At 46.4% G+C, this 287,583-nt stretch overlaps 5 protein-coding genes, 1 long non-coding RNA gene and 1 pseudogene across 9 annotated transcripts; 4 read left to right on the top strand and 3 right to left on the bottom strand.

The window, feature by feature from the left end:
- Positions 1-7,387: 7,387 nt before the first annotated feature.
- On the bottom strand, positions 7,388-15,193 carry LOC308553021. The gene is made up of 3 exons (XR_013998175.1): positions 14,853-15,193; positions 14,349-14,438; positions 7,388-7,726 (listed from the first exon to the last, which is right to left on the bottom strand). It is a non-coding gene; the product is annotated as an uncharacterized lncRNA (long non-coding RNA).
- Positions 15,194-16,448: 1,255 nt separating this feature from the next.
- Positions 16,449-147,364, top strand: WWC2 (WW and C2 domain containing 2). Of its 2 annotated transcripts, XM_081129100.1 has the most exons (23): positions 16,449-16,658; positions 79,507-79,616; positions 86,762-86,965; positions 87,741-87,817; positions 99,598-99,677; positions 104,148-104,277; positions 105,254-105,400; positions 106,022-106,095; positions 109,351-109,593; positions 115,130-115,219; positions 116,319-116,938; positions 119,130-119,259; positions 119,816-119,896; positions 119,975-120,061; positions 122,194-122,386; positions 123,793-123,957; positions 129,247-129,368; positions 131,196-131,394; positions 132,420-132,569; positions 133,919-134,011; positions 137,027-137,269; positions 141,811-141,938; positions 144,433-147,364. In XM_081129100.1, exons 1-23 carry the CDS (start codon positions 16,528-16,530, stop codon positions 144,497-144,499), a joined length of 3,564 nt encoding a protein of 1,187 aa, XP_080985226.1. In that variant the 5' UTR covers positions 16,449-16,527; the 3' UTR covers positions 144,500-147,364. The 2 variants fall into 2 exon arrangements, with proteins under 2 accessions (XP_080985226.1, XP_080985227.1); XM_081129101.1 differs by lacking the exons at positions 16,449-16,658; positions 79,507-79,616 and adding an exon at positions 87,602-87,634 and having other exon boundaries at positions 86,925-86,965.
- A 1,292-nt stretch (positions 147,365-148,656) lies between these two features.
- Positions 148,657-149,377, bottom strand: LOC308552839 (claudin-22-like; the record flags this gene model as incomplete). Its single annotated transcript, XM_081128224.1, has 1 exon — positions 148,657-149,377. Exon 1 carries the CDS (start codon positions 149,317-149,319, stop codon positions 148,657-148,659), a length of 663 nt encoding a protein of 220 aa, XP_080984350.1. The 5' UTR covers positions 149,320-149,377.
- Positions 149,378-151,112: 1,735 nt separating this feature from the next.
- On the bottom strand, positions 151,113-151,901 carry LOC308553613 (putative claudin-24; the record flags this gene model as incomplete). The annotated part of the gene is made up of 1 exon (XM_081129646.1): positions 151,113-151,901. Exon 1 carries the CDS (start codon positions 151,773-151,775, stop codon positions 151,113-151,115), a length of 663 nt encoding a protein of 220 aa, XP_080985772.1. The 5' UTR covers positions 151,776-151,901.
- A 55,983-nt stretch (positions 151,902-207,884) lies between these two features.
- Positions 207,885-213,117, top strand: CDKN2AIP (CDKN2A interacting protein). 2 transcript variants are annotated; one of them, XM_081127186.1, is made up of 3 exons: positions 207,885-208,328; positions 208,712-208,842; positions 209,716-213,117. In XM_081127186.1, the coding sequence occupies exons 1-3, from the start codon at positions 208,057-208,059 to the stop codon at positions 211,059-211,061; spliced, it is 1,749 nt and encodes a 582-aa protein (XP_080983312.1). In that variant the 5' UTR covers positions 207,885-208,056; the 3' UTR covers positions 211,062-213,117. The 2 variants fall into 2 exon arrangements, with proteins under 2 accessions (XP_080983312.1, XP_080983313.1); XM_081127187.1 differs by having other exon boundaries at positions 207,888-208,328; positions 208,712-208,811; positions 209,716-211,827.
- Positions 213,118-228,539: 15,422 nt separating this feature from the next.
- ING2 (inhibitor of growth family member 2) lies at positions 228,540-236,429 on the top strand. Its single transcript, XM_081126035.1, has 2 exons — positions 228,540-231,126; positions 235,609-236,429. The coding sequence occupies exons 1-2, from the start codon at positions 230,955-230,957 to the stop codon at positions 236,277-236,279; spliced, it is 843 nt and encodes a 280-aa protein (XP_080982161.1). The 5' UTR covers positions 228,540-230,954; the 3' UTR covers positions 236,280-236,429.
- A 25,788-nt stretch (positions 236,430-262,217) lies between these two features.
- On the top strand, positions 262,218-262,586 carry LOC308553614 (small ribosomal subunit protein uS8 pseudogene; annotated as a pseudogene). Its single transcript has one exon. The product of its transcript is annotated as a small ribosomal subunit protein uS8 pseudogene (transcript).
- The last annotated feature ends 24,997 nt before the right edge of the window (positions 262,587-287,583 follow it).

A 287,583-nucleotide genomic window follows, 5' to 3' on the forward strand; every position in this document is an offset into this window, starting at 1 on the left:
TGTATTCTTGAAATTCTGTAGATAGGATGAAAATGAATGGCACGCACGCACACAAATGATTATCTTCAGCTGTATGGATTAATGTGGATAAGATGTGATGGGGTGAAAAGCACAGGGAGAGATCCCCTCACACCTGTCAGAATGTGACGACAAGAGATAACAGGCGTTGGCAAGGAGGCGGAGAAGAGGGAGCCCTGTGCGCTGCTGATGGGAATGGAACATGGTGCGGTCACTATGGAAAAGAGCATGGAGATTCCTCAAAAAATTAAAAATAAAACTACCATCTAATCCAGCAACATATCTGAAAATAAAACCATTATATCGAAGAAATATCTGTACCCCCATGTTCACTGCAGCATTATTTACAACAGCCAAGGCATGGAAAGTGTTGGGTGATTTTGTGGCTATTTAAAAAAAATATCCTTTAAAGTTGAAAAGGAAAGATCACAGAAAATCATGAATGCCCATGGAAATAACTTGGAGTTAATTTGTAAAATTAGGCAACAAAGAACCACTAAGTATTTTGAGAGGAAAATAATATCATTTGTGTTTTGGGAAAATAACTCCTTGTAGGATGAAGATCTAAAACGGAAGGGAGGGGAAATAGGAAGAATTACAAAATATCGGGCAAATGACGGTGAGTCCTGGGTTTGCAGTGACGGAAGCGGGGGAAGTGGACCTGAGTTATGGGGACAAAGGAGTGATGAGGAAAGGACATCAGCGGGAGCTGAGCAATTTCATAGGTTGGGTCACTAAGAAGATAATTAAGGAGGGAGGGAAGCCCGGAGGGAAAAGTATGGATGAAAAGACGGTGGGTTTGGTTGGGAGCTATTAGCAAGATACAGCTGTGGGGCCCGGCCGGCGTGGCTCAGCGGCTGAACGTCGGCCGGTGAACCCGGAGGCCGCAGTTCGACTCCCCATCAGGGCACATGCCTGTGTTTCCAGCTCCATCCCCAGTAGGGGGCGTGCAGGAGGCAGGCGATCGATGATTCTTATCCTTGATGTTTTTAACTCTCCCTCTCCCTTCCTCTGAAATCAGTCAACTAATCAATCAATAAAAAGATACAGCTGTGGAAGTGTCTAGCTCTAGCAGGCAATCGGAAGGTGGGTGGAGGCCTACGGGGAGTGAAGCTAGAGCTATAGCTTTGAAGTTCTTCAGCATAAAGGCCACGGCAGGAGCCCAGAAAATGGACAATGACCGTGTGAGAAAACTTACGGAAAGAGAAGGGTCTGAGAAAGAACCCTGGGGACATTTAAATTCTGGGGCAGAGAAAGTGGCAGAGGAACCGTGGGAGGGACTGAGCATCCAGAGGGGAGAGCGGCAGGGTTCAAGGACAGGGAACCCAAGGTCGGAGCTAGTTTCAAGGATGGCTTGAGATTGGGCTGTGCAGTAGTTTGCTGGGGCTGTCATGACAAAGCATCAGAAGATCAATACCACAGACTTGATCAAGAGAACAAGAGAAATTTACTTTCCGAAGGCTGGAAGTCCGAGATCAAGGTTGGTTTCTTCTGAAGGCCTTTCTCTCTGTGTCTTCACCTGGTCCTTCCTCAGTGTGTGTCTGTTCCAATTTCCTCTTTCCTTTTTAATTTTTATTTATTGATTTTTGAGAGAAAGGGAGAGAGAGACATCAACTTGTTGTTCCACTTATTTACCCATTCATTAGTTGCTTTCTGTACATGTCCTGAAGGGAGGTTGAACCTGCAACCTTGGTGAATCGGGTTGACTTTTAACCAACTGAGCTACCCGGCCAGGGCTCCAATCTCCTCTTACAAGGATACTAGCTACATTGGATTAGGGCCCATCCATATGTCCTCATTTTACCTAATTACCTCTTTAAGGTTCCATCTCCAAATACAGTCACATTCTGAGGTACTGGAGGTCAGAACTTCATCATGAATTTGAGATGGGCACAATTTGGCCCATAACAGGCAGAGAGATCTGAAAAGTCCTCACTGGTGAGCCAAGGGACATGCATTGTAACGGTCACTGCTAACCTTACTGAGCACATACTATATGCTGGGCCAAGTTGTAAGAACCTCACATGTATCAACTCAGATAATAGTCACAGCAACCCACTGAAGTTGGCGCTATTACCATCCTGCCGTTTTTCCAGAGGAAGAAACGGGCCCCAAGAGGTCACTTGCCGAGGTCGAACGGCCTGGCAGGTCCCACGCGCGTGGCCTCCGCACAGGGATCTGGGTCAGTGCTTTCTTCGTTTGCCGCCGGCAGCAGAGACCTACGGAAGTGGCGACGTCGCAGAATCCTGAGGGGAGCGGAGCGTTTTCCCACGAGCCGATGCTCGCTGCAGGCTTTCCCCGGAGTGGGAGGCGAAAGCTGGTGGCTACGTGCAGCAGTGTGAGGAGGGAGGAAGAGAAACAATAACTAAGAGATGGTTGAAAAGCCTCCCGTTGAAAAATGCAAAGAAGACAACCCTATTATGACTTCGGATGTATTCCATCTAGGATGACTGTAGAGTTATTTAAGTGCACTTCTTGCCTTCGGGTTGTCATCCAGAAAGTGCTGTGAAAATGCGGGGAGAATATATTCAACGTTGCATTTATGTGCCTAAAATAAAACTGTGGTATGTGCGGGCGTCTTTTAATCCTGGGCTTTCTGTGGTTTGGGTTTTATTGGTCTTGAATCAGAGATAACTTTGTGAACTCTTTTGACTCCAGGTTAGACTTTCACGTGAACAGACCGAGCAGAAGGAAACACACACGCGCACTCACACGGAAATAAAGACGTTGAGAGGAACAGATAAAGCTAAATTTCCAGCAGCACCCACCAGCAAGGGTTCCTAAGAGCACCTTAGCAGCCTGTCATTTTCCGCAAGGAGAGAGATTCCCAAGACAATGGCACAAAAGACAGGAAATGGCTCCAGAAAGGTCTCAGACACACCTCACCTCTTAGTTCCTCCACAGGGAGCAGCCTGTAACCAGAAGCCGCAGGAGCCTGGGTGGAACTCCTGAGGGTGGGGAGGGCCTCCTCTGTGATCAGCGCCCTGGGCTTCGGCCACTGTTGAGTGCCTGGCCCATCACAGGCGCCATGGACCCTGGGCACCAGAGCCTCTGCACCTGCAGACAGGTATTGCAGCTCCCTTTGCTCTCCTTGCTTCTTCAAATCATTCATCTTATGGTCACACGTCATTGGGAGCATCTGATCGGCTGAGCCCCACTCAGGACCACATTGGGAGCATCTGATTGGCTGAGGCCAGATCATTAGCACATTGGGAGCATCTGATCGGCTGAGGCCAGATCATTAGCACATTGGGAGCATCTGATTGGCTGAGGCCAGATCATTACCACGTTGGGAGCATCTGATTGCTGAGCCCCACTCAGGACCACATTGGGAGCATCTGATTGCTGAGCCCCACTCAGGACCACACTGGGAGCACCTGACTGGCTGAGCTAAGCTGAGCTCCCCTGTGTTCTCTCTCCGGTTTCTCCAGCAGGAGGCTCTCCCTGCCTTCCATCAAGGCAGCCACACCTGTATCCAAGCTCAGGAAGAGGGTTCAGGTGTTGGGAATAAAGAAAGTCCACTACCACTTTTAAACATGTATTGCCACAGACACTGAAAAGTTTAAAGTCACAAGATCTCTAAATCAGAAACTGAGAATTTTTAAATTTATACACTAAGGACAAAATATTTAAAAACCTACACTTCCTTTCCAAGATAATGCGAACTACCTGTTGGGTAAGGAGATAAACAGGGGGAGACGGAAAAGTCAAGACTATTAGAGGCCAGAAGGGGAGGAGGGAGGCAGGGACAGGAACAATTTCTGAGGGTGCTCCCCAGTGCCAGGCTCCTTTGGGCGGTATCTTAATGCTCACTGCAGTCCTGCGAGAAAAGTGCTTCTGCTCGCAGGTAACAAATAAGAAAATCAGAGCTCAAAGTAAAGAGACTGCTAGGGCCGCCCAGCCAGTGTGTGGTGCAGCCAGGACTCCGGCAAAGATCTTTCTGACCCCCCGAGTCCAACCTTTCCCCCGGGTCATGGCGGCTTCATCTAGAGCTCCTAAGAAAAGTCCCGGGGCGTATGTTCACAAAAAGAAATACAGTCAGAAAAAGAGCGAGAGAAAGGGACACACATGTATCTCCATGTTTATGCACATGTCTCATCTCTACGTTCACTGAAAGAGAAAAATAAAAGAGAAGAAACTTGGCATATTCTGAGGCCATGGTCAAGCTCTCCAGTTGCCGCTCTTCATGAACCAGAGCTGGGGGATTCGGAGTCACTCCTTCTTATGTCTGGTCTGTTCTTCCAAGTGCTTCAGCAGCTCTTTACACCTGCGCTTGTGTGGTCCTGGTCCTGGTCCTGGACACCTGCAGAGACTTCGAGCCAGGGAGCTGCCGATTCTCAGTGAAGCCAGCATAGCAAAGGCACGCACACCCCGGAGCCCCAGCATGGAGCCAAAGGCTGGACTTGGCCAGCAGGCAGGAGGTTGCTTCACCCCTCGGTCAGAAGAGTCTTCCAACTTTCACCTTGGATTTTTCAAAAGAGGCCAAGAGTGCTCTCTGCTAACAGAAAAGCCCCTGCTGTCAACATACTTTCCGTTGTCGCTTGTCGACACACTTTTTTTTTTTTTGCATTGAGAAACCAGAGCAACACATAGAAATGAACTTTGTAGCTGTTTCACTCAAAAACCAAAGACCAGCCAGAGTGTTTAGAAGCCAACAGTGATCAGGTGACCATGACTTTTACTGTGTGTTTGCAAATACACGTGTATATTGCCTGTGTGTGTTCACATACAAAATCACTGTAACGTGGACCACTTTTCTACACTTCAGTGTAAATCACTACTGGTCCTTCGATACATTTCTCTGCCTTCCTGGAGTCAAACAGAAATCCATCAAGAGGTTTAACTATTACGTAGCTCTGGTGAATAGATTTAAGTCAAGGACATCTCAACATGCGATTTCTCTGGGCATGGAGCCCAAATTAGTTTTATGGTGCTGAATCTCCCATATTTATTTTTAAGTGAATGCTTTATAAATCATTATTCTATTATCCATGATATAAATTTTTATGGGTCAATATGAAAGAATGAAAAAGCATAAGGCCATGAGGCTTACAACCACAATGGCAGAAGGATGGACTTTTCATGCCAGTTACAATTGAAGAGCCAAAGTCATCAGGAGAATTTTCTGGCCTTTATGACAGTTCGGAGTCCATCTGTTTCATCTGCTGTTTGGCTGTCTAAGTGATTGAACTCTACTTCCTCTACATGATAATGAACTTTTAAGAACAAACAAAAACTTTTATCTGAGGACTGTGCACGGATGTGTCGCATTACATATTTAAGTAGACCTTTATACAAACCTCAGTTTTATATCTTCAGTAATGCAGTGTATTTGGTCTTTAGAATTATAATTTTTTAAAAATATATCTTTATTGATTTCAGAGAGAGGAAAGGAGAGGGAGAGAGAGAGATAGAAACATCAATGATGAGAGAGTCATTGATCGGCTGCCTAGCCCGCAACCTGGGCACGTGCCCTGACCGGGAATCGAACCCCGGTCGCCTGGATTCTAGGTCAACGCTCAACTGCTGAGCCACGCCCAACAGGGCTAAAATTTTAATTTTTAAGCATTTAATCCAAGTTATAGGTATAGTCCTTGCTACTGAGGTGTCATTATTTCTAGGCCCTCTAAGAAGACCAACTAGGATGTGTGTATACAAACTCATGGGCACACCCATATTTTTAATCATCTATCTGTCTATATTAAGCTAAACAGGAGTATATATTGATGTATCCAACATTAGTCTAGCACCAAGGTTCATTCTAGACTCCCCCCTTGCTTATTTGTAACTCCCTTTTTTTGTCTTTCATTTTTTGGCAATGAGAAACCTGCCTTGGGTCTACCTAAACCTTTACTAATAGACCTTTACTAATAGACCTTTATACAAACCTCAATTCTGAATGAAGACACAAAGTAAAGAGCCAATGTGCTGCTCACAACATTTGTCCACACTAACCACTGCTCTGCTATGATATGCCAAGAACATGGGCACTGGAGTTAGTCTCCTCGGGTTTGGGCCTCAGTTTCCTCACTTAAAGTTGTGTGACCTTGGGTGGACGAGCTGAATGATCTGTGCCTACGGTCCTTCCCCTCTCAAAAAGGAGTCATAATAGTACATATTCCATAGGTTGATTGGAAGGTGTAATTAGTTTATATAAGTGAAGCAGTTATAGCAGTACCTGGCTCGTGGAAAGTGCTCTATAATTAACTTTGTAAAACAAGTCTATACCAGAAGCTTTGTTTGACCAAAGTATCTAATAGCCAACAAGAACCTGATGACTTTGAATTTTGAGAGGGCTTGTAAATATGATTTATAAATCAATATAATGCATAAAGAAAAATCATTTCAGTATGGAAAACCTCTAGCAGTTTAATATTTGCTCTGTGTGAATCAGCGCTTTCCTCTGTGGCAAACCTAGTAACTGTAACTTCTCCAAATCGCGCATTATTCCTTTAGTGTGTTGTCACGAATCTACATCCAATCCCTCTCCCTCTTTTTTTTTTTTTTTAAATCATTATTACTGTTTTCTACTGGACTCACTTCCCTTCTACTGAGAAACTGGACATTTTCCCCCTGAAGTCTTTCATTTTTTTGTGTGTGTGGTATTGCATCACTTCAATATTCCCAGTGTGGAAGCAACACGGAGTGTGGGCATGCAACCTTGACATTTTTGGAATATTTTAAATCTTTGCAGTAGCTGTTTCTTTAAAAATGTAAAAATATCTAAAATATTTAGCCTCAACAAAGATATAAAAGATATGTTCTGACTATGTCATTTATACTTATCTCCTCTGAGCATTGTAGCTGCTCTGTACACATTCCACACATTGTCCTTTAAAGTTCATGGCTCTTGGTTCAAAATTAAATCAGGCCTCGTATAGTTAGGCACAATCAAAATATTATAGAGCCAAGAATATTCAGAGTCCATCAGGGCAATATTTACAAAATTCAATCAAAGGAGTAACTTGGAACTTATTTTTTATTTTTATTTTTTAAAGAAATTTTTTGTTGGTTTTGTTTTTAAATATGGCTTTATTGATTTCAGAGAGAGGAAGGGAGAGGGAAAGAGAGAGGGGAAACACCAGTGATGAGGGAGTCATTGATCGGCTGCCTCCTGCACACCCCCCACTGGGGAACGAGCCCACAGCCCGGGCATGTGCCTTGACTGGGAATCGAACCTCGATCTCCTGGATCATAGGTCAACGCTCAACTGCTGAGCCATGCCGGCCGGGCTAATGTGGAACTTATTCAAGAGAATCTCAGGATTATGGTAAACACACAGGTTCCCACTCCCTTCCTCCGGAGCGTTTGGGCCAATAGACCTGAGCCTGCAAATCTGAATTTTTAACAAGTGTGCCAAGCGCTGTGCACCATCAGGCAAGTTTAGAAACACTGATTTAACCCAAGAACCTGATTTTATAAAAGGAAACTGCTGCCCAGGGAAGAGGACCTGCCCAGCATTCATCGAGCACCACTCATAGAGCCCTGTGCAAGGACACTGGGAGAACATGTCACAGACAGTCTTGGGACGCAGCACTGCTACACGTCGCTGCTGGAACTGCAAATCCACACAACCTTCAGGCAGACAGTTGTGCAATACCTGTCAAAATAGTAAATGTGCTCATCCTTCGATCCAGTAATTCCAGGTGAAAACAGCGTTTCTTCAATTGTCGCTCAGACCACTTGCATCAGCAGCAACCTGGGGTTCCTGTTGAAAATGTGGAAATTCAATGTCTCATTTCAGCCGATTGAATCAGACCTCTGGGTGTGGGACCTGGTGATCTGCATTTTTAACAAGGTCATCAAGAAATTCTTATGGTCACTAAAGTTTAGGAAATGCTTCCCTAACCAGCGTGGGGAGTCAGAGCCCTGGTTGGGTAAGGGAAGCATCCACACAGAGGGGTAGCCTGGTGTGGGATATCGAAGCCCAAGAGGGGTAAGAAGAGTGTGTGCACAGGTGGAGAGTAAAAGAAGGAGGGCGAAAACAGTGTCCCCATCGAGAGGCTGCCCGGAACAGGTGTCAGAGCCTGAGCAGACCAGAGGACCATCGTGGAGGGGGCAGGGTGCCCTGGTATGGGGCGATGGAGCTCGCGTGGGGTGAGGGCTCCTGCACATCCCTGTGCCCAGCACCAGGTGTGGAGCCCACTGAGGGTAAGAAGGCTTCTGGGGTGGGTGGGCCAGGCATGAGGTGTAGAGGCCAGAGGGGTAAGGGAGGGATGAAGCAGGGCCCAGGGGTAGCTTTGGGAGATTGGTTACAGGGCCCAGGGGTAGCTTTGGGAGGTTGATTACAGGGCCCAGGGGTAGCTTTGGGAGGTTGGTTACATCCAGGGGAATTGATTAAACACGTAAGTACATTAAGGGTAAGGAGAGTCAGATTTCTCCCTGTTCGAGAAGGAAGTTAAAAATATGGAAAGGAAGCAAAACTGGCATGAATGTTGGATATGAATGGAAAGGATTCACGTAAACTCGTGGCTTTGATACATTAGATAAATGGTCATGTGAAAGTGTCTACTGAGAGAGCCCAGCTGACAGTCTCAGTGTGCCCAGGTGCTCAGACGTTTTCTCAGTACCATGTCCCACTAGAGGGACGCAGGTCCTTGGAGACACGGCTGACTCCAGCTCTGGGACAGGGAAAGCACAGGCACTTGGAATGTCTTCTCGCGCCAGAAAGCAAGGAAGTGCTCAAAGAGTGATGGAGACAAGTCAGAGGGCACAGGAAACAGCCGGAGGGAGGGAGCTCCTGTGGGCCAAATCTGAGACAATCTGAGCACAAAAAAAAGGTGCTGTAGTTGCCAGGAACTGTGGGTGGGGAAGACGGAGTGTCGGTGTTTGATGGGGACAGAGTTCACCGGGGAAGAGGAAGGTCTGGAGGTGGAAGGTGGTGATGGCTGCCCAACAGTGTGAGTGCACTTAAAGCCACTGATGTGGCCCGGCCGGGCGTGGCTCAGCAGTTGAGCGGCGACCTAGGATCCAGGAGATTGGGGTTCGATTCCCGGTCAGGGCACATGCCCGGGGTTGTGGGCTGCAGCCGATCAATGACTCTCTCATCGTTGATGTTTCTCTCTCTCTCTCTCCCTCTCCTTTCCTCTCTCTGAAATCAATAAAGATATATTTAAAAATAAAAATAATAATAAAAAAATAAAGCCACTGAATTGTACACTTAAGTTGGTTAAAATGGTATCGTTTGTGTAATGTATATTTTACCACAATAAAAAAACGGTGGTAATGGTTTATCGCACACTGAATAAAAAAAAATTCATGAGTCCCTAATGACAGAAAAATAGAAATAATGGCAAAAGTGATAAAGTTCTTCACGTAAAAATGTTGGCTGATAAATATAGGGGAAAACCACCACCTGGCACTATCAGTGTAATAACTGACGCACGTAAGCATGAATCTTCAATAAATGCCAAATCCACTGGATGAAAGATTAGTCGGGGAAACGGGTACTCACGCAGTCTCTAAGTATCTTTATTTTATTTATTTTTATACTCACCCAAGGATATTTTTTCCATTGCTTTTCAGAGAGAGTAGAAGGGGGAGAGAGATTGACAGAGACACATCGATTGGGGCCAGGGATCGAGCCTGCAACTGAGGCTCATGCTCTTGACTGGAATCAAACCCGGGACCCTTCAGTTGGCGGACTGACACTCTAACCACTGAGCAAACTGGCTACGGCTCAAAGTACCTTTAAAATGGTACCAGATATCACTTTATCTGAGGGATCAAACCGAGCACCACCGACGACGTTATGTGCCTCCTGATGAGATGAAGAGGGAAGTATAGAACCTAACCATGGAGTTTCCTTGACAAGAATTTCAATATGAATCTAATCATGAGAAAATTATCTAATTATATGTAAATTTTTCACCTGTCCAGTAAAGCAGGGTTCCCAGGTGTTGGGATGGGTGTTGGATAGTCCTCACACTTCAAGGTAAAACTACAGTATTTCTGTGTGTGTGTGTGAGAGAGAGACAGAGAAAGAGAGACGAAATATAACATACCAAAAGGTGTATAAAATATGCACATGCAATTTAACAAATAAATATAAAGCGAACAGGTTAGAAAAAATTGAACATTGTCAGAATTCCCCACCTGATGTCCTGTCCTCAAAGTCGACATCATCTCTCTCTTTAGAAGTCGGCACTATCCTGATCTTCGTGGTAATTATTTCCTGGTTTTTCTTTATACTTTTACCTCTTGCGTAGGCATCCCTAACCCATAAGGTTTGGTTTTACCTGTTTTTGTGAACTCTGTACGAATAAAATCATCCTATACAAAGTCTCCTGGTTTTTGCTTTTTAGCCAACATTATGTTTATAAAGTCACCTAATGGTTTTGTGTCACTGTAGTTCATTCTTTTATCACTGCTATATTGTACTCCGATACGACAGTGTATTTATCCACAACACCCTTTACTGAACATCTGCATGCTTCAGTTTGGGGCTACGTAAATAATACCCCTATCATCCTTCGTGTCCATGGATCCAATGCGCCTGTGAGTGGGTGTCTCTAGGGATATTCCTGGGAGTAGGACACTAGGTGGGGCCTCACTTTTCCTAAATAAGGCCACACTGTCACTGTACCAATTGTATTCCCACCCGTCATTGATGAGAATTCCTGCTGCTCCACCTCTTGCCAATCCTCGACATTAATAAACGTTAAAAATTTTGCCAATATACTGGCTGTATGAATATCTTGTGTGGTTTCAGTTTTCATTTCCCTGGTTACTAATGACATTGAGTATCTTTCCATATGTTTATTGGCAAAATATATTTCTTTGAGCATGTTTTGTTATGTAGGCCTCCCCCCACAATTCCATTTGAATATCCCCAAATCAGATAAATTTGGGAGACAATTCAGCTAAACTTCGTAAAGCCAGATTCACAGTGCTGAGTCAACATCAGGGAATCAAGAACTGAGGGGAAGAGAGGGGAAGTAGAGAAGAGCGACAGACTGATAAATAATAAGTAGAAATAAAAATTCTAATGGAAAATCCAGAGGATGGGAAAGGAGATACAAAATTGTTTTAAAACATAAGGATGAGTTTTTTCATAGATTGTAAATTGGAACAAGAAAAGTGCAAATTAAAAATGGTAAAAGGAAAATAGAACCTCATATTATTTCATTACATAAGAAAGGATGTAAATGAATTTTTATGCTAACAGTCTATCCCACAGAGCATCAGAGGTGCCATCTGAGAGCCTCACACACGTGAACATGGGATTTGAGATTTTGTTCCTTTGCACTAATGAGAAAGATTTTAAATGTTCCAATATCTTTTGAGCAACCACAGAATTTGCTCAGCGTGGGTCTCCTATCTGCAGTGAGTAAGGTAAAACCAATGCGTTTGATGTTGTTTATTAATGAGTTGGAATGATTGTTGTTGCCTAAGGTGTTGGTGTAATAATTAACTGGACGGGAAGTGGTTATGGTAATGGAGGTTTCTGGTTTGGCCCGGAACCGGGAATTCTGGAAGATCACATGCCTGTCTTCTTAAAGGCTGTCTAGACAATAAAAGTTAGGGTTTGTGGATTAGGGTTACCTATTTATAATAATTAGAGATGTTATTTACTTTAACCAGTTTGGTTGCAGAAGAAAAACAAAAATGTCACCGGTTTGACTCAGAAAAAAAGGAACATTCTCATTATATAGAAATTCCAGTTTATATAATCCCTGATCTCCTCGAGGAAACAGGGGTATTAAAATATAGACAATCAGTTCCTCTTGTCCTACACGTGAGTTGGCTCACCAGCCTAACTATAAAGGTGATAACAAGAGTTCATTCAGAGATGGTTTACACACCAGTAACTAACTCCTAACACACATCGCTGAAAATGGAGACCACATTTTACAAAGAAATAAACTAACACGTATCGAATTACTGAAGAGTTATGGGCCAAAAATAGAACTGTAGATGGGCTCCTTAATTCTATTTGACTGGCACTGACGTTGCCCTTCCAAGATTCAGCCCTGAATCCTCAGGCCTCTGCACACTTTCCGATGGGCGACATCCAATCACGTATTCGCAGTCCTGACCTTTCGTTTGAGCTGGAGTCCTGACCTTTAACTTTCTGCCGGGTATCTCTAATTTCTAAAAGCAAAGCCCATATCAGATCCCCCTTTGGACTTCCTCGTTTATTTCAGCTTTTCGAATCTCTCTTGACCGCCTAAAATCTTGGAACCACGCCAGATTCCTCCTCCCGGTCTATTCACTCGTCCCTTCTTAATCTAATCAGTGGCAAATTCTTGCCAGATCATTCCTCTCCATCCCCCACCCCCTGCCTTACCTTAGTCCTAATCCAGACCTTTATCTACCTCATACCTGCACTATCCTACCCAGCCTCCTAACCGGATGGCTCCAGCCAGTCTTGGGCTCTTTCTGGCCAGATTCCTTTCTGAGCTCTCGGCCCAGTCTTGCTGCAGGGACGCCCTGCCCGGCCTGTCTGCTCCAGTATTGGGTCTGTGCCTTGCTCATCTCTACCCCACCCGTTTTCTTTAATGATCACTTTCCTCAAGAATTGCTCCTTTGCTGGGACCTCCCTGACAGCCCGCATTCACTACAACAACTCCTGTATTTCACGATCTGAATTCTTATTTTGACACCAGGAATTACTTGGGAGTCTGTGTTGTTCTTTATGTTTAACGACTGGCCCTGCTTCCAGTGATGTGAGTGAGTGTCTTTTTGCACCTTGCTTTTTTCACTTAATATATCCTGGACATCTTTCCTTATGAGCACATACGTGATTATCTAATGCTTTTTAAATGCCTACTGAGTATGGATGCAGCATATTTCATTTAATCAGTCCCACCAGTGCTGATGGACGCTGGTGGTTTCTCCAGTTTTGCTGTTATCAAACATGCTACAGTGAATATCCTTGCATATCTTGAGAAACGTTAATAGCCATGGGACTGCTGATTAAAAGTATATACATAGCCCAGCCGGCATGGTTCAGTGGTTGAGCATTGATCCATGATCCAGGAGATCTCGGTTTGATTCCCTGTCAGGGCACGTGCCCAGTTGTGGGCTCCATCCTGCAGGAGGCAGCCGATCAATGACTCTCTCTCATCATTGATGTTTCTATCTCTCTCTCCCTCTCCCTTCCTCTCTCTGAAATCAATAAAGAAATACTTTTTTAAAAAAGTGAGGACTGCTGTCCCTTAAAAAAAAAGTATATACATACATCTTAAATTTGGATAGACATAACTAAATTACCTTTTGAAATAATTTTCACTGTCCACTCTCATTTTTTATATCACTGATTTTCCTGCCACCCAGGGTTTGGACATTGACAAAGGGGGGATCTTTGTTTCATGGTGGTTCATCCCCACAGAGAATTAGGAGAGAAAATGTAAAGCCAAAAGAAAAGGGAATTGAAGGCCAGGAAACAGACTTCCGGGGGGTTAGTGTAAGGTTCCATAGACTGGGGTAGCCTGGCATCCAGGACGGCAGGTTACATCATCTTTCTTTGTGAGTGATCAACTGAAGCTTAAGCCAAATCTAAATATATACAACTATCAAAAAGGGATCATCTTTATACTTATTTTATTTTTACAGATACGAATATAAATGAAATGAAACTTCATTGTCTTAACCACTAGGAATTGTCCAAAGGGATGCATGTAAATTGTGTGAACTCAGAACAGTGGAGTTCAAACTTGATCAAGACAAAGGAGCCTCCAGAGCAGCGACTCTCCTTTCTGTCATCTTAACTACTTTTGTGCGACCAAGTGTTTCCTGTGCCAACCAGAGGGAGAGAAGAAGTGAGCCCCTCTCTTAATTGCTTTAGAGTTTTGTTTGACTATTTAGCGTCCCTTTTTGAAGTCTCAAGATTTATGGAACAATAAATGCCATTTACCGCTCTGTGCTATTTGGGATTCCTCAATGGTTTTAAAAGTGGGTAAAAATATTTAACTGAAAGCTGATCAAATTTGAAATTACACCAAGAAGTACTGTGCTGCAATTCTTCTCATTGCAGTGAAACAAATCAAATTGTGGAAACAACAAAGTATGTTACTATTTTTAAAAATAGTAGTACGTGGACATTTTAGTATAATAAGTGTTTTTTTGTTGGAGGTGGGGGAGCCTGAAAGCAAGGAATAAACCAGAATGGTCTGGTTGGCTTGCTAATGGTGTTACTAGTATACCATAAGGTAAATTTTGACAACGCAAGTGGGCCAATTTAGAGGAGTCCAAAATAAAGCACATCCTTTTAATGTGAGAGATTAATTTTTGACAGTTCTCATGTTTTCCCCCCACAGCATTCAGAGGCCCAACCTTGAGATTACCTACAAGGATGTCATATCTCACGGGGGACTAGGGAAGCTTACCTTGTATGATCACCACTTAATGATTGAAGTGGGCAGAACCCTGGCCCAGAAGGTGGGGGCTTCTTGTTCCCAAGGGCGAAGCATAGTTTCCTGGGTGTAAAAGCACCGACCCAAAAAGATAAAGTGAGCTAATTAGTCTTAGGTGACCCTATCCCACTCCTTTCCAGGTGCTCCTAGTTCTCCAGACTTTCCGTTGTTTAAAGCTCCTGCAGGGCTGGGACAGCTCCAAGGGCAAATACAGACCCTCCAGAGGAGGCAGGTTCGGTTCCCCCCTTCCTCGGTGAAGCTGCTCCCAGCCTGGCTCTCCAGGACCACCCTACTCTCCAGGACCACCCTCCTGCACCTTGGGAGCTGACCACACAGGCCCAGACAGCCTGGGCACCTAGGGTCACTCCGCGCCCGCGCTGTAGTGAGTCTCGGTTCCCTCGGCTCCCTGCGGGCCTGTGACTCCAGGAGGGGAGATGTTGTCCCAAATCTTCAGTAAGCCCCTGCCCAGCACCGTACCCTGCACAAGGTGGGCAGTCATGACTTCTTAGCTGGCAGGATTAGGCGACTTCACGCCAACAGGGTAATGGCTGAGCTCCGAAGACTATGGTGTAGACCTGGCTGGAGAGGCGTTTGGGGGCTGGGAGGCTCCCCCAGGCCCAGGGGCTGCGGGCAGTGAATGCTGTGCCCGGGCCCGTGCGCCCCGGAGCCCGCCGCCGGGCCACTCCTGTGCTGACCAGGACTTAGTAGCTGCTGAATAAACCAGAGCTCGTGGCCGAGCGAAGACCCACGCACGTTCCTGCCCCGCGGCCAGCAGGGCCTAGGGCGGCCTGGCTCCCCGGGCGCCGCGGGCCCGCTCCCGTGCGCCGCCCACACCTTCTCGGCCTTGGCGGGCGCGGGGTGGGGGATTTCCCGGGGCGAGGGCTGGACGGAAGGGACTGGATACCGGACATGTCCACGGCCAGCCGTCCTAAACCCCTGCAGCGGAGGCCAGCGGCAGAGGGGGCGCGGGGGCCGGCCCGGCCCCGGGTGGAGCGCCCCTGCCCCGCGGGGAGGCGCGGGTGGTGACGGCGGCCACGGGGGGTGGGGGTGGGGCCCAGCGGCTTCTCGGGGTGGGGTCGGAGTCTCCCCGCGGGCCACTGGGGCGGGCGTGTCGGGCGCCCAGGGGCCGCGGAGCCCGCCCTCGTTTTCCGCCGCGAGGCCCGCGGCCTCCCGGCTGAGGTCACCCAGGGCCAGGCGCCCTGCAGAGGCCCGGGGGGCGACGCGGCCCGGACGCGCCACGGACGCGCTCTCCGTGCTTTTCACACTTCGCCACGGCCTGGGACCGCCCTCGGGGCCGGAGGGGCGCAGGGCGCGGCGGGGGGACGGGGGAGGGGCGCCTTTGTGCCCTCGGTGTGAGCCGGGCCTTTTCCTTCCGCAGAGAGCGAGCTCCCCCCACCCCTTTCCTCTCCAAAGTCCAGCGCCTGCCCTGGAAGTCGGAGAGGGCTGAGCAGGGCGCGGGACTTCTCCGTAGCTGTCTTTCCCGTCCCGAACCCTAAACGCCCGGGACGCCCAGCGGGAGGGAGAGACTTGGGGGTGGGGGGCCGGGGAGCGGCGCACCCCGGGCCGTCTCCCTCCCACCTGGCCCCGGCGCCCCGCCCCCGGCCAGGCGCCCCGCGCGCGCGGCGGCCCCGGGAGCGGCAGGGTTAAGCCCTGGAATGTGGCGGCGAGGAATGTGCATGCAGATGAGCCGGCGCGGGGCGGGGCCGGGGCGGCGCCGGGCGGGGCGCATGCTAATCGCATGCAAATGAGGAGGCCCGTCGCCGCCGCGGCCGCCGCTCCGCCGAGCTTCCCGGATCCGAGCCCAGACGGCGGCGGCTCCGGCGGCCCGGGCGCCGCGACCCTCGGCGGCCGCAGGGGGACGGGGAGGAGGAGGAAGAGGCGGAGGCAGCGGCGCGGCCGCGGGGAGGCGGAGGAGGAGGAGGGTTCGATCTCCGGCTCCGACGCAGACATGGTGGACTGATCCCCGGCGGATTCCTGGACTGGTTCCCGAGGCGCCCCCCGCGCGTGGCCCCGCCGCGCCCTGCGCCCTGCGCCCGGCAGCCCCTCGCCGGCGCCCGCGTCGGGTGCGGCGGCCCGGCCGGACGGCCCCGCTCCCGCCGCGTCCCGCGCCCGGTCCCTATGGAGGCGCCGCCCGCCGGCGAGGCCGCCGACCATGCCTAGGAGGGCCGGGAGCGGGCAGCTGCCGCTACCCCGGGGCTGGGAGGAGGCCAGGGACTACGACGGCAAGGTCTTCTACATCGACCACAACACCCGCCGGACCAGCTGGATCGACCCCCGGGACAGGTGGGCGGCCGCGCCGCGGGGGGCGCGGGACCCGCTCGGGAGCGCGGCGGCGGCTGTTGTCCGGGCGACCCGGCCGAGCGGCTGCGCCCCGGGCGCGGGGGGCGTGGGGCGCCCGCGACCCCGGGGCGCGGGGAGGGGCCGGGGCGAGGAGGCGCGGGAAGGTCTGCCGGAACCGGGCCGCCTCTGCCGGTCCGGCACTTTGGAGGGGGGCAGTTGGAACCGCCTGTTCCGGGGCCCCTTTGGCTCTCCCACTTCCCGACGCCCCCCAGGACCTTTGCGCACGACGGTCCCCGAGGGACCGGGGGAATTGGCGCCTGGGGCTGGCACTGCGTCCAGTTAACGGACCCAGAGGGGCCACCTGAGCCTGTTCCGAGCTCACCGCCGCCTACAGTCGGCGGAGTTGGACTGGAGGGCGCCGTGGGCCTGGAGGGCGCGGACCTCAGCGCGCGGAGGAGGCCCGAGCGCGAGGTGGGGCACCGGCCGTCCAGGCCACCTGGACATCTCTCTGACCGCCCTCGGCTCCCGGCCTGGACGGGGGTTCTTCACGGGGCACACTCCCGGTCAGGCCCCGAGGTCCTGGGCACGGAGGGGGGGGGCCCAGGCACCCTTCCATTCTGGGCCCTGGTCGTGGGTGTCATTGGCTTTGCCTCTCAGATTTTGGAAACATTTGTTTGGTATTTTGTTGCCTATTGTGAGTCTTCACCTGAGACGGGAACTGACTCCCAGGTTCTGTTTTGAAGTCAGAAGTGGTGAAGTGAGCGCTGGAGCTGACCCTGGGTTAGGGGGAGCGCTGACTCGCGCGCAGCACGGGTTCTGGTGGTTATGGACCGACGCACACTTTTCATTCCGGCTGGGAGGGGCCGAGGCCAGCAGGACGAAATCATTGTCTCAGGAGCCGCAGTTTAGCTGAATGTCCACAAATGTCATTCCTCTAGGCCATCTTTTTTCTTTCTTCTTTTTAATCCCTAGAAGGAAAGTTCTTTAGAGTTAGAATTATTATAAGACTAATAGGAGGTATTCCTAACTGTAAATTTGTAAATTGTCCATTAAGGAGGTATTCCTAATTGTAAGTGTAAATAATAATTCATATATTATTAGGGATAACTCCAACATTTGGACTTTTTGTCATTTCTGAAACTTTTTTTCCAGCTTGTTATGGAATGTGGCCTTAAGGGTTTATAACTTTTTCTAGGTGCTTCTATGAAACATTCCCCTTTTCTCAATTTGAAGCTGAAATAGTTTCATACTGTATATTCGCAGTTACTTTTATCCTAAGAATATTGTTTTTGGAAGCTATTAAAGAGCAATTATCGAAAGTCATAAATTACATTATAAATTTATGGAACAATCCTTATTAAATTATCCATGAAGGTATCGGTTTAGGTTTCCCTCCTGAAATGAGAAAAGGCGCCTGCCTGTGCTGAAGTTTCTTCTTGTCACAGCCGGCCGGGCTGCCTGTTGCTGGCCTGATGAAAGTTATGACAAGCATCACACCTTCACAGTCTTTCCAGACATAGCTGTTGTCATAAACATCACGCTCCAAGCCAGTTATTGCACTTTGAAACCACTTAACAGATAGTGAATGTCAGTGATGATGGTGTGCACCCAACAGTGTCCTGTATAATTATTTGACCTTTACAGTTGTGTGGGGATTCTTTCCGCTTTCTGATACTTGGAGTTGCAGGTTATTGAAATTGCAATGAATTCTTGAAATATTTAGGCATTTCAGGTTCTCTTCCATTTTCATGTTTTATTGTAGCACCTCGTTTGTGTTTACCAACAAGGACCATAAGAATATGTAATGCCTGGGTAAAGCAAATAGACGTGAAGGGAAATTAATTCTCTGGCTTGGGTTATCCATATTACTACTTCTTAAACAAGTTAAGCATGTCTGTTATTTTAAACTGTTAATGGATTAACAGTTATTATGAACTGTGCTTTCAAGAAACTGGGTAACAAGTTCATTGGATGGAGACAAACAGTTTTGACTAAGATGACTTATCCTTCCAGTTTTCTTGAAGCTGTTGGATCTTTAAGTATTTATAAATTTGGTTATTTCTGGATCTCAGTACCCAAGTTTTAAAAGGTATTCCTTGAGATCAGAGTCCACCTTGACATATTTGTGTTTTCTTTTAGGGCAATGAAGTGTCCACAAACCTTGCTAAATAGTATAAGAGATGTTGGGAGAGGATATTCAGAGGAACTATTAACTCTAGTTTAATTTTGTTACACACTCACCAAACATATGGAAAGAGAGATGGTAGCAGGCCAATTGGAGTGTGCCCATTCTTCTACAGGATCAAATTACATATCCTGAAAAAGAATGACTTGATGTACTGTGGATTTGCAGTACTTTTGAACTTTTAAAACCATTTAATTAAAATGATCATGATGATTTATTCAGTCATATTTATGTTAAGAAAAAGAATTTTGTGTTTTTGATAGTCTATCAGAATTTGAGAGGTATTTCTGGTTGTATAAATAATTATGCAGATTTAATGGGGGAACGGTGGGGATTTTATAAGAACTTATTTCATTCAATAAGTTGTGATTTTAAAATATTGAAGTATTAGCTTAAAATACTTTCAAGCTTTTGGAGGTAGGTGAAATAATGCAAACTTTGCGGACGTAATCAGAGCCTTTGTTGCTCCACCACTTAACCCAGTGAACTTAAGTGAGTTTCTGACTCCCTCTGCACCTCCATTTTTCAACTCTAAAGTGAGGGTATCGGGATAGTCTGACTCCCGATAGTCTGACCACCTACCTCATAGGGGTGTTTGGGGGCCCATAATTAGGGCCAAATAGTAGTAGTTGTAGTGTTGTCATTGAGGTTTAGGAGCTGGACGTGGCTCAGCAATTGAGTATTGACCTAGGATCCAGGAGATCACTGTTCGATTCCCAGGTTGTGGGCTCCATCCCCAGTTGGGTGCCTGCAGGAGGCAGCTGATCAATGACTCTCTCATCATTGATGTTTCTGTCTCTCCCTCGCCTTTCCTCTCTGAAATCAATAAAGATATATTCAAAAAAAAAAAAGGAACTGAGTGATAGTTCAGGTTACCCCTGATAATAGTAGAGACACTAGTTTACTCAGCGTTTATTGTCTGACAGCACTGTGCTAAGCTCTAACTGGGATCTCATTTAATTCTCCCATTAGTGGGCAGCTGCTGTTATTATGGTCCAGTTATAGATAAGGAAACGGAGTCATGGAGTCGTGGAGAGATTGCTGTTGCTGTTGAGTGTGAAGCCAGGATTTGAAACCAGATAGTCTGACTCCCGATCCAGTGCTCCTTTCTTTACTCTAACAGGCTGCAGGGACTGGACATGCTCAGGAGTCTTTGGGTGGAGTACAACCTCTGCCCAGTGTTGATTTTTCAGGCTGAATGAGCAGTCTTTATTGATCTTTAAAGGTTCCTGTCAACTTTTTACACCCCTGTGATCCCTGAGCTAGCCACACGCAGAGTCTGGTTCATGGATGCCTTGCGAGTGTGGGTTGTTGTGGACCCAAGTTGACCGCATTGAACCACAGCACAGGTCCAGATAGAAGTGAAAATTCAGTGTATTCCTGGGCACCTTAGAACTTCTATGTAGGGGAAGAGTTAAGAGCTCCATCTCATCCCTGAATGAATTATAATTTTACTGTAACAGTTTCAACTTTGCTCCCTCCACTAATCCTGGGGAAATCTCCCTGCCCTTAATTTCTAGGCCCCCCCCAGTGGGCCACTCTCCTTGAACTCCCCCAGGAGTGTTATTCTGCAGGTCTCCTCCCTCATTCCCCTCTATTTTGCTCACCAGGGACACCCTTTGACCACACCAATTGGTGTTTATGGTGGGCCATAGATCGTGGCCAAATGGTGTGGTGCCTTAAAAAAAAAAAGACTATATTCAACATAGGAGAAAAGGTTGGATGGATTCATTGCCTCTTGGAGGAGTAAGGGGCTAAGGTGGCAGGCTTCAGAGATGGGGTGAGTGGTTTTACACACTCCAAGGAGAATTCTGCTCCTTTTCTATTCTCGGATTGAATATTACCCAACTGTACTTGAACTTAAAAGATTTGCCGCCACACAAAATGACTTTACCTTAAAACTTGTCAATGGATGGTAATCTTTGGTTTATGGCTAGTGTCAGATGTTGAGCAACCTGTACTTTCTAATCCAAGGGAAGAAATCCTTGGGGGGGGGGGGAGTGGTGACAGTGAGGCGGAAGAGAGTGTCAGCTGGGTGTCCTCGATGATTGAGTTCACGTTTGGCACTCTAGCTGTTTGTGGCACATGGTTAGGATGTGAGAAGCTCTGGATTGTCTTTCTTTCAAAGTCAAAGCAAGGAATTTTGCTAAACCTACTGCTAGAGTGTAAACTCAAGAGACCTCCCTGATTTCTTACTACTGCCTTCTGTATCCTTGTGCATGGTAGGTGTTAACTGGATATCAGTTAGCTCAGTTAATGAAGAACGCTGTGAAGTAAATGAAAGTATTAACTGAGGTACTCTCTTGTTTCTGGTGTCTTATTGTTGGACTTTCAAAAACTGTACCCATAACCACCAACAACCAGAGAACATTGACTTTCCAGTTAGATTAAAAATAATGAGAAATAAGCTGGTACATTTTGACTAACAGTATAAGGATGTTACTTGCTTATAAGAGCAAAGAAAACAAAATCAGCCTTTATAGTCTATGTCACAGGTGCCATTGTCATAGGCTGCTGGAAGTCACGCCTGCAGCCAGCTCCAGGCTTTGGTGCCAGGTGGTTTCTTGTGAATTGCTTGAGTGATGACGGTATTTGAAGTGTGGAGAGGTTGTTAAAAGAAGATTTTTTTAAAAAGCACTCTGAGAAGCACTAACTTAAACTCAACTACGCTGTCTTCCAAAAATCCCAAGGAGATATTTTTTGTTTCAACAATTGGCTATAATGCTTGTTGGAGCACACAGTCGTTGCTTAGTATAAGATTAAAATTTCTTCCCTGACTTGAATAGTCCGCAGTCTGCAGTTCAGTTTTGTTGGAAGACTCAGGACAATGATTGCTTTTTCAAGAAAGACCATTATTTATAAGTAATTTTTTTTTAGCTACAGGTCACTAAGTTGTGAGCTACATAGTGAGCCACTGTGGCTCACGCAGGCCACTGTTTCCATCTCATGTGGGGAAGCCCCGCCTGTGGGAGCTGGAGAGGTTGCCTGGTAAATGGTACTTGAGTCACCGGCTGTGGGAAAATGAAGCCACCGCTCCGGAGGGGCGTGGCCGGCTTCCTCTCGCTGATGTGGGAGTTGCTGAAATGGCAGGGAGCCGTTAGCTCTAAATGTGCGAACTCCTTGAGGTGGGGCCTGGGTCTGTGTGTGTGCCAGTCCTATGCACGGGGTTGATATTGGTTGAACTGGTTTCCTGTTTGAATTTTAGATTAACTTTTTCATCCGTTTCTGAAGCTCCTGCTATTATAAAAATTACCACCGAAGTATACAGGATAGGAAAGGGATTTCTTTCTTAAATCCTCACGTGAGGACATGCTCAGAGAGAGGAAGGGAGAGAGAAACATCGATCGGTGTCTTTCCGTACGTGCCCCGACCAGGGGTTGAACCCTCACCCCAGGTGTGTGCCCTGACCGGGAATCGAACCGGCAACCTTTCGGTGCACAGGGCGATGCTCAACCAACTGAGCCACTCCGGCTGGATGGAAAGGGATTTTTAAAGGCATAGTGTGTATGTAAGTTGTAGGTTAAAAATGATGTACCAACTATAGAGGTTCAGAATGTTTTCAACGTCATCAGTGTTTTCCCCCCAATTATTTATCTTATTTTTTATTTGAGATTTAAAAATCACATAAAATTCGCCATTTTAACCATTTTAAAGCGTACAATTCAGTGGTTTTTACTATACTCACAGAGTGTGACCGTGGCCATTGTACAATTCCTGGACATTTTTATCAGCCCAAAAGGAGCCTCATACCCCTGGGAGCTCATCCTGCATGCTTTTCCCTCCCCTGCTGCCTTTGACAACCGCTAATCTACTTAATGTCTCTATGGTTTTGCCTATTCTGGACCTTTCATATAAATGGAATCATGTAATTTTGGTGCCTGGCTCTGTCACTTAGCATGGTATTTTTCAAGGTGCGTCCATGCCGTAGCACGTGCCAGTGCGTCCTTCCTTGCTTTGTATGACTTTGTTTATCCATTCCTCAGCTGATTGGCACCTGGCTGGTTTCCGCTTTGGGCCTATTGAGAATAGTGCTGCATGGACATTCGTGTGTAATTTTGTATGAATATATGTTTCAGTTCTCTTGAAATATACCTAGAGGTAGAATTGCTAGGTCATACGGTAATTCTGTGCTTAACGTTTTGAGGACCTGCCAAGACTGTTTTCCAAAGTGGATACACCATTTTATACCCCGCCAGTGGCGTCGGAGGATTCCCGTTTCTCTCCATCCTTACCAGCGCTGGTTATTTTCTCTCTTTCAAAGCATTTCTGGTGGGCCGGAGGTAGTGTCTTCCTGTGGGTTTGATTTGCATTTCCCTCTTCAGAGTGTTTTCATGGCCTTAATTTGACCCAGGCTTTCCCCGCTGCTCTAGCCTTTCAGCCCTTGACACTGTCCCCACCTTGCTGTGTCCTCTCATTTATTACTTGACCAAGAAAAAGTTAGGTAAGGGAATTAGTTCTCCTGAGTCTCACATTACCCTTCCCTGTCTGAATGCTCTGAATTATTTTAACACCGAAGTTGTAGATATAAATTAATCAATAGTTTTTATTGTGTCAGCCAGCTAGGTACCCAGGACTCTGGGAGATAAAATGCTGATAAAATTCATCCCTGCTCGGGTTGCTTACGATCTGGTTTGCATAATCATCACTTAAAAAGTGAAAGAGAGCCTGCGCACTGTCCAAGCTGTTTTCTTTAGATCGACTTTTAACTCGGCTCATGGCTACCTCTCTCCTTTCTAATGGGCCTGGGAAGAAGAATTGGGAGGACTTAAAAGTCGAATAGACAGACAAAGTACACATTCATTTTCGTCTTTATCACTGATACGATGTGTTTTATGAAGTATAGGTGTGAATCACATAATGAATCATAGTGTGTTTGTATACAGTCAGTTCATTGAAAATGATTTGATGTTTAAAACCTTTTAGCTAGTTATAAATGGTGAGAGTTAAATTCACTTTTATTAATTGTTGGGTTTTTTTAAACGGTTGGAAGAAACCTGGCAAACTCTACCTTAGCCAGGTGATTAAGGTAAATGCCAAGAGTAATAAGTCATGCTGATGTCTCCTTGACATGATGACAATGGTACCTTTAAATGGGGTCTTTCTCCCCCCAAACCACCATAACCCCAGTGCAATCATGAGAAAAACACCCACCAAATCTCAACAGAGGGACATTCTACAAAATATCCGACCAGTACTCTTTAAAACTTGTCATCAAAAACAAGGAAAGTCTGAGAAACTGTCACGGCCGAGAGGAGCCCAAGGAGACGTGATGTAAATGTAATGTGGTGTCGCGGGTAGGATCCTAGGGCAGAAAACAGACTTAGGTAAAAGCTAAGGAAATCCTTAAAAAGTTTGAATTTTAGTTAATATTGGTTCATTCATTTTATGTGATATTCTAATAAGGGAAATGACTGTGGGATATATGGAAACTCTACTTACTGCACTTTTTCTAGAAATCGAAAACTGTTCTAAAAAAGTTTGTTTTTCAAAAATTACCAAAAACCTCACACAAAACAGTTGGAAGTGTTTTTTTCTTTAGTCAGAATGTGAGCGTCCTATGTAATTATGGTTTTCTTGGTGTACTTGAAAATTCAGGGGTGGGCGAACTGGGGCCCAAGGGCCACATCCCAGCCTGCAGCCCTCCTTTTGTGTAACCCTCCAGCTAAGAATGGGGCTTACATCATTCAAGGGCTATAAACAAACCAGAGCAAGGAAGAATATGTGACATTATATGTGGTTGACTAACCCTAAAATATCTATTCTTTGGCCTTTTACAGAAAATTTTTGCCAACCTCTTACATAAAGTGAGAAGATAAAGTAACAATTTTTATATACATATTTAAAGGAAATGTTAATCGTATATGGTAAGATGGCATGTTTATCAGTGACCGCTGGTCATTCATTTTTTGCACAGACCGCGGTGGCTTCAGGCACTGTGTGGCACAAGACCGGGTCAGACGTGGATGCTGACCTTGGCATTGCTTTTCTTCTCGTGAAACGCAGCTTGTCACGTAAAGTTTCACAAACCCACTCTGTCCTGATGTAGCTGGCCCGGTACCTAGGGACAGGAGAAAAGCAGGTGCAGGTGAACTTCGGGAGGTGCCACAGGTGTTTGTTTACAGCTCACTGACAGACTTCTCTCCTTGGAAACACCAACATGCCTGTGACATATGGAGAGTATTGACAAAGCCTCAAAGCCAGCTCTGGCCGGTGGCACAGTGGTTAGAGTGTTGGCCCGCCTGCCCAAGGGTCCTGGGTTTGAGTCCTGACCAAGGGCACGAACCCCCAGCCCCAAGTCGGGGCAGGTTCAGGAGGCAACCAATCCGTGAGCCTCTCTCACATGGTGCCCCCCAAACCCCCTCCACCCTCTCTAAAAATCAAGAGGAAAAATACCCTCAGGTGAGCAACAGAAACATCGCAAAGTCGGTGGTGGTGATCGAGCAGAAAGTGATTCCTCGGGTGGTCTCGACAGAGCAGGCCCCTGTCACAGGGCAGGGTCTTCCACGGACTCATGAAAACTAAAATCACATTTGGCTCCCGAGGACCCGGGGCGCAGGGGGAGCCCGGGGGCGTGAACCGCCCGGCCTGGGCTGCGAGGAGGAACTGTGAAGGGAATGTGGGCGTTATTTCGGTGACTCAGACGGCGACCCACTGCAGCTAGAAAGGGGCGCTGGCGTGTCTGTGGACAGAGGAGAGTGCGGGGACTTGGCAGGCGGGGGTGTCCTTCCTGGGCCCTGGCCGTGGCCCCTGCGCGTTTCCCCACGTGGCCGGGCTGCGGTCGCCGCGCTTGCTGACTGCAGGGTAAATGCGGACTCGGACCCCGCTCAACGCCCCGTGGAGTCCAGTGGACGGTGCGCGCTGCGCTCTGGGTGCTATGCACTGGGCGCCGGGCTGGCCTTGCTCCGTTTCAGGTTAGGCGGCTTTGCCGCGTGGCCCTGAGGTTAGGTGGCTTTGCCGTGGCCCTGTCCGCAGTCAGGTTGAGAGCCCGGTGGACAGCGTGTCCCGCACGAGATCTGAAGAGCGTGCAGTTAGTTCCCTGTAGGGCGAAACCCAGCCCCGCGCTCTCCCTTGCTCTACCAGTTCTGATGGGGGTGAGTTGAAATGCAGCGTTTCTCCTCGACACTGGGACCGTGGGTGAGTGTGTGGAGTCCCTATCGCGCATGGCGCCCGTGGGCCATCAGCTTTGTCAGCTCTCACGTCCGGGTGGGTTCATTTCGGCTGGTCAGGGGCTCTGTCCACACTGCTGCTCTTGGTTCTGCGGGTCACCAGGGCGTTTGGGCTGGTTGGAAACGCCCCTGAGTGTCTCTCCTCATTGCCTCCTTCCTCCTTTTCTGCTAAAGACGCTTCCATAGCAGAGCCTGACTCAACCATATTCACCTCGGCTGAGTATCTAATGTAACGTTAGCGCCCTGGTTTGCTGTTGGGGGTCCAGAGACCACTGCTACCGCGGTTAGCCAGCAGCCTGCCATCTGTCCCCAGCCACTTTCACTGAGTTGACCCCCTTGTCAGTCATTCATTCTGCCGTTCATCATACAATGAAGACGCTATAGCCAAGCACACGGATCTTGGGGACATAGCATTGAAGGAAATAGACAAGGTCCCTACTTTGGTGGGTTTTGTAGTTTGGGGAAGGGAAATCATAAAGACAGTAGTGAACGTGTTTTGATTGAAATAAGGCAGAGTGAAAGTGGGGTTAGTGGGCACTGCGTGGTGGGGTGTCAGGAAGGGCCTTTCTGAGGAGCTGACAGTGAGCCGGGACAAAGGACAAGAAAGCCGACCACGTGAAGATCCTGGAGGGGACTAGTCCGGCAGAGGGAAGGCCAGCCCCACATCGTCCAGTATGCCAGCCTCTGGGAGGAAGTAAGTCAGTGTTTGGTTCCTCAGCGTCACCGGCCACGTGTCCAGGAACAGAACATTTCCCTCAGGGCGCTGCCGGTGGTGCCAGCGAGGGTGGTGTGCCCAAGGGACTGGAAGGCGGCCACACTGGCCGCAGCGCAGGCAGAGGCCGGAGGGTCTCAGGAGACCAGGCCGGGAGGTGAAGGGGCCCGATCATGAACCGTGTAGACCACCAGCGTTGGGGAGGTTTCAGCTGAATGGAGGAATGATGGCGCTCGTGTGTGTGTGTGTGAGATACAGTTCCCATTTTTAAACAAGAGCTGCTTGCTCTGTGAAGGAACCACAGAAGCTGTCTCGGAGAGATGGCCTGGTGGGGAACGGTCAGATCGTCAGCTGGAATGACAGCTGTGGCTACGGAGGGCAGTGGCGGGCTGGTGATGTGTGTTTGAGAAAGAGAAAGAACTTCCTTCCTCGTGCTTTGGGTGTGGGAGGCATGAGGGAAAGAGAAGCAGCCAGGATTTGCTGGTTTACCGACCGGCAGGGACCCAGGGAGGAATGGGGTTGGTCGGTGTCCAGGTGGGTCAGGAAGCCGGTCCTGTCTCGGACCTGTGGGCCCGAGATGCCCCGAAGGCAGGCACAGGGAGGCGGGTGACAGGCGCGGACCGCGAGTCTGGAGCCTGGGAGACAGCTGGCGCTCGCTCAGGTGCTAGGCTTGGGTCTACACGGGTGGTGTTTCAGGACTGGGATGGGACGAGATTCCTGGGAGGCGAGGAAAAGGAAGGCCCAGGACCGAGCCCCGAGGCGTGCCTGTAGTCGTGTGAAACCTTGTTCCAGCAGAGGTGGTGTCTGTGTTCTCTCCGGAACGTGTCTTAGACTGTCCACCGCTGTGCTGAAGATGATGATGAAGGTGACGGTGCTATAAATCCCATCTGGTGAGCCCAGATTATCCCAGGCTCCGGGTCTGTCTTGTTCTCTGTGTATTTCAGCGTCTAGCTCTGTGCACACGCTTAGTAAATATTTATCGAATAAATGAAGCCTTTGATAGGTACTGCTGTGGCCCCATTTTAGGAAATGAGGCTTAAAAGATTGACTTGTCTAAGGGCACAAAGCTGTTGAGCGGTGGAGACAGAATTTAGCCCTGTCTGACTTCAGAGCCGTGCACGTAACTGTGGCCTGCCTCTCACCACCGATCGGAAAGGCTCCCGGCCGCCCTTTGGGGGTTTGGAAGTTGTAGCCACCCTTCAGGACGAAGCGGAGTTTCAATCCTTGAAGATTCCCGTAACACCAGCCACACCCAGTCTTCCAGTGCCTTCATTCTTAGGGTACTTGTTTTAGCATCCGTATTAAAACTAAATCGTATGTGATGTGCTCACTCTTCAAATTGAACTGTTACTATCTCAGAATTTAGTTTTTATTTTCCCAAACAATTGGGAGTCTCCCTTGGTTAAATCATGCACACAGTTGTTTATTTGTGCCCCTCCCAGGACACCCAGCACCACGCCTTGTGCATATTAAGTGCTCAAGGAAAGCCTGCCCTGAGTCTGCCACTTTGCCACCTCCCAGTGCTTTAAGTTTCTCCAGAGGCTGAGATCTGAGATGCTGTGCATCCTTTATCTTTGTCTTCTGGTTCTAAAAACCCTTGACCTTGTACCACAGCCTTCTTCCAAATGTACCACCTGCACTGTGCCCTCGACGCCCCCTCTCCCATTTGAGGACAGGTGAGCTGATTATTAAGGACGGGGGATTTTCGAAGCGATGAAGCCGAGTCCTAGCCCTTCCAGATTCTTTACTAGAGCTCTTTTTCATTGATTTAAACCCTAGTGGACAGTCTACTGTCTGAGAATACCTTGGTTTTCGACACAAAAGTGTAAATTACAGACCTTGATTGGAATCCTCTCATGGCCTGACTCTTGTAGTTGAGTTTGAGTCTTGGGGGAAAAAGAATCTTTGTAAATTGCCACGTTATAGTTTGCTTTAAATTGCTTAGGTTTGGATTCAGGCCCTAGCCTTCATGAATGGGAAGTGACAGAAACTAAGGGAGAGGATGGCATATTTTCGTTTGGTTTACTTACGCCATGAAATTTACCTGGGAGAGCACAAGCAGTGGCTGACAGTGATTATAAAGGAAGCTTTTAACTGCACAGCCCTCATCTCTGTCACAAGGGCTGCACTCTTGATTTTGTCTTTGTGAGAGCCAACAGTGTATTGTGTGTCGGCTTCTATTTGGGAACCTAGTATTCTTACATTTCTACTTTTGGCTTGGTTTGAGATCCAAGTTTGTGAATTTTAATTAAATGCTTAGATTATGCATGTGAAAAATCTTTTGTTCCTGTGTTGCTATGAGCAACAGTTGTCTAAGTTAACCTTCCTTTTTTAGGGGAATGTGGACAAATAAATATATGAATTTTAGCAGGTTAAAAAGAACCGGCCATCACGTAGCGTCGTGAATGTTCCGCCTGTAAAATAAGTTGTTCCGGCGGCTGTAATTATCTTGGTGAAGGAAGAATGCAGGATTGAATAATCATCCATCACAGTGACAAAACATTCCTAAAATACTATTCAAATGAGGACAGGCCTTCCTGGGCTGCAGCCGGGCAGCCAGGCGTTCAGTCCTTTTAGCCAGTCGTCTGCCTGGGTTACTACTATTGTGGCCGGAGAGAAGGGGCCTGGAGTTTGCAGAGAGGCCAGGACTTATCTGAAACGTCCCAACTTCTTTTCTTTCTGTAACCCTGGCCTCCCTCCCTCCCCACACACTGTAAGACATCTTTTGCCTCGATGTTTGCTTCTTTGCTTTCTATGTAACTTCAGTCTAACTTTCACCACTCAGGCGACCCCCGGTGATTGCTTCCACTTGCAGTTGGTTTCGTTGTGTGATTTGATTGTACCCCTTCGTGCTGTTTCGACTGGCAGTGTTTGCCTGAATTAGGGGTGGTGCCAAAGGACACAGGTTGGTCCATTTGAGTGACTTGGTAGATTCCCCGGGTTCGCTCTCCAGGAGGTGCTGGGATTTGACTGAAGGATGGAGGCTGGCTCCCCAGCTGGAGGCGTGAGGCCTGGGGTAGGCTGGTGCAGGGATTTATGGGGATAATGTAACCAGTTCCCCCTCTGCGAACACAGGACCCTGCCCAGAGACGCCCCGTCTCCTTCCTCCGTTCTCACCTCTCCCAGGGCTCACTCTGGAGAAAGCCCCGAACCGCTGGTCCTCACACAGTTTGCAGGAAGAACACGTAGCTTTCTCTGCGAAGATTTCAGGACAGTGATTTTTAAAAACAAGTGTTAATTTTAACTTTGAAACTTTAAGTTAGATTTTTATATATGTTTTCAAATATCAGGGTTTTTCTGTTGTTTTTTGTTGCAAAAAAAGCTTTATTGCAAAAAAAGGACCAAGGCATTGGGGAGGGCTCCAGGTTGGTTGAAAGGATGCCTGATGGTTGCAGGGAAAGGCTCAGGCAGTAGCCAGACACTGGGGAGACGGAGTGGGGCCCCTCGAAGGCCTCTGGGTGAGCCTTTGGAAGAGACACTCGCCCAGCCCAGCCTGGGGGCCGGGCAGCCGGAGGTGAGCCAGGTGTCACCCATCTTGCTGAGTTTCACCTGCTCATCCAGGACGCGGTTCTCCAGGAATCACAGAGCGGAGGGCCTGTGTGGGCAGAACCCAGGGCCTGCAGGTCCAAAAGGGCCTGGCTCAGGTTCTTCAGGACCATGGCAACTTCCATGGTGTCCTGAGTGTCACCCCACTCATCTTGGGAGGGCTTCTCCCATTTTAGGAAGAGAGCATGGCCACCACGCTGGTTTTGCATCTTCAAGAGATGCTCAGCACCCTCAGCTTCTTCTCTGCCAACTCGCAGAAGTGGCCCACATCCCTCCAGGGCCACATGTCCCGGTGGAAATATAAGTCCAGAGAGACGTAGCTGTAGGAGGCCCGCAGATGCAGGTGACCAGGTGGGTGACGGCAGCCTCCACCTGGATAGAACAGTTCTGCAGAACTTGGGAGCTCGTGGTTGCTCGGCAGTAAGGAAATGAGCTCAATAAACGCTGTTGGCTGCGCTTGGAGGCCAAGGGTGGCCACTGGAAAGAGGTTGGAGGGTGGTCAGAGGCTGGAAGAAGGGGTGTCCCTGGGCCTGTTCCATCCAAACACTGTTGGAGTAAGAGACAGATACAGGAGACCGCCGAGGGCACTGTGAGAGTCAAATACCAGTTTAAAAAACACAGATCTAGTGTTAGGTTGTTAATTCTAAAAGATATTCTGGGATAAGAGTGGGAACTTAAAATGAGCATGTGGTATTTGAGGTGGACATTCTTGAACCACTAAGGAGAGTTTTTATGTGTGAATCATAGAAGACCATGCCTCTTGTATACTAAGTTCATTTCCTTTCCACTTTCTCAGTTCTTGTCCCAAGGTCCATCTTTAACTCCCATATTCTTTATTCTGATCTTCATCCATAGTGATAATGACATAGTTCTTAAGCAGTCCATCTAAAGAACTTGAATTTGTTGATGGGTTTTAAAGAAAGACCCAGTGGGAATGGAAATCACCAATGGAATTCACCAAGATATCAGAGGTGATGTCCTAGCTGCGGAGATGAAAAGTTACCTTTGCAAGTGAAAAAAAGGATGTTTTTACTACTTTAAGATTAAATCTTTCTAAATTTATGAATAATTTGGGGATTAGACTCATTTAGTTGGAAAACCAGTTATGTTAGAATCTCCAAGGTCAGCTGCCTGAAAGAGAGTGTGTGTGTGTATATAAATTTTTGTTTATCCGTGTTAAATAATCATGACTCAGAATGAAATAGTACGCATTGATAAAGAAAGATGTATGGGTGCTGAGAGACAAAGATCCCTACTGTGATTTCATGTGAGTTAAAACATGCATGCATGCACTGATAGACTCACATAGTCCGACCTTTGTCAACTGGGATGGTTTTGAACAAGGAATCTTTATTAGAGGTTCCTTCTAGGGAGCGAGACTGCAGGTTGGGGAAAAAGACTTTTCTGTGAACTAAGTCTTCATATTCTTTACTTTTTGTTGTTGGATAGTTGCTGTTTTTATTCCTGATTTGTAAATGTTATTTATAAATGAGTCAAACTACAAAATCAGTAGGGCAAGAATGGATTATTCAGGAAACAGCGCTAGTACAACAGGCCATCTATCTTAAAAAATGCAATTTGGATCCCTATGCTTTCCCATCTGCAAGAATTTGTGGAAAATCAACATGGGAAAACAGATTTTAAGCTGTTAGAAAATTATAGGTAGGTGCGTGTTTGTATGACATAGTAGCAGGAATACAGTTGACTAGAGAAAAACTCTGGCATGACAGAAAGGACAAATGACATTAAAAGATAAAATAGGAGGGGGAAACAGTGTTGCATATAACCAATAAAAAATTACAGCAGCTAAACAAACTAGCATCTTCCTACATGTGTCAACAGATCAATCTTGATGATGGGTGTTTAGAGAAACAAAGCAAGTTTCAGAACTATCTGCATAGTACGTATATCATTCATGTAAAAAATTTAAAATCCCATAAACCTGGAGCATACAGCATTTATGGATACATATGTATGTGGTCAGGATTTAAAAGCAGCAGTGATCTACTCTGACATCAGCATAGTAATTGCCTCTGAGGAGGGAAGGGTGTAGGCGCCTGTCCTAATATCTCTACTTCTTTGTATTTTTAAACCCGCAGGCAAGAATGGAAAAACATTACCTAAATCTTGGTGTTGTAGACACGGTGTTCATTTGTTTCTGTATTTTTTGATAGATGTGAAATATACAATTTGAGTTTTCCACATGCCTTTTCACCATATACAGGTATAGATAGTTGGTGCTTTAAGTTATTAATATGATATCTCCTAGTTTTGAATTTTGGTCATTTAAGAAATGTGTTGCTGGATTCTGTCTGCAAATATTTTACTTAGGATTTTTACATTTATAGTCATGAGAATAGTATTTTTTCTCTTCTCTTGATGCTCCCTTGATTAGATTGTGGTTTTTAAGGCTATGCTGACTTCCTAAAAAGAATTTGGAAGCTTTCATTCTTTTCCACGGACCAATTTAAGCATTGTTGAATTGCACGTTCCTTGCAGTTTGGTAGAGTTCATTCACATTTATAACTTACTTGATCTCACACTTTTTCAGGGAGGTTAATTCTTGGATAACTGCATCTTTTGGTATCTATATGGCTGATTAGATTTTCCCCGCCTCTGGGATCAATATGGTGTTTATATCTCCTGGAAAATCATCAGTGTTTTCCAGTTACTGGACAAGATAATCCCTTAATGCTCTTTTCCTTTCTGCTGTATCTGTGGTTGTTTTCCTGTTCTCCCTTATTACTTAGTGTACTTGTGCTCTTTAATTTTTTTTTCTAGTTTAGGTTACTTAATTGCTCAGTTAACCTGGGTATTTCTCTTTAAAGCAACCAGCTCTTCAATTTATTGTTATTAACTACTGTTTTTATAATTTAGTAGTTTTTGTTTTTATCTTTTTTTATTCCTTCTGCTTTGTTTTAAGTTATAAATGTGAATGAACTCTACCAAACTGCAAGGAACGTGCAATTCAACAATGCTTAAATTGGTCCGTGGAAAAGAATGAAAGCTTCCAAATTCTTTTTAGGAAGTCAGCATAGCCTTAAAAACCACAATCTAATCAAGGGAGCATCAAGAGAAGAGAAAAAATACTATTCTCATGACTATAAATGTAAAAATCCTAAGTAAAATATTTTTTGTAACTGGGATTGCTTAATTTATTTTCATTATTATTTATTGGTATTAACAGTTAAATATTATAAATATTCTCTTGCTCTGATGGGGTTCAGGACACATTATCCGGACATACTCCTCCTCCCTGACTGTCTGCTCTTCATCAAATCCAGCTTAAAAATACCACAGGTCTGTTTCTTGGGGCCTTCTTTTCTTATGCGGGCTCCAGCGGCACGTAACACTCATTAAATAAATTAAATAAACTGTGTGCTTTTCTCTTGCTAATCTGTCTTTGTCGGTTAATTTTCTGTCGCAGCCAGGGACCCTAGGGGGTTGAGGAAAGCCGCCTCTGTCCCCACTGATTACTGCTCCTGTTGCACCAGAGCTTCTGAAACGTTACCATTTCACCGTTGTTTTGTGCTCATTCATCAATATTTGGCTTTGAATTCCTCTTTATGCCAGGATTTAGAATCTGTGATGGCGCAGGCTTCTCCCCAGAAGCACCGAAATGAGTAGCTACCATGTTCCTGGTGGAATGTCTGGTCAAAGAAATGGTCCCGAGGGCAGAAAATGTCCCCAGTGCTACGCCCCTGCCACTGCTTTGGAGATGGCACGGGGTGGTGACGGCTGCTTTTCATGTGTGTTGGGCATTGGGGAGGGGCCGGCTGGGCTCGAATCGCTGTCTCCCCCGTGGGCCCCCCTCACACCCAGGGCCGGGGGCTCTCACGCCAAACAGGTGAGTGTCCTGAACCCGAGGCGCAGGTGCATCCCCAGGCGCTGCCAGCTATTTCCCAGCGGCCCCCAGTTCAAGGGCACCGCGAAACCTGCCCTCGGGTGCTGAGTTCAGGACCTGCAGGCAGTTTCCGCTGTCTGTGGGTGCCCCTGCCCGCTTCCTGTTCTGGTATCGGAGCCCTCGTTGCCTGGGAGGGGCTTTTTTCATAATTATTATATTCTATAACTATGTAATACGTATTGCTGTTATAGTTCGTAATTATTGAAATATTTTAAATAAATTTGTTATTTTATAAAAATGAATGCTAAAAAAATTCGAAAATGCTAATATTAATGAAAAATGTCATCAATCTGTCCCTTTAATCAAATACTTATTGATTTAAGACAGTTGTGCTCACTTGTGAAAGAAAATTAAAATTAGAGATATTTACGTTAGTGTCACATCATCTAATATTGGTCTACAATTTCATAATATTGTCTAGTTTTCTTGCTTCCTCCTGCCACCCCCACATAATTAGGCTGATTGAAACCTTTGCATGCTCAATTTAGAGTGCTTTTTAGGAATTTTTTCCTTCTTGTGTGAATTTCCTCTGGCCTTTGGTGTTTATCTGTCGTCGGAGTGCCAGCAGAATCTGTGCTCACTCTGAGTCCTCCCTGCGCATCAGGGAGAGAAGGAGCCCCCGCGCTCCCGGCTGGACTGGAGCGGAAGCCTTCGGGGCTTTCTAATGCTGCGCCCACTGGCGGGATGAGACGTGTTGGCCCCGTACCTCCCAGGCTGGGCGAGGCTGAGGGTGCAGGTGGAAGGAGGCACCCAGTCGCCCGCTCGTGCAGCTCAGGTCCCTATTGCATTGCGAGGCCCGAGGGCCGGGTTCTGCCCTAGCCCCTGGCGCCTTGGGCCCCATTCGGCACCTCCACCTGTCCACTTTCTCCACCTGTCCACCCTTCCTGGTCTGCAGAGACTGTCACCTGAGCCTGCTTGTCCTCAGAGTAACTGAGAAGCCGCCACCTTGCCCATTCAGATGACTTTTGTCCACGTCTGACCAGAGCTGGGTGAGAAGCAGGCGTTGTGACGGACTGTGTGAGAGGTGAGACAGTGCTGAGACCTGCCGCCGGGAGCTCGTTGCTGGATGTAATCCCCCGGGATCCGGTTATGGCTGAGAAGGGCGACGGTCAGATGCACGAGCCTCGCTCTCTGCAGGCACCCCGGGCTCCAGAACACCCAGGACTGCCTCACAGCGTGACTGGTGGCAGGCACGCGACGTTCTCTCTCCCCACTCGCGTCATTTTCAAGGCACATGCAGCTAGAGGTTTCTTAGGACCAGCGGAGGAGCGGGTGCAGGTGGAATGGAAGCCAACTCCTTAGCGCTTCCCAGGACTTAAATGTTAATATTTCCACGTCAGAGCGCAGATTAACTGGCGTCACACCTGGCCGAGTGAAGGTGAATTGCTGATTTGAACAGTCCTCTGTGGCCCGCTGAGGCACATACCCGTTTATTTTCACTTGTGGGTGAGAAAGGGGAGAGAATTGTAAGTAAGAAGCAGCATGGGGCACCAACGTTCTCTATTACTTCCCACTACACTGTAAGATTAGTTGCATTTTGAAGTAGGTGCAGGGTTGAATGTTTTGAATTTTTATTTAATCAAATTTCCCAGTGTTTTCCTTTATGCTTCTGGGTTTTATAAAATGCCTAGAGAGGCCTTCTCTGTGTGAAGATTATGAAAATATTCATCTGTTTTTTCTAAAAAGGATTTATTTTCTACATTTTAATCTTCAACAGGAATATTTTCCCCCATGACCATTGAGCATATTCCCGGCCACGCTCTCACCTGTCCTCAGAAACTGGTCTGCCTTCCACGGCCACGTGTCCCCTGTAGCCTCCGTGGTCCAGGCTGGGGCTCTCTGACTCCTCTCCCCGCACTGAGCTCCTTCCCGGCTGTTGCTGTAAGACATCTTCCCTGTTCTCCACCTTAGTCTTTGGACTCTCCATTCAGTTTTATTATTTTTTTGATTTGGGTCTTCTAACCCTTTAAAAATGAGCGTTTTTCAGAATGCGGTGTAGCCTTTACCTCGTTGCCCTTGTGTGGTGAGGGCCAGCCGTCATGCTCGCCGCGTCGGGGGGCTGCGGTTCCTGAGCGACTCGGTGAGCGGTTGGGGCGAATGTACCGTCCTTGTTCTCATGTTGACGGTGTGTCCACATCGACCTCCACGTGCTACCTCCAAGATAACATGTTGCAAAACAGTCTCATGCAGTGGACATAGGACCGTAGTCCCCCCCTTAGCTGCAGTTTCGCTGTCCATGGTTTCAGTTACCTGCAGTCAACTGTGATTTGAAAATACTGCACGGAAAACTCTAGAAATAAACAATTAAGAGGTTTTAAATTGCACACCATTTTGTGTAGCATGATGAAATCTTACGCTGTCCCAGTGGGATGTGAATCATCCCTTTGTCCAGTGTATCCTCACTGTATACATTGCCCGCCTGTTAGTCACTCAGTAGCTGTCTCAGTCATTAGGTATTTTGAGAGCGAGAGAGCGAGAGAGAAGAGGCCTGTTCACATAACTTTTTATTAAGCTATATTATTATAATTATTCTATTATTAGTTATTAATCTCTCACTGTGCCTAATTTATAAATTAAACTTTATTATAGGTATGGATGCATTGAAAAAAATGTAGTATATAGGGGTCAGTGCTATCCACGGTTTCAGGCATCCACTGGGGTCTGGAATGTATTCCCTGCGGGTAAGGGAGGACAACTGTACATCTGAACAAGATCTTTTCCACCTTACGGAGAACTTGGTGGAGTATGGACTTGTTAGCCTTTCAGTTAGGCATAGTTGTAACAGAGTGACCGCACCTAAGGTGTCGCAAGGGATCAGTGGAACCTGGAAGGGGGTTTTTTTGGGCTTGTTTCAGGATTTTGATAATAGCTCCATGTTCAGTCTTTTTTATTCCTGTCTTAGAGGAAATGTATGTTTATCAGACTGGCACATAGGATAAAGCAGGGCAAGATGAAGCATATGGCAGAATCAGTACCTAGTGCGTTGTAGCTTGGTCGGAGTCATGAACTACATGAAATCTAATGCAGTGGTGTAAGGCCTTGCATTAGAATCTAAAACTCTGTTGTGTAAGTATAGTACTGCCTGGTGGAAATACCGGGGCAAAGGACTGAAAAGTTGGAATTGATAATTTGGGCTCAACTTAAGTAAACAGAGTGACTTGCCTTCTGAAAATGCTAAGGGGCCCTTTTGTGATCAGAAGAATAAATTCTGATTTTTCCTGTGACATTATACTAGGATTATATTTGCAGTTGGTTTCGGGATATCAGTCACCTGGCGCTCGTTCAGAGCTAAGGGCTTAGGGGATGGTGAGAAGGGGAATGCTTAGCCTGAAGAAGAGTATTTGGGAGTGGGGTGGGGAGGTGTCTCCCCTCTGGGTGAACGTATAATTTATTGTCCAAAGCAGGACTCTCAGAGTGAAAGAGAGCAAGCACTGTTCCTAAGTATGCTGGGTTGCTGGGCATGAACCAGGACTGTTCTGGGCAAATGGGAACATATGGTCACCTGATTATAATAATCTTCAAATACCTGAAGGTCTGTTATGTGAAGAAAAGCTTAGACCTCGTCTGTGGGAGTGTGGGAGCCGGTGGGCACAGCTACAGGACGCGCGTCTTTTTCCTATGACAAGCCACAGGCCGGTTCTTTCCCTTGTTGAAGCGAATGGGTCACCTTACAAGGTGGTATGTTTCCCGTCACAGCTGATGCCAAGAATTTGTGTAGCTGCCCTTTCTAAGTCCTGATAATACGCAGGTTAGATGAATCAATTTCTACAATCCATCAAATATTTGTGTACATATTTGTCCCCAGCACTGTGCAGATGTCTGTTTTCTCATTTGTGTGCTCCTGGCCCGGCCTTTCACAGGGCAGGTTGCATCCAGGTCTGATGGCTTTTATGATGGACCTGGCTCCGCATTCCTTTGATCCTTGTGGCAGCTGCAGAACCGTCCTTTCTGTGTGGGGCCGAGCCCCCTCCTCCCAGTCGCCGAGTGCAGCCCCCCAGCCCTTTGTCTCTGGCCTTTTTCTTTCCATTCAGCACCTGCTCTCTCGCACCCGGGAGCCTACCTACCGCTGCTGGAGTCCCTGCTGCTGTGTTCACTGTAACATCTTTACTAATCCCAGGGACCTTTCTTTTTATTTTTATTTGTCTTTTTTTGCTAAATAAAACATCTCTTTTTATCTTCATGGCAGGGCAGTCTCTTATACTTTAAGGGATATAAACTCTGAGTCTGTTCATTTCTTACCCTGGTATCTGGGCCGTTCCTCGGCTTCCACCGGCACTGGTATGTGAGGGATTCCTTGGAGCCTGTTTAGTCCCTTACAGCAGCTCCAAGAGGCAGATGTGACTGTTCCCATTTTATACATGAGGTTTAGAGAGGGGACCTAGCCAGTGGGTGTCTAAGCTGGATCCAGACCCATGCATCTTCATTTGTCCCTGTGTTCATTCCACCAGCGTCCCAGTCCCTGGGTGGTACGAGGCATCGAAACAGACTCATAACAAGGCACCGGGCCCCTCTTCCCCCAAATACACACTCCAGTCACATTGGGCGTTTTTCTGTACCTTCAGGGGGCTGCATGTTTCCTGTTTGGTCAGTGAGACGGACCCAGCCACTGTCGCCATGCTGTGTGGAGCCTACATGAGTAAATTCATTCAGAGCAGAGCAGTTTTGTTTTAAACATAAGTATTAAGAAAAGAAGTACAGGGGGTAAGGGCAGCCAGTCCGGGACTTACTCTGGGAGTCAGGAAGCTTTCCTGGGGCGCCGAGGAAGTGACATTTAAATGGAAACCCGAAGGATAATAGGTTAAGCTAGAAAGGGGGCGGGATGGGACATTCTGGGGGGACAGAGGAGAGAGCACTGCAGTCTCTGAGCAGGAGAAACTTGAAGCCTTGGAGGTTCAGAAAGAATTGTGTGTGTGTGGGGGGAGCGGCTTGATACAAGATTGGAGAGTTGGGCAGGGGCCAGACCAAGGTCTTGGTAGTTTATCTTGAGAGCAAGATTTTTTGTCTTCCTTTTGATGTTATTTATTTTTTGAATACGTAAAACTATCACATAATTTGATTTTCAAGAGTAACAAGGGCGTAGTGGTGTTGCCTCCTTCCTGTCTGTCTGCCTCCCCAGCTCCTTTCCCTGGAGACCTCTGTACTTCCACTTCCTGCTTACTCTCCCGCTGATACTCCGTGCACACACAGGAAAATACACAGCTATTTTTTTTTTACTAAAAAAATTACATCTTTATTGATTTCAGAGAGAGTAAAGGAGAGGGAGAGAGAGAGAGAGAGAGAAAGAGAGAGAGAGAGAGAGAGAGAAACATCAATGATGAGAGAGTCATTGATGGGCTGCCTAGCCTACAACCCGGGCATGTGCCCTGACCGGGAATTGAACCTCAGTCTCCTGGATCCTAGGTCGATGCTCAACTGCTGAGCCACGCCCGGCTGGGCCATAGCTATTTATTTTTTATACAGTAGCAAAGTATTATATACCTGTCTTGCATATCTTACCTTTTTCAGTTACCATGTTAGATACCATTCCATGGCAGTGTGGAAGGACCTGTTTCATTCTTTTTTATGGCTGCATAGTATTCCATTGCAGATACGGGCTCTAGTTTATCTGGCCTGTCTGGGGGAAGTGGAGAATAGATCGAGGGGGAGGGGCAAGACTGTAGAGGTAGAGCATAGCCGGGCTCGTAAGCCATTGCAGCAGTTACGGCCGGAGTGGTGTTGACCTGGGCCGGATAGTGGCCGTGGAGATGGAGGTGAAGTGGCTCTATATAAGAGAGACTCGACACTAGGCAACAAGAGGATCTGTTGATTGATGGGATATTAGAAGTGAAACAGAGGGATGACTTCCAGCCTGTCAGGCTTGAGCAGTTGGGCAGATGATGATGTCATGTGGCAAGTTGGTTAACACTAAAGGAAGGGCAAGGTTGAGCTCAATTGTAGACCTGTTGAGTTTAAGGGATTTGAGAAACATGCAGGTGGAGATGTGGAGTGGTCACTTGACTGTTAAAGTCTAGTTTCAGGAGAGAGGATTAGTTTTAAGGTATAAATTTAGGAGATACTGTTGTAGAGAAATGCACATTTACAACAGTAGGCCTTGAACTTTTGGGAGTGGTTGATATCATTCTGGTTAGTGACCTGGTCAAACTGTCGATGTGGCGGAAAGTGCTTAAAAAAGGCCCGTCCTTTAGTCTTGGAGAAAGCTACATACAATTCTATAGGGTTGTTTTGAAAGCTGACTGAATGGGTTTGTAGAGATAATTACAATTTGTTGTTTGTTAACAACAATTAGCACATTAGTAGAGTTATTTGAGGAATTTAATTCAGTATTCTGCCAAGAAGTTGGCAGCCTCACAACTTTGCAAAGCTTATTTATGACCAGTGCCTAACAGATGGCTGGGATTTTGCAGTTTTCTTCCAGACATTCATTTATTCATTTAACACATTCTGAGTGTACCTTGTTTACCTGTCTAGGGCAGTGTTCATGAAGGATATTCACTTTCAGTGTTGTCTTGGGGTAGTCATTGTTTCCAGTGGCTTCTTTTGCTTTTTAATTAATAATTTCCGTTAGCTGAGTGTCATTATCTTTAATTTAGTCCCATCCTCCGCGTTATTGTAACTCAGTGTAGTGATGCATGTTTACAACAATGGTATTTTTTTATCCATGCTTTTCCGGTAACAAAACTTCAGACATGCATGAATTGTGGTTAAAATAGGAAACATCTCAAAAATATGCTTATTGCTATACAGGGAAATACATATAATAGTCTTCCAGGACTTAGCTACAAGTTTCTGTTAGTACTGAGTTCTTTTTCCACAAAAGAGTAGAAATGGTGGGTGGAGGAGATGGCTTTTGAGAAATTTAGGTTCTTTAAAGTGGCTATAATCAAAGAAATGTCAGAGACCTTGGCCTAGCATGCCGGCTGTCAACTCTGACCTGAGCATTAACTTTAAAAGATGATACAGGCTCTGTCCTTACCCTAGAAAGAAACAAAACAAAACCATTTTAGAAATAAAAGACATTACAGAAAACAAAAACATTATGTAACTATTCAAGAACTATGAATACTATAGTAGTTGAAGTATAATAGTTTTATAAGGAAAGTATTATAGTAGATGCAGAGCATGTTATTTGATACACATTCCCTCTTTTCAGGTTCTTAACTTTCTAAAACATTTTTTATTTTAACCATATGAAAACTGACCCCTTTCTCATAACACAGTAATAATGAAAACAAACACCCCAATAAAAGATTTGGGCAGACTCTTGACCAAGGAAGATATGTTAATGGAAAATAAATGCATGAAAGATGCTAAGAAAGTATTCTTAGTCACCGGGGAACTGCAAATTAAAACCACAATGAGATTCCACCACACAGCTATTGGACTGGCCAAATAAATAAACAACAAGCAAAAAACTTGATAATACCAAGTGCTGGCGAGGATGGGGAGTTACTGGAACTCACACACATTCTCGTGGGAATGCAGGAGAGTACAGCCACTTTGGGGGACATTTTAATACACTGTTGCCTCCACCCCAGCAATCCCACTCCTAGGTTTTTACTCAAGAGAAAGGTAAATGTGTGCCCATCAATTACGGAATGAATGAACAACCTGGCACTTCTGTACCAAAGTACTGTCAGTCGTAAAAGTGACAAACTATTAATACATGAAACAGTAGGGATGAAGTGTAGATGCATTGTGCTAAATCGGGGTGTCTCAACCTTTTTTATTATTCATCCCCCCATTCCTCTTACACATCTTTCCCTCCTAATTGCCCATTCCCCTCATGAAGTTTTACTACCACAGATACATTGCCTATCTGTTTATATACCATAAGCCTGTGGAGGACCCAGACCATTGAAAACAGTTGAAATATCTAAGGCTTTTGCACCTGCCAAGCACCAATTTTCACCTCCTTGGGGTCAGTGTCACCCTCACTTTGCATTGACAATGTGTGGGCTAGGTGAAGGAAGCCAATTCAAGGGGCTATATGCGGTGTGATTCAATTTAGTTGCCATTGTTGAACAGGAGAAACTGTCAGCAGAGACAGATCTGTGGTTGCCAGGGGCGGGAGGAGCACTGACTGACTACATAGAGGCCGAGGGAACTTTGGGAGGTGATGGAAACGTTAAGTTTCTTGATTGGAGTGGTAGTTGTGTAGTTGTATGCATTTGTCAGAATTAATAGAATTGTCCCTACGAAGGGTGAATTTTATAGTATTTATACTAACTTTAATAAGCCTGACTTTTCCAAATACAGTGGCCTGGGTCAAATCTGAATGGTTATGGGTATGAGAAGGTTGGAAGCATCCGAGGTGCTGATCATTTTGGAATCATCTTTCACCAAGTGGGGTCTGGATGCTGAAAGATTCACATATAAAATAATAAATAAAACCATAGAACTTCAGGGAAACACACACACACACACACACACACACACACACACACACACGAAGCCCAAGGGGCAGTGAAAGACCAGTGTAAATTGGGAGGGCTAAATGGGGGGTGCCTAGGGCTTGGGGGCCATCCCCCTGAGCCCAGAGGCGGGGCTGGGTTCCCCGGGATTGGAAGTCCTGCTTTCCTTGGGAGTTGCTAACGCCAGGTTGAGGTGTAATTTGCATGAAGAGAAAGAACGAAAGCAAGGCGGCCTCTGTTTCTTAGTGGAAGGTGGCCTATTGTTTTCAGTCTGACTTCTAGTAAAAGTTCCCCAGTCCCTGTGGCAGCCAATAGGGGAAGATGTTTTAATGCAGCATTTGCCTTTTTATAGCTAAAGCTGAGACTTCTCTCCCTCACTGCAGGCTCCAGTGTAGTGTGTTATCTCCTATCAGGCAGAGCCTAGAGAAACAGGGGTGGTGGAAATACAGGTTTTGCCTTCGGAATACCTTTAACAAAGGTATTTGAATTTGGAAGCGTTGCCAAGAAATGGAGTTTCCTCCTCCGCGAAAGTTCTTCTGTATAATCATTGTCTGCATCTGATTCTGATGCCAAATGTATTTTAAATGATCTGGTGACAAATGAGCTATTTTTCCCCTCTGAAAGCCCTTATTGTATTGTTATATATTTTGGGAAGTTCCCAGATGGTGGTATAAGGAAATTCTGCTTCTTTTAATCTTCATACCACAGTAGTAGATGCTGGGCTTATAGAAAAGGCTGTTACCTACTGCACACATGAAGGACACCACCGTCTGGGCCGTATCTCAGTGTATTGGAAAGTCACGGAGAAGAGATACTGTCTTCAGTGACGACAGCGACACAGGCATCTTGTCGGTGCCTGTTAGTTGATATTTGCAGCATGTCTGGATTTAGAGAGCACTTCTCTAGGGACACAGAGAATATAAATGAAACTAAAGACATGCAACCTTCACATTAAACCACCGTTCAACTGACCTGATGGTCATTGGCCCCCTAACCTGTCACCTGCCACCATGAGCACAGGTGCTTTTGTAAGTCTTACCACTGTTGATGTTGACCTTCATTTGGCTGAGGTGGTACCTGTCAGTTTTTTGTTCTTTTTTATAAAGTTACTTTTCTCTTCCCCCTTTCCATACTGTCCCCTTGGGAAGGAAGTCACCGTGTACAGCCCACACTTAGGGAGTGGGGAGTTACGCACTCCCTCCTTGAGGGTGAGGTATGAACATAAACTGAAACAGAGGGCTTGGGGGCCGGATGAAAAAAGGCGAAGGGTTTTATATATATGTATGTATATATATATACACGCACACACACATATATCTGTATTTGTGCATATATATGTGTATGTATATACAGATATATATATATATGAAACATAGACACAACCGTGTGGTGATAGCCAGAGAGAAAGGGGGTGGAGGGTAGGTGGAGGGGGGCAAAGGGGGAAAAATGGGAACGGAAAGAGTGCTTGGGTGCAAGATGCAGCGTGCAGATGTTTTTCTGAGTTCGACACTTGAAAGCTGTATGGTTTTGTGAACCAACGTCACCCCATTAAATGCAATAAAAAAATAAAACAGTACCATTACAATAGCTTCAAAAAAATGAAATACTTTGGTATAAACCTAATGTACATGAAACTGTAATCTTTAAAATGCCTAAGCACTGATGTAAGAAATCAGGAACATCCAAGTCAGTGGAGAGACATGCACGGGTTATAATTAAAAGGACACAATGAGCTGAACACACAATTAAATTTCTCTTGTATAATTATGGCTCTTCCATCCCATAGGTAGTGGTAGGCATTGGTTTGTGTCCAGCTTTTCTCTGTTACGGGCAGTGCTCTCTGAGCATTTTCACTCCGTCTCCTTGGACACGTGGGCCCAGCAGCTTCCCCAGAGTGTCCATCTAGGGGTGGATTTGTTGGGTTGTACAGCCAACTTTTCAAAAGAGAGTTGTTTTTTAAATTATTTTCATTCGGGTGGGTTGGAACTGGTGCCCACTGTGGTTTTAATTCTTCACTTCCCTAGTTCTAAATGGGGTTGAGCATATTTTCATATGTTTTCAGGCCATTTGTTTCCTTTCTCTTTGAAATGCGGAGGTTTGTTTTTTTTGTTTTTGTTTTTTGGTTGCTCGTCTTTGTAATGGTGTGTTAGTTTTTTATTAATTGTTAAAAGTTCTTTTTATATTTTAGAAACAAATCCTTGTGACTTATATGTGCTGCAGATATCTTCTCCCAGTTTGTTTATTTTCTGTTATTGTCCTCATGGAATTTTTGATGAATGGCAGTCCGAAGGGAATATAGTCAGATCTGCGCCTCTTCTCAAAAACCGTATCCTGAAGCCGTAAGGTATCCTGTTACATTATCATCTTTGCAGAGCTTTAAGGCTGGCCCTTCACATTCGGGCCTTCAGATCACTCGGACTTGGTTTTTGAGCATGGGGTTGGGAGGCCAATTTCACGTTTCTCCCTGTCTGTCTGTCTAACTTGTCGCCACAGCGCTAGGTCTCGAAAGCCCAACTTTTCCTGCAGAGCCGCAGTGATTCGTCTTTGGCATTGGTTTCTGTGTATCAGATGTCAGTCTGTGGGTCTGTTTTTGTGTTGCTCTGCAGCTCCTTCAGTCTGTTCATCCAGTTCTTTCTCCATGATCGCATTGTCTTAAATATTACAGCTTTATAGCAAATCTTAATATTGAGTAGGGAGTCTCCTAGATTATTTATATGAAGACAGTGATAACACTTGCAGACAATGACACCTTTGTTCTTCCTTGCTTATACCATTAATCCTTTTATTTCTTTTTCCTGCCATAGGTCCTAGCTTGGGCTTAGAATACAGTGTTGAATTGAACTAGTAATAATGGGCATCTTTGTTTTGTTCTAAATCCTACAGGAAATGCTTTCAATGTAAATAGGTATTTTGTAGACTCCTTTATCAGGTTAAGGAAGTTCCCTTCTGTTTCTGGCTGCGGAGTTTTGTTTCGTTTTGTTTTGGTTTTTAATGATGTTGAATTTTGTCAAAAGGTTTTCTGTTCTTTCAGAGATAATCAAATGGTTATTTTTCCGGTGAATGGCACAAGTTACATTAATTGACATTTTAATGTTAAGCCAACCTTTTATTCCTGGGATAAACCCAAGTTGGTTATGAATTATTGTTATGATTATTGCCAGAGTAAGGTTTGCCAATATTTTTAAAAAGGATTTAAAATACCATTTATGTAAGATGCACTCCTATTTCATGGGTGTTAAATTTTCTTCTTTTTAGATGGCTAATAATGATTATGTTTTAGGTTGTAAAATGTACTCTGGTTTCAGAGATGTTAAAATATCTTAAAATGTATGTCTTAATGCCAGTTAAATGTCCTCTTGCTTTGTGTTTTATATCTATATCCGTGTCCGTAAGTGAACTTGGCCTACAGTTGTCCTCCCTCATTCTTGTCAAGTGTTGGTACTCAGGTTATTTGCCGTGATAAAGTGAGTGGAGGAATGTACCCACATTTCTACGCTATTGAATAATTGATGTAATGGTGGCCTGATTTCTTTCTTCGTTGTTGGTTAAACAAGTCTGTAAAGTCATATGGGTGTAGCATTTTAACTGCTGATAGAGTTTCTCTAATGCTTATGAAATTTCCGTTCAGGTTTTCTATTTCTTCCCATTCATTTCTTTTGAATTTTACTTTCTCAAAATTGTTTTTATTTTATCCATCTGTCCAAATTTGTTAGCATAAAGGCATTCAGAATAAATTTATATATGTTTAAAGTAAGACTGAATGATGAAGAAAACCCTGCGTGTAAAAATATGCGAGACCCAGGTGCCGCGCCACATAGCTACTTCTGCAGTTGGGTCTGCTCTTTGCTTCTGCCATCTGTCTGTCTGTCTGTCATTTCCCTTCTCTTTTTCTTTAACTGTGTTGGTTAGAGTTAGTCCATTTTGATCTTTTCAAAGAAACGAGTTTTGACATAGACATCTTCACTCCCTTTATCATTTATTTTCTGTTTCATTACTTTCTGCATCTATTATTTCCACACTTGTACTTTGGGTTGATTTTATTGATTTTTTTTAAAACTTCTTATAAGGGATGCTTAACACATTAGATTCGGGTCTGTTCTCTCTACAAATGCACTTACTAGATAGTAAATCTACACAATGCTGTACTTGAATCTCGTATATTTTTACATGCAGGGTTTTCTTTATTATTCAATTTTACAAATTTGGTAATTTTTAGCTATTTTCTTTTCTCTTACCCATAACTATTTAGACGTGTCATGCTGAATTTTCAAACTGCTCTTTGTCGTTGATTCTGATGTAGTTGAATCGGGATCAGAGACTGTGTGTGTACAGGGCCCCTCCTCCGACTTTGCTGAAACCTCCTTTCTGGCCTGTCACATTGCTGTCGTAGTGAGCACTACGTGTGTGCTTGAATGTGATGGGTTTTCTGCAGGCGGCTGTTACAGTGACTCCCACATAGGACTGGAGGCCACAGCTTCAGAGGGAAAGTGGCCAAGTGCTGCCACAGACAGGAAGACAGAAGCAGGTTTGCTGCATTGCCCTGAGCGGGAAGGATTGACTCACACAAGAGTCATCAGTAGGAACTGTTAACTCAGAACTTCTAGATACTTTCAAGAACATATTGGATAGTAACTACTTTTTAGTGTACACAAAGGAGCATTCTTTATAATTAAGGAGGTACTGTTAGATGAAATGACTGGTGAGACCTTATAAGAACAGCATTGGGAAGGAAAAACAAATTGCTTCCTTGATCTATACCCCCTTTTGCTTTTTTACTAATATTACAGCGTGATCTTAGTAATAAAAGCAACACATTTGCGGAGTTTTCACTCTGGGCCAGTCACTGAGTTCAGAGTCTAGACCCTACAGTCTGACTGATTTAGAAACTTGGCTCCTCTACTTAACAACTGACCTTTCTGTGCCTCAGTTTCCTAAAATGAGGGTGCTGGTTGTACCCACAGCATAGTGTTATTTTGGAAGTAAAATTCTATAGTTGTGCTCCTAATAATAGTAGCCAGTATTATATAGCATTTACTCTATGCCACATACCACTGTAAACATTTATCACAGCATAACTTCATCCTCACAACCACCCTATGAAGTGTATGGTTAATATCCCCATTTTAGGTTTACAGGGGCTTCGAAAGAGAGGCAACAGAACCTTTCCAGACTGCTGACTTCTGCTGCTGAAGGGGGGGGGCCCTAACCAGAATGAGTACTGCCTTCTTGAGGATGGGCAGGTTTGTGGGGAGCCAAATGGGGAGTATCTAACAGGGGAAGAGGAGTGGGTTTCTGAAGGATTTCAAGGCTGTTGAGGATCATCTGGTTTCTACTCTATGTATTAGTTCAGGCTGTCATATCAAAATCCCACTAGTTCTCCAGGCTAGAAGTCCAAGATCAAGGTGCTGGCCAATTTGATGTCTGGTGAGGGCTCTCTTCCTGGCTTGCAGATGGCCACCTTCTCACTGTGTCCTCACGTGGCTTTCTTGGTAAGAGTGTATGAAGACAGAAAGATATCTCTCTGTTCCTTTTCTTACAAGGCCACCAGTCCTCGCAGGTCAGGGCCTCACCCTTATGGCCTCATTTAACCTTCATTAACTCCTACAGACCCCCATCTCCCAAAACCTGTCAGATTCAGGATTAGGGCTTCAACGTACGAATTTTGGGGGCACATAATTCAGTCCATAGCACACCACCACCACCCTGAGGGACAACTATAACATCCTCTGTGCCTAAATAGGTTTTCTGCTACTTTCTAGTGAGTGTTAGCCTTTTAAAAAAGTTGTTACCTCCCTGGCCGGTGTGGCTCGGTTGGGTGTGATCCCGTGCACTGAAAGGTTGCAGGCTCGATTCCCGGTCAGGGCACATGCCCTGGCTGCGGGCTTGATGTCTGGTGGAGGGCATGGAGGAGTCAGCCAATCGGATGTTTCTCTCCCCCCTCCCTTTTATCTCTAAAAATCAATAAAATATCTTTTAAAAAAAAATTATCATGACGATCAGGTTCTCATATGTATCACAGTGTTTGGCATTCGTGTAGGCAGCGAGGTAGTCTTGTGTTGCTGAAATAAGGCTGTGGCATTGCTGTGGAGCCCCGGGGAGGATGTCTGCTGTGTATCCTTTAGTAGGTGTACACACCTGACACCTTCACGTTTCATGTCATGCATTTGAACAAATCGATCCAGCCCAGTAATTACTCGATGAACGAATGTTTCATCTTCCTGTGGTATGCCACGCCCTGTTCATAGGCTTGATGACACTGTGAGAAGCGTAACAGAACAAGGGGTGCCTTGTGGAGTGTTTGCTAGAGCCGGGGACAGGTGCTGAACAGGTAGGCAAAGGAGCGCATGGCACAGTGTCCACGTGCTGCGCAGACGGACGGAAGGGAAGCGACTGGGAAGCCGTCCTGGTGGGGTGGGGCTAGTTTGGAAAAGCAGTAGGAGGGTAAAGGCGTGGGCCAGGGGAATACCTGAGAGGACATCCTGGACCGAGGGGATGTTACATGAAATATAGAGCCTACTAGTTGGAATATTCTTGGCAAGTTGTGTAGGGGTGATGTCCCCAGTCTGGGGTCCGGTTGCCTCAGAATGCTCAATAAATGTGAAATGTTGCTGTTATCCATGTGATTATGGTGCAGATATAACTGCAATAAACAGAACTTTCTGTGCCCCGATGTACTCTGTGGGAAGCTGCGCTTACAGGGATCAGCTCGCCGCCCTCCACCCCTTTTAAAGCCCAGCTAGCTGTGACGGTTCCTGAGCCAGTCCCCAGTGCATGCATGCTCGTGGAGTCCCGTTGTGCTTCTCTTAAGTTTGCCACCAAAGTGTCCTTAATGCAAAAAGGATTGAACCCAAGAGCTCGTGTGTGTGTGCATGTGCGCGCATGCACAGAGCTTTCCATAAAGGGAACATTTCTTTGCAACCTCTTTTTCTTTGAAAGATTCACGCCAGTTTTGCATTCTTCTAAATAATATATTTGTGCCTCCTTTACTGCAGAAACACTGTTTCCCAGCCTGTGTCTGCTGTGGATGTGACTGCCCTTGCCTGCAGGCGCATCCCCGGCGCACCGGCAGGAGGCCCTGGCGTGGCGCCACGTGGAGCACGTCCCGGCTGCGCTCCGCGCGGCTAATGTTACCCAAGGGGCCTAGGGTGTGGGCCCACGAGGGTGGTTTCACTGTGAGTATCCTGTGAAGCGAAGCACAAGAATGTTCAGCTTCCTTCCATAAATTATGAAGTAAAAGCCAAGCAAATGCCATCTTCTTCCCAGAATGAGCCGCACGACGCGAAGCGCAAGGAAACGCAGTCCCCTCCCCAGAACGGACCGGGAAATGTGGAGGCGACAAGCATTCCCCCACATCACTCTTTCTTGGCTTTGGAATTCGTAATGTGACAGTCACCTTTGCAGGCTAATATTCTTTGAAAAATTATATTTATTGAGTTAATGTTAAAATTAACTTGGCAGTCTCTGGATATTTATGAATAGTGGGCGTGGGCCACTCGGCCCAGGCCGCTGCACCCTCCCCTGCGTGGCCTTGGCTCTCCACTGCCTCGGTCCTTCTCAGCAGCTGCTCCAGGAGCCGTTACCAGTGGCCAGCGTTGCCCAAGAGCTGGGACTCGATGGCTGACTCGGTTGTGTGGAGTACATGTGAACTTGTGAATAATTGGGAGCCAGCTATAAGCAAGTAGTAGGCTGTGGTTACCACCCTTTTTGTTTTATATATTTTAAATAATATACAAAGGCTTTCAGGCAAGAATGATGTTAAGTTCTATTTCTAGACTATTAAAATCAATATATTGGAAGTTTTTCCTAAAATTGAAAATGGTACGTGTTTTGAACTAAGTGATAACTTTGCATTATGGACCCATGTTCCTGGCATGAACTCCTTCTTGACAGAAAGGCCGGACACAGTGGATATGAGATGAAGGTAATGGATACAGAGGCGTAAAGGAAATCGTAAGACGCTCTTCAGGCATCTTCTCAGGTGCTTGCTTATATTTCAGGATCCTGCGGAAATGGGAACCGTTGATATGCCCGTTGCGCATCCTCAGAACTTCTGAATAATTTGTTTCCCTAGTTTGAGTTACTTAGTATTTGAAAAGTAACAAGGTTAAGTCTCTTTTAAACAGTTGGTTAACAGATTTCATTACTTCCGTTTTAGTCTGAGTCAGGGAGTTTTCCTCAGGTGTGTGTGCCTATGTGTTGAATTGGGTGCAGAGGTATATAAGGTAATAGTTTTGTGAAATGGGACCATTTTGAGTTGAATAAATAATAATGGTTTACTGTGAAACCTTAGTATTTAGTTCAGTATTCTGTTTTGGATTTTCAATTGCAAATTGAAAAAATCTACTAATCTAGAGAGTGTTTTACTAAGAGACTAGTGCGGGAATGTACTGAAGTGAAGAAAACCGCTTGGCATTAATCCATAATCTTGGAGCATTGCTAAATCATTCTTTTGAAGGTTAAAATTAATATTTGAAAGTAATAATTAAGGCCATGGCTGCCAGGACTAATTGAAATTTTCGTAGAGAGAAAATGTATGGTCCCAGATGTCATACTCATTCATGAAATGTCTTACTAATAAGAGGTTATATTGGTTTCAGTTGTTTTCATACCAGTGGGACACAGTTTGTTTAATGTTCATTGTACATGCAACACCGTTCATTGTAAATATATATTGCACTGTGATTAGAAGATAACATGCAAACAAACATAATTATTTTTCAGTATTGGAAAAGAGTGTCACCTCAGGAACATCTCAGACATTCTTGAAACCACTGAGCTTTTCTCATGTTTCTAAGTCCTGGTTCTATTTGGTTCTGTGGATTTGGTTTCTGACAGAAATCACAGCCCGAGGAAGAGTGGTCGCCGGTGAGATAGGTGCTCACAGAATTCTCTCTCCCTGCTTCCCTGGGTTGGACTCCATGGATGGGGGAGGTTCGGTGACGTTCCCCCGCAGTGGCAGGCAGGGCGGCCCGGGGGCGGGGAGCTGGTGTCAGTCCAGCACTGTGGCTTTCCGACTGTGTAGCCCCGAAGCAAGTTTCTCTGCCTGTTTCCTCAGAGGTTTGTTTTAGGGACTAAATATGTGTTATTTAGAAAACGTTCAGGATCACAACCGCCTCATAGTAAGTGAATATAAATGACTTTTAAGTAAATAAGGAAAATTCCGGGCAATGTTTATTTTCAAGCCATTTGAAAATATACATGGCAATCCTTTTTTCTTTCACTGTTGTTGAAAAGATGATAGATCAGCAGTTCTGAAGAATTTAAAAATAATTATCTGTATACCCAATATTTAAAAATAATGTTTGCATGTGACCTTCTAATTATAGTTTATTTGCATGCATGTTTTATAGTGTTGAAGTCATAACATATAAAGTAATCAGTCGCATTGGGCAACCGAATATGATTGGCCCGTCCTGGTCACATACTTGTTAGGGAGTGGGTTGGGCATGCAGGTCCCAAGCAGAGCCACACAGGAGGGGGGGTGCAGGGCAGTCTGTCCTCAGAAAGAGGGGGAACTAGCAGCCAAAGCAGCGGGCTTTCTCAGACTGCGAGTGGCTTTCTTGTCCAGGAATCTGTGTTTATCAAATAGGTAGAATCACTGTGGTGATGACCAGAGTGATTTCTCAGTACTGGAAAGATCTGATCTCTTTCAGGGGTTTGAGCTGAGTACCAATATGGTAGGAGGGGTGTTAGACTGAAGGGCCAAGGGGAACGGAGTCCAGTGGGCCAGTCTGAGCTCTGTGACCTTGGACAGGCTTTCTGGGCCTTGGTTCCCTTGTGGGTTAAATGAAGCATCAGATTAGTCGACTTTTTTCTACCCCTAAATTTATCCTGTCCTGCGCTACTGAATTGCTTCTGGATAATTTTTGATACCATGCTTATTTAAGATTGGATATCAAGATGTGTTTTTTTATTTTTTGTTGCTTTCCCCCCCTCCTCCTGTAGTTTTCATGGCATCTGAACAGAATAAGTAAAAAGTACCTGTTTATCAGGATTGCCTTGTAGCAGTTTACCTAAAAGAACTGATCGCTAAAAAGAAGAAATGGGTGTGTCTGATAGAAAAAGTGAAAAAAATGCGTAAGTAGTAATAAAAATACATAAGAAGGAAAACAGTTTTCTCCCTTTGAAATCGATGAAGCCATAAAAACACCATTACAGCCAGTGCTGGACATAGTGCCTGGAAATAACCCTGCTCGCGTAGCAGGGGTGAGACTGGACCCTGACAGATAATCTCTGTTTCCTGTGGGGCTGCGCAGGCTCCGAGGGGCTGAGTAATTTGCCCAGAGCCACACAACTGGTCTGTGTTATGACTGGTTTTCTGACTTAATGCCAGATCCTTATTGTAACTCATATTATTTTCTGTATAAGTCACTGTACAATGGTGAAGTTTTGGGCAGTGGATGGAGCCTCCGCATCTATGTAAGGAACAGGCAAGTTACCCTGAGACTCGTTATTATTACAGATTTCTTCCTTCTCCAGGACCTAAAATCTGCCGGTTGTACCACATGAATCTCAGAGATTTGGAATTGGTAAAACCTCTTCAACTTTTTGCTTAACACTGTTCTAAAAAGGTGATGGTGAAAAATAATGAAATTTTTTAAAGTTTAACACCCATCTGAAGATGGTACAGAAATTCCTGGCAGGTTTTATTTAGGATTTCAGCTTTGTTGTGAGAGAGTTGGAATGATGCTGAAACAAAAAATTGTCCAAATAATTTATTTTGTTTAAGCTCTGTGTTCTGAAACATCATGAAGACAAACAAAAGCATATCAGGGCAAAATGTAAGAACGGTGAAGTGAAACGTGTTTTCTCTGGTGAAGCATAGATTTGCACATGTAACTGTATTTCATTCCGTTTCATTGTTCAGTACGAATGGGAACAGCCTTTGGAAAATAAACTTAGCATGATCGTTCTGAATAATCCTTTTGCTTTCAGTAGTTAAATAAGAGCAGGTTGTAAGAAACTTTAGAACTGTGAAATCACAGCTCCGCAGTTGGCCGATCTTCCTAAAACCGCCTCAGACTCCAGTTTGCCTCCGAGGACACGAGGTGTGTGGGTGTGTGAGGCCGTGGCGCTCACGGCTGCCCTGCAGAGGAAAGTACCCGTCTGGGCAAAACTGGTGTTTGGATGCCGGGTGCTACTGGAGGAGACTGGGACAGGCCCCACGGAGCTCTCCAGGGTCTCATCTGGCCGTGGCGTATCCTGGGTTTACGTCGCCGCTAATGAATATTGAAAACTCATAGACTCGGAGCACAAAGCCGGCTTAACCTTGATCTAGATCTTAGGTTTCTTACTGAGCATAGTCAGATATCATACAGCTTCCGTGTGCCCCTTCCCATTTGAATATTCGATCACACGCTCGAGCCACGTCTGACCTTCGTTTAGCGGGTGTGAAGTTGGCCGGAGCCTGCGTTCGCATTCCCTCTGCCACCTCGTTTCTCTGCGGAGCTCAGCCACGCTGTCTCCCTCCTGGGGGTGGCGCTAGACCAGCGACAGCGGGCTCCAGGCTGCAGGAGTCGCCGTCCAGCTTGGCTCTGTGCACCCTGGCTCCAGCTCTTAGCTCATGAAGTGAGGATCCGTGTCCCTCTGCCACTTTTGCCCCCAAGCCTGACCCCTTTGCAGGGGGACATTCTTATTCGAGTGGAACCTCCTGAAGAAGTTCTCTCCCAACCCTGGGTGTCTGGAAGGAGTTAGAAGAAAAGACCTGAAAAGCTTTTAGTACAGATGAGCAATTGAGAACAGACTCGCCACACCCTCTCACCCCACACTCAGGAGAGATTTCGTTGTCCAGAGAAGGGCAAATACAAACTTTTAGGGGCCCCAGGCATTTTATAAGAGCTTATACCTTTTGGGTAATTCTTAAATTGCTTTCATTTGATCTGTGAACTCTGCAAGCGTGAACTCTGGAGACTGCCTGCCTTTGAACGCTGGCTCTGCCCCTTGCGGGCCGTGTGATTTGGGGCATTGCTTTTCCTCTCTGGGCCTCGGCTTCCGCCTGTGTTAGGTCCTAGGCTCACCTCACGCGAAGGTCTGTTGATGAGGTTACGTGATTAGCTGGCTGCTCAAATCCGTTAACTGTTACCGCATCACCTAGAGCTGTGAGGACTGTGTTTGGGTTGTGTGCCATTCCCAGAGATTCTTTTCTTTCTTTTTTTTTTTTGATGAAATCTTTTAAATCAAAATGCTTAACTACTTTTGCTATAAGCTTGCCATTCTAGATAAATATTTACTCACATAACAAACATTTATTGCACCCATAAATTGGGCTGGGAGCTGCAGAGGGAGTGGTGAGTAGTAGGCCGTCTGTTCAGGGAGATGGGCAGGGGACGAATGACTCTCAAACCTGGAAACATGTCGGGAGTGAAGGGAGAAGCTCTCCCGGCCTAGGATGAAGTTTGTCCTCGGGAACTCTTGGAGGGCTGCAGAATGTCATTACTCAACCGCTTTTTAATCTCTTGTTATCTTAAAAACCTTTCGAAGAGGAAAACATGTTTTAAAAATTCCCTCTTTGAGTTCGGCTTTTGATTTTTGTGGAACTGGACTGAAATCTCAAGAATTTATTTGTTTTTTCAAAAGTTAATTTATGTTTTATTTAGGTGTAATTGACATATATCATTTCATTGCTGGTTTCAGCTATACAGCATACTGGTTCGATATTTGTACATGTTGCAAAATGCTCACCGCAGTAAATCTGGTTAACCTCCATCACCTCACACAGGTACCCCCAGGGAGTATCTTGAACCACCTTGAAGCCCTTGTCCTGAATGAAGGGGGGTGTTCAGGTACAGTCTTGACTCCCCCAGTGCTGGGTTTCCTCATCACCGGCAGGATTTCCATTTCTGTGACCACATGGTTACATCTTTCATTGGGAATCTACCCTTTGCTACTGCTGTTCTTTGAAATGTGGCAACATCTCATTAATTTACATTTATCTCATTGTAAATTTTAACAGTGTGAACTGATGAGAGGAGGGGTTCACCCTTCCTTCTGTGGCCGCGTTGTTTGCTGACTCACCATCAGCCCCTCCCCGGCTGCGAGAAGCTTCCCCACCCGTGGCCTGTGCCCGTGGCATCGGGAAGTCTCGTGCCCCCCGTGGGTGGGGCTCACCCTGCTCTGCTGCCTCACCTACCCTCTGGCCCCTCTCAGACCCCAGACCCCAGCCCTTCCAGCACCATTGTTTGTTTTCTGCTTCTTGGAGAACTGCAGTTGCAAAGCTGGAGCAATAAGAATGAAAGGGGGATTGATGGGCCAGGAATTAGGTAATTAACTTCAAAACCAGCAGAACTCGGTAGGGCTCCTATATGTTTTATTTTGTTTACTTCCATACAGCAGACTCTCAGTACTGCATCTTCAAGGAGAGGGGGACAGTTGAGGTAGTGAGGACAGGACAGGCTTCATGGGGTTGGGGGGCCACAGGTGGGCTTCGAGGATCAGCAGGGACTGTTAGGGGTCGGCATAGACACAGTTTTGGCTGAAGGGCGATTAGAGAACAGATTTGGAAATGAAGCTAAAGACTAGATAGATGTAGGAGACCTTGGCTGTTGAGGGTAAGGCATGTGAACCTAATTCTTTGTATCTTTCAAAGGGTTTTGACAAAGGCGTATTGGCGTGGAAGGCGTGTTTCAGAATGAAGAGCCTGGAAGGTGTCGCAGGAGGGATGGAAAGGGAGGGAGTGACTGGAGGCAGGGAGACTAGTTTGGACGACGCTCTAATGACCTAGGGGTGGTCAGGGCGCCTGGGTCAGGCGCGGGCACTGGGATGAAGTTGTGTGACAGTTCCCCCCTCCCCTCTGTCAGCAGTTGCTTGGACTGTATCCGCTTGGACGAGATCAGATGTACTTGAAGAAAATGTCACATAGTACAGATGTTCTGCCTGGTCCTTCCCCGTGGACGGGCGCCCGCTGCCCACCCAGAGTCTGCTCGCAGGTCGCTGGCCAGGGGCACCCGAGCCCAGGCCGAGGGAGCTTCTCCCTGTGCGACCTGGCGAGGCTGGTGGCTCCGATCAGGGCGGCCCAGCCTGTGCGATGAACAGCCTGACTGCTTCACGAGTTTGCTTTCTTGTTTTAATTTCTGAATTCAGATTTAAAGCTGATGGGATGCTGTTATTTGTGAACTTCCAGTTCCCTTCTGCTCTTTGCTCTTTAGTTCTACTCCCCTCTGCTCGGCCGCGACCTCGCTGTTCGCTGGGAATGACTGGACGACTTGACCAGAGTATAGTTGGGCGGCGAGGGAAACTTATCTCCCTCTTTTAACCTTTCATTTTGAAATAGTTACAGAATAGTTGCAAAAAAGAGTACAAAGAATCCCATACACCCTTCACCAGATTCCTCAAATGTTAACATTTTACCATGTTTGCTTTATCTCTCTCCCTCCCCTCCTTCCCCCCACACACTCTCCTCCCCCCACTCACACTCACCCCCCCACACTCACACACTCACCTCCCACACACACACTCACTTTCCCCACACACTCACACTCACGCTCACCTCCCCCCACACTCACCTTCCCCCCACACACTCACCCCCCACACTCACATACTCACCTCCCACACACACTCACACTTTCCCCACACACTCACACTCACGCTCACCTCCCCCCCACACTCACACACTCACCTTCCCCCTCACCCCCCCACACTCACCTTCCTCCATACACACTCACACTCACCTCCCCCTCACTCACCTCCCCACACACTCACACACTCACCTCCCCACACACTCACACACCTCCCCCCACACTCACACTCACCTCCCCACACTCACACCTCCCCACACACTCACACTCACCTCCCCCCACACACTCACACACCTCCCCCCACACACACTCACCTCCCCACACTCACACTCACCTCCCCCCACACACTCACACACCTCCCCCCACACACACTCACCCCCCCACACACACACTCTCACACATACACGCTTCCTGATACACATTAATTTTTGTTCTGAACCATTCGAGGGTAAGTTACAGGCACCCTTTACTGCTAAACCCGTCAGTTTGCACTTTCTGAAACTAAGGAGGCTCCCTCCCTCCCGCAGTCAGTGCAGGGTTTAGCCCGCGTGCCTTATGCAGACGGTGCCCCTGCCCCAGCACTGCCCTGTGCAGAGCGCAGGCCCCTGCCCGTCAGGCTCACGCTTTGCCTGGCTTCTGAAGAGTACAGGCCATTTATCTGGCGTGATGCATGGCCCACGATTGGTGTGTGTTCAGTGTTTAACCACGATTAGATTCAGGTTATGCATTTTGCTAGGAATACGCCGGAAGCGATTTTGTGTGCTTCTCAGTGTGTCCTGTCGGGGATGCCTGAGGTCTGTCCCGCTGCTGGCGATGGGATCTTTGATCTTTTGTTTAGGGGGTTGTCTGCCAGGGTCCTCTAGTTGGCTGCTTCGCTGGATGGCTTTTCTGGGGGAGGGGGATGATTTACATGCCCCTCAATTATGGAAAAATTGACCCTCTTACAGGTGTCTAAATTCCCCCCTGCTTTTCTCTCTTTACCGTTCCGTTCCCAAAGAGGGCCTCTCCTTCCTTTCTACCTGCTTCCCCCACATGGTTGCCTTTCTGAGCCTGCCTCCTGGAGTCTGGGATTCCCTTTAAAATTCCTCCCCATTAGGACGCTGTGATCCCCTCCGAGTGATCTCACAGTGAGGGTGGACTTTCTCTTTTAGGCACTGATTTCAGATCCATGTTAGGACCTCAGCCACCACCCCCTTCTTTCTTCCGCTCAGTTTTTCCTGGGCTACCCTTATTCCTGTGACGACTTACAGCAGGAACAGGGGATATGCAGTCAGTTCCGCTATAATGTAGCAGATGCGTTTTTAGAAATCCTCATGCTATGCAGAATCACACAGCAAAACCACGGGGCTTAGGAGAAAATGGGTTTGGGGCATCTGTTAGTTTGCTAGAGCTGCAGAAACAAAGTACCACAGGCGGGGGGACTTAAGCAACAGCAGTCTGGTTTCCCACAGTTCTGGAGGCTGGAAGTCCAAGATCAAGGTTCCAGCAGGGCTGCTGTCTTCTGAGACCCATCTCCTTGGTTGTAGATGACCGTCTTCTGCCCATGTCCTCATGTGGTCTGGCATCCAATGTCCTCTTCTTATAAAGGACCCCAGACATGTTGCATTAGGGCCCACCTGCATGACCTCACTCTACCTTAGTTACCTCCTTAAAGGTTCTGTCTCCATATAGTCACACTGAGGTGCTGGGGTGTGGACTTCAACATATGAATTTGGGGTGTGGAAGGGGAGATGACACAATTCAGCCCATGACAGGATATAACACTCAATAAACAATCACTGGCATGTTAAAAAAAAACAAAAAAACAAACCCCTAATAAAACGTATAGCACCATTTCACCCCTGTGGAGTCATTCGAAATACTAACTACTCCAATAAACATGGCAGGTCAACTCTAGAAATACCTGAAGTTCGCCTGTGGGATGGCCACCGGAAGGAGTGCGGCCTGTGAGCTGCTTTATCAGAGGGAAGGTGGTAACACCAGGTGTCGGTGGGTGTGGCTCCTAACTCCTGCAGAGAACAGGTAGCTGGGAGATTTATGGGTGTGTGTGTGTGTGTGTGTAGTGTTCCTACCAGCTAGGTGCAGTGTTCTGCATTCAGCTAGTGTTTCTTGCAGATGAAAATGCGTAGAAGCAAAACTCAGCATTCTCATTATATTCTAATTGTGCCCTAATTTTGTATTTTCAAAACACATTTACAGCAGAGCTGACAGTAGTTATCCAGAATTCGATGTTTATTTTCTTATAGGTAATCTGAAATTATCCTAGTCTTTGGGGTTACCCTGAGGGCATGATTTTTATAGTTTTATTTGTTCTTGCTTTTTAAAAATGCCTTTTTGTATTTTGGAGAATGTGTTGGGAGATTGTGCTTTAACACAGCCGCCATCCTGCTGCTACTCAGCTTCTTACAGAATTCCTCTTCTCAAAAACACGTCAATCATGGTAAGTGGATTTTGTGAATCCATGTACTTTATAGGGAAGTTTTATTACAGCCCCTCCTTTCCTCTCTTCTTCTGTTTCCATATGCCTTATTTATATAATTAATTTCTCCGCATTTGGTCAGAGTCTAGGGTTCTTTTTATTTTTCCGTAGTTTCATTGTTTTGCTAACATTTTTGAATCTTTAGCCTAACTGGCCTAGGCAGTTTTTAAGGAGAGATTGGAGGGAAATAAAGCAGTCCTCGCTTTGCAGGTTCCTGATGTGCATGAGCATAATTTACCATGGTTTACTTCAATATCGGTGCCCCGGCAATATGGTTCAGGTTTCAGCTACCACAGTGAGTTAACTGTGAGTAACGGCATAAAGTACAGACTTTGCTTCAGCCCACAAATCACTGCATAAGTAACACGTGTGCATCACGGTAGTGACAGATCCCAGTACTTCCCAGCTGTACCCCTGAGTGTTAGTTCACACATAGCAAAGTGTGTACTCAGCTCATGCACAGACAGCAAAGTGTGTACCAGTTGCATTGCTGCTTTGTCTCCCTGCCACGTTGAACTAAAATGGTAATTATGTGGATATTAGAGAAGAAATCCTTTTTGTCCATAAAGACTGGTTTCCTCATTCAGAAGTTGGCGTGAATTGGTTAGTGTTAGGCTGTGAACTGAAGCACAGGTAAGGATGCTGCTGAGAAATTTGTATCCAGAGTCCAAGGATTAGTTAAGGCAGGTGATGATGATGGTGGCCATCAGATATTTAATGTTGATCAGAAAGGTTGAAGAGCAACCCCAGCAGCGCCTGGCTGGCGTGGCTCAGTCAGGGCGTCTTCCTGTGCACAGAAAGGTCGCTGGCTCGCCTGGGTTCAATCCCCAGTCAGGGTGTGTACGGGAGGCAACTGATCAGTGTTTCTCTCTTTTTCTCTCTACCTCTTAAAAAAAGAAAAGAAAAAGAAAAGCAACCCTGTCAGGAAATTAGGAAGTGGTGTAACACAGTTATACATAGAATTGAATCATCACATCAGGTAGGGAGATGAGTGGGAGTGGTTGGCTTGAATGTTGCAGGTTGTATTAATTTTAGATAAAATGAAATTAGCGTTCCCACGGACAGCTGAGCCAAGTTACTGAATTACTCTATTCAGTTGGGACTGACTCAATTTTACAAAATGATACTTTTAGAGTTTTTTAGGGTAATGAGAAAATGGAACTGAAATTAAAATTCTCCCTTGCAGTTTGGACAAAATAGTTTCTGTGATCAGCAACGAAGCTGTTCCAAATAAATTCACTTTCTGCTCTGAATTTCATTGAATAAGATTTAGTCATCTTAAGCTCCCTGTTGTTTTACTGGGAAAATGTTATGACTTCATGCAGGAGAGTGTCCTCTGTATTATGTGATATATGCTTTTTTGGTTATTATTGTATTTTGTTTTGTTTTTTAATGTAAGGGGATCAGAAAGAAGAGACTGGAAGTTGGTCTTCAAAAGCCAGAGAAAGCTAGAACTAAGTTAGGGATTCCTTTTTTCTCTCTTTCTTTTTTTTAACCAAGGCAATTTCGGAAATTTAATCCAGTCTACACTGGCGGGAAGAGCTTTGTGCTATGTATGGCTTTGGAGCCAGCAGACAAGTCCTTCCTCGGGGGGGGGGGGGGGGGGGAGGTGTCCCAGAATAGAGGAGGTGTAGGCCACTCCACCCACCGAGCACGAGGATGCTCCTCAGTGGAGCCAGACCCTCTAGGCATCCCTGACATTGGCTGGCTTCTGGGGACATGGTTAGATGTTTCCAAAAACCAGGCAATTTGTGGTTGGCTGTGTGCCAATCCCATGTGACAGCCTCCAGTATGTCAACATCCACATTCTCAGTACCTTAGTGACTCTTTAGACCAATGGTATCCTGTGGAAAAGACACATTTTGGACATTCAGTCAACCAGAAGTACTAATAACTGTCCCTAGGTCCTGCTGCCGGAGGCCGCGTAGCTAGTGTTAGACTCGGGCAGGCACTGTTAGCAGCCCTCGCCTCTCACGCACCGCAGACATTCCCAGCAGTGCCTCACAGTCCCCTCGGCTCGGCCCTGCATCTCCTGGGGAAACGCGCACGGGGCTCAGACCTGGGTTGGGCAGAGCTGCTCCGAGGGTGGGTCGGGGAGCGGGCCGGAGGGGTGGGACCGCGTGAAGGGCCTCTCCTGACTCGAGAGCCGGGCCACAGTCATGCGGCGCTGGAAGGGCCCTCGATGGGGGCTTGGTATGTGGAGAATGGAAGGCCCAGTCGGTAAGCTTCCCTCTTTTCTCCTAAATTCTGTGCTGATAACAGAGAAGCATGTTTGACCTGCATGGAATTGAAATGCTGAGCGGTAAGGGTCAGCGCTGGGCTGGAGGAGCCGCGGACGGCAGGCTGGACGGTGTCTGCACAAGCCCAGGAGCCGCGGCCTCTTCCTACTTGTAGCTGGCGTTTCATTTCGAAAGAACACAGCAGGCCTTTTGAAGGCAGTCTAAGGAATGGGTGTGGAGGGGGGTGTGGGGGAAGGAAATCTCAGCAGAATGCTTTTAGATATTTCCTGTTATATAAATGCTACATAGTTCTCATGCCTGCAGACTCGTAGCAAATGGGAACGGGGCCCGCCGAGGCTTACATTTAATTACTGTTACGGAGAAAGAATGTGGAAACCGTATAGGTAATGAAGGAACCTTGAAAACTGGCACAAAGTACGAGTTTTAATTTTCCACCCAAATCCTGTATGTGGCGTTTGAATGCATGGTATAATGACATCTCCTTGGACAAAAAGAAGAGTTTGATTTAAAAAACAAAAGAGCTTTTTTGTTTAATTCGTAAGACTTTCTGTTTTAGTAAAAGAGTCCATCTCCGGGTGGACATTCCAGATGATAAAGTGTCTCATTTACTTTGTCCCCAAAATAAACTCAGTACATTTATGTAGCAACAGTGTAGTGCGTGCTTGTGAGGAAGGAAGTGCTACGGGGTATTACGGCACACAGGCTTTTTCCTTCTAGCTTTGTAGGGTGTTAAATTCTTTTTTTTCACTCATTTATGTCCCCTCCACACACGCACTTCGACTTAGCCAGGTCTGTCGATACTAGCGGCTGGAAGAATCAGCTAATGAAAGCCTTTTCCTGTCTTGTTTTTGGAAAACGAATAGAGCATGTAGGCAGTTGTCTGTTATGCCCTGTGGATTCAGGGACAAGAGTAACTGTGGGCTCGTGGGTGTTTTCTGCTCGGGGACGCCCTGTCAGGTTCGTTACAGAGTCCTGTGTGGACCGAGGCGGACGGTTGCTGTTCAGTGTCTGGATTCAGGGTCTGGCTCCATCACGTAGCAGCTCTTGGTCCCTATGAACTGTAGTGTTTTGTAAAAGGGGACTCCTGTGTGCCGCACAGAGTTTTTGCACATGAGGGAGCCAGAATACATGACTGCAGCAGGTCTGAATCGGTGATAGTTGAAGCACTCTCCAGCAGGGCTGTGGGAGTTCTGATTTCTCATTGCTGCCCAACTTCAAGTCGTTTACTCATTGATTTTTAAAAATTAATTCAGTATCTGTTGAGTATATACTATGTGTGTCATTCTCTGGGCCCCGGAGGACACACAGATCGGTGAGTATGCATCTGGACCCCAAGGTGTCTGAAATGTCTAACTAGGAAGGAGTCGGCATCTTAGAGGGGTAGATGAAAACTGGGGGATGCAGAGCGGTCAGACCCCGCTGGGCAGTAAGCAGTGTCTCGGCTCTCTACCCCGTGTCTGAAGCTCCCCGAAAGTGGGCCGTTGCTCTTCGAGGGAAGTCTCCTCACTAATGGGAAGCACAGAGCTCAGACACAGAGCTGGTAGCAAGGCACCAAGTGGTCGGGTGTGGTTTCTGTCCCAGCGTAGGTGCCATTATATATGAATGTGACAGATCCACCAGGGGTGTTTCGTATCAGGACAAGCCATCACAATGACTGACATCTCTGACTGAGACGACTCTTTGGTGTGGCCAAGGAGTGTGGTTTTTCTCTGTGTGACTGTGGTGCTGGTTTTGAAAAGGTGATTCGATGCACCGATTTGGAAGAAGCTAATTTTATATACAAGAATTAGACATACCTAGGAGCTATTTCACGCATCTAGTATTTATTGAGAACTTACCCCACTATTAGCTAGGCATTGTGGGGAATATAACGCTGAATCATTTCATGACTCAGACTGGGTAGAGATAAAGCCTGTTAGACACATAGCTCAAATACACAGCAGAAACAATAAACAAAAGGATACACAAATTTAAAGTGGGAGGAGCTTTAGGAGAGGAAGGGAGTCTTTCCAGTAGATGAGCTTTAGAGTTGGGCTCTGTGTAGAGCCACCATGTGTCCCAGTCTGCTTGGGTAAGTCCCAGTTTACCGCTAGTGTCCATTGCCCCACCCAATTAATATCCCCTTTCACTGCTAAAATTGTCTGGTTTGGATGATAAATTATATGGTCCCCTGACTTTGAGGATTAGGTAAAACTTGACTCTGTGGAGAGAGAGAACAGTCAAGACAACACCAGGAACAAAAACATGGGCAACGAGAAGATGCTGGTGTGGTTAGGAAAAGCACATTTAGTTTGGAGCTTCTGGAACAGGAAAGGGGAATCACTGGAGATAAAGGTGGGGAAGGTGAGTGAGGCCAGATGCTGAGTATCCTGATGCCAGACCAGACACTTCGGGTTCTATGTAGTTGGCAATGGAAGTCAGTGAACGTTTTTTTTTTAAGATTTAAAAAGACCTTGTATTAGTACAGGGCTCTTTTGTGTTTAAAACAAAATGGTCAGGGGCCACTGCCAATTAAGGATCATTTAGATTTCGCATTTAGTCAGTGGGAAAATAAGATATGAATTACCACAATCTGTGGTGACGTTTTGCAGAATGTAAAAAACCATTAAGCTTCAAAGCATGGTTGGCCTTGCATCTCTGAATCAAATCCTGTTCTGTATAGATGAAGAAAACAGTCAGAGGGGTTGGTAAATGTTTAAGTTCTCCCAGCAAGCTGTTGCAGAGATGGGTAAGAACCCAGGGACTCGGGCCTCCTCGTAATGGGTTGTTTAACTTCACTACGGAGCTGTGTTTGGGGGGCTCTGTGGTTAACTTTGGCCTAGTCCCGTCAGTGTCTCTGTGTCTTGGCTTAGTTGTGGTAAAGAGGCCTGTCTACGTCAAGGATGTTGAAGCTTATTTTTAAAAATGCCTAGTGCCCAGAAATTCTTTGGAGAGAACAGACATTGAGGAGGCAGATGGTTAAACTCGTGGGTCCCTCCGTGTGCCCCTGTGGGTTGTCGGCGTGCGTGCTGGCCGTGGTAGAGATCATTTAGGACAACATGGAAGAGGAGACTGGATACCACCCTCACATATTGAAATGGGATTTTAAGTCATGGCATGTGTAGAAAGACAAGAGTTTTTAAAAATTATCTTTATGAAATGAATCTCTTTACAGCATGAAGTATTAAGTCTATCTTTGCTTTTTTTTTATTTTTTTAAAAAATATCTTTATTGTTTTCAGAGGGAGGAAAGGAGAGGGAGAGAGAGAGATAGAAACATCAATGATGAGAGAGTCATTGATCGAGCCCACAACCCGGGCATGTGCCCTGACCGGGAATCGAACCCCGATCGCCTAGATCCTAGGTCGATGCTCAACCGCTGAGCCACGCCCGGCAGGGCTATCTTTGCATTTTTAAAACCATTTTGAAAGAGTAAAATAAACAAAACTGTTCAAATAAGTATAAGCTTACAAATCATTGGCATGTGAGAACTGTATTTTACTGTAATTACATGTAATAATTATTGATACTCATTGCAATTAAATGCGTTACTAGGTGTTAAGGTTTGAGGAAGAGTAACAAGTATGTTTTGTATATTTTTTTACACCATTTTGGAAAGTTAAGTTTTTTTATCATTATGTTGTTGGATGTCCTTCGGAGAAATCCTATGAGAATACAGTTTTGGAGTTGTCATGCTCTACCCAAACAATGGGTGAGTATCTTTATGCGTACAGACCCGGTTTGTTTATGGCACACAGAATTTACGTTAAAAGAAGTCATTAATTTTGGAGATTCAAGACCTGGTGTAAATAAATCAAGTGCTACACCTTCCTGTCTTAACCAGTGAACTGCTAAACCACTAATCGTTTCACCATCGAGCACCCATGTCATGCAGTTACGTTCTCATCCCAGGGACACCTTTGAAACCTGATTCTAGTTTCAGCAGTCAGGTAGGTGTGAGCCTAAGTAGAGAAGTTGCTCTGAGATCAGTCCCTGGGCACCGACTTGAGCTTCAGAAGAAGAGAGCACTTCAAAAGGATGGTTTGGTTTTCTTTGGAAAATAGGTTTTCAAGTTATTTAGAAAATAGTTTTTTGGGGACAAAATGCACATAAAGCGGCTGCAGAGATAATGCTGGGAGGATTGTTCCAGATGCTGATTAGCTTGCAAAGACAAAAGCAGTAGATGAGCAGTTGCTATGCCGTTGACCAGAGACTGATTTCCACTCTAGAAAATAATGAAGTCCTCTCCAATCCATTGTCTGGCTTCAGATCTCAGAGTCAGGGGCAGACACTTGAGGTCACTCTGGGGATGGGCTCAGAGTGTATAGAAAGCCTCTGCTAAGTATGATCTGCAGATACCTGACACGCAGGGGCTCCCATGGGCAAGCTCCTCAGTTCTGAGGTGCTGGGGAAGAGGCGTGGTGGTAGGTGGGGTCAGGAGGAGAGCACCTCTGAGTGGCTCAGGGACTGGTGAGCACTGCCCAGGGCGCGACTGGGAGATAAGACAGCATCCAGAAGGTGAGCCTGGAGGAGCCTGGGATGTTGAAATGCACTTTTTGGACAAAAGCTGCAATGAAATGCAGCTTTTCATTGATAATTGATTTTTAATTCTGTTTATTGGGAGCATGCTAGAAATAATAGGGCAGAGAAATGGTCATTGTATTATGATACCTTAAAAGAGTAATTTCTTCGGATTACTTTGCTTTTCTGCACTATAAAATGGAGAGAGGGTAACTGATGAGAGCGTAGCTTGATGACCACCATTTCAGATGCAGCCAGGTGTAAACTGCCTTCATTTCTTCTTTGCACCACTCACAGGGCTCCCAGCTCAAACTGCCATGTGAGTATTTCTGCAAAAGCTGTATCTTCCCAATTGCACAGTAGCCTCTTTGAGACAGAGCCAAGGGGTCAAAAATGAAAATAAAAGCATCTATGTTGTGCTTTGACACTTTACAGAGTACTTTTCACATATATTGTCTGGTATCTCAACACTGTACTGGATGTAACAAGGGCTTCTAAATGAAAGCTAGAAGAAAAGGGTATAATATATTTTCTGTTTTATTTAAGGTTCACTGCAACTTAGTTTATACTAAAAGACTACTTTGGCAGTATCTTCTCATGTTTAGGTTATATGCTTTAGAGTATCGAAAAAATGTGCTTTAAATGAGTTCTGAGCAGATGTAACTTTAAAAATTTATATGAGATTTCTTTAGGCATAAATCTGAATCAGTAAATGGAGACAGCTGAGAAAGTTTTCTGACTTTTGAAATTAAAATTGGAAACTTACGGGAGATTTTACAACTTTATTTTGATCAAAGTTGTATCTGTAAATGATTAATAAACACAAAATAGTTTCCCAGGGCAAAACAGCTTCTTCCCCACACCTGGTTCTCTCTGCCCAGAGCTAACCACACTTCCATACTGAGTAGATTCCTTTGGCAGTTACCTCCGTATTTTTAAACATGTTACATGTCTTGGTTGTTCAGTTGTAGGTTTGAGAGCTGACCTCCCAGCTGGGTGTGGATTCAGCCCTGACTGGCGCCCTGCCCACTGCACCACCCTCCCCCCCCCATCGTCTTGGAGCATTGTCTCGCCTGGTAAACAGATCGGTATTCAGTGTGTACACTTTTATGACTATGTAAATGTTGTTTCTGGATGACCAATCTAATGCGCTGTAATTGAGTTCCCTTTGGTTTTCTCTGTAGTTAATAATTGTCTCCTTTTTCCCATTGGTTTAACATTCTATGTCCCTGTCACCAATTTACTGACAGAATTATAAACCTCCTTTTGAGGCCTTCAGACACGACAGGCATTCGACCCATTTCAAGCCTCCGGCCCCTTGCGTCCCTGGTGCCCCGTCCAGGCTGGTGAATCTCTGACTGCCCCACGCATCGTGCGTGTGTGGATCTCCACTCACTGCCAGCGCGCAGGTTCCATTTGACCTTCCCCTGGGTGGGTCCCATGTTTGCCAGTTGCCTCGGTTTCTTCTCTCATCTTGGTAGAGTGGCCTTAGAAAGGCATAATTAATCCTGAGCCACACCAGACCCTACAGGACTGGATAAATAACGCAAGATGAGGCCCTGGGAAGGGGGTGTTAGTGAAGGTCTGTGGGGATAGGATGGACTTTATTTTATCAAGTAATTCTAATAGCTTGTTTTTCTAGCTCAGGTGCTACTAATCTAAAAGGTAACCAAGCAGCGCTTTGCAGTTGCAGCTTATTAACATTTTAGATAAAGAAAGAGTATTTATTTTCTCAGCGATGAGGAACTATATTTAGAGCCTTGCCCGCCCGCCCCCTTAACCACGCGCGCTCTGCCAGCACTCAGCCCCATGACTCTTGTTTGCGGCGCTGAACTGGAGTCGCAGCTCAAAGGGCATGCATTTTTGTTTATGACTAAGGGCTGATCCCTGCAGTGAGTGTAGTTACCAGGCATTCCTGGCATTCCATACGTCCACTTCTTAGCGCTTGGAGGATCTGGTGCTACGCCAGAGGAGAGCAGGGGCTGGAGAACACGAGGAAATACCACCAAAGCAGGTCTCCGCATAAGTCGTGAGAAGCCAGTGCTGTGGTCAGCACAGCAAATGCCAGGCACGGGGCTCATTGGAGCCTGTTAGCGCCGTTCCTCAGGCTGCTCAGGAGCATTTCTTAGTTTTCTGATATCTGATTCTTGAAATTCCAACCCTTGAGCTTTAAAAAAAAAAAAAAATCCGTGATTCTTTTGGTGTGTGTGTTAGTTGTCCTCAGGGCCAGGACGAGGTGCTTTTCTGTGCCAAGCTCGGTATGCTGAGCGTGGTTGATGAGGTTGAGGGGTCCTCGGTACAGACGTGGTGGTCACACGTGGCATGGGCACGAGCGTCGTCCGAGGCCCTGAGGACCACAGTGGTGGACAGGGCGGCTGTGGGGTGGGAGGAAGAAAGACTATAGCAATAAGCGAGAGAAACCAGGCATTATAATAAAACACCAGGGACGTCAGCACGCTGGGCAGCGGTTCCTGTGATAGACTTACTCGGCTCTGCTGCGTCTACAGTGGCCTGCACATCTCAGCGACTTCGACCGCGGACATCTGCTCCCGAGGAGGGAGCGCGGGACCTGGGAGGAGAGCCGGTGGTCAAACGGGACGAGACTGAGCATTGTTGGCGGTATTTTAGTATTTTACAAGGAGGATGGGTTCATACAGTTTCTAACTAAACCTGTTTATGTAAAAAGAAAGAATTTTTTAAAACTTTCTTGGCGGGAAGGATGTTCCGGGCAGAGGGAACGGCACAATAAAAGGCTGTTTTGCCATCTTGGTATCGGGCAGACTGGGAGTCTGTGCCCTCCCCGAGGCTCATCCTCGGTGGGTTTTTCAGTCATTGGAGTTGGCATCCGAAGGGCAGAGGCCCTGCTTCTGAGCCTGGAGGTGGCACCCCCGCCCTTTGCCAGCTTGTCTCTTGAATTCCCCGCGTTACCCGGCGTCGTGTTGGTACTGGCTGGTTCTTCTTAATTCTCGATGCTTAGTATTTGGAGACTACTAGGTGGAAAGTCTGATAGCTCCTGCTCTCAGAGCTAGGCATTATTCATACAGCGGGAAGCAGAACAGTGCAGGTGCCCGTCACTGGCACAGGCTCTTCCGGGGGGGGCGTAAGGAAGTGCCAGAGCTAGCTTGTATGGTGGTTTAAACTAGAAATTTACTAAAAACTTCTGATTGTTAGTAAATAATGGGCAAATTTTATGGTACATAAATTAAACTTTAGTAATACTGTGTGGTTTTTTTTAAAAAAAAGGTCAGCTAGGGATTGTTAAACTCCAGCACGCCCAGTACTGCTCCCTGGGTCGGGCGATCAGGGCCGAGGGTGGTAACGTGGACTTCGTGTGTGCAGAGGAGGCCCCCCGACGTCCACTCCGGGTACCCTGACCTCCGAACTCACGTCCCTTTTCACACACGCGGAGCTTCCTGGGGAATGAGCTGGAGGACGGCTGCTCCCACCCAGGGCGTCCCCCGGGGAGTCCACGCTCTGCTGTCACCGGGCCACTGTGTGTTCGGTGCCCCCACCTCCGCGGTCACACACTGCCTCCCTGGTGTGCAGGCTCCCCTCCGTGGCTCCGGGAGGCCATGAAAGTTCACTTGTTTCCAAACATCCTGCTGCCGCTGGGGAGGCATTTACACCACGAGACGCTTACACCTGGGGGACAGTCGCTGGCTGGCTGAGGAGAGGCTGCCGGAGGGCTGGAGCCACGCTTAACGTCGCGTGGACCCAATAGTGGCAGGCACGGGGCAGGTGCCGGACGGCGGCAGTTTGGGGACTGCTTCCTGCTGGCAGGGAGGCGAGACGGAGGCTGAAGTGGGTGTTTTTCCTTCTGCTCGAGTTCGGTTTTCTAAGCGTTCTTACTGTTTCGTCCTTTGTCCCGTTACATGTGGGCACGTCCCCGGGCTGGCCGGGCTCATTAATCTCGCGCGTCCTCTGCTCTCCCTGTGGGAATTGTAGCCCGTGTTTCCCCTGCCCGTCCCTGCGGCCCTCGCACCCAACACGCTGTGAAGTGAGCTCGCTGAGCCCCTCTCCGCGGCCCCTCGCGGGACCGCCGCTCCTCTGCCCCACCGAGCCCTGGAACGCACTTTCTCCGCGACCTGTTCGTGTCGCGCGCACCGTTTCCACAACACCCCCAGCTTCTCATGGCCCAGCTGCCGCCTCCAGATGCCCAGCGGCGGGGCCTCTGCGTTTACCAGGAGCCCGTGTTCCTCCGAGGCCACCTCGGAGCCTAGGACGGGCTCCTCGCAGCGGCCTTCCTCCCGCCACCTCGTGGATCACCTGTCCCCTCGGTCGCTGTTGGCCCCACCTGATGGAAATGGGAAACTGGGCCTGTCCCAGCCTCGCTCCCGTCACTGGCTCTCACCTGGGGCAGCGCCCGCCCTCAGGGTTTCGGACTTTGTAGCTTTGGGGAGGACCCTGTGATGCCGATGCTGCTGGTCTGGGGACCACTCCTCTGATCGGTGCACCGCTTTCAGACCACTGCTGCTGGGGTCTCCCCTTGGCCTAGGCCCATGCTATCAGGGTGGGTGGGGTGCAACTCCGACATCGCACTAAGCAGCTTCTAGTTATAGGGGTTTTTTCCTACTTTACTTCTCTTTCAACTCTTCAGATCAGATCAAGGAGAACGTCTGCTTGCTGCTAATATGCCTTTAACACCTTTCTCATACTTTCATTTATCCCATGTCATTCTTTTGATGTATCTGGAATTAAATTTGTTGTAAGGAAGAGATAGGACCTAGCTTTTATCCCTGTGGATAAAACCTGGACTGTCAGCCCAGGTTTCCCAACACTTTTGAATATTACCTTCTACTCAGCGTAAACAAAGTTCACAAATAAGTAATATCCTTGGGAAAAAATATTTGCAACTTGACAAAGGATTAATACAAAGTATATTAATACAAAAACATATTGACAGTTGCTATGAACCAGTGATAAGAACAGACCATACAGTTTTAAAAAGGACAGTTCACAAAAGAAGCAAATAAACATATAGAAACGTTACAAACCTTACAATTATTGGATTGCCTCTCCCCCACGACAGTGTTGAGGGGAAATGTGGGTGAATGTCGTTCAGCTGCACTGTGGGTGAGAGTGCCCACTGGGAAGGCCCACGGGAGGGGAGCATCTGTCAGAATAAAAAATGTGAATGCCCATATGTCATCTCCTAAAGTGTGTTGACATTTTTAAATTTAGAAGGTGTATGGCCCTGGCTGGTGTGGCTCGGTTGACTAGAGCATTGTCATTTGCCCTGAAAGTTTGCGGCTTTGATTCTGGGTCACGGCACATACCTGCATTGCAGGTTCGATCCCCTGTTGGGGCACCTACGAGAGGCAGAACTGATGGATGTCTCTCCCACATCGATGTTTCTCTTCCTCTCTCTCTCCCCCTTCCCCCCTTCTCCCCTTCTCTCCCTTCCTCTCTCTCTCTCTCTCTCTGAAATCAGTAAAAACATATCCTTGGGTGAGGATTTAAAAAAAATAAAAATAATAAAAAGTATATATATATTCATTGACTCATTGCCAGGAATTTATTCTAAAAAATACTTATACAGCTGAAAGTATTTACAAGCATATTAATTGAAACATTGGTTTCTCTCTTTTTTAAAAAATATATCTTTGTTGATTTCAGACGGAGGAAGGGAGAGGGAGAGAGACAGAAACGTCGATGATGAGTCAGTCATTGATCAGCTGCCTCCTGCTTGCCCCCTGCTGGGGATTGATCCCCACAACCCGGGCATGTGCCCTGATGGGGAATCGAACCGCAGTCTCCTGGATCCTAGGTCGATGCTCATCCGCTGAGCCATGCTGGCTGGGCATCTCTTGAAGGAAGTTGAAACTAATGTCTATTAATTGATGATTACGTGAGTGGTGGGCTGTAATCCACTCAGTGTGTGTTAGATGTTAGAAGATTAAGGTAAACTGTATGTATGCTCTTTGAAAAATTTCTAACTTGTACTGCAAGCTGAATAACGTCGGGGAAGATACACATAGCATGAGCCTATTTGTATGTTTTATAGACTATGTGAATTTATAGATGACTGAAAAGATACCAAAATATCAGCATATATTTCATTCTACAGGAAGTGAAGGGGGGACTTTACTAATAGTTTGTCCTATTCTATGTGTTCTTCATAATGAGAATGTACTACTTGTGTCTTCTAAAGCAGGACTCAGATCTATAGTGTGTATATATAGTTTATTTAGTTTAATACCAGTCTTGCAAAAATGTGCACAGTATTACTTGTGCATTAGCACACACACACACACACACACGTACATATATTTAAGAAAAACATAGTCCGGAATGAAAGAGTGTTAGCTGGGGTTATCCCTACGTAATAAGGTTATAGGCATTCAAAGCCATCTCCCCAGTTCCTTGCATTTGATAAAAGTAATATAGGTTCATTTTGATTGGCGTCTTTAAGAGTGAGGTTGAGTGTGACAAGCCCTCTGCATCCTGAGGGGGTGCCATGCGCCAGGTCCTTGCGCTTCTGGTGGAGCACCCCCTCCACAGTGATGCTGGAGCTTCCCGCAGTCCTGGCCCTTGAACAGCTATTATATGAGCTGAAATCCATATGCTTGTGTGTTGTTGGAACTCTAGGTAGGAGAATGGGACAGTCTTGGTGGAGTTTTGTTTGTTTGTTTAGACAATAATCTCTTAAGCGCTCTTTCTCTCTCAAGCATTCCTACCTTCTTTGCTGGCATAGCCACTTAAATTCTCAAACTATTTCCCAAAACCAAATAATCCAACAAGCAAACATTTCTTGGCACTTAGGAGAGAAAAGAGGTTCAGGTTAAAGTGTTTGCAGACCGCTCTGTTTTCTTCTGTAGGTAAAACACTTAAAAACAAAAAAATAAAAAAACCTTGCTGGATTATTGAGACACCTGAGGTAAAGTCTTTTACCTCTCTGTAACTAAGAATCTGTTTTCTACTTAGCTATTCATTTACAATACCTAAATGTAATTATAACAAACTAAACTATTACAGGACCAGGTATTTCAATGCAGTCTTGAAAGACTTGTCTCCTGTTCTGTTCCATTGTCAGGAAACACATTTATCAACTGTCATCTTAATATCAACCTTCATATTCTTTTTATTAAATGCTTTTACCATGACATATATGTAAATAGAAAATTAAAAATGAATGACAACCCTTCCATGATACATTGTTTCATTGCTGTCTTGCTTTCTAATGTGCATCCATTCATCAGCGCTGATTATATGCCGACTATCTGTGAAGCAGGCACTGTGCTGGAGAAACCGAGAGCAGAGCCGGGGCCGAGACCCGGAGAAGCTGAGAGGCTGCGGGGAGGGACAGCAGTGTGCTAAGGTCCCTTAGGTGGCTGCTGAGTCCTCGTGGGGGTGTCAGGTGGGACAGGATCCAGGAACACCGTGTAAGAATAGCATTCCTAGGTTAAGTGGAATCAACATTTGAATGGGTTTTAATATTGCCAAATTATTTCTTCAAAGGATTGTATCAAGTTACAGAATCACCAGCAATAAATGAAAGTATCTGATTACTCACACCCTCACCAGAACCAAGTTTCATTATTATTAAGACAAAACAAAACAAAACTCGATAGTCAAATAGGCTTAAAATTAAGCCTGATTATTGTTTTATTTGGCATTTCTTTTTATTTTAGTGAGGTTCAACATTTTCCCATAATTTTATTATTTTGCTTCCTCTTGAGGAAATATTTTATTCACTTGGAATCTTAGCATTGTTCTAACTTGTTACTATTAAAAAAACAGTTTATTGAGGTGAAATTCACAAAACCCCAAATTAATTACTTTAAGGTGACACAGTATATTTGCAATGTTGTGTAACCAGCAGCTACCTAGCTGGTTCCAAAACATTCCCATCACTCCAAAGTGCCCGGGAAAGCAGTTTCTCTCCATGTGTCCCTCTCTCTACCGTCTGGCAACCCCTGATCCACTTCTGTCTTCACAAGTTTATCCCTACTGGACAGTTCATATACGTGGAGGCATTTGTCATACTATAAGTGACCCTTTGTGTCTGGCTGCTTTCACTTAGCATGTTCTGGAGGTTCGTCCACGTTGTAGCATGCATACGTACTTCATGCCTTTTTTATGGCTGAATAATATTCCTTTGCACCTACATACCACACCTTGTTTATCCATCCCAAAAGTTGAGCTGTTTCTGCCTTTGGCTGTTGTGAATACTGCTGCTGTGAACATGTGTGTACATGTAATTGTTTGGCTACCAGTTTTCAGTCCTTTTAGGCCTATACCTGGGAGTGGAATTGTGGGTCATATAGCAATTCTGTGTTTAACTTTTTGAGGCACTGCCAGACTCTTTTCTACAGAAGCTGCTCCGTTTTACATTCTCACCAGCAATATACAGGGTTCCAATGTACAGGGTTCCCATTTTTTCATATCTGCATCAACACATAGCATTGGCTATTCCAGTGGTGATGAAAGGTATCTATGCTGCAGAGTTTTATGAGGATTTAACTCACACATTCATATGTATTGAAGATGTGTGGCATATGGCAAACACTCAGTAAATGTTTTGTATTATCAGTCTAATTACTATATGTAAAAATTGACTTTTTTACATGGAATATTGGAAGCCTTGACATTTTTGCCAGTAATATATCTGTGTCCCCATATCAAAAGAAGCAGCGCGGTGCTCTGACAAAGGTGAATGACCCACAAATACTGCTCTCAGAAGTATATTCATGAGTAACCATAGAATTGAGTGGTTGGCGTTAGGGAGATGTGGGCAGGGCCTCCGAAAGTCCTCCAGTTTAGTGTCTGGGTTAGAATGAACGGTTAGGAATGAGTGTCAGGAGAGGAGCCAGAAGATCTGGGAAAGGCTTTCCAGGGTTGGGGATTTGAGTAGATCTGTGGGAGGAGAGAGAAAAAAGGAACTGTGTGAGAGGAGGTTCATTCTTGGTAGTCCTTGCTGGAGGGGGGTTGCGGAGCAGGGGGGATGGATGGGAGGAAGGGCAGGAGGCTGGCAGGCTTTGAGGGGAGGAGGGACAGGAGAGGCGGCGAGGGACGGGCGTTTGGGTTCCAGGAGAGCAGGCTCGGGAACAAGAGCGTTGCTCAGGATCTGCGAGCCCATTGCGTGGAGGAGGGATTAAAGTAGTTCTGTGGCACCAGGGGATTGAAGACCAGACCTGGGGCCCCTCACAGAGGGTGTGAACTAAACCCGCGCACGTCGGATGCGGCCTCGAAGTCTGGGGGCAGCCTCCTCCTTGGCCCCCTGCGCGGGCCGGGGCCTGGCCTACCTGCCAGTTCTGCCTGATGTGATTCCTTTTGAAGAGTCTGTTTCCTCAGACACAGAACTCGCCTCTCTCCTGTCCCTGTCCCTCTTGCTCTGTCACATGGCTGGTTTTCTGGCTGGGACGGTGACAGGAACAGGCAGGAGTCCTTTTGAAGGGACTAAGCAACATCATGGCAAGTTAAAATTCTTTCAGAATTATGGAAAGGTTTCTGGCACTTCCCCTCCCTCGAAAATCCCAGTTGCCAGCCCCCCCCCCCCTGCTCTCTCCCAGCTCGCGGGGACAGATTCCGTAGTCACCAGACGCTTGGCCGTCCTCGGGGCTGAGTCAGCTGAACGGTGAGTCCAGATGCTGCCACGTAAACCTCGCTGGTGAGACCTTTCGCGTCAAGCTGGACGTGCGGCCGGTTCTGGGACCCTGAAGATCGCTTCTCTCCGTGAGCGCTTCTCCACCGGCTGCAATCAGTGCAAACCCGGTCCTTCGGGTTTGGGCTTGCCCACCGTCACGTGACCGCGAAGAGCACGTGTAGGTACGCGTGGCATCTCCCGTCCTAGGACAGGTACCCGTGACGTGACGGCAACGCTCGGCGACAGAGTGCGTGGAAGGACACAGTGCCCAAAGGAGAGGAAGCGCCACGCAGAGTTCAGATTTTATCCGTAAACTTCGGCCAAGTGCTGCAGTAAATCGCCACTTTCTTTGCATCAGTCACGGTGCGAAAGGAGACTTTTTTTAAGCGAATCGTAATCTCTGGAATTCTGCAGAAAGACTCTCGTTAACTGTAGGCTTTTGCAGGATGCTGCTCCTGGTGGGAAACCAATAAAAACAAGCTCCACCCACGTTTACTCCCGTGACATCAAGGAGGGTTGAGCATTTCCGAGATTCTTCTTCGTGCAAAACAAGAGGAAGAAATGTAGAAGCTAATCAGCACTCTGCTCACTCGGATGGATTTGTTCTCATTTGTACTGTTTCTCATTCTGGAGTGCCCCTGTTATTTCTCTTTGTTTTGTGTTTCTTCTTAGAATATCATAATAATACGTTTCCTTTATCAGGATAGCAGCATAACTGAGCGCCAAATTTTGTTTGGTACCTGAGAATGTTATTCTGTTTATATCTTGTCATTTGGGTAAGAATGAAATCCCAAAATGTTGACATTTATAAATTTTTATTTAATGGATTCACTTAATGATAGAGTGTGGAGAAAAGATATGTATTTTCTCAGATATAGAAAATAGAGTATTAAATTGATGTTGGGAGTGATGCTGCAAAGAAACTTTTATGTGAAACTTCCAGGGATGGAAATGTCTGAATTTTCACCGACTTCACAATTACATGTATCTTGGAGGTGTAATTCTAGTCTTAGAACAGTGACAGGTAATAAGATGCTTATTACTGCTGAGCAATTAATGGGAAAACTGGATTCTTTCCAAGTACAGTCAGGTTTCCGTAACCTGTGATTATAGCAGATGCTCCGGAGCTTTCGTGACTTGTGATGCTGGGTGATACGTATGTTCATGTCACATCCACGCTTGGCGCCGGGCTTGAACCTGCGTAACCTCTCTCTTGTCATTTAAACGTACTATTTCTATGTCTTCTATTTGTCATTTTTTTTAGGATACACGTACCTTTTAAATATGTTTTTATTAATTGTAGAGAGAGGGAGAAACATCAATGATGAGAAACATTGATCCGCTGCCTCCTGCAGGCCCCCGGCTGGGGATCAAACCCGAAACCTGGGCATGTGCCCTGACCGGGAACCAAACGGTGACCCCCTGGATCCTCGGTTGACGCTCAGCCGCTGAGCACGCCGGGCAGTGCACGTGCCTGCGGACAGCGTTGCGGGAGTTAGGGAGAGAGATCCCTCCCTCAGAAGAGCAAGCGAGCGGGCCTGGCTCACGAACGGTATCTAATTAGTCTCATCGAGGTGGCCGAAGATCAGCCTCGTAGACGGTGTGTGGAGACAAGGCCACTTCTCGTGGTTTGGGGATTTTTTGATGTAGTGTCCAATTCCTTTGTCAACAGAAAACTCAATTTTCCTGAGCAGTGTATGTAATATGGAACTTGAGCACAATATAAGACCTCAACTTTTTGTTTTTTTACTCAGATTAAGTTCAAATTGACTCCAGGTTTACACAATAAATATGGCGAGTTGCCTTACTTGGGCACGTTGTTTAGCGTGCCGGAGCTTCCTTTTACTCATCCCGTGTATGTTGAAGCTTAATGACTTACCATTTGTCAGGCGTTAGACGGCCCAGTTCTCGTTTAAACTTCATAGTACACCCCCCCCATTTTTAGGACATCGATTGGGAAACGGGCTTTTAAGTTTACAAACCTCACCCCGGCTGTGCAGTGAGTAGGTGGCAGAACACGGCAGGACCCAGGTGTCTCTGATGCCAAACTTCAAGCTCTTCCCTTTGGAGCCAGTGGTCCCCAAATTCTCCAGAATTACCTGGAGAGCCCGGGATGTGTCATCTCTAACCAGTTCCCAGAGCTCGGTGCTGCTGGCTGCGACTCGGTTCCTTGGAGGGTGCCCGGGAGAGCTCAGGCGTCGTGCTTGTGTCAACCATCACTAAGGTTTACTGGCTCCTTGCCACGTCGAGGCACCGTTCCGGAGCAACCCCCTTTGTGCTCCCACTCCCCCGGGACGGCAGTGGAAGTGTGGGGAGAGGACGGGTGGGTCACCACTCAGAAGGATGCTGAGGCGGGGAGAGGAGCTGGGGGAGGTGGTCTCCCAGTGGGTGAGCCAGTGGCAGGGCTGCTTGGACTCGCAGGGCCGGCTTTGAGGCCACAGCTCTGGAGCCATCGTCATGCTAAGGGAAGACTGAGAGCAAGGGAGACCCTTGCTTCCTTTCACCCATGGGTGTTCATGTCCTCGGCGGAGGGCCCCCGCAGGCCGGGCCTGGGAAGAAAGGGTTTCCCTCGTTGCGCACTGTCTCCCAGCGTTGAGGGCGGATGGCGCAGTTTGTTATTCTGATGAGTGACATGGTTCTGAAGGGACGTGTTTCGGTTGAGCCATGAGGTAGTTGACACTCGTTTGCCTGGATTAAAGGGACTCCAGGTGATTTCCTATGCAGGAACCGTGCTGGGTGCCAGCGCATTAAATTAGAAGACATGTCCACTGCGGTCGGCCACCCTACAGCAGGGCGTCACTAGTCCGTGCTGGTCGTCTGCTCTGGCCGCCAGGGGAAATCTCAAAAGTCAAAGTGAAGGGAGTGAGAGAGGAAATCAGCCCGTCATTAAGTCTGAAACCTGCCCTCTGCTTAGGAAACTGTAGTTTCCCCACTGGTTTTAATTCTTAAAGAGAAGGTATTAGGCAGTTTCAAAAGGTGAAAGCACATTGATATATAAATATCTCGTATGTTTGGTTCCATTAAAAATTTTGTTGAATGACTTTTACATACAAGATACTTATAAAAATAAGATGTTTGTCTCTCCTCCCAAGAAGAACTCATGGTGGACCTCAGCAGTGAGTATTTAGTAATTTCCATAGGAGCATCCAAGCCTCAGGCTAGGGTGGCCTGGTGTATGTCTTGGCTTAGAGAGACTGGTGGGATGATTTCCATGACACCAGCATTCAAATCAGGGACAGACTTTTCTTTTTGATGGGATGGCTGTTGAACTGTGAGCTTGATAGAGCTAGATCCTGCCCTCCTTCCTCTCAGCATGGAGTTCTCGCTGATTTAAGATGGCTTTACTGATTTATTGTAAAAATTTATCTCACAGCCTTAGCTGTGAACTTTCAAAAGGATATTAAGACCTACTGCTACTTTTCGGATGTTCATCTCTGTATTTTCTCCTTTTATTTCCACCTTTAAAGATTTCAGACACAGTGGTGCAAACCCTAGAAACGGTCAGGAACCAAAAGGAAACAGCCCAGACACAGCTTGGGGTTCGGGTGCTGGATTTTAACCACGTGGTTTATGGGAAAATCACCTGTGTGTTCATTCTGGCTTCTTGCAGGTTGACGAAGCCCTTGTCGTTTGCTGACTGTGTTGGGGATGAGCTGCCGTGGGGCTGGGAAGCGGGGTTCGACCCTCAGATTGGTGTCTACTACATCGATCACATCAACAGTAAGTATTTCTTTTCGGTAAAAGAAGCCAGATCAGAAAAGTAATCCCCTAAATCTAGACTTGTACAAAAGAGCAAACATTTTACAAAGTGAATTGCTTTATTTTAACCCCCACTTTCTCAGTGACTAATATTTAACTGAAATGGCCAGTTTGGAATTTGGGGCGTGTGTGTAGAGTTGGGCTTATGGGGGCAGAGAGAGAGAAAGGCGCCTGATCTGTTCAACACAAATACTGACACCGAGTCTGTACGTTTCGCCCCTGCTACTTTTTCATTTGATCAGAAGTGTCACTTTTTTGTGGAGATATTCTCTCTCTCTCCCTAAAAGTTCCTACAAAGTCCGTGAAGAATTCATAATTGTGGGTTTTAAAGTTAGCTTTTATTTTTGTATTTTGTGATAACCCTTTCATGATACTATGTTATTATTTATATACTAGGTTTTATTGCTTATCAGTGATTGACAACCAAATGCTTTAATGTTATGGTGGAGGGGACTGATTTTGTTAAAATTAAGTTCATTTAAAATGATCATAATTCCTTATTATGTGATTGTACATAAAACAATACAGTGGAATATCTGAAATGTGTAACTATTTAAATCTCACTTTTATACTTATTTTGTATGTATAAGAGTTTAGCTTTTTTCCCTTAAATATCATTTGGGACATCAGGAACAAACCTACCTGTCTTGGTTCAACAGAAATGAGCTCTCATGGCATGAAATTGAGAAAATGAATCCCCTCATATCCCTCCCACCACCTACATACAAACTTGGGTTCCCAGCCCACCTCAGGGCTCTCTCTTCTACTCAGGGAAAGAGGTGTTCTCAGCTACCCCCCCTCTGCCAAGATCCCTCTTAATAACCTTTATATGACCCTTCTCTCCTACTTCGTATCTTTACCAATTCCCAGTTTTAAAATTTTCTCCACCATTTCTGTATTTCTATTTTTAGTGGTTCTTTTGTCTTAGTATTTAAACACTGGAAACTCTCAATATAAAACCAAACCAAAACCACCAAAAGTAAAAAACTGATAAAAATATCTCCCCCTCTGCCTCCCTTACTCATACCCAAAACCGTCTTTCGACCCAGATCCCTTACCCGCTGTGGTCCTCTCTTTTCCCTTCGGGAAACTTGCTGGAAGCCACCTTCTGCAGGACTTCACTTCCTTCACGTTCACCAGCATTTCACAGAAACTGCTCCGGCCAAGGCCACCTGAGACCCCCGCGATGGATCTAGACAACACGTGGTCTTACCTTGTCTTCCTTGATGTGACCTTGCCCCCGTCACTGGTTCCCTGTTCCTTTGGATTGCATAACACCTTTTGTTGGAATTTTGTTTGCATACCTGGCTGCCCCTGCCCAGCTTACTCTCGCCTGTCCCTTCTTCACCCCCACCTGGTGGTGGGGTTTCTGGAACAGTCTTCGTTGGCACCCTCCAGACCTCCTTGGATGATGACTTCACTTATTCCCTTGAGGCGGATGGCTGACAAATTTGCCTCTGAAGCCTTGTCCAGAGTTCCAGGTGCATATATCTGATTCCTTACCAGAGGCTCTTTGCAGTGCGTCTGCCCCCGGCCTGCATTTCCTATCCCGGGCAGCCCCGCCCCGCCCTGTCCCGCCCCGCCCCGCCCCGCCCTGTCCCGCCCTGCCCAAGCACTGGAGGACACTCCAGCTCTGCCCTCTGCTTCCTTGGCTTTCAGCCTTTCTTTGCATTTGTTGGTTTTAGCCCCAGGCACCCTCTGCCCAGCCCCCCCCCCCCCAGCTGCCACGTCCACCCAGGGTCCTTCTGCTCCCCAAAGGCCACCTCTTATCCCAGCCCTCCACCATGCAGGTCCCCGCCCCCATTCGGAATTAGGTGCCCTGTCCCCGTGCACCAGGTACTTAAGGATGTTCAAAAATCACTTGTCATGTTCATTTAGATGACCTATTTGCGTGTTTCTCTCACTAAATTGCGTGAGCGTCTCAAGGCCAGGGACCACAGTTGGATTTCTTTATCCTTGGTACCGAGGGTAATGATAAACTCTTAAATGTGAGAAGGAAGGAAGAGCTTTATCGTTTCACTCACAGATTAAAAGCTTCCTGTTTGTTTTTGGAGAAATTAAAGTGCATTTCAAGTATAAGTTATGCTTCAGAAAGCACCAGTCTGAATATTTAAAGTCTTAATGATCAGAATATAAATTTTTGGGTCTACCAGTTTGCTTTAGTGCAGTAATGGCCTCCCAGCGGCCTGACGGATTTACCGTGCCCTGAAGCGCCCAGGTTACCCCCAGCCAGTAGTTCTCCCACTAAAAAGATCTGCTCCATTATCTCATTAATCTTCAAGACAGTCCCGGGAAGCAGGTTAGTGAGCAAATGGTGTTATCTTCTCCTAACAGCTGGTCCACACATATGTTGTGTCTTGACATTGTTTAGTTTCAGCACTATTTTCTCTTTATTTTAGTAAAAAATGAAATGAAGAATGTTTGGCTGTTTAATACTGTTTCTGTATAACACTATTAAATATCTAGCAGTAAAAGATTTGACCTTGACAATGATAGTAGTTATAATAGGCCTTACGTGTTTTATGGTGGAATTTACCTTTGGGGGGGGGTGTGTGTGTGTAAAGTGGGGGTGTAGATATTGGTGGGGGATGTTAGCTGACCAGAAGATAATTATGAAGTAGTGTTTATAAGGTTTTGATTTTATTACTAAAACCAGAAGTAAATAACTTTTTGATCAGGTCAGAATTATACTCTAATTTTTTTGTCTTTTCTCTGGTAATTGAGGTCTCATTTACATATAAGAAAATGCACAGATTTTAAGTGTGTATTTCAGTGAAATTTGAGAAATGCCATTCTAGTTAAGACATGGAATATGCTCACAACCCCAGTACGTTCTTTCCTGCCCCTTTCCCATCACCCCCTCCCAATGTTGCATACTGTTCTAATTTCTGTCATCACAGCTTAGTTTTACCTGGTTTACAACTTCATATAAATGGAGTGTGTTCTATTTTGTGAATAGAGTCTTCATGCGACATATTTAAAAGAATATACTACTGAATACAGTATCATGGATGAATATTTACCGTACACATACTGTCAAAGGCCCCTTATCCAGAGCATATGACTAATTCCTGAAAATCAGCATTGAAAGGACAACCCAATTTAAAAATGGGCAGCACACTGAGACGCTTCCTGAGCTCTCCTCTCTGCCCCCCCATCCTCTCTGCTTCCCGCAGCCTCTTTTCCTAGTGTTCTCGCTAGAAAGACAGGCCTAGCCCTGCCACACTCCTGAATACATCCCACGACCGCCTCTGTTTTGGGACAGAGCGGGGAGGAGAGGATCCTGGGACAGGCTGCCACTGCCTACCGTGGGGTGTGGGATTGAGGCTTGATCCCCCGGCTACTCTGGGAAGCATGAAGCTCTGTCTTGTTACAACCCCTCCCCTTCCAGCCTCTGATAAGAACTCATACTTCTCAACACCAGGAAGACAAACAATCCAATTAAAAAATGGGCAAAGGACCTAAATAGACCCTTCTCCAAAGACGACATACAGATGGCCAACAGACATATGAAAAAATGCTCAGCGTTGCTAATCATCAGAGAGATGAAAATTAAAACCACAGTGAGGAATCACTTCACATCTGTCAGAATGGCTACATCAACAAATCAATAAACAAGTGCTGGCGAGGGTGTGGAGAAAGGGGAACCTAGTACACTGCTGGTGGGAATGCAGACTGGTGCAGCCACTATGGAAAACTGTATGGAGGTTCCTCAAAAAATTAAAAATGGAACCACTGTTTGGCTCAGTGATCCCACGTCTAGGAATATAACCTAAGAATCCCAAAACACTAATCAGAAAGAACTTATGCACCCCTATGTTCATAGCAGCGCAATTTATAATAACTAAGCTCTGGAAACAGCCCAAGTGCCCATCAATAGATACAAATGGATTAAAAAACTGTGGTACATTTACACAATGGAATACTATGCAGCTGTAAAAAAGAAGGCCCTCTTACCTTTTGCAACAGCATGGATGGACCTGGAGAGTATTGTGCTAAGTGAAATAAGCCAGTCAGAGAAAGACCTATATCTCATGATCTCACTCGTATGTGGGATCTAAAGAACAAAATAAACTGATGATCAAAATAGGTCCAGAGGCATGGAACAGACTGACAAATCCCAGAGGGGAGAGGGGTGGAAGGGATGGGAGGAGATGGAGGGGACGGGAAGAGATTAACCAAAGAACTTACATGCATATATGCGTAGCCCACAGACACAGACTGTAGTGTGGTGAAGACCTGGGTGCGGACTGGGTGGAGGGGGGCAAAGCTGGGGAAAATGGGGGACATCTGGAGTACTGTCAACAATAAAATTAAAAAAAAGAAACCCTAGGCTAGTCCCTCTTGGAGGATTGGGGGAAATGAAAAGCACCGTGGAACGCAGAGCGAACCACCATCGCGCTAGTGGCACACAGGACAGGGAGAAGCACCCTGTCCATTCCGAAGGGTGAGGCTGGGCTGCCTCGGGAAGGGGCTGTCAGCTGGTACCCCAGAACGAGTGAGCCAGGCCTCTCGAGCATGGGGATGGGTGGGGTCCGGGGTTGGCAAAAGGAGAAACCCCCACAGTAAAGTGAAAGGCCTGGAGAGGCCGCAGAAAGCAGGGCTTGGTGACAGAAAGAAGAGTCTGCAGCTGGTGGGGAGGGGTGGGGAGGGGTGGGCGAGGAGGGCCGGACAGGTAAGCGGACTGGGCCCTGACGGGGCACTTGTCTGGGACCGTTCACAGCCCCGCTTAATCACTGCCCATCCGTGGGACCTTCCTCGCCCAGCCAGAGGGCACCCCTGTGTCCTGGAACTGTCACAATTTCCTCTGTGTAATGTAAGTTCTAGGAAGGAGGGGTCCTGCCTGATGTCCTGTTTCCCCTGTGGCGTGGGGCGGGTGGTCAGTAGTTGTCGGTGGCAGTAAGGAACAGATAAATGATAGACATGGCAGATCGTTCCTGAAACAGAGAGGAGGAGTTGCTCCTGTTCCCTTCATTCATTCTTCCTGAGCACAGCGGAGGGAACAGAAATACGCACAATACACCCAAATGATACTCCTCTGAAGAGTCTAACACTGTCTCCACCACCAGCTCTGTAACCCACAGTGTGTTCTCTGTCTGCAGAGTTTCACATCCGTACAACTGATGGAATGTGGGTTTCTTGAGGTACGTGGTGCTGAGAGTAAGTTATTGCTTCTTTCATACAGTAGACAACGTGCACATTTCATTGCATTTAATACAGTGATCTCCCAAGGCTACCCAAGGTCTTAATAACAAAAAAATACCGCATTTGTATAATAGACTTTTTTGGAATATTTACATTTAATAAACTTCATAAACGTACTCAGCAAATACAGCTGATGGAGACGAGGCCAGCCTGCCTTATGGAGCCTCCTGAGGGCCCTGTGGGAGCGCTCTTCTGTGGTTGTGCGTGTTTCAGAAATGGGACCGTTTCCTGCTGAGCCTCCTTCATGCACCGTGTTTAAGCCACTCAGTCTCCTGAGTGTTTCTGCTGATCTGTCCCAAACCAGTGCTGATGGCTTGTTGTTAGTAGTAGTAGTAGTATTTTATGTCATTCATTGAACTGTCAGGCAGTGTTTTGTAGCAGCTTAGCTGTTGACAGGTGTTTTATAGAAAGTATCCCAGTTCCCAGTATGTAGGGAAATAAGATTAGATAAAGCCTCTGAAGATACTGAGAGGGAACTGGATGTGCAAATCTTAGCGTAACTATTATAACTTATAAACATTGCAAGTTCTTCACGTACTTTCAATTTATCTCTTCATCTGGTTCAGTTATTAGTTATCTTAATGTAACAAATTATCCCAGAACTTAGTGTCTTAAAATACACTTATTATCTCATGGTTTCTGTGGGTCATGGATCCAAGCAGGACCTAGCTGGAGCCCCTGGCTTGGGGACATCCACAGCGAGGCTCAGCGAGTTGGCCAGACCGTGGCCGCCCAGGCGTGGCTGGGGAGGGTCTGCTCCCAGCTCCCCTGCTGCTGTTGGCAGGATTCCCTTCCTTCGTGGCTGCTGGCCAGTGGCCCCTCATTCCCTGCCACGCGGGCCTCTCCACAGGACGGCAGTTTGCTTCATCAGAGCAGAAAAGCCAAGAGCAGGGGCAGAGAGCGAGAGCACGATGGCAGCCGTGGCCTCTGTAGTCTGATCTCAGGTGGCGTCCCATCCCTTGGTCTCTGTGGTGTCCCTTAGAAACAAGCCACAAAGTCTGGCCCATGTTCAAGGGTATGAGTACTGGGAGGGGAGCGTTACTGTGTGCCATCCCCAGTTAGGAAACTTTCTGAAGACCACAAAGTTATATTTGTTAGAGGATGAGTCTGCTTTGAGCCAGGTTGCATTCATACATATAAACATTGGAAGGGAATATAAATATTACATGTTCCGATAGCCAGAGATCAGAGTTGTAATGAATATTTAAAAGAGAGATGTTTAGGCTCTTATCGGCTGGTCCCGGCCAGTTCTCCATCTCACACGTGCCTGGGCTGCCCCATGGTGATGAGGTCCTTGAAGATTCTTGGCGGGAGGGGCCGTCCACTCGGGGCCGTCCCTCCAGATATCTTCTTTAGACCTCGACGCCAGCATGTTTCCCCCCACAGCTACATGAGATAGCCTTCCTTTGCATATTGAAATATTTACATCTTTAAAGATTAGTGTTCAAAATACATACCACTGTAGAGAGAGCTCCCCTTTTATTTCCCAGTGATGGGGAAGCAGGGCCCGGGCCTGAGGCAGCGGCTGCACTGGGTCTGGCTGACCCAGGCCACTTCCTTAGTCACCCTGGGCCTGTCTATGGGGACTGGGGAGCCGGGGAACTCTAGAGAAGAAGGACCAGATCTCAGCTGTGGACGTTTTTGCTTCGACAGTTGCATCTGATGGATTCACAAGGGGAATAAATAGTTGACAAGGACCTGGAAGTGGGGGAGGAGGGTGGGGAGGTTTGGGCTAAATAAACCAAAAACTGTCCAATTCCTGGAGAAGTCACTTCCCACATACTAATAAATTACTTAGGGATGTAAGAATTAAAGCTAGCTACTTTTTTTAAAGCTTAAATAATAATAATTAAAAGAGCATAATTAGATCCTAAAAAAGAACCCACCGAATGTATTTTCAGAAACCACCCAGATTGAAGACCCGAGAAAGCAATGGCGGGGCGAGCAGGAGAAGATGCTTAAGGACTATCTCTCGGTGGCTCAGGATGCCCTCAGGACGCAGAAGGAGCTGTACCACGTGAAGGAGCAGAGGCTGGCGCTGGCCCTCGATGAATACGTGCGATTGAACGATGCCTATAAGGAGAAGTCCAGCTCTCACACAAGCTGTAAGTCAGTGTGGCTGTTCACTGCAAACATGGGGACCAAACTGTAGATGACATGTGGCCCCTGGGTTTCTGTGGAGTTTCATTTGGGGCCTGTTCCTTCCTCGGCAGGAAGATTGGGGAGGGCACCCCAGACTTCCCAGTAAATCCCCTTGACCTCATTCCAGATCGCGTATCCTCCCTGGGGATTCTGTATCCCTTCTGTCTTTGCCCCTCCCTCTTCCTCTTTGCCTTTTCTTTAGTTATGAGTCAAATTTTACCCTTTCAGACCAAGGCGAGTTATTCGGCCCTGTGGCCACTCTTGTACACTCTTCCTGGTGGGGAGGAACTGGAACCGTTAGCTAGAGTGACGCTTCTGTTGACCACTGAGTTGACTTAGCTCTCTCTTGTCTCCAAAACTGGTCATCTGGGGCTGGCTTGTTTAAAGAGCAGCACGATGGGCTCAGATGTCCCACTGAAATGGTCAGTTTCTGGATAATGCCAAAAACTCTGATAAACTATATCTGCCATGAGGACCTTGACGATTTTATGCACTGGTATAGAATCCAGAAGAAAATGAAGTACCCTGGTCTTTATGACATTTGTCTTTCTTGAGTTTTTTTAAATTATGAAGGTTTGAAGATTACTTTTTATATTTAGGTGTCTGATGAATGACAATAAAGAAATGATAAAGTAAGTAAGTATCACAGAAGCATGTGAACCTTGTTGTTTTTGGAGTTTGTGAATTCTCAGCTAAGAACTAGTTATGCAACTTGTTTTTCTCTTTTCTCTTTGAAAGTGTTCTCAGGATCTTCATCTAGTACTAAATATGATCCTGATATTTTAAAAGCCGAGATCTCCACTACGCGATTAAGGGTAAGTTTTTTTTATCGTGGCTCTCCATTGAACATGTGTGTAGACTCTGAAGGTGGACAAGGGGCATGAGTGGTCGCCTGCCACGTCCATTCTATGTAGCAGCTCCCTCCGCTTATTCCGATGGGTGGTGTTTCTGCCTTTGTTAGAACTTATTCTGTGATTGACGTTGTCCTCGGTATTGAGACCGAGTATGTTCTGTTATTGGGCAGTTTTATTATTGCAATTAGTATATTGAATCAAAACCCGAGGTTCAATAGCTTAACTTTCCCTTACCGTACTAAAATGACTTCTAGAGTTGGACCCAATTGTTCTTTCATCAGATGGCCCAATATTTAAAGATGCTCAGATTCCTGTCACCAGTCATTCCTTTCTAGAACTTAACTAGTTTCTCACACTTTCTCGTAGGTTGTTTCCTGATCTTTACCTAGACCTTGACTAGTCTCTCACACTTTCTCATGGGTTGTTTCTTGATCTTTATCTAGAACTTGACTAGTCTATCACACTTTCTCATGGGTTGTTTCCTGATCTTTACCCTCAATCTTTTTGACGAAACTGCTGTTGAGGCCAGAGCTTGTTTATCTTTGATTTTTAGAGCTGTAAAGACTGTTCACCGAGTACATAAATTCATGTAACCATTACCTGTGCCATGAAATAAATTATTACCATGACCCCCAAGTCCCCAGTGTATCCCCTCGTGGTCATTACACTCTCCAGAGGAAACGCTGGCCTTGGCAGCACTGTAGGTTAGTTTCTTGCCTGCTCTGACTTTGTAAAACTGGAATCTACCACATGTATTATTTGATGGCTTCTTTTGCTCAACATTTGGACCACTTTTGGATACATACCATAAATTCTTTTACTGATGTACTTCTATAATGATGTACATTGCAGCTTTTTCCAATTCCTGGTAATTAAAAATGATGCCTTAATGTACATGTCTATTATTCATGTCTTTTGGGACACATATGTACACATTTTTCTGAGTTATGCACTAGGAATGAAATTGCTTTGTCAAAAAATATTTATAGCTTCAACTTTAGCAAATACGTGAAATGCTTTGGGGCTTTCTTACTTTATAATATATGCTCTTAGAGCTCTAGATTACTTTCTGCACGTGGCTTTTGCCTGCAACTCACAGGTTTTGAATTTTGTATTTTTATTATCAATCAGTTCAAAATATTTTCTAACTTTTGTAACTTTTTTTTGATTGAAGTATACTTAGCTTTTAAATAGTTGGGAATAGTCTTTTATTACTGGTTTCAGCGTCATTGCACTACCTATTTTTCAGTTCTGAAATTTCTATTTGTTTTTTATACTTGCCCAAATTCTGAACACTAATATATAATTTTTTGAACAAAATAATAACAGTTACTTTTTAAATTCCATGTCTTGATTAGTATAAAACCTAGATTTCCTATATGTTGGATTCTTCAATATGGTCTGAAGAATGGTTTTGGTTTGGGGTCAATATTTGACCACTTACAACTGCTTACTTTTTATTAAGAGCCATATATTATGTATGGAAAAGTATAAAGACGATTTGAGGTTCAGGATGATCTTGTAATCCTTTAAAGAGAATTTAGTTTTGCTTTTCGTAGAAAGTTAGGCCTGGGACATACAATTTTAATTCAGTCAGGGTGTGTATTTGAAATCTGAGTTTCATCTCTTCTCGAAGAGTGGGTCTGTTCCCAGGTTACCCTTTCTCTTAGCGCAGAGCTCTTCAAAGTCCTGGTTGAACTCCTTGGGTGTCTTGTGAGAGCGCCTTCTGCTGGACGGAGGCTGAACTCCAAGCCTCTCCCAAGCTTCTGCTCCATGGACCGGACTGTGTGTAGCTCCCTGAGCTCAGGCTCTTACTCTCTGCCTCAAAAGGAAAAACTGCTCAGTCTGGATCATGACTGTGGGCTTCCCTCGCCTTTCGGGTCTTTCACACAAGTTCTAGTTCGCCAGTATTTTTAAATAGATGTTTTTTCTTCTTCTGACTTTTCTATTCTCAGAAAACGAGTGTGAAAAAAGTTTGTCTCTACTTTCAGACCTCTCTTCAGTTTGGGTTTCTGGGTTCAGTTTGGGAAGTCGTTGATAGAAGTGCTCGGGGCTTGCTGCCATGAACATCCTCCAGTGCGCCAGACCCTTTGCTCTGTCGGCGCACCCCTCTCTCCGTGCGTCTCTCAAGAACATCCTGTGATGCCTTGTCTGACGCCTTGTTGCTGATCCCTGTACTGTCTGCACATTTCTGTGACACTGGACTAGGTACCTTATCTAAAAAAAGGAAAGCAGTGTTTGTCAAACTTACTCTTCATGAACCTCTGTACTCACTTGAGCTGTGCACGTCTCAGGAAATTACTACTTTTTATTATTGCCCTTTGGAATTTTAACCATTTTTCATAGTTCTTGCCTCTGTAAGGCACGTGGTAAAGGGAATGACCTTGATCAGCTAGTGTAGTTTGTTCATTTAAATCCCCCTCTAGAAAAGCAAACTAAGGAAAGGATTTAAAAACAAAACTTATAGGAGATTTCATACAAAGCCATTTAGAAGGAAAGGGAACCCATCTCCATCGGGGAGATTCCAGGAGGTCCCAGTGGTCACCCTCCCCAGACCTGTGCAGCGGAATCTTAGATAAAGCTTATTTAATGCCAGGGTCACTCTGCTCTCACTATCCGATGCCTGCATGTCATTTATACATTTCATTGCTGTGCGACCACAAGGGTGAGGCAGACAGGAGTGCCCCCTGAAGATGCTTCCCTCTCGAAGAAGACATAGATATTCATAAGCGACCGTAATAAAAGATCGGAAGTGGCCTCTTCATCTCTTGCAGCAGGAAGCGTTGAACACGTCCTTGCAGCGTGACCACTTCGTAGAAATGCTCCCTTGGCAGACCGGCCCTCGTGGGCTGCGCTGCTCCTGTCGCTCGTGTGATGCCCCCTCTCCGCTGTTTGTGCACATTTGCCAGGCGGCCCTTTCAGAAGTGGGTGGGCACCGCGGCAGAGCCGCGCGGAGTTTGGTAAACTGGCCTTTCTTTGGCTTGTCTGCCCTGTGGAAATTGCTGTATGTGCTGGTCCCTTTCACGGCAATAGCAGCTCGTGAAGAATGAACTCCTCATTGTGGTGGTGTCTCAGAGCACCCTCCGGCCTTTTTGGTCACAGTCACAATTTTTTTAGACAAAGCCAAGCACCAGCTTCATACTTCATTATCTTGATGCAGCAGCATTAGCAAGTGTGCTTCGTTTCTTTCGCTGAATTAGAGTTAGTGGGTCAAGCGTTTGGGAACCAAGTATTTGGAACATGTGTCTAAAACACCTTTTTATGTTATTTTATATTATGGTCATAGGTATTGGTGATCGTTGCTTTCAGACTCCTCCTTGGTCAAGTGGGGCAACAGTAACTTCCTGGCATCCTGTTTCTAGGTGTTGAAATGGTGAAATGAATAAGTTAATGCTTTTTTATTAATATACTTATAACTTTTAAAGGTAGTGTTCAACTGTTTGAGAAAATCTATTTTTTAAGAAGAGGAATATAAAAACTTTTACTGTGAAATTTATTATTTTACTTATTCATAATAGATACTTAGACCACAGTCTTCTTGGGTTGGGAATGGAATATCTCATACAAACTGAATCTTAAATTCAACTGGTATTTTAAAAAATGTATGCCCCAAATTACAAATAGGTGTGATATTTGGTGGAGAAAATTTGTGATGAATTTGATTAAGTTTTTACTATTATTTATTAAACCGAAATAAAATGTTGGGAGTATAAAATAAAGTCTTTTGAAATACAAAGGTATTTGAGAAATTTATTGAGTACCATGGCACATGCTCTGAGCCAACTTTTAATTTTGTAAAAAAAAAAAAAGAAAACAAAGGCCCCTTTGGTTAAATTATTTGTACTCCACTCTCAACACTTGGCTGGTTGTTCTCAAATCTATTTTCTCACTCACTGTTAGCATGAATTCAGTTATTCTTAGCAGTGGTGCTGGACTTAGAAAAGTCATCCACAGTCTCACTGATTTGTAATCTTGGGCACAGGCTTTTGAGAATGGCAGTTGACTTTAAAGTTTAGTTTGTAATTGTTGATAGTGTTCATTCATGTGCACATCACATTATGTCACTTTATCCACCAGTCAACTAACAGACAAAAAGCATAGCAGTGTCTTCAGGTGAAAAGAAATCTGTCTCCTGAGAGTATAATTACCACCAGTATGGACTGACTTTTTTTTTTTTTTTTTTAAATATATCTTTATTGATTTCAGAGAGAGGAAGGGAGAGAGAGAAACATCAATGATGAGAGTCATTGATTGGCTGCCTCCTGCACGCCCCCAACTGGGAATCAAGCCCACAACCTGGGCCTGTGCCCTGACCGGGAATCGAACCCTGATCTCCTGGATCCTAGGTCGACCCTCAACCGCTGAGCCACGCCCGGCCGGGCAAGGACTGACTCTTGAGTAGATGTGAGTGATGTCTTTATAGTCGCACTACATTTAAAACTTAGCATATGCCCGGAGTTCTTTGAGCTGCGGCTTCCCTGGTTTCGGGGTATTGAAGGTGACGGAGTGATGCTGATGGCGACACCAGGGTGAGCGTTAGACACAGAGCTTCTTTCAGGCTCTTCAGAAGTGAATGTGTGGTGTCGCTGGTGTTGTGTCAGAAAATGGTGCACCAGGCATAGTGAATTTTGAATGACACGAAGAATGACATGACTCACATTCCCTAAAGAAAAGAGAGCAAGACAGACAGAAGATGAGAGAGAGATACCCGTCCAGCCCAGAGCTGGTGTCATCGGTGAGGACGTGCCAGCACCCTGGCACCCTTAAAATCCGTAGCCCAGCAGAAACCCCCCCCCCCAAAGCATCCTCAGACCTTGAGTAGAATAAAACTGTGGCACTTGGTCACGTGTATGGATTTAATAGTTTTTGCTTCTCTCTTTCCCCAGTGATTTGGGTCTCCCTTTTCCCCCTTTTTAGCTCTGAAGGTGCCACAGTGCAGGCTCGATAACATGCACGTTAAAAGGAGCCCTTCACTGGCACCGCGCTTTCGGGAGGAGGTGCTCGCTTTCCCCGCCCTGCGAAATCCCTGTGCCAGCCCCGGCCGTGGCTGCGGCCCCCTCCTCAGCTCTCGCACGGCCCTGCCTGCGTCATGCTCGTGGCATTTTAGCCTCAAGCGCTGCCAACTTCTCTGAGGGAGCATGCAGCCCAGGAAGACGGGCGTAGGGCAGCAGTGATCATAGTGATCAGTGTGAAGGGATTCTGTAAAACCTGCAAAAGTCATCTGCTCATTTCTTAAGGGCTGTGGGAGTTGGCTTTGTGGAACTGTATGAGATAAAGATATTATAATGAATACATTCAAACCAACACTTCCTGATAGTTTGATACTTTTCCGTGACATATACACAACGAATACATTCACCGAATGTGTTCACATTAAATTTGGGGAGAATCAATCTCCTGAGGCCATGACAATGAAGTAGGGAGAGAAAATAATACCTACTTGTGCTACATACATTTTGAAATCTTCGGCATTTTCATGTACATATTTATTTCTAGAATTGAGGGTGGTAGACATAGTACTACAGCTTTTACTCAATCAAAGAACCAGAGTCCGAGGGAGCCCCTTCAAGATCTAGGGGAACAGAGTTGTGTGGTTTGAGATGAGCCAGTGGATCCCAAATTTAGATCTTGTGCCTGTAGAGAAAGAAAGAGAGATTGATGAACTAGGTCCAACGGGGAGATATTCCCCCTAGAATTTAAGGTGTTGGAATCACATGAATATCTCTTAAAAGACCCAGCTGGCTCTTGTTTTTGCCCAGGAAGTATTAGCTGCTGTAGGAATTGTCTGCTAACAACAGATCATTGGAGACGTGAACAAGCTCCGTAAAACGACTTTTCAGACATTGGATCGCAGGCGGTAGAATATTGATCCCTAACCGAAGGGGAGTAGGGAGGCGAGCCCTAGGCCACAGCGTTGGCAATGGGGGAGGGAGGACTCACACAGGGCCCAGTGTGTGCCGAGCTGAGGACACAGAAGGGCAAAGTTCAGTGAAGTGCAAGTGTCAGGACTCGGGGGACATGCTGGAGAGGAGGAGGGGAATAGTCCGTGCTCCGCCAGCCAGAGCGGAGGGACCTCGTAAGACGTGGGGCACCAGGTAGAGGCAGTAATGGGGCCAGAGGACATACACAAATGACCGGTGGGCACAGGAAAGATGACCGCCGCTAATCACTGAACACATGCAAATCAAAGCCGCAACGAGCTGTCTCCTCACGCCCATTAGGTTGGCTATTATTTTTTTTTTAAAAGCGGAAAGTAACAAGTGTTGGTGAGGATCCGGAGAAATTGGAACCCTGCACATTGTGGCTGGGAATGGAAATGGTAGAACCGCTGTGGAAAGCAGCATGGCAGTTGCTCAAAAAGTTAAACATAGAATCACCATGTGATTCAGCGAGTCTCCTTCTAGGTATAGACCCAGAAGAACTGAAAGCAGGAACTCAGGTTCTTACACTCCCATGTCCACAGCGGTTTTACTCGCAATAGCCAAAGGGTGGATACAAGAAGCAAAACCGGTAAGGTGTGTGTATGTACGTCGACGTTTCCCTCTCTTTCCCCCTTTCTCTCTCTCTCTCTGAAAAGCAATAGAAAAAATATCCTTGGGTGAAGATTAAAAAAAAAAGGCAGAAATTATCAGAATGGTTAAAATAAGAACCAACTCTATGATGGCTACAACAGGCCTATTTTAAATATAAATACCCAAGTGGGTTGAAAATTAAAAGGAATGCAAAAGATATGCCAATGAAAATACAAATGCAAGGAATGTTGCTCTTGTCATAGTAATGTCAAAGTAAACTTTGGAACAAGGATATTTTAGGAATTTTCTACTAATAAGTCAGTTCATCAAAGGACATAATGATATATTCACATAATCCTAAATAAAGATTTACACACATAATAACAGAGTTTTAAATACCTGAAAAAGACCAATAGAACTGAAAGGAGAAATACCAATGTACAATTATACTTGGATATATCAACACCCCTTTCTCAGTAATTGATAGACCATACAGACAAAATCATGGTTGTTGAAGCTGTGAACAGTGCCATCAACCAGCCTGATCAAACTAACATTCGTGGAACATACCATCTAAAAATAACAAAATACATATTTTCAGGTGCACATGGAGCATTCACAAAGGAGACCTTCCTCTAGGGTGCGGTGGGTCCTATAGCAACTTTCTGGTTTATTTGAATTACTGGTGGAGATCTAGCATTGACTTTCCATATTTTTATCTAGTATCTCAAGGTAGCATATTTCTTTTATGGTTCATATGTTTCCCATTGGCTTTGTTTTTTGATGACCAAAGTCATTCATTAGTCATCACAAATGGTTCTGAGTGCTCTGGGGTTCTATTTTCCTCTATTCCTTAGGTCAAAAATGTTTTTACTATTAACACTGTGACTCTCTGGAGCTGATTTCTGGTTTTCTTTAAAGGTGAGGGTTGTTAGTGATACGGGAGCCGCGGTGAAGAGAAGGGTGACAGTTGCCCTTTGTGGGCCTGCGTAAGGAGCTCCGGCGAGACAGTAGAGGACACGTGAAGGGGAAGGCGGTCATTAGCCAAATGCCACTTTCCCCATTATGGCTTCAGTGCCGCAGGGTTCGCTCATAGCGCAGCCTCGTGAAACCTGCCTGTCGGGATCCTCCCAGGGCCCACAGGTTTCTGGAATTTGCTTCCCTCGTTGTCATCTTCTTTCTCCTCCTGAAATAAAACTAGCTACACTCGGGTTATAGGAGCCGGCCAGAAGCGCTCGGATTTCCAGCCCGCCCATCACGCCTAGTCGCGGCGACTCCCTGGCTTTCAGCAACAGCTTGGAGGCCCGTTTGAAATGTCGCTGCTGTCGCGTGGGCGGCGTGGAAAGCCGGAGGAGCAGGCGCCAGGCGCGCTCGCCCCGCATTCGGCGATCCCGGGGCTGAGACCTGATTCCGCAGGAAAGGCCTGGGCAGTTAGACGGCCGCTCTGGCTGCAGAAGGTCCCGCACGTGAGAGAGAAACACAGGCTCCGAGGCCGGGGGCGCTGTTCAGATCTCCAGCTGGGGTGGGATCTAGGGATAATGAAGTTTCTAAACTAAGATAAGCGCCGCAGATTTTGTTTAGGCCGTTTTGCTACAATTCCAGTTTGTCTTGGGTCTTCCATGTACTAACATGCCATCGTAACTAAAACTTTTATTATTGTAGTTTTTGAAAATTCTCCCGGGTTCTAGACTGCTCTTTGCTGCCGAGTAGCAGTGGGACTTCAGCAGGTTCCTTGCGCATCCTGTTTAGGTCTGAGAAGAATTAAACTGCTTCTCTAGGAGGGGAGTGTGAGGACTGAAAATAGGTTTTCACATTTATCGCAATGTCTGGAATACACAGGGTGCTCGTGACTTCTAGCTCATGGCTTTCTAGGCACGTCCACATTGTGCTAAGCTTGCAGGTCAGCATTAGCTTAATCCTCTAGCTGTGATCTAAGATACTTGTCTTTACATCCTGTGCCCTGCACTCGAGGGTGGGTTGGAGAGTGGAAGATAGAAACAGCGCTGCTCTAAGAGCCAACGACGTCAAATGGTTCTCCGAAAAGAAAGGTTGTTGAGCTCATCAAGACCATGGTCTTAAAGCCAGAAGCAACTGGAAATAATGTCTGGTTGGAAATACTGTTTTCACTTGTCAGTGTCATTAGAATCAAACTTTTTTTTTAATAGTAAACAAAATCAAATTTAACATTGGTATTCGGGAGCTGAGAATCATTCAGGTAATCCACTAAGAAGGCCCCCAAAATAAAAAGAGCAGCTTATAGCCAACTTTAGGTAAAGAAAATAATGTGGAAGGAAAGAAAGCGCAGGTCAGCTTTCTCTGTCACTGTCGCTCATACAATCAAGTGTCCCATCGCTCAGAGAGACCCTGAATTGTCAAGTATTAATTTTAGATTTTAAATGATAATTTTTGAAAAGAAATTAAATTGGTGTGTCATCACAGTCCAGATGAGTGTAAGTAGAATGCTATTTTTATGTCAATGAAATTTACCAATTGTTTTAATTCAGTTCTTAGTAGGCTCAGTATCACCGTTTTTATCAATGGTGTTTTCAAAGGTAAAGACAGGTGTCAGCCCAGTTGTTTGAGTTGCTACTAATCTTTGGCTTAACTGTTGTTGATTTAAAATAAAATGTCAGTCTTTTTGGTAAAAAGCTCTTGGGAATGCTGTCAGAGTAGGACATGTGGAATGAGCTGTTGATTACTGATGGCCCTTTCGACACAGTAGCCTAATGCTAACACGGAAGTGTCCTCGTGGTATCCTGTGCATCAGCTCATCGCTCTTCGTGGATTACAGACCTTCCTGGTCCATTCAGGTGTCTCCTGCTCCAGGGGGTCAGCCCTCATCCCCAGCCAGGAGTGAGCCTTTCGCCTCAGGGCCCCAGCAGCCTGTGCACAGTCATCCGTATTCCATTCCTTTTCCTGGTAAACTGTAAGCACCTTGGGGCACAAACTGGCAAACACTCAGATGAACCCACCAGACAAATGACTGGACGTCTGCTGTGTCCAGAGTACGTGCCGTAGGGGTACAGACGTGAGTTTTGCCCAGCACTGTCCTTGTCTCATCCTCGCGGTGCCCAGTCTTCCCCCGATGTTTCTCCTATATTCCGCGATGCCCTCTTTTCAGTGAACTTCTCCTGGCACTACTCGAGGCGATTTCGGAAGATAGAGGTGGCGAGCTGGGTTTCTGAACTGCCTTCTTTCAATACATACTCTTTCTAGGTGATCCCATTTAGTCTCATGCATTTTAAAAAATCATCCGTACGTCAGCGACTCTCAGTTTTGTATCTCTAGCCCAGACACCTCTCCTGAACGTCAAGTCCACACATTCCAATTGCCTTTGAGGTCTCACGGGTACCCGGAGAACGTCTTAAAGAAAACTGGTCTTCCTCCCAAATCTGGTCCCACTCTTCAGGAAAGCCCCTTCGTGCACCCCACTGGCAGGCCAAAACCCTGGACATGACCTTTGACATGTCCTCTCCCCCACCGTCCGCGCTGGGCCCATCTCCCAGTCCTGTTGACCCTGCCTCCAGGATGTGCCTCCTCTGGGCCCTGCCCCCGGCACTGCCCGCGGTGCGGCTCCTGCTGGCCCCTCTGGGTCCACTCACCGGGGCCATCACAGTGATCTTTTAAAATCTTAAGCACCTCATCTTTTAAAATTCTCCTTGATTCTTACTGTCCTCAGGACGAGACACAGGAATCCTCAGCGTGGCGTCAAGACTCTGTCGCCAGGCCCCCTTTTCCAGGCCCTCCCAGGCCACCTGCCACCGCTGTGATCCCAGAGGCTTGCTGAGCTCCCCTTCCTGCGGCGGGGTCTGCCCACAAGCTCTGCCTTCCCAGAACCTTCCCTGCGTGAGGCTCGCAGCCTCCCAGCCTGACCGTTTCCTCAGGCAGGCTTATCCACGACCTTGGACTGCGGCGGGTCCCATGCTCCCCGCGTCTGGAAGTGTCCTGAATGTTCTCTTTCTCTCGCCTGTGGTAGCTGGCGAGATCCATTTCACTGAGTGATTATTTGCTCGGTGTCTCGCTCCCCGTGGTTCTGTGTGACCATTGAGGGGGTGTTGGGGAGCGGAGGGACTGAGGGAAGAGAGAGAGAGAGAGAACTCCTGGGCATGGAGGGATAAATGGTGTTGGAAAAAACAAAAATAATAAAAATAAATTAACAAAAAACATAAGCAGCCAGGAAAGTTGGACAGTTATAAAGTTTAAAAAAGAAAAAAAGACCATTGAGGGCCAAGACCATGTCTGTTTTGTTCACGCTGCAGACCCAGGGCCCGGCACCTGGTGGAGAGTCAATGCGTGTTTGCGGCATGCGTGGGATAAACGGGGTAAAAGCCCGGAAGCGCGTAGAAATGCTGCACAGCAGGACGTGCTTCACTCTGCAGGCAGCCTCGCCGTGTGGGGACAGGTTTCTGCCGGCGTGAGGACGCAAGCTCGTGACTAAACCAGGCTCCTGCGGCCTCTCTGACCGTCCGACCTTAGTGTCGTTATTACCGAGGAACACATGCGGCAATAGGGAGAAATATTTTTTATCAGTTTGACATCAAATACTTGTTGACCGCCTGCTGTTTGCCCGGGACTGTTCTGACAACTGGAATACAGCCTGTGACGCTTTCCCGTGGGGGCGGCCGGGCAGTAAACTAGCACAACGAAAATTGTAGCTTTTGAAAAATACTACGAGCTAAATAAAACAGGGTGGTGGCCTGGGTGGGTGGCTAGAGGAATCCTATTTAAAAAGGTGGTTTGTGAGCGGAGACCCGAGTGACGAGGGGTCAGCGATTGGAGATCTGGGAGGAGAGAGCTCCGGCCGCGGGGAACAGCAGGTGCAGGGGCCCCGAGGCAGGCGCTGCCTGACGTTTGAGACACAGGCGTGGCCACTGGTCCGGGAGCGGGCCGGATGCGAACACGCTTCCAGAGTCAGCGATACCGTGGTTTAAAGTCCTGACTCGCCCTTCCTGGCTGTTTATCACAAAACGGAGACAATAGTGATGTCGCACTCATAGGAATGTTGCCGAATAGATGATGCGGGTTAACATGAGGAGTAATGTCCATCACCGATAACTGAAACGTGATTAATCTGCCGTCACAGAATTTCTGTCAAGGAGAAACCGGTGGAGTGAATGTTCAACCAAGGGCTGTGTTTATGTGTTTAATAGTTTACTAATGGGTTATCTTTTAAAACCGTGTTGCTAATTATTTACAAACATTCATATCTACATTGATTTCTCTCAAAAGGTGAAAAAGCTGAAGAGGGAGCTCTCGCAGATGAAGCAGGAATTGCTCTATAAGGAACAAGGCTTTGAAACCTTGCAACAGTGAGTATAAAAATGCTGCAGTTGCCTTTAGAGTAATGCAAAGCCCCCTCACTAACACAAGGCAAAAGCAAGTACAGGTTCCATATAGAATTTCTCAAGGAAACCTACAGGTAAAAGCTCAAAGCTCTGCACTGAAAACAAAAAAAGCAGTCAACCAGCAAACCAAAAACTTGGGGAAATCTATGTACTTGGAAAAACGCTGAAGGTTTTATTAATCATTAGAGATCCAAAGAGACCAAAGTGAAAAACAAGCTTTGTCTCCCGGCACCTGCCGGCTGCTCCAGGATTGAGGTGTGGAGCTGAGATGGGCACAGACGTGCCTCCCACATTCTCCTTCAGGCTGCACTGAGCATGTCCCCAAGGCCCTGCCTCTGTCACCCAGCATGACCTGGAGTCTCCCCGTGGGTGGTGACCTCAGGGAGTGAGGGGACCGTCAGCAGAGGAGCCTGAGCCCCTCACTTCTGGGTGCCCCCTCTCCTCTCCAGGCCCACAGCCGGGCTGAAGGTTGTAGAAGACCCAGGGAGGCAGGAGCTGGCAGTCCACGCCCTGTTCCCAGCCCCTGGAAGCCCCGGCTCTCCCTGCCACCCAGCCCGGCCTAACTAAACCCTGACAGGCTCTCTGGACTTCCCAGCTCTCCTAACCCCAGCCACAGGGCCTCTGATGCAGAGGAAGCCGCTGGTCCATGGCCACATGGCCACAGAGGCGTTTGGAGGCCACGTCCCCTGAAAGGCAGTCAGCTGGCCCAGTGCACCAGCTGAGGGGCCGTGGGGCCGTGTTTGTAGGGATTTCCCTGATCAGGGTCATGTTCATCCTGTCTCCCTTAATAGTGATCCAAGCTAGCGAGGCACCACCCCTTCTGAAGATCCCAGCGTCCCTGGCCAGGCAGACACACACTGATTGTTCTGTGTGTTTCCATGAGGAGTTGTATCTCAGATGCCCAGTCGCTCTTGAACACCCGTCATGTGACTTCCCTTTCAGGCACTGGTTTGGTGGCTCACTCTTTTTTGCCTACTCACCTCATGGAACCCCAACTGTGATATGCTTTGAGATGCACCCATCCTAATGGTTCTCAAATATGACCACGTGTTAACATCATCTGAGGGGCTCTTAAAAACATGCCCATTTCTGGTGTGCTCCCCAGATGGATTTTATGAGATCCCCAGGTGGGGGCTTAAATATAGCTCTGCTCTAAGAGGTTCAGTTGGTTGCAGAGCCCCCCTAAACACTGGGCAGACCTGGGAAGACACAAATGTCATTGAGTAATTGTATCAACATAACAGAGCCTAAAGGGGGGCTTTGTGGCCAGAGTGGGGAGAGAAGACAGATTAGAGGAGCACCGTGGAATGTTTAGCCGCACGTTAACCGTTTTTCAGGCACGTGAAATCATAACCCGCGTCACCACCGGGGGTTAAAGGTTAGCCAAACTTGCTGTTTTTGTTCTGTTGATGAAACAATGCCACATTGTCTCAAAGCAGTTTGCTTGCAAGCAGTTTTTATAGGAATCTGAGGCATGTTTAAGAATCTGTCAATAACATTCCACAAGAAAACAATAGCCATTTGTTGTAAAAACTCCGGCATTCTCCTGCAATGATGCTGATCCCTCCAACCGAGAGCAGAGAGATATGGTATCTAACCCCAGCGGCCTCTGTCTCTATCTCCCCTGGCGACAAAATTAAGCTGTTTTCACTTAGACCTTAACCACCTCGCTCCTAGAACACTGAATAGTAATTGATCGAACCCAGCGACCATACTCTTCAATAAACCGTATTCCTGGTGCTCTAAGGGGACTTTTACTTGGGGTCGGGATAGAAAGTGTATTTCAGGAAAATGTTTAAATAGAATCCCACTGCTTTTGCAACTTTTCACTTATTCACAATAGAATGAGACATTTTTGTTGAGCCTGGAATTACAGTGTAACTTAAACCCGGGCTTTCATTTTCCTCGGCACGATCTTTTATGCCGGATGAGTGTATGTGGTTTTACTCTCTAGTTACTCATTCGGTCATTCTCTGGTCCCACGTTTGACCTTGGCCTAAGCGATAGTGCCGTGTGTGTAGCTGGAGACCAGGTCAGGCCATATTTCCACTCTGCCGCCTCCAGCATTCACTCGGAATTGGCCGGGAAAAGGCTGGGACCCCCAGCAAGAGAGCACACACATTTTCTAAGGTGGCCTAGCTCCAGGGGGACTTACTTTTGCAAGGAAGGCTTGCAAATGGCAATCTCTTCTCTTCCAGAAGAGACTAAGATGTAGGTAACAATTCATTGCAGGGTGCACACAAACCAAAATGTTGTTTTTTATTTTTTCAGGGAAAAGTATAAAATGGCATTTCTCAAATTAAGAACAAAAAACACAGTACTTTGTTTTAAAAATCAGCAAATAATGCTCATATTTTATTATATTGCCAGTTAGGGTCAAAAGAGAAAAGAGGTGTCAGATGAAAAGTGGAGGAGGAAAGGGAGAGTGAGGGAGGGAAGGAAAAGCCACATTGAGGGCAGAGAGGCTCAGAGGAGGCAGGAGTGGGAGGAAAGACCAGAAGGGCTCCCTGGTGGATGCCAGGCTGAGGCGGCCCATTCTCGTCAGGTTCAATATTCATCCGGTGGAGCCGAGATAGCCAGGAAATTGTCATCTATTTTTAAAGCTCGCTGAAATTTAAATTATCCATCTTGAAGCAGTCCTGCTTTTATTTTTAAAAGGTAAAGTTAATTCCTGAAAACAGCTTACCTGCTTTTTTATTTTCAAATGTTAAAGTTGATTTCTGAATTAAAGATTTGTTTCACTGTTAAATTCTGAAGTTTTTACCCAAATAGGAAAAAATTACCTGGGCTTTAGAAATTCACTTTGACACAGTTTGAGACACCTAGCTATTTCATGAAATCGCACAGGTTTTTTAAAAATCAAAATAAGTTTTTTGCCTCAACTATTAAGGACTCAACGATTTCCCTGAAAAATCCCTTCCCAGATAAAATTAACGAATATCCAAAGTGCTTCCAGTGTTTTAATCAAATATTCTAAGTGTAAAAGTCATAGGGCCCGAGCCCGAGTCTGTTGTTTTGAAGGTGTCACCTGACCAGCCCAGTGTTTAGGTGATGTAGGGGCTAAGTTCGTCTCACCTTTCTGGCCTCGGTTTCCTCATTTGGAGGAAGAGACTGGCAGGGTCCCCTCCCACCCCAAACACTGTGTGTGCTTCGTTCAGTGATTTCATTCATTGCACTTTGTTATCAAATGATCTCATGATGAGATTTATTTTCTTTTCTTAGGTTCTTTAAGACTTTAATTGCTCATTCAACAGCATAAAATATTTACTAAACTAGTACTTGGAAAATAGGTTGTCTCCACACTGCACTTGTGTGAGTAAACTTTGGAAGAGTGGATAAGATGGCATTGTTGTTGGTCTTTTCAGATTATACAGTCGCATTGAAACAAATACAAATCATTAAATGTCTTAAACCCAAGGAGCTCAGAGCCAGTTTTCTGTGATTCAGTAGCTGGCTTTTCTCCGTGGGCGAGACTGCAGCTGTGTCCCGAGGAGAGCTGCGGGGCGGGGGCGTAGTGGACACCTGGGCAGCTCGCCGTGGCTGCCGCGCACCCTGGGCAGGCGGTGGGCGAGCCAGGAGAGCGAGGGTGAAGGAACTGTTAAACCTTCGTTTAGGAAGAAGTGGGCACGTGGGTTGGGCCCTTCAAACCCAAACAGCCAGGTTCCATGACGTCCACAGGGTGGCCATGTGGACCGTAAGGACGTTTGCAGAGCAGGCTGCAGGGAGGACTCTTTATTCAGTGGTGGTTGACGAGTGAGCTCATCTGCCCCCTCCTGACTTATTCCTGGACTTGAACTCATTCGGCAAGGCAAGCAGTTTTACCCCGACTCATAACCGTTACAAATACAGAATAAATATACCTGGTGTATTTGAAAGGAAGGAGAAACTAACTGCACAGTCCAGTAGGGTAGGGTGCTTGCTAGGGTGAGTAATAATCGCTACCGTGTATGAGGGGCCTTCGGGCTGCAGGCACGTGCTGGGTTTTGCAGACATTCTGCAGGTAAAACTCGGGCGCAGGGATGAATCCTGGAGTCCCTGTGGTGAATCCCGGAGTCCCTGTGGTTGTCCCTCTGCTTAATCGTTCCCCGCCTCCTGAACTTTGTCAGGGTGGATCAGGAAAGCCTAGGATGAGGTTTGAGCTCTGCTGGCAGTGGGATGAGCCAAACAGACTGAGGGCAAAAAGGCTGGGCCTGAAAGTGATTAGAAAGGGCCTGGGCAAGGCGGGAGGTGGGAGGCGGGAGGGATGTTAGCTGGACGTGGTTAGAGGAGACAGGAGGAGAAACTAGCCGCTCAGAAGGACGCTCGCAGCATGTGAGAGCCGAGGACTACAGCAGCCAGCCAGCGAAGACAACCCTACACCAGTTCCTCCTGTCTCACTGGTGCTCAGTCATTCTTTAATTTTTTTCTTTCTCTCTTTTTTTCTTCTTTTAACAGAATTGATAAAAAAATGTCTGGTGGCCAGAGTGGCTATGAACTCAGCGAAGCCAAAGCCATTCTCACAGAGCTGAAGTCCATCAGAAAGGCTATTAGCTCAGGAGAGAAAGAAAAACAGGACTTGATGCAGGTATGCGATGGGCCATTTCGTCAGGTCAGACCCCTGCCTTCTGGGCCGGCAGGACTGCGGTTCACACCCAGCTAGCTGGTCTTGCTCCAGAAAGCGTGGTCTTAATATAGACATAACACATACAAGACTTTACTTGGATGTATTCTGCTTTTGCTTCACAATGACCCTGCTGATTAGAGCAGTGATTCCTGACACGCATATAACATATGTAGGTCCTGTGACAAAAGTTCATGGAACTTGAACAAAGTTACAGTGGAATCTTATAAATCAGCAATTTTAGGTCATCTTTGATTCTTCCATTAAACTTTGGGTTTATACACAGGCCAGATTAAATTAAAAGATTAGATTCCTTTTTAATGACAGAAGTACATAAAATAATTAATTAGTAGATGCAGAAATCAACAGTAGAGCTGGAAGGGACAGTAGGTATCTTCTGTGACTTTTAAACCTCTTTGGCCACAACACACAGTAAAAAATATACGTTACACCAAAACCCACTAACACACAAATATCTTTACCTATAGATACACACAAAACAAATTTCACAGAAATAATACCCACTCAGATTTCATTTTCTAGTCCGTTCTGTTTCTTTAGAAAACTGGTCATGACCTAAATTGATTGAGTGCATTGTCATCACAGGTAGGTTTGAAAAATACTAATCTTTTCACTGCACGGATGAAAAAATAGAAAAGACTTGCCCAACATCGCTAAACAGTTTCTTGGTTCTTTTCTGTGATGTATTATTTGATGTGACCATTTAAGTTCCATCCCTTTTATAGATGTATTTTGTATAAATATCCCTTTGAAAGAAAATAGAGAAAGTTGGGTAAAAAAAAAACCCAAAAAACAGATCTCTGATAGTTCTAATTTCTTATGAGAAGTTAAAATATCAGGATCAATTAATTCCTCCTGGTGGGGGCGTTTTTCCCTCCTACGTGCTAAGCTCTCTGACGTCCTCCACGTTTCCTGACAGAGCCTTGCTAAGCTGCAGGAGCGGTTTCACCTGGATCAGAGCATCGGCAGATCGGAGCCAGACCTGAGATCCAGTCCCGTGAACTCCCATCTGTCTCTCTCCAGACAGACCCTTGATGCCGGGTCCCAGACAAGCATTTCCGGAGAGGTAAGCCACGCCTGCGGACAGGCTGCCCCGGCGCTGGCCTGGACCGGCCGTAATTACAGCAGGGGTGTGTGTTGTCCCATTTGGGGTTCCACCAGCAGATCTGCAACGAGTTCCCAGTAGTTTTCAGGTTCTCTTACGCTTTTTCGAATTATTTGCTGTTAAAGCAAAACAGTTTGAGATCAAACAGTATGGCTTAACTGTTTGAAAAATTATTTTTCGAAGTTATTTAGTTCCTATTTTATGCAGTCGAAAGCTAAATTATGCTGAAAATTTTGGCTCCTAGTTATGAGGAAATTAGTTCCAGTTCATAAAGTTTATTGACCTGCACACCCCTCATAAACTGTGGGGTCCCAGAAACATTTACCTGGTATTTTTTTTAATCTTGAATTTAATGTGTGGAGAAAATGATGGTAAAGTCTTTGAAAGACAGACAGACTTGAATTCAAAAGAAATGTTTTGCCCCTTCTGAGACCATAAAGTCAGTGCCTTTTTCAACCGGTGTCTCAGTGTCAGGACCCCCTCCTTAAGCTTTGCAGTGACTCGTTCGTCCCAGAAACAGGAGGAGCTTAGCTTCATTCACGAGCAGAGTTCATTGACTTTGTCCCTTCTGTTTTTCACTAGATCGGAGTGAGAAGTAGATCGAATTTAGCTGAAAAGGTCAGGCTGAGCCTGCAGTATGAAGAAGCCAAGAGAAGGTAACCCTGGGCAGCGGCCCGGCGCGGCGGTCAGTGGGCTCCAGCGGCGGTGGCGTCCCCAGTCCATCCCCGCTCCTGCAGTGACACCTGCTGGCGCTCCCCACACGCTCCCGCGGAGGCTGCGCTGGGCTCCGATCCCCAGGGCTGCAGGCCCCTCTGCTCGCCGTTCCTTCCCCTCCCCGCCCGCAGAGCTGGAGGGCATGGAGAAGTCAGGATAAGTGTGGGAAGGAAATTATCCCCTGTTCTGGAGGAAAGAAGGTTTGAGCTTGTATGATGCTTACGGTTAACAGGGCGAGGGTAGGAACGGGACACAGTGGCTCAGGTACAGGAGTGGGTGGCCGTGCACGGGCTCTCAGGTAAATAGCTTTCAGTGTGTCCCTTTGTTTGAGGGGGGACTCCGGCTAATGTCCTTGAAGGTGCTGAGGTGTCTGGCCCATTGACTTCTTTACCTCGTGGACTCCTGTTACTCCCAGTGCTCTCTTTTTTTACCTCTCGATTCTGCGTTCAGCAGGCCTAGGAGACCTCACCGCTCTTACCTGGCAGGCGCTCTCAACCTGTTTTCATGGTGTAGGTGAGGGAGTGAGTCATACGAATACAGCTGATACCACTATTTTCCTTTTAAGATTTTAAAATGCTATTGATACATCATTTAGGAAGACACGGGTGGGGGGCTGCGTTATTGCTCTGCAGGGGTGAGAGACGTTTATCACGTTGCTCCTCGTGAGCTTATGAAGAGCTCGGCTGAGAACCTGCTGGAGCGTCCTGGTTTCCTGCCGTAGGGAAGACCGCTGGATGGACACTGAAGGCTATCCATTGTTACTGGTGGTGATGATACTTCATAAGTAATGAGCCAGGGTTCTTAGAGGTTATCTGGCCTTAACAGAGTAATTATTTGATCTGCCTAAATGCAGTATTTGCCTCTGTGTAGCCTCTGTTACTAATATGACTTGGTTCTTGGATTTCCTGAAAGAGCCCTAAGCTGTGCTCCACAAATTATTAACCATATGAGCTTGATTGAGCAAGTCACTCGGTCTCTGAACAACATCTTACTGGACTAATTTTAACGCCTATAAATTTTTTTCAGGCAGGTTGTAAGTTTCCCAAAGTGAGGAAAAGTTTTGTATAGTTTATGGTCTGCTTCTCAGTGCTGAGGCTAAGGCTTGGGGCTCGCTCCGTGGTTTTGTGGTCCCGGGACACAGAAGCCTCCAGGAGGCTGTTTGCAGCCCCCGGGTCGTGAGCACACCACGCCTCCAGCAGTTAGAACCCCTGGGCTCTGCGGTAACAGCCCCAGGGTTGGTGCCTGGTTTCCTGAAGGACGGCCACACTCAGAATTAACCTGAGGGCCAGGCCTCACAGGCTCGGTTCCTGGGGCTCGACTCGACCTCCCTTTGGTCAGCTTCTGTGTTTACTTTACTTCGGTCCCTGCCAGTTTACTCCATCGGGGGCTTGCACAGCACGTCTCCTAGGTGTCCCCCAAATCTTCCTGTTTTGTTCCCCAGATTGGAGCACCCTTTCTGCATAAAATCCAACACCTGCCTGATGCTTGGTCTCAGGGGTCAGAGGTGCCTTTCTCTCCTTCGTTGCACTGTTGCTCCCAGGTCACTTGGTTAACTCCATCCCGTCGAAACCTAAGACACTGGATCTTTCTGTTTGGTCGCATTGGCTGTTCTGTTACCTAATTCGGGGCTTTATTTTAAAGTTACTAGTGATGCTGACGAGAGGTAAATCTCAAGGGCTTGTGCATATGTTGAAAGTGCGTTTTCTCCCTCGCCTCTGAATAAAGAGGCGGCTGTGTTTCTCTGCCGCCCGCGCTCTCCTCGGGCCTGTGTTATGTGCTTAATGAAGCTGATAATATCATGCTTATTTAGCATCTTGATGATTAATTTTCCAGGACATTGAGACAGTTGTTTATGCTTTTGTGGTTGCAGCTGAAGAATAGCTGATGTTACATCTATCATAAATGCCGACGGTGGGGGAAAATCGGAAGCACATTATAGACGCAGTGCCTGTTGAAGGAGCAACTTTACCTTCAGCTAAAACACAAAACTTATAGACCGAGAATGTGGAACCCCTTCCATCTTTGTCCTGATAACGTTTCTTGTTCACCTTTTTTCTTCTGTTCTACAACTTCTTCCACCAAAATGAAAAAACAGAATTCATCCCCTTTCTATCTGTTTTTCATATTCTGGTGTGTTCTGTAACTACAGACAAAAGAATCCCAACGATTTTTATAGGAATTGGTGTCCCCGTACCAACGCCAGCTGTGTTCATAGTTGACCGTGGTCTTGTGCTTATGGAACACAGACACGTGCCATTGACCTAGTGGACAATCGTATCGTCCCCGCAGGGCCGCGGTGCAAGTCATTTGATGCAGGTCATCAGAGCATCTTAGTGAATCGAGAGTTCCCTTGACCGTGAGTGAGCTCTAGACAGAGAGACCTGCCGTCAGGCGACACTGTGAAACCGGTCGAGCTCCCCTCTGCCGCTTTTCCTTCCTCCCCCCACGCCGTCCCCTCACCTCAGCCCCTGCGGTCACTCCAGTGGTGCCTGCGCTGCTGGGGACCCACCCGGTGTCTGTGTGCAGAGGAGACCAGGTCAAGGGCAGTGAAGTCCACGGTGCCGGCTCCATACGGGGGGTGGACGCCCATCAGCTCCCTGCAGGGGGAGAGCTGAGGAGAGCTCGGTGGAGGCGGCACCCTTGCCCCTTTGCTTGGTGACGGTGGAGCCTTGATGGGCTGTCTTAATCCTGGTTGGCCAGTCGCGGCTCTTCTCCCTCTTCCTTCCCTGACTGGGTCGTGTCCTAGTTGCTGCCCGGCCTACCCTGGGACGGCCATTTCACTGGGGGACAGCGTCTTACCTACAGGACCAGAATTTGTACTAGTGGCCTTTCGGGTACCTTTCACCTTGGGATTTTTGGTGGAGGCCCCCCAGGCCTCCCTCCCATCACCTGCCCGGGGTTCCCAGGGCTCTCTGCTTTGGAGTGTCTGTGCGCTTTGGCCTGAACCCTTTTCTCAGTCGGGGTGTGCTCGCTCAGATTTTAAAGGGGGGACAATGACACGGAGTGACAGCTGAGTGCAGAGCCAGGCTAAGACTGGAGTGCAGGTGTTGCTCTTGCTCGCTCATCCCAGGCGATCACCCCTCTGGTGAGGCTCACAGAGGAGACTCAGCAGCCACCCCCCGACTAGGCCCGGTTCGTGTTTTCTCTTTCCTGGGGGTTCTGAGTTCACGCACACCTCTCTCCTCTCTTTATTTTAGCATGGCCAACCTGAAAATTGAGTTGTCGAAACTGGACAGTGAGGCTTGGCCCGGGGCGCTGGATATTGAGAAGGAGAAGCTGATGCTGATTCATGAAAAAGAAGAACTTTTGAAAGAGCTTCAGTTTGTCACTCCGCAAAAGCGCACGCGAGACGAACTGGAGCGCCTGGAGGCCGACCGGCAGCGGCTGGAGGAGGAGCTGCTGTCCGTGAGGGGCGCGCCCAGCCGGGCGCTGGCCGAGAGGTTGGTGTCCTTGGGGCCGGGCCAGGGAATCCTGGGGTGTGTCTCAGGTGTGCCGGTGCCATCTCCCCGGTCTGTGGTGGTCTCAGGTGCTCTGTTCTCAGTGGGCTGGGAGCCAGCACAAAGGGCTTTCGTTGGGTAGAGCAGTCAAGCGCCCCCTCCACCTGCCCCCTGCGCCCCGCAGTCCCTCTGGGCCTGTTGGGGACATGAAGTTGTGAAAATGCCCTGACAGGTGCTGAATAACTAAAGACCACATGTCACACCAGGAATGCAGGGCCTAATGCGGGCCTCGGAGGTGGCTGGTAACAATAGCTATAAACCATTGCGCCCTGATAAGGTGATCGGGACTGTTTGAGCAGCCGGAGCTTCCTATTCGGGGTTTTATTGCTCGCAGGAATGCAAACATTTATTCCTGTTCATCTCCCGAGGAAAGGACAGCTTCTCCCTCTCACGCCGTACCGGGTCCCAGCACATTCCCTTGGATTCTGTTTGTCCATTGACGCCCTCCTCCAGACTAGGTGAAATGTGAGGGAAACCTTTGAAGCAATTTTCCCATCTCTGTGGGAATGTGTAAATCAATTATTTAATCTTAAAAAACCAGCTCTGTAATCAGACCTGCTGGACTGTGAAGCAGGCGTCAGCCTGACAGGTGCACATCTGCACCTGATGACCGACACGGCCGGACACCTGTGTCACCCGTAGACCAGGTGGCCCTTTGGAACCAGCGCACACCCTCGGGCCAACAAGTGAGGAGCAGCGTCCAGCCCAGAATGACAGGAATGAAACTCAGTCACGTAATTCCCAGCTACCTGGAAGTAACTTCAAAATACCCGGTCATAATCCACTTGCTTTATTTTTTTTTTTGACTTCTTGGCTTCTTGCCTTCTAATTGCTTGTGCTCTATACGTGTTTAAGGTGATATGTCTACATAATATCAAAACATTGGAAAAGTGGTGGGGAGGACAGTGAAGGAAGAAACTTGAGATTCAGGTGAGGCCGTAACATTGGACTTGCCTACCCTGAGTTTAACCACTTTGGGAGAACTGACTTTTGTGAGTGAAAACGTTGGTCAAGATAATGCACAGCTAGAGCCTCACAGCTTTGGGGAGCATGAAAAAATATCACCAGAGGAAGCCTCTGCAGGTGACATTCTTGCACTGTCCTAAGTAATTCTCGTCGCCCTCACCTGCCCCCTTTTCCCTTCCCCTCCTGCTCTTCCGTCTGGAGGAGCCGATTGAAGGCTCAGCCCGAGGTGGACGTGAGTGAGGCTGGCCAGGTAAAGACGCATCCAACAAAGACCAAAGGGAGCAAAAGTGGGGGTGTGAGGCCGAATTCAGTCGTTTCCCGAATTCCTTGATGTGGTGGGTGTCTGGGCTTGGATAACTTAAATTTCTAGGATGAAAGTTTGATAATCATCAGTAACTATGAAGAAATGGGCAGCTTCATGCGGCTCACGTGTAAAACCCCAGTGGTATCTGTGTGATGTGTAGCACTTACTAAATGTTACCTGTTCACACCTGTCTGAGGTCCTGAGTCCATCTCCGCTGCTCTGCTCTAGTCTGTGGGTCTGGGACGGGCCTGGAAACAGCCTTTAGATGTGTCCTGAGAGAGAGAAAAGCAGGCACTTGTTTATTTGCTTTAATCAGTTTTCCAGGCATGATGTTTTATCTTTTTTATTAGGGTTAGACCTTAAAAATGATGAAGTAACATTAAAAATATGCTTTGTTCCTAAGCGCTTAGACATTGGTTTTTAAACTTTGGTTTGCACATATATAATAACTGTCGGAGACACATGGATGCTCAGCGGCTGTGTGAGGCCTGTGCCTGCCCGCGGTCTGCAGCGCCGCCAGCCCCGGACAGCGGTGACTGCGCCCGCCACCTAGTGACGGTGAAGCGCATCGTAGAGAGGGGTCTGCTCAGCGCGGGATCCACAGAGAAGCTGCTCTCAGGCGGAAAGAGGCTGTGCAGTGTGGGGCTTTCTACAGTCTTTTCATTCAGTTACCGTGATGCCTTAAACCCTGTGCTTTTCTGTAACTGCTAAGATCTTAACATTGCTCCCCACTTTCTCACAAATCTTAGAGGTTTTATCTTGCCAAGGTGTCTTAATTATTTCTTAATTAGAGTCATGCACCAAATAAGGGCATTTTAGTCAACAGAAGACCACATATACAGCGGTGGTCCCCCAAATTATAATGGAGCTGAAAAATCCTACCACCTGGCGACGTCGTAGGCTTTATAACGTCACAGCGCAAACATTACTCAGGTATTGTGGTGATGCTGGTGTAAACAGACCTACTGCGCTGCCAGTCGTAAAAAAACACAGCGCATGCAGTTATGTCCAGTGCACAGTACCTGGTAAAGGTGATAGATGACTGTTGGTGCTTTAGGTATTTACCATGCTGTACTTTTTTTTTTTTTAATATATCTTTATTGATTTCAGAGAGAGGAAAGGAGAGGGAGAGAGAGAGATATAAACATCAATGATGAGAGAGTCATTGATCGGCTGCAGCCCACAGCCCGGGCATGTGCCCTGACCGGGAATCGAACCCCGATCGCCTGGATCCTAGGTTGACTTTTAACCGCTGAGCCACGCCCGGCCGGGCTACCATGCTATACTTTCTATTGTTACATTTGAGTGTACTCTAGAAAGTACTTTTAAAAAGTTTACTGTTAAGAGCCAACATTTTTTAGAACACTTCCAAAAAAAAGCACTTAAAAAAAAGGTTACGTCATCAATAGCCTCTTGGCTCCCGTGTTTACTGTGTGTCCTGTTCGCAGCATTTCCTCTTGTGACCTAACCTCGCGTTGTTCGGTGCAGTAACGGGCAGCACAGGCTTGTGGCCCCGGAGCGCAGGTGGCGCCGTAGAGCCTGGGGGTGTAGGCTGCACCGCCCGGGCCCGTGTAAGTACCTGGCGGTGTGTGCACAGCAGGGAGTAACGATGCATTTCTCAGAACGCACCCCCCTCGAGTGCCACGTGACTGTATAAATGTTTTTGCCGCTGATCCTGAGAAAACTTTTAAAGCAAGTAGGTGGGGGTACGAGTGTCATTTATTTTTTTAATGGAAGAGGGATTTACTACTCAATAGGTGACCTGAAAATGTCCCTACGTGGAAAGTTCTGGATGGTCGGAGTCAGAGGGCAGGCAGGTGCGTCCCTTCCCCGGACACCGAGGGCTGGTAGCAGGGTGCGGGGGACCTGCCTTGGCCTTGCGGAGGGCAGCTGAGGGGATCGTGTGGAGCAGCAGGAGGAATCTTAGGGACCAGGTCGAGAAGACTGTCCCACCCAGGAGGACTAGAGGGCAGAGATGGGACAAGAGCTGAGAGGCAGGTGTGCACCCTCCTGAAGGGGCTGATGTTGGAACAATTTCTTCTAACTCCTGGCCCCGAGGAAGTTGGGGAGCTCGCTTCCTATGAAGGAACCTGGCACCTGAGGAAGACTCCTGGCCCCTACTAGGAGAGGCTCCCTGATGCCATCAGAGACGGGGGCAAGAGTGCCCAACTGAGGACAGCCGCAGCGCTCCCAGCCGGGCCCGTCTCCCCGGTGCCTTCATGTTGCTTCTCCCGGTGAAGGTGTGGCTTAGACCCCCACCCAGGGGAGTGCTGGGGAGGGATGCTGGCTCTTCAGGCAGCCGGGTAAGAGGGGGGAGCCCTGCTGCCTTCCACGAGCTTGGGTCTGAGTGGGAAACATTCGAAGCAGAGCCCAGGAGCCAGGCCTCGGAAGTTCACAGTAACCACGAAAAGGCTGGAAGTGTGGCACTGGGGCCATCGCAGGGAGGGCAGGGGACCATCGCTTGTGACTGGGACAGGATTTTTTTCTAAATATGTTTTTGTTGATTTTTTTTTTTTTTAGAGAGAGAGAGAGGAAGGGAGAGGGGGTAGAGAGATAGAAACATCCATGAGAGAGAAGCGTCATCCATCAGCTGCCTCCTGCAAGTCCCCTACTGGGAGTCTTCAACCCCAGCATGTGCCCTGACCGGTAATCCCACCGTGACCTCCTGGTGCACGGGAGGACACTCAACCGCTGAGCCACGCTGGCCAGGCTGGGACGGGATTTTAAATTTCAGCATGAAGCACTCTGATGTCGTACTACACTGCAGCCTCCTTAACATGCCGGAAAAGCCCTCCTATGTTGACGCACTGTTTAGTTTTAAAACTTCATTAGAAAGTGCTTCTGCTTCAGAAGACATGGGTTTGAGGAGCTTTCGGAGCTTTCTCCAGACGTTTTTTCCTTTCATCTATTTTGTATTAATATTTTTCCTCATTGAGTTTTTATTTACATTGAAGAGATTTTAAAAATACGGACTGCACCCCTTTTCAAAACACACCTTTGAAAGCCGCAAATTAAGAATTTATCACCCTTTGAAGTACTAAACAAAATGACAAGAATTACTTTTTTTATTTTAACATATAATGAAATTGTGTTGGTGTCACATCAAAGGATAGATACCTATAAATAAAATATGGGCATGTTTTCTTACTGCCTAAAACATACATAACATTTCAAAGAAGCTGGAAATTAGGGAAATTTTCCTTTTCTTCAAAGAAGAGTAGCTAATTTTTATATCACCACCTCACAGGGCGCGGCGAGGCTTTGAACAGGGAGGCTTTGGTTTGATGTCTGCAGAGCGCCTCGTGTGCACACTCTCCGTTGATTTCTCTGCAGCCCCCGGGCAGGCTCCGCAGGACGTGCTCACCATTTCACAGATGGGAAAGCTGAGGCCTGACTGAGTGACTCTCCTAAGGATATACAACCAGCACAGCACATCCAGGCCTAGAGCCTGTAGTGTTCGGGGCTCCCTCCTGCAGCTCGTTGCCCACCATGAGTGGGCCTGTCTCCACGATGCACAGACCCCTGGCTGCTTAGTGTATTTTCAGATGACTTATTCAAGTACATAGTTCAGTAATACTCTGATTTTCCAAAACCTCAAACACGGGTGCAGCTGGAGTTGGGTGGATGGAGTTTCAGGATGACCTGGTGCAGGTGATGAGAGGTACTGTAGACAGGAGGGGAGATCAGGTTTGTGTCTTTTTCCTGCATAAACAGTTTAGACTAACTCATTCCTTAATCGCTAAAATTCTCACCAAGTTAAGATTGGAATTTTTATCACTAAATATTATTTTGGCACCGTCTCAACCAAATTCAGCATCCAGGATGATCTTTTAGGATTCTCTGTTTTTACCGTTAAGTTGTTTTAGTAACATAATCCCAGGCACGGGCCCGTGGGAGTCTGATCTTGGTTGGCGTCTTGTTTTCCTTTTCACTCTCTTTCCATAATTCATAAGAGCACGAGGGTTCTCACCCATTGATGACAATTTTAGGAAACCCAATTTAAGATGTTCTCAGGTACGCTGAGATCTGCTGTGGGCCGCCCAGCGGCCGTGGCTGTGGACGCTGGCCCGCCTCCCTTCCTGAGCTCGTTGGCGCTGCCCCTTGTGGTCCGTAATGTTCCTGTGATAAGAATCTTTTCTTTCCCTTCAGCTTCATGCTGTATCCTAATCACTTGGAAATTTGATTCATTCCTGTTGTTTTTTCTCTTAGATTGAAACTGGAAGAGCGAAGGAAAGAGCTGCTCCAGAAACTCGAAGAAACGACCAAATTAACGACTTACCTGCATTCACAGCTTAAAAGGCAAGTCTCCCATTCTCGAGGGGAAGGTTTTCCTGACAACATCCAGGCGTGTTTCTGTCCATCTTTGATTACTTCTCTCCTTATGTTCAACTGTTCAAAAGAAAAGAACATACACGAGTACAATTAAAACTTGAGTGGCCACACTTAATGCTGAATACATTTTTCTTTCATGAGCCTCAAGGTCACGTTTGGAAAACATTTGAAACGTGTTGTGGGAAGCAAGCACCTTTTAGCTTCACTACATATTGAGGAAAATGACCTATTTTCTCCACATCAGCCCTTCTTTTAAAAAGTTAGTGGGCAGATTCATCTGAGAACATATTCACTCTAAATACACACACAGAGCCCGGCCGGGCGTGGCTCAGCGGTGGAGCATCGACCTGGGATCCAGGACATCGGGGTTTGATTCCCGGTCAGGGCACATGCCCGGGTCGTGGGCTCGATCCCCAGCCAGGGTTGTGCAGGAGGCAGCCGATCAGTGACTCATCATTGATGTTTCTGTCTGTCTCTCTCCCTCTCCTTTCCTCTTTCTGAAATCAATAAAGACGTATTTTTTAAAAAAATACACAAAGGAGAGGAAAGATGGATGAGCCCCATTGTGTAACCTCTTTGTCTAATAAGCTTGCCTTATTTCTCTCGCAAATATAAAGTCTTATTTGTTAAGCAAAGTGACTGCACTAACACTCTTTACTATCTACCCCCTTATATACTTTATATTATTTGCCCCCTCCCGCACTGTGTCCCGTTTGCCCCCTTCCCTACTGTGTCCCGTTTGCCCCCTTCTGTACTTTGAATCGCACACTTGCCTCTGGATGCCTGTGCAGGTAGATCTGTCAATGGGTCTTTGATCCTGTCCCCTCTTTTTGTAAGTTTTGCGAAGGGGGACGATTTTTAGTAAGGGTAGGACTGCTGCTTAGGGAGCACCTAGAGAGCCGGGTCGGGAGTGTCCGTGGAGAAACCGAGAGATCCGTGGGTTAACAGCGAGCTCGTTGCCCCGCCACAGAGGACGCTCCGGGCCTCGCGGGGTCTGGAGGCGCCAGCAGGGCTGTGCTCGGGTTTCCTGGGCGAGCCGTTTTTACAGTGTGTGCTCCTCTTGCAGCCTCTCCGCCAGCACCCTGTCCATGTCGTCGGGGAGCAGCCTGGGCTCCCTGGCCTCCAGCCGGGGGTCCCTGAACACCTCCAGCAGAGGCTCGCTCAACTCCCTCAGCTCCAGCGAGCTCTACTACAGCAGCCAGGGCGACCAGCTGGACGCGGACTATCAGTACAAACTGGACTTCCTTCTGCAAGAAAAGGGTGGCTACACTCCCTCCGGACCCATCACCACCATCCACGAGAACGAAGTGGTCAAGTCCCCCAGCCAGCCCGGCCAGAGCGGCCCCTGCGGGGCGGCGGCCGCCGCAGCAGGCCACGCTCCCCCGCTGGCCGAGGCCCCCAAGTCTGTGACGTCCCTGTCCTCCAGGTCCTCCCTGTCCTCCCTGTCCCCTCCTGGCTCCCCCCTGGTGTTAGAAGGCACGTTTCCCATGTCTCCCCACGACGTCCCTCTTCACCAGTTCACCTCTGACTTTGACGACTGTGAGCTGAGCAGCCACTTCGCAGACATGGGCCTCGGCGAAAGTCAGATGCTGCTGGACGCCGATTCGGGAGGCACGGCCCAGTCCCTGCTGGAGGGCAAAGGGCTGCCCGAAGGGGCCCGGGAGCCCTTCTACGAAGGAGCTGCAGGTAAAGGCGGGCTCGCTGGCCTGTGCTCCGCGTAGCTGTTTTAAGGGGGATGATCGGAGGTTACTGTTTCATGTGAACTAATGGTACTTTTGTTTTTGCTGCTCTTTTTGGTTTGGCTTCATCTAAGGAGTTTTTAAATGATATCCCTGGAGACATCTTTTCTTTATCAAATAAAAATCACCTTCCCTTGGTGATAATTTAATCATTACATACCTGCTCTGTTGTCTGGACACCCTGCGTGTGTGGCAGGAGCGTGCTCTGTGGACACACTTTATACTTCCGAACAGATTCTGGTTCTGAAAGAACAGGGCAGAGAAAGGGTTTGCTTCTCAAAGTCGGCCTAAAACAGATGAAAACCAAAGCAATTAGCATACCAGCTCATTAGCACCGGGGCTCCGTGTTAGGTTGCCCAGGGAATTCTCTACAAATACAATTTTTGTTTCCTGCCAGACGCTCCCCTTCTGCCTGACTTGCAGGAAGCCAGTTGCGGGGAACAGTGTCACCCTGCCACCTTCTGGCCCCCTTTCTAGTTGCAGCCGAGAAGGAGCCGCAGACAGTCCTCCCTCCTGCAGTTGTGCTCAGAGGCAGAGACGGGGAGAATTCCACTTTCTCGTGATTGTTTTCCTCCGTGAAGCAGAAGCTGTTTCATGGTGGGTGTGGTTGTAAAGAGAACGAGATGGCACCCTTGTTGGCACACGGTCACGGGTGTGGTCCGAGCAGGGGGTCTGCTGTAGCAGGAGCCTGGAAGGAAGCAGGAAATACAGCTCAGCCTGGCCCCCGGGGCCTGTTCAGAGCCGCGTTACTGCGTGTCCGCAGCATAGAGGACAGGCCTCTTAGCAAGCGTCTCCTTGCTGTTTCAAGAAGCATATTTAATAGGTATTTATGGTCCTGGGAATTCTAAGTATTACTTGATTGGCCAGTTCAGATGTTTAAGGAGCTAGAAGAACCCACCTTGTTTGTGTGGTCTCGAATCCTGAGGACTGAGACCCCGCCTGCCGGGGGCCTGGGGCAGGGGCCGGGGCAGGTGCAGGACAGCTGTGTGGTTTGTGTGCGGCTGCCTGGCTCTTCGCGTCAGGTCACCAACGCTCGGGCTATTCAGGGATGTCTGACCTCGGGTGGGGGCGGGTGGCTCAGGGCCGTGACGCTGGCCATCTCCCCCCTGTGCCCTGGAGTCTCATGCAGATGAAGTCAAGTCCCTTTTGTATACACTTTGCTCTCTAGCACCGGGCTCTGCCGGACGACAGAAACAGAGCTGGAATCACTCCAAAGTCCTCCCACAGTCAGTCTCTGTCATTGTCAGAGTCAGTCTCCAGCTGCCGGGGCTGTTCCTGGGGGAAATCAATAAATGGTGTCATCACCCTCACCTCGCGCAGGGGGCGGGCGGAGAGAAGGCTCTTCATTCTCCAGGAAAAAGCGGTCCCACCGCCGGCAATCAGCGCCCTAATCTGAAGCCTTAAAGCCTAAGCATCCTAACATGTACAGTCACGACTCGGGGGGGGGGGGGGGGGACCCAGGGCGGTGCCTGCTGCCCAGCCGAGGATGAAAGGACCCCACAGGCTTCCAGCTTTTATACAGGGGCACAGCTCCGAGCGAACCCCCTCGCTCGCCGCAGGATGCCGGTGTGTGAATATAAAGATAAAAGTCAAGTGGTAGTTGGTGCTCAAGATTCAGCGCCAACACAAAGGTGTTTCTTAATGGTATTAGCTGGTGAGCAGTCCTCTAAGTGAAACAGTTTTTTTCTCTAACTTCTACAGGAGATGTAGACTTGCATGTGGCGAGGGGGCAGCCAGAGCGTCCTTTCCTGCCACTGAGGCGCTCGATGCTCTCGGTTCTAGAAATACCTCTGGTTCTAGAGGGAGGCAGGTAGTTCTCCCCTGCGTGTGGTAACTGCAGCGACTACCTGAAACACGGAGGCAAGGGGCCAGTGGGGATGTGTGTCAGCCATCCCTCCCCTCAAAGTGGTTCAGGACAACGGAAAACCTGTTCTTCATCAGATGTTGACCACAATAACCGCTGTCCTGGGAACCTTATAAGTCACGAAGCCTTGAATCACCCACACCTGTCGGTTTGAATAGTAACATCCTTGCTTCTCGGATGGGAATTTCGTTCTGGCAGAACCCAACTGTGTGTTTTATATTTAACTTTTCCTAATAAGAAATCCTCATGAATGCTGCCCTTCTCCCCTCCTCAGATGTGGAAAAGTCGTTACCGAAAAGGAGAGGAGCCCACCTGCTGGGGGAGAGGACGGCGTGTGTGTCGGCCGCCGTGTCTGACGAGTCGGTGGCTGGAGACAGCGGGGTCTACGAGGCGTTTGTGAAACAGTAAGGGCTCCTCTCAGCAGGGGGGCTTCCCATCACTCACACCCCATCGGCATGGGGGGGTCACAGGCTGGGATGTCCTGCCGTCAGTCCGCTCTTTGCAGCGGCACAGCTGTAGCATTGAGGGAACAGGGTGCCTGGACATCTCAGTGTCCCCAAAACACGGGTGTGCTCAGACACCTCACCTTCTCTGAGACTTAAAACTTGACTTGAATGAGAATTGGAGGGGTCGCCCACATCTGCTTGGCCCGTCGAGCTCCCCGAGTAGGTTTTGGAAGGCTGGAATGTGTCCAGGGGTGCAGTGTCCCCCAGGGAGGCTCAGGAAGGTTGGGCATCAGAGAGTCTTCCCCGTGAAGGGTCAGAGACAGACCCCTCTGGACAAGGTGATGGAAGATCTCAGAGCGAGCGCTCCCTGGACCGGCCCGTGGTTGGGGTGGATGCAGGGGTGCTGGTGATTCAGGTTTCCATTCAGATTGATTAAGCGGCAGGCAGTACCCGGAGCCACCGAGATCCCCATTAATAACCTGTCCTCCTGCGCCCGCTGTCGCCCTGCGCCCAGGCCCAGTGAAGCCGAAGACGTTACTTACACCGAGGAGGAAGCTTCCGTCGTGGAGACGGCCCAGGTGCAGATCGGACTCAGGTAAAGGAGCGTGCCCGGGGAGGGGCGCCTCTAGGAGCCTGTGCTCTCCCCTCATTTCATCAGCTCCCCTTTCCACAGATACGATGCGAAAAGGTCAAGTTTCGTGGTGATTATAGCACAACTCCGGAACCTTCACGCCTTCCTGATACCTCATACTTCAAAAGTGTAAGTAAAATCCGTGGAGAGCACATGAGCTTGAAACTGCCCACGTGTGACAGTTTTCCACTGTAATCAAGAGATCCAGCCGGCGGAGACGTGGAGACACGTGGCGGGGCTGGCCAGGCCTTAGCGACAACAGACAGGCGAGAGAAAAGGGAAATTCGAAAAAGCGTTTTGGGTTTTGGTTGTTACTCAGCCGATTCATTATTAAGAATAGGGAGTAAGACTTTCTGTCTCGCTCTTCAGCCAGGAACCCTGTGTTACGCTCGGGTGGGGGGTGATCTTTTGAAATAGTTAACCTTTTTGTTACTGCTGAGCCGTGACGGCTCACCACTTGGCTTGGAGGAATTTTCTGATCTTTCCCCTGAAAATGTGGCGAGTGATTAAATTTTATTTATCAGGACAGCATTGGGAAACCTGGTGTCGTGCTGCGTGTAACAGTTTCATGTTTTTATCATCCAACACTCCCTTCCCTGGGACCAGAAGTTCCTTAAAGTTGTCTCAGTTTATTTCACTTCACGAAGCCGTGAACCCCGAGGAAGCGGTGGCGTGACGCCACACAGTGTGTGGGTGCCCCCAGGAGCACCGTGGCCCAGATAATGACACTGCCGAAGGTGACGACCAGGATGAAGTAGCCCTGAAACAGGTTTTTTCCCTTTAACTTCAGAACCCTTTTTTTTTTTAATGCAAATTTGGAATCTTCTTTTTTTTTTTTAAAATATATCTTTATTGATTACAGAGAGAGGAAAGGAGAGGGAGAGAGAGAGAGACAGAAACATCAACGATGAGAGTCATTGATCAAGCCCGCAACCGGGCATGTGCCCTGACCAGGAATCGAACCCTGATCGCCTGGATCCTAGGTCGAATCTCAACCGCTGAGCCACGCCCGGCTGGGCCAGAGCCCATTTTTGACTGAGTCCCGGCCAGCGGGGTGTAGTGGCCGGCACTGGCCGGGGTGTCGGTGAGGAGCCCCCGGCCCCGGCTGGGGAGGAGCCCGAGCAGAGCGAGCCCTGCCTCCTTTCTCCCGGCCGACGGCCCCTGACGGGAGCAGCCTCTGTTCCCGGGAGCATTTAGGATCCGCAGTGGGTTCGGCCGCTGTGCAGGGCAAAGCTGAAGTCTGGAGACGCAGACGCTCTTTCCCGCGTTCCTGCTCCCCAGTACCCGCCTCCCTGGGCAGAGAAAGGGACCTCTGCCGAGCCTCCAGCCTCGACTGCAGCGGCCAGATCCACCTGGATTTTAGCACTGCGTCTCCATGATCAGTGTTTATATAAATACAGAAATAATAAGACATTCCTCAGTCCACATGTGCCTTTACGGTCCTTTCCATTGGAGAGAGGCCTCTCTTAGAACTTGAATTAGACAGGCCTGGCAGTGGGGCTGGGGGTGGGGGCCGGGATTTATTGGGTGTTCTCTTCCCAGGATTTAAAAGAAAATATCTCCTGCTGTTTCCAAGAATTGTGCGTCCTCATATAATGTGTGCTCGGAAAACGCACTTTGAAGCAGTATCAGAAGTTCTTTCTTTCTCTAACTCTTCTGAATTTTGCAAAGCTAAGACTCTTAAAACAATTTATCATTTCTGAGGTGCTAGACAGTGATTTTTTTGACTGTTGAATTTCATCTGTTTTAAGTTTTTTTCACAACGTGCTCCTCAGCCGTTCTTTTTCTCCAGTAGGATAAATGTGTTCCCTTCCTGGGACGTGATTGCTGACGTCTCTTGTTAAATACTGAGGATGAGTCTCCTTTGGGACAAAGTCAGCAGTATCAGCTTAGTGTGTCCCCACCTTCCCAGGCTCACAAATCACCCATTTGGGAGTTGGCTGTACATGGGAAGGTGGGGCATTCGATTCATCTGTCCCAAGGGCATTGCTCCCGGTCACCTTCCTGTCATGTGCCCTTGCTGTGGCCCGGGGGGCGTGGCAGGCTGGGGCCCATGCTCGGGCACTGGAGACACCAGCAGGCTGGGGACAGAGCCTCTGTGTCCCGGAGCAGGAACAGACCCGTTACGACAGCGACGAAGCTCTGTTGATACCGAGCTCCTTGTTCCCCAGGTTTCTCTCTTACGGATAATTTCAGGCCGCAGCCGTGAGTGCCGGGCAGCTGAAGAGCCTCTGAGACCCGGGTGTCTGCTCTCTCTGCAGGTACTTCAGGGTTGCTCTGCTGCCCTCCTCGGTGGACGTCAGCTGCCTGTTTCGAACAAAAGTCCACCCGGCCACGGAGTCCCTTCTGTTCAATGACATGTTCCGAGTGGCTATTTCCCAGACGGCCTTGCAGCAGAAGACGCTGCGGGTGGACCTGTGCTGCGTGAGCACCCACCGCAGGGAGGAGTGCCTGGTGGGTTTCTAGTTGCCATTTGCCAGCCCGATGTCACCACAAACCTGCCCAGTGCCTCGGGCATACCCGTGGCTGTTCCGGTTTCCATCGGAAGGAGTGATTTCGGGTTTTCACTTTTACTCCAGACCCCTCACATCTGCTTACACATCGTGATTTTCTGTAAAACATACCTTCCGTCTCGACCCTTTGGCTAAAGAAGCTCTTTTTGACCGGTGACCTCTGTCACCGTGGAGCATGTTTACTCTCAGTGCGCGTCTCGTGCTGGGTGCTCGGTACACATTGTCTCATGAAAAAGGTGTGATTACTCCTATTTTCAGATAAAGAACTGCTTAGAGAGGTAATGTGCTCACACAGCCCCCTACATAGTTCATTGTTACATATTTAAATCGAGTAAGACACTGAGTGTTTAAGTCCTTCAGCTCCTCCCAGCCCCGGTGGCAGAGCTTCTAGGAGGATGTGTGTTGCTGTTTAGGGCCTATGATATTTAAATGCTAAAGCAGAAGACTCTGTGCAACTAATAGTGAGTTTAACGCACTGCTGTGCATTATAACCAGAAAACCGTTACACACCAGGCAAGTATTCAAATGTGTTATAAAACGGGGGGGCCTCTAACTGAACCTTTCTCTGCAGTACGGTAGGAAACAGAAACACATGTTTCACAATGCACAAAGTTTAAAAGAGTGGGAGATTTCTTATTAATCTTTCTTTTTCTGTATATAAAAAATATCCGACATTGCCTGACAATAAAGAAAGTTAGAAAGAAGCAAAGATAACAGATTTGTCAGGCGTCAGAGAGGCTTAGTATAATAGACTTGTGTCAGCATCCATAGAGTTAATAAATATGTTAATCGATAGTGTTACACTAGGTACAGTTTAACTTAGATTCTGGATGCTAAGTGTGATTTGGTGGAATATAAAAGCTTTTAACCTTTTTTTTTTTATTACTTGTTTATCCAAGTAAAATTTTTCTAATTTCTCATTTAAGAACAACAGTGGAGTTTTTTGTTTGTTTGTTTTTAAATTTTTCAGTGGATAATGGATTTTTATAGATCACTCATAGCATATTTTATACTTAGTCATTTGTTTTTTAAATTTTTATGTTTTAACTTTTTCTTTAAAAATAATTTCACACGAAATGTCACATGCTTAGTTATTAAGTTTTGGCATAATAGTCTCTCACAAAACCATCCCAGAGTTGGCTCTCAGATTAGGATCAGTTCTTACCTGGTCACACCTGAAAATATAAAACATCTTTGGGTTTTAAAAAAATCCACCAATGTTTTATGTCATGAATATTGCATTTTTTTTACCCTAAAACAAGCTTGCCCAATAATCTTAATTCCATCAGAAGCAAATCTGAATTTAAACATTCTATTTTCTCTCTTTTTCTCTCTTCCCTCCCATAGGCTGGAACTCAGATCAGCCTGGCCGATCTGCCGTTTTCCAATGAAATTTTCACCCTGTGGTATAACTTGCTTCCTTCTAAGCAGATGCCTCCCAAAAGGAATGAAGAAAAACACGAGGATTCTGTATTTCAACCAGCCCAGCCACCGGTGGACCCGATAGACTTGGTGAGTCAGAGGCAGAGAGGACAGACCACTGCGGTTAGTGACAGCGCGGCGTATGGAACGCCGCGGAACCACCGCGTTTCTGTTCACGTCCACTCCTCCCTCCTCCCAGCTTCCTAAAAATGAAAGATAATTTCCAGCTGTTTCACGTATCGTTTACAAAAGAATCGCTTGTTTCTGCTCACACTTCCTCCCATAAAAGTAACTTGATGTGGAGGCTTCATCGTTTTACGTGACCATGAAAAGCCTTTTGATTTAAATTTATACTTTTACACATTGTGTTCACTGTCAAGTTATACAGTTGAAACTCTTACATTTTAGAACATAACCTTAGTTTCCATTTATAACATCAATCCCCAGAAATATTTTCTATTACAAAGAGCGTTGTAACCAATAGTCATACTTGAGTACATCAAAAATTTTACAAAGGGGCACTGTATGAGGCTGTTCACCCCCCACCGGGCATCCGTGGGTATTGTTACTGCGTTCAGGCTTATGCTAGATTATCTGTGGGGAAAGATTTTACTAAGCACAGTCAGATCATTAAAGCAGCAGGGCTCCTCTGACCCTCTGTGCGAGAACCTGTAGTGGACGCTGTGGTGGGTGGGCAAGGGAGACACACGTGTTGGAGGTTCATATCCCACACCCAGGCTTATGGCCCACACTCAGGGAGGCTTTCAGGTGCTTTCAGACGGTCCCCCTGTGGGTGAGCTTTTTTAGAAGCTCTGTGCAGTACAATTCACACACCGTCCAGTTCACCCATTTAAAGTAGAGTTCACCCATTTGAAGCACACAATTCAATCGTTTTTAGTTTGTTCACAGACATGTGCAGCCATCACCACAGCCTAATACCGAACACGGTCATCACCCCAAAAGGAAGCCCGCACCCTTTAGCTGGCAGTCGCTCCCGGTCTCCCTGACCCCTTTCCCCCAAGGCAACACTGGACTTCTTTCTGTCTGTACATTTGCTGATTATGGACATTTCATATAAATGGGTAAAAACAATATTTGTTCTTTTGTGACTATCTTCTTTCACTTAGCAGAATGTTTTCAAGGTACATCCATGTAGTAGGATGTATTAGTGTCTCATTCCTGTTATTTCCAAATAACATTCCATTGTAAGGACGTACACCTTTTATTTACCTATTCATCAGCTGATGGGCGTTTGGGCTGTTTATACTTTTTTACTGTTATTATTAATGATGCTGTGAACATTTGTGTACGAGTTTATACAGGTGTGCTTCGTTTCTCTTGAGTATGTACCTAGGAGTGGGCTTGTTGGGTCATATAATTTTATGTTTAGCATTTTGAGGAACTGCCAGACTGTTTTCCAAAGTGGCTGCACCATTTTACACTCCCACCCGCGGTGTGTGAGGATTCCAGTTTCCCGCACCCTCGCCCACGTTGTTAACCTGTCTATTCTAGTGGGTATGCAGGGGTGTCCCTGTGGTTTTCATTCCCTAATCACTAATGATGCTGAGCATATTTTCATGAGCTTGTTGGTCATTGGTATAGCTTTTTTTTTTTTTTTTGAGAACTGTCTGTTCAGATCCCTTGTTTATTTTTTAAATGGGTTATTTTATCTATTTATTGTTGAGTTATGAGAGTTCCTCATATATTCTTGATACAAGTCTCTTATCCAGTAAAGTACTTGCAAATATTTTCTCTCATTCTGTGAGTTGTCTTTTCACTTTCTTGATGGTTTCATTTGCAGCAAAGTTTTAAATTGTGATGAAAGTCAAATTGTCTCTTTTTCTCTCTCACTGCTTACGCTGTTGATGTCATATTTAAGAAGGCTTTGCCAAACCTGACATCACAAAGATTTACTCCTATGTTTTCTTCTGAAAGTTTTAAAGTTTAGTTTTATTTTTAGGTCTCTGATTAATTTTTTTTGTATGTGATGTAAAGAATGGGTCCATGTTCACTCTTTTGTATGTGGGCATGCAATTGTCCAACACCGTTCATTGAAAAAACTATTATTCTTTCCCCCAGCAAATTATCTTGGTACCCTTGCCGAAAACCATTTGACCATAAGTGAGCATTTATTTTTCTGGACTCTAAATTCTGTCCATTAGTCTACATGTCTGTACTTATGCCTATAGGTTAGTAGTTATTTTGAAATCAGAAAGTATGACTCATCAAACTTTGTTTTTCTTTTTCAAGATGGTTTGGGGTCCCTTGCATTTCCATGTGAATGTTAGTACCAGTTGGTCAATTGCCACACAAAAAAAGACAGCTAGGATTTTGATGGAGATTGCATAGAGTCAGTAGGTCAGTTTGGGGGTATTGCCACCTTAACAGTGTTGAGTCTAATGATCCATGAATGCAGGACATCTTCCCATTTATTCAGGTCTTCCTTCATTACTTTCAACAATGTTTTGTAGTTTTCAGAGTCCAGGTTTACACTTCTCTTGTTAATTTTATTCTTTTTGATGCCCGTGTAAATAGAATTATTTCCTTAATTGCTTATTCAGATTATTCATTGCATAGTTAATTTTTGTCTGTCTTGTGTCCTGCAACCTTGCTGAACTAAGTTGTTAGTCCTAATAGTTTTAGTGGATTTCCCAGGATTTTCTACATATAAGATTATATCTTCTGGAAACAGAGTTAGTTTCCTTCTTCCTTTCAGGTTGCTTTGCATTTCTCATTCTTGCCCATCTGCCCCTGCTGGAACCCCCAGTGCCAGATCGAAAGAGGTGGTGAGAGTAGACGACCTTGCCTTGTGCCTGGTCTTCTTGGGAAGCTTTCAGCCTTTCACCGTTGATATGATTTTTGCTGTGGGCTTTTGGTAGATGCTCTTTATCAGATTAAGGAACCTCTCTTCCTAGTTTGTTGAGTGTTTTTACCATTAAAGGTTATTGGATTTGACAAGAGCTTTTCAGCCTTTATTGAGATGATCATGTGGTTTCTGTCCTAAATTCTATTCACATGGTTTATTGATTTTCAGATGTTAAGCCAATCTTACGTTCCTAGGATACATCCCCTCGTGGTTATGGCATATAATCCTTTTTATATGTTTATTAGATTTAGTTTTCTAACTTTTTCTTGAGGACTTTTTTGTATATTTCCATGGTTTTCATGTGATGTCTTTGTTTGGTTTTGATACCAGGGTAATTCTGGCCTCATGGAGTGAGTTAGGAAGGGTTCCTTCCTTCTTTACCTTTTGAAAAAGCTTGAGGAGAATTGAATTCTTTAAATGTTTGGTGGAGTTCACCACTGAAGCCAACTGAGCCTGGACTTTTCTTTGTGGGAAGTTTCTTGTTTACAGTTCAGTCTCTTTACTGGTCATAAGTGTACCCAGAATGTTTTTGCGTATGTTGGTTTTGGTAGTTTGTGTCTCTCTAGGAAATTGCCTATTGCATCCAGGTTACTAATGTGTTCGTAGTATTTATTCCTTTACAATCCATTTTATATTTGTAAAGTTGGTAGTGATGTCCCCTCTCTCATTCTTGATATTAGCTTTTAGTCTCTTTTTCTTGGTTAATTTCACTAATGGTTCATCAGGTTTTTTGATCTTCTCAAAGAACCAACTTTTGTTTTCATTGATTTCGCTAATATTTCTCTATTCTCTACTTCATGAATTTCCTCTCTAGTCTTTATTTTTCCTTCCCTTTGATTGCTTTCAGTTTATTTTGCTTTTTTTCCATGTAGGAGATTAGGTTACCAGTTTGAAATCTTTCCTTTTTTTTATTACAGGTGCTGACAGCTATAAATTTCCCTCTGAGTACTGCTTTAGTAGCATCTCAAATTTAGTATATTGTGTTTTAATTTTTATTCATGTCACAGTGTTTTGTAATTTTCCTTGAGACTTCTTTGACTCATTGGTTATTTGTGAATGTGTTAATTTCCACATATTTGTTAATTTCCTGTTTCTTTCTGTTATTGAATTCTAATTTTATTACAGTGTGGTCAAAGGACATATTTTATATGATTTCAGTCCTTTCAAATTTATTGAGGCTTGTTTAATGGCATAGCTGGCATGTGGTCTATCCCAGAGAGTGTTCTGTGTGCACTTGAGAAGAATTTATATTCTGCTGTTGTAGGGTGGAGTGTCCTGTAAGGGTTTCTTAGGTTTAGGGCTGAATAGTATTCCATCGTATGCATGTATCACATCTTGTTTTACCAGGCATCTGTCAAAGGACACAGGTTGTCCATGTCTTGGCTGTTGTGAATAATGCTGCAGTGAACATGGGGTACATATGTCTTTATGAATAAGTGTTTTCAAACTTTGGGGGCTGATATTCAGAAGAGCGATTGCTAAGTGTTGATTTGTAAGAGATAATGCCTCTTTTTTTCTTTCACCACTTGAAAAACTTCCTCTTATTCTTTGATTTTCAGTAATTTCACTCTTATGTGCTAATGTGATTTGTGTGGGGGGGGGGGCGGTTATGCTGGTGAAATTCTCCATCATTTCATCGGTTTTCTTAAGCATATAATTGTAAAATTTTAAATTTCTTCTCTAAATAACTGCAGTGTATGGATCACTTGTGGGTCTGCCTCTTTTGTCTGTTGTTTCTCTTGGCTTTCAGTCACTGGGTCCTGGTGTCAGTGGAATGCTGGATGTTATATATGAAGAATTATAGAGGCTCTGGCTGATAGCTTCCTCCAGAGAGGGTGCAATGTTCTTCCGGAAGGCAGATTACAGTGTGGGCAGATCACCTGGGTCACTAGGGGGACCTGAACTCCAGTTTTTCTCTCCCTAAGATGGTGAGGCAGCCAAAATACCTGCTTACTGCTTTAGCCTCCAACCAGCTGGATTTTGCTTTGTTTCTCAGCTTCTTGCTCTGCACATTTACAGCTTAGGAATGGCAGATGCCTCGATGGAAATACTGCAGAAAGTTGGGCTCACTTTAGAGTCATTTTCCCTGATCCCTTTTGTGCTGACTGCATGGTAGTCCCCAGCTCATGTTTCCTCTTTACATTCTACCAACACTGCCACCATTCTGGGCAGCACCGTCTGTCTGGTCTGTAGGCCTCACCACTAGACTGAACACCTGCCCCCAAGGGAAAGAGTGGCAGTGATGGTCCGCTCACCTCCTTGCATTTCCCTCTGCCTGGGATCTTGGCCCTCTCGTCCTGATTACCTTTGTGGCTCTTCTTTGCTTTAAAGCAGCTGGAGTGTTTGTTTGCTTCTTGCTTTGGGTTTTATTTTGTTCATCTTTCATATTCTCAGCAGGAGAACTGGGTCTAGTACCAGCTTCTTTTACACAACTGGAAGTCCCCACCTGATGAGTTTCTAAATTATTCCTAGAGGTGTGTGCCGCTCATCGCCATATGTTTTACCTTCTCCAGGACGCAGTGTCAGCCTTACTGGCAAGAACGTCGGCTGAGCTGTTGGCTGTGGAGCAGGAATTAGCCCAAGAAGAAGAAGAATCGGGGCCGGAAGAAGGGCAGAGGGGCCCAGACGGAGACTGGTAAACCCTCACCTCCCTTGGCTGCGGGGAACTCAAAGAGCATGGGCTTAGTTTCTCATAAGAAACTCTCAGGGAAACCTTTATGGGTTCAGATCTCATTCTGGAATCATGGGAAGCGGCGCAGCTTCAGGAAGCTGCCCCCCGAGGAACCGCGTCCTCGATCATTAGTTGAAGAAGGTCATGGCGAGGTTGTCGGCAGAGTTAACACATGAGCGAGACTCTGCTCTTCAGTAATTTTTAACACTATTTCCTGAGCTTTTCAAACCTTAAAGGTTAAACTAAAGTTCTTACTCTGAAAGGAGTGGTAGTTTATTGTAGACTTATAGGTAAGTTTAAAAACTGGCTCTGTGTTCCTTTCAATTACCAGAAGCAGCGGTTAGGCCTGAGTGAGTCCAAGCAGGCGTTGAGGAAACAGCTCCTGAGCAGCCGTTTCTCTGTCACCACTCCCACCGTCCTTTCTGTGATCTTCCCATTGTTCATACCCGTCCTTTACAAAAAAGGGAAAATCTGTTGTTACAGCTTTTGTCTAGGTTCCCGTGTTATGTGTAAAGAATGATATCTTTCCTGGCTTGTACTGTTTTTTCTAAAAACAAATTTTAGTGGCTGCATCTGTTTTTTAAGTATACATGTACAATTATTTGAATTAACTATTTATATATAGTTGCTTTTACTGTTCGGTATGACTGAACTACTGTTAACTCACGTGCATATACATATAGAGCATGCAATTGTGTGTATGTGCTCGTAGAAAACTTTCTACAAATTAGAATGACAAGATATATCATAAAAACAAGATTGTGGGCATTTGGAAGGCACAGCTTACTACAGTGATGTAAGAAGGTTCAGGTATACTCGGCTCTTATCAAAAGCCCTTTATAGTGAGTACAAACCAGAGCACCACAAAGAAAAGTGAGTGTGAGAGTGATTACGAGTTTCATCCAGCTGTCTTTAGTTAATAAGCCTGCCCTGTGGATGTGAAATGCAACCTGTTTCACACACATTTCAAAAAATACACTTAGTACGCACCATGAAGGAACTGATAACTCACAGTACCCATTGCTAGCTGCCCCTTCTTTACGTCATGACTAGGTGTTTAACTACCAGGCTGTCCCACCTTGTTAGTATGTCACCGATCACAGTCAAAGCTCGACTTTTGGTCGTCATAGAAAATGTTTGCCTTGTGAGAACATGAAACTCAGCAAAGCATGAGAAATCTAAACCAGGCTGGTGCTCTTGCTTTCCTGTCAGTAGAATTCATACAGAATATATGTACATTGTAGTGCCCCTACTTGTAATGCCACCCAAGCCTGGCCACGGCTGTTGTTGAAGACAAGGTCACGTGGCACGAAGGGCCTTCTGGTGTTTCAGGGGTAAGCCTCGCCCACCGGGTCTCCCCCCGCTGGACCGAGAGCACAGTTGATAATGGATATTGTTAATCCTCGTGTCTTTACTGTTACCGAGAGGCGCTCTGTTCCATTGTATGAGTAATTTTACAGGAAATGAACTAACACCAAGTTATACTCTAGTGAGTGACGGTATTTTTAAATGGCGGGGCTAAACTTTATATTTGATTTTCAGTATATTTCTATTTTAATCTCTAGGAATTAGGTCAAATTTCATGAATTTAACATTTTAGTTCCTAACAATGGTGACTTTGCTGTAGATTACTAGAGATAATTTTATTTTGCATGATCATTTTAGTAAAAATGGCTTGGACCGTTGTGTGTCCGTTGATCCGTGCCCTGGTAGCCGGTGAGCGTGCCCAGGTGGCGCTGAGCTCGGACACCCAGCTTGACTTAAAGTGTGTCTTGCTTTGTTTCCCCGAAGGCTGACGATGTTGAGAGAGGCCTCTGATGAAATCGTGGCTGAAGAAGAGGCTGAAGCTGCGTCGCCAGAGGGCAGCAGCCATACAGAAGACTTAAGCTCGTGCCCCAGTGTGCCCGAGACACATGAAGGCACGAGTGGGGGAGAAAACAGCTGTGCCAAAGACCTCGGGAGTCAGCCACCTGCCGGGACGCCCACCCTCGTGAGTATTCCAGCCCCGCTGCCCCGAGGCAGGGCTCGTAGGCACCGTGCCGCCGAGTTTGGCTCTTTGGGCGTAACTCCACACCCAGACTTCATGCAAAAGCTGATCGGGATGGGCATTTGTGGGAGTGGGCTCCCAGAAGCATCGTGTTTTACATTTTAAAATGGGCGCAAAATACTCATTCCCCACTTAACTTTCATAGAAGATGAATAGTGCTGTTTAGATCTTGGCAACTGTTCTGTGAATATTTATTAGCAGCAGTTTCAGAATTTCCTAGATAACACCAGGATGACTACTTGATTGTATTAAGTTTCATAAATGTCATCAGTTTATTGCGATTTCTAAGATGCAGTAAACATTTAAAGCTCACTTGGGTTAAACGGTGTTCTGAGTGACGTCTCTTCTGGGAGGTGGCAGGTGACCCAGTCCGGGCCCAGGCAGTAGTTAAGTAACAGACGTGCTGAGGGGTGACATTACTTTCCAGCATTGAGGACGCCAGCAAATGGGATGTTGTAACAAGCTTAGACAGTTTCAGTTCTTTATTCCCGGGAAAAATAATACCACGTGTACCTTGACCGAAGACTTCATATGGATGTATATGTGTAACTGCATATTCTCTGCAAACCTGTAACTTCGTAGTATATTTTCATTTTCTTATAGCTAATTACCTTTAGCATTTATTCTGGAAAAAACCCAGCAGTTTAGTGATATTTAATGGTGAGGCAGGCCCAAGGGAGATTGTTTATAGAGCCGCATTTACCCTCTGTAAATGCAAGCCTTCATTCTTTAGGCCTGGCCTGTTAGGTGGTGACCCTGTTGGACAGACATTGCCCCACCCCCGCCCCCGCCCGCCCGCTGTGGGTGGGTCTCGCGGGGACCCCATTGGGGTGCAGGAAGCCCTCTCAGAGGCGGCCCTAGTGCCAGATGAGTGTGTCTGGCAAGGTTAGATGTTTCTTTTGTACTCGGAAGAACGGGACATAAACGTGTCCACGGGCGCAGCTCCTCACGAAGGACTTCTGTTCCAGGTGGACAAAGAGACAAACACGGAAGAAGCCGGCGGCGGCGGCGGCGGCGCGGGGCGGGCGGAGGAGCGGCGGCGGCCCCCGGTGCGGAGCGGCGTGATCGTGCGCTCGCAGACCTTCTCGCCCGGCGAGCGCAGCCAGTACGTCTGCCGGGTAAGGGCCGCCCCGCCCGGGCGCGGGGCCCCTCCCGCTGCGCGGCGCGGCGCTAGGGGCGCTCTCCTGCGCTGCACGTGAACGTCACGCTCTTGGGGTTCTTTTCAGTGTGGATTTTGGGGTTTCCCCTCCCCCTAAATGGAATGCCTCATTGGCTCAAGCGCCATTTATTTGGCAAATAAGTGGAATTAGGGACCTGGCTGAGAAGTATACCTGGACGTCAGTCTATATTCAGAAACTAAAGTGACGTGAGGTTTATCTTGTGTAGACCTCTGCTGAATATTATACACCGTGTTAGTCCTGCTGAACCAAAAACCGTGAATTGGGTTTTAGGATAAAAATTATCTTTTTATAATGGTTCTAGACACCAAATCGGAGTCATAGTTCTGTGGAGAATGGTTTTGGGATTCACACCAGTTTACCCAATTCCATTTCCAGTAGTATTTATGATTTATAGTAATATAGGTTTAATATTATAAAATGGGTTAGAAAATACTGTTGCAGTGTATTCATTCAATTCAGCAAATGTTTTTAGTAAGCACCTGCTAGTAAACATGTTCCTGGATACTTGGGATTTGACTGTGAACTAGAGACCCAAGCTCTGCCCTTGCAGAACCCTGGTTCTTGTGACCAGTGGTGTGAAAACAAGGGGCTGGGAATGCTGAGGACAAGGTCGCAGATTTAAGTAGGGTTCAGAGTGGGCTTCATTGATAAGGTGACATTGCAGCAAAGACCTGGAGCCTGCGAGGGAGTGAGGTCCATCTGTCTGGGCTCAGAGTGTTCTAGGTTGTCTAAACTGTGTCTTAACTCCGATTTTAAGCTCTGTACATCAACCTTTCCTTTAAAAATGAATATTGCAGATTAGCTGAAATTACAAAGGATCATTTTAATTCAGAGTATGTATAATTATCCTAACACGTAACTTCTGATAACTGCCACTAAAAGGCAATTTTTTAAATTATTTATAAAAATTAAGTTATTTAAGAAAGCATGAACAGGGAAAAGCTTGTTTGGGGAAGGTTTTCTTTAAGAAATAAACTGTTGCCAGCTGGGCATAGCTCAGTGGTTGAGCATGGACCTAGGATCCAGGAGACCTCAGTTCAGTTCCCACTTAGGGCACTGGCCAGGGTTGCAGGCTTGATCCCCAGCAGGGGGCGTGCAGGAGGCAGCCCATCAATGACTCTCTCATCATTGATGCTTCTATCTCTCTCTCTCCCCTCCCCCTCCTTTCTCTGAAATCAATGAAGATACTTTTTTTAAAAAAAAGAAACTGTTCTCACCACCCACTTTATCTGATAAGCTCTCCTTTGTCAGCAGTGCTTTTCTCTTTTTTTACCCCTTATTACCAGTTAAATCGAAGTGACAGTGACAGCTCCACCCTGGCTAAGAAATCTCTGTTCGTGAGAAACTCCACTGAACGGCGCAGTCTGAGGGTCAAAAGGGTACGTATTCCCTCAGCACCAGCCCACTGTCCCTGACCCACCTGGAGTCGTGACTGCAGGGCGTAAACACTGACTGTTGGGCGTCATTGCTCCCTGCTCCTGGGCTCAGTGAAGCCGCTGTGATCACAGACACGAAAATGTCGTCAGTTGTGGAGATGGGGAGAGGATGCACTTGCGAGCGCTCGTTCACCCGGGTCTGGATCCTCGCTAGTTGAGGCAGGGGATCAACTGTGTGGTGTCGGTGGGGAAGGGGCGGCTGAGTAGGTGGCCGTGTCCCTCCTGAGGGCTGCGGCTTTTCCACACCATGTCTGGCTCCTGAGCAGTTGTGGGAAAAGCATAACACCCGGTACCATCTCCAAGGGCGTGCATTTTGGTAAAGGACTCGTGGTTTTAGCAGCTTTGCTTAAAAATGGGTATTTTTAGAAGGTTAACTTTGATGTTGATGGGAAAGCTCAAGTCGAGTTCTGGAGGCCACAGGTCTCTGGGTGACCTTCAGAGGATAAATCTGAGAGAATGTTTAAATAAATTAAAAGGTAGGACAGTTCAAATAGTTCCGAAATTCCTGTTTACTTAACTGTGGCTGGAATACCGATGGGAGGTTATTTGTTCACTAATGCTGTGCTTCAGCGATCATTTGCTAGGCTGTGTTACTTCAGCCTCCAGCATGTGCAGTAAGCACGAGGCACCGTGAGTGCTGAGCCTGCAGGTGAGGCGCGGCCTGCAGGTGCGTCCAATCTGGAGGAGGCCTCAGGAGCACGCGGGGCTGTTTATGTGTGTGGGTGAGAGGCGGGCGTGAGCTCTGCTGCTGGGAGAATCAAAAGGCCTCGTGGGAGAGGACTGTGGCCTTGACTCCTGGATACAATTTCAAAAGAAAATGGTAGCTTTGTCGGGGGTGGGGGATGGATGCCAGGTGCTGTGGGTAAGTGAAGTGACACCGGGCAGGGCAGGGCAGGGCAGGGCAGGTAGGAAACACATTCAAGGGACAAGAGTGATCCAGCTTGGCCGGAGCTTAGGCTCTGTGGCTGAAGACTGGGAGCGAGGACAGGAAAGGTAAGCTAGTCGTCATCTATACTGGGGACCCTCTGGTTTAACGCTGCTGCATGTGAAGTCCTGGGTATATGACCAGGCAACGCTTGGATCCCCTGGTTTAACCTCCTGGTTACTTGACAGTGATAAGCACATTGCTTTTCTAAAGGTAAACAGACTACCATTACTTAACACCAGCATTTCCAGGGAATTTTGAGGCGTGGATCTTTCAGATTATCAAACTCGATCCTTTAAAAGCCCCTAAATTTACATGCTCTTGAATGAAGGTTCTTCTCAGTCCCTTATATGTCCCCTGCATTTTTAGGTAGCACATACTTTCAGAGGGTGGCAGCCCTCCTCAGAGAAGTTTTAACCAGAAATGTTTACAAGTTGAGTGAAGCTGGGTAACAGTTGGTCACTGATAAACTCAGTTATTAGAACCGGTTGAGCTAGACAGAGGTTAATCCTGAAACATGTAGGAGAAGATTGTTAAGCGGTTTTTAAAGTAGACAGCAGTTTGGTAGAAGAGACCGGGGAACGGTGTTCTGATTTAGGACTTACCTCATGAAAAAGGTGTAGCGGCATAAGAGAAAAGCATCTGCAGAGATGAGGAAAGGTTTACCTGACTGGAAAAGCGAAGAGCCAGGCACGAGGCACGAGGTCTGTGCGGGAGCCTCCTCACGCTCGCTCCCGAGAGCCCATGGTTCAGTCACATCACACTGACAGCTTGGAAACAGTTATGGCGGGAGTATTTACACCAAAGAAATGGGCCAACCCTGCAGGTCGGTGAGCTCCTGTTAAACACTTGCCAGCCGGCCACCGTGCATTGGGGTCTTTAGAAAGGCTCCACGTGCATGGCAGCCAGGAAGGCTATCTGATTGTGAAAAACAAGTAATACGATCAAAGAGAGCATGTGTCTGGGTGGTTCTTCTGTGCAATGAGTGTGTGAGACCAGAGGCTGCATGAAGGGAACCTAATGCTCAGAATGTTACAGAATGTGAGAGACTTACAGCGGAATGTGTTAGGCAAGGAGACAATGAAAGCTATTCAGACATGGGCGAAGGCTCTGAACTAAGAAAAGGGGCACCAGGCCCCTCCCTTTCATCTGTCATGAGTACCCCATTGCTCCAGATGTTCAAGCTAGAATCTACTCAAGTTTGAGTCCCTTCCCTCTTGTATCAAACAGTCCCAGCTTTTATTAGTAATCGAGTTTCCACTCCCACTGCCGACATTGTAGGCAGGCAGTGCCCTCCTGTTCCTCTGCTTGTGCAGCCTTTCCCGGCCTCACTTACTCCCCTTTCCTCCAGCCAGCCTGGCCTAGGCTGAGCACCTCTCCCTCCCCTTTCTGTGGCACAGACGTCGCTACTTCATAGTGTCTCCTACATTCTCTAACCACAGTCCTCAAGGTCACACCTGTGCCTTCTCTTCCTAGGGTTTTGCCTACAACCCCCAGCAGACATTCACCCGTTCACACTCAGATTGCTTCTTGATGAACAGATGAGACTGGCCGCAGGAAGAGTGCCCGAGGTTGCAGGGCGGAGCGGGGAGTTGATAGTAGGCGATGGGAAACCGAGAAAGGCGCCGGACTGAAGGGTTGGTTAGAGGAGGGCGTCCAGATCTTGGCTCCACAGGCCAGCTGCCTCCCGACCGGCACAGAAAGGCTTCTTTCTTGCTTAGCGGCTTGTCCAGTGCAGTTTGGCCGGATGCTCTGGTCCTCCATGTCCTCACTCGGGACCCGTCTCTGGATCTTTGCTGTACCTCCAGCAGGTGACAGAGACATGCAGATCGCGCAGTGGCATTGAAAAACTTCCAGACGTGACACACGTCACTGCCACTGGCCTGTCACCAGCCAGAGCCCGTCACCTGGCTGGCTATGCCTCGCGTAGGGAAGCCAGGAAATGCACCCACCACGTGCCAGGAGGCAGGACAAGCAGAATGGTGGCTACAGTGTAATAAGGGAGTTTCGTTGTTTGTTTTCTGACCATCCAGGCGGTGTGCCAGCCTGTCCTTCGACGAGCAGCGCAGGAGTGCCCCGTGCGCACATCCCTGGACTTGGAACTGGACCTGCAGGCCTCCCTCACCCGCCAGAGCCGCCTCAACGATGAGCTGCAGGCCCTGCGGGGCTTGAGGCAGAAGCTGGAGGAGCTGAAAGCTCAGGGGGAGACGGACCTCCCGCCGGGGGTGCTGGAAGATGAGAGGTTCCAGAAGCTCCTGAAACAAGCTGAGAAGCAGGTACGGATCTCAGGTGTCCTTTGTCTCGGGGGGGCTTACGTGGAGTCATCTTCCCAAAGCTGCCAGCTTACACCCCAGTTCTGCTCAGCTCTTCAGATCCCTTTTTAAGAACTTGGAGCACATTTCTCTCACGGCCTTTTTTAAACCCAGGATATTGCTAAAAGCGGTACTGCCACCCCCAAGGTGCAGGTCAGAGGTCCCCACCGCTCCACCGCCCGCCCCCCATCCCGTAGCTGCTGCTCTGGGGCCACTGGCCTGGCCAGGGGGAGCATGGCAGTGAGGGTAGTGTCATTTCTGCTCAGCATTCTTCTTTGTGTCTATATGAGACTTGGCAAATAAATACAGTCTAACTTTTAACATAAGTGATAACTTATGTTTGAAATTTCTGAATGGGTTCAAGACTCATTAGCCACTCATCATTGTAGATGTATTGCTGATTTCTTAAATGTTTTTATTGATTTCAGAGAGAGGGAGGGAGAGGCAGAGATAGAAACATCAATGATGAGAGAATCATTGATCAGCTGCCTCCTGCACACCCCCTGCTGGTATCAAACCCACAACCCAGGCATGTGCCCTGACCGGGAATAGAACCAGTGACCTCCAGGTTCCTGGGTCAACACTCAACCCTTGAACCATGCCGGCTGGGCTGTATGCTAGTTTCATGCTCCTGAGTTTCCACATTTTTTGTTACCTTCAAGAAAAGTCGCACCTTACCCATTCCCCGTTGCTTTTTGCCATACAAACAACTATATAAAATAGAATAAAAATCACTGACTTAAAAATAGGGTATTTTAAGGGACCATTTCTTTTATTCTGCCTCCTAAATATGACCAAAGATTTCAAGAACCTGTATATTGATGACATTGATTTATTTTCTCAAGATGAGGGTTTATATTTTAGTATGGGGCATATTTTACATCCATATGGAATATACAAATAGAGTTTCACATAGCTGAAATATTACAAATGCCAAAACATAATTTTCTTTCAACCCTTTTGTATAGAAATCTGAATTAGATTAATCACTTCTTTAAACTAATAGAAACTCTTGTCCATCACATAAACTTCCTTTGGGGCCCAAAGTTATTTTTAACCACATAGTGTATGGTGCTGACTGACTAGCACTGTTCATTCTCGATGGAACTCGGAAACTTAATGTGTGAATTTCAGGGGTCAAACTGATACCAATAATTTCTAAAGAAAGTTGAAGCAACAAAACGTATTACATATCTGTGGTATATCCCACCTGATAGAAAGAAACCTTCACACACAGTAGGGGCTCAGGAAGTGCCTGTTCAGTGGGGAGCTGAACTGTAGATCTTATATTTGACACTAAAGCTGATAATGGGATAATTAGACATGTCGGGCCCTTAAAGAACTTGTGGTTTGATAAAGGAGATGAGCCAGATATCTGAGGAAGAGAAATCACTTCCTGGTGAGACCAGGAGAGGCTTCCTGGAGGAGGTGGCATTTAACCTGGTCTGGAAAGCGGGCAGTGGAACTTCATCCCAGGTGAGGGGTGCAGAGGCCCAGAAGGTGGGGGACCCAGCAGTAACAGCACAGGTCCAGGGGGGCTCATCGTGCCCTGTTGGGTGGGAAGGGGAGAGGGTGCCCGGAGGGCTGCCGTTTCTCCAAAGGAGCCTCGTGGTGCCTACAAAGCGGAAATCTCTGGTTCTCCCTCAGAGTGCCTCCCTGTGAAAACGCCAGAGCTCTCTGATGCTGCACTTTTTGAAAACTTAAAATAATACAGAGGTGAACCTTTTTAAAAGTTAGAATCTGCGAAGAAAATTCTGCATCAAAGGTAGGAATACGCCTCATTCAACAAAATAATCTTCGTGATTGGAACGAGGCGTTCGGCACTAAGGGCTACCTGCCTGCAAAGCTGGCCACTGTTGATTATTAGTGACGGACGAAACCTTACGGTGTGTTGTGTCACCCAGGGTTTTAGAGAAAGATGCAGGGGTAGGTACAGACATGAATATATAAACACTGGCCAGTGTAGACCTCAGCGAAGTATGTTCTCACTCGGCAGGAAAAGGAATATCTCCGTGAGTCCCAGTGTTGGTCTTGTTTGGTAGCAAACAAAGCCAAGTTTCAAAGTGATTTTGCAGTAACCACGAAAACGCTGGTAGTTGAAAATACGAGCTTCCATGAGCTACTTGGAGGGACGGCTTAGTGCTTCACGGGGGACACAATAGACACCCCAATTCCATTCATGTGGAGGAGACAAAAGACCAGGAGCATCCCTGGGGCTGCTGTATTTCTGGTTCTGATAAAACACATTTTCCTGGGGAAAGTGGGTCAGAGTTTCTTACCCGAGTATATCCAGCACCTGCCTTCCTTCTCTGGCTTTTACTGATCTGTCCGTTGTTCGTCTCGATGAGCAGGTGGCTGGTTTGAGGTTGGCCTGTCGTCGGTAACCAGGAACTGCAGGGGCGCAGTCCTTCGGCGCAACTGCTGACTCGCTCACTGGCTGGTCCTGGTCCTGGCAGAAGTCATTTCTTTGTGTATACTGAGTTGGCGGTCCCTTTCCTGGGACCTAATGAAAAATCATCAGTTTACTAAATATAAGGCTTCACAAAGGAAAGGAAATATCACATTTGTCCCCTTTGAATTTGAGATACATAAATTCAGAAGCTCCAAGTGACAGCTAGACTTGCTCATCAATTACAAAATATTCAAGAGAGAATTGTGACTTAACATATATAGAGCACTTTTCTAAAGAAAATCGTCCGAAACAGGAAGAGGAAAGGGAGGGGCGGTAAGAATTCTTTGTGGTGAAAGCCCTCAGGTGCGTGCAGGAGACCATCATGAGGAAGGAGGAGGGATGGCCCCTGGGGGGCTGGCCTTCCGTGGGGTGGAGACCGCAGACTATAACACGCATGTGCGCAGTGAGGGGACGTGCGCATCTAAAAGCAGGCGTTATCCCCATCTGGCAGAAATAAAAATCCAATTTAACTCACTTATGTTTGGGAGACAGTGAGACCTTTAAATGGGTCATTTGGCTTTGGCGTTTGTTTGGAAAGCTGCTCTAAGAAAAGGAATTCCAGGCAGAGTGTTGGGTGCTGGTACTGGGCATCGCCCCTCTTCACTGCCCCTCCTGGTTCTAACCGGGATGTTGGGGAAGCGTAGTGGCCCCAGCACCACCCTGGGAGCTGCCGTGGCCGTGGCTCACAGCCTGCTCCTCTCACTCGAAGTCTCACTGTCCGTTTTGTCCCTGCAGAGCTGCTCTGTGATGTGGTTTATTAAAATCCGCATCTCAGGGTCTTTTGTGTACATTTGCTCTCTGGTCCACCGCTCTATTCCTAGCTCCTAGTACAATGCCTAGCATATCGTTTAAGAAAAAAAAAAAAAAGAAACAGTCACAGCGAAACACTGAAATAGTGGGCTTAATGATGTGTTGGGTGCTGCTCTGAGTACTTTATGTGTATTAACTCACTTAAACGTGAAAACAGCCCTTTGAGGTAAGTACTTATTCCCAGTTTACAGATGAGGAAACTGGCATAGGGATGGCAAGCAGCCTCCCCGGACTCACCGAGCCAGTGAATGCCAGAGATGGAATTGAACCCAGGCAGCGAGGCTCCAGAGTTTTTGTGCTCTTCACTCTCTCACACCCCCTTTCTTTAGAAGGCAGTCCACAAATATTTGTTGATTGGATGGATGTATGGATGGATGAAAAGGGAACTTTTAATATAGTATTCATTATTCCACTGTAATTTTTAAATGCATTCATGCAAAATACCTGAATCCGTAGACAATAGCTCAGGTAATAAATTGTGATAAAGTCGCACAGTGGAATATTATGCAACAGTGAGTCAAACAGGTTACAACTGCTTGCGCTAGCGTGTATGATTCTCATAAGCGTCACGCTGAGCAGATGGTGTCAGACCCTGAAGAGTGCCTGCTGCCCTGTTGCATTTCTGTAAACAAAACGGGCAAAAGTGTCCCGTTCTGTTAGAAGCCAGGTGCTAGTGACCCTCAGACCCGTTGCTGAAGGGAGCTTGGGGGGCGCCTGGAATGGGGCTGTTCTGTTTCTTCGTCTAGTGCCGGTGACCTGTGTGTGTTCAGTCTGTAGGAGTTCTCTGAGCCGTACATCCCTGGGCGCTTTTTTGGTATGTAAATTCCACTGCAATAAACAGCTTTTAAATGACTAAGAAAAAAAGGGTTGAAAAGATGAATAAGGGGCTGAAGGTGTATTTCCCAAAATGTCGACAGTCGGTATTCCTTGGACGCAGTGCTGTAACAGTTTTTAGCTTCCTTCTTGAGGGTTCTTAGGTCTTCCAGGTGTAATAAACGGATCACGTGCTGCCTGTGTAATGAGGTGTTTTCAGCGCCATGAAATAAACTGTCCCCTGCTCAAGGCCGTTGCACCTCGGCCTGGGTTTGGTGCATGGGTGCTGTCCCCAGCGGGGAGGAGACACCGCCTCGTCGGCAGCCGAGGTGCCCTCCTGGCTGTAGTCTGCACTGAAGCCCGATAGCACGTTTCTGGGCACCTCTAATTAGTGTTTTGTGGGGTTTTGTGTTTTTATTTTCTTTGCCAGGCTGAACAGTCCAAAGAGGAACAGAAGCAAGATTTGAATGCGGAGAAGTTGATGAGACAAGTCTCCAAGGACGTGTGTCGGCTCCGGGAGCAGAGCCGGAAGGTGCCTCGGCAGGTGCAGTCCTTCAGGTAGGCGGCCCCGCCCGCGTCACCCTCGGGTTGTCCTTGTGCTCGTGCCCTCTGAATTACAAGGGCGTTCACCCTGGAGTAGGCTGGCCGTTATCAGGGTGACAGACGCCAAATCCTCTCCTCCAGACGAGGCTGCGCTTGCTGCCTCCTGAGGGTGCAAACCCCACTGCAGCAGCCTGGCTCCCAAGGAGCCCAGGTGTCCCTGCTCTTAGAAGCAGTTACCAAATGGGTCAGACGTTCCAGAAAATGTGAAAAGACAGCCAGGCCAGGAGGCCCGGTGGGTGCCGACCATTGAGGGGCTCGCTGGCAGCTGAAAAGATGTGAGGAGGAAGGGTCGAAATACGAAAGGAGAGCCAGGAGAGAGCGTGGGCCCGGGCTGGAGGGAGGGGAGGCTGTTGATACTGGCACATGCGTCAGGAAGAAGAGGGTTGAAAGTCACCGCCCCCAACTGAGCCATCAGGAGGCCACCGGTGACCATCCGGTCAGGAGGCCACCGGTGACCATCCGGTCAGGAGGCCATTGGTGACCATCCATGGCTGTTTCAGGCGAGTGAGAGGAGGCCACAGAAAGGGTTGTTTTATCAGTTGATTGTGGGATTGGGTCTGGACGCATGTGTTTGTGTCGTACGGAGGAGTCTGTGGAGTGCTGTGGGCAGGAGGAGATGTGGGGACCAACGATGGGATTCGGACCTGGGTGCCGAGGGTCCAGAGGAGGGAGCTGGAGTCGGTGCCGACTGGATGAGCCCCGCACGGAGGGAAAGGAAGCCGAGCCAGCAGGGGCTTCAGACTCTGGAAGAGCTGGCAGTTTATAGGAAAGAGCCAGGTTTCTCTTGCCTCCACGATGCTGCAGAATCACTCTCGTAATTTAGAGAAAGCTGCTCCCCGGGTTTTTACAGCTCCGGGCTGTGAGAGGGATCTTTCCATGCCTCTGGTGCTGTGGTCACTGTGAGGTTGTCCAGCATGGCTGCTGCTAGAACCCAGAATAGAGATTTATAATCACTCCTGTGTCCCTTAACATCAAACCCATTTACCTCCCCGGGCAGGTGATAAAGATGAGTGAGATGGCCCGGCCTGGGCGGCGAGAGTGGGGCGCGTGGGGGGCTGGGGGGCTCTGTCTGACCCACAGGCAGCTGCACCCAGCTGCTTGGTTCACTTGGAATCAGGAGCCCCGTGTCCCTGGCCTTCGGTTTGTCAGGGGAAGTGAGCAATGGGGAATTTTATGCGCAGTGTCTCAAACTGGACACTGGCAGCTAATTTGAGCATTTAGATAACAGCGTGTGGGCCTAAGCCGCCCACCTGCAGGAAGTGGCCCGGCAGGGTCCCCGGCTTCCAGCCCTGCCTTCCTGGCCTTCAGGGACATCGCGGCCACTCCCACGTGCCTTCCTAGTTCTTGCCTGTATCTCGTATGGAACTCGACCGATCACAAGGACACTAGCACAGAAGTAACTCTCGCCCCGAGTCCCTCCCTTTCCTTCTGTCTTTTCCGTGGTCTTTCCCACCTCGGCTCTTGCTTCTGCCCCACGCTCCCACCCCGTCTGCCCGGCTCCGCTCTCGGGCGGGTCGGTGCCTCATCCTCTCGGCTCCCAGGCGTCCGCGGACGGACATGCGCTCAGGAAGCGTGTGCTGCTGGGACAGCATGTGCAGGGTGAAGGTTTTGTAGAAAAAATGGACGCATTGCTCCTGTTCCTGGCGCCTGTACTGTCCTAGAGCCTTAGTTTCACCCTGGTCCCAGCCCCTGAACAACCAGCCGCTTTCTCCTCGGCTCCTCCCTTTCGGCCGCTCCTGCTTGTCCCTGCTCTGGACACAGGACAGACTTACCTTTATGACAGGAGGGCCCCTCCCTTCCTCCGAGTCACGGTACTGTTCCTGAGCTGCGAAAGCCTGATCTCTGCGTTTTCCTGGTATCACATGATGTTCCATGAGGTTCCTGAGACGTTTCCTAGGGCTTCGGCCCTCTGAGCCCTCCCCTACCTGGGTTAGACACACTCTTGCCTGGGCTGACCCCCGTTGGCTTGAAAATGGCCTTACGTTAGAAATGCGGCAAGGAAGGCACTGTTGGGTCTGCAGGTGACGGGTGGGAGCCAGAGCTGCCGTGTCCTTCGCATCTGCTGTGAAGGGCAGAGGCCCTCTTGATTTTTTTTTAAATATGTTTTGATTTTTAGAGAGGAAGGGAGAGGGAGATAGAGGGAGAGAAACATCAATGATGAGAGTCATTGATCTGCCTCCTGCACACCCCCACTGGGGATGGAGCCGGCAGCCCTGGTGTGTGCCCTGGCCGGGAATGGACCCTGTGACCTCTTGGTTCCTGGGACGACACTCAGTCTACTGAGCCACACTGGCCAGGTGGCCCTCCTGATTTTAAGTGAGATCGCCCTTAGGAAAAGAGCTCCTGTCCGGGCTCATGGGGTGCCGCTGGAGGTCCCGCTGCTATTTCTAGCGGTTGCAGAGTCCTCTCAGCATCGCGTTGACGTGGCTCCCTCCTCACCTGGTTCCAGGGAGAAGATCGCCTACTTCACCAGAGCGAAGATCAGCATCCCTTCCCTGCCGGCCGATGACGTGTGACTCGTCGCCGAAGAGCCGAGCGTCTCACCTGGTCATTTCTTTGAGAGGAAGAGACTGAACTTTGGTGTGGTGGGTTTGTTTGGGGAGGGGTGTACTATAACTGTCAACTCTTAAAGAGCTTTTATTTCACATCAGAATTTCAACATGTTCATTGATAAAGTATCTTGAATGTAATTCTTACCTAAAAAAAGCAAAAAAAGTCAGGTAACCACAACGGGATAATCTGGTACACAGAGACGTTTGTTGCACAGCATGTGTGTGGCCAGTGGGCTGTGGAACCGAGGCAGAGCCAGGGTGCGTCCCTTGAGCCGACTTGCAGAGGAACTCACAGAAGGTGGCCTTTGCTACCCTGATTTTCCTGCCAGGGGCCCGGGGAGCTGGCACGGGCGCCTTGGGGGGTCTTGCACTCGAGCAGCTCTTGCTGCAGGAAGGTCAGCGTGAGCACGAGCTTCGGTGTGGAGCCCGGAGCCCGCCTGAAACGGGCTGTGTTCGTTTCCGTCACCCGTGTGGGAACACTTTGTTTCCTTAAAACAGTCTTTTTTGTTCTTTTTTTGTTTGTCTAAAGAAAACAAAAACAAAATGCTGAGTTCAAGCACATAAGAATGCAAATACGGGAGCGGGCTCCCGGCTGCACTGCAGACCCTGCGCCTAGGACACAGGGCAGGGAGGAGAGAGCCGCCTGCGGCCACGAGCACAAGCTCACCCCAGCCACCTGAGCGAGGTGGGCATCGGGTGTGACTCCCCCGACCTGAGCGAGGGTGGGCATCAGGTGTGAGTGAGTCTGGCTCCCCCGACCTGAGCGAGGTGGGCATCGGGTGTGAGTCTGGCTCCCCCGACCTGAGCGAGGGTGGGCATCGGTGTGAGTGAGTCTGGCTCCCCCGACCTGAGGGAGGGTGGGCATCGGGTATGAGTCTGGCTTGCACAGTGATGTTCCGTCTGAGGCGTGAGGATGGTGTTGACTAGAGAACGTGGTGACCCGCCTTCAAAGGACAGACATTCTGATGATGTGGAGGGAGACGCGTCAGCTGACACCTGGTGAAACCAGCAACAGAGGAAAGGGTATCTTGATTGAATCAAAGTTGCCAAAAAAAAAAAAAATTTAATCCTTTATTAAACAGATTTGTACCATTTAGTGGCAATTACTTTGCAGCTCTCATTTAGGGGATCCTGTCGATAATTTATGGTAAGAAGTTGGGAGGCGGAGAGACTATTAATCTGAAGTATAAGCTGAGTCATTTGTCTCAAACAAAAGCCACTGCAGATGAGCAAGTTTAGAGCTGTGACCCGACTGAAGCGCCTTCCAGTGCAGGGTTTTAGCTCATCCAGCTCAAGCGCTTCCTTAAGGAAACAAACCCCAGAGTAGCTCTGCCCTCATAAAGGCTTTTAAAGTGAACAGTTCTATGCAATTCAAATCATGCTTATTAGTCTCTAATACTGGAAGAGGCCGTTTTTGGTGAGCCGTCTTTTATAGCAAACGAAATCCTTTTTTTTAGAAATGCAAAACCCATCTTAAAGGAATGGGCCCCTTTAACACACACACACAAGTTCTGTTTCTAAGACAGAATCCTCATTAGCAAGAATTGTTATCTTCTTGAAAGTAATCACACATCTTTTAGAAAATGCCTTTGATCAGAATCAGAATTCAGAGGAAGCCATGTCTGAGCCTAGACCTTTGTTTCTAAGTGTCCACCACGTCTGTACAAGCGTCTCGGAAGCTGTAACCGGACGTGACACTACTTTGCGCAGAGACCAGCCTTGTGAGTCGACTGCACGCAGCCCCTCGGGGCTGTCCCAGCTCATTCTCTCAGATGACAGGAAAACCAGAAAAAGACCATTCATCCTTGTCAAGGTCAAATGTGAAAGACAGAAGTTTATTTAATGCAGAGTGAGATGAAGGTCAGCTGTTGTCAGCTTCTTAGTTTGACCGTGAAAATGTTTATAGAACTATGTGTAGTTGTACCGTACGATTTTATTTTCTTCATTTATTTATTTACGGTCTTATTTATGTTCTGTTTAATATATAGTTCGGTTCTGGCCATTTTAAATGTTTGACATAGAAGAGGCTCTATTGGAATATTTACAGCTTTATAAATCTTCAGCATATTAGCTGTTAACTTTTTGCGATACAAAAAGTTATTCCGACAAGTGTAAAGGAAGGAAATCTGTCTCAGGCTGGTAGTTAACAGCTGTGACCAAGAAGCTTGCAGTTTTATTTTACAAAATTTGCTCATTTCTAACGTGAGAGATAAACTTATTTTAATATACTCTTTTTCCACACTTTAAAAATCAGCAATAGTGTTATGTATTTATAGGCAGCTTTTAACAATCCTGTCGTATTTGTACTAACCTGGATGATTCACAGTGACAAAACAGTTTAATAACTTGATCACAAACCCACATGGACAATATGAATTTTAATATTATAAATGCTATTTTTTAAAGGTAGAATTTATTCGGCACAGGGTAAAAAGAATGTAATATTAATTCTCAAGTTTGAATTATCAATACATTACTACAATTTTGTATATCGGAATCTAAGTGTTACAGGTACAAAAAGCATATTGCTAGCCAAGTGAACAAAGTTTAGCTGAATCTCTATCGCATGGAAATCAAATAAATTTAAAATCTTTTTTTTTTTTTTTTTTTGCTATTACTTTATATTGTATTAAATATCAAAAGCTCAGGACTGAACTAAATATTTAATCAGGTTAAATTCTAAATATGTTTCTGTTTTAATCTGTCTTGTTTGTAAAAGTGTGCAAATACATCACATAGATTAACTGGTTTCTGCACTTTTCATGTGTTTGTGGGTGGAAAAAATTCAGTGGTTTTTTTTTTTTCAACAAAGATACATATTGCCTAAGATTTTATTTGTGTCGTTTGTTGTTCAGGTAATTTCCCTGATTGGTTCAAGCGCAAGAGTTTATTTGAGCTGTGTACTGAGCAAATATAAAAATCTTTGTGAAGAATTTCCCAAGCTCCCCTAGCCAGTTTGGCTCAGTGGTTAGAGCATCGGCCCACAGACTGAAAGGTTGTGGGTTTGATTCCAGTCAAGGGCACGTTCCTCCATTGCAGGCTGGATCCCTGCCTCCGGTCGGGACCATGCAGGAGGCAGCCAATCAATGTGTCTCTCTCTCACATCAATGTCTCTCTACCCCCGCCTCCTTTCCACTCTCTCTAAAAAATCAATGGAAAAATATCCTCTATTGAGGATTAACAAAAAAAAGAATTCCCCAAGCCAGCAGTTTGTTGTGAATGCTTCTTGGTTGTGCGATAAGTATTGCCGATTTAAATTTAAAAAAAAAAAAAAGGCAGAATATTTTCATTGTACAAGTAAAACACAGGCTCTAGAATACGAGCTCTGTTAGTGCCCCCTGCCCTGGCAGTGTCTCTGCCGCCCACGCCAGCCAGCCCAGGAGGTTCTGTGCCCACACACCCAGACCTGACTGACCTGCAGTGCCCCCTGCAGGCGTGGCAGGAACGTTGGCCATCTGCAGAGCACAGGACACAGGTGCAAAAGCACGCCTGTGGGTAGATTTTATGTGAACCTTCCAAGACCGGCCTCCTCTGCTCCTGACGCAGTGCAGAGGCACGCCTGAGTGGCCCACTTATGGGAAGGGCTCCGTGGAGCCCTGAGGTCTCTGATTAAAGATGTGCTATGTCCACGTCTCTCACCTCTCAAGCATTCAAAGAGCAGCAATGTTTTTAGTATAATCCGATGTCATACATTTTAAATAACACAGCGAGACTGTTTCTGTGTAGTAGGTGATCTCAAACACGAGAGAAATGATGAGCAGTAACATTTCCGATTGCCAGTGACTCGTCTCTATGAACAACACCTTCAGGATACGTAAGTACCAACAGAACGTTTTATTTACCAGTTCTGTGCAATCACTGGATCTGTTTTAAAACTGAGAAAACTCATCTGCAGTAATGAGCATGATTACTATTAAGTTTCGATGGGTTTTGGTCTCAGAGTAGAACATAAAAGTGGTTTATCACCTTAGGAAGGAATCATAGTTTAAGGAGCCACAGGGGGGATTCATTTTAGAAAATCATAAGCACAGTGATTAGGTGACCGTGTAGCAGGAAACCCTACCCGGTCCAGGGTTGAGCAAGCATCTCGTGAGGACTGGACACCCCTGATCCCTCCCGGTTCAGACTGTCAGGTGGGTGTTTGCCATCTCCAGGTGCTGATGGAGATACTGCGTTTCTGCCACCGTGTAGTGGCCCGAAGCCAGCGGAGCTTGGGTGGAGCAGGCGGCACCGTTCAGCAGGCACCCTCCCAGGAGGAGGGCCGACCCGGCAAACCAGCCGATGAAGAGGGCTTCCCCGAACTCCCAGCGGGGCACGATCTCTGGGATGGTCTCGTCCCAGAACTCCCGCACGGTCACGTGGGCGACCCAGGACACCGGCACCAGGGCTGCCGCGCCTGCCATCCAGAGCAGGGCTCCTCCCAGCATCAGCAGTCGCTTCTTGCGCTCCCGCAGCCCCTCTCCGATTCTCAGGCAGTCCAGCCCAAACCCAGAGAGCAGCAGGCCCAGAAACCCCAGCCCATTGGACAGGAACATTAAAATCCGGGAGCCCCTGAGCTCGGCCGGCAGAGCCAGGAAAGAGTCGAAGTCCTTGCACTCCATCCCGCCTTCCTCCTGGATGACGCAGGCTTGCCAGAGTCCCATGGTCCAGTTTTCCATTTCATTTAATTCCAGGTTGAGGTTTTTCCAATGTGGCAGGTAGTTTGTGAGACAGGATAAAAGCCATCCCAGCAGAGAGAGTGAAATTCCAGTTACTTGTGCCACAGTCCTAAATACTAAAGCCATTACGAGGTCCTGCGAGCTTTAGCTAAACCAGCTGCTGCCTTTCGGTCTCTGGGAAAAGTGCGACAGACTTGTGTTATCACCTGCAGAGCTCTGAAATATTTTTTCATTGTGTGTATAAGCGGATTCTTGCCAGACTTGCTATTGTTTGATTCCATGCTGAATAGTTGTCAGAAAAGGAAAGGGAACTAGTTTTCCAAACCAGTAATGCCAAGGAGTGGCCAAGATCAGTTTTCTAATAAGCAGTTTGTCCCTGAAATAACACTAAGCAGCAGTAATCCCCCTTTCATTGTTCATGTCTAAATGGCTTTCATGTTATTTCCAACCTTCCTAACGCGTCAAAGAACTAAGACGTCCAAATGCAGAATGTTTCACTGACAGTCGGTCCAGCTCCTACTGCGTTCTTTCTTGCTAATGGCACCTGTCAGGCTTTCGTCTGTGACAGTTCTCACATTTCAGTATATGTGTTGTGGTAACACCAAGTGGCATTATTTTAAAAAACAAATAGTTTCAAGAAAAACATTTCTTAACCAAATAATTCAATTTTATCAGAAATTTCTCTAGATCTTCAATCAGGCCTACTTTTTATTTTTAAAATATGTGTGTGTGTTTTATTGATTTCAGAGAGAGGAAGAGAGAGAGAGAGAGAGACAGAAATATCCATGATGAGAGTCATTGATCGGCTGCCTCCTGCACGCCCCCTGCTGGGGATCGAGTCTGCAGCACAGGCCACGTGCCCTCACAGGGAATCGAACCTTGACCTCCTGGTTCATGGGTCGATGCTCAACCACTGAGCCACGCTGGCTGGGATCAGGCCTACCTTTAAAAAAAATTCCTTAGGCTATATATACCACATAACATATGAAACAATACGAAACAAACTATCAAGTCTTTTTACCTGCATTCCTTTCTGTCATGTTCAGACACAGGTGCATAAACACTTCGTGTGTTTTTTCTTTACTGAAATCTGCTTTCTATGCCGTGGAAAAGTTAAGCAATAGGACTTTGTAGATGAGCATCAACATCTCTTCTCCTGCAACCCCAAAAGTATATATATCCCCAAGCTTGTAATTTTCAATTGAACAAAAGAAAGTTTTTCTTAGGGCAAATGAAGGGTCACTATCTCAATATCAAGCAAACATTTTAAATTATTTGTCTTTTTAACATGGAGCTTTTGAGGGAAGAGACAATAGAGGAGATTGGCCAGTGTTTCGAATCTGAGAGTATCATGATGAACCGAAAACCTTTTAACCTCATAAAACCCTGTCACTCACACCAGGTGCCTTGTAATTTCCTAAACACCAGTCAGCTCGGATCAAAAGAAGAACAGTCATTGTTGTGGAAATTCGCTTTGGGATAAGCTTAACCTGCGTCTCTGCCAACGTAGAATGCTTAAAAGATTTCAGCGTGTCAGTTTTTCTCTTTAGGAGACAAAGTAATTATTACTTTCAGCTACCAACAAAAACAAACAAACAGTTTCTAGTGTAACATACACACACGAAAGCTTAATACGGACTATATTGGACAGCCACCACCACGTTTCGATTTAAATAACCAGGCCTATGACATTTTTTTGCTCATACCTATGTAATCCTTAGCATAGTGATTTTCTTTTAGATATAAGACAGCCCCTTCTCCAGATTTTTGGGGGGAGGGAGGATCTAGGGTAGAAAAGTAATTACTAAGTGAGAACATGTGAGCCCCACAGATTGAGTTCCGTAACAAAGGCCCCCTTCTCGTGCAGACCCCTACAGCTCTGTCCCTGCAGAATATACATCTCTCCGGTCTTGTCAAAGTCACGCTTTCGGATCTGCAGTCCCATTTTCCAGGTAGGCACACTGACTTGGTGTTTCTGCCACCGTGTAGTGGCCCGAAGCCAGCGGAGCTTGGGTGGAGCAGGCGGCACCGTTCAGCAGGCACCCTCCCAGGAGGAGGGCCGACCCGGCAAACCAGCCGATGAAGAGGGCTTCCCCGAACTCCCAGCGGGGCACGATCTCTGGGATGGTCTCGTCCCAGAACTCCCGCACGGTCACGTGGGCGACCCAGGACACCGGCACCAGGGCTGCCGCGCCTGCCATCCAGAGCAGGGCTCCTCCCAGGATCAGCAGTCGCTTCTTGCGCTCCCGCAGCCCCTCTCCGATTCTCAGGCAGTCCAGCCCAAACCCAGAGAGCAGCAGGCCCAGAAACCCCAGCCCATTGGACAGGAACATTAAAATCCGGGAGCCCCTGAGCTCGGCCGGCAGAGCCAGGAAAGAGTCGAAGTCCTTGCATTGCCTCCCCACTTCCTCCTGGATGACGCAGGCTTGCCAGAGTCCCATGGTCCAGTTTTCCATTTCATTTAATTCCAGGTTGAGGTTTTTCCAATGTGGCAGGTAGGTTGTAACAATGGACAAAACCCATCCCAGCAGAGATAATAACAGTCCAACAAGTTGCATGACTACTCTCAAGACTAACGCCATTGCAGCCGGCCTGGCGCCCGGCCTCCCCTATGGGAGCGCTGTCCTTGGTGGTGGGCAGTGCTGTGGCGATGGTGGCTCGATGCTGCCTGGCATATAAGCTTTGGCCGTTCACTCCTTGGGCACCCTGAAATGTGTTTTTGTTCTCGAATATAATATTTCATGTAAAGAACGAAGGGCTCTGTGAAAACTACGAGTTAGGCTTTCTGATAAGGGTTTGACCCGTTGCCTTCCGACTCGCTTGGTAAAATTATATCCCCAATGCCTGATGATTCTAAAGCTAAGGATGAACAAAGGAGCCTCTATGACCCCTCACCCTTAGGACAACAGAAATCTTTGTGCTTCAATATGGATTAATTAGATTTTAAGTGGTGATAAAAGGCCAGCTCTCTCTATAACAGGACCTCATTGTAGTAGCTGAATCTGAGATTTCAGGATGCAAAACAAGCCCTTGTAAAGACAGGCAGACCCTCCCTATAATCTTTGCTCTCCTCGGCTTCCTCAACCTACACAGAGCCTGGCCCACGTTCCTGAGCGTCACGGGGACTTGGTCGCGACTTGGCAGGAGCATCGCCCTCAGATTCCTTTGAAAGGTAGATGCTGGTTCACTGGGTTAATTAAAACGAAGACGATGGAGGCTCGTGCCCGGAGCTACTCAGAGGAAGGGCGCGTCCTGGGAATCTCTCGATTTCCCTGGGAGTGCCCTCGGCCTCGTTAGGGACTCGGGGTAGAGCGTGGTTTCTCACTCCTCAGGAGATGTTTTCTGCCCAGAGCTAAGCTGTCTTTTGTCAGGAGACAAAGCAGCCTGGGCATGCAGACTCCCGCAGCTCAGGACAAAAGACTCTGGTCTGAAAACAGGAGCCACAATGGGCTGACCTTTGAGGCTTCATCTTGTTTGGTTTTTGATTCGGGCCACACCTTGAGAGCCAGGACTGGAGGCTGTGCCAGATTCCCAGGGCTGCCGCGGGCCCTGCGTGGGGCACCTCCTCCCAGGCCCCGGGCATCCAGCACCCGCAGCGAGGAGGCAGGACCTGATGAGCCTGCTGGGACCCTCAGAGAGCTACCCCCTGGGAAACCCAAGCCTGGGGAGCAGAACCACCGCCCGGCACACGCCAGCTGGGGAGTCTAGTCCTGCTTCCGAGATGACCCCTCATGGCATTACCCAGTAGGAGATCAGAGGCAGACCCCGTCCTGCTGTCTCCAAACTCAGCAGAAGGGTCCAACGAGATGGCTGGCGACTGCTTCGGCACCCTCCACCCTTTAAAGATGAATTCTTCTTAACTTAGAGGTGTGCGGAATCCCTTAGGACATACTGCTGTCGTCCGTGGGCTAAAATAAGAAATTGTTCCAGTTTGCGAAAAGACACAGGGTCCAGGAAGGGCTAGAGATCTGCCCAGCGCCTCCTCACCAGGAGATGGGGTAACAGGGAGCCAGAGCTTCCCTTCTGGGTGGCGGCAGGGGGAGAAAGCTCCCGAGAGCAGTCGCTAACAGTTACAGGGAGGCGACTCTTAATATCGCCTTGAAATGTTTTATTAAATATGGGATGGAACAGACTGCTCTGGGAGGTAGTGAGCTCTCCATCCCAAAGGTGTTTTAGGGTGGTGCTCACCCCTTCGGGCTCTCATGGAAGAAGCTTCCGCAGTGCTGGCAGTGGACCCAGATAATCTTAAGTGCCCTCTTAACTCGCTTATTCTTTCAGCATTTTTAAAAAAAAAAGTTTTTGAGCACCTCCTTCTGGCCAGGCAGTGACTGCTGAAGACCCTGCAGGGACGCAGGCCCCGCGGTGGCCCCGTGGGACTCATGGCCCAGTGGGAAGAGGCCACCAGAAAACAAGAAAATAAGAGAGTTCAAATGGATGACAAGAGCAGGTGGGGTGTCCCAGGCAACGGAAACCCCAGCACCAGAGCCCCGAGCCTGGAGAGCATGAAGCCCCCACCCCCCACCCCCGACCTGGGGCTGCCCTTCTCCGCGTCAGTTGATGGACCAGCTGCTTAGACCATTCAGTGAGGGCGGGAGAGGGTGAAATTCATCCAGAAAACAAATACTGTTACCACCACCTTGTTCAGCTGGGACTATGTTAGCTCTGTCTCTGGAACTTGAATCTAAAAAAAGAGGAACCCTGGGAAACAAACTCGAGAGGTCAGCAGGTCACATACATTTCTTTCTCTTTTTTAAAATATATCTTTATTGATTTCAGAGAGAGGAAAGGAGAGGGAGAGAGAGAGACAGAAACACCAATGATGAGAGAGTCATTGATCAAGCCCACAACCCGGGCATGTGCCTTGACCGGGAATCAAACCCCAGTCGCCTGGATCCTAGGTCGACGCTCAACTGCTGAGCCACGCCCAGCCGGGTGACACACATTTCTGATGGGCCGGAGGTTCAGGTGACCAACCATCCCCATTTGCCCAAAGCCACACATCCTGAGGAACCTCTCAGTCCAGGGCAAGGGTGGATAAATGTCCCAAGTTAATCATCCCCAAATTTAGTCACTTATACCAATATCATATATGTGTATGTTGCTTATGCATCTGCAGGTTGGGTGAGACTCAGTAGGGACAGTTCGTCTCTGCTCCCAGCAGGGTCACCTAAGGCTGAGTCGCCTTGTGTAACCAAGTCTCAGAAGTCACCAAGCATCACTCATCCGTCCCCTCATGGATGAGGCAGTCACAAAGGCCTGCCCCATTCAGGAGAGGGAACATAGGTTCCTCCTCTTGATGGGAGCCTAGCAAGGCTCTAGAAGAGCTCGTGGGGCTGGAAATACTTTTGTGGTCATTTTTGGAAAATAAATCTGTCACGGAAAGTCATGAGATTGACCCGCTCATGAAGCCGTTGACCAAATCTAGGTTCCAGGAGAGGCAAGACAAACACTGCGTAGAAAAGATGGCCTTCTCTCCACGGTGTTCCCCTTGCATGCTCACGGTTAAGTTTATGGTCACACCAAACCCTGGGTTATGCCGACTCAGAGAGGTCTGGCACAAACTCCTGCCACCGCCAGCCTGTGCAGTTGCCCTCAGCTGCTCGTCCTGCCCTTTCTACAGGCCCAGGGCTGCCACCGGGGAAGGAAGTCCAGCCGCTCACTGGCTCAGCCTCGCGTGCTCGGGTTCCTGCTCTGTGCCAGCGACCCAGCCAGAGCTCGGGGTGCGAAGATCTCTCTCAGGCCGGACCAACCATACCTAAGACGTAAGTTTAATATTCTAATAGAGATGGCTCTGGGGTGGCTATTTCAGGGGAAGGAGGCAGGCAGAGATGTCTCGAAAGAAAGGGTTGGTCCTGGAAGATGGTGAGTGGGGAATGGTTTCCACAGCTGGTGCTCTGGGGGCAGAGCCGGGGAGCCCACAGAAAATGAGGCTGTGGGGCTCAGTTCCATGCCGCTAAATCATTCGGATTTTAGAACATGGATAGTTAAGAGCCTTTGAAGGACTATAAGCAAGGACATGATGCAGTTGTTGGTACATTCCTGGTGGAATGTAATGAGTTTTGTATCATCTCAAATACAAAAGCCACCCGAAGCCACACCCTTGCCCGACGGCTGCTGAGAGTGGCCGGTGGCCCCTAGGCAGGGCTTGCTGTGGCCCTCACCTCTTCAACTGGTGATGGTGGCCCGGCTGTGTGGCAAGGTGCACAGGAAAAGGGGTGAAAGGGATGGTGGTAAGGGCACAAGATGTCTTTTGGGAGTGTTAGAGTGAGACAGAGACACACACAAATCCCATGTTGTCAAAAGTATCCTTAAAAAGTCCCCAAGGCCCTGGAGATCAGTGCGAATGTCCGTGACCCTGGCTCCAGCAATGGGCCAGAGTCTCCCCCGGTCCTTGGGTTGAGCACAAGATGAAGTAGTTGCCTTGGCTTGGCACCTTGTAGGAAAATTATCTGTTGAATCTTAAGACACTGGAAGCAGCACTGCCATGAGAGAGGAGGGCACTGGGGACAGCTAACCCGAGAAACAGCCAAGGCCCCTGCCTCCACCAATGAGCAGGAACAATCGCCCTTTCCCCTAGGGGGATGCGGGCCACCCTGTCACTCAGACGTGGGTACAAAGACGGGTTCATCCTAAGAAGCACAACCTTTTTGATTAAAGTTTATTCTGTTTTTCTTAATAAGTCTTGCCCTGCTAAATGGTAATTCTCACAATGGACACTGTGAGCTCAGTAATCAGAACCAGACACGCTGCTGACTTCACAACACCCACAGCACAGTGCTCGAGTCTACTACGTGTTCAGCAAATACTTGTCTAGTAAATGGAGAAGATGGGTCCTTCTAAGGGATGGTGAGTGTAAACACAGAATGCCAACCCTAGAAATGTGTTCCCATTACCTTTTGTAATGACGGCAGGGCCATTCTGGTGTGTCTGAGCGTGGCCAGGGAGCTCTAAAAGAATGAACTCGACCAACCACCAAGGTATCATGAGTTGTCGCCCTGGCTGGTGTGGCTTAAACCTGCAACCCAGGTTCAATCCCTGACCTCAGTCGGGGCATGTGCAGGACACAACCAATCGATGCGTCTCTCACATCAGTATTTCTCTCTCTCCCTCCCTCCCTCCCTCCCTCCCTCCCTCCCTCCCTCCGCCCCCCTCCCTTCCACTCTCCCTAAAAGAATTAATGGAAAAAATATCCTCGGGTAAGGAGTAACAAAACAAACAAACAAAAAATACACCATGAGTTGGCAAGTAAGAGCGCCCTGCCCCAGAGGGTGTCAAGATGGACATACCCTAGGTCTGGGGAGAGACAGGACTGCTGGCGGCTCACCCAGTGTTCACAGGTGCTAGAGATGGATGCTTTTCCCCCCTCATTTTCATTATGTTTTCTAAATTTTCTACAAACCATGTAGGATTCTCATAAGAAGAAAAAAATAAATGTTCTAAAAGAAAGAAAAAGATAACTTGCTTAGGCCGTTTACCGCCTTGAGCAAAACAGCAAAGATCCAGAGGTGAGCGAAGTGAGAAGAGGGTTGGTGGAAGCCAGCCCAGCACCCAGCCCAGCACCCAGCCCAGCACCCAGCCCAGCACCCAGCCCAGCGCGGCCGCTGCCCTTCTCCACAGCCCGAGGCTGAGCTTTAGTGGCCAGCAGAGTATGGGGGGCCGGGGGAGGAGTCCCTGGACCCTTCCCAGACGCCTCCTTGCCCGGCCCTCCAGCTCCAGCCCAGAGGGGCTGTCCCAGTGCAGCGCGGGGTGCATGGCCCCTACAGCCACTCTGGCTCAGGAGCCTCCGGGGTCCCTCAGTCAGTGTCCGGTGACGTTTGTCCCCAGCTCAGGACTGACTGGCTCTGGCCTGCGTGTGCGGTGTGGAGACCTGCGGGTTCCCCGGCTGTCTGAAAGCCTTCTGCAGAGCCTGGTGGGGGGCGGCGGAGTTCCTGACCGCCTAGTTAGTGCCTGATGTTTGTCTTCCGAGGCCCCAGCTGAGACGTTATTCCAGGCCTTCAAAGGACTACTGCCTGAAAACTACGGCGCGCTCTCGGCCCTGGGTAGTGAAGGGAACAGCCTGTCCTGCGGCCACCCATGAGCATGAGAGACAGAATAAAATATGATGAAAGTGGCCCGTATTATTGAGCACTTACTGCTTGCAGGGCTTTATCTGTTTCTTCTTATCCCCACAAGAAACCTTTGGCGAAGGAGGCGCGATTATCGCCTCCATTTAACAGATAAGGAATCTGAGACGTAAATTAGCCCATTCGCTCTCCATCCCCACAGCAGAGACCGAAGCCCACGCCTGTCGAACAGAGTGCAGGGCGTAATCATTTTACGCTGTAAAAGGCGATCTTTGGCCAGTGTCACGAGCACCTTTCCGTTTGTCTTGAGGCTTTACCTGCCAACCTCCGTGTTCACTGAGCAGGTGCCTCCGCCTTGGGCCGGAGCCAGGGCGGGCCCATCTGCCAGCCGTGGGGCCCTGAAGCCAGACTCTGGCGCGGCAGGGGGTCTGCAGGAAGGCCCAGAGGACGTCCCCACCAGGGACACTGTCCCCACCAGGGACACTGTCCCCACCCACTATGCAAATAGCAATGAAAAGCCCTCTATTTCAGGATTAGCCGGGTTCTTTTCTTTGTAAATCCTTTCTAAATATTAACCTAGGCTCACACCCCTGGCTGTTAATTTTCAGTTAACAGGAGGAAAAATCATTGTAATTCAGCGACCGCCTTGGCATCTCGTGGGATTCCAGACACCACAGCGGCTTCATTTCACAGGGAGCGGAGGCCCGGAGGCCCGGCTCACCTGTTCAGGACAGGTGGAGACGTGGACCTGGCCTGCAGGCTTCGATTCCGGGCACCCTCCATCCCCTCGCTGCTGGGTCCTGGCGGGAACGCACAGCCCCAGCTGGTGCGCCCACCTTCAGAGTAGTTGTCTTTTCTGGGAGAGAAACCAGACCCCTGGCAAACATTAACTGAGCGCCTGCCGTGTTCTGGGAACTGGGCTAGGAGCTGGGGGAGGGACAGAGAGGCGGGAGGGCATGACTCCAGGTGGAGGTGACAGCAGCAGGGGCAGAGCCCTCCGAGGTAACCCCCCTTCCAGGATCCCGGCAAACAGCCGGAGGGAATATGAGATAGGCAGGAGGCTGCTAGGAGGTGACAGCTAAAAGCATAAGCTGGGGCCACAGTCATTCAGTTATTCAACGATTTATTGAGCAGCTACTATGTATGAGGCATGGTGCTTGGCCCAGGGGTTAGAGGTGACTAAGAAGTGCGTAGTCCTTGCCCTTCAAGTAGGGAGAGAGCTAATAAACAAGCACGAAGGAAAGAACAAGGTAAGCCCAGGATCCAGTAAGACTTTTGAGGGATGGGCTTGGTCCCTCTGAGAAAGTACCGTGTGAGCCGAGAACTAACCAACAAGGAATCAACCAAAGCCCTGGGGGACCATTCTAGGCAGAGGTCCTGAAACAGATGATACCTAAACGACAGGTGTTTGAAAGAGCAGTGAGGAGCAGGAAGGCATCCATGGAGGCTGGGAGGCAAGGAACCCACGGTGCATGGATGACTCTCCTGGGGGATCACCTTGGCTGACCTCGAGAATCTCCACGGTCAAGAATGTGCCCAGAACTGAAGCAGGCTCCTGTGACGGGCCACCCAACTGAGTGTCATCTGGACTAAATTGTGCCTCCGTCTGAAGCGACCTCTGGGCTCAGGCAGCTCCAAGGGCGCTAGGTGGGTGGAGGGTGATTCCTGGCTGGAGGGGAGATGTTGGCTGCATTAGGACCTCAGCCTCGGCACACAGAGTAGGAATTTCTCTTTTTGCACGTGGGGAGAAGCAGGGGCAGAGCCGAGCTCCCAGCGCCTGTGCGGCTTCCCAGAGCACCCCTCCAAGACCGCAGATCTCCATTCTAGTCCACGCTTTCCTAAAAAGCAAACTCGTCACTCTAGCCCCAGCCACCTTCTGGAGAGGCAGGGGAGGAGGGGCTCCTAAGGGGGAGTTTGCAGGTACAGACCAGCATCAAGAATTCTTAGAGTCTATCCCCAGGGACAAAACACGTGGAGTCCGCACTGATGGAGCTCCAACTGTGTGCCTCCCACGTGTGGTACAAGGACACTGGGCACTGGCAGGGTGCCTCCAAGGTGACCCCTCTTCTCCCCTGAGTGCAGCTGGCTACATTTTCTCCTGCTGGGATCCCTACACAGACCCATGGACATCTGGCCCCGTGTCAAGCCGATGGATTCCAAACCCCCAGCAATGGCAGAAATGTCACTTAAAACAACCGCCCAGATATTCTGCACAATGTTGTCAGGACTTTAAGGAAATAGGTGCGTTCATACCCACTGGTGGCTCTTTGCAGTGGTTCTCTTTCTTGAGAGGAACTGGACGACATTTAACCAGGGCCACAGAACTATTCAACCCAGATATTCCACTCTGGGGAACACGGTACAGGTAAATAATTCCAAAGGGGAAAAATCCACGAATAAGTACAATTATGCACACAGCAACTGCAATTTAACACAGACTGAACTGCAAGTGGCCCAGGCACACAACAGTAAGGGAAACGGCTACGGAAATTGTGCAGTGACATGAGCTACTCCACGGCCATTAACAACCATAAGTACCTGGACCACGTGAAGGCCTCCAGGTCTGAATATTTAAGCAACGATGGCCTATAAAAGCAGCAGGTACGTTCTGAGTGTAACCACATTTTTTTAAAGCATGGAAGTCATCTACAAACAAGACCCCCTAAAAGGAAGGAAGGACTAAGGCTGCTGTTTGTGAAGCCGCTTGGCCCCTGCCTGCACGCGGCCCTGGCACCCCTGCCTCTCACAGGACACACGTGCCTCTTTTCTCCCAGCCCTGCAGCCCAGCCAGCCCAGTGCTCGTCTCGTTTCTGCTGCACGCAGAGCCCGGCAGGAATCGACAAGGGGGAGGCAGGAAAGCTTCAGTTTGGTATAGGGTGCCAGCCTGTCCCCCTCTGCTCCCGGGCGGTTGGTCGGGCTGGGCTGGCATCCGCTGTGCCCAAATGTGAGATCATGCACGAGGAATTGCATGCATAACAACCTAATATTTAGGGTATTTAAGGCCTAACAACTAAGAAGCCTATGGGCACCAATCCTGGTGCAAACCGGGGCTTTCAGGAGACACCCAACACCCGTTCTATCTTGTCTTCATTGAATCACTATCAGGTTCCAATCCAAAGACTATTTTATGATTAACAGTTTTATTGAGATATAATTCATATGCCATACAATTCACCTATTTAAAACGTATGATCCAGGGGTTTCTAATATATCATAGAGATACAATCATCACTGCAATCAATTTTAAAATGTCTTCATCACCCCAAAAAGAATCCCCATACCCTTTACCCATCCCCCCTAATCTCCTATCACCCCTAGACCTAGACAACCATGAATCTACTTTCTGTCTCTATGGATTTGCCTATTCTAGACATTTCATGTAAATGGGATCATACAATACGCAGTCTTTTGTGTCTGGCTTCTTTCACTTAGTGTAGTGTTTTTAAGGTTCATCCATGTTGTAATGTGTGTCAATGCTTCATTTTCTTTTAATGGCCAAATAAGATTCTAATGTATGGATGTACACATTTTATTTATCCAGTCATCAGTTGATGGACATTTGGCTGTTTCACTTTGGGGGCTATTAATAATGCTGCTATGAACTTTTGTGTGCAAGTTTTTGTGTGGACATACGTGGAATTTCTGGGTCATGTAGTAACTCTATGTTCAACCTTTTGAGGAACCTTTAGACTATGTTCCAAAGTGGCTGTAGCATTTCACAGTCCCCCCAGAAGCGCTTGAGGGCTCTAATTTCCCCATAGCCTCCTCTAGATGTATCGCCTTTTTTATTCCAGCCATTCCTCCTGCCACCCTCAGCGTCGACTCCTCCTCGGGCTGGAAGGACATGGTCGGGCCGTTCCGCACATCACGCCCAGACCTAAAAAGGGAGATCCTCTTTCTGTGGATCTCCTTCAGCCAGAAGCCCCTAGTTGTCTTCTCCATGGCTGTTGGGCAGACTCCCTCTGTGGCGGGGACTTGGGCTGCACAGTGGGGAAGGGAAGGCTCAGGTGGGCCTGGGTGCAGGCTGCTGGCCTGGGGAAGCTGCAGTTAACCCTTCACTAGAAGCGAGGTGCCCTGTGTGATGGGTTAGGGTACATTTCGGGCTTCCTCTGGCTGGTCCTCAATCAAAAGCAGAGACAAAAATTTGAGGAGCTGTCAGTTACTAATCAAGTCCCAGCCTTTGGGGGCTGCTTGTCACTGGGGCACGCTGGCTTCCTGGGCAGGTTACTGTGGTCAGAGTTCTAATGTTTCCTTTCAATCCTCACTGAAGGATATTTTTTCCATTGCTTCTCAGAGAGAGTGGGAGAGAGAGAGAGAGGGAAACATCAATGTGAGAAAGAGACAGTGATCGGTTGCTCCCGCGCGTGCCCCGATCCGGGCCGGGCATGGAGCCTGCAACCCAGGTACGTGACCAGAGTCAAACCCAACAGTCTAACCACTGAGCAACCGGCTGGGGCCAGAGTTCTGTTTTCACCTGTGCTCTGGCCACTGTCCCTCTGCATATTCACGTCTAACCCAGGCGCAGGGACCTGTGCCTGCTGCAGCCCACGTCTCCACAGCTCCACGTGGCCTCCCAAGCCCCTGCTTGTAGTTACAGGGAGATAATTCAGCGTTCTCTCTTTCAGGCTGTCGGGGATTAGATGAAATGAATTAGGCAAGCATCTGTCCCGACTGGGTTTTAAGTAACGGTCGTCTACTGTATGTTGGGTGTGTAGCTAACCCCCCTTGGGTTATTCATGCTCTGATTGCCCCTCGTGTGAAGAAGGATCATGTCACTGTCAGCATCTCTCACGTTAACCCCCCCCCCCCCACCGTCAATCAGAACTTCACGTCTCTGTACCTAAGAATGCTGTGGTGTTTTGTTTGACTTGCCTAGTATTTCTTTAAAACTGAGACATTTAAAATTGCTGCAGATCCACATTAAAAAAAAAAAAAAAAAAAAGATTTCTAGCTTCTGCTGAAGATTCAGAAGTTTTTATGATGGCAGAGGGCCCCCTGGCCCCCTGGCTGCTGTCAGCTGGGCTTTCGATGAGAGTGGACAACTCCTCAGAGCTCCCTCTGCTGCCCCTTGCCCGACACCAAGTCCCTTCCTCCGCCGCTACTGTGTCTTTATTTCAGCTAGAAAAGCTCTCATACTCAATAATTTTATTTAGGTCTTTTAAAGCAATGACTTCTTATTCCTGTTTCATATTGCCAATAGCTTTCTTTCTAGTAAAATAAATATAAATAATAAATTTTTAAAGTCTTAGTCCATCTGTTCGAATAGTTCTGCTTTGAATGGTCATGTTATCCCACTTTTTGGTCTCTCTTATGATCTGTTGCTCCTGCAGAGCCTAAGATCACGTTGCCCCAGGGTATCAGCCACTCCGTTGGCAATGCCCTTCGAGGTTGAAGACGAGGTAGCCTGGGTGCCTCTTGGGAAGCCAAGGAGCAGAGAGGGATGAGTCCAGGGCAGAGAGTCCAGGGCACCTCGGGCCCTTGGCTGACCCCTTCTGAGCGTGGTCACCCCACCATGCAACTCCTTTCCTTTTGTCTAGTCTTAAATAAGCAACAAGGGGAGAAGACAGGCTCACCATGGAGACTGAAGAGAGTGGAGGAGAGAATGGAGCCCTCCCCTTCCCATCCTGACTTTTGTCCTGCGTCACCAATGGCCTCAATTGTTGCTGCAGAATTCTGTGGCAAATGGACCGGCAATGATTATTCTAAAGCAAACCTTCTTGGGAAACAGGACAAAGCAGAGCTTGTTAATTTTGTTGGTTCCTCACAGTCTCATCCATGCTTGTCTCTCCGGGGCTGACTTGGAGGTGGGGAGGAGCCGGTGGCGGTCCAGGAGCTCACTGGAAGCCTTCACCTGAGTCTCATTGTAGGAAACCATCTCTGTAGCAGAGGCAGATTTCCACGATGCTAAGGAAATTCGACTTCGGGGCCCCTCGCCTGTACGAGTGTGTGTTCCCAGCCCTGGGAGGGGGCCTAGCAAGTTGTGCACATAGTCGTTTGTCTTTTCATAAAATTTGCAAGAGTAAGATATTTTCACTGCAGCTGGTCAAGACCACTGTCTCTTTCATCTCCTTCCTCCCACTTTTCCTCCCTTCAACCCCCACGATGGGCACCATTGGCACATCACCTTTTGGGGGATTAAACTAAAGAGAAATGAGTTGGGGTGCATTCAATTGAAGGTAGTGGCAATGTTTGTGTGGCCCTCGGTTAGTTCCAAGTATTAGGCTGCTGACAGCCCTCCCCGTGTGGGAGGCTCCTAGGAGTCCTCCCGGCAAGTGCAGACTCACCCGGCAACACGGCAGGAAGATGCCAGCCCCGAGGCCCAGTGGCAGGATGAACGTGACCTACAGGGGCTGCCCCAGGAATATGCAGGCGTCATACAGAGAAGCAGGTCAGAGCCAAGCGCGGGTCTCTGGGAAGTCCTTCTGATCTTCAGGTGTACAAAATTATAAGCAGAGGATTCAGTTCTCATCAACACCTTGGCAACATGCAAAGTCTCTCCTGTTTGAAATGTAGTTCACAATGCGTAGTACACCCTTATAAATGGGGGGAAATGGTGTGAAATAGCACTTATCAAGATTCCTGTGTTTGAGGGCGCAGGTCTGCAGCAGTTCTTCAAACAGAAAGTACATCAGTGTGTGAAGTCACATGCTTGATGTATCCAACCTATGATGTCTGGTCTCAGTGTATCTGATATATCTTTTGTCATGATGAAGTCTGGCAGTTCCAGATAAATCAACACGGAAAACTGTTCGGACACAGTGAAACCACCTGAGAAACAAGCGTTTCCAACGACAAAGCTGCACAATTCGTCAGTAAGCCAATGGACTTCATCTAAGAGTTGTTGCATATCACACCGGTGCAGCTCAACACAACAAAGAACAATTTAAAATGCACCTGAATTGCTCACGAGTATGGCTTCATATTGCAATTCTTTTTTTGTAAAGTAGGCCCTCAAAATCATATCTACTTTGGGCCCCTCAAAAGTTGAATCTGTCCCTGCTGGGTCCCGTGTCTTCACCAAAGCCCATCCGAGGGCTTCCTGAGGCTGGTGGGTAACGGAGAGAGCTCAGGGCTGAGTGTCCTCTCTTGGTGGCCACAGGCAGGGTGGTGCGATGTAAAAAGCCTTGTCACTAAGACTCAGGAAACCTGAACTCTAATTCGGTTTGCTCCCTAACCGTGTGACTTAAAGGAGATCTTTTCACTTTTCTGGTCCCTCCCGCGTGCTGATCCACGGAAGGAGGGCCATTCTGAGCACTTCTGAGCACGCTCTTGCAATCGCTGTCTTCTGCCCAGATACATATGTATGGTTTTGTTACAAAAGATGGGTGAGAACTCACTGCCTTCTGGCTCCATTGGCCCTAAACCTAGGTGTCTGCGTGAATCCCTTTCCGTGGTTGTTCCAGGTCTCATCTGCCTGCCTGTAGTCGGTTGAACAGTGCCTCCCCCCCAAAGACAGGTCCGCCCAGTCCTGTGCGTGTGGCCTTATTTGGGAAAAGGGTCTGTGCCGACGTGATTGATTAAGGGTTTCAATGTGAGATGGTCCTGGATTAGCCGGGTGGGCCCTGAATCCACTAAGTACTGTCCCAAGAAAAGAGAAGGGGAGGAGAAGCGCAGAGAAGGCCACGTGAGGACAGAGCATAGATGTGAGTGACATGACTCCAAGCCGAGCAATGCCAAGAATTGCTGGCAGCCACCAGAGGCAGGAGACGGGCCCGGAGCGACCCTCCGTCAGAGCCTCGGGAAGGAGCAGCGCGGCAGACACCTTGAATGTAGACGTCTGGCCTCCAGACAGAATCAATTCTGTTTCAAGCCACAAAGTTTGTGGTGATTTGTCACAGCAGCCACGGGAAACTAATACATATGCTGCCCTGGAGACCCGCCTCTCGCCTCCTTTCTCCACCCGGTACCATCTGCCCTCTGCTGGTGTGAGTGCCATCGCAGGGGCCATCACTGTCGTGGTGGTTTTTAGCTCAGTTGATAGGGGTCTGAGCTGTAAATCAGAGAAGAGAAGGTTTATTCCCTTGGCCTCCGCTCTGCAAGGTCCCTGGGCTGGCCTTGTCCCTGACCAGTGGTCATTGCCCCTCTCCAGGTTCTGCACAACTCTCTCTGGCTACACATCCATCTCACTCCATGTCCCTTGGGATCCAGGCTTGGTAACACCTCTGCCACCACTTGCCCGAGGTCCTGTCCTCTCCCTGTGGCTCCTGTCACGGCTCACACTTGCAGACTTAGTTACCTTGTAAAGAGGCCCGACCCTCCTTAGATTGTCCTCACTCGAGATCCTGCCCGAGTCCATGCCTTACACACCCTTTTCACCACCATGCTCAATCGTCACACGCTAAGAGTTCATTGTGTGGTTGCTCCATAAAACTTTATTTATAATCTACGAATTAATTTAACTAATTCTTTATTATTATGCATTTCGGTGGTTCTAGTTTCTTGCTTTTATGAGGAATGTCTCAATGAGCGTCTTGATGGTCAAATCATTTGACACAGCCATAATTAAGATACATTTCTAGACAGACATTTATTTGACCAAATAATTTTAAATTATAGCAATTCATTTAATATGACTATCTAATATTAATTATCATTGATTAGTATTTAATACGAATTCTTTATTAATGATTTCATTCCAAAGCTTTTGATACATAGCACAAAATTGCTCTTCGGATTTGTGATGTCTGCTCCCACTCCCACCAGGAGAGTACCTGTTTCCTAGCACCGGTTCTAACCAACCTGTTGGATAAACAAGGAAAACCAAAGACAGAGCAGACCCAGGGTTTGCTATGAAATTCACAGCTGTCCACTGCGAATGTGAGGACAAAAGAAATCCACGTTCTGAGGGGTGCCTGGAGCTTCCCGGAGTGGCAAAGCACCTTAAATCAGAGGACAGGTGCCACCTCTCCGGCAGGGCTATCAGGAGCTTGTTGGAAAGTTTGTAATGAATGGTTTAGGTCAATGAGCAGGCGATTCCAATTAAGGAATTTCAGCAGCGAGGAGAAGGCAGCTCGGGCTCGAGTGAGTGAATGGCCATTATTGTCTGGACGAGGCAGGCACCCCTGCACACAGAGCAGGCATTGTTTGGGAGAACTGATTAAAGAACACGCCTGAAAAGGAACGTCAGCCCCTGTGGGACGGTGGTTCTAACTATAGAGCTGGTGATTTTCCCCCATGACATTGACCTTATCTTGAGTGAGTTATGATATTTCCTGGGTCTCAGCCGTGAGATCCCTCACTGAGCTGACCTCATTGTGATAAAATAATCAGAGTCCGATTCGTCATCGCCATCTATCTGGGCCAATCAGGAAAAATAAAATATGAGCAACTCTGTGATGCTGAGATATAATCTTATTAGGAGGCCTTTGTGGGGAGGTTTGGGAATTGCATTACAGTGAACTAATTCTCTAACCTTTGCTGAAATCTCAGAGCCATTCTCTGCTGTTTAAAAAACAATCCTGCCTAAATTTAAAACATGCCTGTCGCAAACTCACTTCACATTTCAAGTTTCCGAGCATATCTGAACCATGAGAGGCTGGGTGAGCACAGAAAATAACTGAGACTGAGGGGGTCTCCCTGAAGCCACCGAGGGACTTCTCAGGGCTGTTTGAAACCCCAAGGTGTTGCATGTCAATGATGCCTCAGAAAAAAAATTTTCGAGGTAGAAATTTGTTCATTCACAAAATCCAAGTCCTGCAGACAGGAAAATAAACATGTATCCAAGACCTAAGAGAAATCAGGCTATAGGAAAGAGAAGATGTTGAAATAAAAGTTGAAAATAAAACCCACCATCCTAAGACCACCCCCACCCTCAGATGTGAGTTAATCATGAGCCACGGCTCCTCTTTTCTCACGTTTAAATCTCACCTCTTCAGTAGCTGAACCAGGAAGAGTCTGTTTTTCCGTCCTAAGGAATTTGGACTCCATCCTAAAAGCCAAAGGGAGGCCCTGAAGGACTTTAAAGAAGCTGCCCCCCTGAAGGGTTAACAAACCAGCATTCTACTGTCCACCGCTATCTTTATAGCGTATCTGAAAGAAAACTTGTATTTTCCTTTTGTCATCTCAAAAGTATGTGCGGCAGGCCTCGTCTGTGTCTTGAATTGTGGCCGGATTTTCCCGGAGCAGTAGTTGTGGTCTCATACAGGCAGCTGGCTAGAGGATAGATGCTTGCTCCTGCGGAATTTCCCCCCACTTCTTTCCTCGTTTTGTGCAGTCATTTCCAAAAAGGGCCCACTGATTGCGTTTCTTCATCGGAGGTCCCTCATGTGGTCAGACACAAGGCGGGGCCTTTGCAGCATTTAGGGCCAAGCCCTCAGCTGGGCTGTCACGTCCATGCAAGACAATCAGCAGATTTATTTGAGGAAATGTATTTAGGAGGCTAAGTGGCTGTTCTAAATGGGGCCATTATCTGGCCTGCTCGCTGTTGCTATAAACGTCCCCCCAGAGCGTGGATACCCACAATAAGTGCATAATGCTCCCCGGACATGATTTCCAGACAATATTTATGCTGGTTCCGGTCAATGCACATGCATGTGCTTGGGCAGCCTCAGCAGCGTTTCTTGAATGCTCAAGCACAAACCCAATACCAGCACTGTACTAAACGTTTCCCTGAGCATCGCTATAGGCCCGACACATTCATCATATTCTGGTCCTATTAGTGCTTTGGGAAATGTGAGAGAGAGACAGAGACAGAGACAGAGACAGAGACAGAGACAGTTATGTTTGGGTGGGCAAAGCAGTGTGGGGACAGGGGGCTGACTTAGGAAGTGAGGAGGTGGGCAGGTCACCCCGAGTCTGTAAAGTAGAAATCTGTAGCAAGAAACGACTGTGGGAATATAAGCTGTATCCCAACCCCCAAATCTGGGGAGTCATCAGAAATCTTGGCCATGAACGTTCTACAGCCAGACCATGGCCTAGGGGCTCAACCGAGTTTGGGTGATAAAGAAAAGGGCTGATTGCCGGAGGCTGGAGACTTTGAGTGACAATTGGGCCTGATTAAGTGTACGGTTGAAAAGGAAAGGAACCCTCTTCATTTCCAGATCTGTGGTTCTGAGTCCTCTTTGGGCACCAAGTCAACTTACGGCCCATGATGCATTCTTATTTCTTTGGCTTTTTAAAAATGCCTTTTCAGTGTTGTTTGTTTGTTCATTTCTCTACTAGAGAAAGCCTCTAGTGGACACAATTCCTTCTTTTTAATTTCTTCAATTAATGAGATGCTTTTTTCCCTCCTTTCCTGAATGCAACACACAGTTGGCCCATACTTGCAGAAAGGCCGAATGGGAGTGAACTATTGCACTGTTTTCAAATGGAAGGGGTCATATTGGTTTTTCATACTGTAAAAGAAATTAAAAAAAAAATTTTTTTTTAAGTCAAATGATAAACCTAGAGGAAAATAAAAATACGTCATTATCTACCACACGGGTTTTTTTAATTGTATACAAATTCTATCACAGTGTATAGTTGTGTAGCTGATTTTATTTTTGTATAGCTCTGTTGTAAATATTTTTCATGTCACTAAATACAGATCATCCTTTTAAATGGTTGCCTGCTATCCTATTAGATAGATTCCCTTAATTATTTATTTTTTATTTTTATTTTTTAATATATCTTTATTGATTTCAGAGAGAGGAAAGGAGAGGGGGAGAGAGAGAGAGATAGAAACATCAATGATGAGAGAGCCATTGATCGAGCTCACAACCCAGGCATGTGCCCTGACTGGGAATCAAACCCCGATCGCCTGGGTCCTAGGTCGACGCTCAACCGCTGAGCCATGCCCGGCCGGGCCCCTTAATTTATTTAATCCATCTATCATTTTTAGACACTTTAGGAGCCATGAAGAGATAAGGGGTCTCACACCAACATTTCTGCACACTTGTCCCATTGTTTCCTGGGGTTCATAGAAGCGGGAGGTTTTCACTAATTCATCAGGACATGTATCGAGTGCCTGGTAACACACATCTCTATTGATGCTGGAATATAGTGATGATGTTTGGTTCACATTTGTCAGTCTGGTTGAGAACTGAGGTGTTAAACAAGGAATTCAAATAAAGTGAGTTGAGTGTTTTCATGGGGGAAGTACAGAGGATCTTGGTTCTGCACCGTTCAGAAGACTCTTCCTACACCTCAGCCAATTGTTTCCCCAGAAACCTTGTGTTAATGTGGCCTCTACCTGTGCCTTTACTTCCCCAGGCACCTTTGTGAACCCACAATCTTTTCTAAAATAGCTTCTCGTTGTCGTGGTCATAGCAATTATGTATGCATGTTTCTGGTTACTTTTTCAGTGTCCCGTCCATTGGTAAGAAGACACTTAGCAACCCTACCCTCCTGTGTCTATGGTTTCAGAATGCAAATTGCTTAATTTCTCAAAGATACGCTTACATTTCATACCTCAAGCAAATTGTTCAGAAGTTGAAGGTGGTCCCCTGTCCGCTCCGTTTCCCAGGCCTCCCTGACTGCGCTGTGCTCCGGGGCATGCAACCTTGTGTCTCGCTCTGAGCAGGGCCTGCTCTCAGCCCTGCTTTCCCTGATTACCCAGCACTGCTTTGGAGAGCTCAGGTGGGGCCTTCTCACCAATGCATACCTACTCTTGACTCTTTCTGCACAAAATGCATCCATGCAGAAGGCTTCGGGTGGATGGAAAGAAGGAATAAAGAAGGTAAAGGACTTGGGTAACGATCCAGTCTAGAAGAACCTGGGGGTTGCTGGTCAGCCCCATGATAGGTTACATAACCATTTGCTGGGCTACGGGCATGCCAGTCATTTCTGCTTTGTAAATAATCTGGGGAGTAAAGTGCCATTCATTCACTCCTCATCTGTGCAAGGCCTAGTGTCTGAGGATACAATGTGTGTGTATAATTATATGAAGATCACTTTTTATATATTTCAGCTATTGGTACATTAGTGAGCCTGCAGACTTGGAAAGTCATTTTCCAGGTCCCAGCAAGAGATGAAGAGTTCATTGTATCAACCTTCAGGGTCTGTATGTTGAGTCCCTCACCTGCAAAACCAGACCTCGGTAGCAGAGCACCTGGGGAGGGGGCTTTCCTCAGTACCAAGGGGGGACCAGCTCCTGGGTGACCTGAATTAAGAGGGCACCCATAACACGAGGACAGCCTGGTGCCTGTGGAGTTGCACTGTCCCATGAAGGACCAGAAATCTGTCTTTGGGAAACCTGACTTTTGCATACTACTGATATTTTCTGTAGCTATTCCCTTTTCACCTTCCTTAGTCAATGCCCTTTCAAAAATGCCAGCTTGTCTTCCTTTGTACTAAGAGACACCAAGGAAACGAGCTTCAGTAGTTGCTCAGGCTAGATGTTTTCTTTTGGGGGCATTTGGAGGGGTTCACCCCCTGAGTACAGTGAGGATTAGCGGAGGAATCAAAGCCATGTGAGTCCAGTAGATCTCCCCTCTCTCCACACGATAATATTCTTCCTCCTCCTGCTCCTTTATTTATTTTATTTTATTTTATTTTTTTAGCTCTCCCTACCCTTTTATAACTCACAGCACAGTGACAAGCTGAGAAGTGGCCAGACCTCTTGAGACCCCATCAAGCAACTAGGGAGAACAGGAAGCTCGACCTTGACCCCAGGGCTGCCACCAAATGGAACCAGCCTCTGATGACACAGGGGCACCTCCGACCCCTGTTTCGCCATAGGTCTTCCTGAACTTCTACACTTCAGCAGGGGAGTAAGGTCATTCTTTGATTTAATTTCAGTAGAAATTAATTCTTTGATTTCAGTAGATTTAATTCTTTGATTTAATTTGTTCTTTCAATGCGAGACATCCTCAGCTATCGGGCCAGCCACTGAGAAAATACAGAGGCTGTTCTAAGCGGACCAGATAACTGGAACCCAAAGCCACACCTGAAAGGCAGCGTCTCCGATTTTTAATTAATTTCAATATAGTCCCTGTATCATTGATTTTTTTTCCTTGTGTTTTCGAAAATGCATTTTTCATGGATGACCGGGTTATTTGTGCTCTCGCTCTGACAGGGAAATTTGGGTCCTTGTCTGCACAGGAACCGCACAGAGCCCAAAGGAGATCAGTGCAGACAGGCCCAACCCTGGGCATGTGGCTACCGTGGCTCTGCTGACAGCCGGGCAGCAGGTGTGCTGCGGTTCAGACCAGTGCAGGGGGTGCAGAGCCGGACGGGACAGTTTGAACCATGGCTCAGTGTTCGTCGTGAGTGTTGGAAACAAATTGTTGGGTTTCAAAAAGAGATTCGATTGTGTGCGGGTCATTGTAGCTTGACAGTCCTCATTATTTGTTTATTGAATTTTATTTTTAGACTTTAAAATGTTCCCATTATTAACCCCTCTGGGCGCATGTACAGCAGCAATAAACACACAACCAGCAGGCTGCCAACAGCCAGCCCGAGAGCCAGCTCCTGAAATTGTTTAAAACCAACCTCACTGTCGCTTCCTTCCCATCAGGTCCCGAGGCAGGAATCAGTAGTCTCTGCTCTCTGTCACTAGAGGTCCGAACACACTTCAGACACCGGAGGTCACCAGCAGGAGAGCAACCCAGGTACGTGCCCTTGATCGGGAATCGAACCCGTGACCCTTCAGTGCGCAGGCCGCTGCTCTACCCACCTAGCAACACCGGCCAGGGCTGCAGTGCCTTTGTTGGGTCCACGTGAGTGCTGGGAATTGTTCTAAGCACTGTGGATACAACTTCAAACAACAGAAATAGAGGCCTCACCTTCTTGGTCATGTCGGCGCCCCTGAGAAGTGAATGGACAATGATAATAGTGTGACAATCACAGAAGGCTGGGAGAAATTCAGTAGGCCAGGGTCCTGACACTGATTCGGGGTTTGGGACAGCCTCCCAGGAGCAAGTCTTCTCGGCTGAAACCTGAAGGCTGGACCAAGGGTGGCAGGGTTGGCAGGGCAAGTGTTCCACTGGCACAGGGGAGCACTGTGGGTGGCCCAGGCCCCAAATCCACACCCTGAGTAGGCAGAGGGTGGACCAGAGATTCCCCCAAACACTTCTCCCAACCCTCCAGGCCTACGGCCACCAGGGTGCAGGGGCCCCTGTGCCTACACACCCTTTGCCTGCGGGCCGGCTCTAAGATTGGTCCCACCTTTATTTCACTACCTGAGTGGGGAACCCTTCAGTGACCCTAAGGCTTTATCTGACCCCTCCACTGTGGTGCCTTTACCCATTCATGACCCCCCCCCCCTTTCTCAGCCAGCTGAGACCCCACAGTCCCTCAGGGGCTGTCCCTTGCAGGTCCCCAGCTCCCTTTCCCTGTCTCTGAACTGAGCTGGCGGCCTCCCACCCTGGTCACATCCAATTCTCCACCAACCCCCTGGCATCCACGCAGCTGAAAGAGACTGGAGGAAACCCGCAGGCTGCTCCAAAGCTCTGGCCAGGAGCCTCCCTGGCCCAGGTGCTGCCAGGGCCCTGCCTCCTGTCCTCACCTTCGCTCTCCCTCCTTGGATGGCTGTTTCGCAAATGCAGTAAGTCCTCACTTAACATCTTAAAACACTGCTGATGTTAAACACTGAAATAAACGTGAGCTAGACATGCATTGTAGAAAGATTAGTAAAAACAAGTAAGATCCACTCTTCCTGCCTGCTTATTCCAGTTCAGTGTCGCAGGTGGTCAAGACCTCTCCCAGCAGCTCAGGACACCAGGCAGGACCCACCCCAGACAGGACAATGCCCTTCCATTGCAGGGCCACTCACACCCACACGCACATCACTTAGACTGGGACCTGGCAGCTCAGGGGCCCAGGGTGGGAGGAAACCGGAGTCCCCGGAGAAAACCCACCAGACATGGGGAGAACCTGCAACCCCCCCCAAGACAGTGGTTCCCAGTGGTGATTGATTTTTTTCTATCAGAGTTATAACGAAACGGCATCATTGGCATTACTTGAGGACCTGCTATAGTCCCCTTCCCAGACCCTCCAAAATTGTTCTGTGGATCTTACGCAGATAATCAGAAGAGAAGTCCCATAAGTGCCACCCCACTTCTACCCGCCTACCCATGAGCTGCATCCTTCCCTCCCCTTACCTGGGTGAACTGTCGGGGCGCCTACCTAAGGCCAACCCCTCACTTGCTTCCTAAGTGGCCCTGAGTGAGATCCAAGTCAGAAGAACCCTTGCAGATCTACCCGTTGGGCGGCTTGCTCTGGGGGAGCAGCTGCCAGGGAGCAGGGCTTCCAGTCCTCTGGTTCTCGACCCCGAAGGGTGACTAAGGAAGCCTCTGGGTGTCCAGGCAAGTGCCTTCAGGTGAGTGCAGCCAACATCTGACTGCATCTGCATGAGACCCGCCGCCCTGCCCCAGGCAGAATCACATCGTGAGCCCCGCCGAGCCACCTGACGCAGGAGAGATGAGAACATATAGTTGTTTTGCCCGGCTGGCATGGCTCAGTGGATGGAGTGTCGCCCACGCACCAGGAGGCCGCCGGTAAAATTCCCGGTCAGGGCGCACGCCCCGTTTGCGGGCTTGATAGTCAGTAGGGGGCTTGCAGGAGGGAGCGGATCGGTGTTCCTCTAGCATCGATGTTTCTATCTCTCTCTTCCTCTCCCTTTGTCTCTCTCTAAAAATCAATAAAAACATATTTTAAAATAGAACATATGTCTTATTACAAGGGCAGCTCCCAAGGCACTTGTCAACATTTTTAAGAGGGTAACAGCTGCTTATCAGAAGCCTCCGAGCGGAAACACAGAGAGAGAAATGTTGGAAAGAACTAGCTTTTAAAGATAATTTGGTGCCGAGATGATGCATCCTAAAATGCCTCGTGAAAGTAAATGAGAAAATTAAGCAACGACCAAAATTGAATTCACACAAGACCTTTCAGAAACAAACACAGATATTAGATATCGTTAAGTATATGCGTACTGCAAAAATTAACTCTCAACCAGAGAAATTCAGCTCACCTCAATCCCCAACCTGCCTTAGCCTCTGTTAACCGGCCTAGGACATAACCCAGGAAAAACGGGATTGAAACTGAATTTTCCAGGCCAGTGGTCTGCGCAGGCCCACTTCACCGGATTGTTGCCAAGTTTCTGCCTTATCAACACCTCTGAAGAGGAGCGTCTGCTGTCTGTGTGTGTGAGGTTTGAGGATTCAGTAGTTCAGTCAGAAGACCCAGTGACCCACGAAACCGCCAGAACCAGCCGGGAGTACAGTAAAGTTCCATGACTTTTGATATTATGGAAGATTCAGGAAACATTGACTCTGTTTGTAAACCAAAGCACTGGCCCAATTCTGGAGTCTCAACAAAGCATGAGAACACAATCGAAGAACTGCAGTGCGTGAACTGTCAAAAAAACAAGGGCATTCAGGTCAGGACTAGGAAAGGGACACGTTCCCCCGCAGGGACGCCTGGCCTGGCCCGTGTGTGGTCTGCGGGCAGCGGAGCACTGGGAGGCCCTCTGTCCCCCGGTTCTGATGAGCGCAGCGCAGCGCAGCGCAAATAATCAAACGGTGTCAGTGCTCTGGGAAGGAAGTGGCTGCAAGGTCGGCCTGTCCTGCAGCTGGGGAAGAAGATAAAGGACACTTTGATGTTTTTATTTGAGGCTTTTATTCAATAATTCAATAAGGAGATCCATTAACCTCTGAAGCCATCAAAATGCATCAGAAATAGAATAAAATTACATGCATTTTAGATATTATTGAAGACAAGGGGAATGATAACTTTTTTTGTAATTGGCATTTTCCCATCATCAAAGGAGGGGTGAACAAACGAGCTATCCAAACGGGCCAGAAAATTGAGGCGAGTGAAATCCTCCTTACTAGGTTGTTTTCATTTTCTTTAAAACAATTGATATCCTCTGGGGGTGTCTCTAGGAGAAGAAAAGACCATTTCCGATGAAGAACTCTTCTACTTTAAAAGTGTTGGCCACACTTGGATGTTGAGAACTGAAATGTAAAATCATTTAGGCAGATGGATTGGTTTGTTGGAAAGAAAATGAATCATGCATTGGGAGCTCTCAGCTCTGCCATCAGCTCCAAGCAAGGTCTTCAGGGAAGACGGTCCTGGCTCCGCAGGAGGTGAGGACAGGAGGGAAGGGCTGTTGGTTATGAATGCTTTGGGGATGTAAGAAGTGTGAGACACTTGAGTAGTGAACATTTCAAAAATAAGAGCAATACAATAAAAGCACTGTTGGAGGACAAATGAGGGGATTGAGGCCACTGAGGAGACAGAGCTAAAAGGCCCACGGACATGAATTGAAAAGACAAATATAGTCGGAGAAAATGAGGGAAAGGTTGCGATGGAAACACATAGGTTTCCAGCTGTTCTTCTGTAAGCAGCAGCTCCAGTAAAATGAGAAAAATGAAGCAGAATCCACTCAAAATAAAGATCAGCTAGCAGACCCGAAAAGAAAGATACTTCATTGTACATTTTTGTGCTGGTTTTGTTTTTAGTGAATACTTTTAGTATAAGATTCAGAAAGGATGGCTTCATTAATATTTCTGATGATTTTCCTACTATCACCAATAATGAAAGAGAAGCCACCATTAACATCAGAGAACACTGGGAGAATTCAGAAAATTGCACAGTGATGGCCAACTGATGGCTCTCCAACCCTGAAGGTGCTGGTGGGGCTGTAGGCAATGGTGTGTGTGTGTGTGTGTGTGTGTGTGTGTGTTGTGATATGCACAGTGTGTTGAGGGTTTTGACACCAGCTAAGATTCTGATCACCAATAATTCCAATATGAGGAAGGGGGTTTCCTCATCACCAACTTAATTCTCAGACACCAGCTCAACTCAACTCAGTGTTGACACTGATGACCTGGACTCTGTCATTAGATTGCTCCAGGTAAGAAAAAGAAAAAAAGTTGCTGTTTCTATGATGGACAAGGCCTGAGTACACATAAATGCAGCACCTCTGTAATAGGAGGACCTCCAAGCAGAGTGATTATTGGAGCCTTGAAGGCCTGAGCACTAACTAGCCTCTAATTTAGAAGCCTCAGCAAAGGATTCGCACTGACTGTACTTGAATTCATATGGATTACTTGTAATTTTGTATCCCAAATAACAACTATGATTTGCATCTGCAAACAGATCATTTTAGTTGTCTTTCAGATCTTTATGTCTTTTGTTTCTTTTTCTTACCTTATTGCAAAGTCTAGGACCTTGGATAGAAATGAAGAGATTGGACATCCTTATTTGTTCCTGATCTTAGGGGAAAAGCGTTCACTATTTCACCATTAAGTATGAAGTTAACTCCAGAATTTTTATAGATTCTCTTTATTGGTTTGATAGAGTTCCCTTCTTTCCCCATTTGACTGATAGTTTTTGTTTTTTATTATGAGTATTGAGTTTTTTATAAATAATGTTTTTGCATCTATTCAAATAATCACATGGCATCTCTCTTCTATTCCAGAAATATAATAAATTATACAAATTTATTTTTGAATGTTAAATCAACTCTGCACTCCTGAGACAAAAATCTATATTGCTTTTATATATTGCTTGATTTGATTAGCTAATATCTTAGATTTTTGTGTCTATATTCATGAAAGATATTGGCCTCTAATTTTTTTGTAATGTTTGTTGAGTTTTAGAATTAGGGTTCTGCTGATCTCATAAAATGAGTTAGAAGTGTTTCCTCCAACTATCCTTTCAAAAAGAATTCTTTCTTTTCTTAACTATCTGATAGAATTCACCAGCAAAACGATATGAGCCTGGAGTTTTCTTTCTGAAAGCTTTAATAACAAATTGAACTTCCATAATATATATAGGGCTGTTCAAATTTTCTGTTTTATCCTGTGTCAGTTTTTAGAAGTTATTCAAGGAGTTTTTCCAATTTCATCTAAATTGGTGGATTTGTTGGCATAAAATTATTCATATTATTACCTTATTATCTGTTTAATATGTGTAGGATCTGTAGTGATAACCCCTCTTTCATTCTTGATAATGGTGATTCATCCATGTAGTAGCAAACATCAGCACTTATTTTTATTGCTGAATAATATTTCATTGTGTGTATATATCACATTTATCCATTTAAATTGTTAGCACAGAGACACATCAAGATGGTGGCGTAGGTAACAGTTGTGTAGCCGCCGCCTCCTGCAACCACATCAAAATTACAACTAAAATACAGAACCACCATCACTCAGAATCCCCTGAAATCTGGCTGAACAGAAGCCCCACAACCAGGGAACTGAAGCAGCACCGAGACCGGTAGGAGGGGCAGATCGGGGCTGGATCCTGGAGACGAGGCCGCGGGCCCACACCCGGTGTCGCAGGTAAACCCGGGAGGGACAGCTCAGTGGTGGAGGTTTCCTGGAGGAGGGAGGGGTCCCAGCCCCACAGCAGGCCCCCAGCCCAGGGCTCCAGGGCTGGGAAGAGATGTCCTCACAGTTCTGGGCTGTGAAACCAGCAGGGACTGTCGCTGAGGGTCGTGGAGGCTGCAGAAGCCCCAGCAGCAACTCCTAAAGGGCCAGCGCGGACTCACTCGGACGCTCCCTCTGAGCCCAGCGCCGGGCAGCAGCCAGAAAGGACCCGGGACACTCGGGGAGGAACTAACCTGCCTGAGATCCGGGCGAGAGGCGGAGGGCGGCTTCCCCCGAGGCAGAAGGGCTGGCGGAGGCCATGGCTCCTGTGGCGAGTCCTCCCCGCACAGCCGGCAGGCAGGCGCCATATTTGAGTCACCAGGACCTGACTCGAACCTTTGGCCCCGCCCCGTGATTCCCGGAGGCCCCGCCCTCCCCACCTGCAGCTCATCCAGGCCATTTCCAGGGGCTTTTCTGTGCAAGTGGCCTCTCGAGCCTCATGCTTAGGACTTTCCTAAAATCTCTCAAACAACCAGCAGCGGGCCCCATATGGCTTGATAAGGGGCCCCAGGCCTGGCACTAGCGGCAGCTGCATTGGCTCATAGCTGGGCCTCTCCTGGGCTCCTCCAAGCCCAGCACAAGTAGCAGCCAACTACGGTTTGCTGTGTAGCTCATGCTGGGAGGCCCTGGCCAAGGCGCTGACAGAGGCTGACTGCACCTCCTGGGAGGCCCCAGAGACAGTGCACCTGGTGGTCAGACTCGACCACCCTGGATCACAACCCTACCACATCCACAAGTGACACATTCAAGGGGCGCACTTGGTGAACACCAAAGCCCTACTGAAGTAAATCCTGCTCCATAGGGGTGTCTCCAGCACAGCAGCTCTTTGGCTGTAGTTGCAGCTGGTCCTCACAGCTGATTGGCCTGGGGGTCAGTTTCTCCCAGTGACGACAACAGCAACCAAGGCTCAACTACAACAGGACAGTGCACACAGCCCACACAGGGGAGCACCTAGAAGGCACAGCTCAGGTGACTGGGGAGGCTGAGCCACTGGACCCTACAGGACACCTACTACACAAAGCCACTCTACAAATTCCAGGAGACATAGCAGCTCTACCTAATCCATAGAAACAAACACCTGGAAGCAGCCAAAATGTGGAAGCAAAGAAACATGTCACAAAGGAAAGAACAGAAGGAATCTCTAGAAGAGGAACTAAATGAAATAGGTCCAAGCAAGCTAACAGATACAGAGTTCAGAATTTGGTTTGTAAGAATGTTTAGGCATACTATTAGGGAAAATCGATGACATAATAAAGTACCAATTTGAAATGAAGGCTACAGGAACTGATATGAAGAATAATTTACAGGGAGTCAACAGTAGAGGGTGCTGAGAATCAAATCAGCAATTTGGAACATAAGGAAACAGAAAACACCCACCAGAAGAGCAAAAAGAAAAAGGAATCCAGAAATATGAAGATAGTATAAGGAGCCTCTGGGACAACTTCAAGGGGCCCAACATTCATATTATTGGGGTGCCAGGAGGGGAAGAACGAGAGCAAGAAATTGAAAACCTATTTGAAAAAATAATTACAGAAATTTTCCCCTACCTGGGGAAAGAAATAGACTTACAAGTCCAGGAAGCACAGAGGGTCCCAAAGAGGAGGAACACAAAGAGGCCCACAGCAAGACACATCATAATTAAAATGCCAAAGGTTAAAGACAAAGAGAGAATCTTAAAAGCAGCAAGAGAAAAGCAGTTAGTTACCTACAAGGGAGCACCCATAGGACTGTCAGCTGATTTCTCAACAGAAACTTTGCAGGCCAGAAGGGAGTGGCAAGAAATATTCAAAGTGATGGAAAACGTGGAACTACAACCAAGATTGCTCTACCCAGCAAAGCTACCATTTAGAACTGAAGGTCAGATAAAGAGCTTCCCAGATAAGAAAAAGCTAAAGGAGTTCATCACCACCAGGCCAGCACTACAGGAAAAGTTGAAGGGTCTTCTTTAAGAAGAAGCTAATGAACAAAAGAATCTGACGAACTAAAAAGATCCAGAGACATTGACGTAGGCAACAGACGATCATACTTCAGAGGAAAAAGGGAAGGGGGGTGGAGGGTGGGAAGAGATTAACCAAAGAAGTTATATGCATATATGCATAACCCATGGACACAGTGATTATCGGGGTGAAGGCCTGGAGAGGGGTGGGAGCGAGGTGTAGGGGGTCAATTGGGGGGGGAAATGGGACACCTGTAATACTGTCAACAATAAAGATAAATTTTAAAAAATAATAAAAAAAATAAATTGCCACACAGTTTGGCTCTTATGAACAGTGATGCTGTAAACATTCATGTACAAGTTCTGCACGGACTCCTCTAGCCTTTACATTATTTGCTACTTTGATCCCAGCAGGCCTTCCCAATTACCACCCACATCCATTTCCTCATCGCTGTGTAACCAAGTGAGATTCTCTTGGTTCCTGTCCCTGAGACGTAGGCAGATCATGCAGCCTGAGCTGGATCAAGCGCGGGGTGAAATCTTGAGGCTCCCCAGGCACCTGGACACTCAGGCAGCCTGCACCTGGAGTTTCTGAGCTGCTGCAAGAGGTGCAAAAAGACAGGGTAGGTGCAGAATTTTATGACTTGTCGAGAACTCTTGCTTAAGAATTCTGTGCAATATGTAATTATTCAATTTATGTACATATTGTTAAGCACTATAATGTGCCCTTTAGATGAGCTTTGCTCATATGCACACACACACCTTTCTCCCAGGAAATCCTTAGGAATAGCTTATGTTCTGGAGGAAGAATTCGCCCATCGGAATCCATCTCCCCCTCAGCAATTTGTATCAACTCTAAAGGACGAGACGGCAAGAATGTAGTTTTCTTTCACATTTTTATCGTTTACCTTACCCACAACCACGTCTGAGGTCCGCAAAGGTTCCTCTTATTAAATGAGAATTTGGCAAGTTTTTCATTTTGTATTTTCCTTTTAAAGGGCTTGTGGGTGAAATTATTGAAAGAACTTGATGTGTGATAATAGGCCAGGTCTTGAATTGACTTAATAAGTAAAGAAAGGAAGGGGCAGAAGGAGGTTAACTGCGTGTGAATTTATAGATGTTGTGGTGTCTGGAGTCCGTGTAAATAATATATCACCTCACTGTAAATATTAACTCTGCCGGAGTCTAGGCCTTTAAACACAAATTGCCAGGCACCCCGGGGAACGAAGAGACGCTCTGCTCTTAATGATCTTTAACACTAGCTCCAGGTACTCAGACCCTGCAGGGAATTCCTAGGATGTGTAGTCCCCAAGATGCTGGTTTTCAGTGTTGAACAGTTGGTAAAGGAAAACAGAAAAAGAATCCTCCCCATATAAAATAAAAACTAAAGCAGTCTAGCAATTAATCTTTTAAGAGCAATTACAGTAATTGCTACTAAACTGAGACTCCAGGCTTTTAAACATTTAGTAGGTAATATTTTTAAGGTAATAAATGTGGATCCTTTCACCAAGGTTTTTAGGACTGGAGGCAAGGCATGTCTGGGGACACACTCTCCCACAGGCACGTCTGCCGAGCCTGCTGTCCCTGTCCATCGCGAACAACAGAAGGCCATCATTCAAGTGAGAGCTCGCGGCAGGGTCTTACAAGTAGCTATTTTGAGTAAGCTTGTTTATTTGCTTCTGTCTTTCAAAAATTGGCAACGGTCTGTCCAATGGTTCCTGGAGGTAAACATATACTATCATAAGGAATTATTTAAAATAAGTGAGGCAGTCACTTAAAAGATAACTTGCCAAAGTCCTGTATTCTGGCAGAGTCTTTCTGCGGGTACTGCTGTGGCCTTGCCGATGTTTCGGATGAGTCTAAGAAATAAAAAAGGAATCCAGGCTCTTTGTTGGTAACAAGGGAGCCACCGCACCATGGCCTTGACGCCGAGGCTCAGACAGGCCCGCCTTCCACCACAGCCTGAGAACGAAGCTGGCGGGACTCCACCGACAGGGCCTGTGCAAGTGCGAAGGCGGCGGCCAGCCTGGCTTTCCTTGACGGCTCTGAGGTTCTGGAAGTTCCTGGTCATGTTCTCCCCGTAGGGAAACCATCCTGAATTGCACACAGAAGGCGCTCAGACAGCCACCGTCCACTCCTGGGCTGCTGCTCCCGAGGAGTAAGCGCCTCGAGCGCCTTCTGAAAGGGCTTCGGGCACTGCCTCGGAAAAGCAGGCTCTGGCAACCTGGCGCCCTGCAGAGTGCCCGCTGCTTTTCAGAGGTCAGGGAAATGCAAAAGGGGTCCTCGGGAGGCTGGGGTGTCATCCATTCCGTTCACCAGTCACCAATCATTATTAAGCTACGGAGTGCCGGGCTCGGCGACAGCGTTGCCATTTCAGCCGTGCCTCATCCGGGGCACCCGGGGCGGGGGGAGTTGTGAGTTAGAATTCATGGTGCACCGTGAGAGGGGCGACTGGAGGTCATTTTCCTGGCGCCTTTTCTCTCTTTGGCACGGCTCCTGATCAGGCTGTTCTCCAGGGCGTTGTCTCACCTGCCACGCTCCGTGTCCTGTGCGATCCCACTGACCTGTGAAGTGACGGGAACCTGTTCCCTCCCGTGTCCCCATCTACAGCGCAGCCCTCTGCTGTGAGCTTCTGCGACGGTCCCTCCTGAGCATCCCATGCTACCCCGGGCAGCAGCGCCGCCTCGGTCCGAGGCTGTGGCCAGGGGACAAAGAGCAGCCTCGCTCCCGAGTCTGAGCCTCTGCTAGGTACCCACACTCTCTGCTGGGTGCTCCATGCATGTTATTCCCATGCCGACCAAGCCCAGGGAGGTGGCAGTTAATACCCACCGCCATTTCATAAATGAGAATTGAGAGTTTAGAACATTTTCCCAGGATTTCATAATTAATAGGCAGCAGAGCCAAGATTCAAAGCCAAGTCTATTTAATTCTAAGGAAATCGTTAGAAAAACCTAAGACTAGAATGGCCTGTGATCTGGGTAGAAATACAAACTGAATTTAAAACATGATGCGGCCTGGCCAGGTGTGGCTCAGAGGTTGAGCATCGACCTAGGATCCAGGAGATCATGGTTCGAGTCCCAGTCAGGGCACAGGCCCGGGTTGCGGGCTCCGTCCCCAGTCAGAGGTGTGCAGGAGGCAGCCGATCAAGGACTCTCTCATCATTGATGTTTCCGTCTCTCTCTCCCTCTCATTCCTCTCTCTAAAGTCAATAAGGATATATTTTTTTTTTTTAAATTAAAAAGTTTAAAACAAACACACCAAACCTGATGTGTTTTCCTTTTTCTACCAATATGTGGGCAACCTGATTATTCCAGCCACCTAGATGACACTCCCAGGGGGCCACCTAGAGGAACCCTGATTTAAGGAGTCAGAGAACAAGGCCAGGCGTCTAGGGTGGGTGCCTTCATTCTACTTGGTGGTGACAAGCTTGTCCTCAAGCGTCATTTCCTAAGAATTCACACGTTATACATATTCAGGTGTCAATGCGTCCAGGACATCGCACAGAGCGTAAGTGTGGTCACTCACTGCTGTGGGGCTGGTCTTTGAAAGGTGTCCCCCAGAGTGACCTCTAGCAAAGTCATTAAAATCCAAGCAGATATCCTGCCTTGGGTCCTTGTCACCCCATCTCCAGGAAAGAGGAGCAGCCAGAATTTACTGATCAAATCCCTCTCGCCCAGGAAAGAAGAAGATGTAGCTTGCTTTTGTTATTTAACACTCCTGGCTAATTAAAAAGGAATTGCCGTTTGAATTTGGGGGGAAATAAATGGAAGGGGAGGGGACTGTTTTAGGGAACCCTTGTACTTAAAACACAATCCTCCACGTCTTTTATTTATTTTTTAGAACAAACTGGACTTAATCTTGCCGGATGTTTGAGGAGAGTCACACTGTGCAAGTCTAAGCCATCCTCAAATGTCACTGTCTTTTGTATGAAAGTTGAACAGAATGGGAAGCTGCCATGAGCCAGGCCACCTAGGTCTTCAGCAGAAACGCACAGGTAGACAGGACAGGGAGACCCGACCGCTCGTGGCAATCGGAGTATAGATTTTGTTTTAAAACTCAGAGTGGCATTAATTCTCTATAGAGCTCTGGTTCCGCCTGGGACTATTTTCTCAGGCTTCTGTGTGGAAATCACCACATATTTACCCAACAGTCTTCGGTGACCATCTGGGAAACGAGACCCTCATGACTTACCCACGGGCGAGGAGCGAGAGCCCCCAGCTCTGACTTACTAGGAATGATGGAAATTTGGATCCTGGCTGCCCCTCTGGGATCCAGACTGATCGTATCTGGACTGCACTCAGCAAGATAGTCATCAAATTTTCCGGTGGAACCGGGGCTCGGAGGAGTGGAGGCCGGGAGGGGACACGGCACACTGACTCCGGCCCTACCCCAAGCCCTCTGCCAGCTCAGAGTAGCTCCCAGCCTCTGGGGTTGGCAGCAGCTCAACCCTTGTGGCCCCCAGTCTCTTTGATGCCCCTCTGTTGGCCTGGCCTGACCCACCCTGGCTCCTGGCTCCTCCTCTGGCATAGTTGCCAAGATTTCCATGTCTTGAAGCCGAGCTCTGCTGCAAATACCCTGGCTCTCTGGCGAAAGCCCAGGAAAGCCTCCCATCCACCCACACGCCTGCTCGGTGACCCGAGTGCGCCGAGGTTGAGGTGCCAGGGACCGAAGGACAAGTAAGTAATTGTAAGGCTGTGTTCATCGGTCTCTCCAAATGCTACAGAGGCAAGGAGCCAAGGGTGTGCAGCCCTGTTTGGCTGTTTGCGTCTAAACTGAAGGAGTCACCACTTTCATCAATAGTAATTAATATTTCCTGAATGCTGATTAGTAGTGTAGCATTATATTAACTCTGCCCCGGGCTTTCACAACCCAGAGGGTGTGAAATTTCTGGTCTCAGTGAGCAAATGATAGTAAGCAAGACGTGGCAATTAATTAGCAACTGTTTACGGAGTGCCTATTTAGCATCAGCATTTTGCTAGAAGCTTGTATACCACAACTCAATAATCATAGGAAACCCTGACAGTCAGAGGCCGTCCTGCAAGCCGAGTCTGGCTTTGGAGGACTCCTAGGTGGTTGAGGAGTTTGCTTCCCCTCCTAGCCCAGGCAGTGTTTATTATCAACTCTCCACAGTACATGCTCCCAGGGGTATTTGAAAATGTAGAGGAGCATTTCGTATTTGCCTTTGGTTATTACAAACTCACATTTAATGTCCGGGGTCAAGGGTGCTAATAGCCTCCAATGTGTGAGACAGTGCCTCCCTGCCGAGATCTTTCCCACTCAGAATGCCCTTCGAAGCCCTGTTGAAAGCGAGGGTAACCCTGACCACTGAGGCTTCCTCTCAAAGGCCTGAGGCTCTGGGTTACCCTGGCTGTGGCCCCCTCCCACGCCGTCCCTCCGCAAGGTTTCCCAAAGTTCGTGGGAAGGAAAGAGAGTGAGGATTCCTCAACCTTTTCAGTATTTCAAAGGTTTATTCATATATTAAAAGATATTTAAATATATTATATATTACACACACACACACCCCTAAGTTAAAGATGTAATACCCACACAACAGTGGACAGACAAACCAGTGGAAGGAAGGACAGATCATTTGATATGTAGTGCTGAAAAAAACATCGAAGACCTATTTGGAAAGAAATTATTTATGGCCACTAATTTCACTATAGAAGAAAACAAATTCTAGGTGAATTAAAGCAGTAAAAAAAAGTCACAACAAGAAAACTAGAAAAAAATAGCTAAATATTTATATGACATATGGCTGGTAAAGGATTTTAAAATAACCTTTTATGAAGAAAAAGATCAATACATTTCACTACATAAAAATGTAAAACTTGGGCACTTAAGAATTAATTTATGACGCTTAAATCGTTTACTGAGATCTTTCTCTACAACGAACTAGAAAATGACAGCCAAGGAGTTAATGTTCCTTCATTCATTCAGCAAATATTTATTGAGCATCTACTATGCGCTAGGCACTTTCTATGTCCTGGGCGTGCAGCAGTAGACAATACGGACAAAAACACCTACCCTCGTGGCAGAGGGAGCAGACAACAGACAGATTGTTAAGACAGCCAATTAACCCAAAAAATGGACAAAAGATACTGCAGGCAATTCACCTAAGAGAAAAACTAAACACCATCTGGCATAAATTCTGCAAGCAGGATAGTGCTGACCAGCCAGCATCACTCTGGGAGCCCGGCCTCGCTCCTGCGGCTGCAGGTCAGCCAACAGCTGGCTGGTCTTCCACAGCCTCGGCCGCACCTGCCCACCCCAGGGGCCCAGTCGGGGTTCCAGGCTCTGGAGCCAGTGCCTGGTTTGGGATCCCGGCTCCTCCACTTAAGATGACCTTGAACAGGTGACTTAACCCCTCTGGGCCCCAGTCAGTGCTCCTCACCTATAGAGTGCAGATTTCGGCAGTCGCTGCTCAGAGTGTTAGGGCAAGGATTCCCTGAGCTAACACATGCACAGCGCTCAGAGCAGCGCCTGGCGCAGAGCAAGCCCCCAGTAAATAACAGTGATTAGTGACCTCCGTCCAAGGCCGCCCAGAGGAGGGCTCCAGTGACGGGCAGTGGGGCTGGGGCAAGAGGAAGACCCATCCCCACAGGCCAGTGGGAGCGGCGTCTCTGTTCAGGACCCCCCCAAGTCCAAGTTTTACAGTAGCTGCCCTCCCCTAACGGGGAGACTCCTGGGCGAGACAGAGCCATGTACGTAATCCTGGGAGTGCTGGGAACCAGCAACCTCTCGATTTTCATCATTTCCACTGATACACTGGGTCACAGTTTTCATGTCCAGATGCCTCGCACCACATACCTCCCCGCTGACTTTTCGTGAACTAATTTTTGATGGTTCACTAAATTCTAATAAGCCCCCACTTGGCCTGTCTCTCAAGCCAGTGGGAAGCAACAAAAAAGATTTGACAAAAGGCCTCCTAAATAATGAATGAAAGAAAGAAATCTTGTTAGCGATCCTCCCACAGTCTTGTTGAAAACTCCCCCCGTCATACACACGGTTACTCTTTTGCCCCGGCCTCTGCCAGCGTCTCCTGTGGTGAATGCCACGACTCCCAGGCAGTATTTCAGCGAGGCTCAGTCCTGCCTGGGCAGTGGCTCTAGGTAGCAAAACTGTTCTCCAAGGTGAGAGGGAGACGTAAGGTTCATATTCAAATGGCTGATGTGGAATCTGAGGGTCTCTGAGATCCTTGGCTGGGGAGCAAGGCCATGAATAAGTAAGACTTTGGAAATGTCTTTATTACCCTACTTCTTATAAAGCTCCTCGGGAAGGAGGAAGTGTTACACGGAGAATTTTAACTCTGGTATAACTCTAGCACTATCCTACTCCACAAAGTCAAGACACATCTCAATAGCGCAATAAAAACATAGCTCTTGGCCATCACTATAGATTTTTCAAAAGCATAGGATATACCAAAAGTCTTGTTTTCAAATTTGGAAATTCCTTTTTTTTTTTTAACTTTTTTTTTTTTTTTAATATATCTTTATTGATTTCAGAGAGGAAAGGAGAGGGAGAGAGAGATAGAAACATCAATGATGAGAGAGTCATTGATCGAGCCTACAACCCGGGCATGTGCCCTGATCGGGAATCGAACCCTGATCGCCTGGATCCTAGGTCGACGCTTAACCACTGAGCAAAGCCCAGCCGGGCGGAAATTCCTTCTCTTGACACCAATCTTCCTGATTTGCAAGCATGATTATTATAAATCAACAAAAATTTATGTTCAAGTATATTAACACAGTCATAAAACACAGATGAGATAACATGTACATAGTTCCTGTCACAGGAACTCCCTGCTGCCCTTCTTGTCCGTCTGAAGACGATGGCCACCACCTGCACGTGCTGGCCATTTGGGGACTGATTGAAGGCACGACCCCTGACCTGCGGGCTGGCTGCGGAATGGGCTTCTGGCCTTGTGTCCATCGGCTCCTTCTAGATGTGTCCCTCTTGCCATGTTCAGGAGCTGGACAAGATCCCTTTTATAAATGCGTCGGGCTCTTACAACAGACAAATAGCTGGAGAATCTCTGTGGGTTCAGGACTCCCAGTGTGAATCCTAAAAAAGTGGGTTTTCTCAGGAGCAGATATCTAGGAATAGGATGGGTGAGGCCAGGGAGGTATAAAATATAAGTCATGGAATGGATACTCTGGAAGTCAAGAAATGTTGTCAGGCAGTTAGGGATTAATCAGGTTCCGTTTGGTCCTGGAAACACAAGGACACATAAGCTATCACTAAGACATCTTATTAAAATAATAAAATAAGACGTGAGCTTTGCCTTCAAGAATCTCAGAGTCTCGAAACGAAGCCGACAGGTGGCTCAGGAACTACCAGTTTGCTGTCGCGATGCAGTAGCAGAGGGTCTACAGCAAGAGTGACCGGCTAACGCGCAGGGGCAGGTTTCAAAGGCAGTTCAGCTTCCGGCCAGGGTTCTGGAAGCAGGAGAGTGGGCTGGAAAGGCCAGGGGGGAAAGGGCGGTCGGGGCCCTGGAGAAGCGCCCCCGGTAAAGCCGTGGGGCTGCTTCCAGCTGCCCGCTGAGGGACTCGGTCGGAGGTCGTTCCGCTATGCCAGGGTTGCGGGTTCAGTCCCCAGGCAGGTAACACACAGGAGTCAACTGAAGAATGCATGAATAGGTGGACAACGGATCGCTCTCGCTCGCTCTCAAAAATCAGTAAAGAGCATCTTGCCAAAGCTACTAAAAAAATGGGACCAAAAGTTGAAGCGAGGTTGGTGGGACCCTGGAGTATGTGCTCTCCCGCTGCCAGAGGAGCCTCATCGCAGGTCCCCTTTCTTGTCTGTCTCCTGCCCATCTCCCCTGGGGCCCCTCCTTCCTTCCTCTTTGATTATCTAAATCTTATCCATCCATCAAGGACCAGCTGAAAGTCCGGAGAAATCTCCCAATCCTCCAGGCTGAGATGTCTCCGAGGAGCCTGAAACACACCTATGACAGACTCTTCGCAAGCCCATCTGGTAAGTGTTTAATAGAGATGGACGAGGTCCCCAAAGGAGTAACTCCTGAACCCCAAGCTGACTTCCAGGGACATCTCTGGACTCTCTTGTCCCTCTGGATAGAAACTCCTCTAAGACAATGGTTCGCCTTGCTCACTGACCTTTATAAACCCTCCGCGGGTGAAGGCCGTTCAGAGCCCCTGGTCTGACGGAGGCAGAAGGGAGGGTGAGGGAATGTGAGGAAGAAAGTCACTCAGTGCCTGCGAGGGGGAGACGACTGTGCTCGTTGGTGCTGAGCCTCTCGCCCTGCGGGCCTCGGGCCTCAGCACACTGATGTCCTTCACCACCTCCGGAATTGGAAGCAGCCACCCACTGACCGGCTACCACTCTCCTCTCCGCAGAATGGCTGTGGCAGGTACCGTGTCACTCAAGGGCATGGGCTCGACCCTGGTCTGGGACTGGAGTGAGATTCGTTGCCCCCACAGTGGCTTGGCAGCATCCGTGAGGTAGATTGGTGGCTTCGATGGAAGACAGATGTCCACCTTCGTTGGCACATCTCACTTCCTTGTCACCAACCTCAGAGGGAAAAGCCTGCACTGCCTGGGCCTCGTCACCGTTGATTTCTATTACTTCTGAAACACAATAAAAGAACAGGAAACAGAAGCTTAAACTCATTCCAATGATAACAGTCCACCCCTAACAGTCACAGTGGAGGCAGGAGTTCTGCTCGGACCTGCAGCGCGGGCCACAGGCCGAGGCCTCTCAGAAACACTGACTCATCAGCTCCACTCTTCCGATCACCTCTCTTCCCTCCACTCAGATCATTCCTTCAGCCCCCAAATAGAAGTGTGGCGCTGCCTGAAGCACCTCGAAACTCCCCGAAACTCCCCGAAACTCCCAGCTCGCAGTCCTGCCCTCCCCTCCACGCTCCTGGAAGGAGCGCTGCTCCAACTACCAGCAGCCTTCCTCTCCTCTGCAAGTGCAGCCTCGGCTGAGGGGAAGTCGTCCTACCGTCGGGAAAAGACAGGCAGGCGTGAGGCCACATCCTCCTGGGCTCAGCTCTAGGGACGGTCCCCACTCGGCCCTGACTTTAAAGGGTGGAGGCAGAGAGTAACGGGGGGCAAGGAAGGAGCCAAGAGAATGGGTGAAGCCAGTTTCCTAGCTGTGCTGTTTGAAAACACGGTCCCAAGTTCTTTGGTAGTCCTTCTATCAAGGGGTGGGGTCTGGCCCTGGAGGGGCGGCTCAGTTGGTTGGAGCACAGTCCTGTACATCGAAAGGTTGCCAGTTCGATTCCTGTTCAGGACACATACCTAGGTTGTGGGTTCGATCCCCGGTAGGGGAGCCTACGGGAGGCAACCGATAGATGTTTCTCTCCCTCCTGCCCTCTCTAAAATCGATAAACATATCCTCAGGTGAGGATTTAAAAAATAAAAAGGTGGGTCTCTGTCCTCTACTCCTGAACTTGCGCTCAGCAACCATTTAACCCAAGGAGTACGGAGCTTGCAATGCTAACATCAGGTAAGCTCTGGGCGGTTTGGGATGCGGCCATAGGCCAGCACAGCAGGCCTTGAGGAAGCCCGGGGAGGCATGTGGACCCTCCGAGGCCCCCCGAGGCCTGCCTTGACGCTGCATTTGCACCCTTACACAGATGGTCCTTTACAGACCAATAAAAACAGCATTTTCAAGTAAAAACGGCTTTTCTAAATAACCTTTTATTTCTTCTTTATATAAGAGGGAGAAAACAGCAACTGTCCAGCTTTGGGAGGGGCGCTGGCCCCTCTTTCCTCACCTGTGTGCCTTGCCTCAGTGGCTGGAGCGTCCAGTTTAGAGGTGACAGAAGCGGGAAGCCGGGGCCTCGCCATCCCGGCTCCTTCAGCGGCACCCAGTGGCATTAGGGGGGAACATCACACGCGCTCACAGGGCCTCGGTAAAACCACCCTTTGTTTCAGGAAGGTGATTTTCCTGCCAAAGCAAACGGCCCTGTGTTACAGCCACTAGAGGAGCAATCCTGAGAAACAAAGCCCTGGTTTTTTATAGCAACAGTGGAAACCAGACCCCACTTCCTTCCTGCAGGATTAGGGCGTCACTGATGCTGGTGGGATCAGTCATCTGGTTTCATGGTTGACCTGCAGCCATCCCTACTCAGGCAGTGAGAGACAAGAAATATTTAAGCTCTCCCGGGGGTTTATCAAAGGTTTTTCTGTTTGAGTTACCGAACCATTACAAAGCCCTCTCTTACGGGTGCTTCTTTTCTTTTTTTAAAAGTTTTTTAATAACACTGAGCCTGAACTTCCCTTCCCTGCGTGGTCGTGGTCGAGAGCAAGTGAGCTTGGGGGCGTGTAACCAGTGACACCTTAACTGTCCCGTTTCCCCCTGTTGGGGAAACAGAATCCCTTTCTCCACCAAGGAACCTTGCCCTCTAGCTGAGGTGACCAAATCAATCTGTACAGTGGGTGTTATGAGATGAATTCAATTTCTCATAAACTAATTCAGGAGAAACTACTTCAAAATAAAGTTTAGCCAAATTCAAAAACAAAAACTCCATAACCAATTATGCAAAGTAGGAGGCAGGGAGGAAGGCAACCCTTCCCTGCACCACCCTAATAGCTGTGATTGAGTCACCCCTTTCAGGCTCAAGTCCTCTTCAAAATGGAGATGATACCTACTTCATAAGAGAATCGTTTTTAATGAGATAGTGATAATGAATTTTACTCTAACATGTGGAGAATAAAAATGCCACCTTCTGAATTTTTCTAAATCATAGAAGTCGGCTTGCCTGTGTGTTGAGAAATCCAATCTCAGTCATGTTTGGGGTCTCTTCCCATCTCTAGGTCACACAAGAATCACTGGCATATCTGCAGTGTCCAAAAAAAAACCAGGGTTGGGCCTCTCGCCTTAGTCCATGAGAGTCACCGCTAAGATCCACCATGCCCAAGCCTGGTCCCTGAAGACCATTAGCCTCCTGGGTGCAGGGTCTAGCCTCCTTACCGGACTCCTCTGAAAGGTTCAGAATATGCCACACCAATATATGTCACTTTGGCATACGGATTGTTTTGAGCTGAAGGCAACTGAGAATCAACCACCCCCAGAAGCGTTCTCTGCCCTTCCCTGAACTGCCTGAAAGCAGGACCCTCTCCGGTCCCAGAATGAGAGCAGCCCTGTTCATGGGAGACAAGGGGCCAGAGCAAGAGGAGCCCAAATACACAAACCTACTAACCACCTTCATCTTCCATTATTTCCTCATGACCTTCCCACAGTTTATCCCCCGAAACCCTAAACCCGATCTTGGGTGACTTCTCCACAATTCATCTTCCTTTGCTAAAATGGTATATAAGCCCCCATGTCTGATCACTTCTTTGGGGTTTTCACTTCTTTTCTGTGAAGCCACGGGCACATAAATTTTAAAATATTTTTAAATTGCATGTCTTTTCTCCTGCTAACCCGTCTTTTGTCAGTTTAATTCACAGGCCCCTGTTACAGACTCTAAGAGGATACAGGGGGAAAGGTTTTTGTTTTCCCTCCCCTACACCTCCTCTTCCCCAGGGTGCTGGGGGGGGGGGGGGGGATGGGACAGTGCTTGTCTTATGACTCGCAGAATCCTCTCAAGCCTCTATTCTATTACCAACCTTGAGGGAACTTCTCCAAACCTCTTATCACTCTGACACCTTCCAACTCTTCTCCTCCAAAGACCTCCAACTATGTCCTATGCCCCTAAAGAAATATCTCCCACAATCTCCAGCATGAGGCAAGGGAGCCAAAAGTTGAGATGGCAAAGGGGGGAAACTGGCAGGGAGAACAGAAGCACGAAAGCCATAAATTGATACCTCAGTTAATCATCCTGCAAAACAGTGGACACAGGTATACACAGTAAACCTCCCGTGGGTGGTATTGTCACTGGTGCTAGAGGCTGGATTTGGGATGACATAATTATCCTGCTAACACTGTCCCATTGGTTTGGGTGTGGCCCGTTCCTGAGTTGCTTTTGCGTTACTCACCCACCGAGCCCTGGGTGCCTGCGGGTCTGGATGTGGGCTCCGGGGAGCAGAGGGTTTCTATTCCTGAGACTCTTCTCTCGGTGCCTGGAGAGAGAACTGAATTCAGATGGTGGTGTTTAAGGGACTCGCTCCTGGTGAGCCCTCGCCACAGACTTTCTTTCAACCACAGAAGAGCTGTGCTGAGTGGAGAGAGTGGTGTTGGGCCAGGAGCCCGGGGCATTTAAGGTGTATCTTGGGTTTCTCACCTATGATGGAGCTGGGACAAACAAGGTTACAGATATTCAGGTGATGCATTCTGAAAAAAACCTCTCTGAAGAGGTCACTCTGTTTTTGGTAACTGTGTTTTGGGAAATGGCAGTTCCAGAAAGTGTCATGTCACAAAATAGCTCATGCCAGCCTATGGCACAGGCCACCGGTGACACCGACTCGGAGACTGTGACTTTCTGCCCTCAAACCAGGTGAACAGACACGGATGGGTGGCTATCCCCATCATTGGGCTTCCTGTTCTCCCTCCATTTATTCTCATCGCCTGCACAGTGCGTGACATCTCACGGATCTGGCGGGCGCAGGTGCAGCTAAAAGGCAGGGAGAGGTTTTTATTACTTTCCAGCCCCATTCACCACGGAGTAGTGACTGCAGCAGCCTCTCAAGCTGCTGGTGATAAAACCTTTCAAATGAAACCGCCTCTCTGCAAAGATAAAGAAAGCTAGATTCACAGCCTGACTGCCTTGCATCTTACAGCCCCCCTCCCCCCATTTTTAAAGGCAGGCTGTGAACACTATTTTTAAAGCCAGCAATGAAACTCCGCACTTGCACAATATGACCTGCCCTCCATGCATACAGATGCTGCTGCCTCTGAGTCAGACTCTCACTCGCTGCCCCCAACCCTGGCAAACGAAGGGATGCAGAGGCCTGGGAGGCCTGGGAGGCCTGGGAGGCCGGGGGTCCGTTGCCCCTGCCCCTCGGTGCTCCTCTGCATTCCAGAGCGTGGCCCTGGAGAGAGAGCGCTCAGGGAGATGCTTGGACATATCCTGGAGGATTCTGCAGAATTCTGACAGGCGAGCAGGAGGTCAGTGGAGTTTACCCTCTGAAGCCAGCTGGGAAGGTGGAGACGCAATCTGTTTCGTAAGGCGAACATCTGGTAACAGGCTGGTCTGTCTGCCAGGCCAGGAGACCACCCCTGAGCAGTATTTCTAATTGCTCCTTTTCGGTGCTGTTTTTGCACAAACACACTGAATCCAGATCGAGAGGTGATTACTAATAGCTTATGCTTTACAATTGTTCCAAGTGCACAGAAAAGGGGGGGAAAAAGCTTCCCAGTTTATTTCTTGAAGCGACTGTAACGGTAACCGCACAGCGACTCCATTGCTTTAACGTGGCCCTTCCTTCTTTCTGTCCGTCCACTCCCTTCCTGATTATTAGGCTCTCAGGACATCAGATTCCGGTGAGTATCAAACAGTCTTAAGAACACAGCCTCAGGTCTGCTGACCACAGAAACAGAGTTGCAGTCGAGCTAAAGATAACATCTTGACTCCAGCCCCAGGCCCAGGAAAGCTGAACTGACCCTACAGACTACACCCTCACGAAACCAGACACAACAAGCCCGGGCTGATGTCAGGGCCTGATACAACAATCAGCTCCCACCCTGGCCCCAGCCAATCAATAGAGCTCACAACTCCAGCTCCTTTAGCCACGGTGATTAAAGATTTTTCCCCTATTAACCCACGCCCTGGAAGCCATCGGGGAGCCAGGTCTTTGAGCACTAGCTTAACTGTGACACTGGGCTTGGCGCCATTTTCTCACCCAATAAACCCTTAATTTCGTGGCTGCAAACTCCTGTTCACATTTTTTGGGGCTTTGATGAGAGCAAGTGAACGAACCCAGAGCACGTCAGGTCAGCGATGGAAGGTAATATGATGTAACCCTGGTACCAACATCTGACAAATCTCTTGTCATGACTTCACGCACACAAGACCAATATCATTTACAACAGATGCCCAAGTTCTAAATAAAATACTAGCCAAAGGATATTGAGCAAGAGTAAAAACTGGTCAAATGGGTTCCAAGCCGAAGTCTCACATGCAGCCTTCTACTTACAGTGCACCCTGCGTGCCCTTTGAAGCTAAAGTTCTAGGGTGACAGGGGTGCGGAGGTCCTTCCATCGCTGACCTGATGTGCTCTGGGGAGAAACAATGAGGGTGGACCAAGAACCGAGCATCAGGGAAGCCTCTCCAAGAGCAAGGACGGCCCCGACGGTTCGCCCTTTATCCACAACAAAAGGGGATGCAGAGCTGCCTTGACTGGGGGGAGCGCTGGCTTCTTGACCCCTCCTACACCAGTCCAAGGGTGGCAGGGGGAAGAAGGCGGAATATAAAGATCTAATCCAAATGAAAAGACATGCCATTTTTCTGGATGAAAAGACTCAGTGTGTGGCCTGGCACTTCTTCCCAAACCAATTTCTATGCGCCCCACGACCTGATGGGACTCTAGTTGCATTGACTTTGACTCAACATCTCAGATAAGTTCCAGGGTGGTAGTGGATGTTGGTGGCCGTAGTGGACCTTGTCAAAAATGAGACTCATATGCTAGACTTTCAAGTTCACCTGGAAGACATGTTTGAAAAATGAGAGTAGAGACTTGAAATGTCATATATTACAATGTATATTTTTAAAACTGCCATAGTAGTCAGGCAGTTTTAGGAGTAAAAGGCGGAGGTTTGAGATATACAGAAGAGAAGGCCATGGGAAGACGGAGGGAGAGATTAGAGTGATGCAGAGGGGTAGCTGAAGCCACCAGAAGCTAGAAGAGGTGAGCACTACCCCCCCACCTGCCACTCCAAGCCATTTACAACATGGCCAGGCCCAGGGATGCCTGGAGGGAGCAGCTGCAGGTCTGTTTCCTGCGTTGCCCTGTAGGGGACAGCCTCACATTTAGGAGAAATCAGCTTTGCTTCATTCATAAACACTAAGTTAGCCTAAGACACTCGAGTGTGTATTCTGTCAAGGCTCTACCCCTTCCCCAGAAGACAAAATCTTGTGGTACAAATTTTATAAACTTTATCCCTGGGTAAAATGCCTAGAGATGTCATTCTTGGTCCTCAGGTGCCAAGCCTCAAACAAAAGACATGGTTTTGACTCTCCACTAGACCAGTGTTTCTCAAAGTGCGATAAACGCAGCACCTGAAAGTCCAGTTTAAAATTCAGAATCTAGAGCCCACGCCCAGGTTTTCTGAATCAGGATCTCCTGGAGTGGGACCCAGGGATGTGCACTGTGAGAAATGTTCTCATGTGGTTTCCACGCCCACTCAAGCTGGGAAACCACGGCACTGACGCGCCTGTGACATCCCTCCTCACTCCAAGCACCTGACCTCGATTACAGTCCTGGTTCTGTTACTCTCAGCCTGTTGACTGCGCCTCCAACTTCCCATCTAGAAGATAAAGAAAAATCTTATCTGCTGCATGGTATTTGTCTAACTTTCTTTGAAATCCTGAGATCAGAGGGGCCAGATAAACATAACACTATTATTTATCAACCCTTCACTGACAAAAGGCCCTGTCAGCATTTTCTTTCCACTCTACACTACTTTCTTGCCACTCTAGGGAGGACCTGGGAGCCATAGAGATGGTTATTTCCCTCTCGTTGCCCATATATGGGCAAATTCAATGGGAGCTTTAGATACATTTTTTTCCCCTTTGCAATATTCTAAATCATTTCTGCGAACTGCCCCAGGCCAATGGACCTGGTGTAGTCTGAGCTGCTCAAGTCTCCAAAGGTCTCATAGCCCAGCCTCCGAAGCCAGTCACTCAGTGGACAGCAAAGCCAGTCCCCTTCTCCAGCCACTCAGGGCCAGGTGCAAACAGGGAAGCCCTCTGTAAAGTGACTGAGTGTTTGCTCAATGCATGGTACTATTTCTCTCAATGCCCCAACAGCCCCATGAGCTGGCCTCATTATTTTTATTTTCAAAGCAAGCGCGATGAGGCCTGGAGAGGTTAAGTAGCTGCCTGAAGGTCACAGGACTGGTGCGTGGTGTCACTGTCATTGATGGCTGGTCTGTAGCATCCTGTCTGTGTGCTCGGAGCCACACTCTATCATGCCACGTTGCAGAGTGGTGCAGGGCACTGCTCCATGCTCCATGCAGACCATCACCAGGAGGGCTGCTTGCTTCTTCCTCGTCCCCAGGCTTAGGGAAGGGGCTCCACAAACATTGGTGAGTAAATTATGATCCTACATAGGAGTAGTTGCTTGCCCTGAATTTGCGCAGACTTTTCTCATACAGGCTGCCTGACTGGACTGGACGCCCTAAAACCACCTGCCCCGGAGACCCTACTGCTCTGCCTTGCTGTCTGATGGGATATTAGTTGTATTGGAAGCCCCCGCCCTTTCCCCACAAACTGCTTGCCTACTATGTGCTATAAACTGAATGTATATGTCCTTCCTCCCAAAATTCATATATTAAAACCTAACCTCCAATATGATGGCATTTGGAGGTGGAGCCTAGGGAGGTGATTAGGTGATGAGGGTGGAGCCCTCATGAATGGGATTAGTGCTCTTACAAGAGGCCCCAGGGACTCCCTTCCCCCTCTGCAATGCGAGGACACAGCTGGAAGACAGAACCAGGAAGCAGGCTCTCACCAGACACCCAATCTGCCAGCACCTTGATCTTGGACTTCCCAGCCTGCAAAACTGTGAGAAATAAACAGTTTGTTATTCAAGCCACCCAGTCCGTGGGAATTTCTTTATAGCAGTCCAGGCAGATGGGCTCCAAATATTCCACCTGCATTCAGCCTGTGGGACTGAATTTCCCTGTGGCCCCAGGCAACTGAAGAGTCCTTGTCTTTCCAGGGTTCAACCTGCTGCAGCTCGAGAGTCTCCATCAGAGGCAGGCTATTCCTCCCCACCCTGTCTCACTGTGGGTGCCATTCCAACCTAATCACACTCACAGGTGTGAGAGGATGATGGATCATCAATACGGATTCAGGGACGTACTGTGCAAACAGAACGCCAAGCTTTTATGATCCTACATTCTCTCCCGGCTGGTGATCCCATTGAAATTATTACAAGTAATAAAAAAAGCAATCATCCTACCATGTCGAAGATATAGAGTGGGGCGTTCAGCAGACTAGAGACTTCAGCATTTTTATGGGGGTGGAAGGGTCTGCAGCACCGTGGGGAGAGCTGTCATCCAGAGATGCGGCCCAGGAGGCCCCCGAGCGGCCCGCAGAACTCCAGGCTGGGCTGTGCAGAGCTCAGGAGCGACAAGGGAAAGGACGTGAGATGAGGGTAGAGTAATGAAAAGATGTGTGTGTGTGTGTGTGTGTGTGTATATATATATATATATATATTTTTCCCCTTACAAAAGTGACACATGCACCTTGTAAAATTCTCTTGCTATTGAAATGCCTAAAGTAGTATGAATAATCTTTGCCTCCCATCCTGCAATGGTTGGAATACACCTCCTTACTCCCTACAAGTAATTACTGGTAACAATTTCTGTATCTCTTTCCATATCTTTTCATTAATTTTTTGAAACACATACAAATAAATGTGTATTTATAGGTTTTTAAGAGATAAAATGGGATCACACGAAAGGTGATGTTTTAAAATGAGGTTTTATTTTAATTCAGGTCTGGTGAGACTGCCATGGGAAAGACAGTTTGTCACTCACAGTTCCCAGAAGGAGGGGGCATGCCAGCCACCCAGGACCACTTGGGGAAGCACCAGGGTCAGGAGGCAGGAGGAGGAAGGGGAAGGCATGGGAAAGAGCCTTTATTATGGTGTTTGTGGGAAGAAATGAACCAGGCAGGGTCAGCGGGCAGGCAGGTTTGGGGTTGGTTAGTAAGAACAAGATGTATAGCTGCCTGGTGCCTGGCCCCGGGGAGGTTAGGGCAGGGGCGGTGGCTCCACCTGTGAGCGCTCAGGGGAGGCAGGCGGTGGTCTGGGCTCTGGACTGGTTGGCCTCATAGGAATCCTAAGGACACAGGCTACCAATACCCTCTCAGGTGCCCTCAAGACAATCACCTTGGGGTGAGCGAAAGGACCACGCAGAGCCAATCTCCTTATTACCCTCCCAGCCCCAAGTAGCCTACACCTTCCACCAGCAAACTTACACCTAGAACCCTACAGCCTCAGAGAAAGGGAGCCCGGGGGGTTCTCTGGCCCAATCTCCCCAGGTTCCAGATGAAGAAAGAGAGCTTTGGCTTTTATTTATTTCTTGTCATGAGATGGTACAAATTAGTGGGTCCCTTCCCATCAAAGCCTCCTCCTGTGGACACAGTCACAGCAGCTCTAAGGTTACTGTCTCAGGGCATCTAGAAGGGCATTGATGGCCTGTTCTTAGGATTCCCTTGTGAGGTCTGAGGCGATTTGGGCCACAGCCTCTTATCCTGTGCCCTGAGCACAGGAGTGAGGCTGCCCCTGGGTTCCCTGGGGAGCAGAAAAGGCGCCCTGTCTTGGAAGCCATTCTGGTGGGCAGGGCTGGGCTGTGGGGTGGGAGAGCAGGCAGAAGGGGACTCCCTGGTCCTAGGACAAAGGGCTCCATGGTCTGGAAAGATGGCTTTCTCCGCCCTCAGGAGCAGGCCTGAGGTTTCACTGACTGCTCAGTGGGGCTCAGGAGACTTGAGTGCAACCCCCTAGGAATACTTAGCTGTTCCCACTGCCTCTGTCCCCAGCTGAATCGAGACTGCGAGAAAGGCCAGGAGAGATGAAGTGCCCCAACCTGGGCTTCAGAAGGAGGCTTTGTTTGGTGAGATGTCCTTTGCACCTGCTTTTGGGCCTATCACACTCGCTGTCACGGAAAAACTCGTGAGTCTTCAAAGGAGGCTTGAAGTGGAGTGTTAAACAGATTGACGGAAGCTAATAAAGGACTAAAGCCCGGAGCCCTGGGCAACTTCCCTGGGATTCCCGAGAGCCGGGCAGTGAGGGGAAGGGATGAAAGTCTCTTGTCACCCCGGGGGGGGGGGGGCACACAACTGAAACATCCAAGAGCAGGTTCTACAGACAGGAATGCGACCAAGTTCACAGAAAACTGCATTAACATCTGATGCCATTGAAGTTCGTTCTCAGCTGTGCTGGGAGAGAGACACTGCACCGGGAAAAACGGCCTGATTCGGGAAAAGCCACCGTACTATCCCACACATTCTTCCCGACCAACAGAAATAGAGTAATAGACTTTCTGTTTCTTGCTTTCGCTTTAAGATTTCAATTTCAGAGCATTTGGCCTTATTGATGTCCCATGTTTCCTTTATAAAAATTCCCTTTAACATGTTTGAACCCTACTTGTCACTGACAGAAAGACTCAAGGATGCCTTAGTAGGAATGAAGCTCCTAAATGCGACAGTCCCCCAAAGGAAGGGACTACAGGCGAGTTCCCAGCAACCCTGCCCTCCTCCTGCTGGGCTCCTGGCTCCGCTGTGGATCTCAGGGCAGTCCGTGTCCCTGCCAGGCGCTCAGGTGCAGGGAAGGACATGACACATTAGGCGGCTGCTGTCACTTCAGATGGACGGTGTGCCCTGTGAGGGTTTGTACTCTATTTTCTCCTTGCTTTTTCAGGCACTGTGAATTCCCAGCATGAGGTTAACCATAGATCAACTTGTACCCGGGAAGCGATGGTTTCTTTGTGTCTGACTGGGGACTTCAAGTTGGCTAGTTGCTAACTTTTCTCTTTGGAAACCAGGACTGGAGAAAAAAATGCCAGCCTGGAAATCAGTGTTGGGCACTGCTCAGGGGCCTCCAAAGTTCCTAAAAATGAGGAAACAGCCTCAGTGATCCCTGAGTCTGCCAGGAATAGAATTCTCTGAATCTATGATGTCGTAACAGAACTGGAGTAATTCCCAAATGGTTTTTTTAATGGGTATGTTACAGCTTCCCTCTCCGAACCCATAACCAGAGCATTGTGATCTCTGCCTTTCAGGTCAACCAACAGTGACCTTCTGTCCAGAATCCTATGACCCAGAGCCACTGAGGCCACCGCAGTGCCTCCCCCCCTTGGGCAGTGGGACAGTCCCAACACTTGTAGCTCCTCTTGTATTCTAAGCTGAAGTCTTCCACTAATGTCTGCTGCCCCCACGTATTTCCCGGACAGTGCCATCAGATCATCCCACTATAATGAGCGAATTCACGGCTCTGGAGGAAACATAACTATGTTTTTTCCTTTCTTATTTCCTAGTGCTAGTTTCATACGGTAGTGATAAAAGGAGCATTCTGATCCTCTTAAGCACTGGCTTGGAAAAATAAATAAAGGTGAATAAAAATTCCCCACGCTCTTCTCTCTGCATCAAGGCCCAGTGGAATCAATTTCCCCACGCCGAGCCCGCTGGAATCAATGGAGTGAGCTCCTGAATTCATTTCCACGGGATTCGGCATTGTAAAAATAATTGGATTGCGCTACACCCTTAACACTCTGTCAGGAAAGAGAGAAATTGTGCCTTCGATAGCAGGCGGGATGGAAACTGGGCTGAGGACTTAGGAGGAGCTATTATCAAGTCCCAAATGAGCCTAGCAGTGCTCCCCTCAATGAGGTGTTTAAAACCGGCTTCCCTAGTGAGAACAGGAACACTTCCTTTGTTCCCATCTTTAAAATTAACTGCGTAGTATTACCACTACCAATGAGGTGTTTAACATCAAAACTGCCTTCCCTGGTGAGAAGAAAAACACTTACTTTGTTTCTTTTCTTACAATTAATGGAGGTTTTTGAAAACTCATCCTATTCAACCAACAGTTGCATAGGGGAGAAAAGATGGGATTTTTAAATGTTGCTTTTGGTCGCTCATCAAAGGTTTCCAGCACATTCTTTTTAAATGTTTAGACCACTTAGGGAACATCTGTCCCTCGGCTTTATTTCCCCAATTATAGTTCAGAACACTGGTCTGACTGGTGTGACCCTGGCAGGGAGTTAGTTAACAAGTACTCGCTAGAATGAGGGAAGGAAGGAATGACTCACTCCACTAACCTATATTCCTCCACATTCCTCATGAGCTTGCAAATTTATAACAAGCTTACGCTCCTTGTTCAATGAAGTTAAAGAATTTGCTTATTAAAATTAAAATTAGCCCGGCCGGGCGTGGCTCAGCGGTTAGGCATCGACCTAGGATCCAGGCGATCGGGGTTCAATTCCCCGTTAGGGCACATGCCCGGTTGTGGGCTCGATCAATGACTCTCTCATCATTGATGTTTCTATCTCTCTCTCTCCCTCTCCTTTCCTCTCTGAAATCAATAAAGATATATTTAAAAATGAATGAAAAAATAAAAAAATTAAATTAAAATTAGTTTCTAGTATTAATAACTGGGGGGGGGGGGGGGGCTTTGATAGATTTGGCTAGATGCTCCCTTCCCCCATTTTCCTCAGGGGAGTCCAGAGGTGGCTTAACTTCTATAAGCATCTGGCTAGTACTTGAGATGGGAGGTGTTCCGTGGTCACTACCTTTTGCAAGGTACATCAGAATGTAGAAGGCAAGAAAGACAAAGTCTTGACTTTTACAGGTCAAAAGTCCACGGGGTGTGGGGGCATAGAAGATAAAGAACCAAGCTACCCCTTATCCAGATGAGAAATTCTCCAACGGAAAGGGGAGGCTAGGGAACCAAGAGAATTGACTGTTGGGTGTTTCCCTGTGGAGTACCCCGTGTCTGCATCCTTACCCCCAAGCCTGAGTTTCAGAGGGAGAGGGAAGAGAAGGAGGGGTGGGGGAAACGATGGAAACCACAGTCGGCTTGAGGGATCCTTGAGCGAGGTGTGGCCCATGCCCCATTCCCAGCAGAGCCCCTCCTCCTAGCATGGCACGCAGAGTAGATGAGAAATGTCTGCGGTTTATCTGAGCCGGTGGACCTGAGAGGGCCACAGAGAGCACCTGTGTTCCCAGCATGGCACAAGCAATGGAAGGCTCACCCTGCCCGAGAGGGGCAAGGGGATAGCACAAAGCATCCTCTGACCTCGAGGCCTGGCCACAGGGACGAAGCAGTGGCCCATAGGGACCTCCATGGACCAAAACCTGAGAGGGAAGATGGCCATTTCAAGGGATGCCTGGGAGCTCCTCCCCTTCTCTCCCAGCTTAAGCCCCCATGCCTCAACACTATACAAGCCCCCTGGTAAGGATACTCGAAACCCTGAGTGGACTGCAACTGGGTCCCCCTCCCCCCTTTGTGGAATGGGACCTTAAAACAGAAAAAGAATTCAGTCATAGAAAAACACTCTCTGCACACCTTGAGTTTTGGGGCTGAGACTTGTACCTGCCAAATGTAGCTCATTTGCAAAGACATTATTTACATAAACCAAAAAACGAATTATTACAACTGCATCATTGCCAAAAAACATAAAACATGTTTCTAAAGTTTACTTATTGAGTGTAAACTATGTACCAGTACTGACCTGCTCTCTTAAACACATGATCTATTTTTTTTCCTTACAATTCATTGGTGCCACTATCCCCATTTTACAAGTAAGAAAACAAGGACTTCGAGAAGCTAAATAATTTGCCCAAGGTCCCAGTGGTGGTATAAAATGGAGCAAGAATTCAAACCCAGGAATGTCTGACTCCTAAATCAATACTATTAACTAAGCTAAGTGATGTACTGTCCTCTCATTTGGCTTCCCAGACTCCTCTAAGAACATTTCTTTCTACTTCCTTCGCTGCCCGTAGTTTCAAGGCAGTTGTTACCAAACCCAAGTTTATTTGCCCAATGCTTCGAAGGCCAAGATTCAAAATGACAGAGTTTGGAGTAAGGAAAGGTTTATTGATCGAGAAGGCGCCAACCGAGAAGATAGGAGACTTGATGGTAGCTCAAATCTATCTTGCTCGCTGGACTAGATTAAGGGTTTTTAACGGGTTAGGAGGAAGAGGTATGCATAAGTACTGATGGGGAAAGATTCTTTTCTAATTAATTGATTATTTTTAAGTGGGCAAGCTTTAATTGAAGGACCTTGGAACTTGGCCATTTATGGTAAAGGGACGTCAACACCAGATCTTCCTGGGCAGCAGACTCTTTGCTTCTGGAGGTTATGCCCTGGACCTTTGGTTCAGGGAGGGGGTTGGCAAGACTTTGGCCCTGGATGCAGCTGGCGGTCAAAGTGCTCTCATCTGTGCATGCTCTGGGTGCATGATCTGAGGTTGTGGTCTGTTATCTCTGAGAATCAACTCAAGATATTTTTAAACAGGATAGGACCATTTTGAGCTGGTTTTGTGGTTACGCAATCACGTATTTGTGTACTGGAGCTCTGGGTACAAAGAGACACAAATTTCCTATCCTTCCTACTCCTAGTTTCCCAACTGCCCGATAACTGAGTGGATTATTACTGTCGTAATCTATAGTGCCTGGAATTAAGTTTTGAAGGGTTTTTTTCCCCCAATTGATTTTTAGAGAGAGAGGAGAGGGAGAGGGAGAGAGAGAGAAATACCAATGTAAGAGTGCAACATTGACTGGCAGCCTCCTGCATCCCCCCCCCCCCCGAAACCGGCTTCCAGGCATGTGCCCTGACTGGAAATCAAACTGGCACCCCTTCAGTGCATGGAACGGTGCTCAATCAACTGAGCCACAGTGGCCAGGGTGGCTGGACTTAAGTTTTAGCTCAGTTCCTATTTCTTTTGCAGCCACAACATCTTGTGAGTTAATCAAAATTGCCAATTCATTAAACTTCACCAAGGAGTAAAATGTGTCAGAAGACAAAATTCCAGACCACAAGTCAGCAGACGACACCCTCGATTCTCTCTTCCTCTCCCACTAGCCAACTGACCTCAGGCAATTGCTCGACTGCTCTGTTTTCTTATCTATAAAATAAACATTGTCTTAAGGTCTCCTTCCAGCTCTAACTTCCCATGATTCTGAAGAGCCAGGATCAAGTTGTTATTTTATGGGAACTTAAAATGTATTTCTTCAAATAATAACTCTTCTCTGATCTCCACCTGTATCTTTCTCCCAGATTTAAATCTCCCACATTCTAGGATCAGGCACAGGTGAAGTTTCACAAAGGGATGGAATATAATACCTCATCTTGTTGGCACTCGGAGGAACACAAAGACTAAAAAGACAAAATTGTCTTCATCTGACTATATAAAGAAACATAAGAAGCACTATGAAAAGGTTTTATCACTTTGGCTAAAATGTGGAGAAAAAGGCAGTCATACTAATAGGCCTGGCTCCCACAGGAGAACCGTCTTATGCCATTTGAAACTACTTACTATCACCTTTTCCTCAAAATCTTTTCTGGTATTGGTGGCTTTTCTGTTCACTTGGCTATATCTCCATTTCCTCAAGTGTAAATTCTTTGAACTTTTGAGTTTGTTATTTTCCTTACATGATATTGACCCTATTCAGATGTTTTATTATTGTCAGGATGGACCCATGACTCAGATCTGTACAATCAGAATACTTCTTACCTTTGGTTAGAGTGTTTATTTAAGGGTACATATATGACCCAACAAAACCAATGGGTTCTTAACAGAACTTCAGGACATTGGCAGAAACTCTCGGAAAAAATAAATTCTGATGGAGGACATATGCCGTGGGCTACTAGGAAGCATCTTGCCACTATGTAGGAAGAGCTTGCCCAACACTGAAGCTAATACAAAGAAAGCAAAATCTAGAGATGAGAAGAAAAAGGCTTCCTGATTACAGTATATTGTTTGAGTACTTGGAGCCCACAGTCTACTCCCCGGACCATCAGAGTAACAGCCAAGAAATTCCCTTTTTGTTTAAGCAAAAACCATTTTAAATCATAATTTTTGTCAACGTCAACTGAAATTAATCAAACTAGAATCTGTAAACATGTAGAGAAAGTCCATAGTCCTCTACTTCTTCACGTCAGTAGATGCCCAAGGAGTGTTTCCAAAATTGAGGTAACCGCTAATGCCACAGGAAAAGAAGGTACAAGCATACCTCCAAGACACTGCAGGTTTGGTTCCAGTCCACAATACAGCAAATGCACAATAAAGTGAGTCACATGAATTTTTTGGCTTCCCAGTACACATAAAAGTTACATTTACACTATACTATAGTCTATTAAGTGAGCAATAGCATTGTATCTAAAAAAACAATATACATACCTTATTTTAAAAATACTTTATTGTCAAAAAATGCTAACCATCATCTGAGCCTTCAGGGAGTTGCAGTCTTGCCTCTATGCTGATAAAAATGCAGTATCTGTCAATAAAGTGAAATGCAATTAAACGAGGCCTGCCTGGACAGTGGAATCCTATGTTTCATTTACATGTTGATTTCACTCACACAGCAGCAAGCAAATGTATTGACCTTTATTAATGTTAAGGCTTAACATAAAACTAAATGGTCCAGGCAGAGCCAACACTTCCCTTCTCCATCCCATCCATCCTTCCCCCTCAACCCCCACTGATTTTCATAAGTTATCATCTCATCTTTTCTCTCTGAATCTCTCCAGACCAAAAAGGAATTTAGAAATTTGTTCCCTATGATGAGGCCTTTAAAAAATAATAGCCCTAGCCAGTTTTGCTCAGTGGTTAGAGCGTTGGCCCCAGACTGAAGGGTCCAGGGTTCCATTCCGTCCAAAGGCAAGTACCTTGGTTGCAGGCTCCGCCCCAGTCCCCGCGAGAGAGGGAGGCAACCAGTGGATGTGTCTCTCTCACATCCATGTTTCTCGCTCTCTCTTGCCCTTCCACTCTGAAAAGCAATGGAAAAAATATCCTCAGGTGAGAATTTAAAATAATAAAAATAAAAAATAAATGTTCTTCCCAACTTTGTGGACCATGGTCTATGCCCTGAATCTTTATATGCAAAGTCAACTTTATAGGAATAAAAAAACCCAAACATATATCTTTTCTCTTAAGCACCTGGTCCTTTCAAATAATAACTCCAGCTTTCAGACCATATTGCTCTTATTATATCGGGTGTGGCTTGGACAGGTGGGTGTTGTCCACTGCACCAAAAGGTCGCTGGTTCAATTCATGGTTGGGGTGCGTACTAGGGTTGCAGGGGGTGAGATGCTTCACACTCACATTGATGTTTTTCTCTCTGTCCCTCTTTCTCCCTCCTTCCCTGCCTCCCTTAAAATAAATAAACTATTCTTTAAAAAAAAAATCCCAAAACATGAATATCATCTAGGTATGTAGTCATCGATTATTCTACTTGCTATCTCCCCCATGTCAAAGAATTCATGAAGGGAAAGACCATAAAATTTTCCAGTCTGAAATTGCTGGATTTCCATACCCTTTCACCCCTCCAAAGTTTCAGGAATATTCCCTGAAGAGCAAAACTAGAGATAAAACCCCACATTTCAAAATTTCTCTGTATCTCTGTTTTTATGAAGTTTCTTTTGGCATGGCAGCAAAGTGGACGATTTTCACGTAATAGCTACATTTTGATTGTTCCAGCTTGTATACCGGGTGGGGTAAAAAAGTAGATTTACAGTTGTGAGTTCCCAAAACACAGAGTTTATTCTTGTCTATTGTCTTAATTATTGTTATTTTCTATATAAACCGTAAACCTACTTTTGCCCTACCCTGTATAAATTACATGGTTTTTAAAAAATTGTTAATTTTATCTAAATGATCGGTTTTTTTTCTTGCTTATTCTGGTTCAAGCATTTTAAAATAAAAATCCACATATAGTAAAGGGAGATCTTTCACAATTTAACAGTGTTACATAGCGCCTATTCTAGCTTATTCTTCTTAAATTACGCATAGACCTGAAATTGGGAACATACAACGACGACGCTGGCAGTGGCCGCTGTTAAGCGGGGCCTTATAAAGCGAGAAAAGCAGCTCCGAGGGAGCGGCCTGGGGCGCGGGAAAGGGCCGGCTCCGCGCCCCCTCCGGCCGTCTGTCCGGCTGCGGGTCCGTCTTTAAGGAAACGGATGCAGGGCGTCCCCGCGAGGCGCAGTTTCGCTCAAAAACCACCCCGGGAGGAAGCAGGGGTCGCCGGTCGGACCGCGGGGCGAGGTCGAGTTTCGGGCTGTGGCCGCGGGGCACCAGCGACCCGCGCTCCTCGTTACCCCGCGTTCCCTGCACCGCGACCGCTGCTTCCCCAGCGCGCCGGCCCCGGGCCGCCTCCGAGCGCCGCGCCCGCCGGGTCCCGGGCAGCGCTCCGCGCGGCGGCCGACCGCCGGAAGGTGGAGGCGGGCTTTCATCAGGCTCCGCCCGAAGCCGGCGGGACGCGGCGCCCGGGACGCGCCCGGGCCCGGCGGCCAGGAGGCCGCGTGCCCCGCCGCCCGGCCCGGCCTCCGGGCTCCGAGGCGCGCGGCGTCACAACGGCGAGCGGCCCGCCGGGGGCTGCGCTGAGGTCCAGCCGCCCCCGCGACCACTAGCGCCCGCCCGTGGTGGGGGGGTAGCGAGAGCACCGCCTCCCCTCCCCCGGGCCCCGCCCCCCTCCGCCGGCCGCGGCCGCGGCGTCGCGGCACCTCGCGCGCCGCAGAGCGTGCTGGGAGAGCCGCGCCGGAAGGACGCACGGCGCTCGGCGGCGGCGAGGTTATAAAAGGGAAGGAGCCGGCGGCGGGCGGAAGTGGGCGGTTCGGCTGCTCCGGGCGCTGTTGTTTGGGCTTTGGCCCTCCCGAGGGGCGCTCTCCGGACGGCCGCCGGCGCAGGCCGCAGTGACAGGGCCGCTCGCCCGCCTCTGCCCCGGTGCAGCGTCTGCTCGCGGCCTCGGCGACCTGCGGGCCCAACATGGCGCAGGAGGTGTCAGAGTACCTGAGCCAGAACCCGCGGGCGGCCGCCTGGGTGGAGGCGCTGCGCTGCGACGGCGAGACTGACAAACACTGGCGCCACCGCCGGGAGTTCCTGCTCCGCAACGCCGGGGACCTGGCCCCCGCCGGCGGCGCCGCCTCCGACACCGCGGAGGAGGCCGCCGACGCCGAGAGCGGGACCCGCAGTCGGCAGCTGCAGCAGCTCATCTCCTTTTCCATGGCCTGGGCCAACCACGTCTTCCTCGGGTGCCGGTGAGTGAGGACGCGCCCCCTGGACGCGCCCCCGGGTTTTGTCTTCGGCCGCGGCCTGAGGCCCGGAGCCGGCTGCGGGGCGGGGAAGCGCGGGAAGCGCGGGACCCGCCGCTCTCTGGGGTGAGAAGGGCGGCCCTGCCGGAAGCCGACGCGAGGAGCCGCCGTAGGTGCCCACGGTGGGTGGGGGCGCGGCGGGGTTGCCGGCCGGCCGCGCTCTTGGCACGGACGCGGAGGTTCGGGTCGGTACCGAGGGACCCGCCTCCCTGGCGCCGGCGCGCTCGTTCCTGAGGCTCCGGGAAACGGTTCCCGGAGGTTGGTACACTTGCAACCAGGACACGCCGTTCCTGCGGCCTATTTAAGAGTGGCTTTTCCTTCTTTTCCAGGTACCCTCAAAAAGTTATGGATAAAATACTTAGTATGGCCGAAGGCATCAAAGTGACAGATGCTCCAGTCCATACAACAAGAGACGAACTGGTTGCCAAGGTGAAGAAAAGAGGGATATCAAGTAGCAATGGTTAGCAGATCATAGCTGTGAACATACATAGGAGTTTAGAACATAAGTTTTATGTAATTAGGAATTATTGTTATTAATTTTTAACGAGCTGGAATAATGTTATGTTCCACTGTATAATGTTAAGTTGAAATGTTAAACCTAAATTGTGTGTGTGTTTTCGGCTCTGAATTTGATAGTTTCCTTTCACTGCTTTTAGATTTTGAGGTGTCAAATGTCTGTGTTGTTGATTCTTTAATATTAGAAATTAATGATATTTGATGCTGTTTAAGAAGTTAATGATGTTATTCCACATGTTTGTTTGTTTTTTAATGAGGTGTGTTTTTGTTTTTTTTAATATATCTTTATTGATTTCAGAGAGAGGAAAGGAGAGAGAGAGAGAGAGACAGAAATATCAATGATGAGAGAGGCATTGATCAAATCTGCAGCCTGGGCATATGCCCTGACTGGGAATCGAACCCCGATCGCCTGGATCCCAGGTCCACACTCAACCTCTGAGCCACGCCCGGCTGGGCATGTTTGTTTTTTAATTAAGGGGCCAGGGAAGGCCACCTTTTTCTTCTAGAGAGAGGAAGGGGGGGAGAGAGGAACATCAATTGGTTGCCGATCACAAGCACCCTGACCCAGGATGGAACCTGCAACCTGGGTTTGTACTCTGACCAGGAATCAAACCCTCGACCTTTTGGTGTACTGGACAACACTCCAGCCAACTGAGCTACACTGACCAGGGCTATTCCACCTGTTTTAAAGAAACTACTGGTCCTGAAATATTTTTGCCTTGTGCCTTTATTTTAATGAATGTCTTTCTGTCTTATATATTTTAAGCTGATGTGTATGGGGTAGACTTAGTCTCATATCTGTTTTCCTTCTTTTTAGAAGGGGTAGAAGAGCCAACGAAAAAACGAGTTATAGAAGGAAAAAACAATTCTGCAGTTGAGCAAGATCATGCAAAAATTTCTGCCAAAACAGAACATGCATCAGCTCAACAGGAAAACAGCTCAGCATGTACGGGGTCATCTACCAAATCAGAGAGTAGTGGGAACGCCACTCGGAGCTCTGCCCCCTCGAATCAGAGTAGCTCTGCAAGTGATGGAGATCGATCTGTTTCCCAAAGCAGCAGCAGCAGCGTTTCCTCTCAGGTAACAACGGCAGGGTCTGGAAAAGCTTCTGAATCAGAAGCCCCAGATAAACATGGTTCAGCATCGTTTGTTTCTTCGTTGTTGAAATCCAGTGTGAATAGTCATGTGACCCAGTCCACAGATTCCAGTCAGCAAAGTGGGTCACCTAAAAAGAGTGCTTTGGAAGGCTCTTCAGTCTCAGCTTCTCCAAGCATCTCAGAGATTGAGGTGCCCTTGTTGGGCTCCTCAGGAAGCTCAGAAGTAGAGTTGCCACTGTTGTCTTCTAAACCTAGTTCAGAGACAGCTTCAAGTGGGTTAACTTCCAAAACCAGTTCAGAGGCAAATGTTTCATCATCGGTTTCTAAAAACAGTTCCTCATCAGGCACATCCTTACTAACTCCCAAGAGCAGCACATCAAATACATCAATGCTGACTTCCAAAAGCACTTCACAGGTAGCTGCATCACTATTAGCTTCCAAGAGCAGCCCACAGGCCAGTGGATCTCTCCTTTCCAAAAGCACTTCCTTAGCAAGTGTGTCCCAGCTGGCTTCTAAGAGTAGTTCTCAGACTAGCACATCCCAGTTGCCTTCTAAAAGTACTTCCCAGTCAAGTGAGAGTTCTGTCAAATTCTCTTGTTGCAAGTTAACCAATGAAGATGTGAAACAGAAGCAACCTTTTTTCAATAGACTGTATAAAACGGTGGCGTGGAAGCTGGTGGCTGTTGGTGGCTTTAGTCCTAGTGTGAATCACGGAGAGCTTCTAAACGCAGCTATTGAGGCTCTGAAAGCAACACTGGATGTGTTTTTTGTCCCGCTAAAAGAACTGGCAGATCTGCCTCAAAATAAGAGCTCTCAAGAAAGTATTGTTTGTGAATTGAGATGCAAGTCTGTGTATTTGGGCACTGGCTGTGGAAAAAGCAAAGAAAATGCAAAAGCAGTTGCATCCAGAGAAGCATTAAAGTTATTTCTCAAGAAAAAGGTGGTGGTAAAAATATGTAAGAGGAAGTACAGAGGCAGTGAGATAGAAGACCTAGTGCTCCTTGATGAGGAATCAAGGCCTGTAAACTTACCTCCAGCATTAAAACATCCTCAAGAATTACTATAATATGTGCAGAATATCACTGTATACAGTATCTGGGTTGGAAGAGAAAAACTGGCTTTTGTATAATATAAACAGGCTTTCACAAATTTTGTATTGCTTTTTTCCAGTTTTGCAGAAAATTTACATTCTCTTCACACAAGTAGAAGTTGTAAATAACTTATGACAGTACACATTCAAAGATATGCATTAACAGCATACCAGTATGCTGTTTTATTTGCCGAAGAAAATACTGTCTTCTATTTTTAATGATACATTAGGTACGGTGTGTAGTTCTCTAGAGTCTTAAAACTTTTGTACTGCTTTTGATTTGGTGAAAATGTATTAAGTTGTCTACCGTGCATTTTTTTTCCTAGTGGAATAAACCTCCCACATCAAGAAAAGGGGACCATAGTATTTGAATGTCTGAAAGTCTGAAGCTTAAGGTTTTAAGAATGTTGCCCATAATGTTGAACGTGTCTGTTAAAAAAATAAAAGAAAAAATAGTTGCCTCAGACTATTTTTATGAGAAGTTGTAAGCATTTTTAGATATAAAGCAGTTTAAAGTACTTAAGGTTATTTTATTCCGAAGTTGTTTAAAATTCACCATGATTTTGACCACTGCAGATTCTTTAAGTGGGTTAATAATTTATGTTTTGAGGTAAAATACAATTTACACTTTTTCTTAAAAGACATAAAATGTGGGTTTCTATATTAAGCATATTTTGTGACTACTGCTATTAACAGATTGATTTGTTTAGATATTAAATGCTTTAAGCTATTTTACCTTTTCAAGAAGTTGTGTTTTTTTTCTCATCTTAAGTCCAAACCAATTCCTGCAAATAAACTTCCCACTACTAGTCATTGTAAATTACAACCAAGTAATTTTTCATAGCTGATTTACACCTTTATGAGTAGGGAAGGTACAGTTCGCAGATCTAGAACTGGATGGTCTTTTTGTTTACAAATCTTAATCCTGGGAGGACTAGAGAGCCATGCTCAGCTCTTTAATGAAGCTGTTCATTTGAACTACATTTGTTAGCAATGAAGTGGAATCCTGTTTTTGTGTCTTGGGTGATTCTAATTGTATTACTCCACCGTGGTATATTTCATTTTTCTTCAAACTCTGGCCCAACATGTTTCATTATCTTTGTGGCTTTTCTTCTGGCTTTCAAGATGCTCCACATTGAGCAGTAATGGTGATAATGTACAGAGAAAAGTCAAGAAATAACCTTTCTCATGCCAGTTATACTAAAATAGGAAACAACATAAGTATTTAGAAGTTATTCCTATTTTATATTCTAGAAATAATAGATAAGGGTACTTTATATACTTGAAATAATAAGAGTTGTTTTTATTTTACCAGATAATATTTAAAAATGATTGACTTGAAAATGTTAAATTGGATATCACAGTTATGTCCATAGTCTATAAATGGGTTTTGAGAAGCAATAACATGCATGTGTGAAAGCACTTTTAATTAGCTCTCTTTTCTTAGTCTTGGCATGTGTATTTTGTGGGACAATGAGTGTCAGAAACAAGCCAAATATTACAAAGAATACATTTCTATAATGTATCTAATTAGGTCAGTAATTTTCTAAATTGGCTTGTTTCAAGTTAATATAAAGATTATTGAAAATATTTTAAAGTCTAGTAACCTTTTGATATGGTAGAATTGGAGGGAGCTGCTTAGTGTAAAAACAAATATTGTTTAATTTGTAAACATTTATTTGCTATAAACTTATTAAAAGCTTACGAAATAATAAAATTTTAAAGAATTCATGATTTAAGAAAAATGCATATTTTACAATTCTTCAAGATAATATAGTGTAGAAGAAAGCAAGTTTTGGAATCTCTTATTCTTGAGAACCTAGGCTCCCTCTGGGAATTTCACCTTTAAGCTTCATCTGTAAAGTAGGACTAATAGCTGCCACAGAGAACATTGAAGATTAAACAAGATGATACACGTGAAGTGCCCACTATAGTGCAGTATACCTTAGTTTATTACAGCTTATACATGCGTTCTGATTTCCTCACAGCCTTATGAGTTAGCTATTCTCATTTGGCCCATTTTTCAGATGAAGAAACTAAAAAAAAAAAAAAAAAAAAATTGATCAAAGATCGATTACAAATCCCTATCTGATTCCAGAGCCCAAGCTTTTACTATGTTTTATTGCTTACCTTTCTTCTCCAAACGCTAAAATTTCAGAAAATCCCCCTCAAACTGGTTTTCAACTTGCTTATTGTTAGTGACCACAACACCTTCAAAGCCTCATTCCCTTGAGATGAGTCACACCAATAGCTCTTCTGTTTATTAATGCTTCTCCTTGGTACTGGAACATTTTGAATAGTCTCAACTAGGGGATTATCCTATATGGGTGCAGTTAAAGTTGGTTTAAAAATAATCCTAATACTTTGCGATCACGTTTAGTGACTAAATGGATTAGTAAGATGGGAAACTGAATTTTTTTTTTTTTTTAAGCTAGAGATGATGTCCTGAGACTGATTTTTCTTGACAGTGCTAAAATCAGGATTTTTTTAATTTTTATTTTTTTTGTGTGTGTGAGAAAGTTGATTTTGAAGAATGGTGGTGTCGAGTTTTTAACCCAAATTCTTGGGGCCTGCCAGTGCTGCCGTTGGCTGGGATAATTGTCATAAGGACATATAATTCCTACTTTCCATTCTCAATTCCTGCAGCACCTCTTTGGGCTATGAGCAGGAGTGGGGCTAGCCGCCAGGAGGCCCAGTGTAGTTAGCCAGCTTCCTTCTGCAACAGATATTAAGAGTGGATGTAGGAGGAAAGCCACCTGTTTGCTACAAAATGAAACATCTGTTTTTAAGTAATACGCCATATTAGAATTTGTAATTAGTAGGGACTCAGGTCATTTAAGGGACCATGACATAAATTAACATTAAATAACAGCTACCACTTATTTTTAATTGTGAAATATAATTGCAGGAGCCCATGAGGTCCATTTGTATATAAATTCCAAGTTATTAATTGAATGCCCGTATAACATTTACCTAGGTCAAAACCCAGAACTATCAGCACTGCAAGAACTCACCGTATGAATAGCTACCATTTATTCTATACCCACCACATGATGTTTACATCTTGTTTAAGCCTTCCTGAACCCTGTGAGGTGGGTTGGTATTGTTGATCATGTTACAAATGAGGAAACTGATGACCATTATGAATTGTTTCCCTCAAGTCACAGAACTAGTAAATGTTGAAGAGAAGACTGAATGAACAACCCTTGGTTCTAATTTGGGGCACTGAGTGTGAACACCAGTGAGACATGCTGTCCCGTGATACTTGTTTTCTGTGTTCCAGAAAATAATCACTTTGAGGAAAATTTGAGAAATTTTATTTAAACTAGAAAGTTTCTAAAGAAGTAAACTTTAAAGGAAACAGGCATTTTAGACGTGGGTCCCTGACCTCTATAGCATGAACTTTACCTGTGTCAGAATTGCAGTGGTGGAACTAATGACAGTTTTCACTTAATGAGCCTTCCTGGTTTACCCCGACTATACACAAAGAATGTTTCACCATAGGAGGGTCCAAGAGATAGGAAGAGGCTTGAGTGAGAAATACTGAAGGCTTTGGGACTGTAAATACAGAGCTGTTGAGCTGCACAACACCAGGGGGCACCGTTCACATGGAGTATAATGGATGCCACTTGATACAATGAATAATGTCCCTTGGAGTTCTGGAATCCCTGAGGTGGTTGTGTGAGTAAACTTATTAGAAAAATCTTACTTTAAAATAATTTGAAATAAGTATTGGTGCTCTGTGAAGCATGGATAATGTATAAATTCTAATGAACTTCTTGGAGGTAGCATATGCTAAAGTTATTTGTTGATGCTGTCTATATAGGGAATTATTTCAAGATAATAGCCTAAAATTAAATATCAGGTGAAGTAAGGCTGCTTTGGTTAGGTTAAGGATTTTTTTCTTTACACTCAAACCTTGGGGGAATTTCAGGAACCAGGCAGATATGGAATAAAACTCAGCTGCTCTGTGGTCTCGCCTACAGATACATCCCTTAGTTACATCAGGTTTGCTCCCGTGCATTTGATGTAAACCCACTCTCTCTTGCTCAGTTTCCCTTGCATCTTTTTCTTGGCTCTATTAATTTTTTCTTGGCTCTATTAATTTTTTTCTTTTGCTGATGTGAGCTAACATAGAAGTGCCTAAAGACAGTCTGAAACTATGGAAGATAATACTTCAGAAGTCAGACATTCCATAAATTTCAATGAGGAGTTGGTTCTGGGAGAAAAGTGCAAAAGCAAAAATTGCTTGACCCCTTTTGATTCCTGTCAGTATGAAAGAAAGTGGGGAAGAGTGGTACCTTGGAACAAGGTCAGCTCAAATCTGTCCCCATGACAGATTTGTAAATTTGTTTACTTTGGTGGTTTTTTAGAATTTAAATTCTGTCCCTTTTTATTGTAAAGGGAATCCATGCCATAATACATTAAAACCCAGCTTCCCTGCTGAGCCTTTAACCTACAGCTGATAAACTAAAATAACATCAACAGCATATTGATTTTCTATTGCTGCTATAACAAATTACCACAAGTTTGGGGCTTAATACAAAACTGTAGGTTAGATGGAACGTAGGTCTCCCTGGGCACAGATCGAGGTATTGGCAGCTCTGTGTTCTCTCCTGGAGGCTCCGCGGGAGAATCTCCTTCCCGGCCTTTTCCAGCCTCCGGAGGCTGCTGCATCCCTCCGCTCAAGATCCTCTTCCTCCCGCTGCAAAGCTAGCAGTGGGGGGCTGGGGCCTCAAATTGCATCACACTGATCCTGCTGCTACTGTCACATCTCTTTCTGACCCTGACATCTTTGCCTCTCCTACTTTTTCTGCCTCCCTTTACTTATAGGGACCCCTGTGATTGATTACATTGGGTTCACAGGGATAATCTCACTATTTTAAGATCATCTCATTAGTTGATCATCTGACCAGCTTTAATTGTCTGCAGCATTAATTCTCCTTTGCCATGTAATGTAACATACAGGTTCTAGGGATCAGGACATGGATACCTTTGGGCATCCATTATTTTGCCTACCACATGGAGGTCTGAATTCATCACCACCACCACAGCCACCCCTATCAACACCTTGCTGGCTGGTCACACTGTACATGTGTTTCCATTTCTGAACGTTGCTGAGTGGCCATGAGATAACTCGTGTTTGCACTTACATTAATTTAAGTGATTTTAAACACCTTGCTGACCGGTCATGACGGAAAAGGAGCTGGCCACACAGGCGAGTTCTGGCTCGAAACAGCCAGTCAGCAAGGTGTTAAAAATGTTGGCTTTCTAACTTCATAAGTGATAAGGGCTGACTGCCTTGCTTCTGAGCAAGATACACTGCAGAAATTGCTAGTTTAAAATGAGTTCTGCCACACAGCTTGATAACTGCTGTAAGACTGATACACTTATTTTAAGTGATGTTGGATCACAAGTAGTCTCTGCCGTGTAATCCTAAAGGTTTAATAAGGGAGCCTCCTGCTACTCCAGGTGTCCTTAAATAAGACAGACTCTCTTAAGAGTCAAGTAATGGCAGTAAAATCTCAGCTGCAATGGTAAACAAGTTGTTGAGTTTTCCAAGGTTTCTTTAGGGACACAGTAGACAGAGTAGAATTGCAATTTTGCCATAATGAAGCTAGAATAGCTATGAAGTAAGTGCTCCATGGCTAACTTACGTATTGCCCAACCTCATAAATGTTAAATAACAACTTCTCACTACTGAGCAAGATACATCTTAAATCTATAGCTCTCAAGTATAGTTGGATAAATAGCCAAGGGGCACATCTAATTATTAAAACACTTGATTGTACATTCTTCATAGCCATAAGTTAGATCCATCCTAGGCATTTAAAAAAAGTCACGTTAAATACCTAAAATTTCATGCAAGAGTCCTAAAGAGTTCAAAGGGAAGTGTCCATGAGGAACGTGACAGTGTGCTTCACTCCAGATACTATGTATAATTCTAAAAACAGGTGGTTTAAAAAGAAAATTTACAAATTCCAGTTTTGTGTAGTTCAAAGAAAGAAATCTTTATTTGGAAAGAATATCTTTATTTCATTACAACTTTCAAAACATTTTTAAGTGTTCAAAGGTAAACACAGAAGATAACTAAATTTGGGAGTAGCATGCATAATCAACAATCATTTGGAAACAGTATATGTAAGAGTGTTGTGATGATTAACTTTATGTGTCAACTTGCCTGGGCCACAGGGGCGCCCAGATATTTGGTTAAACATTACCCTGGGTGTGTCTGAGGGACGAGATTAACGTTGGAATCTGTGGACTTTGAAAGCCCATTGTCGGCCTTGTCCAATTCACTGAAGGCCTGAGTAGAACGAAAAGGTGCTCTCTCTGCCGGAAGGTTCAAGGTGGGACATCAGTCTTCCCCTACCTTGGACATGGACTTGGACTGGAACATAGACCATCGCCTCACCTGGTTCTCAGGTCTACAGACTCGGACTGGAACCATTAGCTATCCTGGGTCTCTAGCCTGCTGGCTGCAGATCTTGGGACTTCTCAGCCTCTACAACCATGTGAGCCAATTGCACACACCACACACAGAGTCATGTTATATCCATATATATTATATATACATATTTTACACATATGCACTACAGTGCAGTTATGTGATGCAGCACCGCCACCCCACCCATAAAAAAGCACCTACAAAAAACCAGTAGCTGAGTCTTCCCCAAATGCTGGAGCTTTCCTGTCTTTGGATAGAAAGCCAACAATATTCAGAGTGACATAATCTTATATATACCCAAAAGGTTTTGAATTCATTTCAACCTACACTTAAATGTTTTCCATTATCACAACACAATGAGGGGAATGAATAAAAATAAACTTGGAAAGAAACTGGAGAGTCTAGATTAAGACCCTGATTGATCATATTCTTCAAGTCTCAATTCAGAAGGCACCTCTCCTGAGAGGCCTTCTTTGCCCACATCAATAAAGTAGTTCCCACTCGACCGCACTAGCTTTGAATGGGTTCTCAGCTGGAATTCCAGGGAACCCTGGGTTCTGTAAGATGTCAACAGTGGTTCCACAAGAGCCAGTGATTGAAAACAAATCATTTTGTAAAAAAATGCACTGCGTGCCCTAACCGGTTTGGCTCAGTGGTTAGCATCAGCCCTCGGACTAAAGAGTCCTGGGTTCGACTCCAGCCAAGGGCATGTCGCGTACCCGGTTGCAGGCTCCATCCCCGGGAGGCAACCAATCCATGTGTGTCTCTCATGTCGATGTTTCTTTCTCCCCCCACCCCGCTCCCACTCTCTCTGAAAAACAGTGGAAAAAACGTCCTCAGGTGAGGATCACACACACAAAAACAAACAAAAACTTTGCACAATGCAATGCCAGCCCTCACAGTGACAACTACCACTTGTTAGAGGGCACAGGGCAGTGTTCATTTGAGCCTGTTCTGTGAGTTTTTGACTCTAGATAAGGGAGGCCACCTTATCAGTGGTCAGCACTACTTCAGGTGGAGGGGAAGATGGTATCAGCCTCTCCATCCTGAATGACAACTCCCCCAGTCTTCCATACCTGCCACCGACTGACAGCGGTAAATAAGCTCCACCAGTTAGAATGGTGGAGAGAAATTTTTAAAGAAGGAATTTAAAAATATATATATCTTGCCCGGCCGGTTGAGCATCAACCTAGGTAGGATCCAGGCGATCAGGGTTCGATTCCCGGTCAGGGCACATGCCCGGGTTGCGGGCTGCAGCCAATCAATGGTTGTCTCATCATTGATGTTTCTATCTCTCTCTCCCTCTCCCTTCCTCTCTCTCAAATCAATAAAGATATATATATTTTTTAAAAGCAATAAAAAATAAATAAATATATATATATATATATCTTTATTGATTTCAGAGAGGAAGGGAGAGGGGGAGAGAGAGAAACATCAATGATGAGAGAGTCATTGATCAGCTGCCTCCTGCACGCCCCCTGCTGGGGATCGAGCCCACAACCCAGGTATGTGCCCTGACCGGGAATCAAACCTCGATCTCCTAGATCCTAGGTCGACGCTCAACCACTGAGCCACGCCGGCGGGCTACATAAGGAATTTTTTGAATGCACTGTGACTCAGCTGCCCAACCCTGCTGCTTTGCTGATGTAAAGGTAGCAAAATGTGGATTGTGAAGAGAAGTAAATTGTTACCTTTTTTGGGCTTGTGTTTCTCTTGTTTAGTTTTTTTTTATTATGCCTGTTTTATATTTGTGTTTGATTTTTTAAAATGTCTGATGGTCCAATATGGCTATTTAAAAAAAATATTATTATTGATTTTTAGAGAGAGAGGAGGGAGAGGGAGAAAGAGAAACATTGATGATGAGAGGGGAACATCGATCGGCTGCCTCCTGCACACCCCCTACCAGGGATCGAGCCTGCAACCAGGCATGTGCCCTGACCCGGAATCAACCAGCAACCTTTTGGTGCCTGGGAGGATACCCAACCAGCTGAGCCACACCGGCCAGGGCCAATATGGCTTTAGGAAAATATATGGGATTAAAGAGAAACATTCTGGGCCTAAACCTATGCACAATTCTGTAATTAAGACTAATTACAACTTTCTAAGTCTTTTCACTGTGCTAATAAAATGAAAAATATACAAAAAGTTACTTATCAACAGGTTTCAAGTGGGCTGGTAATCCAAGCTGGCCTATTCCACTGTGTGTTGTCAAACAATTTAACAACGCAGCAACGGCTCCAAAAATTTTGAAAAGAACTTAACTACAAATCACAGCTGTTTGATAATAAAGGTGCTGATTCATTCAAATGGCTACTGGAAACTCAAAACAAAGGGAGTAAAGTTTGTTATTGTTTTTTAAAGTCACTTTCAGGGGATAGGCTCAAGAAGTAATTGATTTAGTAGCAGAACTTATTACTCAGAAAAGGAAAAGTCACACAGTTGGTGAGTCTATGTAAAATGCTAGGATAAGATTCAATAAGAGAAACTGAAAAGAGTCTACTCTCAATGGAATGCTCAGTCAACGTAGTGATGACATGTCCCATGATGCTGAAAAGTTTTGTATAATGAACTGAAAACAAGTGTCTCCATTCAGTTTGATGAGTAAACAGATTTTACCAATAAATATCACAGTGTAGCATTGCTAAGATTTGTAAATGATGATAAATCTCAAGAAAGCTTGCCTGCTGTGAAGATCCACCTGAAACAAGCAAAGACCAAGCTACATTTAGTATTTTCCTTTATGGAAACAAAAGTTCTGTCTTGAAGGAACTGTGTTCACAATCTGTGCTGATGGTGTCCAGCGAAAGGATGGTTCCATAAGAAGCTTCATCTCCCCTGGAAAGAAAGGAAAGCCCGACAGTGTCACAACACACTGCTTTCTTCACAGAGAGTTGCTGAAAGTAAAAACCTCGTGAAGATGAAATGCCAAAGTTCTGAGTGATTTTACAAAATTGGTAAACTGCATTTAAACAAAAGCCAGTTCACTTGAGTATGTTCTAAAAACTGTGAAAACCTGGATAAGGGCACATAAATCTCTTGATACACAGGAAAATCCGGCAGCTTAGCAAAGAAGAGTTCTTAATCTGGGTGTTTGAACTGACAGGTGACTTGCATACTTTTGGGAAAACAGTAAGCCAGATTTTCCGGAAGATAAAGGTCAGCCAAAACTATTTAGCAAATACTTCATCACATGATCTAGTTGAACATGTATCTGAGGCCAGAGAGAAATGTTTTGACTCCAAGTAACAAGATTCTTGGGTTTTGGAAAAATCATGATAAAATCTTGAAATGTTTCCACTACTGTTTGGCCCTAAGAGTGAGGAAAGATATCAGTCTCAAATCTTACTGAAAACTACCTGGAAGAACTGCAAACAAATGAGACAATGTTTTCCCTTCCTTCCAACACCAACCACTGAATGACCAGGTGAGGGACCTTTTCTCAGAATCTCCTGCTCAGCTTGAGAACCTGACATTGAGAGGAGAAAGAACTTTGTCAATTGAAGTCTGATAGTACACTCTAGATAAGATTCCTGATCTCTCCCCACACAAGTTCTGGATATCTGCAAAAGAAGAGTATCCTGCTACTCACAGGCAAACAATGAAAATTTTGCCTCAGTGTTTAACTACTTACTTATACAAGCAAGGTTTTAGTAGCTTAACAAGAACAAGGACAGCAATGGTCTTATTTAAATTGAAAATGAAATCTGTGGGTACATATTTCAAATTTATTCCAGGATGGAGTATTTGTGCAACCCAAAATAAACACCGGTTTCTTTTTTCTTATAATTATTTTTATTGAATTTATTGGGGTGACATTGGTTAATAAAATTATATAGGTTTCAGGGGTACAATTCTATAATACATCAGCACAGGTTTCTTTTACAGAAGTTTCAAAAATAGTATTTTAATGCACAAATAGGCATATAAAAGAGATTAAGAAACTCATAGTCAACAAGAATTCTTTTGTTCCACCCTGTTTCTGCATTTATTGATAATTTGTTTTTATTTTTATTTCTACTCATGCCTGTATCTTCACAGCAGTCAAGCTTTCTTGAGATTTATCATCATTTAAACATTTTCCCAACACTTTATATGTCTATAGAAGACTATATCCCTATAGAGACTATAAATGCCTCCTGGACATGGACCAAAGATTTGATTTAGTATAAATCCACACACAGCAGATACTTATATATGTTGACTACTTTTTTTTGTAGTGAATTCTATCAAGATTTGGATGGACAAATTGGGTTTTAAATTTATTCAGTATTTTGTATATGGCTGTTTTCTTTGGTGATCCCAGGAAGACTCACAAGACTCAATAGCAGGTTATAAACACGCTGAGACTGATTACAGCAAAGGACAAAGAGCAGAAGCAACAGGGAAAAGACGCGCTGGTGAAGTCCACAGAGGTTCAGCACGGGCTTCCCATGCCCTTTGTCTGATGCTACACGGGCATGTGCAGGATGTGTCTGCCTATGGAAGCCCATTTGAGTCCTAAGGTCCAAGAGTTCTTCGGAGGGCTGTTAATGTACACATTCTGCTATGCAATCAGCCACGGCAACTGAAACTGAGGCCTCCAACAACGAACCAGGTGCACGTCTGTGCAAAGCAACCTGACAATGTGGCATGATCCATTGCCCCAGGTGGATATAACAAAATTATCACTAACACAAAGAACAATCCAAGAGCCAGATTCCCAGGGTTGGCCAAGAGTCAATCATGGTTCCCTTAGAGACATGAGAGACATGCAGGAATAGGCAACCAGATCTGCTGCATTACCTTTTTCCTTACAAGGGTCTATATATCCTTGCTTTCACCTTTTACCAATTCCTGGCTTACTAAGAGAAATAATTCAAAGGTAATTAAATCCTGGCATGTGGGAAGGTATTTTTAAGACCACTACATCTCTAAAGCATTTCTTCTAGTCTAACTTTCCCAATAAACACATCCCTAGACTCCAGTTTCTATAGCTGGCTAGTCTTTACAAACAAGCAGGCTACATATAGGAAACAGTACTTTATGCTGTTTGAAATAAGAGGCCTAAGATTAATAGAGCCCCAAAGTGTCAAAACTATAGGGTTATAATCCTTGTATGATTTAAATTTGTACCTTTCCCCCAAACCTGCTCTGCCTCCTGGATGTTCTATTTCACACAGCCTTGCCATGATCTACCTGTGGCCCAAGCCAAAACCCTAGATGACTTCTCTTCTCTCCCATTCCCTAAACATAGTCACTGAACCCAGTTATTACCTCCTAGAAACTTCCTGAATTTTTCTCTCTTTCTCCTCATTTCTGTTAATTGCTCTGTTCTTGCTTCTCCTTCCTTCTGCCCACAGGCCATTACTCACGACAGCAGAGTTGTCACTCCCACTCTTTCCTAGAAAGCACCACCACACACTGACGAGTGATTTTCTTAAAGAGATGTCTCTTAGGAGGTACTGTGACCACTCAGGTCACTCTGTTCCTATATGTTATTTATCTACTAATACCTATTTTATTGGAAAATAAATTAGTTTCTATCCCAAATTGAAAAATATCCTCAGTGGGATATAATCAATTTCTTGGAGTTCTTCAAGCTGTACAACAGAAACATTACTAGCTGCTCCCTGTGCCTCCTCCTCTGTGCTGCATGCCATCCGGGCTCTCCCAGTCTCCTTGCTCTCTCCACTACTATCCACGTACACATTCCTCTTCATTAGACACTTCTGCTAAATCCCAATCCTGTAGAGAAGACCACAGTTCAATGAGACTTCAGAGAAACACTCCTTCTCGGGTGAACATATTTCATAGGTCCCTTCTGGGGTCACAGGCAGAAGTTATAGATGACATTAACACATAACAACCTTAATATGAATTTTCAAACACCTGATGCTTAAAAATGGCAAAAATCATTCCACCTTAACTTAAAGTACTCAAGTGAGATCGCACAAAAATCAAGAAAGCTCAACACATTGAGGGCTATACTGAACGAGAAAAAAACTACTCCTAAACTTCTAAACTGCTAAAAATCTTCCCAAAAAATGTGTTTCTGAGCCTGAACTGCCTAGATTAGTTCCTAATGTGGGAAGTCTTCAAAAGTTTCAAATCTACCAATTGTGGTATTTCTTCATTTTAATTTTGTATAATAATATAAGTGCAATTAGTATGCCAGTATGCAAGTATAGACATTACTAACAGTAGAACAATTCTCATAAAGGTGAACTAAATCTAAGTATTTAGTGGATCTACTTCTGTGCTCCCTTCCTAGAAGATAATACACATATGCATTTTGTTATTCCAGGAGGCACAGAAAGTTATTTTTTTGCTTCTTTTACATTTAAAATCAAGTTTATATTTTGTTAAAGGAATATGTATAGCAGTAAAATCAAATGTGCAAAATGACATTTGTGAAAACTAAGTCTCCTTCCAGCTCTAGATTCTCAGGCCCTAAATCAGAAACAACTACTATCAGTAGATATTGCTGTACTCTTCTTCCAGAGATACTTCACCTGAAAGTTAGGGATAGTCTAAAGATAGCACCGTGTAAAGAAGCAACTAGGTTCTTTTGGAATTATTTTTGTACTTTTAAATCAACATCCGGTTTTCAAAGATAAGATTAGATAGGCCATTAGTCCAACCCTACAGTATTATAGCTGTATTTTTTTATTATAATGAAAGTAGCACACCCGGCTGGGCGTGGCTCTGTGGTTGAGCGTCGACCTAGGATCCAGGAGATCGAGGTTCAATTTCTGATCAGGGCATGTGCCTGGGTTGTGGGCTTGATTCCCAGTCAGGGGTGTGCAGGAGGCAGCCAATTAATGATGACTCTCTCATCTCTCTCATTGATGTTTCTCTCTCTCTCTCTCTCCATCTCCTTTCGTCTCTCTAAAATCAATAAAGATATAAAATAAATAAAAGGAGCACAAGTAGTTTCCATAGACAGAATTTATATATCATAGTCCTTACATTGCCATTAATGGCTCAAATAATAGTTTCTTTCTCTGATTCTTATATTTTTCCCACAACAGAAAGCTTTTTAGCCTCTAATACTCTTCATATACAAAGATCTTTTAGATCTTTGAAAAGTCCCTCTAATTCTAATACTTTCTTTAGCCAGACACCAGAAGCAAATATTTCTGCTGTCACTTCAGGCAGTTCTACAAAGTCTTCTCCCTGAAGATGTGGTCAAAGGACATTATGCTAAAGGATCTGGAATGTATACCACAGTTACACAGCCCCAATAAAGGCTCATTAAGTAATCAATTAGAATCATTTAAAAGGAAAAAAGATTTAGCAAAAACTCCTGGCCAGTAGCATTAGTTTCTTTTTAAAAGGCCATTCTTACTTCAGCCAGAGCTGATAGTATAAGGCTTTTGCTGCTGAAATTAAATTTAGTCTAAAGGACTTGGGTTTCTAATACTACTTTTACTTTTGTGATATTCTGAATATTATTGTTCAGGAAATTCTAATTTTCCTTTAGAGGCAATTTTGTTAAATTTGCTGCAAGACTTTTCCAAAGTTTTATAATATCCCAAGTTCTTAATTTTTTTGCTATGGGTACTTTTTTTCTTTCCAATGATTATCAGCCAGAAAATATGATTAACTGGTATTTGTTTTACTCTTTTTTAAAAAAATATATCTTTATTGATTTCAGAGAGCGGGAGAGAGAGAGATAGAAACATCAGTGATGAGAAAGTCCTCATTAATTGGCTGCCTCCTGCACACCCCCAACTGGGGATGGAGCCTGCAACCTGGGCATGTGCCCTGACTGGGAATCGAACTGCGATCTCCAGAATCCTAAGTCGATGCTCAACCACTGAGCCACGCCCAGCCGGGCTGTTCTACTCTTAATTTTGTAGGTATACAGTTATTTCATGAATTGCTATGTGACCCTCAGCAAATTACTTAACTTCTTTGGGTCCCCATATTATCACCTGTAAAAAAAAAATGCTGCCCTAAGGTGGTGTACATTAGGGACCCTCAACCTCTTCCCCATCCCTACAGACATGCTGGTTATCAACTACCAGCTACTCAGTGAGGCTGCTGCCTGTTGCCTGCTTTCTCTTCCTCTGGGGAAATCACTGATCTAAGATTACTTGTAGCTATAAAATGTCTGAGTTACACTGATCATGAGATGAAAAATAACCATCTGAAACTGTGCAACTTTGAAATGCATTTTTTTCCTTTTTCCCTTATCCAACCTCTATTGATCGAGCACTGCGCAGGGTTCTGATACAATAGACATGGTTCCTGAATGAAATCATCTTTTACTAATAACCCCTTACTAGTAAAACAAAAAAAACAGAACACCTAATTTTAAGGAGGGTGAAGTCTATGCTACCACAGCTTTCAATATATTCCTTACCCACCACTCTTCTGTCCATATGATGAAATTAATAGGAAAATCTCTAAAATTAAGAGTAGCATCTGACAGGCACTAAATTAAACTTTAATCTCAAGTTTTCAAAGAAGATTAGAGGTCAAAGCTTCAATCTACAGGGGCTGGGCTACTTCAAGATGCTAGGTTATTGTCAGATTCACTGATTACCTATAAAAACATTTTAAGGTAAGATAGCTCACTAAGATACAGGAGTGTCTACAATGACAGAATGTGTTGGCATGTCGTTTATCACACTTATGGATCTAGTCCTTACATTTGTAAAGGTTGAAAAATTTATATCTATTTAATTTTGGACAAACTTTTAAGTTTCAGCAGCAAAATAAGACAAGAGTTGGAACTCTGAACATATCTTTCTTCCCTAAATTTTAAACCCTTTCCCCTGTTTAGGAAACATAATTGCATAATTCAAACTCCTTCAATATTGTGACCTAGTTCCCCATCTTGATGTTATAAATGGCTCAAGTAACTATGGTAACCATCCAGGGATGTTTGAATGTTTTTCCGGTCAACAATATGCAAAGTATACCATATGTGTTTATTTTTTCTCTCTGGGATATCCAAAGTAGATAATATGTTTTTCTTCTTGGTTATGGGGATATTTTATTATACTGAATTTTCTCTCGACTTCAGTCCCATTCAGTTCCTTCATTAAAATGTTTTAGGGTGGGGGGGGAAATGGTTATATGTAATACCATGAACAATAAAGAAATTTAAAAAATATTTTAGGATCATCTTTTGCAGTTATTAGTCATTCTACATGCTGAGCAGTACTATAACCCACAGTAGGATTGTGTGTATGCACCAATTTGAAATTTGTGCTGTCTACCCCACAAACTAAATGTACCAGCTGACATTGCTCAGCTTTGTAGTCTATGTCGAGAGCCTGGTATTTTTTAACTGTGTCCTTTGGTCCTAGCTAATGCTTCCTTAAAGCAAAAAACTAAAAATGTAATTATATTTGGGGTGTACTTAGATACTGGGAAGAGTTATCTACAGTTTGTAGTGTTTTAAAAAACTTCATTTTAGCTCTATTTTCTGTGGGTTTTTCCCCCCTACAATTAGTGTGTACTACTTATGCAGTAATGCAATTAAGCACGCTTTAAAACTGAGCTCACTGGAAGTGCAGACAGTTTTAGTTGCTTGCTGTACTAATGAATTGATTTAAAAGTTTTAGTTTTTTTCAGTACAATTTAAAATGCTTCACTAGGCTTTGTAGAACAAATTACACTCTCAATTAATACAAACTCCTGGATTTTTAAGGACTTATTTAGTTGCATTAGATACATTTCTACAGTGGGCTATCAATTGGTGACCTTGTAATATGAAGATTTTGTTGAAAGTGATTTTGTTGAATTTCCCTCTCTTTTTAACAGTGCTTTACAACCATTCAAACATCCAATGTTCTTCCTTAGGAAAACATTGCTATGTGCTTCACTGAATTAAATAGGGACTTAACGGCCTCTTACTGGTTTAGAAAGGACTTCACTAACCAAATGCAAAGTGTGGAACTTGCTTGGATCCTGTTGAACAAACCAAGTGTAAAAAAGACATTAATGAGACAATAGGGAAATTTGAATTGTCTGGATATTAAATGATAGTAATGATTTTTGATGGAATAATAGTATTGTAGATGGTTTTTAAAGTTATCTCTTATGCTTTCATATTTAAAGTATTTACAGATAAAATGATAATAATCCAACAAGGGTAAGAGGATCATAGATGAAATAATATTAGCCATATATTGATAAATGTTCAAGCTAGGTGAATAGTATAAATTAGGATTTATTGTACTATTACCTCTACTTTGTGTGTTTGAAATTTTCCACAACAAAGTTTTTTAAATTAAAAATCAAAAAAGTAAAAGATTTTAAATTTAATTGGCCTGATTCATGCAGTAGCTGAATTTTCTCAGGAGGTGTCTTTAGGAGTCCTTCAGAACTATTTGCTAGTTTTCAACCAAGTTTGAAGTTGTTACTTTGCCCTCCGTATAAATAAGGGCGGTAGGACATAGGTTTTGAAGCATAAACATTCCCTACCAGGGACTTCTCAAAGTAACTAATTTAGAAATTAAGGTAATCCCAGACACTTCTAATTTGTGGATTTCAGTTATTTTTTTTAGGGATACTTTATGGTAGAAAATATACTGAAGAGCAAATAAAATATCTTTTTTGCTTTATTCATAGGATTAAACATCACCAATTAACTTGTCGCAGACAATTGGGAAATTTTATTTTACTTATTTATTATGAGAGAGAGAGAGAGATTTGTTGTTCCACTTATTTATGCATTCATTGGTTGTTTCTTATATGTGCCCTGATTGGGAGGCTCCAACCAGCTCAGCTACTGGGCCAGGATGAGAACTGGGAACTTTTAAATATTGCATTTAACAGAATAAGGGAACCCAGTATGAAAAAGCGCCAAATTTCCAGTTAAGTGATCACTGAGAAGAAAAGGACATGATAAATCACCAAGGCCAAAAGTTGAGTTTGGGAATCATGGTGATTTTTTCCCCATGTGAGTACATCTCCCCCTAGTATGCTTTCACAAGAATGGCAGGAATAAGCCAAACCTCTGATTAACTTTTATAAATTAATACACCAAGAAAAGCACGTGTCTGAAATAACTCACATACGTACACATATTACCATCTGGGAGTACTCTTTATAGGTTTAGACCAATACAAGATGAAAAAAAAAATCACTATTTTACACTTTTTGCTTCCTTTCTGCCTGTTCAACAGAATTATGAAACGTGAAAATAACACTACAAAAGGTCTCTATTCTCATACTCATCCTTCCTTCCTCGCATCTTGCTCTGGGTTCCTGGAGGGAGTACTCTATAAATATTCTGCATCACTGCCTTTCCTCACTTCCAGTTTCTAACACGTGTCTTCTCTGCCTGCAGATCCCTTCGCAGGCTGAATAAAATCCATCATCCATCCGCGCACTCAGTGTCTAACCTGAATCAATAAAAAACAACGCACCTTGCATTATTTGGGGCTTTTAATAAAAACCTGATTCAAACTTATGAGTAAACAAAAACGGATAAAAAGCAATAAATTTCAACTCACAGCGACTGTTTTTTTTTCTTACAAGACTGCTTAATCTGAAAGAGTTAGAGAATGACAACAAAACCCCCAGCCGCTTGTCAGAAACGCGACGCGCTGCGCCGCCCGCGCTGAGCTTCCGACCGCCCCGGGGCCTCCGCGTCCCGCGGTCCCCGAGACGCCGCGTTCCCTGCAGGGCTGGTTTTGGGGGGCTGAAATTTAAAATCTCCTCTAGATCAAGGTCTAGATTTCTCTTTCCATATCGATGGTTACTTCGTGTTAACAGCTGTTTCAAAAGTGCTCTCAATGCAGGTGCACCGCCGCCGCCAGAGCCCAAATGAACCACGCGCTCACGTGTTGTTTTTTAACTCAAAAGTACTACTCACTGCAGGTTTGTTTACCTGGGCATTCCATTAAAATTACTCGTGTTCGTTCTACTTACACCCATTTTTTTCCCCCCACAAACACTCGTAATTATACCGAGTGTCCATCTGGGATTGAAGCGAGCTCCTCCGCTCGGCGTTTCCACGAACACGGCACAGACATCAAACGCGGAGTTCAAGGCCGTGGGCCTGCCTCCCGGTGAGTCCAGTCCGGCCCGCGCTCCCCGCCTTCCCTCCCGCCCCGTGGTTTGGGGTCCGAGGGTAAAAATACATGAAGAGGTGTCGGTGTGCCCCTCGCGCCACCGGAAAGCCCTCGCCGACGTTCAGTGCTTAAACGTTCTGCCCCACGGGGGGGAAAAAAATTTTTTTTTAAAGGTGGTCTGTCGGTGGAACACGTTCCCGGGGCAGTCGGGATTCCCGGGGCGCCGGCGGGCGGGCCGCACCTGCGAGACCCCGGGGCGCTGGGGGACGGAAGCACGCGGCCGCCGGGAGGGAGATTTAAAATGCCGGCCGAACGAAACAGAAAGAAAGCGCAGGGGGGCCCGCGGGAGCACCGCCTACCTCCGCGATCAGCCCCGCCCCCCGGCAGCCCCGGGAGCCCGAGGGCCGCGGCGGGAGGAGGGACGGAGCCCGAGGGCAGCCCCGAGGCGGCGGCCGGCCCGGCGGCGGCCCGGCGGGAACACGGCCGCGGCGCCTGCCGGGAGCGGCGCGCGCTGCACGCTGGGTCCCGTAGTCCCCTCAGGCCTCACTCACACCCGGTTGCAGCGGGAAGCGGCCGCCCGCTGCTCCTTTTAAGGCTCGCGAGGGGCCGCGCTTGATCCACCGATGGGCAAAACGTCGGTAACTGCGGGCCGAGGGACGCGGGCCGAGCTTCCCACTCCCAGTGGGAAGGACGCAAGGAAGGGGTCAGCCACCTTCCCTCTCAAGTCCCATTCAGAGCCTGGGCAGAGGTGGGCCCGCGAGTCCTTCTCCTTTAAGAGGGGGCGGGGCGCGGCCTGCCGTTTGGCCGGCGGAGAGTTGACAGACCAATCGCCCGGGTGGCGGAGGGAAGGCGGGAGAATGCGAACCCTCCGGCCGGGCGGTAGAGGCGGGCCCCCGGCCTTATTAGGAGTGAGTCCTGCGCAGGCGCAGTGGCGGCCGCCGCGGAGGGGCGGGGGCAGCCCAGCGAGAGACTCTCCGACAGGCTCGGAGGGTGATTGGGAGGAAAGGGGGCAGCGGAGGGCTTGTCATGGGGATCCGCGCTGCGAGACGGCATCGGTAGCACCTGGGGACTCCGAGGGGGACAGGCCGTGTCAACGCCCGGGACGCCGGCGCCAGCTTCGCTGGGGGGATCCCCGCTGCTCTAGTCCAGAGGAGGGAGGACAAAAAGGAGGGAGTCCTGATCTCGCCCCGCCCCTGGCTTGTTACCGCGGGGGCGGGGAGTGAGGGCTTCTTTTGGGGGGAGTGGAGATCGGGGGACTCGGCGGTGCCCTCCTGAGCGGCTGCCGGTGTCCCCGCGGCGCCGGGCTGCGGAGCCGAGGAGCCGCGGCGGCCGTGGCTGTTGCATGTGTGGCTGCTGGATGCGGAGGCGGCGGCGGCGGCGGCGGCGAGGAGCAGCGGCGGCGGCAGGATGTTAGGGCAGCAGCAGCAGCAACTCTACTCGTCGGCGGCGATCCTGACCGGGGAGCGCAGCCGGCTCCTCACCTGCTACGTGCAGGACTACCTCGAGTGTGTGGAGTCGCTGCCCCACGACATGCAGAGGAACGTGTCCGTGCTGCGGGAGCTGGACAACAAATATCAAGGTAGGGGGCCGCGGCGCTGCCCGCGCGGGCGCTCCCTCCCTCGGACCCGCTGGCCTCCGCGCAGGTCGCTCGGAGCCGGCCCGAGGAAGTGACACTTTCCTTGCCTCCGGTGACAGTCTCCTCAGGCGCACAGAGGGGTCTGGTGTGTGGGACCGGGGCGAGGGACAGGAGAGCGGGCTCGCGGCCCTCCCTTTCCCCCTCTCGGTCGGCGAGGACTTTGGTGGGGTCTCCGGGGTGGGGGTGGGGGCTGCTCGTCAGCCCACGCTGCAGACCCGGCGGCTGCAGCTGGCGTGGAGGGGAATCAGCCATTTTAAGTAGCATTTGTTCTGGCGCTGGCATGCCCGGTGCCGCAACCCTCCGGCCCAGGCGAGGGAGCGTGCAGCCCGGCGGCGGGCTGCGGGGAGCGAGTGGCCGGGCTCCCGCCGGGCTCCGGGGCCTGCCTTCCCGTGGCCCCCTTGGGCCCCCACCCCCTGAGCATATGCATTGGAACGTGCGGGGGGAGGGGGCGAGAGGACCGCGAAGGCGGACTCCCGGGAGGTCCCTCCCTCCGCTCTCCGCTCCCGGCTCGGCCACCGGGGAGTCTCTTCTCCTCTCCCGCCCCAGGGAGAGTTCCGGGCTGTAGCCCTTCCCCAGCTCCTTCAGCCAAATGGTTAAAAGGGGAGGGGTCCCCGCGAGTAGAGGAAGAGGGGTGTGTGTGGCGGGGAGGGCCCCTGGTTCCTGGGGGCGTGGCCGGAGGGCGTGACGTAGACATGGGAGGGGCGCGGACGCGCGCTCCCGCCCGCCAGGAAAATGGCTGGTCGCGGGAAGGCTTGGGTGGAGCTGGTCGGTTGGACGGGCGTCGGAGCCGCGCCGGACGTTAGTTCGTCCCCAGCAGAGTCACTGTTGGGGTATAGGGCACGTTTGCTGAGAATCTTCGACTCTTTCTCAGCCACTCAGTTGTGACGAGGACAGTCAGCTACTGGGAGCTTCGCTGACCCTGGGACCGCGTAGGTTCCGGTTCTGGCCTCACTTCCGGGTCCCAGGAGGAAGTGGGTGGTTGACCGGGCAACCGTCTGGCGTCTCTGAACCCCTCCCTCCTCCGCCAAGTTTAAGTGATGAGGCAAAAAACACCTTCCGTGGTCAGCCCCAAGGAGCTAGGACAGGGAATCAGCCTTTCGTACAGACTGTCGTTTATCATCCACTAATGGTGGACCCTTCACCTGCTAGGAGGGGAGAGGTTTAAATGGGGAGCCGTTGTGCTTTTAATAACCCTGAGTCAAGAAACAGACCTTGGACATAACAGCTGTACGGACTTTAAAGAGATAATTTCTTGGAGCCATTCCCTGTTTTTCTAGACACGTCATTAAATCCTATGATTTAGTCTCTAAGGAACCCACTTCTGGGCCGGCATTTTCAGGCCCTTAGCATATTAAGATACTTAAATGTTTCTGTTTTCAAATCTATACTTTATTTCTGCCTTCCGAATCCATGATTGATAGGACTGATCTCCGCAAGGGGGGAAGGAAATTAACATTGATTACTTACTGCGTGTCATTTGCTATGTCAGGTCCCGGACATTATCTCATTTAATCCTCACAATAACACTATGAAGTAAAATTTTACAGATAAGTTAAAATTTACAGGGAGTTTAAGTAACTTGTCCAAGTAGGTGGGGAATGTTTGACTCCACAGCCTGGCTACTTCAGGTGCCAGACTTGTTTTTGAACTATTTTAACTTTATTCTTTTCATATAAAGCTCTCCAAAGGTATTTTCTACAGTTTGGAACACACACACACACACACACAGTACATACATTGTAACTTTAAAACGATACATATATGCTTAAGAATTGTATATTCAGCATTTTTAGCTTTTTGATAACTCTATAGTGAAGGTTTTCATGTTTCTGTAAAGACACATACCTGTATTTGCCTTCACAAAAGTTAAGCTATTTTTTTTTTTCTTTTTCATTTGAATTGGGAACAGACAGTCTGTTACAGGGAAATCTTCCATCTAGAATTGTCATAAGTAGCTCTGGTAACATAGACAGTTATTAGGCCTTAAAAGTGAGAAATTATAAAAATTTTCAGCTGTGTTAAGATTGTGATTAGTTTCAAGATTAATAATAGAAAGACGACCTAGTTTTCACTCTGCACATTCTTACTAAGTTCAGCTTTCAGTTTTGTATTTATAAGCTTTAAATACTTGTGTGTTCTTGGTTCAGAATTCATGTTTTCTTATTTCTTTGCTAGTTTTAAAGTATTTTCTCATTTTGGATCTAATACTGTAATATTTAGTGGTATAAATTAAATAAGCAGCCAAAGAAATTCCCTATCTATTTGAGACAGTTTAGAAATTACTGAGGAATCTTAAAAGTAACCTTAAAAAATTAAAAATAGAGCAATGAAGAAAATTTTACAATAATGAAGTACTTATTATGGGATATGGTTATTAGAGAGCCTCAGTTTTTGTTCCAATATTTTTGTTCATAATTTCCTGGGTAAATAACCTTTAATACTAATTTCAAGTGCCTTCCTTTCTGCTAGGTAGAAAATGCTTAAATGGTGGAGCCAGACATACAGATCTGGCAGAGTTAAAAGTCTGAGTTGCTATCTCTTGAGCTTCATTTTCTTTACATATGGAAGTGATGGCTTCCTCATGGGGTTGCTGTGGGAATTATATGAGAAAATGTTCATCACATAGAAGGGTCTCACCTCCTCCTTTCACTTGATAATTACATTGTCTTAAAAATGTGAATTTTTATTTCATGTATAGTATCATTGTGTTGGTATGATATAATTAGCTTCTAAGCCCTGATTACTAGATAAAGAATATTTGAAATAAGGTTTTCCTTTATTTTTTACCTTCAAATTTTGTGTGTCTTGGGTGGGGGGTGGGGGAAAATATACAACTTCCTTATTTTTCCTGGTGAAAAATTAAGTTTTTAAGAAATCCACTTACATACCTAGCTGGGCAAATGAGCTAGGTAAAAATATCAGTCTTTGTTTAAAAATATGCTATGCAAACAAAAAAACACACAATACAAATTAAAATATGCTATGCAAGTGTGAGTACCCTCAAATGTGTAGTGCCACTTTGTCATGTATCTGAGGTTAAACAGTTGTCCACCAATTGTGAGTACCTACAATTTCCAAGGAGGAGCTACTTGCCTAACATTTCTGTTCTTATCATATAGAATAATGATACTGGAATATAAAACAGTGGTTTGCCACGTGGTGGGATAAATTAGAATTAATTTTTTCTTTCTCTACCTTTAGTAAGACAGAAGTCTTTCAAATAGTGTTAAATCCCATAAGGATAAAAAATAGAACAAATTTGAATAAAAACTAATCTTATGTAAATTTTGGTGATAGCTGGAGCTGTATTTTCAGATTTTTGTGTACCTTCTAGTGACTCAGCTGTTTTTAATTGATTTAAATGTGTTCCAAATGCTATGAGACTCAGCTGCTGAGTTATCTATAAAAGCATAGTGATCCAATGCTGACTTTACTGTAATTCTGTTAGTAGCTTAGTCAGTTGATGCCAGAACATGAACTAAACCTACTCTGGAAATAGTTTAGGTTTCAGAATCATCTCTCACGTGACAAAATAAACGAGCCATTAAAACTAATATGATGGGAAGCTAAGAGCTGCTGCTGTCTGCTTTAAGAAAGTCCAGGGATATGATAGGAAAGTAAAGGTGTAATGTGTCTCTCTGGAGTCATGCAAGTCATTGATTGAACTGTAAATCCTCTAAATGCATTTGGACAGTAATCTGCAGCCTAGTCCTTGAATTTCTTTAAGTTTTACAGCTGGAGTCTGGCATGTAAGTTTTATATACAGGATTGTTTTGAGGTTCAAATTAAGTGAAGAGAGTTTGGCACTAGGTAGACTCTAAAGTGGCATACAGTGAGCCTGTCCACATAAAATACATTTGATTATTAATACTTGTTTTTATTAGTTTATTTCTAAATAATGTTTAAAAAAACATTATTTCCCATACAAAGACCATATGTTATCCAATATAAAAGTATATTTAGAAGTAAACTAATAAAAGCAAGATCACAAAACTCTAATACTCAATAATCGATATTGCCCAGCTGGTGTGGCGCAGTGGTTGAGCATGGACCCATGAACCTGGAGGTCATGGTTTGATTCCTAGTCAGGGCACATGCCCGGATTATGGGCTCAATCCCCAGTATGGCAGCCAGTCGGTATTTCTCTCTCATCATCAATGTTTCTCTCTCTCCCTCTCCCTTCCTCTCTCTGAAATCAATTTTTTTAAAAACACCATATATAAAAATGAAATGTGTGGCTAATTAATAATCAAAAGTATTTTATGTGGACAGGCTCATAAAATACTTTTAATGTACACATACTAAAGAAGAATGCGATCTTATGGTTTGAATTCATTCTAACTCTTTCAATTTTGTGAAAGATAACTAACTTAAAAATGCTATATGTGCTAACACATAATAACTGTCTGATTTTTCCTTTTTTAGAAACATTAAAGGAAATTGATGACGTCTATGAAAAATATAAGAAAGAAGATGATTCAAACCAGAAAAAACGCCTGCAGCAGCATCTCCAGAGAGCATTAATCAATAGTCAAGAACTGGGAGATGAAAAAATTCAGATCGTTACACAAATGCTCGAATTGGTGGAAAATCGGGCAAGGCAAATGGAGCTACATTCACAGTGTTTTCAAGATCCTGCTGAAAGTGAACGAGCCTCCGATAAAGCAAAAACGGATTCTAGCCAACCAGAAAGATCTTCAAGGAGACCCCGAAGACAGCGAACCAGTGAAAGCCGTGATTTATGTCACATGACTAATGGCATTGAAGACTGTGATGATCAGCCACCTAAAGAAAAGAAATCCAAGTCAGCCAAGAAAAAGAAACGCTCCAAGGCCAAGCAGGAAAGGGAAGCTTCACCTGTTGAGTTTGCAATAGATCCCAATGAACCTACATACTGTTTATGTAACCAAGTGTCTTATGGGGAGATGATCGGATGTGATAATGAACAGTGTCCAATTGAGTGGTTTCACTTTTCGTGTGTTTCACTGACCTATAAACCAAAGGGGAAATGGTATTGCCCCAAGTGCAGGGGAGATAATGAGAAAACAATGGACAAAAGTACTGAAAAGACAAAAAAGGATAGAAGATCGAGGTAGTAAAGGCATCCACATTTTAAAGGGTTATTTGTCTTTTATATAATTCTTTCAGAATTTACTTTCAGAAAATGTTTTAGGGTAAATGCATAAGACTATGCAATAATTTTTAATCATTAGTATTAACGGTGTATTAAAAGTTGTTGTACTTTGTCTGTGACCTTAATTTTCTGCACTGAATTACCAAATATTCCAAACCAGGTAGTCTGTAGATCACCTCATGAAAGGAGCAGGGAACAGGGAGAGGGTGGTGTAAACACTATAAAAACTTCACAGGCCATGCCTATTTCATTTTCACTTAAAATGCAGTTCTATGTTTTGGGTTAACACCAAAGTTTTGCTGGCATTTTCTTTCTACATGCTTAAAAAATTTTAGATAATAGTTGGGAGTTCTCTGCAAGCGTAAAATCATTGTGGGTAATTTAAAATATGAACACTATATACCATTTAGAGCTGCTTTCTCCCTGGCCCTTTTTATACATACACTTGTTCATCTCTAGTCTTCCCAGAATTTAAGGAATTGGAGAGAATAACTTGGGATTCCACGTGGAATAATGTGCTCTTATTAGAGTATTTGCTGCTGTCTTTTCATTGGTAGTATTTTGATAAACTGTTAGCCCATTTGTAAATGCCTTGCTGCTGCTTCATAGACACATCTAATTTAACGCTTAATAAGGGAGTTGTGTTTTGTTTTGTTTTCATTGGGACAGGTAAGAGTAGTTAGACACCAAAAATGCTACCATTGGCTTATATTGGCAAAATTTGGGTTATGTAGTATGGTTCAAGGTTAAACATTGAAAAGAAGTCCATCCTGTTTAATAATATTTTCTACGTTGACCCACTGCTGAGATGCCTAGACAAAGGTCTCTCACTGGGATAAGGGCATATACTAGTCTTTAAATACTGTTTTTATGTCAAACAGAAACTTAATTTTGCTACTGGCTATAGTTCATTTCTGTCCCAATCAGTGATGATATATTATTTTAAGTAACAATGTATTTCCTTTCTTAACTTTTTGGTATTGGTGCTGTTTGATGCTTTCACGTTTAGTGATCTAATTTCATTATGATGATGCAATTAATAATGTATTTGTAAAGTGAATTTTCCAAAATCCTGATATTTTAAGGGTGAGCATCTTGATGGATGTATGTCCATATATTCAGAGAATTTTTTGTTTTTTGGGGGGATCGGGCCAGTGGATTGAGTAGTCCTTTAAATCTATGTGTAACATATTTTTTATTCCTCATTTCTTCCTAATCTGATGATCTTGATTCTTTTTTGATTAACATGTGAAAAATTCTGTCTGCTTGTTTGGAAAAGAGTTTGTTTTTGTTTCTCTTCTAGCTCTCCTGTGTGACTTTTAGGCATGTTGTTCCACCTCACCTGGGTGTTAGGTTGTTCATGTGTATATAATATGAGGTTGGCTTAAGTATCCCCAAGGTTCTTATGAAATCTGTAGTGCTCACCGCCTGAGGATTTTAATAATCAGATGACTTGGTTTTCTCTTTCATCAATTTTGTGCTTCATTTTGAGGTATGAAGACACTGTAAAGGCGAGCTCAGAGACAGGTAAATGCATAATGTTTGATTAACTTCTGTCTTAAGGATATTTCTGTTGATGACTAGAGTTTATTTATATTACTTCTTAAGCAAGAAGTTTTAGACAGCATGATTAAGAATTTATTATAACTTGTTGAGTTTTAAAATCCTCCTCTTTCTTGAGAATATAGCATTTTGTCTTAGTAATTACATTGCTGTTACCAAGATAGAGCTATTTACCTGATGCCATTAAAAATATGAGTATGTGCCAAGCTCCCCAAAGTTTTCAGATGTGACTTACAAAGAAGTCAACACTTTTTCATACATAAATTTGATTCACACATCAGCAAATAATAAACTTCCAATAGAAGTGCCCAAATTTGGATTAGTCTTGACAGGAAAACAAATGTAGGAAATCCTGAAAGATGTGCTCTCTTTAAGACCTAATGTTTAAAACAGTTATTTTAATGAATTTCTTTTTGTTTTCTATACCACATAGGAAATAGAAGTCTTAAGTTTGCATAACAGTATGACTGGGATTTCTCTTTATGTATTGTAGACTTCATATTGTATATCATACTTACCAAAGCATACTACAAGGGTGAGCAAAAGGAGGTTTACAGTTGTAATACAAACAATACGATAATTACTAAATAATAATACAGGGATAACGTCTGTTTCATGTACTCACAACTGTAAACCTACTTTTGCCCACCCCAGTATGTACCAGTGGTTCCCAAACTTAACCAACAACAGAATTACCTCAGGAGCTTCAAGACATACTGGTACCTGTGTACCACCCCCAGGAATTGCGATCTAATTCATTTAAAATGTAGCTTAAGTATTAGGACTTTTAAAAGGTCCCCAAGTGATTCTAATGTACAGAAATGTTGTAGAACCAGCTGCCATATTATGAAAATTTGAACCTGTGAAAACTGCTGGTGGATTCTCTATGTCCAGATTTTTGTGTGACAAGCCTATGTAAGTGCTGGTACTCACTGGAGAGTTTATCCCCTGCCTCCAACAACACCTGACGACTCAGTTCTTGAGTGCTGCTTGTGTGCTAGTCACTGAGCAGTGGTGGCTTCAAGGGAAGAAAAAGTCCCTGCTCGTGGACCATACGTTCTAGTGGGAGAGTCAGATGTTTATATGTCAGGGAACTGTCAGTGCTGAAAGGAAAGCCCAGCACAGTAGAGCTAGAAAATGAATGCAAAGGGAGGGCAGTCTCAGTTACAGGATTAAAGAAGGTTTCGCCAAGGAAGAGATTTTTGAGCTGAGACCAGAAGTTGGGAAGCAAGGCAGACAAAGATTTAGGGGAGGGAGGAGTAGAACAAGCCTGTCAGTTTGACTTGAGCAGAGCATTGGACAGTGTGGAAGGGGCTAGAAAATGTTGGCTCTTGGAAGCTATGGTAGAAAGTTCGGAAAGGGTATGTTTCTTAAAGATCACTCTGGATACTGGGTACAAAATTCATTGTAGGGAGTCTTGGTGAAAATAGACTTTGGAGACTCAGAATTCTTTCTTTGCATCAAAAATATCGATGACTTGGACTAGGGTAGTGGAAGTGGTGAGTGGTAGGGCTCTGCCTAGGTTGCAAAGGTACAGCCATCAGGTAGACAGACCCCAGATTGGAAAGCAAAAAGGTGACAAGAATAACTCTTGGGTTTTTGGCTTGTAAGGGGGGTGGGGATCAAGATTTCTGTTTTGCACTTCTGTTTGAGATACTTGATAGGTGTTTTTGTGGGATCTAGCATGGAGCTGGAGGCGAGACTGATACCACTCTAGTGAGTAGAATAGTGCACAAATTTTAATAAGCATAAGAGTCACCTGGTTTTTGAACAGTGCAGATTGATTCAGTAGCCCCAGCATGGGGCCTGAGATGCTACATTTCTCACAAGCCCCTCTGCTGCTGCTGTTGGTTCAGGGACCCACAGTTCCAGTAGCAACCATGTTGATCCAGAAAGGAAGGGGCAGGGCTTGTGGTACTACAGCATTTAAAACGGGGCGGAGCCAGCAAAGGAGACTGGTCTCTCAGGGAGGCAAACCAGAAAAATGTGCCACATCAGAAACAAGCGAAAGAAGTTTCAAGGAGAGTGACCTCAAGTTCTGTTGAGTAAGAGGACGACTGCGAATTAACCGTGAGATTGGGGGAATTGCTAAATTTAACAGGTTGCAAACTCAGGGGATGAAGGACTGGACTGGGAGCAGAAAGGGACTGAGGTAGAGTCAGCAGTTATGGACGACTCGAGCATTGGTGTATAGGGGATAAATGGATAGGTGAGCTAAGGAAAGTTTTAACTTGCATGGAGATAATATAGCATGATTACTTGCTGATTGAGATACTGCCTTAGAGGGGGACAAATGAATGCAGCTGGGAGGAGTAGATTATTGTAGGAGTGAAATCTAAGTAGGCAGATGAGAAATGAGAACTGAGACTCATGACCAGTTAGTCTCAATAGGCACGGGGTCAGTTCCAGTTCATGTGTCAAAAGGGAAGGAGGTGTTTTTACTCATTCAAATATTTATCACAGCTATTTACAAGGCAGTTTTAGGTACTGGGGACAAAGCAGTGATCAAAACAAGACTAAAGTCTATAGCCTAGTGAGCAGTGCTCAGATTCTGGAGTGAATGAGTGTAAATGCTGAGAGCTTGCTAAGTTTGGTATTGGGAAATGAGCTCATTCTCTCCTAATAGCTTCCACTTTCCCAGGGAAGGGCTGGGACAGGATGGCCTGCTGGAAGTCTCCAGGAGGTGAGAGGTGTGTGCGAACTCTCGCTTAGAGTAGCAGTTTGAATGGACTAGGGCTGCCAGTCGGGACTGGGCCAGCTGGAGCCTTTGGTCGGAACTTCAAATGAACTGATAACTCATTCTGTTGCATGGATGCAGGCCTGAAAAAAGAGTACAAAATATCTTAAAATTTCAAAATCTCTACCATAAGCCAGAACTGCAGCTGCCAGTCCTTTTATACACCCAGTAGGTGGCTTCCTCTCAGAGATCTGTCCTCATTCCCCTCGTTGAAATGGAGAGGAGCTGCCTTTAAGGAGCAGTGGGTATAAGTGAGCTGGACAGCTCTCCATCCCTCCCTGAATCATGTCCTAGTCTGATGCCATTCAAATCTATTTTAAGTCAAGTGTGACTTACCTTGGAATTACCTTTACTATGTTCCTAAACTCTATACAGAGTTTGGTTAGAGGAACCAAAGCTCCTTTATCAGATCCCACATCAACGGAGGGCTGTGCTCTGGACCAGAATTCCCAAGCTGTGGACTTCTCAGGGCCACAGGTTACTTGTCCTTGGCCCGCGATTGTTTCTGCTGTGAAACGAGTGATTTAATATATGGTTATCCTGAAAATGTTATCATTCATGTCCCTTAGCATTAGTCAGAGGAAGGAGTTCTAGTCACAAAGTTACTAATAGGATAGTTTACAAAATAACAGCTGTTTGTTTGTTTTTTTAATTTAAGGATATTTTTTCATTGGTTTTCAGAGGGTGGAAGGGAGAGAGAGAAACATCAATTGGTTACCTGCCTCACGAGACCCGATCAGGGCCGGGAATCAAGCCTGGGAACGAGGTACATACCCTTGGCCAGAATCAAATCCAGGACCCTTCAGTCTGAGGGCTGACACTCTAACCACTTAGCCACACTGGCTAGGGCCAAAATAACAGCTTTTAATTCACAGGTATGGTGATTCTAAAACAGCATTTTCTAAACTTTGGAGAGAATGATCTTGATGGGTTTTGACATATCCATATACCATTCTAATTTTATACTTAAAAGCATTGTTTACTTCATGCTTTTCTTAAAAACGACTCACTTTTTGATACCAGTTTATTTTGAAAAGGAAGCATATCACGTTGGTACATTAAAAATTGATACCACTTTCTGTGAATAGAAGATTATGTACAGATATAATGAAAACGAAGGAGTGTTATTAAATTCCAGCTATGTAGTATTGCCTATGAAAACTCAGCCCAAACTCGGCCCTCCCTTTATAGAAGGTGTGACTAGTAAGTAATATTAGGTAAGGATAAAAGAACATAAACAGCAAACTTAGTCTTTCTGCATGATGTAATCAGAAGTATTTGAAGAGACTTTCAAGCACTACTACAACCTTGGTCTGGGAAACACTTAGCAACGAGAGAGTTAATCACTGCAGTTTTTTGCCTATCAGTCTAAAACAGAAATATTTATTAAGATGCCTTAATTAATAGGCATTTATCTAGCTACATGTAGACGGAATGTGCCTCTTAATATAGGCTTCTGTAAACCCCCTAAGGTACCAACCAGCATTATCTGTATGAGCATGAGAGTAACTGACGTCCCAACTCCACATGGGTCCAATCTTACCTGTTCTCTAACCTCAGGATAAACACCGCAGCTCCTCCAGTGCTAGTCTCTGGGAGTTGAGCGAGAGTTCCAGGCAGACTCGTCTACGTTGCTTTTGGGCCTAGCATTCCAGCCCCGAAAAACTCTTAGAATCTTCCAGGCAACTTCCTTGGCTAGTAGATTCTTGATTTAGTAGTAGTCTCCATTACTTAAAAAACTCCAGGTTCCTTATGAGTTGGGTGGTCCCATGCCCATAAGCACTGTCATAACACCGAAGGAATGAGATTTTTGGTATAGCGGTATATTTTGGTGTGTTGGGTAGCTGTGCATCTCTGAGTACTAATGTGGTCTTTCACATTTTTATTGCATTGAATGACAATTGTCCTGTCTTACATATGTCCTTCAATCCCTTTTGGCACACGGCAGGACATAATGAAGATCTGAGGCCTTCGTTCTTTGACCCCGCGCTGAACAAGTGTACAGTGATACCCTTCCATCTTGCCCCGGGTGGAGAGTGATTATCTCTCCTCTCCTTGCCTCAGATTGGTGTTTAAAACACCTTGGCTGCTTTTAATGATTTCCATTCTTCCTTGCTGCTAAAACTGCCTGCCTAGTAGCTTGTATTCCTCTTTTAGTTCATTGTGTGTTGGAAAAGCATTTAGTCAGATTTGTGTCCAGCTTCACAACAAATATACAGGGTGTCCCAAAACAATTTATACACACTTTACAGCTGATAGCTCAATTGATGTTTCTTTCTTTTCAGATTTAACCCATTGGAATTAATAATTACTCAAAGTGTGCATACATTTTGGGAGGATGCCTTGTAGACTCTAAGAGAGGATCTAGTGCTTGAGCTTCAGTGTATGGTTTTGGTTTTTTAACTATGTGAGGTTTTTCCTTCCCTGTTCATGACTGTGTTCAGATAGCACTGTTTTGCTATGTACTTGCTTTGAGCAGCAAGATCCAATTACTTTGTTTGACCAGAACCCTTAACTTATTTATACAGCTCACTAATCTTAGAAACGTCCCACCTAGAAACGGAGGTGTTAGGCCAGCTGGCTAGTTTTCTCTGCAGGGGTTAGATTAGTGATAGGGGATCATGCCTCCAGTGAATGGTAATGATTTTCGTACAAAGAGAAGAACCTGCTATTATACTTACCAAGGATGTAAAATGGAAGCAGATAGCAATCCTGAGCCTCCAAGATGGACTTTTATTGCACTTTTGTGCCTTCTTGAGACATGATAACATCCCCAGATGTCATCAGTGTCCTTCCGTGATCTATAGAGTATGTATTGCTTTTTAGTTATAAACTTGAATTTTTCATCACTTTAAAACTAAATTCTCACAGATTAAGAAAAGTGATTATAGACTATAGCAAATAGTGACTGAAAAGTTAATCAGTTTTGAGCACAAAAAGTCTGCAGTAGCTTTGGCTTTGGATGTATGGTGCTTGAGTGTCACATTGAGTATTTTCTATATCAGTTTAATGTTACTTTGGGATAATTGTGACTAAATATATGATTTAGTGGGACTGGCAATCTAGACCTTTTCTAATTGCACAGTGAAAAACAAAGGGACTTCCCATGGCTGGTTAAGAGAAGGAACAAAGAAGGATCTACGTTATTGTCTTTCTATTTAAGTCTTCACTGCATTAAGATTCATCTTAATTAGATTTCTCTTTCTAATAGATTAAATGAACTTGATGAAACAAGTAACAATACTGCTCAAGTAAGAATCGTCTGTCAAATATAACCGGGTTATGTAGCCTGTCAGCTAATTCTTGAAAATAATTTAACTTGTTCAGTTTCTTGATTAGAATTGGCCTAGATTTCCTAAGCACATGGGGACTGTAACCTTTATATTTGATCAGAGTAACTCTTAAGAGACCATTGTTAATAATCTTGTACCTGTTTCTAGGAAAGCAGGCTACAAAGGGCAAGTCATAATGAGGATCTGAGTTCAAGCCACATTTTATTATTACCATACGAGTCAAGGAGGTGTGAAAATCGACCTCTGCGTAATAATCTTGTACTCCCCCGGGCTCTGAAGTTTATTAGAATTTAATATTATGGTACTCCTTTGGCTCTAGATCCTGTAAAGATCAACTCAACTGTTTTCCTTGGAGGTTTTCATTGTTATTTGAAAGGAAGATAATTTGTGTCTATAAAATGCATTTACTGAAAAGGCAGAATTACTTAGTCAATGTCATGGTCAACAATCTGTGAAAAGGTAGGGAAATACCTTCTGTAGATGGAACCAAAGCCTGGACTGTGGAGGGGCACAGGGCCTCTGGGGAACGGGCAGCCAGCTGCCCAAGAGTTACAGCTCCGGACAGTCCCCGGCAGGACTCTTATCCTTGCCCGCACAGGTTAGTGAGAGCGGGAGGTCCCGGAGATGCCTCACCTTGGAATTAGCTGGGGTCCTCAGGAAGGCCCACAGCTGTGAAGAGTAAGGTAACCAAGTTATTCCTGGGGCTCGGAGTTACCTTAAAGCTGCATCTGATGGGCTGGGGGGGTCTCTATGCTGAGAAGCGGCAGCTCCCCTCCAGTCTCTACACACGTTTGGTAAAGCTGTTTTGAGAACAGTTTTATATTTGTTCTGAAGAGAGTAAAGTGTCAAGTCCAGGAGAGGATGATGGGTAAAGGGGAAATTTCCCTTTTCACAATCATGCTCATTTTACTTAAAAAAAGGCAAAGCTCTCCTCCTGCCACCATCTGACTGTGACGCGTCACCTCTGAAACAGTGAGAAAGAACCGGTTTTACTCCCATCGCTCCCTTGCGCTCTTGAGCACCGTGCGGGCTAGACAGCAACCGGTTAGTTTCGCTTAGCCACAGGGAACATCTGAAATACTGATATTGGGGAACCTCCTTTCCTCAAAGCCTCATAAAACTCACTCCCAAACCTTTGTTATATTAAATACATTTTTACTTATTTTTAATAAGTTATCAATTTTATAACGTTTTAATTAATTGTGAACTAATAATTGTAATAATTCAGAAGAAAGTTTTTAACTTAGAGACATACATATTTTTGTTATAATAGGGGGATCAAATGACACCTAAGACTAAAAAATACATCATTAGGCTACTGTTTTGTCAGGGGAGTGGAATAAAAATAATTTCAGGAGGAAAATAATGTTAAATTTTAATTTGTTGGTATTTTAAAAATGTATCGTGTGGTATTTCTATTCTGTCAAGAATATTTGAGTGATATACTGGTTTTATTTTTAAATGTCAGTGTAGAAAATGTGCCAGAATATATATTCTTTGCAGTCATGTAAGCTTATGATGAAACATTTTAGAGCTCAACTTATATGTGTGAGAAGATACACAGGTTTTTTTGTTTGTTTGTTTGTTTTTTAAAAGTTAGTAGATGTGAGAGCAAAAATATTAGCAATCATTGACAGAAATAATCTGTTCAATACTTTGGCCTTGACCCTCTCACCTCAAATGATTTATGCTACCTCAGTCACCCTCTTTCCTGGTATTACCTTAGACTTTGCGACTACCTAAATCTTTACCTACTACCAAAAGTTGAATTCCCATTTTCCAGCATCCTGCCCTCTGACTACCACCTCCTGTGGTTCTAATTCACTCCCTCTGTACTCTGACTTGAGCCAGGATCTCCAAAATATGCCCACCCAACATCCCACCCTCTCATCTCAGGTTGGCTTTTGCTGCTATACCTGACTCATTCCAAGGCCCACCATGCTCATTACCTGCTTCTTGCTTTCTCTCCTTCAACCCTGTGTCAGTCCAGCTCAACCCACTTGGCTTCTGCAGCCGGGGGGCTAGAAAGAACTAGATTATTACACCACTGTGCTGACTGCTCATGCCTGCATTTCATGGTAAAGCTCAGCAGGCCCGAGAGTGGCCTGGCGGTCCTCCCACCTTCTCGTCAGTTTACTCTCGCTCACTGAGACCCCTGTGCTATGTTTTCTTATTTGTTTTTAACCCTCCAGTACTGCTCCTCCCTCCACACTCGCAAAGGGATTAACCCACTTCTTATTTCACTAAAAACCACCACAAAGTTAACCAGAGATCACCTGCTATTTCCAGCAGAACTCTGGCCTTCTGATGGATGACAGTTCTTAAGGCCAGCAACCCCCCTTTTTGTGTATAGGAGCTTCATTCCTGCAGTTATTCCCTCTGTCTCAACTATCCATGTTTCCCTTTCCACTGGACTTTTCCATTCGCATGTAATGTTATATTTCCAGTCTTAAAAACAAGAAAGAAAAACAGTGACGACAATACAACCCCGTGTCCCCTGCCAACTAATGTCCCGTTTTCTTTGCTCACCTTTGGGGAGAAACTCCTTAAAAGGGTTGTCTGTTTTTGTCTCACTGTCTCTCCTCCATTCTTTTCACATTGGCTTTTTCTTCAGCATTCCATCAAAACTGCCTTCACGTCATCAAATGCAATTGTTGGTTCTCTGTCATTATCTTTTCCTGCCAGCATTTGACACAAATGATCCCTCTTTCTTAAAACACTTTTCTTATACTTGGCCTCCAGGGTACAAAGTATACTTGCCCTAGAATCTCCAAAGTCACACATTGTTTCTTCTGTCGGCTTCGCTGAATGTGCTCCTCCTTCCTGTCCTCCAAATTCCGAGTGTCCTCGGCTAAGGCTTCAGAAGTCTTCTCCGTCATTCCCTAGGCAACTCACCCTGTCTGCTGGCTGAAACACCGTTTATGCCCTGATGGCCCTCAAATGAACGTCAGCCCCATATCCAGCCCTGCATACCCAGCTGTCCCTCCTCACTTCCTTGGCTCTAAGGACATCCCAAACTTCAGTGTAGCTCCCGACTTACACTCTTTCCCGGCCACGAACCAGTCCTTGTCCAGTCTTCCTCCTCACAGTAAAAGGAGAGTCCATCTTTGAGTTGGTCATGCCCGGGATCTTGAAGTCATCTTTGACTCCTTTTGTTCCCTTACACTCCAAAATGGATTTGTCTGCACATTCTGGCCGTTTGACCTTCAAAATAGACTTGCAGCTTGCTGCTCCGCTGCTCCTCACCTCCCCGAGACCGTTATCCATCCATTCCGCCAGGACTCCTGGAATAGCCCCCTAACCAATCTTCCCGTTTCCACCTTTGCCTTTATGTGTCTTTCTACAAGGTAACTAGAGTCCTCTGCTGACAGACCCATCTTACAGTAAAACCCAAAGTCCTTACGGTGCCCTTGAAGACCCCACTTAACCCGGCTCCAGGCCTGACTTCTAGCACTCTCCTTTTGCTTCCCCTGTTCCATTCACATGGGCCACCTGGCTGTGCCCTGGGCCTGTCACTCCCTCTCCCCTCTGCCTGCAGCTTGCTTCCTCTACCCTGCAGCTACTCCACAAAGACCTAATTTATGCCCGAATCCCTAAGTATCTCTGACCCATCAGAATGCTTATCCAAATCTAGCTCCGCCTAGGTTAGGAGGAGAAGAGCATAATCTATGAAACCCTCACTAGGGGCTGGTTATCTGACCTTGACCTCGGAGCATTTTAATATTGTTAGTCCTGCTAGCTAATGTAACATTAATCCAAACAAAACGTTCATTTGTGGAAATTTGAGAGAGTCTATAACGAGCATGCAAATAGAAGAGAAAGAACACCAAGAAAAATGTTCCAGTGTTATCTCCCGTGTACCTTTAATTTTCCATCTCAGCGTAAGGTTGTTTGACTGCCTCCTTCCACTTCCTTGGGAGCAGGAACTGTGTCTGTTTGTTCACAGCTGTGCGACCAGTGCCTAGAATAGTGCAGATGTGCTGTCCGTCCTTAATAAATATTTTTTGAATGAATATTATGAAACTTGTCAGTCTAGTCCTGTCTGTGGTCTTTAAACACGCCATCCCTTCTCAGTAGGCCTATTTCTTTGAATGAAGATGTTGAGAGGACCAGACATTGTGCATATTACTAAGTAACACTGGTGATTCTGGTGGGGGGGTCAACTTGTCAGGGCATCATGGGAGCCTTTAGCTATTGCATTCTTTTTCTGAATTTAAAAACTGATGTATTTAGTTCATGTTTTGGAAGAAAACACTTTTGGGAGAAAAACTGACATTACATTTCTATTGGCAAGTAATGTTACAGTGTTTCCAACCTTAAAAACAAGAAAGAAAAACTGACAAGAACCCCACATCCCCTGAATGCTTTTGGTTCCAAAGCCAGAAGTAAAATTCGATGTTGAGTAGAGGACATGAGAAATTAATTTCAATAATGCTAATTCTTCAAAGAATAGTACATAACACAGCCTATTATAGAGGCATTAAATGGACAGTTACCACTGCAAAATACTGACAGTCTGTTGGGCAGTTTGGTCTGAATAAAGGGAGACAGGGCTTGCTGAAGTTTTACTGGAACATACTGTGAGCTCAGAGCCAAGTCTGTCAGATTCTCTGATGACCAAGCCATCCGCATGGGGCTGGCTGCTTATCCACTGGGAAAGATGCAGGGTCAGCTTACTACCTCGATTTCCTGTGTCAAAAAGTAGAAAGCCATCCTCTGCTCTCCAAACATGAAACTGCATGACTTTAATCAAGGAGGCCCTCTCCCCGGGGCTGTCTGCACAAATGCCTCCTTTTCCAGATGTTCCCTCCGCCTAGAGAAGTGGAAGACAAGACAGCAGATATGCTAGGCCATAGGTAGGTTAGAAGAAATGTCCAAAATGCTACATCCCGGAAGATGCAGATTGGCCACAGTCCTGTATGGTTTGGGGAAAAGAAGGTGTAGAAACAGCAAATATCTGGCAGAAGGACTGCAGTTAGGTTCCCATGTCCTATTTCTCACAGCAGCCAGCGGGACAGCTGTCCATCACAGTGACTGATGTGGCCTGCCCACGGGAACATGAGTCTCAGTTGTGGCATCAGGGACATGCCCCACCTGAGAGGAGCTGAGAGATAAGGAGACTCTCCCACAGGGCTCATGGCTCGTGCCTCCCCCTTAGGTCTGCCACAGTAGAGCCCGAAGCAGATTATCAGTAGTAGGACAATTAATCTAGTGCATACTGCTTACACTACCTTTCCTTTATTATTTATTTATTGTTAATCCTCACCTGAGGGTATTTTTCCCATTGATTTTTTTTTTAGAGAGAGTGGCAGGGAGGTGGGGGTGGGGGAGAGGGAGAGAGAGAGAAACATCGATGTGAGAGAGACACATTGATTGGTTGCCTCCCTCATGAGTCCCAACCAGGTCCGGGGATTGAACCTGCAACCCAGGTATGTGTCCTTGACCGGGAATCGAACCCGCAACCCTTCAGTCTGAAGGTCAACGCTCTAACCACTGAGCACACTGGCCCGGGTGTCAGTCTTTTACCAGGCTGTCCTGCTAAACTGCTTCCTTTCGAGACCATCCAGTATTGGGATAGCATATAATGGAGCATATATATAGTCATAGCAAATGCAGAGAGGAGAGGGGAATTCAAACAGGCAGCCTCCCCGAAGCAGGCCCAACAGCCATGCTCCCGATCTGTACCCAGCACTCGGTTTCATCCCGTCTCATCCCTCCTGCTGCTGCAGCTGTTAATCCCTCAGCCCGACGCCAGCTCAGTAAAGGTTGGCCATTCTAAGTGCAGCTCTAGGCAAGTGCCATTTACAGCTTGTGGTTTCTTCCCTCCACCTTGTTGTTTCCAGGGGAGTTTTGGTGCAGGAGCTGGGATTGTTTCTGGACAGGGCTGCCGGGTGGAACATTGCTAGAAGAAAGTAGTATAGGGGAGGTCGGCAAAATGTTATTTCTACTCTCAGGGTCTCCAGCTGGGCCTGAGAATTAAATCAGCATAAGACAGATTAACAAGAGGAAAGAAAGCACAAAGATTTCCGCCCCCACGTGGGAGCCCCCGTGGGAGAATGGAGACCTGAAGGAGTAGTTGAGTCAGATGCTTATACAGCAAGTTGGACACAGACTGTACCAAATTAGGGAACCGTGGAAATGTGACAAGACCAAGGGACTTGGGCCCAGGCAGTTAGTCATGGAGAAGCCACTAGGAAGGTAAGGGTTAGGTGAAGGGGGTCTGTTTGTAGACTTCCCTCGGCCTTGACGCCCCTTGGTGGTAAGGGGGTTTCCTCCTGGCCAGGGGGCACCTCTTCCCATGGAGCTCCATCTCCTGACTGCGGGAAGAGAAAGGAAGTCAGAGCGCCCTCCTGGCCTCTGCCCTTTGCTTAAGGGCCTTCAGCTCAAAATCGTCCTTAGCCAAAGTGGGATGTTTGGGGTGTATTACACCCTTCAGTAATACATTGATTCAATTAAATAAACCTTCACCACGTGAATCTTCTTGTGTGGCATCGTGTTAGTACTGAGTGGGGGCAGGGAGAGGGCTACAGAGCACATGTTCTTTCAGAGCTTATAACCTAATAGGGGAGACTCACACGCACACACACGCACACACACGCACACACGCGCACATGCACACGCACACGCACCCTGGTGAGAAGTAATCAGGCAAACCCTCCTCTCCCCATCACCGAAACCACCGAAGTCCTCCTGCCTTCAGCCACACTCTCTGCCTCCTTCCTGTTTGCTCGCATCTTAAACCAACCCCTGCAGCACGTCCTGGTCCCGTCTCTCGTCGTGTTGACCACTTATGTCTTCCAGGACCCCCCTGTATCCCGCCGCATCACTTCATTTCTGCGGGACCACTCCTCTCAGCCTACAGAGCAGTCCAGCAGCGTGCATCTTTCTGTGCCCGTCCCCCACAGTCGTCCCGTCTTCCCTTCTTCCCCACCCCCCTCGAGCTACTGTCCCCCGTCGCTGCTGCTGTTGCGGTCTCCAGTCCCCCCCATCATCATCTCACCTTAGACCAGCGTCCATCCCAGGCCCGCCGCACCTTCAGGTTGCCAGCGTCGGTGGGAGCATCTTCGTGTTTATCTCCCTGGATCGCTCAGCAGGATGCAGGTCAGTTCACCACCCTCCTCGTTCTTGACACAGCTTCTTCACATAGTTCTTCACGCCAGGCCCTTCAGGTTTTCCCTCCACCTAGGGGATGGGACCTCCCATTCTTTTTGTTTCTTCTCCCTTCTCCAATGACTTTTAGATGTCCTGGGCCCCTTCTTCTGCCGATGTACACACTCTCCCGGGTGACCTCATCCAATCCCATAACTTTCAACACCTCTACCTCTAGATGACTCCTAAATCGGTATCTCCAGCCTTGATATGTCCCTGGAATTCCAGATCTGTATAACCAACTGCCAAATTGATTCATCCATCAATAGATTTAGTAATTCCATTAATAATTAGTGAACATAATAATATTGTGTCTATTAATATTCATTCACCACCTCTATATGCCAGCTACTGTTCTGGGTCTGGAGACATTTAGCAACACAAATGAGTAAACTAGGTGATATCTTTTAAGCTGGTAGGTACTTGGAGAAAAATAAAGCCGGGGAGACAGATAGTGAGTGTCCAGGTGGAGGAGGGGGTGTTGCAATTTTAAATAGGATAGTTACTGAATGTCTTACCGAGGAGGTGACATTTGATCAAAGACTTGAAGGAGGTGAGGGAATGAGCCATGTGCATATCCTGGGGAAATAACAATGGAGGCAAGAGGTACAGTAAGTGTAAAGTAACTGGGGCAGGCCGAGCCTTTGTGTATTCCAGAAACACCAAGGAGGTCAGTAGAGGGAGAGTCGCAGGACAGGTCAGAGAAGACATGGAGGGGTGGAGTGGGAACAGATCCCTAAATGCTGGCCCACCACGGTGAGGACCTTGGTCTTTATATCGACTGAGAGGAAGACCCATTAGCAATTTTAAGCCGGAGAGGGACATAATTTGATTAAGTTTTTAAAATATCTCTGTCTGCTTTGTGGAGAACAGACTCTAAGGGACGAAGGAAGAGGAGCTGGGAGGCTATTTTAGTCACGTAAACAAGGGTCTTGGGCCAGAGGAGAAGCAGGGAGGTGGTAAGAAGCTTCAGGTTATGGGTATATTTGGGAGGGAGAGCGGTAGGGTTTGGATATTAGACTGGGTGGGATGTGAAAGGGGAGGGTGGAGCGTGACTCCAGTATCTTCGGCCTGAGCGCTGGAAGGATGAAGTTGCTGTTGGTTCGGGTGGAGAACACAGTGGGCTGGACAAGTTGCCAGATTCAGCAAATGAAAGTGCAGGATGTCCAGTTAAATTTGAATTTCAACTAAATACAACCTTTTTAGTTTAAGTATGTCCCATGCACAGAGAAGGCTTATAACACTAAATGTATTAAACAGGTTTGGTAGTTTATTATAAACCCAAGGGGGAAAGTCATACTTTGTATTTTTGCTATTTTGTGCATTTGTATGTTATTACAAACATAAAGACTTGTGAAATTTTACTTTAATTAATCATCTCCTTTATGAAGTCAAATCACGGTATTGTGTTCATATTTGTTACAGCTGCCTCAGTTCCAATGGGTCTGGACTCACTCTGCCCATCATTTTTTTTGGTCTTTTAAAACATTAAAATAAGTGTTTTTTGGGGGGGAAAAGTACATCCCATGCAATATTATTTATACTTGCTCCCCTACTGCCATTTTTTGCATAGCATCCTGAACGATTTAAATAAATATATATGTATGTATATGTATATACATATACATACATATATATATACACACACACATATATATAGGGTCTCCCAAAAAATGTATACACACTTTAATAGATGATAACTGACTTAATTTTCACTCCTTTTCAGTGTTAATAAATACTTTATAGTCATTCAAAGTGTGTATACATTTTTGGGGGGTACACCCTGATCTCCCCTCTGTCAGATCTTGCAATGGCATCTCATTGTCAGCATCAGTACAATGAAATCTGAACTCATTATGTGTGGTCCCTGTTCCCTCTGACTTTGCTTAGAAACCCTCTCTAGATAGCCCAGTGGGATTCAGCCTGGATTAGGCTGGGATAACCAAAGGGAGTCTGTTTTAATAGTCCCAGCAAAGAAAGAGGGCTTGATCTGGAACAATTGGGGAAGCGGGGAGGGAGTGTTTGTGCAGGTGCTCAAAGATTAGAGAGATTTCAGAAAGAGCCGCAACACGGTGGGCCCTCGATTTCTGCCTTTAATTGAATTCTTTGTGCCTCTTGATTTTAGGTCACGGATCATGAAGAATGATCTGAAAAGGCAAGGCTGTGAACTTTCGTCTCTCAGAAATCAAAAACTGGCTTTCTCGTTGATGATTCTCAATGTTGGTCCTTGAAAGCTGCACATTCTGAACAGCCATTCTGTGTGTTCATTTGTTTGTGGCCACAGAAAGGTTAGGAGGGAAACGCAGATGTGAGAGACAATATATTGAAAGAAGGCAGCAATCAGGCAGCAGCCTGCTTTGCGGCACCAGCTTTCAAATCCTCCTGCTCGGCGCTGCTCAGCCTTCCTGAGAAATGACCTGGACAACAACTATATGTTATTCAATCAGAGTGTCTGCAGAGGGGTCTCTGATCACAAGAAAAGGTGACTTAAGTGCTTTTCAAATACTTTAAAAAGATTGGAGGACGGGGGAAAAGGTGAAGGGACTAAGAAGTACAAACTGGTAGTTACAGAGTAGTCATGGGAATGTAAAGTACAGCTTAGGGAACAGAGTCAATAATATTCTAATTACTATTGTGTCAGATGGGTACAAGATTCATCGGGGTGATCATGATCACTTAGTAAGTTATAGAATCTCCAATCACTGGAGTATACACCTGAAACTAATACAATATTGTATGTCAGCTATAACGGAAAAATAAAAATGATTTTAAAACGCTTATTGTTAGCATTTGTCTAAAAGGATACACAAGAAACTAGTGTCACTGCTTGCCACTACAGAAGGCTACCGGACGCCTGGAGGTCAGGAGTGGGAGGGAGATATATTTTTACTGTGTACCCCTCTATATATTTTGAATCTTGTTTTGTGTTTATGTAGTACCTACTCATACAGAACTAATTTTTACTATGATTTGGTATGTAAATTTTTAATTTTTCCCCCGAAATGGGCAAATATTTTGCAGATTGTTGGATCACCCTGGACGTCGAGTTGGGAGCCCTGGGACCGCGTTCAGCGATGGGGCCCTTGGAGCTATCCAGACTAGGCCAATCCTGGTGCTACTGTGAGTTCCACCCTCTCAAATGTCAAATGCAGGACCACACAGGTGACCTCTGTAACCCCTTTCGGCCTGGACAGCCAGGAATGTGTGTGCTCACCTCAAAGTGAAAAAGTATCTTTTGACCTTTCTGTCAGAGGAGGTGTTTGCATCAGCATTGCCCATGAAATTTCATCTCAAAGACGGGCTGAGCGCTTGATGTCAGAGCTCCCCCCCACCCCACGTTGGTCCCCACCCACCTCTCACACCATGAAGCTGGTGGACTTGCCCAGGGGCTAAGAAATGGTGCCCAGCTTGCTGGTGATGCGCAGGCCTGCACTGGCCAATCCGCATGGGTCAAATCTGCATCTGAAAGCGAATTCCACCCTCCGGAGCCAACACACATGGAATATGTTAATACTCCCTTCAAATAGAAATCTTTTTTTTTCTTTTTTGGAAAAAACGATTTTTAAAGAGGGTTCTAGTTAATGGGCTACAAGAAAAAAAAATATGTTTCCAAATGCTCACAGAGTCATGGTGTTATCAGAAGTAAAGAAAAAAAATATTTATTTAAGGGAACGATAAAAACCAGGCCCCCACAAATGGAGCGCTCTGTCCCCTTGAAACAGGCCGGAGGCGGGGGTGTCGGCGGTCTCCATGTGCTGTTTGGCCTCTGCAGGGCCTGCTAGACTGGAACTCAGGCCTGGGCTCCTCACTCTCACTCATGACAACGCTCAGGACACTGCCTGTAAGCAGTGAGCCCTGGGTTACTGTGAGAACCAGCCCTTCTGGGTCTCAGAGATTTTGTGTTTACGTTTTGGACTGATAGGGCCTCTCAGAAGTTCTTAACGCGGTTGCTTACGTTAATGTGGAGTGGACGTGAGGGAGGGTTTTTGATAAGAGGTCTTTCCAGTGGCCTTTTAGGCATTTGAATATAGAATCTTTATGCCCACAAAATTCCATCTGATTTTTCTGTTCCTCGTTGCCTGAAATCTAATTAACAAATGTAGTTATAACTGGCCTGTGTTCTCCGTGCTGCAGAGGTCAGTGGGTCCTGAGCTGTAGACTCCCTGGGGGGGGGGGGCTTGGTGAGAAGGGAGGAGTTAGGAGATTTCCTCCAGCATAGAGTGGGCTCCTTAGGGTGGGCCCCCAGGTAGCCGACAGAGAGGAACAGCATTCAGTCTCCTGTCCACACTCCCCTCCCCAGCCCCACGGGAAGAGCCCCGCTGGCCCCTGGGGAGGGTGGGTACCCAGAGGGTGGCTCAGAGCTGTGCTGGCTCCTGTCGATGCCACAGGCTGGGCTCACTCGCTCAGAAGGGGTTGGGGGCAGAGAGAGTTAGGGTGTCTGGGAGAAGGATGTTCAGAGGGAAAATATATTGTATGAGAACACAAGCCCTCCCACTATGGCTGGTGCATTCTCACTGCCCTTGACAATGAGACCCCCTTGGGGGCAGCGAGGACTTTGGGACCCTGCATGAACATCCCCCCACCCCAACTTTTCTTTAATTCCTCTTCTTGAAATAAATTTAAAAACGAATGAATAAATAAAATTCGAGTCCTTTCTATCCCTGGGGACCATGTACCCTGTAAAAGGGACTCCAGAAGTCTGGGTTTCGGTGGTATTTTTTCTGTTTCTCTTTACCTACCATCATGGGAGTGGCCCCTCTCCCCTTTCCGAGCAGGTGAACAGGTCAGTTTTCCTGTCTTCTCTCTTCAGAAGGTACTGCCTGGGGAAGGGGAGGCATGGCAGAACTGAAAATAATAACAAAATAGGAAAGAAGCTATTAAAATTCCATCCAAAGGGCTTTGGAATCAGAGAAGGGAGCTGTGAACTTTGCAGGGCAGTTAGGGAAATTTAACATTAAAGAGAAAAACCCATAAAAACATTTGATGGATTTTGAAGACAGGCAAAGAATGTGCCAGGTGGAAAGTGTGGAGAGATCCTGGCATAGGGAGCAATGGGAATGAGTCCCGAGAGCTGTGGGCATCCGCGCTTCCTGGGAAACCCAGAGTTACTCTGAAGGCTGAGGGATACGGTCTTTTGAGGGGGGTGGAAAAAATAAGACCAGTGAGTGGAGACTTGTTTGTGAGGATCTCAGGACTGGTCTTGTGGGCCGTGGGCCAGTGAAAGTTTTTGAGCAGCAAATTGATGTGAGTGGATTTGGATTTGAGGAATTCACTGTGGACAGTGTGGAGGGCAGACGGGAGCGGGAGAAACTGGAGGCAGAAAGACCACGGCGACGGTGACCTTGGTACCTGATTAGAGAATATAGAGGCAGGGAACCAGGCAGTGGAATTGGGGATGGGGAGGAGTGGACTAGTCTGAGAGCTGTTCAGAAAGTAGGTTCCCAGGAGGCCTGAGAGACTCATTGGAAGTGGGGAGGTGGGCAGTGGAAAGACAGTTCAGGATGATTTTTAGTTTCTAGCTTAAGAGAGGGGAGCGCTCAGGAAAAGCAGTGGGAGTGGTGTGACAGGGAAGAGAGGTTTCCATGCTGGGTGGCAATGCAACCTCTCCTCTGAGTGCGGTGACTTCAGAATGCCGTTCCTGCTGAGGCTGCAGGGAACATCCCGTTTGTGGGGAAGGAGGAGTTTTCCCTGAGGGGATCTCAACACTTTCCCTGTCTTGGAAGAAAGACATTTTCTCAGCCAAGAAGCTGTAACTCAAAATGTAGACTAAAGCCCTGCCAGTGTGACTCAGTTGGTTGGGCTTTGACCCACGTACCAGGAGGTTGCTGGTTTGATTCGCAGTCAGGGCACATGCCCATGTTTCGGGCTCGATCCCCAGTAGGGAGAGTGCAGGAGGCAGCCCCTTATTTCTATCTCTCTCTCTCCCTTCCTCTCTCTAAAATCAATAAAAACATATTTTTTTTAAAAATGTGGCCTTAAGCCCCCTTTTGATTCTGGATTTCCAGAAGCCCTCACCACGTAGCTGTGATCAGGGTGGAGGTAGACTGCAGCCTGCAACACTCAGAGGAGATGTTTTATAAGCCAAAGAATTTACTTTTGTGTTGCCTTGGGCTTTTCTCATAGCTGTGAGCCTAGTCTTATGAAAACAATCTAGTCTTGTAGCAGCTGTGCTGAGATGCCTTCTAGAAGGGGGCAGTGCAGCCCCTCCTCCCTTTAAGCCAGGAGAGTAGCAACCACACGCAGGGAGAGACCCTAAGGGCAGGATGAGTGGGGCTGGGTTACCCACCGAGGTACAATGGCCTCTCCCCTGTAGATTTGCCCTCATCTGCCAACGTTGGAAAAGGAGGCTTTGTTTTGTTAGGGTGGACAGATACCTTTCTTCTTCAACGAATATGTTGTTCGAGAGGCCGAGGCTACGTCATTCCGAATGTCCAGTAGGAAATACCATCTGCTTGCCGTGACCACCAAGAAGAAATAAGCACCTATAGTCTTTCATTTACCCTGCCCCGGCTCCAAATATCGGCAAGCTTGCAGTAACTGTAATTATATTCAACTTGAGTTACATCAGTTACCATATTTAAACAATAGTTGATATATAAACTTTCAATAATAAGTTCACATGAATTTTACTCAAAGCAATGAGCCATTTTAATTCCATTTGAATGGTATGTTTATGGATTTTTATGAGTTCATTATAAGGGGTCATTTTCAGAAGCCTCTTAAAATGGACTCAAAAGAAGTAATGGACTCAATAGGCTTGTTCAACTTGCCTATTTTTAGTGTTTCAAACTTGTCTCAGCGTCAGTAGGTTTATGGGAACTAGGGCCTCCGGAACTGGGGATTCTCATTGACACTTTTAAGCAGGGCGCACTGCGAGAAGGAATCTCCCTGTAGGGACTCTTACCTTTCCTAACCTTCTGGGTTTTGAGCTACAGTACCCTCCCTGTCCTCTGATCAACAAGCTTCCACCAGCATCTTACATCGAGCGCTAGGGGGGGGACATCAGATGAGCTAAATTTGCCCCCACATAGTTCTTTGCACAGAGCAAGGAGCTGGTAATTTGTAAAAATCATCAAAGAGGGCAATGTGTGGATTCTCATGTATTGAAAGATTACGGTGGCGTGTTGGTGGCCGTGCCTCCGATGGGAAGAGAAGGCAGTCACTGGGCCCTCTGCTCACTGTCCCCTTTACCTGGACCCCAGGTCTCACTCCTGCAGGGGGCCCCTCCCCGGGCTCTCTCCTTTCTCTCCTCGCACGTGCTCTCGTCCTTGACCAGTCAGCCCAGCCGTGGTGCCGCGGCATCTCTGGTGGCTTCCCTGCATCCTGGCCGTCCTTCTGTAAGTCACCTCCTTCTTAACCTCTCATCAACTCAGCTTAATTGGGATGCCCTCTCTCTTCTCTTGTGGGGTCTCTGTTGGATCCATAAGGTTGAAGTAACCAAAAGGAAATGACTTGTGCAAATAAGACAAGATTCAATTTAAAAGTACAAAAGATTCAGCCTTTCTCTAAATTCTTAGCTACATGGAGAAAATGGCTGATGCTAATACAGCCCACAAGGGGCCCGGGTAGCAATAAGGTCATCGGTGTCTTCATTTATGAAGTACAATATCCTTTCCAGTGCCCAGGATCTTCCTTTCCAGGTCCTCTCCAGTCAAAGGACACACACTCCTCTCTAACGAGGTGACTGGGAAACCAGTGATGAAATCCCTGGGTAAATGTGGAAAGATGACCGTCACATCCTAGCCTAGTAGAGCTGGAGTACCGCGTGTGTTCAAAGGAAACCACTTGTCTGTGTATCAGTCAGAGCCACCCCTCTTTCTGCTTTATACAGCGAATCCACTCTCAGTTCTGCCTCTCAGACCCCCTTTGTCCTGTGCTCCACTGTTAAACTCTGTCCCCTTTCCCTGACATTTTTTTTAGGCATGTTTACAGCATTAACTGGTTTTCAATTGTGCATTTGCTCCTCTAGCTCCTGGCAGATCTTTTGATTCTTAATTCAGAGACAGGATGGAAAAAGCATGGATTTCAGAGCCCGACAGGCCTGGTCAAGGATCCAGGCTCTGTCATTTAGATGGAGCATGCACGTTGCTTCGCCAGTCTGAGTCTATATCTGCAGCTGTAAAAAGTAGAGATATTGACATGTACATATCAGGGCTATGGTGATAAATCTGATTCTATCCTGGCTGGTACACAGCAAATGTAAGATCCCCCCACTTTCTATTTCTATCAAAGCATAATGCAGAATAGTCTTACAATGATGACAATAATAACATTTGTTAAGCCTTACTATGTCGCCAGTGCCATGCTAGAAACTTTAGTCATTTAACAAAATTATCATTTAACTCCCCTTTTCTTCTCTCTCTGTTATTCTAGCTCAGCCTTAGTTTTCTGTAGCAGCTACAGATTTTCTGTAGCTCAGACAGCTCTTGACGCTGATGAAACCTTCCTATCCTATCATTATCTCGAAATTACAAAACCTCTTATCGCCACAATTGGCTTCTTTCTGAAGCATCCTTTCCATTATCTCACTGCTCTGATCAGGAGTTTGCAATGGCTCTTCCTGTCTCTCAGACGGAGAGATTAACTCTCAGCCCCCAGCCCCGCGCCAGCCCTCCGACCAGGGTTTGGCTGGGAGAGTCCACCGGCTCCTCTAACTCCCCGCCCGAGTGCTCCGTCCGCCAGCCCACTTCTGGGCATGAACACACCACGTCTCACTACTGGCTCCGTTATGTAAACTTCGTTCATGCTCTTCCTCTGCCTAGAACAAGATTCTTTCCTTATTTTTCTTCATCTAAATCCAAGAGCAGCCAAAGCTCAAATCTATATAATTAATATTTGTTTTGCTTTGAAATTTTTTTCTGCAGGTAGATAGGTTCCACCTCTCCAGCCTCTACAAGTTATAATCCTTCAAGGAAAACAAAATAATATTCCAGTGCTTTAATGTTTCTCTCTGCCTCTGAGCCTAATCAGAATGACAGGAAACAGCAGGTACTTAATAAGCACAGAAATAAATCACAGTTATAATCATTAGTGAGCCACAGACCCATCGACCACAAACACTTCAACACCGAAAGGTTTCAACTTCAGCCCGTGAAGTTGTGCTTGATATGTGCTATGTGTCGGGTTAATGATATGATATATATGTAGGGTTAATTTTGTTTTAAATGCATGCATTTTTTCAGCCAAACTACTCAAGAAGATTCCAAGAATTTGCAACCAAAGCTACGTAAAAGATGATTAAACTGTGGATGATTTCCTCAGAACCATGTAATGAGGACAGGAGATAATTGTACAGCTTAGTTTCCAGATTGGCGAAGGGTTACTTTCTTGAAATGTGACCGTCTTGTCTGTTGAAACCTAACATAATTGTGTACTTGAATATACACCTTACACAAGGTAAGAGGATGACATCCAACCAAGATGCTTGTCAGAACCACTACCATTGTTCTTCGTATCTCAAAAAAGCATGTATAATTTAGGTGTAAGTAAGTTATGCAGCTTATTTTTAAAAGACAACTATAAAGCACAGTATCCCAGGGCAATATCTTCGGCATGCTGACTTGTAAAGATGGATGGGACAGTAACTAATGACCTTCCATAAGAGACCCAGAAGAACAAAATAGCTGCAGACTGCATACTTGCTGGAGCTTACTGTGGGGCAAAACCAAGTGGGGTGAAAAAATACTCATTGTTCACACATTCTCTGATTTTACAGCATGGAGGTTACGGCATTCAAGCACGTTGCCTGAATAATTCTGACTCGGGGTTTCCTGGGCCAGGGCCTAAGCGAAGGACAGTTCTAACCGAGGCCAACACTTAGCTCTCAGCTTCACGGCAGCCAAGGAAAAGTGATGATTTATGTGTCTTTTGTTATCTGACACTTAAAGAATCACCAGTTCTTTAGGAGATAAACTATGAGGGAAGCTGGTCCTGGGACACTGAGCAGCTAAGGCAGGGACTTCAGTGGAAATTTCCAAAACATGGCCTTTCTTGTCAAGAGACGAGAGATGAATGTGCCAAGATAACTCTGTAAAACATTTTGACAGCGCACTCAAGTGATTTAATCGTCAGAACCTTCGGACACAGCCATATTAAGAGGAGGGCACTAAGAGGACTGATGTGGTCTATTTGGTTTTTAAAGCTGAAAGTAGAGTTAAAGAATGATCTAAACTGAGTTTCAGGAGTCGAGTTAGAAACCCATTATCTACCCGGACGGCATGGCTCAGTGGTTGGGCATTGACCTGGGATCCAGAGATCGCGGTTTGATTCCTGGTCGGCACAGGCCTGGGTTTTGGGCTCGATCCCCAGTGGGGGGCGTGCAGGAGGCAGCCGATCAATGACTCTCTCATCATTGGTGTTTCTATCTCTCGCTCTCCCTTCCTCTCTCTGAAATCAATAAAGATATATTTAAAAGAGAAAGCAAAGAAAAGCCATTATCTCCTTTACCACTTTTTCCAAGTTCCTTTTCCTTTGTTCTATTTTGGTTTATTTGTGGATTAAAAAGTAAATAATATATGTATTAACATGAGAGGGGGCTCCCATACAGAACACTGGCTTCAGCCAAGGAGAGCACTGGAGGATGAGCTTTGGACTGGGCTGAATTGTTTCTGGAACCTGTCTCCTGCTTCCTTCTGGGGCTCCACTTTCCCAGGGGACTCTCTCAATTTCACTGCCTCTATCACCTCCCAGTCAGGCCTGTAGGAACGTGCCATCCTACTTTTGAACTCTACCCAACCTTGGCCAAAACAGACTTTCTCCGGCTCCCCTGAGCACTCATTCATTCATTCATTCATTTGCTGATAGTGCAGCATCTTTGCAGTGCTGGACGCTCATCTAGATCCTGAGCAGCAGAGAAGAATGAGGCCGACTCCTAGATTCTTTACCGAATGGAGCTGTCATTGCAGTGGAAGAAGATACAATAAACATAAATGTAAATATAACAAGTGTCAGCATGAGGACCATTAGAGACTGTGTAGTGTTTACAGGAACTTACATACTTTAAGGGAGAATACGAAGAAATGATTATAAAAAAAAACAAATAACAGGTATTTCCATGTGAAGCTTTTTAAAGCACAGTTTTGTTCTTTTTAAATGACCATCCTCTGGCTCCTCCTGCCATCTTTCCGGGCCTCCCTAATGGTGCACATGACTGTCCTGGCATGTGATTGTCCTGGCTGCTGCCCTCAAGAGTATCAATGATGCCAAAAGAGAGACAAATGCCAGGTTCTCATTAGGCCACACTCCAAAGTCTTCGTCTGGTTTCTCACTGTGATGATGAAGCATGGTGACATCGGTGAATTTGAAATCATTAATGATCATAGAGCTGGGAAAATTGTTGTGAACCTAACAGGCAGGTCAAACAAGTCGAGTGATCAGCCCCAAACTTGATCTAGAAAAATGGCAGAACACCCTGCTTCCATCCCACCAACTTGATTTCATTGTTCTGATAACCTCAGCGGACATCATGGACCAGGAAGAAGCAAGATGAAAACACACAGGAGGGAAAATCCTGGGATTCTTTTTCTAAGAATGTAATGCATACACGCAAATAAAATGCCTCCGTGCACTCTGGTGCTTCAAAAAATATAAAATAAAATAATAAAATAAAATAAAATAAAATAAAATAACCATCCTCTAGCTTCAAAGAGTTGGTTCTTTGCCACTAGCCTGTTGTTTTCTGTGTGGTCTCAGCCATCTTGCTGGTTTAGCCCTCAAAAATCTGTTCTAATGCTTGTCTTATCTCCTAGACTCAACATTTTTCTCTTTTCAAACATCACTGCCAAGAAGCCCTCAATTTCAGACGAGTCAATGGCCCAGTAAATTGCCTAATGCAGTCAGTCTATAGCTCCACCAATCCCTAGTGCAGGCTCAGATTGCTCACGTGGAAAATACTGCTTGGGGCATGTCACCACCAAGGACTATGAAATGAGGGAACTGTCACAGGAGGGAAATATTGAATGAGAATCAGGGAGAAGTCAAAACTTCCAAGGGATTAGAATAGAGATATGCAGATCTCTCTGATGACTCTCAGTCTGGTTAAAGACCCTAATAATACAACAGAAGATGTTTGCGCATCTAAACAAGGTGTCACTGTAATATGGACATTTGCAAGTAGAGAGGGTCCAAAAACAACAGTTAGAAAGGCTGGTGTTGGCGGTGCCATCCATGGACAGGATGCAGGGTCTTTACCTGGCAGGTGTACCCACCAATTAGGAAAAGGAAGGAAATCAGGCAATTACAGCCATATGTCATTAAACATTTGAATCATAACTTCCGTTTCTCTGAATCCATACTTATCTAAAAAATATCCTGTGATTTGGTTTCTCATGACCTACTTGAACTTGGGCCCACTTGTCAGTTATATTTCATATCAAAATGAATAAACTGGAATTTTGATTAATGTGATTTGATGCATTGGCAGTCTTTCCCCCCGAGCTTGATCAAATCTGGAACACTCACCAAATCTAGTTTTTAAGTCCCCAAAAAACTGTAGGTTGCATTCATCATCCATTTGTTCAATTAAATATTTTCGGAAGTTTCTTACAGCCCAATCATTGTGCTTAGGAATATAGCATGGAACAAAATAGACACAATCCTGACCATCGGAGAGCTTTCAAGCCCGTAGGTGCAGTAAGATATGATAAAGGTTTTTTTGGCATCAGTGTTTAGAAAAAAGAAAAACACTGAGTGTAAAGAAGTGACCGGGCTCAGGAAGGCCTTCTGGAGTAAACAGTGTCTAAACAGACTGGAATTAGGAGTTTGTGCAGTGAATGGGGCAGGAGGAGGGAGAACATAGTGGAGGAAATGAGGGGAAAGAGAGGCAGGGCGAGGTGAGGGAAGAGAGAAGTTCAGTTGGGCTGGCATTTTGAATGCTTGGGGTGGGGATGGCGCAACAGGACAGACAGAGGGCCTGGTGGTCAAGTTGGAAGGAAATGGGGCTTTACTCTCAGGGCGACAGGGAGCCACTGCATAACCTCGCCGTGAACTAGCACGATCAGATTCGGGTTAGATGTTCAAGGGCAATGAAAGAAAAGGATACACAATAAAAGATATGCAGAAGAAAACGATTGCTGCGATGCCCTTAAAAGCGATTATCAAGAAAGATACGAACGCTATTTAATAAACTTTTGGCGGTCTTTCCACGAGGCCCATGAAAGGGGCATTCATAAATTAATCACCACAATCTCAGACGGACGGCACTGCCTGGAAGTCCTAACGTGTTTCTCTGGCTCACTCACGTATCCCCTCCACTCAGTGACTGTTTTGAAACTCTCACTTTCCTCAAACCTCTGATTCTGTCACCTCCCTCCTTCTCCACAGCTTTTTAGAGTAAATGGAAGCCATCAGCCAAGACCTCTCTCAGCTTCTCTGAATTCCCTGCACCTCTGTTCAGCCTCTCGTGGCCTGTGGTGCAGGAGGAGGTGTTCTTTCTTCCTGGCCTCAGGACTGCACTCCCTCCGCTCACAATGGTCCCTTCTCTCTCCTGGGGCTTCAACCTCTCCCTGCTCATCTGCATCTTAAAACAAAGCAAAACCCAACGAAAAAATACACCTTGATCTGCACGCTCTCCAACTACCCCCACGTTTCTCTCCTCTCCTTTATAACCAAACTTCTTAAAAAAAATTTTTTTTAATGTTTTTTAATGATTTTAGAGAGAGAGGAAGGAGAGGGAGAGAGAGAGAAACATCAATGTGAGACAGAAACATTGATCGTTTGCCTTGCACCCTGCCTGAGGCCTGAACCCGCCAACTGGGCATGTGCCCCTCCCGGAAACAAACTGGCCATCTCCCAGTGTGCAGGGCAGTGCTCAGCCACCGAGCTACACTGACCAGGCTACAGCCAAATTTCTTGAGAGGTGAATAGACTTATGTTTTCTGTCTCCTCGCCTCTCATTGCTGGACCCACTCATGTTACATCCATGTGGCACATGTCAGGGCCTCCCGGGGCCCTTCCCATCATTGGTGCTCATTTACCTGATCGCCTAGCAGCATTGGACACAGTAACAATTATTTTCCTTCTTGAAACTTCCATCCTTTGGCCATTGGATATGGGGATTCCTTCATGCTCTGTCCTAAGCTCTGCTCTCATTCTATACCCCGCTTGGTAAGTCTCACCTCTGCCAGCAGCTGCAGGCACTACCTACATGCTAATGAGTCCCCAGGTGACCTCTCTAGCCCCAGCTTCTCAACTCCAGACCTAGCTGACTTCGCTCCTCTGCTTGGAGGTCTCAAACGTTCACCAAGCTCCACAGCTTCAGGGCTGAATTTGTTCCCTCCCTACTCAGAGCTGGTCCTGTTTCGCGGCTCCCTCGCTCAGCATTGGACCCCCACGAAGTGCACAATCTGTGTGTCGTCTTCAGCCTATCGCTTTGCACCTTCCAAATTCAACACAACAGAGTTCTGCTCATTTAACCTCCTAAGTGGGTCTTAATTTTTCCTCCACTGTCACACTCTAGGCTAAACGACCTCTAAGGAATTTCAATGAAACCAGGTAGCATACAGACTTCTTGAGGTCCCCCCTCCCGAAGCCATCCCCTTACCTTCAGATTTAGCTAGTCCCAGTGGCCATGGGTCTTCAGAGCATCTAATATTGAACCAGGGGATAGCAGTGAAGTGACGCTTAACAGCTTTCTGTTATGAGCAAAATAAAAATTTATAAAACTGTAATGTCTAAATTCTTGCATTCTTCTTTGGTTACATTTTACTTAAATTGTATTCTGAAAAAGGCTGCCATTTGAAAAACTTCAGTGTGTACTTGACAACTATTAATTATTTAGTGGCAAGCAGTGAGGATTGTAAAAGATTAAAACTTGCTGAAAACGGTGCGCAGAGCAGATTTTTAAAAGGGATACGCACCAGTGAACAAAAATTGATGGCAAAACCCTACTTTACATACACTCAGGGTAAAGCTAAGGGGAAAGTAAATACTAAGTGGAAACTGAATACAAAGCAGCTTCCAATAAGGAAATGGGTACTTTCACAGGCACCTCGGTATGTGAGTAGCACCTACGGTTAAATAGCCTTTTCACACCTCCAAGCGCTCCCCGGGGGAGGTCATCCTCTGCGTAGGAGCAGTTCCACGCGGACACTCCCCCAGCGGGGCGGCCTGGGCGGCGAGCTCTTCAGGATGAATGGCCAACGAGTAACCATGACAACAGCCTCGCTAACAGTTGGCACTGCCTCTTAGAAAGAATATCGTTCAAGGTCAAACTCTTCCTTTGTGAAGAGGCCTTATCCTGTGCCTCTGCGCAGACTTGTTGTTGAACAGCAGCCAAAACTGAGGTTCTCTGATTGTTCGCCGAATGGCCCTGCTAGTCCCTCCCGCGGGTCCCGCCAGGACTTCCTATGTCTGTCGTTTCTCCTTGGACCGCCAGAGTTCCTCCATCTCCTGGAAACCGCTCTGTTGGGGCCGGAGTTGGCATGGTGGCCATGGAATCCTGTCACGCTGTCCTTTCGTCATTGAGCCGAGTGGCTCATCAGCTGTGACCAAGACCCGGGTTGGAGCCGGTCTTCCCAGAGCTGGATGAAGCCTGCAGGGACCCAGGGGGAAGGACCACCCGGGGATCCTTCCAGTCGCCTCCTGTGTCTGTGGTCTCTACATGTGTTTGATCGCACATATCTATCCGTAAATATTTTGAGCATGTACCCCCAATATATATTTTTATAAATAATAAATATAATTATATGCCAAAATCTACATATTAAATAGATTAAGTATATTATGTAGCTCAAATGTTAATATTGTATATTGTATAGATTAAATATGAAATATATGGTGTCGCAAAAAATGTATACACACTGTAACAGCTGATAGCTGTTAAATGAAATGTATTTTAATAAAAACTGCATATACATTTTAATAAACACTATACATTTTTTAGGACACCCTGTATGTTAAGTATATATTAAATAGTAAAGCTTAATATATTTCTTCAGAAACGGTAGATCTAGTATTTTCTTCCCGCTCTTTAGCGGACTGTTTTGCATACCTGGTAAGTTGCTCATGTAGCGTTTTGAAGATCATTGCTATTCACTGTGCCAGTGAACGCTCTAAAATACAAACCTCTCCCTGCTTAAAATCCTTCAATGGCATCACATTGCTCTCAGGATGAAGTCCAAGTTCCTTGACACGGGTTCTAAAGTCAGGCTGGCCCTGATCTCGCCACTTGACCATCCATAATTCAGAATCACAGCGTTTGTCTTCTCTCTATGCCGCGTATTTTCTCCCTTCGGGGGCTTTGCAGACTTTTCCCTCGCCATAGAAATCCTTCTCTCCGCACAGTCGTCCAAAGAACTGCAGTTTCCAGAAAATTCCCCCGGATCTCTTCCTGCACCTCCTGCCTTGTCAGGATCTGGAACCCGCTCATGGCTCCCCACCGCAAAGGGGCTGGTTTTTTATGTGACATACACCGTAAGTAGCTCGTTGCAATTATGGACTCACTAGTGAACTCGCTAAATGTCGGGGCGAGTTTTTAATGAAAAGGCTTGGGTTTTGCAAGTGTAAAAGGTGCCGTTATGAAAGAGGCCCCATCTCCTTCCTCACCCAACAGGTGCCAGCTCCGGTGCTGGGAGCTGGGGGGGAGGAAGGACACTCCTCTTCTTTCTCTCCCGCCCTCCCCCTCCCGTCGGGTCCGGGCCCCACCGTGGTCTGGGGCACTGATCTTCATGGCTCCTGCTCAGGAAGTAATTCTACAGTCGGCACAGTGCGCACATACGTGTGTATTCATGCATACGTGTGCACTTACTTATGCACACATGCCATTCATCTGCTCTTTCTCGAGGAGGCCTAGCTACCTTATTTACAATCACAACTAACACCCCTCCCACCAAGACTTTGGACACACTAAATAAATGATTTCCTTATGTTTATTCCAATGACCTGAATCTTTATACTAGACTGCAAGCTCCTGGAGAGCAGGGATCGTTGTCTATTTTGTTCACTTATTTATCCCAAGTGTCCAGAACGGCACCTGGCACGTTGTATGTCCTCGACAAATATTTAAGCAAATGAATGAATTAAATTGAAATAAACTTAGCCTTACTACATGGAACCCACGCATGTATTTTCTCATCTATTTGACCAAGACACATGAACGGGTCAAAACCTGAGGTTTCAAAAGCACTGACCCAGGCTGTTCTTTCAGGGGCCTGTGCCAGGGGACCTTGATGTGGCTGAGAGAAGATACCGTAGGGGCCAGGAACCTTGTAAGGGGACGCTGCAGAACTTACCACAGAGGGTGGTGGAGGGAGGTCAGGGGCAGCCCCGAGGAAAAGTGTATCCAAAAAGTGTTGCGGGGGTTTAAAAGGTACCCTTCAATTCTTTGACACTTTCCTTCAGGAGGTGGAGCCCAATTTCCCTCTCCTTGAGTGGCAGAGGGACCTGGAGCTCACTTATAATGAATCGAGGGCTCTGAAGCTGACAATGAATGGCTTCCAAGTCCAGGAGGGAGAAAGCACTGTGGTGTCTCCTGCTTTCTCTTTTGGATCACCGATCATGGGGCAAGTGAGCTGCCATGTCCTGAGGACACTGAAGCATCCCAATGGAGAGGACCACATGGCAAGGAACGGAGGCCTCCTGCCCACAGCCGTGGGAGTGAGCCATCTAGGAAGCAAACCCTCCAGCCGCAGTCCAGCCTTCAGATGACAGCAGCCCTGATGACATTGTGACAGCAGCTTCACGAGGATCCCGAGCCACACCATCCGACCAAACCACTCCCGACTTCAGACCCCAGAAACTGTGAGATTAAAACTCCACTGGGTTCTGGAGTGATTTGTATGCAAAAAAATAGATCATTCATATACGTGTAGCAGTTTTAAAAGGCATTCCCTCTTATGATATCATTTTATGTGTAGAAAATGAAACAGAATTGTTTTTATAATACAAACTAAAATGTAAAGCTTGTTAAAATATTCTTGGCTGGTGCAGATTTCAAAAGATAGAATCTTGGTTTAGATTATTGTTGCCAAAGCTGGAGCTGCAGCTTCTCATGAATAAGTTTTCATAGGTTTCCAATTCTTTAAGCAGAACCCTTGGCCAAAGATTTAGGGAAGCTTCTTTCCCAGCCAGAAACAATTGTGCGTTCTGTTTTTTTGTTTTGTTTTGTTTTAAGTAAGTGGGAAATTTAGCACTCCAAGAAACAGAAATCAATCAAAGGCATTTTCCCACTTTGTCTTCTCTCCCTCCACTTTTAGATGCAGGGGTCTGGGCTGGGTTCATCACAGCCCTTCGTTCACAGCACTTTCACTGTGGTCCATGAAATATGTCTTCTTTCTTGACTTGGGAGTTAAGTTCTCACGTCTCCAGCCCACCAGTTATCGGGGGCAGTCATTCCAGTGTTGGCTGTGAATCCTTGCATTTGAGGGCTGTCGTAATGGGGTCCTTTAAAAACTGGAATTGTGCTCAGACCTTCTTCTGCTCCTTACTGCTTTCATTTATCACTCTGTATTTAAGAGCTTTTGGTGGTGTGCGTGCACTTTGCTTCCTTGTCTCTCCTTGTCCATGTGACCTCTGCGACCCCCTTTAATGGGAGCCACACTAACCCACTGCACCTGTGTGAGGATTCCCGCACTAGGACCAGACAGCTGGATCACGGGGCTCACACACATGTGATTTGACTAAATGCTGGTAGAGTTTTTTCCACACAGTGCCAAGAAGTAGTACATGAGGATTCCTGCATTACCCTGTGTCCAGTTTTCTAGTTGTCGTCTCACCTATGGATATAAATTGACCTCATTATTTTATTTTATATTTTATATTTTTAATCTTTATTGTTGAAAGTATTACAGGTGTCCAATTTTTCCCCCCAATTGACCCCCTCCACTTCACTCCCACCCCCTCCCCAGGCCTTCACCCCATCATTGTCCATGTCCATGGGTTATGCATATATGCATATAACTTCTTTGGTTAATCTCTTCCCACCCTCCACCCCTCTTCCCTCTTTCCTCTGAAATATGATCGTCTGTTACATGCATCAATATCTCTGGATCTTTTTAGTTCATCAGATTCTTTTGTTCATTAGCTTCTTCTTAAAGAAGACCCTTCAACTTTTCCTGTAGTGCTAGTCTGGTGGTGATGAACTCCTTTAGCTTTTTCTTATCTGGGAAGCTCTTTATCTGACCTTCAATTCTAAAGGATAGCTTTGCTGGGTAGAGCAATCTTGGTTGTAGTTCCATGTTTTTCATCACTTTGAATATTTGTTGCCACTCCCTTCTGGCCTGCAAGGTTTCTGTTGAGAAACCAGCTGACAGTCGTATGGGTGCTCCCTTGTAGGTAACTAACTGCTTTTCTCTTGCTGCTTTTAAGATTCTCTCTTTGTCTTTAACCTTTGGCATTTTAATGATGAAGTGTCTTGCTGTGGGCCTCTTTGGGTTCCTCCTCTTTGGGACCCTCTGTGCTTCCTGGACTTGTAAGTCTATTTCTTTCCCCAGGTAGGGGAAAATTTCTGTAATTATTTTTTCAAATAGGTTTTCAATTTCTTGCTCTCTTTCCTCTCCTGGCACCCCAATAATATGAATGTTGGGCCTCTTCAAGTTGTCCCAGAGGCTCCTTATGCTATCTTCATATTTCTGGATTCTTTTTTCTTTTTGCTCTTCTGGTTGGGTGTTTTTTGTTTCCTCATGTTCCAAATCGATGATTTGATTCTCAGTGTCTCTGAGAATCGATGATTTGATTCTCTACTGTTGATTCCCTGTAAATTATTCTTCATTTCAGTTCCTGTAGCCTTCATTTCAAATTGGTACTTTATTATGTCATCAATTTTCTCAATTATTTTCGTAAAACTCTTACTAATATTCTTGAGCATCCTTATAACCATAATTCTGAACTCTGTATCTGTTAGCTTGCGTGGATCTATTTCATTTAGTTCCTCTTCTAGAGATTTCTTCTTTTCTTTCCTTTGTGACATGTTTCTTTGCCTCCACATTTTGGCTGCTTTCAGGTGTTTGTTTCTATGTATTAGGTAGAGCTGCTGTGTCTCCTGGAATTGGTAGAGTGGCTTTGTGTAGTAGGTGTCCTGTAGGGTCCAGTGGCTCAGCCTCCCCAGTCACCTGAGCTGGGCCTTCTAGGTGCTCCCCTGTGTGGGCTGTGTGCACTGTCCTGTTGTAGTTGAGCCTTGGTTGCTGTTGGCATCACTGGGAGGAATTGACCCCCTGGCCAATCGGCTGTGAGGACCAGCTGCACCTACAGCCAAAGAGCTGCTGTGCTGGAGACACCCCTGTGGAGCAGGATTTACTTCAGTGGGGCTTTGGTGTTCACCAAGTGCGGCCCTTGAGTGTGTCACTCGTGGATGTGGTAGGGTTGTAATCCAGGGTGGTTGAGTCTGACCACCAGGTGCACTGTCTCTGGGGCCTTCCAGGAGATGCAAAGTCAGCCTCTGCCTTGCCCAGGGCCACCCAGCATGAGCTACACAGAAAACCGTAGTTGGCTGCTACTTATGCTGGGCTTGGAGGTGTCCAGGAGAGGACCAATGCAGCTGCTGCTAGTGCCAGGCCTGGGGCCCCTTATCAAGCCGTATGGGGCCCGCTGCTGCTTGTTTGAGAGACTTTAGGAAAGTCCTAAGCATGAGGCTCGAGAGGCCACTGGCACAGAAAAGCCCCTGGAAATGGCCTGGATGAGCTGCAGGTGGGGAGGGGCGGGGCCTCCGGGAATCACGGGGCGGGGCCAAGGGCGTGAGTCAGGTGCTGGCGATTCAAACATGGCGCCAGCCAGCCGGCTGTGCGGGGAGGACTTGCCACAGGAGCCATGGCCTCCGCCAGCCCCTCTGCCCGGGGGGAAGCCGCCCTCCGCCTCTTGCCCGGATCTCAGGCAGGTCAGTTCCTCCCCGAGTGTCCCGGGTCCTTTCCGGCTGCTCCCGGCGCTGGGCTCAGAGGAAGCGTCCGAGTGAGTCGGTGCCGGGCCCTTTAACCGTGACCCTCAGCCACAGTCCCCGCTGGTTTCACAGCCCAGAGTTGTGGGGACGTCTCTTCCCGGCCTGGAGCCCTGGGCTGGGGCCTGCTGTGGGGCTGGGACCCCTCCCTCCTCCGGGAAACCGCTGCCAGGGAGATTCCCTCCCGGGTTTCCCCGCGGCACCGGGGTGGGCCCGCGGCCTTGCCTCTGAGATTCAGCCCCGACCCGCGTCTCCGCCCCTCCTACGGTCTCGGTGCTGCTTCAGCTCCCTGGTTGTGGGGCTTCTGTTCGGCCGGAATTCAGGAGGCTCTGAGCGATGGTGGTTCTGTGTTTTAGGTGTAATTTCGGTGTGGTTGCGGAGGCGGCGGGTGCAGCTGCTACCGACGCGGTCATCTTGTTTCCCCCCCATACCTCATTATTTTATTTAATGATTCTGTGTTACTGAGGAATACAAGTATTTCTTTATCCACTTGTGAGCTACATAGCTTTTTTCTTTTGTGGATTGCATGTTCAAGTTCTTTATGCACTGACCATTGGGTTTCTTGTTGATTTGCAGGAGTTTCTAAAATAGTCAAGATATTAATAACATTCATTAATATTAATAAAATAAACCAATATTTTCTTTTAATTTTTGATATTAGGTTTTTCAGATGGCATTCTCTGTTGAATATAAATCTTTAATTCATCTCTAAGTCACAAACATATTCTCCTACATTATCTCTGTTAACTGTGTAGCTTTTGTCACTTAAAGGAAGTAGCTGGAGTCTAATATATGATCTAAGGTTCAAATCCAATTTTTTTTCCATAGAGCCCTTTTATTTTCTCTGCAATAGACTGCCACACACACCAATTTCTCAGCCCTATGCTGGTTTTCTTTCTTTTTGTTCTAACTCCAGAAATTTCCTTCTGTTTCAGGAGTAAAATAAACGTTGAATTTTATCCATGGTCAGGCTTAGAGGCTATGAACCGGTGTCTGTCTTCCTGGGTGAGCTCCTGACCCTTTTTAAAAATAACTGGGATTAACGGCAGCGATGACATCCAATTAGAACCTTTTCTCTCTCAGGTGGGACACTGGGAGCAGGGCCCTTTCTTTTCTAATAAAAGCTGTAAGTAAGGCGCTTACTTGTGCTTACAGAGTAGTAGCTGGGCTGCTTTCCTGTGACTAAGTGAAAAGGTTTTGGGGAACCCTCCTACTGTGCAGTCCTTCCTTTGTTACAAGTTATATTAATCATCCTTGGGGAATGGTACGGCCTAGACCTTGCAACACCACTTGCTTGGAATTTTAGCAGCCCTTTATCAAGGCCACGTTTTGCCTGATGAAGGAAAGAGTCACATGTGGCAAATGGCCAAGAAGTCCCTGAAAGGACTTTTCTGGGGTCCCCTGGCATACACTACCTTCACTTTCCCCATAGAACGGGATCAGATGGGTGCAGTACTCTTAAGTTACAGCAAATCCTTGTATTTGGCATTCCCCATGGGAAAATGAAGAAAGAGCTTTTGTCTTAGCAATATCCTAGGACTTGTAAAATAATGACACTCAATCCAATAATGACAATAGTGTGAGACAAGCCAGCACTCACAAATATGAAGCAGATGTTTGGGTTAAGTTTTAAGATAACACTGGATAAGATTGTCCCAATTCAGTTGGATCTTGATGAACGTGATCTTCAAACTAAATCAGTTCCCAATTTGCCACAGTCCATTGGGTCCAAGGCTATCGCTTCCAGTCCTCATGAATTTTACCTAAACATTGTATTTTGGTTTGTGCTAATTGTCTTCAGCCAAAAGAAAAAAAAAAAAGTAGTGTTATTACTTAGTTTTCATAGCTTGGTAGGCTGTGATCCTCGAGGGGCACTATTGGCTACTCGATTAGTTTTTATTGGCCACTCGATTAGGTTTAATTTAATTGGCACACATGCTTTTCCAATTCGGAACTGCCTGGTCTTTTGTACAGTCAGGCCAGGGTCTGCCACGGTGCCCCCGTTCCTGCAAGAGAGGTAGATGCCTTTTCCTGAATCTCAGTGAATAGAATTCCAGGCATGTGAGCTCAGCCTATAAAACACACTCATTGGAAACCAGTGGAATACACACAGGTTGGGCAGGCACCTGGCAGTAGGAGGAGGGGGCCATTGTGAATGTAACTGAACAAGCGAGGATGAGCTGACTCTCTGAGGGTATATCTGGCCATTGCCACTGTCCAGGCAGAGCTGGTTCTTAGCCAGAGTCTGGGCTCTGTATATGCTATTAAAACATAAAACTTGGTAATAGTTTCTGTTTAGTTCTCTCAATGATTCTCTAGCTGTTACTAATGCTTTTTCCTCTTAGGGCTTGAAAATTATATATTCACCATGACCCATGCTTATAAGCCTGTCTGAACAAGTTTTGTCATTCAAGGTTCTTTATACGTGATGCACAGTCTTCTGACCTAAAAGGAGAAGGCTTAGCTCACGTCTAATGCTGACTAGAGTCCCCCCACCCCATCTCAGCATCCACAAGACAGAAGTGAATGTATAAGAAATTAATATTTAATATTTTCCCCTGCTAATAAAAATATTTCATTTGTATTTGTGTATTTCTGAAGGTTTTCTAGTTTAGATCTGTGCAATTTCACCATCAATCATTTAAAATTGTGCTGTCCATTATGGTGGCCAGTAGCCACATGTGGCTATTGAGCATGTGGAACATGGCTCATCCAGATGCACCTAAAGTATAACACACACCAGATTTTGAAGGCTTAGTATATAAAGAAAGAATGTAAAATATCTCAATAGTAGCTTTTACAAAATTGATTGCATATAGACGTGATAATATTTTGGTTATATTGGCTTAAACAAAAATATTATTAAAATTAATTTTACTCATGGCTACTAGAAGATTTAAAATTACATTTGTGGCTCCCACATTTCTGTTAGACAGTGCTGATCTAGAGGCTGGCATAGGGTCTCTCAGCACCAGTTCCTTGCCCAGGAACTTGAATTAGAACACTTGATCTCATCCGCACTGGCCTGAGCTCTTCCACGTGGCTTCACCACCCCCTCAAACATTGTCCAAGAAAGCAATTGGGTGTCAGTAAGGATTAGAGCTGATGACTGGTTTCTGGTTGCAGCCTACCCTGGCATGGGAAGCCAGCTGCGTAAGAGGTTACTGGACATGTTGCAAGTTATGTACCTTCCTACCAGGGAGACAGACTTAATTTCCAGGGACTGGGCATGCAGAAGGCCAAGGCCATTCATTCTACTCAACTGAAATGATAACTCCAACCTTGAGCAGAAAATGTCTCTCTCAGAAGTAACAGGATTAGGGGATCAGCAGTGAGAAAAATTAACAGCAACCTTTTGGTTTTATGATTCCAGTGTTAAAATTGTATTTCCCCTGTCCCCACGTGGCCACACGGTTGGTATTTCTTGGGCTCTGAGTCATGACACCTCTCTTTCATGTTTGATCACTAGGAATTTTTCTATAATTTGCCTTTCATTTAGTCAAAGGTGAATTTTATTTAACTTTTAATATTTATTTTATTGGTTTTTAGAGAGAGGAAGAGAGAGAGAGAGAGAGAAACATCAATTTGTTGTTCCACTGATTTATGCATTCATTGGTTAATTCTTGTATGTGCCCTGACTGGAGATTGAACCCACAACTTGGGTGTACGGGGGTGATGCTCTGACCAACTGAGCTACTCGGCCAGGGCTGAATGTTGTTTAACTTTCATCTTTTGGTGGCTTGTAGAGTCATGAGCTCCTATCATATTTAAATCAGTGGGTTAGCATCAGGTTATCTCCCCAAGGCAATGCAAAAGAACACTGTGTGAGGTTAAAGCTGACAGCTGGCTTCTGGTTACAGCCTTCCCTGGTGTGGGAAGCTGGCTGCATGGAACCCACTGGAAATGCTGCAAGTTACGGAGCTTTGTCGAGCATCTTGAAGCAAATCTCAGACACTACGTCTCACATAAATACTTCAGTGTGCATAATAAATAAGGACTTTTCAAAGAATATACCCACTCTGCCATTTATCACTTGAGAAGATTAATGACCGTTGCTTAATATAAACTACTATGAAGAGTGTATTTGAAATGCCCCACTTTATCTTAAAAATGTATTTGTACAAGTTATTTGTTTGAAGCGGGACCCAAGCAAGTATCACAAATTACATTTGGTGGCTATGCCTCTGAAATCTCTCTATTCTACTGTAGCTCCTTTCCTACATGCTGTGACGTATAAGAGAAAAGGTAGCCTTTGTCTATAGACACTCCCACAGTCTGTATGGGTGGACTGTTTCCTCGCGGTATCAATTAACTTGTTCTGCAAACCCCATATTTCCTGTAAATTGATAGTTGGACCTAGATACCTAAATGATAGGCTCAGGTTCAATTTCACGGTCAAGAATCCTTCATACGAGGTGCCATGTACTTCTCTTGGCATCACACCCTGTGACCCATAATGACTTTACTGTCCCACTTTTAGGAAAGCCAAGATTGCTCAGGATGTGACTGATCCCGCAATATAAAGCTTCCCACCAGCATCTCATCTAATGGCTCTGCTCTCCGTCAAAGAAGCACCATTTTATACCTGAATTAAGAATAGGGGACATATAATCTCCTAGGGCATATCTAGAATAGTGAGTGATATTTTTATATTTTATGACAAGTTTTAAAGGGGAGGGGCAGAAGAGAATGAGAGCTGTGGATATGAGGAGACAGAGACGGGGAAACCTGGGCCTGTTAGCGTCTTGGAGTCCTCAGTGTTAATCAGACCTAAAAACACCCTTAAAACATAATCAAGTCGGAGTAGAAGGAACATGGATCTGTGAACACCAGCTCTTAAATTTCTAGTCAGAGACAGTGTGTAAAGAAAGCAGACTGTCCCACTAGATCACTCAATCCTGTGACTGACAGCATAAGACTAGAAGCACTTTAAACCTCAGAAGTGGGAATTTGAAATGCAGAATATCAAATACTCAGACCAGTGTCATCAATTCGAAATGCAGAGGGATTGCACACGCAAAAATAGACCTTAGGTCATTATTCAAAATACCAGATGATTCAGAGGGTAAAATAACCAGCAGAAGGTTCCACGGAGGCCCTTTCTGATTTCGGCAGAGCTGGAGCTCCTGGACTCTTGACTGTGATGAGGGGAGTGGGCGCAGCAGGGTGGGATACAAGGGCACTCTGCAGAGAGAACAGAAGTTCCCCAAAGTGGGCCAGAAACAAAGACCCGATGATGTTGGCTCTCAGCCAGTCTCGCGTGGCTCATCCCATGGAGAGCTCGTGCCCTGCCGACCAGGGTTAGGAGGCAAAATTACTCAGAAATGGAGATTCCCGAAAGAGGGTTGGAACTCCAGCTATTTCTTGAAGCCAGTTCAACTGCTGCAGTTTTCATGAGAGAAACACGAGGAAGATCCAGCATGGTGGAGAAAGACATTGACTGGCAACTGTCTTAGTTGACGACCTTGTACGATCGTGCTCAGATTTTGAAGCCCCAGGTTTTGCTTTCATAAGTAAAGGTGTATTGTGCCCTTGTACTTCTCCTGAAGGGTTAAGTGAATTTAAATTTAAAGCCAGAAACACCCACTGCTTTTGCTTGTACTCCATGGATTCATTTGGTCAGATTTCGTCCGATGTTTGGGCTGAAGGAGCCCCTGTGGCCTCTCTTCTGCGAGCTGGTCGGGACCCTTTCTACTGCCTCCGAAAGGGCCGAGTCTCAGGAGGCGCCACTTAAATTTAACAGACTGCAACTAATTCTCCCCAAAGACCGGGCCTGACACTGTAAGCAGCGTTACGTGAGAAGACGGAGCTCAGTCTGCCGTTGTATCCATTTACAGGGGAGTTAGCAGATTTTCATCCGAGCCATAAATCTTGGGGCTTCACCAGCTTTCGGCTTTATTTAGAAGCTTCTGTTCCAGGCCCACGCCACCCTACCAGGCCACACCTTCCTCCGGTGGTGTTGTGACAGCTTTCACGGGATCCTGCTTCACAGTGTGACAGGGTGTCGGCAAGAACGGTAGTAAAGTTACAGAGCAGGGGGAGCATGAGAGCCGGGCTATTTATAACGTTGCCCTTTTTCTTTGTCATGTTCAGTACTGCGAACATGGCCCACTTGTCAAGTTATTGATCCAGGTGCAGTTCCGAAGTGAGACTGCTGATTTTTAAAGTAAAAGTGTAATTTGTAGCAATCCATTGATACTTTAAAACCCAAATAAAAATTTTTATAGCTTTAATGAGATATATGACACAATCCATCCATTTAAAGTCTGCAATTCAATGTCTCTTTGTACATTCACCAGGCTGTGCAACCATCATCGAAATCTGACTTTAGACATTTTGTCACTTCTAAAAGGAACCTGTACCCATTAGATGTCACTCCCCATTCTCCCCACCCCCACCCCCACGCAAGCCCCAGGTGACCATTAATCTTTCTGTCTGTATAGATTTGCTGTTCTAGACATTTCACAGAAATAGAATCATACACTATGTGGTCTTTTGTGTCTTGTTTCTCTTGCTGAGCATAATGTTTTCAAGGTTCACCCATGTATCAGTACTTAATTTATTTTTATTGCCGAATGAATGACATGCCATTGCGTGGACCTACGTATCTCATTTACGCATTCCTCAGCTGGCGGACACCCAGTACAGAAAGTTTATATAAGAGAAAACAGTGGCTCGTGTACAACCTTGGCATTTATCTCGGTCGTCCGTTATGCGTGACCTGCAAGAACTTCTAGATCCTAGTTGAAGGGCTGGCTGTGAGTCAGGATACAGAAAATGAGTTATAGAATGTGCGGTGTTTCATTTGGGCATTTCTGGATGAGCACAGCTTGCCCTCAAACCTTTGCTCACCGGGCCTCTAACAACCTATGGTCGTGCTTCACCAGCGGCACGAGCGCCTTCTAAAGAGCTCTGACCGGGTGTGACAAGCCTGTCAGTGATGCCCGGCAGTTTCTACCTGGCAATGCTTCCATGAGGGTGTCCTAAGTAGCCAGGGACTTCCAGACTCTCCCAAATGAAACCCATTCTCTTGAGTCAAGCCTTTCCCACAGTGGCCCAACTCTGACTCCGGGGAGGGGAGGTTTGCATAAATCTCAGGCTGCAGAGATGCCTCTGGTGTTGTGTCTAAAAACTCACAGCCATATCCAAGGTCCTCTAAGCTTTCTCTTATTTTAAAAGTTTTATAGTTTCACATTTTACATGCAGGTCTATGATCCATTTTGAATTAATTTTTCTGAAGGGTGTAAGGTTTCTGTCTAGTTTCATTTTTTCTTTTGCATGTCGATGTCCAGTTATTCCAGCACCACTTGTTGAAAAGACTATATTCTGACATTTAAAAATCAGTTTTCTCATTGTTTTTATAGAAGAAATAATTCTCAGAGCTCTTATTTTGTCATTTTTCTGACATCAACTTCCAAAAAGGAAGCACCAGTTTAGGCATCATCGTATGCTTTGCCCCTACTTCATGTTAGTGTCAATAGTTTTAACGTTTTACATTAGGATAGCTCTGTTTTTCCGAAGGTCCTGATGAGACCTGCAGTCATCTGCCACTGACAATGCAACTCAACACATTCGCCATGTACATTTGGGAGCAAGCTCTTCAGGTTTCCTTCTGAATCATAGCATTATAAAGCATCTTGAGACAGTCTGTCCTTAAGGGACCAAAACAAATAAATAAAAAACAAAATGATCTCTCAGTAGCTCGAATTAATTTGGTTTCATTAGTTCTGCACTTTTCATGCTCCCGTGACATAATTATTTGTAAATTATGTTCATAACTGTTTCCTAATTTGTAGTAATTTTATCACTCAGAGGATAATTGTTTATGTTTCCCTAGGATGATCAAAACAAGACTTTTAAAAACTGTGAAATTAAATCAGAAGGGAAATTCAAACAGTCACATTCCCCTTTGCTCTGACATCCCAGATGGTGCCTGTGATTTGCATTCATGGTTATGCAAAATGACAGATGTCGGAAGCAAATATTTTCAGCATATTAATAAGAGCAGTGCAGTGACCCGTTCTGTATTAGTAGGTATGACACTGGTGAAGAATGCTGAGGACTTCCTCAGACATAGCAAGAAAAACAGGTTCGTGAACTGGCTTCAGTTAGTTTAGTGTCTGGATCAGTAAAAAGAAAATCAGAAAACTGAAGCTTTACCTTCCTCCGCACCCGAGGCGCACTGTGTGGATCTGGCTATGTGCCTTCTGGAAGGGGGTGGGCTATGAACTAGCAAGTAGACTAGGAATACTAATACATGGATCGTAACAGCTCGTGCATCCAGCATCAGAATCAGGGAATGGGATGGTGCACACAATTTTTTTAGTATCTGACACTTATTTCGTTAAGCTCTGAAATGTTAATTTTGTCACTTTGAAGGAAATTCCTTTAAAACTTATCACACAGATAACTGCTTTCTTAAAGTGAATGGCATGGAATATAATTTCATTTTTATATCTCAGGCCCCTCAGTAGGAAAGTTGAAGAGGTTAATTTTACTGTGTGACATAGTGCAGGGGCCAAAGGGCCTGGGCTGCATCACCAGGTCCCCTCATTCAGCTCAGAATGCTGAAAACTGATTGAGGATCCTGAACCATGGTCTTATGAAGCCCAATGCATCTCAAGTGAGATGGTCAAGCATTATTTTGGGTGTCTCTGCAAGGGTATTTTGGATGAGATTAAATTTTAATTGGTAGAGCAAAGCAGATTGTTCTCCATAATGCGGTGGGCCTCATCTAATCAGTTGAAGGTATGGATTGCCCAAAAGACCAACCTTCTCCTGAGTAAGAGAGAATTGTCCAGCAGATTGCCTTCAGGCTTTATCTGAACCACTAGCTCTCTTGAGTCTTCAGGCTGCGGGTCCACACTGCAGGTTAACATTTGCCAGCTTCCATAACCCTGTGAGCCAATTCCTTATAATAAATCTCTTTCTATATATACCCACATCTTATTTGATTTCTCTGGAAAACCCTGACTAATAATTTTCTCTCTCTCTTTTCATTGTTTAGCATTCCCACCCTCTTTTTTCTTCTACTTGTTTGGAGGTTGACCCCTGACATGGACTGTTCTTGGGTTTCTCTGACACTGTGGTGCAGAGTTCTCCAACCGCTGACCATTTTTCTGTCTCCTTTGGCCCTTTCTTTCGTCCCCAAAACAAAGTTTCTTCAAAGTTCTGTACTCAGCTAACTTTTCTTCTTCCTTCTCTGTCACTTCCTTGGGAGACATCATTCACTTTCTCAGGGCCCACTATTACCACTGGGGAAGAGAATAGTGTAGAAGCTGAGAGCACCAACATTCCATTCTCCAGACACCAATGGGGTGGACCATGATTCAACTCAATTCTGACACTAACCACCTGGGTTAGTATCAGAGTCCACAGACTTAAGCATGTAGTCCCATGAGACAGCTCCCACTTCAGATGCCAGTTGGAAGTTCTACCTCCCCTGACCAACCAGCTAGAAATCAGGGGAACTATCACCCCCTCTTCAGGTTCAATAATTTTCTAGAACAGGTCACAGCACTCAGAGACACTTTACTTAGATTTACTGTTTTATTATAAAAGATTCAGCCGAGAAGCAGCCAGGTGGAAGAGTTGCATAGAGCAAGGGCTGGGGGAGTCCAGAGTTTCCGAGCCCTCTCCGGTGTGCACCCTCCCAGCACCTGGAGATGTTCACCAACCAGGAAGCCACCAAATCTTGTTATTCAAGAGTTTTTATGGAGCTTAATCTCCGGCCACTCCCCCACCCCTTCCCAGAGGGTAGTGGGTGGGGCTGAAAGTTCCAACCTTCTAATAACTTGGTCTTCCTGGTGACCAGCACCATCCTGAGGCTAATGTAGGTGCTCCGCCCTGCATGACCTCATCAGCGTGAACTTGGATGCGATGCGTAGGAGTATTATGAATAATGAGACATTCCTATCACTCAGGAGCTTTCAACCATTTTAGGAACCCTGTGGCAGGAACTGGGGGCAAAGACCAGATATATTTCTTATTATACCCCAGCCCCAGAGCCGGATTGGCTGGGTTTGAACCCAGGCACCGTGACTTATGAACTTTGTGACTTGGGTTCATTAAGTCATCTCCATGTACCCCAGTTGCCTAATTTTCTAAATGGCAACAATAATAGCAGAACAATAGCACTTAGAACAGTGCCTGGCACACAGTAAGTGTTTACTCACCCCCAGGCTCATCCCACTGCAAGATAAAATGTTAACTGCTCTATGTTGCCTACAGGTAAAATTCCAAAGGGCACTCAAAGCTACCTATTTTGCAAAATCCTCAATCTGTATTATTCACAGCAAGTATTTATTAATGTTAGGCAGAGGTGGGTTTGGTTAGAGACGTCCTTCATTCTAAATGGGACCTTGGGGAGTGTTGGCTGTGTGTGTGTGTGTGTGTGTGTGCATGAGTGACATTTTGACAACTCCACCCTCTGGAATGCAAATATTTAGAAAGAGTACATCTAGTTTTTCAGTTAAGCTTATCAGTATAGTAACACGTACAGATAAGTTCCAAATCAAGACCGAAGAAAAAAAAGTTTTCCAAATGAGGAATTGATAAGTGATTTGGCCAAGATATTTAAATAAATCATGTTCCTGGTTGCGGCCAGAATGCCAGTATTTTTATTGTAAAATGGTGACTCAAATCCAGATGCTACAGGGCAGAGCTTTCTGTGTTGCAGGAAAGCTTTGAATTCCAAGGTGCAGGTGCCCTGACTCCCCCCAGGGTATGCCACAGTCTCATGGAGACGGGTAGAATCTGTTCATTCGTTAAACCGACTATAACACCACCGCATGCCACAAGGTCAGAGACAAACCCGCGCAGGAAAGCCAGGTTGCAGACACTAACCAGTCTTACACGTGCACTCGCCTCTCCCTTGCAGCTCTTTTAGGGTGCGCACGGCAATTTAGTTTGTGAGGGCCCAGAGTCTTTTGAAGGATTTGCTTGGAATTTGCTTCTTCACACCAGCGAGTCCTGTGCATCCGCCACACCAGGTCACACCGCTCCAGAATCTCCTCCAATGACCTTGTTTAACCCTAGCCCTGCTCTGCTGTCGCTCCTGTTCCCCCTGCCCTCCAGGTGCATGGGGTCTGCGCCTGCCCCCTCCGGTGCATGGGGTCTGCGCCTGCCCCCTCAGGTGCATGGGGTCTGCGCCTGCCCCCTCCGGTGCATGGGGTCTGCGCCTGCCCCCTCAGGTGCATGGGGTCTGCGCCTGCCCCCTCCGGTGCATGGGGTCTGCGCCTGCCCTGCAGGTGAGGGCTCTACTGCATCTCCTCCTTCCAGAGCAGGCTGGTCCAGCTGGATAGACTCATGTGCTGTCATTCTCTCATGTCTCCCTGTCCCCTGCTGATATGCTCTGCCCCTTGTCCTAAACACCAGCGAGCAGTTCTGACTTCCACCAGCCCTTTAGGGACTCAGCATCGTTCTTCTCCAGCTCTCCCATTCTCTCTCCCAGGACTTGAGAACACATTTCGAGGAGAAGCCATGTGTCTAATTACCTTCAAAGGTGTCATTAGGACATGCTTTCTGAAAAAAACTAGTGCATTTATACATTCAAATAAATTCTCTCTCTAAGACACAGATATGAAGCCTCCATAGTCAAATTATTTCCTGAACTCTTGCACAGACTTTCAATCACATGTCTTAGTTTTAATTTTTTATATTCTAATCCTGATCTTAAATTCACCAGCATTTAAAGATTTAAGCATCAGATCATCTATCAGAATCCCAGGGATGTTCACATTTAATTAAAAACAACCAAAAAAAGACATTTCTTTAATAATTTATTAGTCTGTTATTAACCACTTAAGCATATAATAACTCTAACCTTTTGGAACAAATGACTTTTATCTTCTCTCTTTTCTGAAAAATCCACAAATTTCCACTAGCTCCTCTTGGTATGTGAACTACTTTCCATCTGAGGTAACACTCCATTTTTTGACTTCACTACTTGAAAAGTCGTCCTTGACAACGACTGGAGAGATGGAGACAAATGCAGAGTGAGCCTCCTCTTTGCAGAGATGACGGTATTTGTCTTTACCTCCCCTCCCTAGTTCCAACAATCTGGTCAAAATGATACACAATATATTTCTTTCTTTTTTAAAAAAATATATCTTTATTGATTTCAGAGAGAGAAAGGGAGAGGGAGAGATGGAAACATGAATGATGAGAGAGTCATTGATCGGCTGCCTCCTGCACACCCCTCACTGGGGATCAAGACCCCAACCCCTGCATGTGTCCTGACTGGGGATCGAACCACAATCTCCTGGATCCCAGACCAATGCTCGACCGCTGAGCCATGCCCAGCTGGGCCACAATATATTTCTTAAAAAAATAAATCCATCTCAGAGCTGGAAAAGAAAGGGTGTGATGCGTGAATGTGAATTTGGGTGGGGAGATTTCTGGGATATCGAAAGCAAATGGCATCAGATCCATGAAGAAACCACGGCAGAGAGATACACGCTCCACACGGGCAGGTGAGCAGATTGTTAGCAGGAGAAGTCATTGTCCCAGAGGCAGGTGGCCCAGAGAGCCTGCAAGCTTAGGGTCTGCAGAAGCAAACACAGGCATTAGTTTAAAGACTGTGCAGCACAGAAGCACTGTTGGTTGGTTGTCCCGAGGCTCTGTTCCTCGGCATACAAAAGCCCCTGAACATCAATAGGGGCAAGGATGAACAGTTCAGCAGAAATATGAGCCACAGCCCGGCCGGCGGGGCTCAGCGGTGGAGCGTTGGCCTAGGATCCAGGCGATCGGGGTTCGATTCCCGATCAGGGCACATGCCCAGGCTGCAGGCTCGATCCCCAGTCGGGGGCGTGCAGGAGGCAGCCGATCAATGACTCTCTCATCATTGATGTTTCTATCTCTCCCCGCCTCTCCCTTCCTCTGAAATCAATAAAGACATATTTTTTTTAAAAATGTGCCCCAGATACTAACAGTCCAAAAAATTGCAATGGCCAGTAAGCACATGCCAAGATGGTCAAGCTCACTAGGAGTAAGATCGGTGCAAATGAGAATGACAACATGCCACGTTTTGCTTATTTCAAAGCTGACACTATGCTGTTTAAGTGTGTGTGGGGGTGAACTGGCTCTGACCTCTGTTGGGGGGATTTAAAGGTACAGCCCTGAGATGGCAACTTGGCTGCATCTAGCAAAATGTCACCCATAGTCTCTGACACAGCGACTCTTCTCCTTGGACTTTCTTGCACAAATACACATGCAGAAGACACACATCCAAGAACATAGCGTGCAACGATGCTTGCAGTGGCTGATCATCAGAAACGATCGAGGGAAATGAAGAGATAAATGTTTAAAAGGACAGACATAGAAAGAGCCTTCAGATATACTGTCAAGTAAAAAATTAAAAAGGAATCTGTAGAATGATATAGATAGTATGATCCACCTGTATTTTGAAAACCCACTAGCCTTACGTACAAACATACATGCATACAAACACACATGTGTGTACATACATATGTAAATACATAGAGAAGGTGCATTAGTTAGAAGCCCTTCAGCTGTAATAGCCGGAAACTTGGCCACAGTGGCTTCTCTTTGTCACCGGGCAGGGAGCAGCGAGGGGCCAGGCCAGATCAGGCGCAGCAGCTCCTGTGGCCTCCAGGGCCCCCGGCTGTTTCCACGCACGGTTCCAGCCTGCGGTCCTCAGAGTGCTGGCTTCTGTTCCCACGCGTGTTGCCTCACCATCACAAGGTGAGCGCTACCCTGCCAACCTCATTTCCACCTTCCAGCTACGAAGAAAGGTATTAAGAGAGCGAAAACTTTCCCACCCACCCTCAGCCCAGAACAGTCCCATGCCCGCCCCGCTGCAGAGGAGCCAGGGCGACACCCAGGTCCCCACTCTGCCCACAGCCAGGGTTGTGCTGAGGAGGAAGGAGAGGAGACCCATACGAGGGTAAATAAACATTTCCCATGCAGAAGGGAAGCAGGAGTGCGTGAGCAGGGAGGGCAGCCCCGCGGAGGGGAGGGGGGCTCCCTTTTATTTAACACGCTTCTTTCGTTGTTGATTTTAAAGTAATGTCAAACAGACAGAAAAGTTTCAAGAATAGACGAAAGTTTCCTGAACCATTTGAGAGTGAGTTGCTGATATGATGCCCCAACACCCTGAATTCTTTTTCCCCAATATGTTTTTCTTGACTTTTTAGAGAGAGAGGAAAGGAGAGGGGGAGAGAGAGAGAAACATCTATCGGCTGCCTCCCATGTGCCCCCCAATGGGGATTGCGCTTGCAACTGGGAATCGAACCAGCGACCTCTTGGTGTATGGGACAAGGCTCAACCAACTGAACCACACCGGCCAGGGCGCCCTGAATTCTTTAGTTGTTAACTCCACCATCAAATCACGGAATTAACAATGAATTCTCCCTGCCATTTAATCCACAAGTCTCATTCAGTGCATTCTTTTCTCTATGATCATATATTGCATTTTCATCGATGATTTTCCTTGATGTCAGCTATTTGGGGGGAAATATAGATTATTTCTATTAAAATGCGTCTTTCCAATGAGTTTTTGGGGTACAGGCTGGAACTTGTGAGCAGAGGTTGACCATACACAAGGTCTCTGATCTCAGCGCTCAGTGTAGGAGGGATGCTTGGGTTGGGGCAAGTTGCACTAATATGGGTCTAGACTCTGAGAGGACTCAAGTCCCCCACCCCCACTCAGTTGCTTTCTCTGTTTATAGAGCAAGCATGAGAGTGGCCTTGCCAATTGGGACACAATGTCTGTGTGGGCATCAGGCCCTCTGAGGTTAGATGGCAGCTGTTCAGGAGTAAGTCGTCTGGTGTGCCTGGTGCCAGCACCTGTTGACCTTGTGGGAAGTTGCATTGGAGCACAGCCCCTCCTGCTGGGGGAGGGGAGGCTCTGGTACCATTCGGAGTGTTGCCAGGCAACCTAGGTCTTCCAGGTCAGACAACCCTGTTTGTCTTTCCACAAAGTATATAGACAATTCATAAATAAAGCATATTTAATTAAAATTTAGATAAGGGCACATAAAGTAAGACTTTTATTTTTGCCTCCCTCCCTTCCATCACTGTCCTCAGGTGTCACTGCTTTGAAACCACCTTCAATGACCTGCATGCATGGCCCCTGCAGGAAAGAACATAGGGATAAACGTCCCAGAAACTGATGCTGTGATGATACTGTCACAAATGAGGAGTAGCCTCAGGGGGACACAGTGATTTAACAGTCTACTCTTTAAATAATGTGTTAATACAACAACTCACATGATTTGGGTGCAATAACTCCAAAAACTTTAATTGTTTAATCATGTAAGGCCGCATTTCATCAGTTTTCCTCTAATGTAGTTAAATCCACCCCCTGTCAATGTCATAGGAAACCTTCCCTCTCGATCTGTGTTTCCAATAGGGTAGCCACCCACTACATGTGGTTATAGAAATTAAAATGACAATAAACTAATTTAAATTAAGAATTTAGTTTCTCAGTCACAGTTGCCACATTTCAAGTGCTGAATGTCCACATGTGGCGAGTGACTGCCTTCTTAGATGACACAGATACTGGACATGTCCATCACCACAGGAAGGCGTTGGACAACGCTGCTGATCTGGGCCAGGAAACAAAATCTTAAATCATCTGATGTCCAAGTAACCCTGTTCAGGAGAAGCAATGTTCACAAAAGACTGGCGGACAGGTGTC

The sequence above is a fragment of the Miniopterus schreibersii genome (assembly GCF_964146895.1).
Source record: "Miniopterus schreibersii genome assembly, chromosome: 2".
NCBI classification, from domain to species: domain Eukaryota; kingdom Metazoa; phylum Chordata; class Mammalia; order Chiroptera; family Miniopteridae; genus Miniopterus; species Miniopterus schreibersii.

Coding starts and splice junctions, on each gene's coding strand:
- CDKN2AIP (XM_081127186.1), top strand. CDS start 208,057: ATGGCGCAGGAGGTGTCAGAGTACCTGAGCCAGAACCCGCGGGCGGCC. Junction 208,329..208,711: donor CACGTCTTCCTCGGGTGCCG/GTGAGTGAGGAC, acceptor CTTCTTTTCCAG/GTACCCTCAAAAAGTTATGG. Junction 208,843..209,715: donor AGGGATATCAAGTAGCAATG/GTTAGCAGATCA, acceptor CCTTCTTTTTAG/AAGGGGTAGAAGAGCCAACG.
- ING2 (XM_081126035.1), top strand. CDS start 230,955: ATGTTAGGGCAGCAGCAGCAGCAACTCTACTCGTCGGCGGCGATCCTG. Junction 231,127..235,608: donor GCTGGACAACAAATATCAAG/GTAGGGGGCCGC, acceptor TTCCTTTTTTAG/AAACATTAAAGGAAATTGAT.
- WWC2 (XM_081129100.1), top strand. CDS start 16,528: ATGCCTAGGAGGGCCGGGAGCGGGCAGCTGCCGCTACCCCGGGGCTGG. Junction 99,678..104,147: donor GGCTTTGAAACCTTGCAACA/GTGAGTATAAAA, acceptor TTCTTTTAACAG/AATTGATAAAAAAATGTCTG. Junction 115,220..116,318: donor CTGCATTCACAGCTTAAAAG/GCAAGTCTCCCA, acceptor CTCCTCTTGCAG/CCTCTCCGCCAGCACCCTGT.